General features: G+C 45.6%; 3 protein-coding genes across 3 annotated transcripts; 1 reads left to right on the forward strand and 2 right to left on the reverse strand.

Moving 5' to 3' along the window:
• Positions 1-24,938: 24,938 nt before the first annotated feature.
• On the forward strand, positions 24,939-104,970 carry Tram2 (translocation associated membrane protein 2). Its single transcript, XM_059282306.1, has 11 exons — positions 24,939-25,137; positions 65,825-65,888; positions 87,878-87,987; positions 88,606-88,722; positions 93,818-93,876; positions 94,978-95,062; positions 95,575-95,645; positions 97,000-97,104; positions 97,388-97,531; positions 98,339-98,505; positions 99,737-104,970. The coding sequence occupies exons 1-11, from the start codon at positions 25,018-25,020 to the stop codon at positions 99,808-99,810; spliced, it is 1,116 nt and encodes a 371-aa protein (XP_059138289.1). The 5' UTR covers positions 24,939-25,017; the 3' UTR covers positions 99,811-104,970.
• Positions 104,971-109,053: 4,083 nt separating this feature from the next.
• Positions 109,054-146,628, reverse strand: Efhc1 (EF-hand domain containing 1). The gene is made up of 11 exons (XM_059281903.1): positions 146,454-146,628; positions 141,887-142,108; positions 137,721-138,008; positions 136,915-137,064; positions 134,628-134,820; positions 130,155-130,375; positions 127,229-127,369; positions 123,708-123,921; positions 122,902-123,076; positions 110,918-111,128; positions 109,054-109,279 (listed from the first exon to the last, which is right to left on the reverse strand). The coding sequence occupies exons 1-11, from the start codon at positions 146,580-146,582 to the stop codon at positions 109,208-109,210; spliced, it is 2,016 nt and encodes a 671-aa protein (XP_059137886.1). The 5' UTR covers positions 146,583-146,628; the 3' UTR covers positions 109,054-109,207.
• Positions 146,629-163,595: 16,967 nt separating this feature from the next.
• Paqr8 (progestin and adipoQ receptor family member 8) lies at positions 163,596-168,886 on the reverse strand. Its single transcript, XM_059282168.1, has one exon. It carries the CDS (start codon positions 168,490-168,492, stop codon positions 167,428-167,430), a length of 1,065 nt encoding a protein of 354 aa, XP_059138151.1. The 5' UTR covers positions 168,493-168,886; the 3' UTR covers positions 163,596-167,427.
• Between the last annotated feature and the right edge of the window lie 119,472 nt (positions 168,887-288,358).

Genomic DNA, 288,358 nt, shown 5'->3' on the forward strand with positions numbered 1-288,358 from the left:
ATAATGAGACCGTGTCTCAGAAAAAGAAATAATTGAGTACTTACTGTATATGAAATTATAAAATCTAGCTGGATGGTGGTAGGGCACGCCTTTATTCCTGCGCTTGGGAGGCAGAGCCAGGCAGATCTCTGTGAGTGTGAAAGCCAGCCTGGTCTACAGAGAAAGTTCCAGGACAACCAAGGCTACATAAGTTAACCCTATCTTGAAAAGCCAAGAAAACAAAGCAAACCAAAAGAATTATAAAATCTGATAAAAGAGGAGCATGTTTCCCCAAAGGCATGCTACCGAAGCCCTTCCAAAGATTAACAATGCCCTATTTACAGGAAAGCCCATGGAATGGGAAAGTGAATTAGGAACTTCCCATTTCCACGCTCATCATTATCCAACCTCCCCCTCCCATCTATAAAAGGAATAAGACTATGGATCATTGATTTGGATCATCTGCTCATTGATCTGTAAACATGCACAGACGTCAGATACTAACTACTCATGCAAATTGGCTATGCTTCCAACAAAGACACAAAAATAAATCAGACCTTGGGGCAAGCAGGAAGTCAACGTGACCTGAAGAGGCAGAGATTGGGTGCCTGTCACTGGCCTTCTCCAATCTCCCTTCAGTGCCAGCCAGAGACCCACCAGTACCACCTTGCCAACTTCCCCTTCTCAGCCCCAGAGGACTGGTCCTCCCAACACCCCAGGGTTCAGCTACGTGCAGAGGGTGCCTACATCTACAGTTCCAACCCTTAGACAGTATAGATTCCATCAGGATCAGCTAGCACCAAGGAAAAGAGAGGCCTGGGAACTTCAACAGAACAGGAGGTTTTAAGCGTACACCTGAAGAAAAGTAAAAAGCAATGTAGATTAATTTGCAGAAATTTTAAAAAACTAAAAAAAAAAACAGACATATTGAGGTTGTTTTTAGCCACGATTTTAACCATTCTCATAAACCCCTGTTTATCAAAATTATTTTTAATAATATATTTTGAAGCATAATAATTATAATAATAATATTAAGGTAGTTGAAATATTATCGTCTGTGCTTATTTGATAAAATTGCCCAAGGTGGAAGGGTGATAGCAGTGAATATTCTTTGGGTTTGTTGTTGTTGCTGTTTTTAAAAAGTGTATTTACTTAATTGGAGTGTGTGTGTGTGTGTGTGTGTGTGTGTGTGTGTGTGTCGGTGTGTGTCTGTGTGTTTGTGTGTGGGAGTGGGTGTCTACTTGCCACAGTTTGCAAGTAGAAATCAGAGAACCACTTTCAGGAGCCAGTTTTCTCCTTCTGTCCTGTAGGTTAGAAGGTATTCAGTTTAGGTGCCCAGGCTTGGCTACCTCCAGGCCCCTTCCCCTGCTGAGTCATCTCCCCGGGCCCCCAGAGTAAAAGTTCTTCGTGTGACCCCCTTTCCAGTTGCTTGATAACATGTAAGCCATTTCCAGGAAATGCCGTCTCTCGGCTTCTGTTTTGCTATGTGTGAGTCAGGACGCTCTAAAGACGGGATGCTAGGAGGGCAGGAGACTTTAAATTCCAGTGTGGTCCTCTTACAGCAAAAGGGGGCTGGAAAGGCCTCGGGTCCCACCCAGACCTACCCATTACGAATCTACATTGTGCGAGATCCCAGTTGCTTAGCGGGTGTGAGAAGTCAGGCAGGCACCTGGAGCCTCTTCTTGCCCCCCTGCCCTCCCCAGTGTGGTCCGACGGTCAAGATTTAGCGTAACTTTCACACCTCCTTGATGTTGACCTAGCAGTAAAAATCACAGCTCTGTGGGGGTAAATGCCTCCTGCTCAAGCCACAGCCCTGAGTTCTGGGAAAGCCCTGAACGAATGACCTTCCAGATTCCGTGTGGGTTGTGGGGCCTCCAAAGGGAAGCCGAGGTGAAGAGACAACTCGGCCTCCCGCATCAAAGTCCATCTGGGAGTCAGAGCTGTTGTGTTTGCTGCCCCTTAAGTCACGGTAAATCATTTACCTATGGGGACAGCAGAGAGACTCACAGTACAGTTCTTTAAAGTCACTGGGACGATCCACACAGCTCCCCTCTTCCCTTCCTGATTATATCTGTTCCTTCCTGACCCAGATGGTGTTTTGATCCTTGCTCTTCCACCAGGGGGCAGCACTGGGCACTGCCAGGGCATGTGGGTTGGCCACCACCTCCAATCACATGAGCTGTGAGATCCAGGACCTTGAGTGCCTGGCCTGGTGATAGAGGAAAAATAGGAAGGACAGAAGCCAAAACAGTCATGTCTGCCTGGGCTGCCAGCCACAACCATGTGTGATCATGAGAGCTTGTCAGAGTCAGAATGGCCCAGACAGCGCCTGCTGAAGGGCTGTGTCCCTCAGACCTCAGCTGTGACCTTAAAGCAGGCAGCTACTGCAGCCCTGGCAGGAGCAGCTCCCTGCTAGGTCTGGCTGCTTCTGTGGGAAGTGACAGCCTTCTCGCCTTGAGTTTTCTTCCTGAAAATCGACGGCCATCACAAGCCTGTGTGACCAGACACCAGGGTCCCTCTGCGTTCTGGCACCTACAGCTTCTGTCTCCTCAGCGCCATGGAATAATCCTGCTGGCCCCAGCCCTGGCCTTGGCTACCAAGTGCTCACCTGGCACCTGCCTCCCCTGAGCCTGGTGTCTTAAGCTCATTGGGAACTGACTTGCAGATCTTTCCATGGGAGCATATGGGTCACCTGTGGGGGTCTAGTGCCTGGTGCAGAGGGAGAAGTGAAGGATGATAACAAGGACTCCTGTCCTTGAGGAGCTCACGAATGTCATCCAGTGTCATCCAGTGTGTCCCGGCAGCTCGAAGCTGTTTATGAAATAGCAGCTATCAGGATGGTCTTTTTTTTTTTTTTTTTTTTAATTGTGGAGGTCACTGAATATAATTGGTTGAAACCTCTGGCTCTGGAGCTGCAGATTTCATTCAGGTACTGGCTGCCTGTTACTAACAGAGTGGCCCACCTTGCCTTCTGCACTGTTTTAATTAATTGTGTGTGTGTGTGTGTGTGTGTGTGTGTGTGTGTGTGTGTGTGTGTGTTTTCACAGGATGTGTGTATGTGGGCACACATTCCACAGCATATGTGTGGAGGTCAGCAGACAATTTTGTGGAGTCAGTATTTCCCTCTCTAAAATGGGGTCACGGGGGCTGTAGAGATAGTTAAATGGTTAAGTGTGTTTATTATTCTTCCAGAACACCAAAGTATGTCGAAGGACTCTTGGCGACATGTCTGCAGCTCCAGCTCAGGTGATCTGATACCTTCTGCTGGCCTCCACGGACAACTATATGCACATATGCACACACACATGCACACAATAACAAAGCACATTTTTATAAATAAATAGATAAGGGCAGGAGAGACGACGGCCCAGCAGTGAAAAGCACTGATGGGTCTTCCAGAGGACCCTGGATTGGTTCTCAGCACACACAGGGTGACTAATGACCATCTATAATGCCAGTGCCAGAGGACTGACCTCCTCTTACAGGTACTGTTGTAAGTTCCTCTTGTATGAGTTCATTTACTCCTTCCTACATCCCGGTTTTACATACGAGGAATCTGAGATACAGAAGTTGAGCGTCAAGCAGCTAGTAACAGACACATTCCAGGCCGAGCAGTCTGGCCCAGAGCCTGCCTTCTTACTCCTATTACCATGAAGCCTCAAATAATGCAACATACCAACTGTGCCTGGGGATCAGGGAACGCTGTGTACACACGACAGATTGTGACTAAGTACTCAGCCTCTTGGTGTTTGGTCTTCAGCTGGGATCCTTCACCAAACAAGGCATGGAGTTGGGGGACTGCTTGAGAGGGCCCGGAGACTTTGTCTCAGCAGCTAGCACTTCTGAGTTCTGTGGCTGAAAATAAATAAATAAATAATGTGATGGATTCTTAACCCCCAGTACCACAGAATGTGATCTTGGTTGGAAGTGGAACCTTTGCAGAGGTAAGCAAGTTAAAAATGGAGTCACTGGAGTGGGCAAAGGACAAATTTGGACACAGATGTGTCCTAAGAGAAGTCTCTGTGGAGACTCAAGCAGAGTCACGCACAAAGCCAGGTGCACCTCAGGCTCCAGACATGGTCAGACAGTCGTGGGAAAGACGTTTCTCAGCCTCACCGGACCAGATGGAGTCTTGTAGATATCCCTTGCTCTTAGACCACAAGTGTCCACAGCTGTGGGACAAACGTTTCCACGGTCCAAAGCCAGCCAGTCTGTCATTTGTTATGGCAGCCCAGTGTAGCAGGCTATATATACATCTGTATCAAGTGTGGTGTATGGACATGTTCATATAGCTAGACACACACATGCATGTGAGCGCTCTGTTGTTCTCTACCTTATTCCTGGAGACAGTGTCTCTCATTAACCTGGTGCTCACCAATTAGACTGGACTGGCTGACCAATGAGCTCTGGGAATCTTCAAGTATCACTGTACCTCACTAGACCTGAGACCGTATTTTTGGTTGGCACACAGGCATTCACTTTTCCTGTAAACACCAGTTTCACAAAGATTACATTCTGGCTGCCTATCTGCTTGCCTTCCCTCTTTCCTGCCTTCCTTCCTTCGTGTGAACAGTTGACTAAAATATAGCACACAGATCGTCAGTCGGAGATTCAGCGTGTCCACAACAATGTAAGCAGTGGCCAGACAGAGAACGAGGGCATTAGCAGCACCCCTGGAATCCTCCAGCCCCCTCCAACCACCGGCCAACAAAGGAGCCACTATCCTGACTTCTGACATCACAGATTGGTTTTGCCTGGTTTGGAGCTTGACATAAATGGGATTTCACAGTACTCTTTTGTGTCTGGATTCTTTGCTCCACATTATGTTGGTGAGGTTTGCCTGTGTTTTGCATAGCAAGCCATTCATTCTCACAATGTAGTAGAGTGTTCTTCACTTCCAAACTGTGGACCGCAATTAAGAAGAAGTGCATGGAGGAAGAGAAGAGCTGAGAGAGAGAGAGAGAGAGAGAGAGAGAGAGAGAGAGAGAGAGAGAGAGAGAGAGAGAAAGGGAGAGGGGGGGAAGGTTTCATTTATAATGTAATGGATCTGTTAAGAGCTAGTTTCCAAAATCACTACTCTATCACCCCTACTCCCGCCCCCCATCCCACCCAGGGTCACACTAGGCTGGCCCTGCTTGAACAGATATAGCAAGGGACTTGCAGATAAGTAGCTGTGTTCCATGTGAATGAACCTGCCTCACCCTCAAAATAATCCAGAGCCTGGAGCATCCCCGATTGGCAGTAGGGTCCCAGTGTCTTCGGTAGCATCATAACCATCTTCATCCATAGCCAGAGAGGCTGCCTGTTTTATTCAGCACTTCTGAGTTAGTCCAGTAACCCCCTCAAACCCTGTTCTGAGTCTGCCTCAGGCCGTCAGTGGCTGGAGGGAGTCCACAGAAGGGGTCTGAGGCTCCCCTTTGAAGCCACTACAAAGAATCACTCCCCCGGCTTTCTCAGGCTCAGCCCTCCGTCTGCAAGCGCAGCTTGACTGCACCGAGGCTGTGCCCTCCTCCTTATCTTGGCCAGACTATAAATCATCTCTATTTCTTCATCCTCACCAACTTCTCTGGGGTCTCCCTTTTGCTGGGAACAGTGACCTAATCCCCAAATGCAGTTTCCAGAGGATCCCTGGGGCAAATCAGCACGCCCGCTGGTCCTGAGCCTCAGTCCATATATGGTACAGTCTCTGCTCAGACAGGAGAATAGACTATAATGCAACACAGCTGATTCCCCAGCTGTCCTTGCTGCTTAAGTTGCGCTGGCCCACTCCAGTTTCCATTGAGGTCAGCACAGCATCCATAACCAAAGGTTAAGATGGCTAAAGGGCAGGGCTTTGTGCCTTTGGTCTCTGCCATTTACTGTTCCCTTCTTTCCAGGATCCCAGTTCCTGGGAGGCTGTCCTTTCTGGAATGTAACAGAGCACTATGCTGGGGCTCCAGTCATCTCGTGGGTGTGGCTGGGAGCTGGGAGGAAAGGAGACAGTTACAGCGGAGAGGCTTGCTCAAGCCCAGTTGCAGCTGAGCTCAGTTCCGAACTGGAAGCACTCAGAGAGCCCCACCCTGACCCTAGGCCGAGGTCAGTATTCACCGGCCAAAACTGGAGCCTTAACTCTTGGGTCCGTTCTCCACCCTCAAGTGCGTTTTGTTTGGACTTTGGTAAAGTTTGTAGAGCCTCGGACAGCAGAGACAGCACAGGCCTGGGTTGCCAGCTCCCTGAAAGCTCTTGAGAAGATAACCACATTCTTTATATTACCAGCCTCCCCACCATCCCATGCCTAGTGCAAAACAAAACTTTAATATATTAGACTCCACTAGTGGCGCGCTGAGGCTGGCTCAAACCAGATTGCCAATCTTGTTACATTTTCAGGAATTTTGCAAACAGATCGTTAAGCGTAATTATTAAAAGACTGAATTACATAAAATTACAATGGAGTAAGTGAAATTTAAAACAGCCATGGCTGATGAAATGGCTCTGTGGGTAAAGGCACTTCGCCACTCGTGCTGATGACCTGAACTGGATCTTCTAGACCCTTGTAGTAGAAAGATAGAATCAACTCCCAATAGCTGTCCTTTAACCATCTCACATGTGCTGTGGCGTGCACACAATCACACACACACACACACACACACACACACACATACACACACACACAGATAAGATTTTAAATTTTTAATAATTTTACACAGCTGTTGCAAGACTGGAGAGCTAGCTCAGCAGTTAAGAGCACCCACTACACAATCATAAGGACCAGAGTTTGGATCCCAGCACCTACATCACAAGTCCGGCCAGATGAACTGAAAATGGATGTAACTCTGGATCCCGGGGATCCCACTCTCTCTTCTTAAGTCTGGGGCCCACAGGCATGGGCATCCCCCCCCCACCCCGCACATGCACATGCACACGCACGTACATACATTCACATCGACACTCTCAGACACAAATAAATAAAATAAAATAACCAGCTGCAATAAATACCCTGACTCATCACGTCCTCTTTATTTCTATACAGGCTACTCACTGCATGGCATCTGCATGGTGAGAAGACTGCACATCGGTGTGCCATTTCACATATCTTCCAGATTCCTTGCTCAGTGTCCTCCTCATTCTAGTAGCTTGTCATCAGCTGGGCAAGTGGGGTGGGAACGACATTACTTGCTCTAAAGGGCTTGGGCCTGTGAACCAGGACTTCCACCACCTGGCTTGGACAAGCATCCTGCTGGCAAGATGAGATAACAAATATCCTTGCCTGGAGGTCCTTTTAACACAGGAAGGAGAACAAGTCTTGGGTTGGGCACAGTTTCCTGGAAAATGCTTTTAAAAGAGGGTAAGAGGACAGAGGGGAAGTCAGGGAGACTTGGCTCGGCTGTCTCATACTGTCCCACACTGCCATTTGCCAGCCCTGTCACCAGAAATAGTGAGCTCACGGTTTCAGTCACTTGCACATGAGGAATGGTGGCGTTTTCCCCATTGTGCACAAAAACCCACAGCAGAAGCTAAATCCCTACACTCAACAACCAGGTCATGACTACATGGTGTCCATATCCTAGTTACTTATGCAGACACCTGGAAACTAGTTTCTAATAATCCATGTTGCCAGTTTCAAGAAAAACAGCTCAAGCTGTAAAATTTCCTTCTTAATGAGGGAAAGAGAGGCCTGTCTGTCTTTTCAGATGTGGACACTATTGCACCGACGGCCCACAAGATATGGCCAAGAAACTTTCTTCTCAACTTTTAAAGAGAAAGAAAAAAGAAGAAAGAGAGAGAGAGAGAGAGAGAGAGAGAGAGAGAGAGAGAGAGAGAAGGAGGGAGGGAGGAAGGGAGGGAGGGAGGGAAGGAGGAAGGAAGGAAGAAAGAAAAAAAAAAGAAATGAAAAACCTTCCATTCACTCTCGGCCCGTGTTCCCTTTCTGGAAATTTATTCGCTGCCTCCTTCTAGTATATTTCAATAAATTCTATTTCCTCGTGCTCTGGTAAATTCTTTTTACTGCCTATCTTACCAGCTTTACTTGTGGATTTCACAGACACTCACCTCCTCATAAGACATTCCCAGCAATCCAGAGGTAGAGGCAGGGAAGTCAGAAGTTCAAGGCTAGCCTCTGCTACACAGTAAGATCAAGACTAGCTGTATGAGATCCTGTCTCAAAAAACCAGACAGTGGAATTGTGGGAAAGCCTTCAATGAAGACCCAGTGTCAAGATCTGAGGCTGCAGAAAGGGCTTTTTTCCTTTTTAGAGACAAGGCCTCACTCTGCAGCCTAGCTTGGCCTCCAACTTGCCACAGTCATCCTTCCTTCGTAGCTTCCTGAGGGCTAAGATTACAGACGTGAATCACATCTGGCCGGCTAAAGGCATTTCTGATGAAGGGACCAGAAATGACACAGGAGCATTAAAGACTAGTCAGAGAACAGCTAGGGGTCCAGTGTATGCACATACTAAGCTATATCAAGAACATCGAGTGGGCAGAGTAGGCATGATGCAACTCCAGTAGTGTAAGATTGACAGGAAGGGGAAAGCTGGGACAGGAGGAGACAGGGCTGAGGAAACTAAGGAGCCACAAAGGAATCCAGCAATCCAATTACCTGTGTTTGAGAGACAGAAACCTCAGGCGTAATTCAGTCAATCGGGGGTAGAATGGACAGGCAGTGTGATGGAAGATCTTCTCCTCAAAGGTTAGGTCCCAGTTATAACTAAAAATATGAGGGGCCTTGCTTCATTATTCAAAGGGGGGCCAGAAGTAAGAACTAGGCATCTTAACTAAAACTTGGAATAATGTGGGTATTGGTGTTATAGTAGACCTAGAAGAGCTGGCAACAGAAAGCCAGATGGCAAACCAAGGCATTAATGGAATAGGCCAATAGCTAAGGGATTCAATCTCAGCTAGGAGAAATTCAGTTACAAAGACTGAAACATTTAACTAATAGGCAAAGGCTATTTAAGTATCTCACAGACGTATAGAAGTGGTGGTAGGTCCAGTGCTCAGCACGGTCATCAGCTGGCTAAGGTCTTCATCCTGATATGGTCACTGCTGTTAGTATGTCAGCGTTCATTCCTGTGCTTGACATCTGTCCCAACTCACACCATCTGAAGCCAAGCAGATATGCCTGGGGCAAATCCAAACATCTCTGAAATCAGGGAACAATGCTTTCCTCCGATTCCCCAGCAGACTTCCCTTTACATAGCATTGGCCAGAATGGTCCGCACAAAGATGTTCACCCTCTGACCTCCTGCAGACTGAGATGGTCCCCTTTCCACAGCAGAGGGGACTTTGGATGAAGATGTGAGCCATGAGATAGCCAGGCTATCTGCCCTATCTAAGCACATCTGCCCAGCTGGGAGAGGGCAATGACGACATTGTACCAAGTTGCTACTGATTCTGAGATATAGGGGCTATGTGTGAGAATTGGAGAGAGGCTGCTAGGAACCCAGAAGGGTCTTGAATTCACAGCCAGCAAAGAAACTGGGGGGGAGGGGGTTGTAGTCCTACAGCTTCAGGAAATCACAATCTGTCTACAGCCAAAGAACAAAAAAAGTCAAGTCTCTCTTGAACCCCCAGAAAGGAACACGGCCATGATTTTAGACAAGATTTAGGCTTAACATCAGAAATGCAAAATTATAACAAAATCATGTCTATTTTAAGCTATGTTTGTAGTGGTTATTGAGAGAGCAATGGAAAAGTAATTCGTATGGCCTCTCCTAAGGCCAATAGTGGTATAACCAGATATAGTTTAGACCAGCTAGGCATTTGCCTGGGATTGGAGTGGCAGGTCAGTTGTGTTTATGTGCTGTCAAGTGGCCATCAGTTAAAAGTTGAAGACAGGTAGGTGAAGGTTGGGAACCAATATTAATGCAAATGACAGACAGGCTGAGGAGCAGTAGGAGAGATCCAGGACAGACCTACCAAGTGCATTTGTGTATCTTCTGTTCTGATTATCATTTAAAACTTTGAGCATCCCCATGGCTATGACTAAGGGTGCCTTAGTGCAGGCACCCAGAGATGGCTCCGTCACCCAGGGACCCATGCCTATCCTGGGAGGAAAAGTCTCTAAGAACGCTCTTCCTGGTTCCCAGCCTCGGGCTGAGCAGCTGGCACTTGAATATGCACACTTCATTAAATATGAGATGTCTTCAGTTGTAAGAGATAATATTATTACACTAAGAAAGAAAAAAGTGAGCTGTCAATATGGCTTCCTGAGTAAAAGTACTTACCATGCAAGCTGGACAGACCTGAGTTCAATCCCCAGAACCCAGATAGAGATGGAAAGAGAAAACCAACTCCACAAAGTTGCCTTCTGACCTCTACACTGTGAAAGTGCACACACACCCCACACACAAACAAAATGTACACGAATACACACACAGTGACAATAAATAGAACACTTTTAAAAAGGAATAGTGCAAAATGAACAATAGCAGACCACTGATTTTAACATCAGTGCTGAGCAATATGTTAAGAGGAGGGGAAATGTGCATATTATGCTCTATCAAATATGATACACTGGGCGGTGGTGGCGCACGCCTTTAATCCCAGCACTTGGGAGGCGGAGGCAGGCAGATCTTTGTGAGTTCGAGGCCAGCCTGGTCTACAGAGCAAATATGATACACATTTTCTGCCAGTGGTAAGTGTTAATTCTTGTGATTCTGCCAAGATACCTAGACACCAGCTGCTCGCTTGCCAGAAAGCCAGAGGCCAAGATAGAAGGGGGACATGAAGTTGCTTAAAGCCAGGCGAAGGGCTGCAGGGCTTCCTCCAGCAGGCCCCTTCCAGTTGCCGAAGGCACTCTCACTGGGAAGTAGGAGGCTGGTCATGTGGTACCTGAAACAGTATTTATAACTCCTGTCTCGTGTCAAGGTTGAGAGATCTGTGCCCAGCACAGGTGGACTAAAGCAACTGCTGGCTTACCTTTGTTTTCTGTTGTTTTGAGACCAGTTCTGGCTGTGTAGATCAGGCTGGTCTTGAATGTGTGATCATCTTCAGCCTCTCCCTCCTAAGCACTACAGTTTCAGGCATTCACCACAGTGTCTGACCTGAGGTCAACTTTGAATAGCACTGGCCAGAACGTTCACCTCTACTCCAAATGAGAACACTCAGGAAAATAAGCTCCCTTCCCTTCCCTCCCCTTCCCTCCCCTCCCCTCCCCTCCCCTCCCCTCCCTTCCCTTCCCTCCCCTCTCCTCCCTTCCCTTCCCCTCCCCTCCCTTTTCCTCCCTCTTTTTCCATGCCTCCAGGTATTCGCACTTGCTAGAAATGTTCTCTACACCGAGCCCCAGTCCCAGCCCCGCACCTTTTACCATCCAGTAAATATCTATAACTTTGATAATGATAGAAACAATACAAATTTCAAAGCAAGCACAGTTGCTCTTTTTAGGGAAAAGAGGCTTAACTTTCCCATTCAGTGTTTGGAAAGGCTTATGTGTATTTGTAATGGTGTGTGTGTGTGTGTGTGTGTGTGTGTGTGTGTGTGTGTGTGTGTAGTGGGGGATAAGTGTGCATGTGAGCAGGTACCTGAGGAGGTCAGACAGATCTCCTGGAGCTGGGGTTACAGGTGATTCTGAGCTCCCTGACGGGTACAGGAACTGTGCTCCAGTCCTCCAGTCCTCCATAAGAGAAGTGTATGCTCTTGGTTGTTGAACCGTCTCTTCAGCCCCCCTTTGATTTTTTAACAGTGTCCACGGTATCATCACTGTTGCTCTCCAGAGCTTACACTTCCTGTTCTTAGGACTTGTCAGAGCCTGTGCCCTTGACTTTCACACCTGTTTCATCAGCTTCCTTCTCTTTGCTCTTGTTTTGTGCAGATGGAGGCTGTGCGTATTTTTGAGTGTCTGAGACAACTTCACCTTGAACACTGAATGCTCGGCAGCTGCCAGCTGAGATAATTCCTTGGTCTTGGCAGCCGTGGGTAAATATATGAAGCTGGGATCTTGTGGGCGCTTGGTTTTGTGACAACTGAGAAGATGTTCTTAGGGTTTTAGAGGGTTACTCTAGGAACCTCTGTCTCCAGTGGGACCTAGCCTGATCTTCATCAACTTCAGCGGCTGCCGCCATCTGTGAGGGTAGCTTGCTTTTACTGAGGAGTCCACGTTTGTTCGTGCTATTGTGCGGGGCACCTGTGCACTTTGTCCATTCCTGATAGACAAACTCTCTTAATATCCACCTTGAGACTCTGGTGGGGTGCAGAGGACCAACCAGGCCTGCCTCAAGGACTTGATCTGGACAGAGAGAACATTGCACAAATGGGAAACTCTGGGACCAACCAAAGAGCCATTTGTTTCCTTTATCCCTTTGCTGTGGTTGGTCCTGAGTCCAGAAACATCAGAGGTTGTTCTGAGCACTTTCATCATTAGGACAAAGCATCGCAGTTTTTCAAATACCATTGCTTTTCTGATGAGGACACCGGGGCTTGGGAAAAGAAGGGCAGGACTCAAGGAATTCGCTTGAGGTGTGACAGAACTGGCCTGGAATTCAGGTTTCCTGTCACTTCGGGCCTGAAACCAAGAACAGTAGTGCAAAGCTTCATCCCCTGGGCAACACTCAGCCTGTCTCACTCACCTAGTGCCCTAGGTAAGTTCCCTAATACCCCGGGGCTTCCAAAATGGTGCGAGTAATCGTTGTCTACTACGGAATGTGGTGGAGATTGAACTGAAAACCTCGTATGAATGCTGGGTGTTGGTGACGCACGCCTTTAATCCCAGCACTCGGGAGGCAGAGCCAGACGGATCTCTGTGAGTTCGAGGCCAGCCAGAGTGAGATCCAGGACAGGCACAACTACACACCACAACTACCCTGTCTCGAAAAAACAAAAAACAAAAAACCCTCGTATGAAGGGTTTAGACAGTTGCTGTCTGCTGATGCCAGCTTCAGAGAGTGGCTGTCACTGTTGTGAATCTTTCCCACCATCCCCTAGGGCTCCTGCAAACACGTCTGAGAGCTGAACTTTGAGATTTGGGGGTAGAGACATCTATGGAATTTGTTCTCCTTTCTAATCTCACAAAATCAACAAATCGTTTCTGTTCAACCCAAAGAGGAGCCTCTGGAGTTGGTAGGTCACAACACCGGGAGGTTTCAGGTGACAGGCAGCAAAGCCGGCCTGGAGAGATAACAGCAGCCAGGCCGGGGAAGGGGAGAAGCTTTCTTGGAATGAAGATGCCATTGAGTGTGGAGGGAAGGAAACAGGGGATCTATTAGCCATAAGGAGCCTGGGTGGGGGCACTTGGCATGTAAACGGGTGGAGAAGGCCAGGAAGGGGGATGTGATGTGGACATTTACAGCTATAAAGGAAGGAGACTCAGAGCGTATGAAAAGAACCATTTTCTGTGGGTCTCAGGAAGGGCCTCTCACAGGGGATTTCCTACCCAGGGCTCCAGGCCTTGGCTGCCTTCCCAGGGAAAGGTGGTGTTTGCTATGGGGGACTTGTACACGGCGTGGCTGTAGTTCAGAGGCACATGGTGCCCACTCCCTGCTCTGGACTGAAGGCTGCCTGAGCCTTGTTCAGCTGGGAACAAATATGCTCTTTCCTTGAACCATACATTTCAGAAGCCTTTGAGAGAAAGGGATGCTGAGTTTTAGGGCAGGAAAACTGTGAGTAACACTGGAGTGACGGAAGGTGAGAGCAGTGAGGGGCTGTTCAGAGGAGCGAGCGAGCCCTTAGCATCTATAGTATATAGATGATGGCTGGCCAGCTCCAGGCTGAGGCCACAGGGGCAGGGCTCCTCATAGTGCAGTATGATCTAAAAGCAAGACCCCTTGGAGAAAAGGATTTCAAAATTAAAAACAGAACAAAACCAAAACACATCTGACCCTGCACTGTTTTTTCTCCAACCTCAATAAAAAATCAATACGGGCTATTGAGGAAGCAAACCCATCTCAAGTGTTGATGTGGTAGAATGCTTTCCTGGCACGTGCGAGGCCGTGAGTTCTATGTGCACACGGGACTTTTTAAAAGAGAGAAAAATCACATCTCAGAAAACAGGTGCAATTTCTGTCAGCATCTACCGGGGTTTCTGATGGGAATGATGAAAATGCGTTCCATTTTCATTTAGGGTAATGAGTAGCCGAAGTCCTCACACGTCTGTTCAGGCAAGATAATGATAACATTACTAGAGGGATTGTGCTGTACATACTGTAGTTGGAATTTTCTTTGGGCCACCAACCAGATCCCAAATAAAGACTCAGAGACTCACTATTAATTATGAATGCTCGGCCTTAGCTTAGGCTTGTCTCATTAGCTCTTTTAAGTTAATTTAACCTGTTTTTATTCATATGTGTTTTGCCTCGGGGCTTTTACCTTTCTTTTACTCTGTATGTCCTACTTTCCTGCTTCCTCCATGTCTGTCTGTCTGTCTGTCTGGCCCTTGGTGTCTTCCCTGCATCATTTTTTTTTCTTCTTTCTAGCCTAAATTCCTCCTCCCCCTTACTCTCCTGGCCCTAAAGTCTCTCCTATACCTCCTTCCTCGCTATTGGCCATTCAGCTTTTTATTAGACCAATCAGGTGCCTTAGGCAGGCAAGGCGAAACAGCAACACATCTTTACACAGTTAAACAAATATTCTGCAACATAAACAAATGCAACACATCTTTACATAGTTAAACAAATGCAACACATCTTTGCACAGTTAGATGAATATTCCGCAACAACATATTATCTGCTTTTCAATCCCTCTCACCCCCTGCTCCTTTCAGCTTCACTCTTTCCCCTCTTTTCTCTCTGTACTGCTTCCTGCCTCCTTCTTTGTCTTTCCCTTTGTACTCTCTCTTACCTTTCCATCTGTCTGTCTGTCTGTCTGTCTGTCTGTCTGTCTCTCTCTCTCTCTCTCTCTCTCTCTCTCTCTCTTGTTCTCTTTTCTCCTTCCTATTTTTTCTTTCTTCTGTGACTTTGAGAAAGGATCTCATTACATAGCCCAGGCTGGCCTCTCCACTCCCTCTGCCTGAGCCTCCTGAAGGCTAGGGTTGTAAACATTAGCTGACAATCTCTGATCTCCTTTCCTCCTTTCTTGCTGTGTCTCAGTGCTCTCAGTGAATTTGTAGAAATTCACTGGACAAAGTGAGGAATTCCCATAGAATCAGAAATGGAGGCTGCTGTGAAGGTGTTGAGACTGGGGATTGGCCGCCCAAATTCACGATAAAAGGGACTCTTTGAGTTCTTCCTGACCATGATTCCTGTGCAAAAGACCCTTGCTTATCTCTCAGCAAGAATCCATCATCTTAGTCAGAGAAATCTTTGGCCCTGCCCCATGCTCAGCCTCTTCAACAAAGAGTCAAGACAGGTAGCAGCAGTGTGACAAGCTAATTCCCATCAAAGAAAAAAAAAAAACAGATAGGGAAGGTCTAGTGGCTTTGGGGGTGGGGGGTAGTAAGTCTAGCCTTTAACATCTGAGCCATCAGCCCAGGTCTAATGTTTTAAACATTCAGGAATGTTTTACACCGTTACTGAGATCTCCTGGAAGCCCAATTAATTATTTTATGTATTTATTTATTTGTTTGTTTGTTTGTTTGTTTTTGAGGCAGGGTCTCACTCTGTAGCCCAGCCTGGCCTACAACTTACTATGTAGCTCAGACTGACTTCAAACATGAAGCAATATTACAGCTCCAGCCTCTGAAGTGTTGGGATTATAGTGATGAGCCACTATGCCAGGCTTAGTTAATTTATAATGATGTTTTAATTTTAGCACATAAACTAAAGTCAAATGTGGGGTTGAGTTTGGTATCAATGGGAGTATCTCTAGTGTTTATCCACTGATTCATTCATTCATTCATTCATTCATTCAGTTTTTCATTTTGTCTGAAGCATGTGGCAGAGATGCCTGCCTTTCAGGTTTAAAGTCCAATTGAAGTCAAACTTCTATGAAACCTCAATAGAGCTTTGGTCCTCGACATGCCTCCTGAGGGAAACAGAATCCTTTGTGGTCCCTTCACTATGCAAGTATTCTAGGTATCACTGTAAAAAATGTCACGAAATGGATTAGTACACACGGATCCAATCCACCGGCTCTTACATACATCCAACCACCCATTATTCATGTACTCATTTATCTATGTACCCATTGACCTACCCCACCATCTGCCCATTCATCCAAAATACCTGTCTATCCACCCAGCAATCCCTCATCTATCTGTCTGTCTGTCTGTCTATCTTCCCATATACCTATGAATTCTTTTATTCATCTATTCACTTATCTATCATCTTTCCAAGAATGGGGCAAGAGGTCAGTTATTAATCCAGTGGGTCTCAGGATATGCCTGACTAATCACTATTAAAAGCCTGGTATTTTGCACACAGTACCCTCACCTTATAATTCACAACTAAATATTTCCTCGGCACTGGGCAGAGGCAAGGTGAGAGCAGAGATGATGGGATGAACACGGAGGGCTGCGAACAAAAGTCCGCGGGAGATGCTTAACTTTATTCAAGATGGCATCCAGGTTTCCCTGGAGTCTAATGGGAGTTGTTCTGAGAAGCCTGGCGTAGCAGTCATGTTTTTTTTTTTTTTTGGTTTTTTTTTTTTTTTTTTTTTTTTTTTTTTTTTTTTTTTTTTGGTGTTTCGAGACAGGGTTTCTCTGTGTAGCTTTGCGCCTTTCCTGGGACTCACTTGGTAGCCCAGGCTGGCCTCGAACTCACAGAGATCCGCCTGCCTCCCGAGTGCTGGGATTAAAGGCGTGCGCCACCACCGCCCGGCAGCAGTCATGTTTTGTTAGGGCGGCTCTTCTAAGGCAGTTTCTCCTCAGTGTGAGAGCCCACGCCACTGCATCATAACTCTGATCATTTATTGCTTTCTCCCTGTACCTAGAAAAACCGAGGATAAGTAGTTTATTGGGCAGGGTTAAGCTCCCAATATGCTCTTTTTTCCATCCATAAAAATGATCCCATGAGTTGGAGAACTCAGTGTCTGGAATTGTTGCCTGGCTTCACAGATGCGTGTTAGTACTTTTCTTGTGGTGGGAATTCAGACTGGTTTACTCGTCTCCAATGCAGAGTTGCATCCCTTTCTAAAGATGCACCCCTCCCTCTTTCCGTCTGAAGGTCAGGCTGTACAGGCGTTAGTCACCTGGGATTCATCTGGAAAGGGGAAATGAGGTGCAGCGGCCCCGGAGTCATCGTGAGAACCACTTCCCATGCCTTAGTCTGGGACTGAGTCACTAGGCTGTGCTGGACAAGGAGGTTCATGTGTCTGAGGAGTCTGTGAAGAGGGAGCCAGCACTGGGCGCAGTCGGTGCTGGGAGTGACATGCCAGAATGCAGGGCATCCTGTACTCAGCCACCTCTCCAGATCCTTATTTCCCGGCCTCCCTTTTCTATCTCTAAAGTGAGAGAGTGGATACATGACACTTACGGTAGCTTCTAGTACACTAGGGTCTTAATTTACTCAATCTTATACTTGGTCTATTTGATACCTGGGGCAGACCATGATGAACACCCAACATCTCTCTATGATATGACAAATAAAAGAATTACAGAAACAATCATGCCATGAAACAACACTTAAAAATAGAAATTTGACTGAAAATGAACGTTTGAGTCCTAGAGCATCCTACAGAAATAGTGTAACTTTGTGTTTTCATCTTGTAACGGAAAAGAGAGAGTCGGAGGCACGGATCATTCCAATTAGGTATGAGTGAATGTGGGCATTTGAGGCTGTGCATGGGCATTTGAGGCTGTATATACCAGTGGATGACTGTGTGACGTGAGTCACAGGGTTAAACTGGTTACAGAATACAGTGCTAAATTAGAGGTTAAATACCAATGAAGGCCAGGTGTGGCGGTGAATATACGTGATCCCAGGAAGTTGAGGCCGAAGGATCATGAGTCCCTGGCCAACCTAGACCACATGGTGGAACTCTGTCTCAAGAACCAAACTAAACCAAAAATCAAACTTAAAATGAAACGAATCCCCACAATAGTACCTATAACAATTGCTCAGAATTTAGATAAAAATATTTGAGGGATGGGGAGAAGCTAGGTATCACTAATGTTGCTTACAATGGGCACTTCATGTAATAACAAAAGATGATCAACTTTCAGTGCACTGTAAACAGTAACTCCCAGATACCCAACAGCTGCTTCCTAAATAATTGACTCAGAGGCTTAATATTACTTATACATGCTTGGCTGGTAGCTCAGGCTTATTATTAACTAGTTCTTACACTTAAATTAACACATATTTCTTATCTATGTTCTGCCATGTGCTTTGTGGTTTGTTACTTTATTTTTTTATACATCTTGCTTCCTTGGTGGCTGGCTGGCATCTCTCCTGACTCCACCCTTCTTCATCTCCAGTTTGATTGTACCGCCTAATCTTATTCTGCCTGGTTATTGGCCAAAACAGCTTTATTTATCAACCAATGGGAGTGACACATATTCCCAGCATACAGAAAGACCATCGCGCAGCAGTCCACTTTAACGTAAAAAAAAAAAAAATCATAGTTTGAACAATTTTAAACTTACAGGAAAGTTGGAAAAATAGTTCGGAGAGTTTTTATATGTCCCTCTTTAGGTTTACACAGCCATTGTATATGAATTAAAGCAAATACTAACACTGGCACAACATGGTTAACCAAACTACAGACTTTATGTGGATTTCTCCAGTGTTTCCAATATGATTTCTCTTCTATTGCAAGTTAGTTCAAGAATTACTTTGCATTTACAGGCTTATTACTGTTTTAAAAATCCTTTACACACCTACCTACAGACCCTTATTACTGTCCTGGGAGATGACCTCTCCCACCACCCTCCAGCCCTTGTTATACCATGAATTCCCCTAAATTGTATTACTTTGGGGACCTGCAGACTGTGGACACATCTGGACATCTCAGCCCCTCTGAGGATGTGTTCTTGGAGACATTAATCTAATCAAGTCTTCCAGTGCTTGCTTTAGGAGTGAATTTGGAAGGTAATTCTGGCCAGTGGGTTATGAGAAGTCTGGAGTTTCTGTGTAAGTTCCCTTCACTCCTCAAGTCACTCCTTCCCTTCTTGTCTGAATCTCGAGCCTTATTGTCTGAGATATCCTTGGTTGAAGGACAGAATGCCTGGAGCTGTTGCAGCCACTTTGTAACCACAATGGACAAACCAGAGACAGAAGCAAACCGCATGTTCCAAAATGGAAAAATAGTGAGACTCTAGTCTTAGATGCTTTATCCCTGGGAATGAACTAACTCCTGACTTCTTGTGATGTGAGGAAATACATTTTCCTCTTTTTTTTTTTTTTTTTTTTTTTTCGAGACAGGGTTTCTCTGTGTAGCTTTGCGCCTTTCCTGGAACTCACTTGGTAGCCCAGGCTGGCCTCGAACTCACAGAGATCCGCCTGGCTCTGCCTCCCGAGTGCTGGAATTAAAGGCCTGCGCCACCACCACCCGGCTTACATTTTCCTCTTTTAGGGGGAACCTACAGTTACTGACAACCGATGGAAAACCTCCATCGACAAAAAAGCATGCTGTGAGGCCAGGTGTGGAGCACGCCTTTAATCCCAGCACTCTGGAGGCAGAGGCAGCTGGATCTCTGTGAGTTCGAGGCCAGCCTGGTCTATGTAATGAGAATGAGTTGCAGGATAGATAGGACTACATAAAGAGACCCTGTCAAAAAAAAAAAAAAAAAGAAAAGAAAAGAAAAAAGAAAGAAAGAAAAAGAAAAAGAAAGGCATGATGTGCTCCATGTGGACAAGGCTAGAAGAGGTGGTGGTTAGCTTTTATAAGGCCCACAGCAGAAGCATCTTTCATTCAATCGTGAATCCAACACCTCCCAGGACAGATGTGGGACTCTTGTACTTGGCTCCATATCAGTATGACAGCCATCTAGGGTGGCACTTGGCTTTATATCAGTATGACAGCCATCTAGGGTGGCACTTGGCTTTATATCAGTATGACAGCCATCTAGGGTGGCACTTGGCTTTATATCAGTATGACAGCCATCTAGGGTGGCACTCTTGCCCAGCCATCTTTTTCTCTGCTCCAAGAATGAACTCAAAGGAGGAAAGGCTTGTTTAGGATCTTGCTTTCGGGGGTTTCAGCTAGTGGGTGGCAGGCTCTGTTGTATTGGTGGATAGCTGTGGGGAAGCCACGCTGCTCGCCTCCTGGAGGAGATATGCTGTTGGTGACATAATTCCTCCAGCTAGTGCCTACCTAACTGTTAATATCCTATTCTGCTTTGAACTCTTCAGTTAATCGAGATTAACCCACTGGTGCAGCTACATCCTCATGGTCCCATCACCTCTATATGACAGCAGCAGCCGGGGCCCAACGCATCACCGGAAGAGCTTTTTGGGGGATACTTCACATCCACACCATAATACCGGCCTAGAAATGTCACACATCCAGGGGTGAAATTCAGAGGCATGCACACCTAATGCAGGAGCACCCGGTGCTGCCTGGGAGGTAAGTGTAAGGTGTTACGGGTGCCTGCAGACTGGAGTATGGAAACTTAAAAGGAGGCAATGCATCTGTCTAGAAGGATGCTTTCCTTCTAGGCAAAGGGGTGAGGGACACAGGCACAGAGGTAAACAAAGGGATTGGCAACCATCTTGTCTCTTATGGAGAGTGAAACTGATCCAATTTAGACAACCTTTTATTGTTTTATTGTTCGGCAGTTTCATGCACTTAGATAACAGATTTTAGTCATTTTTACCCTCTAGTCCCCTCCCTATCCTTCCATCTCTCCTGCTGGAACCCTTCTTCTCCACAAGTCCCCCTGCTGTTTTTTAGTCCTCTTTTTGTCTGTGGGCCCCTAGGTTTAATAAAAGCTGTTCGCCAAGCATGGCTGAGAGGTTGTTTCCTGGGGCTAGGACAACTTACCCATGGCGACATCACTGCAGAAAATGATATCCCTCCTCCAACTACCCTCAGTTGCCAATGGGAACAGTGATGTCTCATGGCCCCCTCCCCCACCCTAGTGAAATGTTAATGTGTCCAACCTTGTACAGGTCTTATGCGGATAAGCACAGCTTTGGTGGATTCAGGAGTGCAACTGCTACGTCATAGCCAGAAGACATCTCCCCCAACCACTACTCTTACATTCTTTCTACCCCCTCTTCTGCGATATTCCCAGAGCTTTAGAGGAGGTGATGAGATAGCCTTTGATGTAGTCAGATTGCTGGCAACCATCACTGGGTTCGTTCAGTGAGACCTCTGATAGGCTTCACAAGCCGCAGTGTGGACCAGCAGCACCTGGAACTAGGTCCTGAGAGACTAACTCAAGCTGCTGAGTCCAGGTTCAGCCACCCACTAATTATGTGGCCCCTGGTCATCCGTGTGTCTCGGAACAGCCACAGGAAGAGGTGGCCCATCACTGTCTTCCTTCCTCACAGGGTACCTGCAATGTGCAGTGTAAGTGTAAGGGGTTAGTATTCCCTCCACCTTCAGAGGTAACTGTGTATCTGCCCACTCTGATGTTCCTGTTCTCTATCAGAGCTTTCTTTCTTTTTAAAACAATTTGTTTTGAGCCAGCTTCTCAATCAGTAACCCGGTCTAGCCTAGAACGAACCAAGTAGCCTAGGCTGGCCTCAAATTCAGAGCAATCCTCCTGCCTTAGCCTCTTCAGTGCTGGGATACAGGAATGTTTTAAGATTTCCCATGTTTCGGAATAAAGTCACAATCCTTAGTGTGATTCTTAATCCAATTCCAACTCTTTCCAAAGTTATTTCCATTTCTGCATTCTCTTTCTCTCTCTCTCTCTCTGTGTCTCTGTGTCTCCCTGTCTCTCTCTCTCCTTCCCTTTCCCATTTCGTTTTGAGAGAAAGTCTACCTAAGTAGTTCAGGCTGATCTTGAACCCTCAGTTCTCCTGCTTCAGCATCCAGAGTGCTGGATAACAGGAGTGCACCTCCACACACGGCCTGCATTCTTTATCAGCAAAATGTATGTCAGATAAAGACCCAGCCCAAATGTCCTCCTTTCCTAGACCATGATCAAAATGAGTCTTTATACTCATAGTGTACATATTTCAAACTATTAGAGCCACTACCATCCTATTCAATTGTAATGCTGTCTTTATTTCCTAAGAAGTACTCTAAGCTCCAGCAATGTGTATAAGTTACTTGTTGCTACAAAACAAAAGGCAAGATTTAGTGGCTTTAGATATCAAACTCTTATTATCTTATCATTGCACTGGGTCAGGAATTCAGGCGTGGCTTACACCGGGCCAGTTCTAGCTCTGAGTGGCTTATGGGCTGTGGTCAAGGTGTTTGCTACAGGTTTGCTGCAATCTGCATCCAAAGTAGCTCCCTCACATGCATGAAGTCAATTGCTGGCAAGAGATTTCAGATGTTGCCATGTAAACTCTTGCTATATGTTATATGGCAGCTGGTTTCTCCCAGAGAGGCTGATCCAAGCTGAAGGAGAAACTCAAAAGGCCTTTTAGAACCTAGTATTAGAGATAAAAAGAAAAATCAAATCACTAATACCATGTTCTGTTAGAAGTAACCCCACTAAGCCTACATTCAGGAAAGTTTAACCCACACTGAAGGGAAAAGGAATTGAAAGTTGGATTTGAAGACATATAAAACCACCACACCTGGGTTGTCATATGTCTTTGTTCTCAGCAACTAGCTGTGTCTACCACATGGTAGATGCCCATGGACATTCCAAATGAAATGGCTAATAAACAGGACAATAATAACAAAGGTAGAGAATGGGTGGTTTGTGGGGCTCTACACATGCAGAATGATGGCGATGAAGATTGGTGAGAAATTCTGACATACGAATTTACAGGACTTTGAGTGACTAAGAAGGGTTGGGAATGGGCTTGCAAATTTCCTGCAAAATGGGGGATGCCGTCAACTCTCAGTATCAAGAGTGCACATTGAAAGCATGGGGAAATGTTTACCCCATCCTTTGTATTAAGATGGCTCGGGCAACGTGGACTTGGAGATGGTGGTGATGGCTGAAGGAGGCTTTTGGTACTTCCTCTGCCAGTGTCAGGGTGAGGCGCTACCAAACATGCATCTTAGAATCTGATGTGATTGTTCAATTATATTGCAAAGGGAAGGGCTGGCTCTCGGCAGCAAGAGCCTCACTATGTCATCTCTCTTATGCCAAGTGTCTTATTTATACATGGGGAGGCTCTACTGTCTGTTTTCCTGGGGGTTTTGACCTAAAGTATTAATGTTAGATTGACACCGTTACACATTCGAAGGAGATTCCTATACATCCTTGTGAAGTGTGGGAGACAGTTAGGCAGCATCATTTCAAATACTAGGATTCCAGTTTTCATTTTTGAAGCACTCAGTTTCCCAGGGCTCAGACTTAATTGGCACGGCCGCCAGTTGACCATTAGAACAACTCTACATACACAGTCACAAGCTGCTCCAGAATTCTTAATCTTTTTGTTCTTCGAAAGGCTGGGGGAGGAGGACAAATATCGGCAGAGTCTTGGTCGGGGAGATGGTTTAGTGAGTTAAACGAAAGCACATGCTATGCAGGCCTGAGGACCCAAGTTTGAATCCCCAGAACAGGTGTAAAAGTTGGCCACACAGCAGGAGCATTTCTACTGGGGGATGGGAGGTGGAGACCCCCAAAATGTTCAGAAGCTAGAGGAGCAGCTAGCCTGGCCTATGCAGTGGGAAAATGAACAAAAAGAGAGACCTTGGATCAAACAAGATGGAAGGCGTAGCCTGACACCTGAGGGCATGGGACCTCCATGTGGAGTGAATGCCTGCATAAAAATGCACGAATGTGTGAGCTTGTGCGTGCACACCCTCTATACATCACAAACCACACACACACACACACACACACACACACACACACACACACACACATACATGCATGCAGGCACGCACTTATGCACACCAGTCAACATTAAGCAAAGGTTAGTTTGATATAGGCACTAATAAGCTTTTTTGTTTCCCTGGGAATTGGAAGACCCAGGGCTGTACACTAAATAGTGCATAGTATAGAATATAGAAGGTAAATTTCTCTAGAACTCCATTCAGTTCCAGTTACGCTCAGACTCTGCCATTTTTGCAAACTCTTTATTTACTCAGAAGTGAAATAACCATGGAACTAATTTTAAAAAGAAATTAAACAATTCTTTGTTCATTTTGCATTTCTGTACATTTAGAAGTGATTAGTTGTTCCTTCATTACTGGCAGGATTAAATCCAATATTTGCCAGTATAATTTATTTTAAAAGACCTTTTGTCCTTCCGGAAGTATTTTTAAAACTTAATAGTCAAATGGAAACTTTGGATGAGAAAGCTTCGTTATTTCTTACGTGTTGATTCTTCCACTTCTGATCAATTAGTACTGACTGCAGTAGATTTTGGGTGAGACTTGGAAAACTAATTCAGGGTAACATCTAGCCTTTTAAATTAGGGTGTCAAACCTGGGCTACCTGCACTCCATTGTAAAGTAGGCTCTACAAGGGCAGGGCCTTTGGGGAGCTGCGGGCAGGATCTGAGCGGTTAAATCTAGCCCAGTGCAAGCCCTCCAACACTGGAGTAGCCAAGCATTCATTTAAGGTCCAGTGCGGGGCTAAGGCGAGCGAGCAGGCGGCGGGGCAAAGCTTCCCGCTCCGGGCCCTTCCTGCGGAGGAAGGAGCTGGGCGCGAGGAGTGGGATCCCGGCCCACTTCCTGTCCGGCTGCACGGGCGCCGCCTCCTCCCGGAGCCGGAGGACAGGGCTTCCAATCCCGCGCCCCAGCGACGGTCACCCCTGGGTCCCCCGGGTGAAACCGCAACCGGGGCACGGAGCGAGGGTTAAAGGGTCCAGGCTCGCTCAGGAGGCGTGGTCCGTGGCGCTCGCTCCTGGGGTTTGGGGGCGGGACCGGCGGAGGACGGGGGCGTGGTCGGAGCGCGCGCCTTGGCGGCCGAGGGGCGGGGTGGACGGAGGAAGGAGGCGTGGCCAGAGGCCCGCGCCTGTGCGGCCGCGGCGGGGAGCGGGCTGTGGCCAGGGGCGGTTCCGGGCGGCAGGCCGGGGGCGGGGCGGTCGGAGGAAGGGGGCGGGGCCCGAAGTTGTTCCGCGCTGGGCAGCGGGGCTGGCTGGCGGACCGGGCCGGGCCGGAGAAGTTTTCACTGCGGCTGCTGAGCGAGGGTGCGGGGCCCGGCAGGCAGTGCACGCCCGCTGCCATGGCTTTCCGTAGGAGGACGAAAAGTTACCCGCTCTTCAGCCAGGAGTTCGTCATCCACAACCATGCAGACATCGGCTTCTGCTTGGTGCTCTGCGTCCTCATCGGGCTTATGTTCGAGGTGAGTAGAGCGGGGAGGGCTGCTGCAAGGGACAGGCGGTCCCATCTCCCGTGCACCGCGGTGAAGACAGGGATTCCCTGACCTCATCTGGGCTAGAACGCGCCTGGCTGTCCCGCACGTTATCTGCACCTCTGGCTTTGTGCACCGTATTCACCCTGGCCTGGACCTAGGACAGTACAGACAGCACCCCTAGCTCCTGGCTGTGCGGGCCGTGCCATGCTCTGTCGCCCCCTTGGGCACCCACCGTACCCTGCAACTCTCTTTCTACATCTCTGAAGCCCATGTCTGGCCTCGAACCAATTGCAGCGCTGCCTTCTTGGCCCCAGGATTGGGGTTTCCTTTCTGGCGTTCTGGTGCCAAGCTGGGAGACTCCCAGACCCGCAGTAATTGCACAATACCCCCTCCTCCCAAGTGGGGGCTGCCTGATCTTCTAGGTTCTTCCAGTGGGAGGGACCCTAACCCTTCTCCACCTCTCCTGTGGCTTTCTGGGCGTTTTTCACCCTAATCTCTGGAACTTGCTCCAGGTGTTCACGTGTGGCCCTGGCTCGATCCCAGGAGGGACCTTCTACAACCAACCTCTCTTTAAATATGACCTAAAGGGTTAGTTTTAAGATATCCTTTGGCACTTCGATCTGTCCCTGTAGGTCGATGTGTGAATTAGACCCAGAACCTCATCCCCTTTGCAGGATCGAAGAAAGTAGCAGGGATACCCTCTGCTTTTAGGTGAAAGGTGATTCTCTTGTAGCTGCAGGCGTGTGGGGTGGGAACAGAGACTAAGATCCTGAATTCAGCAGTGTGCTGCTGTAGGCCTCAGAGAACTGTCTGTGTAAACCAAGGAGTCAGAATCCAAGGGGCTGATGGTCGTTACTGCAGAGTGAGAAAAACGATGATATTGAAAGGTAGACTGGCGGACACTGAGTATGGACTTGCTGTGGTAGATATATCTTGTCTCAAGAGCGCCGTATGTGACGTGATACACTCCCTCACACTCTCCGTAGTCTCCTGCCCTCCCTTCTGGGTAAGGTGGCTGATGCATTCTGGGGGATATGAGAAGCTGTACCATTTAAAAGTTGACTGACCATCCCTGCAGCTACCGGTGTCTCCCCTCTGTTGCTGACACAGGTCCTATTTGGCTGATGAACCTGGACACATTCTAGTGGTGGCCAGATCTGGGCTGGATGCATGCCCTTGGCCAGGCTGTAGGGTTTGCAGGAGAGAAGCTGTGCCTGGAGTCCACACTCCTGGTAATGCTGTTAGTTCACTGTCTTGCCTAGCCTCCCCTCATGTTTCCTGAGGTTCTGGAGAAGAATGTTTCATTGAAGACTGACGGCAGTCTCAGTTTCCCCATCATCGAAGAAGCCGTTGAAGTCTGTCTTCCTTACAGTGATTGTAAAGCTTGAGGCCGAGATTATATTAGCAACAAAAGTCATGCCTCCCTACCGATGAGAGACTCTGTTTCTTGCTCCTGGACCCTTGTTATCATTTAACGTAATGGTTTAATGAGAAGGCAGGGGACCTGACCTGCTTAGCGTTGGCCTTATGTCTATTTGTTGTCCTCCATTCGAAGAGGCTTCTCAGGGCCACGCTCCAGTTCTTGGACGGTAGGGCTGGAATGACACAAGTGTCAATCATAAACCGCATAGCCATGTGCTCCGCAGCTGGCCACGGTCTCTGGCTTAGCCCGTGGCTCTCGGCTATCTCTAGCGTTTGTTAAGATGTTTTGGCTTTACCTGCCTTAGTGTTGTGCAAAAAAGAGACGCCTAGGGTTTGTACTCCTACCTCCTTTCTTCCCTATCTCTAGCCTCGAGGAAAGTCTTTTGCATTGGGTCTATGGAACCAAGTGCAGAAACTGTCATTCCTAGTATCCGATGGAATAGAAAGGACCAAGGTGAGGAGAAAAAAAAGCCATTTTCCTTTGGAAAGGCCTTAGGGTTGTAGAACAGACTTGGAGATGCCGGTCTTTCCACTGTCCCCGTCTTTTTCTGTACTACTTCAGCCCTTCGGGACTCACGGGACAGACGTTTCTTTCTGAAGATGCTTTGAAGACTCACCAGTCTGAGCTGGTTTAGGAGGAAGGGGGCTTTCCCCTATACCTCCTCTATCAAAGATTCCTGATCTGTGTGTGCTGACTTTGTAATAGGTTTTCTCCATCTCTTCCCACCTACTGCCTGGAAAGAGATTGTGTCTGTCTGTGTGTGTGTGTGTGAGCACGCTCATGCTGTGCACGCACACGTGTGGGCTTGCATGTGTGTGATCAGTTATCTTAGAACTCTGCTATCATTACTAAGTGAGAACAGAAACATCCTGGAAAGTAGGGGGTGGGGAGACACCTCAAAACCTAGCATAGGATGAACTGACTATTTCTGGGATCTTTCCAGGGGTGGTGGTGGTGGTGGTAGTAGTGGTGGTGGTGGTGGTGGTGGTGGTGGTGGTGGTGGTGTGTGTGTGTGTGTGTGTGTGTGTTTATAGGTAGACATGTAGTAGGAAGGTTTCTCTAGAAGTGAGGACAGAAGGAGCTGTAGGGGACCAGGGAGAAAAGTCATTAGGCCCCTGGGTTTATATCTTGGACCAGGCTAGGGTTCCTTCATTTGGGAAGTTGAACCAGGAATTGTAATTCTTTGAATAGAAAGTGATTTTTGTGATCACCCGCCTCCCTAAAGTCCCCTGCCTAGTCTCTGCTGTTTCCTCTACCTCCTCCCCACACCCTGGCAAGCCACGGACTTCACATCCACGTCCACCCTCCCTTGCTAGTCACCTCTGCAGCACTCAGGGGTTTTGATTTCCCTCTCAGGATCCCCAGGGCTTCGGTTCTGTCTTTAGGGAGATGTTGACGCCAAATTCCTTCCCTTGGGATCACTTCCTTTTGGGAACACATGAAAGGCTGTCTGGCCCGTGTTCCCCCAAGCCACACTCAGACGCACTTTTAGTTTAGTTTGGGGTTATCTTATTTCCAAGGCAGAGACAGCTTCCTCCCCAGCCCAGGTTTCGTCCCATCTTATGTCTGTTTGGAATAGAGTTGTTGTGTGCCGACACTGCACTTGGCTAAAAAATGTCAGGAATGTGGAACTTTATTCCCCCCTCCTTCCTTTCCAGCTTTCTCTTTCTTCACTCTGCTTCGGGGAGAGGTGGTGCTACAGCCAGTCTGGACTTTCTTAGGTGGAGTGTGGTTCTTCAGGGTGCCGGGTGGCCAGTTGGGATGTGGGTAGAAGTCAGATTTGAAAGTGGCCACCCGCTCCCCTTCCCTTCGCTTCCAGTGCCTGGTGCCACGTTTCCAACCGAAGCAGGCAGGGGAAGAGGAAAAGTCTTTCATTAGCGAGTGGAGAATGAGGAATAGGGGGCGCCCGGAGGAGAGGAAGCCCTTTCTGTACCACCTTTAAAATGTCATCTCAAGACAGAAACTAGTTTCTTCCTCGGTGTCTGCAGCTGCAGGGAAATGGTCCTGAGGGTCATTTGTAAGTTTCGTGTTTGGTTTCTGTACAGGCCATGATGAGGGTGTAAGGGTTTAGGACCCAGAGGAGTTTGGGGACAGTAGCTGGTTTGGGCTTTTGAACTTCTTTCTGAGGCAGCTGTGGAAGGTAGCTCCACCCCCCCCCCCACCCCCGCCCCAGGAACTACTTTCTTCCCTGTTCCTGACCCCATGGCAGACTTGTCAGGAAGAAATATTTGCAGCACATACAATGGCAGCCCATGGCAGGTGTCCTAAATGTTTGGACTGGGGTGGGATGGGGATTGAGGGGTCTGTGGCACCAGTTCATACTCAGGGACGTACCTATGGGTGTCATAGCCTGCCACCAGACACCCAGTCCTGTTTCTTGAGGTTGGGTGAAAAGATAAGTTACGCATTGTGAAAAGATTCTTCTATTGTGTTACTAGAAGCGAGTAAGTGGCACCTAGGAACACCTGTGGATGTCAGTCGGTATTTTGTTTTTTTGGTTTTTTGTTTTGTTTTGTTTTGTTTGATAACTTCTAATGCACTTTCTTTGAGGATGTTACTTTGTCAGTTTTTATAATTCCTGACTTTTTGCTTCTCCTCTGGAAGCTTGAGACACAGGCTGCTGGGGATGCTAGAGGCCTCCAGCAGGAGTCCCTCATTCTCACGGGCGCCTTGTGTGGTTGAATTTCTGCATGTGGCGCTCAGTGATTTGAGCCACAGAACAGAAGCTGGCTGTTTGAGTTTCTCTCAATCAGGATTTTGGTTTAACCCTGGCCTGTGGGAAGAAAGGGCATATTCATTATCCTTTCCTTGGCAAAGTGAAGGATAGTATTGGTCAGCTGGTGAAATTTTGACTTCAAGTGCAAGATGAAGACCAGTGTTAAAAGACCCCCTCCTCCAGCACAGGAGTACTTCAATGATGCTCTCAACAGTCACGTTGATCACCATTGGCTCTGCCTTCGTTATTGGGTCCGAGGGTCTGCTTCTGTCCCCAGACCTTTCGTTGAGGGCCCTGGCTGTATTGTCATTTTAGGGATGACATATTTTGAGAAGGATACCTTTTTCCCAAATTCTCTCCCGCACTGGGGCCATCTCCCATCCCAATGACTGTCCCTGACTCCTAATCCCCCTTTCCCCAAAGAATCCCTGTGCTGTGACTGTGCCATCCACAACACGTTTTCTCTCGGGCATTTGTCTTATTGGGAACACAGAGTGTGGGTACCAGAGGGCCTCGGCGCGGCCAGTGTCAGCTCCGGAGCAGTAAAGACTATAGGGAAGCCGCCCTGGGAGCTAAATGGATGTCACTTCTGTTCTCTCTGTCTCTGTCTGAACCCTCAGTGGCTTATTTCTCAGAGGCACTCTCCAGGCTGGTCACAGCAGAGCGACTTAGTCCCCGACTGTTTGTGGAATAACATGTGTTGCTATGGTGAAAGCTTCCCCCTGGCAGGCATGAACTCCTTTTTTTTTTTTTTTTTTTTTTGATCTGCTTCGTCGTCCTCCTCCTCCTCCTCCTCCTCGTCGTGGGCAGGGGCCCAGAAATCATTCCGTGGCGTAGCTGATGTACCTCTCATTCCCAGCCTGATAAGTGATGAAGCCACAGGTCCGATAAGAGCGGATTAGAATTCCCACACGACAGAAACGCTTTCTAATCGGTCACCGTGCTATTAGCTGGCTTGGGAAACTCTACTACTGATGCTATCGGTCTCTTAACCTTCTTATCCAATGCTGTGTATCTGGTATCCATTGGTACCTAATGGTTAAAGAGAGGAGGGGTGGAGGACAAAGAAAACAGCAGAACTACAGACAGGGCTCCTGAACAGCTCTCCTTATTTCATGGGCAGGCCATTATCCTCCAACTACTCAGTTACTTTGCCCCGATTTGCCTCTGGTATCTCAGATGTCCCGCTGTCGAGGAGAACCAAACCCAGCTTAGGCACAGCTGGTCGTGTTCTGAACTAACCGTGTGGTTTCAAGAGCTTTGCAAGGGGTTCTTCTGGATGGTGTACGTTCACATGGCTTTTCCTGCTTTTGAACAGAGGAAAGGGAGCCAGATCGTGAGTTGAGGGTACCAAGGCCTCCGGGACCCCTGGTGAGGTTGTCGGAGCCCCGGGGTTGTGAGGAGGGCTGCCACGTTGCCTCCTGATGTCTTCTTTCATTTGTCTGGAGGGACTGACAGCATTTTGCATCTGTGAAATGTTTTACTGGCCTCACCCTGTAATTGGGATGGTTTATGGGGGTTGTCGTAGTCAGCCAGAGCCTGGCTTCTAGAGGAGGGATTTGGCCAGTGACCATCCATCCACTGTAAGTGAGAGTCAGAGCCAAAATAAGAATTCAGCAATGCCTGGCTCACATTTAGGACTCAGCTCTGATGCCTTCAGGAATGGGGGGCGTCCGTGGAATGTAGCCACGGGCGGCTTTGTTTTCCTTTTGTCTGAATGGATCTGTTTGTTACCTAGAAGTACTAACGTCTGTGGGCCGCTCCACTTGGAAGCCTTCCTGCCTAGAATGATCACTGAAATTCCCGTCCCCCTCGAGGAGACTATAGAGAGTGACCCAAATGTGCGTGTCTGTCGTGTGTGAACACCGAGGAGCGGACGAGAGCTTTACCCAGCACTGGAGTCCCTGCCTGCCATTATCCAACATCTGTGTGAGATAAGGGCTTTCTGGCTGTCGTTTGCTCACTGACCTTATCATCGAGCTAATATTGTGGTCATAGCTCAAGGGCACATCTATTTTATGAGTTTCTATTTTATGAGTTCATGACCTGAGAGTGCAACCTAAGAAATTATCTACTGTTTACAGAAAAGAAAAATAAGCCCCACCCCCCCAAGAGGTTGAGAGATTTGCCCCAGACAATTCAAGTCAATGTTTCACAAACCTGGAGCCACACCCAATCTGTCTCTGGTGCATCTTCTGTGTCTCTACCCTGAACTCTAGACTTTGTCTTGGAACGCCAGCCTATGTGTGAAGTCTTGAAAGTGATATATGATGCTGAGGAGCGCCGGACTCATTCATTTGTCAAATACTTATTAAATGGCAGAGTACCTGTGATGTGCTTGTGTGTGCTCAGGGAATGCAGAGATGAAGAAGGTCAGGGTTCAGTCCTCAAAAAGGTCACAGTGTGGCTAATACACTAAACTAGCCGTAGTGGTACAGGCCAGTGAGCCCAGCTACTTAGGAGGCCGAGTCCAGAATATTAAGAGTTTAAAGCTAGCCTGGGCAGCACAGTGAGATACTACCTTAAAAAGCAAAACGTGGGCAGTGCTATAGCTTATTAGTGAAATGCTTGCCTAGCATGTGCAAAGCCCTAAATGCGAACTCGTGTACCACAGAGGAAAAAGAAAGAAAGTAAGCTATGGTTATGACTCTAGGCCTTCAGCTTGGTACGTGTGACAGGTGCAGCCTTACACCCTTGGGCTCAACCTCAAGCCACTGTGCTTGGTGGCAGAGCATTTATTAAGAGCTAGCACCCTGGCCATGGGTATCAGGGTCTAGAGGAAAAGAGGGAGATCTTGCCAGGCACATCTGGCACTCATAATCTGTTATTACTTTGAGGCAGGTCATAGGGGCTAATATCAGAAATCCCATAGGGTTGGGGGCTTCAGACAGCAGCAATTCTTTATCACTGTCTTAAAGTCTGAATAAATCCAAGACTAAGGCCCTGGCAGACCTTGTTTTGGCGGGTGTGTGTGTGTGTGTGTGTGTGTGTGTGTGTGTGTCCGTCTCCTGGCTTGTAGTGGCATATCTACATCTTCACACAGCAAAGAGAAGGGAAGGAAGGAAGGAAGGACAGAAAGGGGTGCTTGATCTCTAGGGGTCTCTTTATTAAGGGCACTAAGCCCATTCATGAGGGCTTTGTAATTGTGATTAATTATCCCCCAAAGTCCTACCTCTAATGCCATCACACCGGGGATAGGTTTTTCAGCCTAGGAATTTTTGGTGGCCAGCATCAAAAGTTCTATCCATAACAGACTGTATGGGGGGTGGGGAAGGGGTGTCCGTGTGAGCGCCTGTGTCTGCATGAGTGTGAAGGCCAGAAGTCAACCTCAGTGTCTTCCTCTATTACTCTCTACCTTAATTTTTGAGTCAGGGTCTCTCACTGAACCCACAGCTTAATGATCTGGCTAGCCTCGCTGGCCAGAGAGCTCCAGGATCCACTCGTTACAGTTACAGACAACTTGCTTCCAGACCAGCTTTGATGTGGGTGCTGAAGATCCAAATGTGGGTCCTCAACCTTGTGTAGCATGGGGGTTACCGACTGACTTATCACCCTGACCTGTCATATGGTATCTTGAAGATTTTTGTTTCCAGGAATGAGGCTTTGCACATGCTAGGCAAATGTTCGACCACTGAGCTACATCCCCTACTCTTGGATTTTGTTGGGTTTTCGTTGTTGTTGTTTTGTTTTTTGTTTGTTTTTTGTTTTTTTGGAGAGAGCATCTCCCTCTGTAGACTTGGCTGGCTTGGAACTTGCTATATAGAGAGCAGGTTGGCCTCCAGCTCATAGAGATCTACCTGCCTCTGCCTCATGCCTGACTCCTTGCTGGGTTTTTGTTGTTGTTTTTGTTTGTTTGTTTGAGGTAAAGTCTCACTAGTAGCGTGTGGTTGGCCTTTTAAACTCAAGGCTGTCCTCCTGTCTCAGCCTGCCAATTACAGAATTACAGGCATAAGCCACCGATATCAGTGGGAACGAACTTTTTAATAGAACTCCTGGATTTTACAGTGACAGAGTATCGCTTAACCAGGCCATTCCTCATCGTCTTTATAAAGACATTCTCTCACAGGAGTAATTCTTCTTTTTCTTCCTCCTCCTTTTTTTTTTTTTTTTTTTTTCCGAAGAACTTTCTTTTTTTTACAGGGAATTCTATGGAGTGGCTCACCCCCAGTGTGAAGATGACTGTGGCTACTAGGGAGGGAGAAAGACATGCCCTCCAGGACAGTGGGTAGATATAGATGGAATTTGTAGTGTTGTCTCCCCACCCCTGCTGACCTCTGCTCCACGAAGGGAGGACCGCTTTAGTTAATCAGCACACTCTGGCTTCTGGTTAGTACCTAGGGCAGGACCGGAATCTTCACCAAGTGGGTGTTGAGTCAGTGAGAGCATGGCTCGTGTTTAAAGGGGCCACGGATAACGTTAAGAGCCGTCTGGGGGCTCTTGGATATCTAGTCCTTGGGAAAATGGGCCTCCCCTCCAGCAATTCTTAGAGTTCCACAGGAAACCCCAAGGTCTGCTCCACAATGCCCAACTTCCGGCTGAGACGAATTCCTTGGAACTTGGAGCCGAGTTAAACTTTTCAGGCCCCATACTTCTAGACTTTAGAGTGTGTTTTCAACTTGTACTTGGTGCTGGATCAACTTTTGACCTCAGTGGGCAAGGGATAACTTGTTTGCATGGCTTCTGTGACTGCTGTGTGAAAAGGAGACGGTGAACTGGGAAAGAATGTTTGATGGCTGATTTATTTATTTCCCTTTTTCATTAGCAGTTTCGTCTTTAGCATGGGCAACATGGCTAGAGAGTTTCCCTCAAGTAAGAATTGGCCGTTACATCCAACATTTGAAATTTTGAAATACTACAATTTGGGGAGTTTCCTCAGGGATGGGTTTGTGGCTAGTGCCTTGTGGAGACGGAAGCCGGGAGGGAGGTGTGTAGTAGAAGCAGTGAGCTGGGGGACACGGATTCTTCCTGTAAATCGCTCTGTGGCCCCTGCAAGACCCTTCTCTTCTCCTGGCTACCTGGCTCGGTGTGGGCTGAGGTGAGTGGGTGGGTGTGGGGTGGCTTGGCTGTCCTATCGCTCAGCCGTGTCTTCATACCATGGGGCCTGTCCAACATGGGCAGAGGCTGAGCACAGGGCCAAAGTTGCCAGGAAGGGAGAGGAAGGGGATTGAAGGAGGAAGCTGCCTTCCTCCGCCCACTCTGATTATGACATTGAGCACAGTTGGGCCTCCGTTAGATTAAGAGCTCCTACTTCTCTTTTTGAGTTCCTTGAGTTGGAAACAGTTTCGCACTGAAGTTTGACATCTAATTACAGTGTAGCAGAACCCAGGAAGGGAAGGAGAAAAATCCATATTAAAAAGGAGTCATAGTCTGACCCCTTAATGTCTTCTCCGAGGTTGACCTGGGAAGAGTACAGAGTATATAGCGTGGTCCCTGCCTGGGCTGCTTGTCCTATGCACTCGGCTCGGCCAGGTCAGGCTTTGTCACCCCAGCTCTCTGAGTGTGGTCCAGGACCTTAGACTTAAAAACTATTTTTCACATTTCATGGTAGTTCGATGTCTCTCTGTGTGTGTGTCTCTGCCCCTCTCTCTGCCTTTTCCTCTGCACCCTGCCCCCACATTGTGCACCCCCCCCCCCAGGCAGTGTTCTATGTTGACCTTCCCACTTTATCTGTCCTCTTCTACCCTGACCCACAGTGGCATGCTTTCTTCCGCACAGTATTGGGAATAAACCCCACATGGCAAGGAGTAGGATTTTTTTTTTTTTTATTGTTTTGAGATAGGATCTCATTCTGGTCCGCACTAGCCTGACACCCACTTCTGAGTGCCAGATTACAGATGTGCACCGCTGTACTCACTGCATCAGTGCTTAATGCTCTTCTAATGGCCGGTTTCAAGTAAGAATTAGCCATTACATCTAACATCTAAAACTTGGAAATACTACAGTTTGAGGGGCCAGTGAGATGGCTTTCTGTGGGGAAAGAGCCCTTGCTAGTGAGCCTGATGATTTAAGGTCAGTCTCTGGAATACATGTGAGTAGAGAATAGTGACTCCTACACCTTGTCTTCTGACTTACACGCACACACACACACACACACACACACACACACACAATAAATAAATGTAATAACAAAATGAAATACTGCATTTTTTATTAACACTGCATTTTTTATTAACCCAAGCTGTTCATGATTGTGCCTACCAAACAACAGCCACTTAATTATCGTCATATTTCACTATTTATAAACTAATTTGAAAAAACAATGAGAAACCCAGTTTTAGATAGAGAATATTTTGTTCACAGAATGTTCTCTTGGATGGTGCTACTTACTACATTGCTCTCTGACTTTGTTTTTTGTTTTCATAGTTACAAGATAGGAAGAGGTCCTTGTGACCTGGCTGTGTAAGGAAACTATTAGAGGCTATAGTTTACAGAGATCAAGGTCACTCCTAGACCTACAGCTGGGCTGCCAGAGTTTGCGGTCTGCTCCAGCCCTGCCATATTGGGTCAGTAATTTAACTCTTGTATGCCTCAGTTTCCTCATCCTTAACATAGTGTTAAGTTATACTAATAGTGTGTCATTGAGATGTCAGGAGTGCTGGAAGTGTTGATATAAACGCAGCACATAAAAGGGGGTTAGATACAGCTCCTTATAAGAGCCTCATACATGCTGCCTGTGCTATTTCATTCAGAAAGGGCTGGATGGTGACTCAGCTGTGTGTAACTCCTCACTGTGGCTGTATCATCCATTTGGAGCACAGCCAAGAAACAGGATGCAGGTCAGAGCTGATGATGGCCCTAAACTCCGAACTCAGCCTGCCCTCCGGGTCCAGTTCACATCTTACCTGGACTTAACCTGAATATGTTTATTGGTTGATATTATGGTAAGGGTTGAATACAGGGTATTGTGGATGCTGGCAAATTCTCTACCACCATGCTAATGCCCTTTCTCAATACAAATGAATTTCACGTTTGCATTTGAGTCTCATCCCCAAGTTCTGAAGAAATAAAGAGCCTAGAATATTTCCCAACCTGTGTACAGGCATAGGTTTTTCTATATCCGCAACATTAGAGTTTGGAACCTAGAAATGGTCCTATTGGAAGTTAGGCTGTCTGGGACAATTCATTTCCAGAGTTCCTGGGAAGCACTAGTTTTATCACATTGAAATAAATAGTAGAACATGTCTGTTGCCTACTTCGTTATCACCCCGAATTGTGAAAGAAACAGTTTTGGTGTTGTATCATGCTGCCTGGGAGATGTATTAATTAAGCACTTTTCACCTACCTGGGCTCTTCTTTACCACCCTCTTTCTCTCTAGCTTTTCCTTCCCCCGTTCGTCAAATACACCCACTCTGTGCAAGGCCCTGAAATCTGAATGGGAAGGCAGCTGACATATTTGTTGACATACCTAGCTTGAGAAAGAAGAGAATGTGGCCTCACCTGTGGCCGTGTTTCCCTGAGTTGCTCGAGTGGATATTATTCCAGGCATGACAATTACAGCTCGCCAGATTGTCATGGATCGCTTGTCATGTCTTTAGCATTCAGCTGTCCGGTAGTCAGGTGCAACTTGTCCAGTGTCACTAGCCTCAGGGAGGTGGTCTGGAGTGAGCTGGTTCTTGTCCCTCATTCTGCAGTGCTGATTGAATGCTCTTGGTCTCAGTCAGGGTTTGTATTGCTGTGGTAAAACACCATGACCAAAAGCAACTTGGGTAGGGAAGGCTTTATTTCATCTTATAGCTAGTAGTCCATCATCTCAGGAAGTCAGGGCAGGAACTCAAGGCAGGAACCTGAAGGCAGGAGCTAATGCAGAGGCCATGGAGGAGGGCTGCTTACTGCTTGCTCCTCATGACTTGCTCGGCCTGCTTTCTTACACATCTCCAGGACCATCATCAGCCCAGGGGGGTGGCAGCACCACAATGAGCTGGGCCCTCCCACAACATCAGTCAAGAAAATACACTGAAGGCTTACCCACAGGCTGCTAGGGGTATTTTCTCAATTGATATTCTTTCTTCTGAAAGGACTCTAGCTTGTGTCAAGTTGACGTAAAACCGGCCAGCACAGTGTTTTTGCAAAACCATTGCTTTTGGGGGCTGAAAGCAGAATGGAAAAGGATATGTTGTATAACCACAAAGACATTACCTTTGTCCCTGGAAGGCAGGCAGATAAGAAGCAAGCAGTCACTTGAGGAGGTGGGGGGGGGTGCTTTCATACTGAGCTACCATATTGGTAATCTGTGTGTAGCACCAAGTAATGATGAGTGCATGGTCATCTACGAGAGAGGATGCTTTGAGAATATGAAGGAAATGTCCCTAATTAAGTAAGGCCAGGAAATAGAGTAGATGTGGAAGGACCTAGGCAGAGGAGCTGTGTGTCCTCATGAAGGGTGGGGCTAGTGTAGAGCCAGAGTACTCAGCCAGTGGGGAATACTGGTTGTTCTGGAGGTAGGATGAAGGGGAACGAAGATTCAGAGGGGGATGTTGTTGAAGTTTTCCTGTGTCCCGCCTGGTCCACAGCCGCTCAGACCCAAGTAAACACACAGAGGCTTATATTAATTAAAACTGCTCCTCCATTAGCTCAAGCCTACCACTGACTAGCTCTTACACTTAAACTCAGCCCGTTTCTGTTAATCTATCTGTTGCCACATGTTCCGTGGCTTTACCTGGGTACCATTACATGCTGCTCCCTGGATGGCGGGCTGGCATCTACTGACTCAACCTTCCTCTCCCCAGCATTCCTTTAGTCTGCTCGCCCCACCTATACTTCCTGCCTGGCTACTGGCCAATCAGTGTTTTATTAAACCAGTGTACAACAGCATTATCCCCCAACAGGGGGAAGGTGGGGAAGGTCACAACTGCCTTGGGGGTCGTGCCCAGAGTTGAGCTCTTATCCTGGAGGTAATCAGGTAAACTTGGAAGAGTTTCCACAAGGACAGTGGTGTGTGTGTGATGAGCTTGCTCTGGGACTGTGGAGAGAGGCATGGAAGGTGGGATTGGACATAGCGCCTGGGCAGGTGGCTGTGGGACTGGTCCATGTGAGAACTCTTTCTGTGTCAGCTTCTGGTGAGGAAGGACGTTGTAAGAAGTAGTAGGGACCCACATAGCTGAGGCCTCTCTGCTATTGAATCTCCCCAGTCTTTTCTGTAGGTGTTATATGATCCAGGCCCTTGTGTCGGGTGGGGTGGGCTCGTGCGGTTGAAACTGTCAGTCACCGCTTGGAGACCGTACTGACAGGGGGTCTTGCGGTTGAACAGGAATGTTGCTTCCCAAACATCCTGTGTCTTTCCCACCTTTGCCCCACACACCCTGCCCCCGCATCTCCTCCTTATCTCCTTTTTTTGATCCTTATTACCACCTGCTTCTCCTTTAATGCCCCCCCCCCCCACTCCCCGACCTCACCAAACACCTCTGCTCAGGACTCTGTCCTGGCTGTCCTCTTAGGGAATTTATTCTTCCTTTAGGCCACTTTCGCTGTTTCTTATTTACCCAGTTAGCCAGGTTTGGACTGAACATCTGCTGTCTACCAAGATATAAAAACATGAATAGAATAGGTGGGGGTGTGACAAGGTTATTGATATCTTATGTATATAAGGTGCAGTGACAGTAGTGAAGGGAGCCCCACTCCAGTCGTTTATATTGAAAAAGAGACGTTTATCTAGGCCTAAAGCATGTTGGCCAGGCAGACTTGTTATGGATAGAGTGGAAAGTGATGGGTATCCAAATTCCCAAAAATGTGTACTTGGATATTTGTTACCATTTAGAAAGGGCCTTGCTTTGAAGTGGAAACTGGCCTTGACCCCGTGACCCTCCTCCCTCAGCCTCCCCACGCTGGGATCACAGGTGTGTGCACCACACCTGGCTTTCAGTGTGTGTGTGTGTGTGTGTGTGTGTGTATGGAAACACTAAGAAAGGGTGTAGTAAAAGATGAGTCAGCTGTATCAGAGATGCAGCCCATCAAGACTTCGCTGACCAAAAGCCTGGATCTAGCTGTTGGCTTAGGTAATAGGGAGCCATAAAAGATTTCTGAAGAATGGAATGACGAATCTACAGCATGAACAGTAGGACCTGTGTACATTCTTGCACTTGCTAGGCCTCTCACACAGCAAGGGCAGGAATTGTTTCGCTCATTGTATCCCTGGCTCTGTCCTCATAGGAAGGTGGTGATGGGAGTTTACTGAGGTGGTCCTGTGTACTCAGGAAAGCATGTGTCTCTCATGTTCTTTCTGTTACTGATGGCCATTTCGAGCTTGTTTCTCCATGCTCCCAGGTAACCATTGGAGGTGCTTGAGAGCACTGATAGATGCTGGTTACTTTACATCTACAGAGAACTTGCAGTCTTAGCTTTCAAAGGCGGTGGAGGGGGGGGGGGATTGCAGTAGTACGCTGATGACTCAAAACCAGAATTGTACCCCCAACACCTGTTCTTGTCCATCACTCCTCCTCCACCATCAAGAACCATTTTTGCTATTTTTGGTGTTTTCTTGTTGAGTTATTTAGGGCAGTGTTAGCAGCCATAAAAATATTACATAGGGCAAACAAGATTGCTTGGTGAGTAAAGGTGTTTTTCACATAAGCCTGCTGACCTGACTTGGATCCCTGGAACCCAGGTAAAGGTGGGAGGAGAGAATTGACTCCACAAAACTGTTCTCTGACTTCAACATGAATGCTGTGGCACATAGGTTCACACATATACCACTCTGACACATACACATGCACATACATACGAACACACACACAAATAACAGCAACAATAATAATGAAAATACGTTATCAGTTCAGTGTGTCAGTATTTATGCACATATCTGTAAGTACATATATTGTCTTCTTTGTGGTGCACAGCAAGGCATAGTTATCTAAATTGATGTGCATCTAGTGTTTTCTTTGAAGTCTGGGAGGACTTCCTATCAGTGCAGAGACTCTCTTCATTCATGTGTTAGGGCAGATAGCCTTCCATTGTGCAAACTGACCTGAATGCATTCATCGAGTTCTCTTTTGATGGATGCGTGGACTTGTTTCAAGCCTTTTGTTCTTATAAAAAGTGCTACAGAGTATGTGTGGATGCATGCCTCACTTTGCTCCTGTGGGGAAACATCTTTCAGGGTGTTTCACCGAGATGGGGCAGGTGGGCTAAAGTGTAACTGCATTTGTAGTTTTGAGAGATGATGGCATCTTTTCCTGTCTTTTCAATGCTGTGTTCCAATCCACGGATCGGTTAGCTACATGACAACCTACTATAGTGTATAGTTAGATACTGAAAACCCTGCAGGTTTCCATGTTGAACTTGCTTGCTGCTACATTCATGTTCTCACTGTCAAGCACAGCCCTGAATACGTAACAGTAACAACAACAACAAGACATCAAATTTTTAAAAACTGTAGTGCTTCGTGCCTTTTGTTAAGGGAGCCGTTTCCTACTGATTTTCTTTTCTAAAAAATTACAAATGTATTTTTCTTTATTCTTGAGAATTTCATACATCTATACAATGAACTATGATCATATCCACCCCATTTCTCTTCTCCAACTCCCTTTAGGTCCCCAGTCAGCATGTCCCTCTTCCAACATCTCTTTTTAAAAATAACCCACTAAGTTCAGTTAGGGCTACCCACATGTGCATAGTGTGGAGCCTTCCATGGGAGCCTTGGACATTTACCAGTGGTCACAGTCACACAAAAGAATGATACCCATCTCCACCCCAGCTCCATCCACCCCACGCCATCCCACCTCCTCTTGCCGAGTTTCTCAAAGATTTTCCTGTTGTTTCTCTTCCTCGGCTCCTCCAAACAACGTCTTTCCTCTGGACAAAGTCCTTTCTCTCCACAGCTGTTTCTCCTTCCTCACGCTCCACATGCCTTTTCTGAAAAAGCCTTCTCTTTCCCTGGGCTGCGTAGTAACTCCTTCCTCAGCTCCGAGGTTCCCTGGGCTTCCCCTCTGATAACACCACCTCTGAGTGACACCTCTTCACCTCACTTGACTGGCAGTTCCTGGAGGATGGAAGTGTCTACGACAGAGCATTCGGCACCCTGGTTGTTCATGTCGTATTCAGCAAGTAAGTGGCGAAGTAGGATTACCTCTTGATAAATACCTTTTCGGACCCTTGTGCCTGAATTTTAAATTATGATACCAACCCGCCACTAATTTACTGTTTTAATGTAAACAGGGCCAGTGCTTCTTAGAGCCTTCACCGATTTTTCTCGACTCACATTATCACAGCCCAGAACATTTGCCTCATTCCCCAAAGAAACGTTAGCATTCATTTCTCATTGCGGCCTTCCTCCCCTGTCACCACCCCAGAAACCACTAATCTTTCCCTGGACTTGCCTATTCTGAACATTTTATTTAAATGCAATCATACAACATATGGCCTTCATGTCTGGCTTTTATTTAGCACAGTGTTTTTGAGATTTACGCACACTGTGGCATGTATCAATACTTCATCCGTTTGGTGCCTGACTTCGTTCCGTTGTGTGGAGATACCGTGTTTGGCTAACCCATGTGTCAGCTGACCAACATTTGGGTTGTTTCTGCTCTTTGGAAATTATGAATAATGCCTCTCTGAGCACTCCTGTGTAAGCTTTCGTGTGGATAGCAAGTGTTCGGGTCTCCTGAGTGTACTCCTCTGAATGGAATTGCTGGGTCAGTAAGTAATTTCCGTGTTGGCAAGGAGCCAGGGTTGAAAGTATATTGAACGGTTTGTCCTTTTAATTCAAGAGTTTTTATCTCCAGGCCAGCATTGTGTATATTGCTCATTCTTCTGCCTTCACACAGCAATTGATGACGTTATATTTGATGGACTGTAGACCACTCATCTGTAATTCACAGGCAGATGTCTGAGTTCCTATGACACCGCTTACTGCTTCCCAGGCACATTGTGCTTTGCTGACTATGGAGATGACAAACACTTATCTTGCCCTGACACCATAATTCATTTCAAGCCATCTAAATATCCATCTGTGTTGAGTCACATATTAAATTATGGTTATAGCCATGCAGGGGGAACACTATAGCTGTTTCAAACAGGATGAAGCCGTGCTTTATGTATTGGCATGGATTGATGCCTGTGAAAAGTGTTGTCTGTGGATTAGCATGTATAGTATCAGCCCGTTTTAATACAAAACTTATGTTTATGTATGCAGAGGCAAAGCCAGGAAAGGTCGAAACAGACTGTCAATGTTTATTTTATTTTCAGGAGGAAGACTAAAGAAGACTTTTTAGCTTTCATTGGTGTGTTTCTCTTTAAAAAAAAAAAAAAAATCCCCCTCCCAGTAGGTGTGTATTGCTTTTAAATTGATTTCACATCCCCCACTTCTCTTTTGGGGAAACAAAGCATTCAAATAAAATCATATCTGAAGCACTAGGCATGGATGGGTGTACGATGTGGGCTCCATTGTCAGCTCTGCCTGGGGGCCCGGCCGGTCCGTTCATGGCAAACACCATGTCTCACCAGCGCCTTCCCAGAGGAGAGAGGGAGAGCTTCTAGACTGTAGCCTGCAGGATGTCTTCCTGAGAGAGACTGGGGTTGGGATTGGCCCTCAGAGGACAGGGGCATGCGTGTGGTAGTTGACAGTTGGAGAATTGGAGGGTAACACGTGTGTGCAATGAGTTTGCTCCCACCCTGCTGAGCACTGTGATAAGCCCTTCGCTTATATTCTCCCATTTAGTCTGCGCAGCCATTCCGGGCTGGAGATATTATTAGTCCTGTTAGACACACAGGGGTGAACAAAAGGGTTAGAGAGAGAAGTTGACCATTGCTCGTAAATGCTAGAGCCAGAATTCAAAGCCACATGGCCAACTTCTCAGCACTGTCCTGTGCTCCATTTTAAATAGGAGACTGAGGCCCGTACAATGCCATGCACTTGGCCTCTGATTTCAACTCTGTAAGTTGGAGAGCACATGGAGCTAAGGATTTCCCCCAGAAACCTGTTGTTTCTGTTACATACATGGTTCCTTGGGAGTTCCCAGGACTGGCCATGCGGGTTGGTAGGTTCCAGTCAGAGAGGCATGTGGGACTCCTCCTGGAGATTCACGTCATATAAATTTGTGGATTGTTTTGGGCTTTGGGGCTTTTGTTTTGAGACAGGGTCTCATGGAGCCCAGGCTGGCTTCAAACTTACTATTTAGCTGAGGTATTGAGCTCCTCATCTCTTGTCTCCACCTCTTGGTGCTAATATGACAGGCGTATATAGTTCATTATATCCTGTTTTTCTCAGACCTGTGTGACCATCTCTCTTCAGTGGTATGTGGTGGCTTCTGACAGGTTTCACTTTGTAGATAGCCTCTTTGTAGCAGGTGCCGGACGACTGAACAAGCCGAGTGAACAGCGCTTGCTCATTGTGTACAAATCTTTGTACACTCACTTGTGTACAAATCTCAATTAGCAAGAGTGTTGGTTGGCACTGGTCTGGGTTGAAGCTGAAAAGCAGAGTTTGGGGCAGTTAGAGAGGGCAGCTTATTGGGTGGGTTTGGGCCGTGTATCTAGTCTCCTGTACGTTTTATTGGATCTTCCTGCTTTAGGTCACACGGGAGAGTACCCATCTGCCTGTGCCATTTTGTTCCCATAGATCATGATTCATTGTTGATCAGTTACTTAATTGATTATTCCCATAGATCCTAAATTCTCCAGCCTACAATCCCAAATTTGATTCAAGCAGCCATTTCTTCCTCTTCCTTCTTTCTCTCCCCCATGGCTATCCTAATATGTATCAATATGTTCTTAAAGAGATTGTAGGAAAATATATATAATGGAAAGTCAGCCATCTTAGTCATTTGGAGGTATAGTTGCATAGTTCTGAGTGCAGTACAGGGCTCAGTCCGTCTCGAGAACTGTTCTCAGTGGTTTCTTCGCCATTTATTGGGCACCTCACGGGCGATGGTGAAGATAGATTTCCTCTCGGGTGTGATGGTACACCCTTGCAACCCCAGCAGCTGGGAAATTGAGGTAGGAGGATTGCCATGAATTTGAGGGGAGCCTAGGCTATATGGTAAGTTCTAGGCCATTCTCCAACAATAAAACTTAAAAAACAAAACAAAACAAAACCCAAAAATAAAAGAGACATGGCCACTTAGTTTAGGGAGGATGAATCAGAAGCAGTGTTAGAGTTCAGCATGGCCAGAGAGGTGAAGCGTGGCTTAAAGGACTGGATCCTTGGGGATCATCACCCAGAACTAAGGACTGCCTCTCCTCGGGCTCCCCATCTGAAGACACAAATTGTCCCTCACCCTCTCACTCTCTGGAGGAATTGCAGTTTGTGCTCCATGGAGCCCCGGGGAGTATTGAGAGCTATCACCATGTCTGTGGATTGGGCCCGTGTGATGGTCAGGAACTTGGCTCTGCGGCTGCGCCCATGTGGCCTACGGTGGGGGCAGGGCAGGAGGACAGGGCAGGAGGAGGACACCTCTGCCAAAACCAGAACTTTACCAAACCCCAAATCAACGGTTTGCCCAAATATAGTCTCCTGGACCCTCAGCCACGATGCTTACGCTAAATATACTGTCTTTCTGTTCGGAGGCTCCAGGAATGACTGCTGTAATTATTACTGAGTGCCTTTTCTCAATTTGTCTTGGAAAAATGGCCGTGGTGATGTGGCCCGAGTCTTAGACAAGGGCCACGTGTAAACCTAAAGTAGATTAGAGAGGGCTGGCTCCAGGTGGCCTCTCATCAGGGATACCCGGCGGTGGCATCGTGTGTGGTGCATAGAGCTCCCAGGCGGAAGGAGGCTGTTACTACGGAGGCTGTCCTTGCAAGCTCATCCCCTAGGAGAGAGAAACTTGAATCCCCACTGATTTCTCTGTGGCTATGCACTTGCCGCGTTGGGTCAGGCTTATAAACGTGGGGGATCACATGTGCACGTCAGGTCACATGTACGCAGCGCCACTGCTGACTGAATCCGGAGCCCTTGCTTGTCTGCTAGCTCCCTCACTTAAGGAGACACCTTGCTTAAATTACTTAATTGGGCCCATTTTCTTCTCAGTAAAAGGGGCTAAAAGTACTGTACTACCGCACTGAGGTCTCCACAGGGGCAAGAACGCATGCGTGGTGCTTTTAACAGCGCCTGATGCACACACAGTGAAGGCTCAGTCCATTGAGATTTTCATTGTGCGTAATAACTACTTCCTTGAATAGTGCCTCTGTAGCCAAGCTGCCATTTTTCTGCATCTCTCCTCTTCCTCTTTTGAAGACAAGGTCTTGCTATGTAGCCCTGGTTGGCATGGTACTGTGTAGCCTAGGCTGGCCTCAACCTCCCAACATTCTTCCTGTCTCAGCTTTACTGGTGCCGAGGTTTTAGGGCCGTGCTACCGTGCCTGGTTCTCATTTTCATACAGATTACATTCATCCCGTCCTGCCTGGTGTGTCTGCCCCTCCCAGACACGCCTTCCACCCCCAACATCACTGGGCTGGCTGCTGAAACTGGAATGTGCCGCCTGAGGTGATCTGCTTTGGGCTTCTCTGTGGTGGACTGTGAATCCTTTTTCTCCTGAGTCCCTGGACCCCCATCTATGGATGCCTCTCCCAAGTGCTTTATGCCTCAGAGTTACTCCTCACCTTTTCCCTTTCTCAGGATCACGTGGCTTTGTCCTGCTGTCTTTCCCACCGTGGAAAAAAAAAAAAAAAAAAAAAAAAAAAAAACTCTTGAGGTTAAATTACATGGGGATCAGCTGCTTGAAGCGTCTTATACGGACTGCCATAACTTTCGTTTTTTTAAATACAAGCGATTTTGCATTTCACAAGGTTATTATTGTTGAAGGACTTTTTGCTTTTTAGTTATGACTTCTACAGATTTCCTTAAACTTTTATATACGGTTTAAAAGCGGTGCTGCCACCCTGGGGGGCGGGGTGGTGTTCAGTGCGTGAGCCCATGGGAGACATTTCCTATTGCAGCCACAGCAATCAGAAAAAGGTTCAGTTAGGCTGCTTCTGATGGAAAAGGGAGAGAACAAAGTTGGATCGTTGACAGAGCCCTTTACTTGGTGGAGAAGGGGATAGGTGTATGGGACGAGGGTGGGGTGAGCTGGCCCACGGGGAGGTGTGGGGAGATGAGGGGCAGCAGAGCAGCTGGGAAGAGCCGCACACCTTGATCTCAGAGACGCCATTCTTGCCTACTGTGATGAAGGCTTCGATTTCTACAAGTTCCAAAGAGCGACTCACAGGTGAGATAGACATCTGAGAGAGCGGGTCTCCCGGTTTACTTGTGGGTCGAAACTGTTTCCTGTGGTCCCTCTAGCTGGGAGGAAAGGGGGGGGGGAGTTCTGGGTGGGGTTCGCCTAGCCACTCACCTGTGAAACCCAGTGTGTGGCGCGAGGACAGGAGAAGGAAGACCAAGTCACAGAAGACAAAGCAACAATTCTAGGAAGCGAAATGAAACCAGGCATGGCGGCCCACCTTGTAATCCCGTCACACAAGAGACAAGGCAGGAGGATTGCTGTGAGTTTGGGGACAGTCTGGACTACATAGTGAGTTCCAGGCTAGCTTGAGATTCAGAGCAAGACCCCACTGAAAAACAAAAAGGAAAAAAAAAAACTTTAATTTTCACTTGTTGAAGGCCTGTGGTGCTGTACCCAGCTCTGGATTAGCCCTCCTTTTTTTTTTTTTTTTTTTTTTGGTTTTTCGAGACAGGGTTTCTCTGTGTAGCTTTGCGTCTTTCCTGGAACTCACTTGGTAGCCCAGGCTGGCCTCGAACTCACAGAGATCCACCTGGCTCTGCCTCCCAAGTGCTGGGATTAAAGGCGTGCACCACCACCGCCTGGCTATGATTAGCCCTCCTAATTCTGCCAATCGTACAGGTATCCTTGTGAGTGTGCTCTGTCTGCCCCGAGCAAGCCGAGCAACTCCCGATTTAGAGTTGGTGAGGGCAGAGTTGGGGTTTGGATGTAAAATCCTGGCTTGTGGCCAGTGCGCTCTGCCGTCTCTCCAGGCCCGGGGTGCGTAAGATGTGAGGTGGCCCTGGGGGCGGAGGTCAGTATGGGAAGAAGGGTTCTAGACGTGAAGCCCAGGCTAGCCCACACAGGAAAGCCAAGGCGGAAGGACAAACGCAGGGGAAATCAGAGAGCTGGTGTTCCAGGGAAGGAAAGATGTTCAGACAATCATTGAAAAATAGTCAGTAGGTCTAAAATGACAAAAAGTGTTTCTGTGGCCGATAGGCTGGGCTAAACAAACATTTTTCTTTATTGCAAGACTTGTCAGAGCCTTTAACATAGCGCTGATTCCTATCTTGTGTCTACACCAAGCATATTCATTGACTCTGGGAAGCATTTCGTGGAATGATAGTATCAGAATTTCCTTTATATACGCAGGGCAGTGATACTGAGTCTGTATGGGGCTGTTATAATGGGATAGTCACGGAAGGAAGGTATGGGGAGCCCTGAGCAGATAGTCTAGTGTCTTTGGCAGGCTACTGCCATGCGTGTGGATGCCTCCCTTACAGCCCTGGGAGGGAAGATGTATGTAATGAAACAGTGAGAGAGGGACTAGAGAAATGGCCCAGTGGTTAAGAGCATGCACTGCTCTTGCAAAGGACCGGAGTTCCGTTCTCAGCACCCATGTTGGGTGGCTCACAGCTGTCTGTAACTATACCTACAGAGGGACCCAAAGCCTCTGGCCTCCGTGGGCACGGGCACTCATGTGGACCCCCACACACATATACACAAATACCCATACCTGAAAATAAAAATAAAATCTTAAAAAAGAAACAAGGGTAGAAAGAAAGAGAGAAGGAAGAGAGAGAGAGAGAGAGAGAGAGAGAGAGAGAGAGAGAGAGAGAGAGAGAGAAGAAGAAGAAGAAGAAGAAGAAGAAGAAGAAGAAGAAGAAGAAAGAAAGAAAGAAAGAAAGAAAGAAAGAAAGAAAGAAAGAAAGAAAGAAAGAAAGAAAGAAAACAGGAAAACCCAAACAAGGCTTTGGGGAAGGGCGGACGACCAGATGGATAGAAGCTTGTGTGATATTGCTTCCTGGTGCTAGCACTCTTGTGTCTTATGGGAGTTCCTGGGGCACTGCTTAGGAAGGAGCTGGGTAGGGAAGCTTGATTAAGGTATCATTGGAATAGTGGTGGCCAATGGAGCAACAAGAGCAGGGGTTTGAACCCCTCATCTGGAGGGGCATGTATGTCCCAGAGGCTCCTGGAAGAATCTAGAGAAGCAAAGGAACTCCAGAGAGTGTCCTTAAGAGATGGGGACATCTGGTATAGAGAGGGGAGGGGCCAGAGACTGCAGAGAACAGGTGCCCTTGCTGCCCGCTTCCTCTTCTTGCTGATGGAGAGTGTACATGTATTATATATAGCCTCTTGAGGTGGAGGTGGCTGCAGGTGGCCTTCCTAGCAGGTGTGTTCACGCATCCTGTCCTTGTCCCTCTCAGCATCTGCAGGGCAGTGAGGGGTGGTGTGGCTGACTGATCTTGCCCACTGAGCTATCCTTTCTCGATGTTTGCCCTCGGGGCCTTGCCAAGGCAGCCGAAGTCTCCAAGGCTGGAAGCCAGTGTGGCGGCTGCCTGGGATGGCTGGTTCTCAGTGCTCTCCCCTCTCACCCAGCCTCGGTTGGAGCTGCTGGTGGCCCAGGGCCCTGCTTGTCAGCACGTGGCTTGGGTTTCTGTGTTACAGGTCCCAAATTGGGATCGCAGAGGGGATCAAGTGTCCGTGTTGTGTGATCATGCTGAGCCTTCCCATGCGGCCAGCTGCAGACTCTTCAAAGGGCTGTTGTGTATTTCGTCTGGGAGATGCTGCTGCTGCGGGAGACGACGGAGACAAGGACAAAGAAGTCCCTTTTCAAAAAGCGATGAGGGCCACAGGCTTGGACACTGGGTAGGGCGGGGTGCCTGGGCACACTGGAACTCCTTCCTCTTCTCTTCATAGTTTCCACTTCTACAGCCCCTTTGGCCGGTCCCTGTCAGCTCCCCCCCCCCAGACCCTGCCCGTGTAAATACAGCCTCTGTGTGTCCCCCCCCCCCCTTCATTATGCATTCCTTTAATCTGACCCATCTTCAGGTCGCCAGCTGGCAGAGACGGCGGATTCCAAACCCCAGCTGGTGCCAGAGTGTTTACACGGGCGGGAAGCTTGGCAGACAACTTGCCCCCAAGCTACTCAGCTGGAGGAAAAGGTAGAAAGACAGCCCCAGCGGGGGTGGCGGCTCACGCCTGTACTCCAGCAAGGCCAAGGCCGGAGAGCTACTGTGAGCGGAGGCCAGCCTGGGCTATAGTGGGAGAGCCTGGTTCACTCCCTCCCTGCAACCTCCCCTAAAAAAAAAAGTGAAAGTCATTCCTGAGATAAGTGGGCTCTTGTTTACAGTTTTCCTTTTTTTCTTTCAGCCCCCCTGCCCCTGCCCTGGTCTACCCTAGCTTCATGCTGCTCTATCATGAAAAATAAGAGGAGAATCCCTTTGTGAATGCTGGTAAATGACTGGGACTCCCAGTAGCCCCTCACCCCACCCCAGGCAACCCTTTATATAGCTGTCGGTCTGAGCACATGAAGGTCCTTGCCTCCCGCTGCGCTCTGTGGAAGATCAGATAGTATTTACAAGACATTATCCAGCCGTATATAGCCAGTTCCCATTCGCGATGGGTGTGGTCTTTCTAAAATAGTAATAAAAGCTGTGTGGCCGAGTGTTAAGCTGGCACTGGGATTTCTTGCTGCAGCCTGAGTTCAGCTCTCTGCATCCTACACCTCCTTTTGTGCCCAGCAAAGCCCCTGAGACACCCAGAGGGCAGCCAGCCCTGGTGGGTCGCCAAGAACAGTGTGTGAGAGGCCAGATCCAAGGTGTTATGGACTGGGAACCTGCGCTGCGAGCTGGTTATCAGCATCCAGCCTTTGGGTGATTGCTTGACTCCCGTTGGACAGACGAGTGTGTCAGGAAGAGAGTTGTCCCGTGGTAGTGTCGTCTCGCCCTTAGTTCTGCTGACTGGGTCCTGTCCTCTCATGTGGTGGTGTCTTGTGTTTTACTTGAGAAGCATGGCTGCACCAGTAGGTTCCTGTCAGGAAACAAGGAATAACCGAGGAATGGTGTTGAAAGCACTGTCAACTACGTACTGACCGGAGTGGAAAAGCGCTGGAGTGAGGACATCCTATATAAGCGGGCGTGGGAGTGGGGGGCCAGAACTAAGGTGGCAGGGTGCTGGAGGTAGCTGGAGGCTCAGGAATCAGGAAGAGGACTGTAGCACTACCAGAGTTGCCTGTTAGGGAAGGAGCCAAGAAATGGATACTGTGGTGGTTTGCATAAGAATGCCCCACCCCCACCCCCGTAGGCTCATATAGTGGAATGTTTAGTCACCAGGGAGTGGCACTATTTAAGAAGGATTAGGAGGTGTGGTCTTGTTGGGAGAAGTGTGTCATTGATTGTAGGCTTTGAGCCTTCAAAAGCCCATGCCATGCAGGTCTCATTCTCTCTGCCTATGGACCAGGATGTAGAGCTCTCAGCTACTTCTCCAGCACCATGTCTGCCTGTGTGCTGCCACGCTTCCTGACTTGATGCTAATGGACTAAACCTCTGAAACTATAAGCAAGCCCCCAGTTAAATGCTTCCTTTTATAAGAGTTGCTTTGGACATGGTGTCTCTTCGCAGCAGTAGTACAGAGATACCTTGCTCATGGCCCTTAATTTTCTGCACATCCAACCTGAGGCCCATTGATACATCCCGTCAAAGCCCAGCTCTGTGTTTAGGTTGGAGAGCACTTAGATTCTACTTTGCCTCCTCTGTGAATCCTAACCTCATCCCCTAGGGAGGCAATCAAGACGAGGTCGGTGAAACACCGTACTCTCTGGCAGCAGGCTCTTTGGAGAGGCATTTTCCTGATGGTAACAAGCCAAATAGTATCACACATCTGGGGTAAGCTACTCACTGCCTTGATTTCTGGTGCGACAGAATCACCCTTGCTTTTTAAAGCAGCAGCACAGTAAATGCCTCTACTTCCACCTTCTGCAGCAAGTTGAGATAACACTCAAGTGCCACTTAAACTCCTTCCCTCTGTTGTCCCCGTGTGTGTGTGTGTGTGTGTGTGTGTGTGTGTGTGTGTGTGTGTGTGTTGTGCACACGTAACCTTGGGACCAACAAGAACTTTCTGTGTAGCCTGATCCCTCAGACAGTTGCCCGTCACTTTCAAAAAATTATTTATTTGTTAAGATAGGATCTCACTGTGTAATCCTGTCTGCTGTGGAACTCATTTGTAGACCAGGCTGGCCTCCAACTAACAGAGGTCTGTCTCCTTGTGCTTCCCAAATGCTGGGGTTCAAAGCACGCATCCCCACACATGGCCGAAGAAACTGCTTTCTTGGCAGGTCTCACAGGGAAGCTCGCGCTGATGGGCCCATTAGACAACCAGTTCAATTGGTAGAGCGTATGGGGAGCATTAGAAGCTTTGTCACAAGGTGACCTCTTTCACCTTGAGGGAAGGAGTCATTCCTCCCCCTGAGTTATCTTGGACAGCAAGGCTTTGGGATGTGCAAGGTGCTGGGACAGATAGTGTCCTCCTCATGAACAAGGAGACCAGCTGGTTCCACTTTGGGACCTGGAAGCCGGCTAACTTGCTTTCTACCTTTTTTTCTTCCCTATTCCTTTTCCTTTCTCTTTTCTGTTTCCTTGTGTGTGTGCATGCGTGTGTGCGTGTGTGCGTGCGTGGGGGGGGGGGCAGATGACCACTTTGGATATCATTCTTCCTCAGGTACCATCCACCTTGTTGTTTTTGTTTTGTTTGTTTGTTTGTTTGTTTGTTTTTTGTTTCTGTTTTTGAGACAGAGTCTCCCCTTGGCATGGGCCTCACCGAGTAGTCTAGGCTGGCTGTCCCACGAGGGTGGCCAGCCAGTGAGTCCCCAGGATCTGCCCATCTCTACTCCCTTAGCTTCAGCATCACAAATGTGTGCATCAAATGCCCGAACTGTGCTGGGCCTTTCTGTGTGGATTCTGAGGCTCAAACTCAGGTCCCCATGCTTGAGCAGCAAGCTGTACCGACCGAGCTGTCTCCTCTGCCACCTCAGCGCCATCGTGGCTTCAGCACAGTACCTGAAGGAAGGAATCAATAAACGAGAGCCTGAAGGAACGTGAGGCTGAATTTCCCTTCCTTTCCCCGTTCTAAGCCCGTGTATTCGAGACACACGGGCCGTCTGAGGACTGAAGTTGGACCACACTAGGGGCAGCATGACTAACTTCAGCTGACCCACCCCACCTCAGGCCTCCTTCCGTGCTCTCTCAACACTGTAACGATGGCTGTCCTAAGCAACCGCTCCCCTCTCCTTACCCAAGGCTTCATTGTCCTGACTCTGATCATCCCTCCCAGAGTCTTTGAGAAAATCTCTAAGTCCCCTCCAAGTCCCCAGTACTACCAGATATTTTCATGACAAGGATTGTTGAGAATGTGACGATGAATGGACACAGTCTGCCTTTGAGCAAGGGACAGAACTGTCTCCATCTATCCAGTCCTGGCTCACCCCATCTTCATCAACTTCAAAGCAGACTCTCTCCGCATCACAGTCTCACTGGGTCATTAGGTTCTGGGCACAGTGCTCAGGTAGCATGGGGGTTAAATCTAGACATCCCTCACAGGGAAACCTTGGGTTCCTGTCCTACTTCTGGAGTTTATTAGCTGTGTGCCTCTGGGCAAGTTTGTTACTCATTTGAGCATCCCTTTTTTGTGTTCTCGGGGCACGTGGGGGGTTTAAAGGAGCGATTTCTGTGGGAGTTCAGAGCAACCCTGCACATGGTAAGAGGCGGGCGGTCACAGTGCCTGGTAGAGCTGGAGGTCTGGAGGTGAAACAGGCGATCTTGTGTAGGACAGCGTCTGCCATGCTTAGTCTCACCCATTCAAACATCAATGCCGCACTTCCTCTCAGGCTCAGGAGTGAGGTAGTGCTGGGAAGGGTTTTGGTCTCAACTGGGTTGCTTCAAATGCTCAGAACAATGTGGTTTGCTTGACCAGCTCCATCTCCAAGGGAGTTAAATTAGATTGATAACCCAGCTCCTGATTTGGGGCCTTGGGCCCTTCAGGGAAGGGAGGGATCATGTCATTATTTGAACCTCTCTAGCACTGTGTCTTACACAGATCATGTACTCAACAAATACCGAGTGGAAGATTGATTTAATCTGTATAGTGTATGTGTGTTGACACAGTCTCACACTATAGCTGAGGCTGGCCTGGAACTGATTATGTAGCACTGGCTGGCTCTGCTGGCTCAGACTGGCTATGATCCTCCTGCCTCAGCATCCTGAGTGCTGGGATCTTTATTTTATTTGTTTGTTTGTTTTGGTTTTTCAAGACAGGTTTCTCTGTGCTGGGATCTTTATTTTCTTTCTTTCTTTCTTTCTTTCTTTCTTTCTTTCTTTCTTTCTTTCTTTCTTTATTTATTTATTTATTTATTTATTTTGGTTTTTCAAGACAGGGTTTCTCTGTGTAGTTTTGTGCCTTTCCTGGAACTCACCTTGTAGACCAGGCTGGCCTCGAACTCACAAAGATCTGCCTGCCTCTGCCTCCCGAGTGTTGGGATTAAAGGCATGCACCACCATCGCCAGGCTTATTTTATTTTTTTAAAGACTTCATTTATCTGGAGCCTAGAAACGAGTCTAATAGTATGTAAAGAGGAGTTTGTAAGGGTTGAAAGTACCTTACCATTGAGCTTTGTGCATGTATCCATTCATGTCTGTGTAAACACACACTGATGCTTTCTTGGATGTATCTGATTAGAAAACTGACCTGGCCATTGTAAGATGGAGGAGAAGGAGGTGGCCCTGCCCTGTGGTGGCTCACAGGGAGCTTATCTGTGTATGTGCTGGCTCTGATTGCAGACCCATCAGTCAGTCAAGAGATAAAGGCAGATGGACCCATAGGAGGCTGGAATTCTGCCTGGAGACTTTGAGGCACCCTAGCAACTAACTGTCCTCCTGGGAACTCACAGAACAAACTTATCCTCATGAGAAAGTGAAGTCAAGGCTGTGGAGAGTGACAGTCAAGTGTGAATTCAAAACAAAACATTAAATAAAAACAACAACAGCCCCCCCCCAATCCCCCAAACACATAAAAGTCCTTGGGCCCTCTGTCAGGGTAACCGGAAGGGGTGCCTCAGTCTGGCTTTGGCCCCTCTCCCATCCTCTTGTTCTTCATCTGCTCGGTTTGTTACCTAGGAAGGTTTACTGAGCATCGCCCGTGTCCAGTGTGTGTACAGAGACAAGTGGATGGACTGCGGAAGGCTCCTAGCGCCCTGGGGTTTAAGGGGACAGAAGTTTCTGGGAGCGGTGTTCCCCCTTGGCGTCTCTTTCCTGCTGTACCCCAGACTCCCAGGTTTCCCCTGCAGCCCCAGTTTTCCTGTCTCCCCGTGTCTTTCTTCTTCATGGCCTCTCCCCCACCCCAGGCTCGGGCATCCTTCTACCCCTTCCTTTGCTGCCCTTTGCTGTCCTTGGCAGACCAGCAGCCCGCAGCCGGTGCACCGGCCCCTGGCCTCTCCTCAGCGCCAGCTTTTGACCCTGCAAGGAACGGACCAGTGACTCAGCTTCTGGGAGAACACGGAGAGGGCCCCTCGCCCTCATGGGGCTCCCCCTACAGTCCATGATCCCCACTCCCACCCCGCGCGCGTGCGCGCTTTCCAAAGCACCTGCGGGTGCCCAGTGGACGCCTTAGAACTTTGTCCTCCAGGACCATCCTGGCCTTTCCAGCTACATCGTCCGTGTCTCCTCCATCCCCAGCACACCGAGTGACCGTCACCACAGTGAGCGTGCTTTACTTATTCATACATTTCTGGGTCCCTTCTGTCCCAGACCCAAACAGCACTGCTGACAGCTCCCTTTCAAGTCATCCACTGCCGTCCCATCTGTCACCTGCGCCATCCCTTCCTCTACGTGGTCGCTTCCAAGTTCCTGTGTCTTCTTGTATCCCTCAGGAATAGAGTTGCTAGACGGCCCTGATGGAGGCTAGGGAGGGTACCTGGCTTCTTGTCCTAGACCTTGCTGGATTCATCAGCAAGCGGGGGTTTGCACGCCGAACACTGGCTGAGAAAGCTGGATGCCCCGCGTCAAGTCCGGGTGAGGTCCAGCCTCCCCTTGGCCCTGTGGTTTTCCTGCTTGCTACTTGGAGTCCCATGCTGGGACACAGAGGGCTGTGATGGGACCGGGCCCAGCCTGCCTGACAGGAAGCACCAAGCCTGGGTGGGCGTTGGTTTGTGTCACTTTCGTTCTGTGACAGTGAGGCTGGGACCCAGGGCCTTTGCACGTGCCGGGCAGGTCCCCGAACACTTAGCAATAGCTTCAGGCCTTTTTCAGTGTCATTTAAAATATGTCATTCAAATTAGAATACTGAAATTTCATAATAATGTAACTAGCAAAGTGTGGCACTTTCAGGAATTATCATTCAGAGGTGGGGTTGAAACAGGGTCTCCCTTTATAGTTTAGGTTGGCTCAGAACTCACACTGTGACCAGGCTGGCTTGAACTCTTTCTTAGCTTTCCTCTTACCTCTGCCATCCAGTACCGGGGTTATAATGTGAACCCCCGTGCCCGGCTGAAATACGGCGTTTAACCTAACATTGACATTTGCTCAGACTTTGGACCTTGACTAGGGCTGATGGGTGACTCTGGCTTGTGGGTGGGTGTGGCTCGTGTCTTCCTGAGACCATGCCTCTGGTGCTAGAGTTGTAGCTTCCATTCATCATCTGGGAGATCTTGCCTTCCCTGGTGCCTTTTCTTCTTCGTTTGTGGTGGATTAACTAAGATTGGCCCCTCCCCCTGTAGGTTCCTATGTTTGAATGCGCAGTCACCAGGGATGTTCGAAGGCATTAGAAAGATTAGGAGGTGTGACCTTGTTGAAGGAAGTGGGTCGGATTTGAGGTTTTTCAAAAGCTCACGTCAGGCCCAGTCTCTCTTTCTCTGCCTGCAGATCTGGATGTAGCTCTCAACTACTTATCCAGCATGTCTGCCGTGCTCCCTGCCATGATGCTAATGGACTAAACCTCTGAAACTGAAAGTGAGCCCCTAGCTCGGGAGGCAGAGGCAGGCGGATCTCTGTTCAAGGCCAGCCTGGGCTACAGAATGAGTTCCAGGAAAGACGCAAAGCTACACAGAGAAACCTTGTCTCGAAAACAAACAAACAAACAAACAATAACAACAACAACAACAAAAACCCAAATGTTTTCTTCTGTAAGAGTTGCCATGGTCGTGGTGTCTCTTCACAGCAATAGAACAACAACTAAGACACTATCTTGAAGGGACAATGTGTGTCTGGTATTTATTTGCACACAGGGATGTTTGAGTGCTAGATGTTTCTCATTAACCTTCGTGGCTTTGGTTTAAGGTTTTGTGTGTGTGTGTGTGTGTGTGTGTGTGTGAGAGAGAGAGAGAGAGAGAGAGAGAGAGAGAGAGAGAGAGAGAGAGAGAGAGAGAGAGAGAATAATCACCCTTAAGCTTTACCGCTTTACCTATAAGGTGCCCTCATGAAGACAATTCTGGGTGAGTCTTTGCAAACTCCAGCAAAAAAGGGTTCATGCTCACCCAGATGTTCTGATGCTTCTTCTGTTGGTGGGGGATGCTGTGTGAGAGATAAAGGTGATTCAGAGCAAGACTCAACAGGGCCGAGCTCCTGGGCTGACCACTGTGTCTTCTAACTCCAAGCATCCATTGCTTCTTCTCTCCCCAGCTCTTAGCCCTCCATGGAGGAGCCCTGTGCTTAGCATTTGAAAAGCCTCGTATTTAAACATGATAGAGGTGAACACCTTCTTGTGCAGACCCTTACATAAACATCTAGGGCAGTAGTACCCAACCTTCCTAATGCTGCAGCCTTTTAATACAGTTTCTCATGTTGCGGTGACCCTCAACCATAAAAACTATTTTCATTGCTACTTCATAACTGTAATTTTGCTACTGTTATGAATTATAATGTAAATATCTGTGTTTTCTGATGGTCTTAGGTGACCCCCTGTGATAGGGTCGTTTGACCCTCAAGGGGATAGAGATCCACAGGTTAAGAACCACTGATCTAGGGGAATCCTGAGGCTTCTTGTGAGAATGATCTTGGCCCTGCTGGAAGGCTGGTTTATCTCCCTCCTCTCCCCCCGCCCCCAGCTTCCCTTAGCTCCGACTAGTGAACTCAAGGCTCATTTTCCCAGCAAGCTGCAGTCCATATGCCAAAACACAGGAGTCAACATGCTGAGCGGGAGGGTTCCCCCCCCCCCATGGCAAACTGTTCCTGAAAGCAGTTGGCGGTAGATCACCAAGGACCCGGGTCTTCCTAGAAATGTGCAAATAAGCAAACAAAAGGCAAATACACCTGGCCTTGCCTCCCTTCTGCTGCGCTGGGTCCATGGACCCTGTGAAGTGAATCGCCCTTTTATTTTCCCCGATTCCAGCCAATGCCAAACATTCCTTGGGATGTTTTTACCTGGCGTCCAGTCATAACACTTGCCAGCAATCAATGACTGGCTGGCTGTTGCAGACCTATCTGAAATGTTCTCGTTACACACACACACACACACACACACACACACACACACACACACACTGGCTTTGTGCTTCATCCTCATGGTATTAAACATTTTTAAAACTACAGTTAAAACAACACTGATACACTGGAGTAGTGTGCTTCCTTTTCCGTCTAAAAAACAAGTCTAAAAATGTTACCTAATATTGACTCTTTTAAAAAAAAAAACACTCACAACCCCTAATTCTACTCCCAAAAGTTCCTATCTGGGTTTTAAATTCACTGTAAAGATGGTATTGCAACTTACCATCTATTGTTGGATCAAAAGTAAAATACTCGTTTCTGACCAATATGTGCGTTTCACTCATATCCACACACAGCCAGTGTTCTAAACCCTGATGTGCGCATATGTATCGCAGTACACTGATATTCTTAAAAAAAAAAAAAAATGTTTCTGCATGAGCAGCTTTTTTTTTTTTCCTGGTTTTGTTTTTATTTAATTCTAAGCCCTCACAGGAAATGTTTTGTGGACATGTTATAATATCAAATGAAGGGAAAAGCATTGGGGGTGGGTTTAGGTAGGAGGGAAAATGAAGTATATGAACAAGTAAAGACTGTTTGGTTAGTTGTGGTGGCACACACCTTTGATCTCAGTACTTGGGGGTGGGGCAGAGGCAGATGGTTCTCTGTGAGTTCAAGGCTAACCTGGTCTACATAGTAAGTTCCTGGTAGAAACTTGTGAGATCCCATCTAAACAAGATTAGAAAAGATAGGAAAGAAAAGAAAAACATATTCTAAGCATCTACTTAGGGCTCTTTTTGGGAGAAGATTATGTGTGTGTGTGTGTGTGTGTGTGTGTGTGTGTGTGTGTGTGTGTGTGACATTTGCATGTGCATGCATATGGCTATCTGTGCCTCTCTAGAGGCCAGAAGAGAGCATCAGCTTCCCTGGAGCTGATGTTACAGACAGTTGTGAAGTGGGTACTGGGAACTGAACTCTAGTCCTCTGAAAGAGCCAACAAATTCTCTTAACCACTGAGGCAACTCTCCAGACTCTAGATCTCTATCTTTTTAAAAAATTTTGTCTTTTATTTTCAAGACTGTAATATAATGACATCATTCCTCCTTCTAAACCCTTCCATATATCCCCCTTGTTCTTTTTCAAATTCATGACCTCTTTTTTCATTAATTGCTGTTACATGCATATACAAGCATTTAAGCATATAACATGCTTGTAAAATGCAAGCACTTTTAGGGAAGGATTGCACTATTTCCCGAAAGTGCTTTGAGATTGCACAAAAACACAGTTCTCTGAAGGTCATATGTTATAGATATAATGGAAATAGAAATGCCAATCCCTCAGCTACTTCACACTTTATAGCACTTGAAATAGTGGATGTGAACGACAAGTTTGAAAAGTTTGAACAATCTAGATACCATTTTCTTTCTTTCTTTTTTTTTTTTTTTTTGGTTTTTGAGACAGAGTTTCTCCGTGTAGCTTTGGGCTTTCCTGGAACTCACTTGGTAGCCCAGGCTGGCCTCGGATACCATTTTCTTAAGCTCTTTCTTAAAGATATTAAAAGGGCTGGAGAGATGACTCAGTGGCTATGAGCTTTTCTGCGCTTGTAGAGGACCCAGGTTTGGATCCCAGCACCCACATGGCGGCTCACAACCATATGTAACTGCAGTTTCAGAGGGTCTGGTGGCCTCTTCTGGTTTCTGCAGGCAACAGGCATATACATGGTACACAGACATCCATGTAGACAAAACACTTACATAAAAGAGAAAAAAAATTCAAAAGCTCTGCCTAAGGCAGTAGTGATGGTATACTCCTGTAATGCCAGCATTCCAGAGGCCAAGGCAGGAGGGTGGTGGGTTCAAGGCCCCCGAGGCCAGCCTGGACTACATAGCAAGCTCCTGAAGCCACCGACCACCTCTCCCTGTGCTCCGGTATAAATTCCTTTTTATCCTCGGATAGTTTAGACTTTGGCCTGGTGGATATAATCAGAGTAGCGTAACGTTATCATAGCCGTGGCAACAACAGAGTTTCCCACACACCTACACCACCGAGCCTTGGTCTACGGCTCCATGACTGGTAACGGCTTCTCTGTTCAGCATCGTGAGCACCGCGGTCTCTAGAGAACCTGTGGGGTCTGTCCGTTTGGCTTCGCCCCATTCTCGTATCAAGGCAGCCTTTCAGCCCAGGAACCAGAATCCCCAGATGTTGCTCACAAGCTACACAGAAAGGTACTGTCAGAACTGTGTCCCCTGGGTCTCAGCCACTCACCCCTTTCCGGTCATCCAGAACGGAGGTTTGCAGAGTGCCAGAGTGAAAAAGCATGTTTGTCCCAGCGGTCTGTCTCCTGCGGAGCTGCAGGGAATTGCAGACACCGTGCCCTGCCATGACCATTGTGCACGAAGGTGGTGGCAGACCCACCAGGTTCTCTGCAGGAAGCAGAAGCTTGGGACATTCCAGAAAAGAAGGCTAAAGAACTTTTTTTTCCCTCCCCTTACATCTCCTCCTCACCAGTGGAGTGTAATTTTCCAGTGTTTTCCTGTCTGTTTCACAGAAAGATGTGAAACCAACTTCAGGACAGCTTGCCGGAATCATTTGACTTCCTGAGATCGCGGCCAAGCCTGGGAAGGAGGCAAGTTCCTCGGCCTCAGCAGGGTGACTCTCTGGCCTTCGCTCGGTAGTTTCCATGAATGAGTGTCTGTGCTTTCAGTGTGGGACCTGCGGCACTCCGCGTTTCTGCCTCTCGGGCAGGATACCAATGGTCCCCAGCACTTTCGCAACAGAGCGTTCCTCTTGCCCCAGGCATGCGTAGTGGACCCACACAGCCCCTTGCAAGATCCATTATGCTGATGTGTCTGTGGAGAGAAGGTCAGAATTAGCTGAAGTGAAGGATCCAACAGTGTGGTGGTCCCTTTCCTCTTAGTTCTTTGTGTCTTTCTTTGGTGACTGCCATCGGCTTGCAGTGAAAGGGATGGTGTGCTTTGAAGCCCTGGTGTGCCAGTGCTTGGGACAGGCCATTGACTTTACTCTGTGAGGCAGGGAGGACACCCAGGCTTCCGTTTTCAGAGGGAGAGAAGCAGCACTGTGCTTTAAACTTGAAGATAGACTTCAGTTAGGCTGTGGTTTGGGCTTTGAAAGTCACATGGGCTCAAAAGTGACAGCTCTGTGAGCCTGAACAGAGTTCTCCATAGGCCTTCATTTCAGCCACCTCCATGGGCCTGATCTTTTCCATGTCCGTCTGTAACAGTATCGGTCCTTCCAGGGCCATTGAAGGAATTACACTTGATCACTAGAACCGTGCCTGGCACTAAGCAAGCGCTTGGTAGCATCTGTTGTCACTGTTGTTAGTACTGGGGAAGGGAGTCCACAGAAGTGACATACATACCTTACCCAAGGGCACCTTGCTGGTCCACAGCAGACCTGGGACTGGACTCTCCATCCTGAGTGCTTCATGGAAGCAGCGATCTCCCGGGCATTCTTAGTATCTCTGTAACCAAGAGCTCAGGTCCGTGTGCCTCTAATAGAACATGGCATGTGGAATGATTTTGGCTTTGTTATGGCTGTGTGAACACACTCAACATCTCTGGCTTTGTGTTGCACACCATGTTCCAGTTAAAATTGTAATGAAGCTCTCGCTCTCTCTTTGTGTGTGGGGGGGGGGGGGGGGGAGAGAGCCCCTCCCATGTAATTTGGTGCTTTCCCTTTGCATTAGTATATTATTAGCACATTGTCACTTTTAACCTTTCACCCACTGAGCTTGGTGTTTAATATGCTATTAAACTCAATATTGTTTCCTATAAACAGCCTTAGAGGGATGAGAAATAATTGGAGTGACGTTTTTAATAGGCCCCTGTTTCTCAGCCTCCGTGCTACGCGAACCCCACATTGCACAGAGGGGCTTGTTAGTTGTTTGGTCCCTGACCTCAGGTCAGGAGAGAGCGATGGAATGAAGATTTGGGGTGCCAAAGGGCTTTCGAAAGCACACAGAGGGGTTTTTATGAGGGACAAGTAGGTTACCCTTTGTGGCTAATGCTGCTACTGCTCCCTTACCCACCCCATGTCCCCGCTTCCCTGCCCCCTTCCTTTAATGGATGCGGTGGACTTAGTAGCTGATCTTATTTTCCTCTTTCAGACCACCAGGGAGGAGTTTAGACTCCAAACTTCCGGCCAAGTTGAGATGATGGGTAGGACCTCTTGGGATGCGCTTCTGTGATCAGCCTCTTTCTCTAGTCCTTCTCTTTAAGCTTCTGCCATGTGATGTCTTTGGGTTTGGTTTTTAGTATTCTAGTTTTTGTTAGGATTCTGCTAAGAGCTGTGTTGTGTGCCTGCTAAAGTTGTTTTTGGAGCAAATTTATAAAATCCCAAGTTGATGGTTGCCTGTTTTGCTCGAGTTGCTCACTGGGCGGTAGAAGGCCACCCTGTCTCTCTGTGTCCAGAGTTTAACTTCTTTTCATGTGAAACAGGGGAACTGGCATCTGGGACACGCTAGCATGGGAACAAGCATGGTTTAGAGTTTGTTTCTACTGCCACAACCCGGAGGGCAGGTATGGAAAAGTACTGGAGTCTAGTATGTTTGCCTTAATTCTGTTCTCTTGGACTTACATTCAGAAAACATGTGTTAGACATTCATCTGTGGTTACCGACTACTACAGTTGCTTACAGTATGAGTTCATCAAGTGGGCATTAATGAGACCCCTACTCCATGGGCAGCCCTGGGATGGACACAGTGAGAGGAAACAGTTGTACAGAAACATAACTGTGAGCAGGGGATGGGCTGCAGATCAGACAGTTCTCCTGTGGGATGGCTGTGTCCGTGGGATGAGCATCATGTGACGAACGTGTGTTACCCAGCCAGCTCTGTCCTCTCGCCATTGTGAGTTACAGGTTATCAAGGCAAGTAAGTGCTTCATTCTTGTAGAACTTAAATTTGGTGATGTTAACCTCTACCAGAGGCCGATTAAAAAGACCTTGGTGACCCGTGAGACACCGGCAGATATAAAACACTTGCTGTACGTGCCTGATGACCTGAGTTTGAGCCCTGCAGCCCATAGTATGAGAGCTGGATCTGGTGGCTCACATCTATAATCCTAGCACTCTTGTGGGGCGATAGAAGAGGAAACAGGAGAATCAGCTCTAAGTGCACAATGCAGTAGCTGCAGAAACAGAGTTATAAACAAGGTGGAAGGTAAGACCTAACTCCTGAAAAGTTGTCCTCTGACCTCCACGTGTGTGCCTGTGCATGCATGCGTGTGCACCCACACAAACACCAAACAAACAAACAAACAAATCTTGGCCCTAATAGAATTGAAATTCAGATTTGTCCTGATATGTTCATCCATCACTGATTGTAGATTTCATCTGTGTGAGTCTGCTTAATTGACTAAAATTTGCCTGTAACCTCCACATTCATAGCTGGCGCTCCATGGTTGTGTACACAGGTGCAAAACCTTGATGCCAGCTCAGGTGAAACTAGGCTTGCCTTCCTGTTTCAGCTCTCGTACTGTAAACAAATCATCCTGGTTGAAGTCTATTTAAGGCTATGGTTTTGCATTGTGTGATGTTTGTGGGATTTCATTCTTTGTGTGATGGCCCCTAAGTATTTTCCTGAAATGCTACCTATGCTTCTAATCTTAAGGAGGAGACAATGTGCCTTAGGAAGAAACCGTATGCCCTCAGTTGCCTCCTTTGGGCATGAGCTACAGTGCTGTTGACCATGAGTTCAGTGGTAATGAACCAACAGTCTGTATTAAGTGTGTATTAACTAAGGTGGCCTTTAGAAGCAGGCACAAAGCAAGGTTGTGTGTTGATCTCCTGGTGAAAGGTGACTGACTGGTTTGTAGTAACCCAATTCTGCATTTTTCCTGGGCACAGCGTTTCAGAGTTCAGTGTTTGCCACGGTTCCATAGAACTGCCGTGAATGAAAATTGACTGCATATGCAGGGCTAGAGCAAAAATGTATGTAATTCCCAGTTCAGATGCCTACTTCCTGCGCTTTATTTATTTGTCTTGTCTTGTTTGTTTGTTTTAAGTGTAATGGCTCCCAGGCTTGGCTGCATGTTAGAATGCTGTGGGAGCTGGACCAAATGCTGATGAGCCAGCCAACTGTGAGGGTCTAGTGTAGTTGCCTGGGGGTATGGCCTGGATATAGAAAAATTTCAAGTTCTTTCAGGAGCTCTGTCACAGGCATGGCTGAACAGTGGTGCTCCACACATAGAATTACAATGCTTCTGGGAAATGGATGCTGTCCAACTTAAAGAGGCCCTCTGGGGGCTCACACTACTGTGAGACCCACAGCTCCTCCAGGGACAGACAACAGAAACCACAGCAGAAGACTTGTGGCACTGACCACCATACTCACCAGCCCCACTCAGGAGATACAAGCCAGGAGAGGGTGAACTCAGAGTTGGATGGGTCCTAAGGAAAAGGCCATTGGTGACAGAGGGCAGTTCCCACTAGAGACTGGGGACCTGCCATTAAAGGAAGCTGAGTGCATTTCGTTCTTCGTCTTGGCCAGTGAGCCGTACCTGAACACTCACCGCGTCTGGGTTAGCTATTTGGGAGGGCATGCAGTGAAAACTGAGATGACAGGATCCCTGCCTTCCAGGAGCTCATGGCCCTCTGTGTGGAGATGGTAGAACAGCAGAGTAGAATATGGGCGCTGCTGCCTGTAAGGAAGTGACCTTCTCTAGGAGTAGCCAAAGGCCCTGCAGAGTGTCACAGTGGAGGGGAAGCATGATGGATGCGAGAGACAGATACTGACAAGTGGTGGGGAGTAGCAGAGGAAGAGGAGTCTGTGAGTAGAGTCTTTGCGCTTGAGCCAAGCTCATCATTGTAAGGAAAAAGCAGGCAGTTGGACTAGAAGGAGGTCAGGAATGTAGAACAAGATCTTAAGGACCAAGAATCAGTTTCAGTGGGGGGGGGGGGGGGAAGAGCACCTTCTCATGCCTGATCTTATTTGTTCTTTCCCTACAAACTTGATAGAGCACACATAAGGCATGAACACAGATGTACGAACACTTTGTACATAGCTACCTATAAGAAGTAAATGATACCTAACTATAGAGTAACGAGTCCTCTTCTCCTTAAAGGAGAAGGTTGTCTCCGTAGGATAAGCTAAGGGTAGTCACCCATCCCTGCCTGACGTGTTCAGGAAGCCATCCTTCACCTGTTTCCACACTGATTTGACTGTGGCCTGGTGTATCCCCGACCTCCCCCGCCCCACGCTGTGCACACAACTTTCTGCCCTCCGCTTCGGAGGAGAACCCATAACCCCTGGCTGAGGAAGTATCTTCAGAACCTCTGGGGAAGTGGCTTCTCCTCCCCTGACCTTGTGCGTGTCTCGAAGAGTGCTTCTTGGTCCTGACTGTACATCTGTGGAATTTGAAACAATGCCAATAGAGAGAAAGAGATCATTGCTACTCCAGTCTGTAGCACGCAGCTGAGGAACGGCACATATCCATGACTTTATAGACCAGGGATTTGGTTTTGGGTGTGGAATGACTTCCTCGTGGCTACATCTGCGTCTCCACTTCAGACCTCCACATTTGGTCATCTCGCCCCTGCTGTAAACGGTCCCAAGTACAGATTTGACTGCTCGTAACCAGATTGGGACCACAGTCTCTAAAGACAACTTTCAAAAATAACAAACCACTATCGTGGGGGTTGAGAGGTCCTTTCCCTGTTCAATAGGAGGGTGGATGTGAAACGAGCAGCTGGAAGCCACCGTTTCTGAAGCTTGAGTTTAAAACATCAGGGCTGCTGTCCAGTGTGCAGGCAACTGAAATGTCTGGGAAGTCGGCTTTCAGAGCTGTTAAAAGCTGTGACCTTCCACAGAGCCAGGTGCCCAGAACTAAATCAGTACACGAACCAGTGAACGGCAGAACGGTTTGGACTACCCGTTGCGGATACAACTTGCTTCATTCCATCTACAGTGAACACAAGTGTAGCCATTATTTGGGGCCCAGGATCCTTTGCTTTTTCCACGCAGGTACTGGGAGGGGGCGGATCAAAACCGGTGCTAGCTGTGGAGTAGGTAAGAACCCTGCACCCTGGAGTGGGAATACTGATATAAAGGGATGGGCCCCAGGGCAGGGACCAGCCTCTTCCTGTTCCTTTTGATGTGGCCATGAAAGTAAACAGGAACTCTTCTCCTTTGTTTTCCAGGTCACAGCCAAGACTGCCTTCCTATTTATTTTACCTCAGTATAATGTTAGTGTGCCCACCGCAGGTAAGGAAAGCACTACTCTTTACCTCTCCTGGTCCTCTTAACCCCGAAGATGGGAGAAACTTCTCTTTTGCTTTAGACCCGGGAACTTTCAGATACTCTCTCTCTCGGATTAGAAGTAAACCGTGTCTTCCTTCACACAGGGCCATTTCATGAAGGCCGCTGACCGTAATTGTCACACCACAAGCTGACCTGTATCTAGTCTTTGCAAGAGCAGCAGAAAGCCTAGCTGTCGTGGTTCCCAGTACCACGTGGTCTTCACTAGCAGCTTCCAGTCCAGTTATGGGGCTCCAACTCAAGGAGTAGCAGGGCCACACGGGAACAGAGCAGGGAGAGAGTGGGCCCATTCTGAAATGATAGCTGCTGCTCACTTCCAGCTGGTCAGCGGCCCAGAGGTTGCTGTAAACCCAGAGTGCTTGTACAGTCGCTCTTATCATCACTGTGACCAGATACCTAACAGAAACAACCTCAGGGATGAAAGGTTTGTTTGAGCTCACAGCTTCGGAGGGTTCCTGTTGTGGCTTCGTGGTTCGGTGTACCTGAGCCATAATGGTGGCATATGGCCGAGAAGAGCTCTTCAGCCCATGGCATAAAGGAAGCAGGGAAAGGGTTGACTACTGTTATGAGGCCTTGGTGGGTGGAGCCAAGGTGCCCCTCAGTGGGTGACAGACAGAGATGCCATGTAGGGGGCAGAGAAACGGGGGGGAGGGGGGAAGAGAGAGGGAGGGCGGGAGAGAAGTGGGGAGGTATGCTACCCTGTGGCTAGAGGGGAAAGAGGAGAGAGAGAGAGAGAGAGAGAGAGAGAGAGAGAGAGAGAGAGAGAAGGGGGAGGAGTCCTTTCTTAAAGGGTATAGAATGTAGGATGACCTCAGGATGCTGGGCGGGCCAGGATATTATCTGCTTACTGGCCAGGATTACAAGAAGTGGGTCTGAATGCTAACAAATACAGGAAGGGGGCTGGGGCAAGATACCTGCTGGGGTGCACACCCAGGAATCTACTTCTTCCAGGAAAGCTCCAGCTCATCTTGCCGTTTGCCAGTGTTACCATCACATTATGACTGTATCAGGGGTTCATCATTTGAATAGGTCTGAGTCCTTAGGTTCTGACACCAGACCGACACACTAGAGCCATGCTCTCCTAATCTCCAGGCATTTCTCAATCTATTCAAGAAGACAATCAAGTTAGGTCATCACAATAGCTGAAGTTGTGTCTCTTGAGATAATTTTTATCCCAAGAGAACCAGAAAATATTTCTTCCTGTGTGTAAACACCTCGCTTTTTAAATGTTGGCAGCTAATTTTATAAATGCCACAGAAAGTTAAAAAAAAAATGCAGGAAAGTCAACAGAAACAAGTCAATACATCTGCTGGCCAGGTTCAGCTTTTGGGCCATGTTTCTGCAGCCTTAGGGTTCTGGGGTCTCAGGTTACAGTCCCTCTCAGCTGTAAAATAGTAAGGCCCCTTCCTTCCTTGGTGAAGGAAAAGGGAGTTTGGCTTCTTCTCTCACCATTTGGTAGTAGAGAGGTGAATGGACTTGACTTTTATATAAGGGTCCTTTATCTGGCTCCAACAGGTATACCTCAAGGATTGGGGGGGGGGGGTGGCGGGGGAGGTGAGGGCATAAATGCATGACTCTTTGGCCCGTAAAGGTGTAGCCATGAATTTTGCCTAAGTTCATCCCTGCAGCCAATGTAACCAGACACTGAGAGCATCCTTGCTTCTGCATATGTAATACAGTTCCTTTTTTGGTGAGTCAAACTGAGAGATCGTGGTAAGAGAGGGAAAACGTTCTTTGCTACGGGAAGAGAAACTTGAGAACCTCTCTCAGCCTGAGGAACCAGGAAATGCTATGGCCAGACACGTGTGCATTCCAGTGCACACTCTAGTACTGGCTGGCACGATGAATTTTGTTGCTCAGTGCCACGTGGTCCAAGATCAATGTCAGGCTTCTTTCATTCCCGTTATCTGTCAGTTGTGAGAAACACATAGAACCAATTGTACTTATAAGTGAGCAGTTTAAATATTTAGTTTTTAAAGTGTGGTAAAATATCTGGGCATAGTAGTATTTCCCTAGTAGCTGGGCATGTTCCACCCTGTCTAGCCCCAAATTTATTATCGCATCCAGTTTTAAGTGTGTAGTATGATTGTATTAAGTACATTCACATTATGCTACTTTCCATATCAAGAACTCTTTTCATCTTGCAGAACTGAACTTTTAGTTATTAAATAATGACTCCCTATAGCAACCATCATTCTCTTTTCTCTATGAATTTGTTGCAATAGGTACTTACATGCATAGGGGTGTGTGTGTGTGTGTGTGTGTGTGTGTGTGTGTGTGTGTGTATGTATGTTTAGATTTTTGTGACAGGGTCTCACACAATATTAAGCCAGGCTGGTCTTGACCTCGAGGAAATCCTTTGGCTCAGCTTTCAAGTGCTAGGAATACAGGTGAGTCATGACACCAAGTCATAGAATCAAATATTATTTAACCTTTGGTTACTGGGTTAAAATTTAAATACATGTGTCCCCCTGACCCCAATGCATTTACACAAGCATTACATAACTCTTAGAGAAAATGTATATAGTATAGACAAGAAGATAACGATCACATATGATCCCATCACTAAGTAAGAACTTTAGTTAAAATATTTTTAGATACTGATTGATACTTGCTGTTTTGCTATTAGAATGTGAATAGAATGTGATGGATCTTTCCCATGTGATAATAATTGTTGTAGTCTGTGTTGTAAAAGGGCACACAGCGGCCTTGGTGGGTTTGAGCCAAGGTGCCCCACGGCGGATGAGGGAGACACGCCATGCAGACGTGGAGGGCAGCGGTGTGGCAAGGTGGAAAGTTACTCGCACCATGCAGACGTCGTATCTACATGGAAAGTTTTATTATTAAAGGGGGAAGGGAGAGGGGAGAGAGAGAGAGAGAGAGAGAGAGAGAGAGAGAGAGAGAGAGAGAGAGAGAAGGAAAGAGAGAAAGCAGTGTAGCTAGAGTTTTCCTGCCTGGCCCACGGTCAGGGCAAATCTCTCTCACCCGCCAGTCCCACAGCCACTCAGACCCGACCAAGTAAACACAGAGACTTATATTGCTTACAAACTGTATGGCCGTGGCAGGCTTCTTGTTAACTGTTCTTACAGCTTAAATTAATCCATTTCTATTAATCTATACCTTGCCACGTGGCTTGTGGCTTACCGGTACTTTACATCTTCTTTGTCCTGATGGCGGCTGGCAGTGTCTCTCCTTCACCCAGCTTCTTGTTCTCTCAATTCTCCTCTCTGTTAGTCCCGCCTATACTTCCTGCCTGGCCACTGACCAATCAGTGATTTATTTATTGACCAATCAACAACACATTTGACATACAGACCATCCCACAGCACTTACCCTTTTCTTTTCTTAAAAAGGAAGGTTTTTAACCTTTACATATCTCCAAAGTCAGCTTGGTATATTTGGGAATTTGGGCGTAGCTTCTCTTACTACTTCCTGCTGGAGGGGGGCGCTGTATCTTATGGGGATACAAAGAAAATTTTTAGGATTATGGAATAGTCCATGAGGGTATGTCGTCTGAGCCAGTTGCCTTGAAACCATTCTGGATGTTGGATCATCAGGGCCATGGTGTCATCGGAGACCTTTCAGGGGGTCTTGGCTGGTCAAACCTGATGTATCTTAATCTTGAACAAATCCATAGTCTCTGGCTTTCTGTGGAAACAAAATCAGAGCCTCCTTTCCAAAGCAACATATCCTTACATCCAAATTTTGAAGTCAAGGTACCTTTAAAATATACATTTTGGCATAACTCAACAGCTTTTGTAATCAAATGTTTTTCTTCAGTTATGAATATCAAAGAGAACATAATCCAGATTCTCTGTGTGGCAGCCATCTTTACGTGGCTAATTTTTTTTTTTTTTTATATTAGCTTGAGCCTATTGCTTTAAACTGCAGCCTTCTAAGCCTGAAACGCGCTGGCGCTGTGGCTGCTGGTTCCGCCCACTTCAGCTTCCCAACATGGCGGTAGTACGTTTTCCGCCAGCTCTGGGAGCCATCAACTCTCAGAAATAGTGGGTCTATGCTTTTATCAAAGCAGCGTGTAGCCCAGAAACCTCTTTTTTTGTTTTTGTTTTTGTTTTTGTTTTGTACTAGCAAAGACTAAATCCACCACACAGCTTAATGTGCCACTTGCAGAGGCCTCATTCCCGCCATACTGCAGGTCGAGCACGTAAGCTGGGAACCTGCCATAGTAGCTCAAACACGCAGGCTGCCGCTAGCTTGAAAGAGACAACTAGGAGCTGTTTTTAGCTACGTTTTAGAATCTTTTTACTCAGGTTTTAGGTGGAAACTCTTGCCAACACGTTGGACGCCATTTGTAGCTAGAGTTTTCCTGCCTGGCCCACAGTCAGGACAAATCTCTCTCACCCGCCAGTCCCACAGCCACTCAGACCCGACCAAGTAAACACAGAGACTTATATTGCTTACAAACTGTATGGCCGTGGCAGGCTTCTTGTTAACTGTTCTTACAGCTTAAATTAATCCATTTCTATTAATCTATACCTTGCCACATGGCTTGTGGCTTACCGGTACTTTACATCTTCTTTGTCCTGATGGCGGCTGGCAGTGTCTCTCCTTCACCCAGCTTCCTGTTCTCTCAATTCTCCTCTCTGTTAGTCCCGCCTATACTTCCTGCCTGGCCACTGACCAATCAGTGATTTATTTATTGACCAATCAACAACACATTTGACATACAGACCATCCCACAGCAAAGCAGAGGTGGTGCAGCCTCATGGAAGGAGAGAGAGGGGGAGAGGAAGGAATAGAGAGAGAAGGGGGAGGGGTTTTCTCTTAAAGGAGACTTTAGGTAAGATGATGTGGTCAGGACGCTGGGCGGGTCCCCGGAGGGGCAAGCCAGAATGCTAACATTCCCTAACAGTATGACATTTTGAAAATCTTAAAAGTGAGCAGCTAATGCACGGTTCCTTCCTTCATCCCCTCCTCTCCCCTCCCTTTTCTTTCTTCCACTGGAAGAGGGCTCTTCATGAGCCTTGCTGGGTTGGGAGCATTTTGTTTTTCCTCTTCCTTCTCTGTTGAAAGTTAGACACAACTTTAGTCATTCCATTAACCCCACTGAACTATATGGTAGGTAACATCTCAGGATGACAAAACGTAAAATGAAAGAAACGTGGCTTCTTGATGATGTCACACAACCGCCACCCACACTCGGACTCACTGCCTCTGGGTTTCTGTCTCTCCGAAATAAAATAAGAATATTATTTTATGTGTATGGGTGTTTTGCTTGCATGTATACATGTATGTGCAGTGTCCTCAGAAGCACGACACCGTTGGATTCCCTGAAACAGGAGTTACAGACAGTTGTGAGCTACCGTGAGGGTGCTGGGAATCCAGCCTGGGTCCCCTGAAGAGCCACCCATGCTTTTAAAACCTGAGCCATCTCTCCAGCCCTAATTGTTATTTTTTAATGATGGGTTTCATTAGCGTTATCATACATTTGTGTTATTACGCTTTGTCCTTCCTCACCCCTCTCCCATGGTCTTCCCCCATGCCATGCCTTCCTTTTCTTGGTCCCCTCCCTTCTTGACACGGACTCCCTTTGCTTTCCTGGAACAGGTGTTTCATTACTTCTTTCTTTCTACGTTCATAAGACACACACACACACACACACACACACACACACACACACACACACGTAAGTTTAAATATAGATTCCTCAAAATTATCTTGTTTTATTTAATTTTTTTAATTAAAAAAAATTTTTTTTCAAGCCAGAGTTTCTGTAGCCAATTTTCTGAGTGGTTTTATTAAATAAAAAACACGGAGCCAAATATAGGGGTGAAAACCTTAGAGACCAGGGAAATAGTGAGAGCCACCAACCAGCCTTACCTCACCAGCTCTATAGCTTCCAAATGCCACCACTTCCTGTCTACCCAGGCTTTTATTGCTTTGCTCTTCTGCCCTCTCATTGGGTCTTAGCCCAGCTAACTCACTTCCTTGTCACTGCCTGTCTGTACAAACCTCCAGGTCTCTATGGTTGGTACTGGGATTAAAGGCGTGTGTCACCACGCTTGGCTTTGTTCCCTAGTTGGCCTTGAACACACAGAGCCCCTGCCTGCCAAGTGATAGGATTAAGGGCGTGTGCTACCACTGCCTGACTTTTGTGTTTACTTAAAACAGCTTGCTATTTCCTCTGATCTCTAGGCAAACTTTATTTATTAACATACAAATAAAATATCACCACATTTCAGCACAAATAAAATATCATCACAGGTTTCTCTGTGTATAACAACTCTGGCTGTCCTGGAACCCGTTTCGTAGACTAGGCTGGCCTGGAACTCACAGAGATCTAGCTGCCTCTGACTCCCATGTCCTGAGATTAAAGGCGTGCGCCACTGTGCCTGGCCTGTCTTGTTTTATTTAACATAATCTTCAGCTCAGTCCATTTTATTGTAAATATCCTGATTTCGCTTGTTTTTATGGCTAAATAAAATTCCACATTTACTTTACTCAATATCTGTTGATGGACATCTGTGCTGGTTCCATTTCTTAGCTAGTGAGAATAGTGCGATCATTTAATGGGGCTGTGCCAGCGTCTGTGTGGGATGCTGACACGGAGTCCTTTGGGTGTATACTTGCACAGTGGCTGCGTGGGTTTACGTTCCCACCAACACATCCCCTATATCCTAGCCAGCATTTGTTGTCGTTTGTTTGTTTGTTTGCTTGATGATAGCCATCTGACTGGCATGAGGTAGGGGTCTCCAGTCAGTTTTAATTTGAATGTCCTTAGTGACTCAGGATGTTGAGTATTTTTCAAATGTTTTTTTCCTTTCGTGATTCTTTCTTTTGAGAGAAACTTTCTTTTGAGAGAACTGTTTAGTTCATGAGCTCATGTCTGATTGGATGGTTGGCGTGGGGTTGGCTGTTTAATTTTTGCAGTTCTTTATTTATCCTAGATATTAATCCCCTGTCTAATACGTAGTTGGCAAAGACCTTCTCCCACTCTGAGGATTAATTTGAGACAGAATCTGGCTGTGTAGCCCTGACTGAGCTGGAACTCACTAGACTCGGTAAGCCTTGAACTTGTGGCCATCCTCCTGTCTCTGCCTCCCTGGTGCTGGGGTTACAGGTAGGCACCAACACAACTGGGTTTTTTTTTAGGTTGTTCCTGTCAGGTGTTGTTACAGCCACACAAAAGTAAGAAAACTGAACACCCATGTGCCTAAGGCATGCTCTTAACTCCTTCTTGAAGAAATTAGACAGAAAGCAATGCCTTAAACATCTATTTCACTGTCGGGATGACAAGTGTAGACTGTGTTTCAGGCTAGTCCCAAGTCAGAGCTGCTGGGCATAAAGACCTTCCCATTGAGTCTTGGGAGTGTGCCACTATCGTGCATTATTAGTTTAATTAGTTAATTGCTCACTCTAGAGAAATATTTCTGTGTGTCCTATATGCCAGCCTTGGTTGTAAAACAATTTAAGGGAGATAAAAAATGGATAATAAATAAGCAGATAATTATAATTGCAATGGGGTGGTAAGGGGAATACACAGAGCTATGAGGTGAAGAAAAAAAAAAATAAAAGCCTGGTGACATAGCCTTCCAAAAAGCTGATTTATAGTGGGATTGGAGAGCGTGCAGTTGTGAATATAGAAGACAGGACAGTCCTGAGGGATCAGCGTGTGTAGATGTAGACACTCTCAATTGAGAAATAAATGCCTGGGGTGTGCTAATGGCTGAGTGGAGCCAGTGAGCCCACAGCAGCTGGGGTTGGCATCTTCCAAGACGTAACTATTGAATTCTGTTCCTGGAAAGAAAGCCCTTCTAGGTCCGTGCGCCCCTGGTGAAGGCCCATTAGATGGAGGGCTTCAGTTACTTTGAAAAGGGAAGGGAAGGGATGGTTCAGTTGTCTATCCATCATGGAAATCTTACCATTTGGGATTATTTGAAATGTGACAAGCAAAAATGGCAGGAGCCGATGAAATCAGAATAGCGTGCTTCATTTTGTTTTGACCACCTGTGGTGACCACCAGTAAGGTAATGCCTGTTTGCCTGGCCGGCAGGAAAGCAAACTTCTCATGGGACAAAAACTTTTTACAATAACAGGTTTGTTAAGGTGATGATTTCTAAATCCCTCCTCACAAATCTCCTTAGGGCAGGAAGTGCTTAGAAATCTATCCTTTTTTTTTTTTTTCTTTTTTTTTTTTTTTAAGTATAACCAGAGTAAACTCTGCCTTTTAAAAATCTCTTCTTTAGAATGAATGTCGCATGAGTCCGTGTTTAAAATTGAATTTCGGTGAGGTGGAAGTTTGGTGCACATGGCAGTCCAGGAGCCCTGCTCTTCCCCGCTGCATTGAACCAACTCCTTCTCAGCCTCTCAAGCGCTGCGGTGTTAGATGTGTGCTTCCAGGCTCAGCTCTCCTTTGTAAATCCCTGGGTCTTCCTGGCTGGGGTTTTCAGGTTTAAGGAACTCAACATTCAACATATCCAAGGTGTTGGAGAGGCTCTTCTCTGACCAGTCTTCCCTGGTCTATTGTTTTTTTCCTACTCTCTTGTCTCCAGCTTCAAGAATCCTACACTTCTCATCCTGAGTAAACTTAACGGCCTAATCATGGGTGATTTATTTTCTCTCGGGTTGGAGTCTTGGCATCTGAGATCCATGGGACTCAGGCCTTTCTCCCTGTGAGGGTATGAGGGAAGATCTGTTCCCAGCTTCTTTCCACATCAATTTCGCATGCCGCTCCCTCCATGTGCATACCCGTCTCTGTCAAATTTCGCTAGTCCATGATGGCCTCATCTTAACGATGATGTAAAGACCTAGGTAAAGAGCCTGATTTCAAATGAGGTCACATCCTAGGGTGCCGGGAGGTAGTATATCAAAGTATGAATTCTAAGAGAGACACAAATTAGCCCAGACCACATTCCAGTTACAAGGTAAACTAGCTGCAAATTGATGGCTTTGTTGCATTGTGATGGGCAGATGAGGCTCCTGCAGAGGTGACCACAGCAGTGACTGGGAGAGGCTGCAGTGCCTGTCATACTGACATCCTGAAGGCTGACCTTAATTAAGGTTGACAGTTGATAAAACAGGAAGTCCCGCCCCCTTCCAAACCAATACTTCTCTTTGGCATCCTGTGAGGGTTGCCAAAGTTTGCAAACACAAAAGCCAGGACTTTGAATTTCACATAAACATATTTAAAAAAAAAATATGTCCCAGGTAACGCATGGGACACCATTATAGAAAATATAATTATGATTCTAGGAAATTAAAGCATTTTTGTTTTGTGGGAAATGGGGTCTTGTTAGGTAGCCTTGGCTGGCCTGGTATTTGATCACCCTGTAGTCCAGGCTGGCTCAAACTCACAGGAATCCTTCTGCCTCAACCTTCCAGGTATTGAGATTATGGACATGTGTCTCACACACCCAGGAAAAATCAATCATTGTTTATATGAAATTCAAATTTAACTCTGTGGCCTGTGTGTGTGTGTGTGTGTGTGTGTGTGTGTGTGTGTGTGTGTGTATTTGGCTTCCTAGTCTTAACTTCAATAGATACATTGAGTTTGACTTTCTCTTTAGAATTCCACAAGTATCTGGTATCATGGTCAGAAACTAAGAGAGGTTTGTTTCTTTCCCTAGGTGACTCCTCACCCGATGGCCTCCCTTCTAATGTAGAATAGTTGAGCTTTTAGGTCCCAGCAATTTTTTTTAAGTATTTATTTGGGTTGTGTCTCTGATCTGCTAAATGTTTTTGGCAAATGATTTAACATCTAGGGCACCCCCATCCTTCGCAAAACAGGGACTGATGGTCATTGCCTGGACTCGAGGTCCCCTTAAGTATTTGCAACATAGATTTTCTGTAAATCAAGACCTTTAGCACGACCTGGGAACTCATTAGAAATGTAGACTCTTAGGCCTCCTTCTGTAGCCACACCCACCTATAGCAAGCTCCCCAGTGAAAACTGGGGAGGAGTCTGTGCCCAATGAAGTTAGATAAGTCAGGTGTAAATTATGCAGGGCAGGAACTGCAGGTAGTCTTTCAAATGCTCCTGGGCTCTCAAAGGGAAGATGAGGAGAGCCATTAAGTCTGGTTACTCATTTCTATCTTTCTTTTCTCTTTCAGTTTTGGTTTTTCGTATTGTTTGATTTTTTTTTCCTTTTTTATTTCTTTTTGTTTGTTTGTTTTTCGAGACAGGGCTTCTCTGTGTAGCTTTGGAGCTTGTCCTGGAACTCACTCTGTAGCCCAGGCTGGCCTTGATCTCACAGAGATCTGCCTGCCTCTGCCTTCCGAGTGCTGGGGTTAAAGGCATGCACCACCACCGCCCGGTGGTATTTCTATATTATTTGGTTTTTCTTAGTTACTTCACTATTGCTGTGAAGAGACACCATGACCAAGAAGAAGAAAATTTACTGGAGGCTTGCTTACAGTTTCAGAGGATTAGAGTTCACGGTGGGAATATGGCAGCAGGCAGGCATGGTGCTGAAGCGACAGCCCAGAGCTTGCATCTGGTCCCCAAGCACATGGCAGAGAGAGAGAGCTAACCAGAAGTGGTAACACACCTCCTCCAACAAGGCCATACCTCCTAATCCTTCCCAAACAATTCCACCAGCTGGGGACCAAGCATTTAAATATATGAGCCTATGGGGGCCATTCTCATTGGAACCACCACACTGTAACTATTTGGTGGGGTGGGGTGGAAGAGGAGGGAAGTATGACTGAGTAGACTTGGGTTTCAGCTGGGCCTGCAGCTCCCCAGAAATCATGAACACTTTTGTGGTACAGTGTATGTGCAACCTAGTTTTTAATGTCAGCTTGACACAAGCTAGAGTCATCTGAGGTGGGGGAACCTCAATTGAGAAATTGCTTCTATAAGATAGGGTGTGAACAAGCTTTTACGGCATTTTCTTAATTAGTTATTAACGTGGGATGGCCCAGGTCACTGTGGTGCTGCCGCCCCTGGGCTGATGTCCTGGGTGCTGTAACAAAGCAGGCTGAGCCAGTCACAAGGAGCAAGCCAGAAAGCAGCACTCCTCCATGGCCTCTGCGTCCGTTCTTGCCTTTAGGTTCCTACCTTGTTTGAGTTTCTGCCCTGATTTTTTTAACAATGAACAGTGATGTGGAAGTATAAACAAAATGAACCCTCCCTCTGGTAGCTTTGAGGGTCCTGGGCCTGCCTGCTGCTTTCCACAAAGAACAACAAGGCTGGTACGGAAGGATCTCTCTTCCAGGAGGCCTTATTTTATAATGGCCAAGGTGATAGACCCGTCCTCTCATTCCGTCCATTTCTGTCACTTTGATCGTTAGTATCTACCACGCTGTGTTTTGCAGCATGAAGAGGTAGAAAGCCCGGGAACTTCCTACCCCGTAGCTTGACTACGGTTTTCTAGCCCTTTCTGGGATGAGACATACGGCCCGTGAAAACAGCCTCATTCAGCCCAAGGCTTTTGTTGAGGGATCTGAATGGCTTGTTTTCTCTGCTGGCCAGGCAGGCATTAGTTCTGTCTCTTGTCATACACTGGAAAGATGGGCATCACATATCAAACCAAGCCCCTGTTGTAAGATGAGCTCAGAGAGAACAAAAAAAGGGAAGGGACAGGTGGGCAGCGGTGGCTCTGGAGATGGAAGCCGCTTACAGCGAACACGCTCCAACCTGGACCTGTGACCCTTACAGCTGTGGAAGATCGGGAGTGGCCTGATCCTTTTACAATGGGTGGAACTGGGCCCAGGGAGTTGATTGATGTTCTCAAGGATGAGCAGGAAGAGCAGAGGGAGGCTGGACTGTCTGTACCTCATACAGCTCTAGGGCCCAGAAAGCTGTAGAAAGGCTGGGTTTGTCACGTGGAGAGGCCCACTTGTGAGACACAGAGCTGGCTTTGTCCTCACCTTGTGCTAAATGGCTACCAAGACCACTTTTGGCTCAGGGTACCTCTGTATGAAAAGAAAACTAAAGCCAGTCCCCCATTGTGTCCGCCGTGGGAAGCCTCCTCCCAGGAATTATGGTCAAGTCTGGACTTGATTTTCATTTCAATAACTAAAATTTAGCAAGCTAAACAACTGTTCAGAAGAAGGAACAAATCATAAGCACTCGGCTTCATGACGCTTCAGAAACTGAGTGAGTCCATGTACATGTGGATGTGTCAACTTCCAGCAGAGCCTTGATTCCATCCAGTTCCCTGTTTACAGCCTGGAGAGTTCGTGCTGGGGGTTCTCAGCCTTCCGAACGCTGTGGATCCTTTAATACAGTTCCTCATGTTGTGGTGACCCCCAACCATAAAATTACTTTCATTGCTGCTTCATAACTGTAATTTTGCTACTGTTATGAATCATAAGGTAAATATCTGATATGCCACCCCGGTGAAAGGGTCGTTTGAACCTGACTGAAAGGGTCAGTTGAGAAGCACTGGTCTATGCCATTCAGTGTGGAGCTTCCTCAGGCTTAACTTAGTAGAAGCTCTGAGCTGCTGGGTTGTCTGGCTTGACCCTTGATGGGAACACTGGTATCTCGCTGTTTCCTTCCTTACCATACCCTCTGACCCAGACCTCCACCTCTCAGTTTGACGTAATTTTGTTTCTGTGATCTTTACCTCCCCATGCCTCTAGATCGGAACTTTCTTGTGTTTTCTTGTGCTATCTAGCTGGTATTTCTTCTAGTCAGTTGTTTTTACAACAATATTTTTTTTTTTGTCCTTCGATTTACAGGTTTGCTGAGATTGTTATTTTGGTATCAGTAAAGGCCCTGAATTAACTTAAAATTTAAAATGTAAAGAAAAACTCTACTTTTTTTGTTGTTGCTTCTGTTTCATATGATCCTGCAGGAGTATGTAGCTGGAGTTATCTCCAGTCTCGCCTGGGCCTGCAGCCACTCAGATCCAAATAAACACACAGACGCTCACACTATTTAAACTGTTTGGGCTAATGGCTCAGGCTTTCCGCCATCCAGCTCCTACATCTCAAATTAACCCATTTCCACAAATCCATACCTTGCCACATAGCTCGTGGCTCACTGGTACCTTACATCCTGCTTCTCATGGCAGTGGCTGGCAGCGTCTCCTGACTCAGCCCTCCTATTCCCAGAATTCTCCTCTCTCTTTGTGCCTGGCCTTCCAGCCAACCAGTACTTTATTCATCAACCAGTCAGAGCAACATATTCACAGCATACAGATACCCATAGCAGGAGTGACTTTTTCTTCCTGACTCTTGGTGACTTTTTTTTCTGAAGTCCGCGTGTCCCCGCCCCACACCCCCACCCCACCCCACCCCCCCGGCCGTAAGTGATCTGCAGCATGACAGCCTACTGAATGTTGTGTCATATCCAGGGTGCGTTATAAGAAACCACAGGCTGTGGATTAGAAGGGTCTGAAGCATGTGTCCGACACCGGGAAATCCTTGATAGATTTCCTTGCAGCCTCACAGAAAGGGCGCTGGTTCTTCAAGGAGACAATCCAGGAGCCATGGCCTTCTGTTCCTAAATCCTCTGTAGTCTTCCCTCACCTTTGCTGCTTCTTTTGCATGCTATAAAAACATTTTTTGGTCTTCCTAAGTTGCTATCAAATGGAAGAAAATGAATTCCAAAACATGCACTACGAGGCCAAATGGTAGCCTGGGAAATTGTTAGCCCGGTCTTTCGTTCTGTGACCCTTGCATAGAAACAGAATGTGTTTCCTAAGGTCCCAGTCACAAAATACCACAAGGCACAGTTTTGGGGGCTAGAAATCTGAATCCGTGGCATCATCAGTGATGGTTCCTTCTGTACCTGTCGAGGAAAGAGCCCTTCTCATTGGCTTGTGGATGGCTGCCACCTCCACGCCTCTTCATGTCATCGTCCTCCTGGGTGTCTGTCTCTGTGTCATTATTTCCTGGTCTTTTAAGGACACAAATCATATTGAAATGAGTCCCCACCCTAATGACCTCATTTTAACGTCTTACTCCTAGATAGACCCTATTCCATATAAAATATTATTGTGAGGTACTAGGGACTGCAACAGTATTTTTTGGAGTGTGAGGGGCACAGTTTAACCCATAACTGTGTGTATATGTGTCCATATATCTGTGTACACATTCACTCTGAGAACTATCTTTGTTTTATAATTAAGATATCATCTTCCATGTTGGGAGGTCAGAGATGTTGAAACATGAGTGGAGGTCAGAATCTTGCTCCTGAAGGCTGTGTGTGTGTCCCCGCATATATTCTAGATCCTTTTCTCTCCTGCATCTCAGGGAGTAGATTGAGTCATCAAGACTTAAGGAATATACTGTACCTCTGGCATTTGAAGGGCAGTCAGGAAGCAGAGAGGCCTAGCGAGGAGAGGATGGGTTTGGCCCCTGGCTTCTGTGGTTGTGGCCCTCTCTAGCTACAGATCATTTGAGTCCCACTCCTGTTGTCTCTCAGCCACAGCTGCTGTGTCAGTAAACAGGGATAATACTCAGGATTACAGGGAAACATAAATGATGTCATTTACCAGACATGCTCAGTATAGTGCCTTGCTAAGAAAGGGCTTATAATCGCCACTTGTGGTATTTATTCTAAATGAGTACATAGGACCGTTCTGTCCATCTTCTTTCTGGGGGAAATAGTAATGATAGTTACATCTATTTGTACAGCACTTTACAGTTTTATAAGTTATTTGTCTATTTTATTCTTAGAGTTTTGTGGTAAAGGGTAGTTTTATTTTAGTTTTAGTTTTTTGTTTTTTTTTTTTAACATTTACTTTTAATTATGTGGGTATGTGAGAGGTGGAGTAGGGGTATGTACATGTCAGTGCAGGTGTCCAGGAAGTCCAGAAGAGGGTGATAGATCCCTCAGAACTGGAGTTTCAGGTGGTTGTGAGCCATCTGATGTGGGTGTGGGAACCAAACTTGGGTGTTCTGCCAGAGCAGTACATGCTCTAACCACTGAGATCCCTCATCAGCTCTGACATTTAACTTATTTATTTGTTGCCGGGGAGGGTGCCATGTTGCATGTGTAGAGGTCAGAGGTCTACTTGCAGGAGTCAGTCCTCACCTTTATCTCCTGATCCATCTCACCTATTTTATTTATTGCTGAACAGAGAGGAGACAAGGTCTCATGTCCCACTCGGGCCCCGAATTCCTCTGCTCCTCCTGCCTCTCTCTGTCTTCCAGGTATTGAAAGGACAGGCATGCACCACCAGGCCCAGCAGGCGATTTGCTCTATTCTCACTGTCCACATGGGTAACTGAGTCAGAGAGTCGTGGATATATATATATATATATATATATATATATATATATATATATATATATATGGTGGCAAAGAGCAGCTCTAGAAATGAGCTTTAGACTTTTTCATGCATAACCTTTATGAAAGAATAAAATAAAATAGAGCAGCAAGGTGAAAAAGATGCCACCTTGTTCCTTTGCAGTGACACCCCAGAGTGTAGCCTTTTAAGAGCTGCTCTGTATTTGAGTAACCCCGATACATTGCAGGGTGAGCCTCGCTGAGTGTTTCCGATTCTCAGTGGCTTCAGATTGAGGAATATTTGCATTTGTGTATTAAGAACTTTCAGGTGGGGGGACCCATGCCTGAATTAGACTTCATTTATATTTCATATTTGCCTTTCATTCTCTGAAAGTGACTTTGTACGGTATTTCTAGTGGACGTGAATTTTAACTGCATTCTGATAGAAGCTTGGGTGTGGAATTGTCCAAATATGGCTTCATGTCCATACTTAACAGTTTTTCAGATTTTCAGATTTGGATTTCTGTGTTAAGAATACTCAGCCTATGTGTCTATATGTACCAGATTCCTATAGATGAAAACATTACAGTGTTGTTTTACTCTTGAAAGCAGCACTCTGGTTTATAACCAGGAGCATATGCCAAACCTACCATGGGACAAGTACTAGCTGAAGGCTAAGTCCCCAAAAGGGGAACTGTTGCATCAAAGGGTCAGTACCTTTGTAACCTCAACAGAAATGGCCACACGACTCTCCACAAAGATCGTACTATTTTGCACTTCCACCAGTACCATTCAAGACAGGGATTTCCCCACAGCCTCAGCAAGGCTGTATTGTTAGGCTGGGGATTTCTATCCATCTGATCAGGTATGAAGTGGTATCTCAGTGTGGTTTTAATTTAAATCTCTCTTCCGGATAAAGCTGAGCATTGTTTTCAAGGCATAAGAGCTGTCTGTGTTTCTTTTTTCTGTGAACTGTCTGTTTGTACACTTTGCCCATTTTTCTGCTGATTTTTGATCTTTCCTCTAACTTCTAGGAGCTTTTTACATTCTGGCAAGGCGAACCATTTGTCTGAGAACTGAAAACATTTGCCCCAGGTGGTTATTTGATGCCTTTCCTTTCTTTTCTCTGTGAGTGTGTGTGTCTGTCTGTCTGTCTGTCTGTCCGTCTGTCTCTCCCTCTGTGTCTGTCTGGTTCTCTCTCTGCTGTCTCTCCCACCACATGCCCCTCCCTTCCTTTCTCTTTCAGCAGGACTGGGGCTCAAGCATCCATACTCAACCTCTGACCCACACCCCCAGCCCCATTTGCCTCCTGATTTTGTTCACTGTAATTTTTCTCACGTCCGTCCGTATTCTGGATTTATATATAACGGAAGAGATCTGAAATAATGTGGGAACTGTCAGCACAGAAACCCATAGAATGTTGTTATTGGGAAGGGGTCGGGGGTCAGCCAGGCCACAGGTTGCGAACTGGTGGCTTGTGGTTGGAGTTTTCCTGTAGCTGTGTTTTCTTTGGCTTACTTAGTGTTGGCCTATGCAATGTCTAAACTTTTTAAATTAGTCTCCAGCACTGTAAAATCAGATGATCTCTTTGCTTTAAAAGAACTGGGAATTGGCCTGCCCTGGGCTGTGCCTCTCCTGTGACCACAATGGGAAAGAAGCCCCCTCCCCTCTCATCCCTACCCTGAGCACAAGCTCAGTCCTCCATCCTTCCCTTCTGGACCTGGAAGACAGACGGTGCCCGTCATTCGCCATTTGTCTATCCCTGTTTAACTGCATGTTTCTCTTTAAAATGATGTAAAAGAGGTGGCACTTTCGTGAACTTGTTTCTTTCTCAAAGTTGACATGTGACAGACAGGCCGAGATGGTGATGTGGAGAGAAAGCTAGGTAAGAGCATATTTCTTGGTTGAAAGGCAGCACACTGGCTGCTTCCCGCAGCAGGTCTCCATGCGGGCAGTGTGCATTTAACACACCAGGACCGCTCTCCTTGCTGGTCCCTGGAGACAGTTTGCTGTGACTCCTGACCATTCACTTCACTGATTTGATAGCCTAAAGACGTTACCCTTCTAGAAACATACGGTCACCGGCAGCACTGTTCTTCGTGAGAGCAGTGGTCCACAAGGACCTGTCTAACTTGGATAATAAGAGCAGTGCGATTTTTTTTAAAACAATTCTTTTTTAAAAAGATTTATTTTTTAAATTTTATGTGTATGAGTATTTGCTTGCATGTATGTGCACCACATAGGTGCAGTACCCACACAGGTCAGAAGGGGGCATTGGATCCTCTGGAACCGGAGTTAGAGATAGTTATCAGCCACGATGGGGGCACTTGGAACCGTACCTGGGTCCTTAAAAAGAGCAGCAAGTCCTCTTAACCTCGGAGCCATCTCTAGCCTCAGAAGCTGTTTTAGGTGTGTTAGTAAGCAATGGAGTTTAAAAGACATAAAAAAAAAAAAAATCAGGTATGAGTTTGTGTGAGCAAAGTTCCAGTTTCCATAGCTCTATAGAAAGTAGGAGTCCAGACCATTTTTTTTTCTTCCTCTAATCAAACGGGAAGTAGATAAGGAAGAAAGCAGCAGAGGTGACAGGTGACTCAATGTATCTTTGGAGAATCTGGACGTGATGTTGTTCCTCACGATTGTAGGAGGACAACTCAAAGGAGCAACATATTGCCGATGATGAAGCCAAGGATGGCATGGGGTGGTGTTGACCTTGAGGTAGCATTTGGAGGCTGGGCTGGGGCTCTGCAAACTAGAAGCGCTGAGAAATGTCCACATCCCTGCAACCACCTCCCTCACCCGCCTCCTGAGATGATTCTAAGTGTCGGTTATGCAGCACGATGCTGCTTGAAGAATTCTGAGGTGGTGAATGAGGCCTGCGGAACACATCAGATCCCGAAAGGACTTGAGACTTGTTCCTGCAGCCAGTTCATCAGCCTGTCCCCATTGTTCTCCCCACTCTCATCCGAGAGCAGAGCCCTGGTCCATGCCCACCGTCTAGAGACCCACAGCTACTGACTGATGGCTGTCTCCCTGCCCCCCTCATGACTGTGTGGCCAGAAGTGGATCTTTGTAAGTCTTCTGCTGCCTTGAGGAAGTCCACAGAGCTCACTATGGTCTATAAAGCCCTCTGTGGGTTCCCGCCATGCAGCCTCCACCTCTGACCCCAGCCTGGGTCTACTTAAGCATTCAAAATGCCTGGCCACTGCCATTCTGTTGTATTTTAGTTATGACAAACCACACAACAAAATTTCTCATCTTAATTATTTTTAAGTAAACAGGTTAGCAATGTTAAGTACGTTCACAGCTTGTTCAGCCAATCAACATGAATATCTCAAATAATCTGAAGCTATAGCCATTAAACAACTGCTCCCCATTTCTTCTCTTTCTGCCCTGAGTGACTGCCATTCTCCTTTCCATCTGTAAAAATCTGACAGTCCTAGGGAGCCTGTACCAGTGGGATCAGATATTTCTTATCATTTTGTGACTGGTTTATTTCACCTAACGTAATGTCAGTGTTAAAGCATGTGTCTGGATTTCCTTTCTTTGAAGGCTGAGAAGTATTTTGGTGTGTGTACACATCACATTTTGTCTCTCTATTCATCCATTGATGGACACTTGGATTCTTTCTACTTTTTTTTTTTTTTTTTTTGGCCATGTACGTACTAATGTCTTTGCATTGGGGAATATTTGCATATATGTATTAAGAAATCTCAGGGCGGCGAGGGGAACCCGTGTCTGAACTACATTTCATTTATTTTTCGTATTGACTTTTCACCCACTGCAAGTGATTTAGTGCAGTGTTTCTAGTGTTGTTTTTTTGTGTGTGGATGGGTATGTATTTGTGGGTGGGTGTGTATATCAGTGTGCCCTGGGGTCAGAGGTCAGCTTTGGATATCATTCCTCAGGAGCTTGAGACAGAGGCTGCTACTGGCATGGAACTTCCCAAATGGGTTAGATTGGCTGACCCATAAATCTGGCTCTTTCTACCTCCCCGGAGCTGGGATAACAAGCACATGCCACCATGCCCAGCTTTTCATGTCAGTTCTGAGGGTGGCACTCAAGTCCTTATGCCAGAAATACTTTGCCAACTGAGCCATTTCTCCAGGCCTGAAATCCTGTTTTCAATTCTTTCCAATTTATACTCAACAGTAATGCTGGGACCTATACTAATTATTATTTTAAATTTTCTGTAGTGGCTGCTCTGAGTTACATTCCCACCAACGACGCACATGGTTCCAATTTCTTCGCATCCCCAGCCACACATTTTTATTTTCTTTAATTGTAGCTGTCCTAGTGGGGAGGTCGTTGTGATGTGCATTTCCCTGATGCTCAGTGATGTCAGGCACGATTTCTCAGGACTGCAAGCGTGCAGAAATCACCGCACCGGGCTTATTTCACTAATTTTAGACTACGCTCACTTGGTTGAATGTGGGTCCCAGTTTCCCTAATGGTGATTTAGATGATGGAACTTTGTACATGCCTGGTTCTTCTGGAGTTCCAAAATATGCCTTAGATTTCCCCCTTGCCCCTCATTTATGAAGGAGGAAGGGGAACAGAACCTAGTCCTAGAGGTGGCAGAACAGAGACTCTCTCTCTCCCCTTCCCTCCCCTCCCCCCTTCTCTGTGGGTGGATGAACACTTTCTGTCATCCCTACTCAGTCCTTGGCTGCCTTCTCTGCCTCCCTGTCTCTCCTGCGGCCTGGATTGGATCCTGTGGCTCCTCAGCTGGGTCCCAGGGTGGCTTCCCGACAGTGTCCTTACCTGTAGGCCTGTTCTTGTTCACTGCTGCTCAGTACATTTTCCACAATACAAGTTTCACCACTTGGCTGTTGAATTCAAGTTCTTGGATGTTTCTCCACTTCCTTCAGGCTAAAGACCACACCACTTCAGTGGCACATAGACTGTCCATGGTAGCCCTGGCATTCACCCTTATCTTGAGCACCTTTCCTGAGCCCTGGGCCTGAAATGCCCACCAAATGTGCCTTTACCCAGATTTCTATAACTTCCTGGTCTTCCTGGCCAAGAAGACCCACCCTAACAACTGCCCACCCTTGCCTGCCGTAACCACTGCCTCTCGGCAATGGGCCTGTCTATAGTGTAACTGTTCCGTTTTCAACCCCCAGCTCGATTTGGCCCCCAAGGGCAGGGACTTCACATTAGCCCAATGCCTTTCACAAAGCAGGTATTTGTAAAGAGGCGGAGGGAGATGGAAAAGGAAAGTGTGAGATTTCTAGATCCTGTCTCTGTCCTCGACGCTGCCCTCTGTCATGTCCTCTCAGTCCAGTGTGGCTGGAGGAGTTAGCAGGAACTCCCAAAGTGACCCAGTTCAGCATTGCTATTTTCTCTGGCCACCGTGAAACAAACTGACCCTGGCCTACCTTCTGGTAAATGCATCCCAGCAGAGATGACTCATACGTGTGTGACTCAGGCTCAGCCGCACAGCTGGAAGGGCAGCCAGCACGTCTGCAGGGGAGGGCAGGCCCAGAGCCGGAGCCCCTGGCAGGCATGTGCTAGCCAGCCTCCTCCAACCCTCTGCCTGCTCACTGGAGCAAGGCTATAAGCTGTCCTTTCTCAGCTGGCATGGCAGCACTGGGTTCTGGTCAGGAGGCTGAGGCAGAAGGATTGCCACAAGGTAGAAGTCTACATCATAAGACCCTATCTGTACAAACAAACAATTCTGCCTGATTTTAGAATTTTATCTAATAATCCACCATTTGCTAGAAGCCGGCTGTGAGTTTAGGTGCTGTGCTGTAGACCTTGTCTCATTTAATCCTCACAATAGCCCAGCAGCACAATTAATAGCAAATATGTACCAAACGCACCCCCACACACACACACCCCACATGCGTGCGCGCGCGCGCGCGCGCGCGCGCGCGCACACACACACACACACACACACACACACACACACACTTGCACACACGCAGGCACGCACTCACACACACAATGTGTAACACTCTTACTGTATGAAGTACTTTCCTCAACACAGTAACAAAGTATTGCAGGTTAAAGAAGAGAGGGTCTACTTGAGCTCAGAGTGAGAGAGTACAGCCTATCATGGCGGAGAGGGCATGGTACAGGAGTTGGCCGCAGCTGGTTACATTGTATCCACAGTTAGGAAACACAGAGGCATAGGCTCAGCCCCCCCCCCCTCTTCTTCTCTTCCATTCCTTGGGGTGGTGCCCATCCACATGCAGGGAAGGTTGTCCCTCTTCAGGTAAACATTTCTGGGAACACCTTCAGAGATGGACCCAGAAGTATGTTTCCATGGCGACTCTAAATTCAAGCAGGTTGTCAGAATCATCCCACAGTACTTACCCTGAATTCATCTATTTTTTATAATACTGCGTGTTACAGGAGCTCTTGTCTTTACTTCAGACATAGAAACCTGAGGCACCGAAAGAGACCTTATAGACAGAGGTGCCTCACAGTGACATAGGAAGGACAGAGCTGAGGCGTAGGGGAGGAAATTGAGGCCCAGAGAGGTTAGTCATTTACCCAGAGACACATGGTGTGGCAGGGAAGGTCCACAGCGCCCTTCTGCCACTGCTTCAGAATCATGCATTCATCATGATATGGACTTGGTTCTCCGTGGCCCTCTCCGTGGGTGCGTCCCAAGGACCAAGTCCAGAGATAAGGCAGGATGCTGGGGCAGAAGCTTTCTTCTGAACCTGGGGTGCAGCAGTTGGGGAGAACCAAGAGAATGGTGTGTTTCCCATCTCTTTCCCCTTCGGGGTCTCAGAGCGTCTCCTCACCTGAGGGATGCTGACAAGATCCTTTTCACCCCACAGACAGCGAGACAGTCCACTACCACTATGGCCCAAAGGACCTGGTCACCATCTTGTTCTACATCTTCATCACCATCATCTTGCACGCTGTGGTCCAAGAGTACATCTTAGACGTAAGTGACGAGTTTGGATTCTGTGGTCAGAAGCCGGGAGGTCCGTCAGGGTGGTGAGCCTTACCTTGAAGAAAACCACGGCTCCGATTCGCTCTGTCTCCTAACAGCCCCTTAGTCCAAAGGCTAGGCTCCTTCGCCACTCTTTCTGTCCTCTCTGTCTCGGATTTCTTTAGTTCACATGCGAGACTCATAAAGAAATCTTTTTAGATTTCTTCTTTAGTTCCTAAGGGAGGAAGCTGTCTGAAAGACACCAAGAGCATATTCTCGGCGGTCTTTCAAACACAGCATGACTAGAATATGCTTTCTTTCCGTAGATGTTAATAGCCTTAATACCTACTGCTTTCTCAAAGTGCTAACCTGAAACTCAGTACTACAGGCATGCAGTAGACTTGTACTAAATGGCTTGGGTTGTAAGGAGTTTGAACTACTGACTCTTTTGTAAAGGGGAAACACGGGAGCGTGTAATCTGCTGGGTATCTGCATGCTCATGTGTATAATCTGCTGGATATCTGCATGCTCATGTGTATAATCTGCTGGGTATCTGCATGCTCATGTGTATAATCTGCTAGGTATCTGCATGCTCATGTATTGACGTGTGGAGTTTTCTTTCTTCTCTAGAGAATCAGCAAACGGCTTCATCTCTCCAAGGCCAAACACAGCAAGTTCAATGAATCTGGACAGCTGGTCGTCTTTCATCTCAGCTCCGTGGTGTGGTGCCTCTACCTGCTGGTAACGGTGAGTGGTCCTCGTGACTGCTGAAAAGTGAAAGTCAAGCCACCAGGCATGCTCTTCATTGCTGATAAAATGACTGTCAGGGGCTTAAAGGGAAGAAAAAGAGCTAGGAACAGGTGCCTTAGAGTTGGAACTCATTTTTCATTCTCTTGGTACTATGGGGAGTGGCTGGATTAATTAGTATAGATGCCACTGAATGAAGTCCTCTTCTTTTACCAAAGTAAGCACTTTTTACAGTTTTTACCTATGTTCCGTGATACCAGGTATCCACGTGGCTCTATATTGTTTTGTCAGCCCTGTCTTCAAACAGTGTCTCACAAGGTAATTCCCACCCCCACCCCCACCCCTGCCCCGGTACTGGGCCTTGTACATGCTAGATAAATACTCTTCCCATGAGCTGCATTCTCCACCCACAATAAATCCATATTCACACAATACCCCTGATGTTGACGTAAGGGTCCCGAGATAGTTTTTCCAGTGCGTCCGCAGCCACGTACTTCCACAACGGCAGGCATCGAAGCGTGGCATGGACTCGGAGGCCTGGCTCTGTTTGTGTCGCTCTGGCCGAATACCTGAGACAAACCACCGAAAGGAGGGAAGACTCATGCTAGCTCCTGGTTTCAGGGTTCTCCCTTTGTGGTGTCTGAGGCCACTGCTTTCACCCTGAGGAAAAGTGAACCACTGTATGGATCATGTGGAACCATGTGGCTCGCCTCACAGTGGACAGGAAGAGAGACACAGAGAGGAAGGAGCCAGGGTTAATGTACCCACTTCAGGGGCATGTCTCAGTGACCTACTTCCTCCAGCTAGGCCCCACCTCCTCGTTTCTACCACCACCCCAAGTACCACAATCGATGCTACATGATCCAGTCACTTCTCCAAAGCCCCAGCCCTGAGCATTGTACCGGGAAACAAGCCATAAATACACGAGTTTTGGGGGTGTACTTCAGGTCTAATCAATTAACAAAGGCCAGCATTACCCTTCTGCCCCTTCTGCACATCGAACCTTTGATACAGAAAAAAAAAAAAATTCCTTCAGACAGGGACTCTGGACGGCCATTTAGGGTTCACTCTAAGGAGACCCTGCCTGCTTTACTGTCCTGTAAGCTGCATTCTCATCTGGAGCAGCTTTTGTCTATAACCAGGTCCCAGCAGAAATCCCGGCCTGGGATTTGGAAATGTCATCAGCTCTCTGACCTCAGAGAGTCTTCGCTGCTCTGCTGCCTCGCCTCTGCTCTCCCTGACAGAGATGGCCCTCCCATCCTAAGGAACCCCGTCTCCAGAGCCGAACGCAGACTGACTGCACGGACTCAAAGCGGGAGGCAACATGTCCCGTTGTGTGTTGCTTTGATTCCTGTTATCGGTGCATCTCAGAACACTTTTCCTGAGCCGCACACTAGGAATTTTAAATGAGAGACCAAAGACTTCCGTCCTCTCAGAGGGGGCTCCCACATTCCTAACCCCAGGGGACAGACACAGGGCACCCCCAGGACCTCAGGCCTCTCCCAGCTTCCTGACCTTGAGTTCATGCCCACCTCTTGGAGGCCTTAGCTGCTTGTGGTAAAAGGGGGCCTCAGAACACCAGACGCTGGACTGTTTTGGGGGGAGCATTGCCCCATCTCTGAAGCCCTTCTGCCCATGCACCCTCGCTGTACCATCCCAGCTGTGACCAGACTCAGACTCTTCCGGGAAAATTCCCAGGTCTTTGATCTTGTGGAGAGCCCATTCCCCACTCAACATGCTCAGCGAGGACACGGAGACCAGGGAACCACACAGGCTCCTAGTTACACTCCCTGTACTCACCTCCTCCGTCCCAACCATCTGCCTGGGAGGAAAGACGCTGAAGAATAGGAGAAGCCATTTTGTAAAGGGAGCAAAAACACCTGGTTTTCAAATCATAGTTGTCTGTTGCAGTGGAAATCTGTCAAGATTCTTCTCTTTTCTTCCCCTCCCAACGTCAGCAGATCCTGCCCGCTCTACCTTCAAAATTCTGAGATTCTCAACACTGCTTTTCTACATGGATCACTCCCCCAAGTCCCGTGGGCCCCCACTCAGGTCAGATGTTGGTCGTATGCCCCTGGCATCCCTAGTTGGGGGTCAGAGGTGCTCTTTTCTTTCAGTTCAGAGGACAGCCTCACAGGGAAGCTCATCTGCCTCCGGCTGTCATTAATGTAAAGGATGCAGAACCCAGGCAGGCCCCCTCCGCCGTTTGCCTACACTGCTGATTTCTTCCTTTCCTGGGGAGTGCGCTTCCATTCCGGGCCCTCCCTTCAGCCCATTAACTGCTCAGCCAGATGGATCTCTTTAAAGCATGAGCTAAATCATGTGTTCTCCTACTTAAAATAAGTTCCCCTCACAGCTGCCGTGGAATCGTTTTCTCCTCCTTGCTGGTGTGACCTGGGTCCTGGAACCTTGCTGGTGACGTCAGCGTGGACTCTCACTCCATGCTCAAACTCTACTCCTCCAGTTCTGCTGGCCGCTTCCTTTGCTGGAGTGCTCTGTCCACAGACATCATAGGACCAGCCCTTTCCTGCCATCCATCCTCCTCCTAAGTGTCACTTCCTCAGAGCACCCCCCTCCCCGTTTGCATTTTCCACACCATGCCTGTTGTTGGTGTTTCTACTGCTTCATGTGTGTGTGTTCTGCGCGTCTGACTCAAGCGGCCCGCTAGCAGGCACCATGCTCGCTCACCGCTGCACCCTTAGTGCAGTCCCTGGCACACGCTAAGACAGACGACACTGAGGACGCCTGAGCCTAGGTGGCGGCTGGCTGGGTTATGTCTACTAAATTCTGCTAGTTTTGTGGTTCTTGTTTGAACACCAGAAAGGAAGGCTGCTAGGAAAATAGGAAGAGTTGCTCCAGCAGGCTGAGGCCTCGCATGGGTAGACGGCAAGAATCGGAAGAGAACAAAGTGTCGTGTCCCCCCCTACTTGAGCCACCTGTCGAGGCCCTGGTTTGGGCTGGAAGAGGTTACAGTGCTTGCTTGTCACCCGCGACCCCGGAACTCAGATGCCTTGGCATGCCTGAACTCGGAGGCAGCCAGCCCCAGCCAGCCCCAGCCAGCCCCAGCCTCGCTTTATCCTCCCTCAGACAGCTGCCTAGACAGGGCTGGAAAGGGCTCCTCACAGAGTGTGAGTCATCTCTCCTTTGACTCTGGGCTCCACCTCCTCCCGTCCCAGTGGACTGGACATTTGCAAGCAGGCAGCATTTTTCTGAGGAGCTTTTTTGGCTTGTTGGCTTCAAAGTCCTGACCTCTCTGTCTCCTAAGTGAAGAGGCCATTCAAGCAGTTCCTGTTTAAACACACAAGCCCATCCAGGCCTTGGGGCTCTGGGGTGCCACAGATCCTGGCCTATCTTTTTGGTGGAAATGCACCCCCCCATACACACACACACACACACACACACACACACACACACACACTACCGCCTAGTCCAGGAAGTCCCACTCTACTTGTTAAATACATAGCTGCTTCCTCTAGGAAGGGGTCATCTCACCCTTCAGGGTTTCCTGGAATGAGGCAGTGTGGCTCATCAGGTGTCACTGCGCCTGAGGGCAGAGCTCTGACAGAGGCACGTGTGTGAGTGGTATAAAGGGAGTGAGACAGAGAGCAGTGGGGTGGGTATGTCGAAGCTCACTGCTACCACACACACCCCCTCCCGGTGCCCAGAGCCGAGTCCCCAGAGCCCCGTACCTCTGTGCCTCACTGTGTGTGACTGAGGCGAGGAGGAGGTAAAGATGAGCAGAGATTATAATTGAGACGGTAAGGGTTGGGGTGAGACCTCCTTCCAATCTAGGCTGCTGTGTCTACATGGGTACGGGTATCTGACTGGCCCTGTCACTTAGGTCACCTAGCTCGCTGTGCTCCTGGAGGCCCCGGGATGTAGCTTCAGGACTGTGGATGGTACTCAGGGTGTGTGGTGTAGGCGAGAGGGTGTTAGTGACCTGAGGGCGGGTGGATCAGCCCTCCTTGGAAACACGGCTTACAGCTCTAGGAACCGGAGCTTTGAGTGATGTCCCTAGCTCTGTGGACGTTCTCATTCTCCAGCTCAGATTGCAGCTGGGCTGCTGGACAAACCTCATCTCAGGAGGGCTTTCCTATTTGTTTCTTCATTTCTCTTTTTTTCCCCCTTTTCTTCCGAGAGGAGCTGTTGAAAGCATTCATCAGTTATTCACTCGTTATTCCGTCAACTAACGTTCCTATTGGACCTCTGCTGGGCGTGGACTCTTTTCTCCTGTGTCTTGTAACCTTATGTTAAAGTTTCGTCTTGCCTGTCTTTAGGAACGCTGTAGGTCTTTGGCTGAGGGGATGTCTTAGTCAGGATTTCTGTTGCTGTGGTAAAACACCATAACCAGAAGTAACTTCGAGAGGGAAGGGTTTATGATCTGACAGCTGTTGTCCATCATCCAGGGAAGTCAGGGTCGCAGTGGTACCCAGTTAGGAAGCAGAGCATGATGAATGCTGGTTGGTACTCAGCTCCCTTTCTTTCTTCTTTTTATCCTGCCTGGGACCCCAGCCCATATGGCGGTGACACCCACAGTATGAGTCTTCCCTCCTTAGCCTAATTTAGAAACTTCCTCGTAGATATGAGCAGTGGTTTGTCTTGTAGATGATTCTATGATGGTCAATATTAACCATCACAGTGATGTGAAAAGCTTCAGTCTCCAGTGGGTATTGTAATTCTGGTGTATTTAATCCTTTATTATGGAAACAGTTCCCGAGTGTATATACGGCAGATACCACACCAGAGAGTGTCACATAAACTCACATTTATTTCCAACAGTAACTCTGCACAGTTAGTATTTCACTTTACAGATGAGCCTGGGGAGACCAGGGAAACTACCGAGCTGTTTCAGTAGATGTAGCTACTGTCAGGCCCGTCTTCAGACAGGTCGCCAGACCCCAGAGCATGGCATGTCCCTTCTCAGTTGGACAAGTGCCAGTTGGTCCTACACACAGGGGTCCTTTGTTTCCAAGAGCGGTTTGTTCCTCGTGGTAGTTGATGGAGGCCTGGTGCCTCCCTGATCCCTGGACCAGTCACAGGCCCCAACAGGTACATGGTCACATCTCTAAATGCTTTCTCTTCTCGCCCACCATAGGAAGGATACTTAACAAACCTGAGAAGCCTCTGGGAAGATTACCCGCACGTGTACCTCTCGTGAGTATTTGTGTGACTCACTAGGGCCATTGAGGACCAGGTCATGACCTGAACCTGTAGAGCATGGGGTTGCGAGCAGTAGGTCTCTCTTCGAGAGTCTCCGCTCAAGGCGTTATCTGTATTAGCTCCGTCCATAGAGGTACCTAGTCTGCGTGCAACAGATGCAAACAGAACTCTCTGTCAGGGTCTCTGGCTTTGTGTCTCACTGGAGACCCCGTGAGTTCATAGCACATCTTTAAATCCATACTCACGTTCCTGTTTGTGATTCTGCTCAGACCTGGGCCTTTCTCCCTCTGGAGGCCACCCCGTGTCCCTAAGGCTTCTCAGAGAAGTGACAGCAAAGGGTGTGGAACTGAAAAACTTAGAGCCTCTCTGTTGTTGCCTTCAGTGGTTGCGGTGTTCACGCACTGTGTGCTGTAATCGGATTCCGACTCAGCTCTTCCTTCTCTGGGTTGAAGAAATGTGTTTGGTCACTACTGGTTCCTCCCGTGAACTTACTGTGGACCTTTAAGTGGTCTTATACGTGGTTCTGTGGGTGTGGTTGTAGCTAGAGTTTTCCTGCCTGGCCCACCTCAGGACAAATCTCTGTCACCCGCCAGTCCTACAGCCATTCAGACCCAACCAAGTAAACACAGAGACTTATATTGGTTACAAACTGTATGGCCGTGGCAGGCTTCTTGCTAACTGTTCTTACAGCTTAAATTAATCCATTTCTATTAATCTATACCTTGCCACATGGCTCGTGGCTTACCGGCATCTTCACATGTGGCTTGTCATGGTGGCGGCTGGCAGTGTCTCTCTCTCAGCCTTCTACTTCCCAGAATTCTTCTCTTTGTCCCGCCTGTACTTCCTGCCTAGCCAATGGCCAATCAGTGATTTATTTACTGACCAATCAGCAACACACTTGACATACAGACCATCCCACAGCATGTGGTGGTCTCTGCCTCCCTTGCTCCCTCCCTCCCTCCCTCCCTCCCTCACTCCTTCACTCATCGTCCTGCTGGTCACCCACAGCCTTGGCTTAGGCCTTTCCTTGTGTTCTTGGCAAGTGCCGTGGGGATGCTCTTGGTCCCGCGTGTTGCTCAACCCCCTCATCTCCAGCTTCCAGGTGAAGTTCTTCTACTTGTGCCAGCTGGCCTACTGGCTGCACTCCCTACCCGAGCTTTACTTCCAGAAGGTGCGCAAGGTGAGCATGCCCTTCTTCTCCTGCCCTCTCCCCTACAGCCCTCCTGTTTTCCCCGGCGACCCCGCCTTTCCCCTTTCTCTGGAAGCGTGAGGTGTTGGCTAATGATGGAGTTAGCTCTTGCGGGAGTCCCACACAGACCGCCAAAGAGAACAGTGTCGGGCTCTTGACTCCTCCACCAGGTGTGTGGCCGTTGGCAAAACCTAACCTAATCTAGACACTGGACGGAGGAGATCTTGCCATCCCCAGCCCTTTGTGTAGTTTTCCTCGGGGTAATGCTGACAACCCTCTTCCAGTTCTTTCTTTCCCAACCCAGACCCCCCTCCTGGCACCAGGCTTGAAGCTCTTGCCTCGCCCTTCCGGTCCCTAGCCCAGTGTATGGGGTTCTGAGGTGACACGGGACTGTGCGGGTAGGGAGACCTGGCCCTTTCCTGTTCCCCTTGCACGTCCCCTCGGTCCTTGGCATATTCATTTGGAGGATGAGCATGCTCACTCTCTGCCCCCCTCTCTTCCAGGAAGAAATCCCCCGCCAGCTGCAGTACATTTGCCTGTACCTGCTTCACATCGCTGGGGCGTACCTCTTGAAGTGAGTGGGAGCCGAGCCAGCCCCGTTTCCTTGACCTTTTATGCCCCCCAGGTCTATCCACATGATCTCTCAGTTAGCAGGCATTCAGTTGATACCAACTGTTCGAGGAGTACCATGCTGAGACTGTGGGATGCAGAATGTAGTAGAAGATCCTCCTTTCTTCAGTGGTTCATTCCCCTCCTGGTCGGAAAGACAGTCACCAGAGAGATAGGTGTGATGCGCTCTGCGATGTTATGCACCACTAGCCATGAGAACCCAGAGCATTGGCCACCTCGGCCTGAGGCAGAGCCAAGGAAGACTTCCAGTGAAGCTGTCCTTTGAACTATGAACTTTGAACTATGGCCTTGCAGCCGTGGACTGGGCTCCTCCCCCATGGGTGTCCAAATGCTGCTGGAGCATAGAGCTCTAGAGTTCATTTCAGTTTGGCTTGTAATGACATAGACAGCAGTTGGCTGGGTAGTTGTTCTAGAAGTGGGGAGTGTCCCTGCGTGAGAGCTGGAGTATCTCTTACGGACAGTATATTGATGAATGAGCTATGGCCGTTGGTAACTGGGCTTGCTGTGAGCTTTTCACTTACAGAATCGAACCCAAACTGTGTGTAGGCTCTCCTGTGAGAGCTCCACTGTGGTGCCCAGATGTCCTGGGGCCTTGTTTCTGAGGGACTCACAACAGGCATCCTGTGAGAATGACTGATATGGATGAACAGTGCGCCTGCGAGCGTGTGTGTGTGTGTGTGTGTGTGTGTGTGTGTGTGTGTGTGTGTGTTGGAGTCCACCAGATCTCGAGCTCTGGCTTCCTGTCTCCGGAGGCCGAGGGCCACGGCAGCTGTTCCAGCTGTGCTCTGAGGTTGAATGCTCGCAGCAGAGGGGTTATGGTGACTGCCTGGCTCACCAGCAGGGTGTGTTGAGTGCCACACGGGGGGAGAGCTTCCTGCTGCCTCCAATAGTGGAAAGTCAGACGGCAGGAAACCTTCATAGATGTACCCACAACGCTCAGCAACCTTGTTCAGGGCCCCCCCTTTTGTGTGCATGATTCTGGCACCGTGAGAATGGAAGGTGCCAGATACCATGACATGCATGAGTCAGGTTCACTGTGGGGACAAGCAAGGGTAGCTCACCTAGATGAAACAGGTCAAGGGCTGAGGAGTCAGTCCAGGCAACTCCCTGAAGGTTTAGTGGCCAGACTCTCACCAAGGATAAGGCATGGTCCTCACGCCACCCCCCACCCCCCCAAGAAGTGGAAAACAGAACCCAGGCACAGGCACAGGGAGCAGCCTGAGCCCACAATGGGCCAGTGCTCTCTGTGCTGAGGCATCCTGCAGGGAAGGTAAGGCTCGTCTTGTCTTTCTCCCCAGCCTGAGTCGCCTGGGCCTGATCTTGCTGCTGCTGCAATACTCCACTGAGTTCCTTTTCCACATGGCCCGGCTCTTCTACTTCGCAGATGAGAACAATGAGAGGCTGTGAGTGGCGTTGCTGGGCGCTGGCCTGTCCAGAGACCTCGTGGGTGGGACCTGGGCATCTCCAGAGGTATCAGTGGTGGGAGGCTCCTGCTTTGGGTGTCAGCTGCCCCTCCCCCCGCTGTGTGCAGGCAGCACCCTATGCTTATGTTCTAGAACTGGAAATCTCACCTTCCTGGGTCCTCTTTGACTTCCTGTCCCACTCTGGGTTACTTCCGGAGAAGAGGGTGAAGGTTCCCTGAGGGGCTCTCAAAGCTGACGTTCCTCTTCTGCCCCCCATGAGCAGGTTTAACGCCTGGGCTGCCGTGTTTGGGGGCACGCGCCTCTTCATCCTCACTCTCGCCGTGTTGGCCATCGGCTTCGGATTGGCTCGGGTGGAAAACCAGGTGTTTGACCCCGAGAAAGGGAACTTTAACACCTTGCCTTGCAGGTGAGTTGGCGGAAGCCTGAGGTGGTGAACCGGGGCTCTCTGAGCGCTGCCAGGCACCTCTCGAACATGGCACCATCTTCCCGGAAGGTCAGGGAAGAGAGGCGCCGGGAGGCTCCCACATGGTGACGTTTAGGAGCAAGTCTATTGACGTCAGTCTCCTGCTCCCGTCAGACATTCTTCACTTTTCAGCTTTGCTGGGCTCAGACCGCAGTGAGGAAGGACCCCAGTCCAAATGCAGTGTGGACCCCTCTTGTTCAGCACATCGTGGTGCAGAGGACAGTTCTCATCCAGGCTAGGTTGATCGTGACACCCTCATGAGACTTTGGAGTTTTGTCCTCCATATCTTGTTCTGTGGCTTTCCCTAGCATCCAGGGAGGTAGCCAGGAAGCTATAGGCATCAGAGTGCGTGCAGTCTGTCTGGGGTTGTTCCACTGGTATGTGACACGCTAGAAGAGGATTGTTTCGGCGCTCCCATAATTTAGTTCATTGGAATGTTACCAATATATGTAGATCTTATATTGCCCTCCCTGTGGGCCACGCATATGGGAGAGATACAGCTGTGGATCTGTAGGTGTAGGATGAGTGCGACTGTGGGGGTGAGCGTGCAGTGGCACCACCCTCCCCTCCCCTGGGGGGCCTTCACCTCCCATTGCTGAAGTGTGCTGGAGCAGAGACCGGCCGAAGCTCACAGCCTTCCTGGTGCTGGTGGCTGTGAGGGGAGGGCAGGCCACAGGAGCTCCCCCACACCTCCTTCTGCAGGCTGGAGACCTGAACCTCACCCTCAGATCCGTCTCTCCCTGTCGGCAGGCTCGGCATGCTGCTGCTGGTGTGTGTTGTCCAGGCCTGGCTCATGTGGCGCTTCATCCACTCGCAGCTGCGGCACTGGCGGGAATACTGGAAGGAACAGAATGCCAAGCGCAGAGTCCCAGCCGCTGCCCCCAGGCTTCCAGCCAGGCCTATCAAGAGAGAACCTGGTGAGTGCCAGGACTGTGGCAGAGAGCCAGTGGGTGGGGTCTGTGCTGGGATGGGCGGAGAAGAGTTGGGACCTGGCTCTTAGGTATTCACAGACCAATCCTTCTGGCTCCTCCTCCTTCTAGACACTTCTCTCTGGGCCTGGGGCTCGATGACCAGCGTGGAGCTGGGCGTGAGCCAGAGACTCAATGTGAGCAGGCCGGCCATAACAGGGCCTTGAGCCCTGGCCGCTATGCTTCGGGGGCAGCAGTGGGTGGGGACTTCTGGAAGGAAGCGTGTCCTCTGGGTGGCTTCTGGCGTCCAGCCAGGTTCTGCTGCTGTTGCTATTGCTGTCACCCGTGCCCTGTGCTACCCGGTGCCTATGTCCTCACCTGCCCTTGGTCCTCGGCATCCCGGCCCACCCCCTGCCTCCCAGGCGGTTAGCTTCCCTTCTCTCTTCAGGAATGACTCACAGTGGCACAGTGTTAGGGGTGAGCTGCAGGCATGGGAAACCCCCATCTCCTCTGGTTCCTGAGCATCCTCGACTGGTCCCCCAAACCCCCCAGGTCCTCAGACATCCCAGCCCTAATCTACCGCCCCACCCCGGGGGCCTGTCTGCATGCCTGTTTTCTGACTCACCTACATTTTTCCAGGCCGCTGCCTGCCTGGCAAGAGCATGTGTGTGTGTGTGTGTGTGTGTGTTTGTGTGCAGCTGGGTGTGAGGAGGCCTGAGGGTCGGGGGGGGGGGGGGGGGTTTAGGAGGAGGGGTTTCTGTGTGGCTGAAACTCAGCCTGAGTTTGTGGAGATACTTTTCTCAGTAAAAGATCGCACAGTTCTACAAAAGGGGTGTCAGGCGGTGTCCCTGTGGCATCTTGCTCCCCATCTCTCCTCTCTGTCACCATCCCGGTCGCTGAGACCTATGGGTCCTCTGCGGGACTGAGAGACTGAGGACACTGGAGGAGCTAAGAGGTGGCAGCCGTCATTGCTCAGTGTAGGCTGCTGCCTGTTCCTCCACTAAAAGATAGTCCAAGACTAAGCACCTGACGCAAAGTCACTCATCAAAGGCACTAGGGCAGGCGGCAACACGCCCTGAACTGTCTGCTGGCTTCCATTGGCTCCAGCCTGGTCCCTCCCTGGATGGTCTGCACGCCACACGGCCATCTCCCCAACCACCAGACTTCCCCACCCTCCATGCCTCCATTTTCCTACCTCAGTCTCAGCAGTAACCTCACGTGTGTCTCTCTCCATTCCCAGGTTACCATGAAAATGGCGTGGTGAAAGCCGAGAACGGAACCTCCCCACGGACTAAGAAACTCAAGTCTCCCTAAGGCCAAAGTGCTGAGAACAGGATCCACTGGGTGAGGGCCCAGCAGGGAGGCAAGACACCCTGGCCCCCAGCTCAGCCTCTCCATCCTCCTAGCCAAGCTCCATCTCCATCAGCAGAAACCTTGGCATCAAAGGGGGAGTCTCTCTCTACCTTCTTGGCTTTCTCTTCTTCCATAAACCATTTTCAATAAAACCAAAAACCTTCCTCTCTCGCTCCCTCGGGCCACCTCGTGGCCTCACCTCTGTCCTGTATTGGGTCTTCTCGGAGGCCTAGATTTTCCTAGCCATCTTTCTCGCTCTCCTCTTTCTCTTCCTTCATGGCTACTTCTTTTTCTCCTCACTTCCTGACTTCAATGTGCAATTTCTCTGATATTTTACACCGAGAGCAAGGGAGCTAAGATTGCAGTCCTGTCCATCAGTCCCAGGACCTGTCCATCCGGAAGCCTCTTGCCAAGGAGCTTCCCCTAGAGCTGGTGGCAGATCCTCGGTGGCCTTTGCGTGGATGGGCAGGAGGAGGAAAGGCCATCCCTCTCGGACCACAATATTCTTGGTGCTGACTGACTGACCAGATGTAGGACTCTGGTTCTACACGTCCCATCCCGAGGTGGTTTGCTTTGGGACGCAGTGACTTAATCCAGAAAGACAGTGTTAATTAACTGTTGAGTCCCAGGACTCCAAAGAGCTTCCAGCGCGCTGCGTTTGAGTTGGAAACCAGCCTGCCTTCACTCTGGGGGGGGCGGGGGTGGGGGAGATGTGCTAAGAAGGACGTGCCTTCCCACTTCCGTCGCAAGAGCAAAGCGTGTTGAGCGGCTTGCCTCTTCTGGAAAGGTGGCTGAATGAGAGAGACAGAAGCGTCCATCTGGAACTGTCTCCAGCATACCAGCTGATGTACTTCCTTAACCCATTCACCAGCGTCTAAAACCAAACCAAACAGCAGTTACAAACCTGTCCCAAAACATGCCGTTCCCAAGTCCAGAAGCAACCTGCCCCCACCGGGGGCCAGACACACAACCTAGACCGTCATCTCTCTAGCTGCGGAAACATGAAGCCTCTGGCCCCGTGTGCTCACCTGGCCACCCTTCCTCTGGCCTCACCTGAGTGTTCTTTAAAATCATGTCATTTGCTGATGCCTGATAACGGGATGCCTCAGGGTCACTCTTCCGGCTGTGTGAGCAGACACAGCCACGTCCACAGGAGTCCATGGCTCCATTCCTTTCAGTGTTCTTTCTCCTCTCTTCTACCTGAAGATGTGGTCACCAGGTCCTTGTGGTACCTTGTGAGGACTTCCGGAAGGGCGGCACGGGCTTCAAAGGGCCCCTGAACTCCGTGCTGGTGTAGGGGAGCCGTTCTTGGTGACAGAGGAATGTTAATGTTAACCTGATTACGCTGGTCTTCTTCTGACATCGTAGTGGAGACCAGAGCTTGAATTTGTACCCCTAAACAGGGAGATGGGTCTTCACCAAGGCAGCTTCCCTCTCCGAGTCACTAACAATGTATGTAAGGTCTCACTTACCAGTATTTGAGGAATTTGGTTCCAAACATCACTGTGGCATTTCTCCCCTCCCTCTATGTCCAGGATAAGGGTACAGACTAGGGATGAGATCCCCTTGGCTGCTTCTGCATGTGCTTGGGAAGCCAGACAGAATTTTGAAAGTATCTTTCTCCATTCTCTGCCTCTCCTGCCCTGGCTCTTCCCTGGGCAACCCCCACAGAGTTGATCTGGCCCTTTTTAGCCAGTGTAGCCCATCTCTCCTGGTGGTGATTGTAACTGAGCTCGTGCTTCTGACACTGCCCAGAGCTGGGTGGAGGTTCAGCCAGTGGTCCCCAAATTCACCTCATCCTATTAGTCTCGCTGTCCCCCTGGACCCTTCCCAAGCTATGTCACTGGCAGGCCCTTGCCAGCTCTCGGCAAGAACTTTGTCCCCAGGCTGAGCTGTTGATATTTGTGGCGAGCATGTGATATGTGGTGGTCTTGGAGAAACAGAGGTACAAAGAGCAGCTGATGTCTTGGATACAGCAGCCCCGTCCCTGTGTGTGGGTTTTTGTTGTTCTTTCCTGGGACACTTGGAAGCCTGACATGATGTGGCTTCATTCCTTAAATGTCTTGCAAGCTTCCTGTGTTGCTAGTTTGTTGGATGTATTACCAGGAATCCAATGGCTGGGATGGATGTAGTCTCTTCTAGAACATAAGGGTTTTGTCAGTGGTTAGGAGTTCGGACAGTGTTCATTTTCAGAGAAAGGGCCTGAGACCGAGGGCAGTTACCTCATCAGCCTTGACTCCAGGAGTGTTTGGGGGCTTAGGAGAACCATAGGCTAGTTTCTCATCCCCCCAGCCTCTCTGGCATTGATGTTGTAGGAAAGCCAAGACTTTGGTAACTTGGCACACATCCTGCTGCCAGAATTACAGTGACTAAGTTCTACATCATCCTGTGAGCATGCAAGCTAGCTTGTTCTAATCTGGGCACTGTGGCCTCATTCGAAGTCTCTCCTGTCCCCAAAGTGCCACAACCCTAGTGAAGGCCCTGCCATGCTCCTCCAAGTTGAAGATGCTTAGCAGCATCCACCAAGACCCAGAAGATGCCAATCTCTACCTCAGCAGCCACTGTCTGTCTCTCAGCATCCCTGGGACGCCAGCAGGCATCTATGGCAGGAGTGGTGGATGGAGAGTTCCCTGCTGCCCGTTGCCCTGCGCAGAGGTTTGGTGATGGGACGGTTATTTACAAGTTGTCCAGGCTTGGGCGCCAACACTATGAGTAAGCTCTGTGTGCTCCTCCTACAGCCCAGTGATCCTGGGGAAAAGAGAAGCAGACCAAAGCCAGGAAGGGAGGCTTTCTGCCATTCTAGTCAGCCCTAACCCTGTGTGCCTAAATGGTTGTGGACAGCGCCATGTGACCTGTCTAAGGGTGAACTTAAATCACTTAAATTTAGATGCTCCTGACACCATGCTTTTTTGGAGTACCCGGGACCATAAGAGCCCATGAAGGTGGATACCTCTTTCCTAGTCCCCATTGGCATTTTTTCCTAAGTGATTAAAAAAAAAAAAAAAAAAAACTGGGAGCAGAAAGAGTGCATTCTCCAAAAAGTCTACAATGCTCACTTAGATTCCATGCATCCTTAAACAAACCCACTGACTCTTTCAGCTAGGGAAGGCCTTCGTGTGTATTTGTTTTTAATGGGCTTGAGCCTTCCCAGTGGGGTCTGCAGAAGTCTGCCGTGGGAGGAAGCAGAGGGTCTAGGCATAGCTAACTTTCTCTGCTTAAGGGCCTCCGTGTCTCCAGCAGACACATTTGCATTCTTGATCTCTGGCCTCTGTTCTTCACGGCTGTGGAATGGACTTGAGTAAGGCCTGGGGGTCAGGACAGTGAGGTGGTCCTCCCCCTCCCACAGCCTCCCAAGCTTGTGGGGTCTTTCTTCAAAAGAGGAATAGTATCAATGTCAGACTTTTGGAGACATCTATAGGATCCCTCCCCAGCCCGCGGTTAGCATTGGGAGGATGCTGTCGCCGACTTCTCACCCTTCAACCCTGCTCCTTGTGCAAAGGTTAATTCCATCCTGCACCCTTTGGAAGCCCCAAAGATGAGAAGGAAAGTCATCCCGAGCAGACTCTGCAAACTTGCTCTCCTTGTCCTCCGCAGGTCCTTGTTCTCTTGTGTAAAAAGTGCCTTATATTGCCTTGTGGCCTTGACTGGTACTGTATGGCCAGCTCCCAACTGCCAGGGCTCTAGGGCTGACCGGCATATGCAGCCAATGACACCATACCTCAGCACAGCTCCAGGTTAAAGGGACATGGTTTGACAGTTTTGCCTCACTCGTTCTGACCCTCTTCTCCCTCATGCTTAGATCTCTCGTGTGTTCTCCTCTTTGTCTGTTGCCTTTGGGCTTGGCTGGGTGGCTAAGGAAGCCTGTGAGGTGGCCCAGCAGCAAGCACCCATGCCTCCTGTCTAATAAGGGAAGCTTGCGGGTTGGGAGGAAGGTCACCTCTTTGTACCTCTGGCCCTCTGTGGCAAGCCCTGCTCTTCCAGTCTCCTCACCACCACCCCAGGTTAGAAAAGGCATCCTCTTCCCGCCTGTTTTGCTTCCAGGTAGCCCAAAGTTTGTATGAGGAACGCGTTCACTTGTACTCCTGGTTCCAAGTCGTAGCTCATCGGTAACCTGCTTGGGTACCTTTGGTCTGGTAGCTGCAAAGCTCCTGGGTTCCTGTCAGGGTTACCTTGTGTTCCTAGCACCAACACCCTCCCTCCCTGACCCTTGCATGCCTGCCTGTTCCTGCTCCTGCTCCTCCTCCTTTTCCTCCTCCTCCGGGTTGTGCAATAACCCTCCCAGCCAGTGGTCTTTCCCACAGGCCTTTGTCCCTTACTGTATCCTGCATAGTGGGAGAGAGGGGACCCATGGGAGGGGTAGTCATCATCCCTTACACCTGTCAGTCCCTTCCCTTATATTGCTGTCAGTCTCATGATCCTGGGTGGGTTTCTGTGGCAACCCTGTAGAATGTGCAGTATCGTCTTAGAAATTCTTATATTGTTAAAAAAAAAAAAAAAAAAAAAAGTTGAAAAAAAAATCCTCAGACTGGGACATTGTCAATGTCTGGGAATAAGGTCTGCTCTGGTGTTGCCGGCATCACTGTCACCGCTGAAGGCATTCCAGAGTTTCTTGTTCCTGTGGGGAGGGTAGAGATTTTTTTCCAAGAATCAGCCGCAGTGGTGAGCCCTGTCCCCGCACAGGACCTGGCTGTGGCGGTGAGTGCTATCATTCTTCTGGGTACAGATTTGTGCGCGTGATGAAACTTCACTTTTCAGTTACTCTGTTTCACAAGCACCTGAAGAATGAGCTGAGGAGCCGGTGCCCTGCGCAACTCATAATGCAAATGTGGACACGTTGACTGTTTTTCTACATTAGCCTGTTTCCTGTCATGGACCAAATTCAACAAGGAACTCAAGGAAAACGTGTACCTGCGTATTTATGCTTTCATGTAAAAGGGTTGGGGGGGGAGGGATGTCTTTATTTTTGGTGACATTTTTTTCAAAGTCCCTTTTCCTATGTTTCTGTCTGGTTTTGGAAACAAGCTACAGTTTTGTATGAATTTTTTTAATGTACATTTTGAAACAAATGATCAAATATTTTCTGAAATACCTGAATAAAGGGCATAGAATTATTGGTGGTAACGGTTTCTGATAGAACTCACTGATGTGTTTTTACATGCTAATATCTTTTAGTCCTGATTCTTCCATTTGTTTCCACTTTGAAAAAAAAATGAGTCCATGTCAACTTTAGCTTTTGTGTCTAAAATTTTTCACTATCTAGTAATTGGCTTAATATGCATCATTTTTATTTCATCTATAACAATGAGATAGAAAAGGGAATTTCCTAGCAAGTTTTGTAAGCTGGATGTCCGTCGTCCCCCACCCACCCACCCACCCATCCACCCAAGGAAGGCCTTCCCACTTGGACTGCTGTCCTGTGAAGTCATGCAGCTTGGAGGGGATGCATGAATGCAATGTCCCAATTTAGTAAGAATGGTGGCAACAGGGGGCCTGGCGTCATCATGTAAATAGCCTGCTCTTGCATGCAGCTGCATTTTCCAGAACCATCCATGGGGAGTGCTCAGGAGGTTGAGTGCAATTGCAGGTGGTGGTTAGCCAAGGGAAACCCACAGGGGTCAACGTCACCCAGGGACTGACTTGAGGTGAAAGTGGGCCGTGCTGACGGTAGCCAGCTCTGGTGCAGATGGTTTCTGTCCTGCTCTGCATGGCATGCTGGGTGTTATCCCGCAGTGAACTCAGTTAGCTTAGCCCGTTTCTCTTCTGTGTCCTGCAAGTTTTGTTTCTCAGGATAAGGTGGCTGGCAACAGTGTTAACGTTCATGGTACAAATAAAATGATATGTAATTTGTTTTTGAGACAGGGTGTCTCTACATAGCTCCCAATGGTGGTCTGTTGCCGGTGTCCTAGCCCAGGCTGGCTCAAACTCATGGCAATCCAGCCTCTGCCACCCAAGAGCTTGGATCCCAGGTGTGTGCCACCATGCCCACTTTTAAATTGTTGGCTTTGTTTTTGGTTTGTTTTTTTTTTTGAGACCTGGTCTTGTGATATAGTCTCGGCTTACCTCAACCGCATTGCCCGTCTAGACTGGCCTTGGACGTAAGCAGTCCTCCTGCCCAAGTGCTGGGATGGCAGGCCTGCACACCTGGCTAAATTGATCTTAATAAACATGCTTATACTTATGTGCCAACAGGATATTAAAAAGTCACATACCCAAGAGCCCTTGGAGATAGTATTTAGAGAAATCTTCTTTATGTGTTTGTCCTGAATGTACTGGAACTTTGTAGACATGAAGGGAATCCCCCTAATTATGACCGTATGCTCAAGGCCCCCTAGTGGTGTATTTGAGGTATGGAACCTGGACTGAACAGTGACCACCAAGCCAGTCTCACCCACAAGGCAGCTTTTTTTTTTTTTTTGTTTTTTTCTGTGCTGAAGCAATGACCTATCCTTATTAGTCTTAACACAAGCTTCATTTAAATCCAATGGCTGTGGCTACCGGTGTGCTGCCTCTGCAGGTGGTAACTGGTAGTGCTGTGGCTTATTTGAAGGGGTGGTCATCTCTTAGTGTTGTGCATCCATCACCTGAGCCCAGGCCTCCAGATGCATGCCAGTTGTGACGGTAGCTTACAGTACTTAGTGTCATCTCGTGGTTCTGCTCCCATTCGTGGGCTCAGGCAGAAGTGATCTGCTCGGATTTTGTAGTCCAACAGTGAGTAGGATGCTTCCACAGACATTCCCTTCAGCCCTGGTCTTCTATGAAATACCTCTCAGACCCTGTCAGGATAGTTGTTTTCAGATCTCCTCAATCTTGGGTCAGTTTGGAAGATGTAGGATGAGGCACAGGAAACAAGCTTATGGAATATGAGTGTGTCAGGCTCACATAAGACCCCTTTCTCTGTGACACTACAATGAGCAATAGAAAGAGCTGTCTGGATGCTAGCTAGTGGGAAAGATAATAAGTGGTCGGAACTGAGATTGGAGGGTGTGGTGGTTGGACTAGGAATGACTCCCCATGGGCTCATACACTTGAATGCTTGGTCATTAGGGAGTGGAGCTACTTGAGAGGGATGAGGAGGTGTGGCCTTGTTGGAGGAAGTATGTCACTGGGGGTTAGGCTTTGAGGTTTCAGAAGCCCAAGCCAAGCCCAGAGGCTCACTCTTCTCTTTTCCTGTTGCCTGTGGATCTAGAGGTAGAATTCCCAACACCTTCTCCCAACCAGGTCTGCCTGTCTGCCGCCATGCTCCCCACCACGATGGCAATGGACTAAACCTCTGAAACCATAAGCCAGCCCCAGTTAAATGCTTTCCTTTGTGAGAGTTGCTGTGATCGGGGTGTCTCTTCACGGCATAGAACACTAAGACAGAAGGAGAGGAAGATCTAAAAGAGAACGCCTCTAGTTCAGCAAAAGCCCAAAGCCAATGGAAAAAGGTTAGGAAGCGTTTCCACATGCTACTAACTGTGCAAATCTGTGAGAGATTGCCAGGGAACAGGCCATAGCTTCTGTGGGCTTTCCTCTTCAATAGAAGACAGGGATGGCTGAGCAGAGACTAGAAAGTATGGATTTCTCAGAGGGCTTTCAGAATGCTGTGGGTACTGTTGCTCAACTTGCCCAAGTTTAAAGGTTTAGAAAATCTCTAGTGCATGTGTATATATTTGAGTGTGTGGGGCATGCTATGATGTGCATATGGAAAGCAGAGGACAGTTGTGGTCACGTCAGTCCCTGTCTTCTACGTTGAGGTAGAGTCTCTCAATTGCCATTGCATTGGGCACTCTGGGATAGCTCACCTATGAGCTTCCTGGGGATGGTACACTCCCGTCTCTGCCTCTCATACCACTGAAGAAATGCTAGGATTATGGATGCGTGGGACTGAAGCAGGTTTTACTTGGATTCTGGGATTTGAACTCAGGCCATCAGGATTTCACAGCTACCACTTTTACCCACAGAGCAATCTCCCTGCCTCAGTCCTCTGGACTCTAGAAAGCATATTTGGGGTGGCTGATTTGTAAAGTACGTCTAAAGGAAAGGAATTGACCTCCCTAATAGACCCTTCTGAGGAAGGAAAGGTGCCTAAGGAGTATGCCTTTAGAGTTGAGCAGCTGGGGACTGGGACCATGCACAGGATTTCTTTGGAAAATGACGTAAGCGCTCCCTCAAGAACAGAGCCCTGTGAGTGAGAATAAGCCAGTCTTTGGCACATGCCACTTAGCCAGGCCTGGCTGCAAATGATATTGCTAACCAATGAAACAATACATTGCTTCTCCAGCTTCCTGGTCCTATTCTTTAGCTCATCTTACATATTCCCAAGGTGAGTAATGGGATACAGCAGCCAGAGGAAGGACTAGGCTGGTCTAGTACCAAAGGCTCCCAGGTGAAGCTTTCTAAAAGGAATTTTTTTCTAAAGATATTTACATTATATCCCAGTAAATACACAGATCTTATGAAAATAGGCATCATTCTATGTACACCATACTATTTTTTAAAACTTTATTTTTGATGGCATTGGGTTTTTCAGATACTATAAAAGAACTCTACCAGTGAACCAGACCTCAGGCTCCCAGTTTTTATTCTACTAATGGGCTTAGAATTACACCCTGAAAAGCATGTAGTATATCTCCCTACAATACTGAGGGAAGTGGATGGGTGGGTAGAGAGGCCCTCAGCTCCAGCAACAGTGCCGCTGAGAACTTTATTTTCAGCATCCCAAATGCTTCCCGAGGAGTCTGTCATTCCTTCCGTGCTTCCTCCTTCTACATCTGTATTCACCTTTTCCAAAGAATCAGAAAACAAATTGTGTGTGCTGTGGGGTGGTATGAATGAGTGTGTGTGCTTGTGTGGGCTGCGCCTGCCAACTGATCATAGCTGAGGGTCCAGCTCCAGTCTGCTGGCTGCATGCTCAGGACACGGGAAGTTTCCACTGAGGGCCAGAGAAGGCTGTGTGGCCATGGAAAGGCAGCCAGGCAGGGGGATTCTCTTACTCAGGGGTGGGTCAGTTTGTGTTTCTAGTCAGGTTTTCAAATTGCTGCTGGGGGTCTCCTTACTTTAAGATGTGTTTTCCTTGTCTACCAATCCAACTGTTAACCTCATCCCAAGCACCGTTACACACATATTCAGGGTATTGTTTGACGAATTCTGGAACCCCCTGGGCCCCATAAGTTAAAACTATCACGGTACCTCTGCCACTCCAAATAAGGCCCCAGTCTTCCATTCTTTGAAAATCAATTTACTTTAGACTTTAGTAATAGTGAAATAGAAGAGCCAAAAAAGAAATACAAGTTCAGAAGTGATGCAAATACCCGCACAGTAGATTTCTCCATGTCGGTTCAGTGCCAACAATTCATATCGCACTCTCTCGTTCAGCTCAGTTTGAGAAAGCTCGAATAAAGTTATAGTAGTTAATCTTGCCTTCTCCGTGGGTACACATCCTGATTAACTGCAAGGGAACAAACAAGATAGGTGAGACAGAGCTCCCTTCGGCTTAACTGCCAAGCGCCCTTACGCATAAGGAGCCCCAGGTTTTGCCAACCCAAACAGAGTTCAGCCTTTATATCCTCAGTTGACTCTAAAGTAATCCTGTGATCCTGGAAGGTAGGTCAGACATTAAGCCCCATATTATACATAGTGAAACCACAGCAGTAATATCCATATTTATAAGGGCGTTGTAATTATCACAACACTTTCCTTTTTTCTTTATCTTCTGAGGCAGTATCTCACTTTGTAGCCTCCATTGGCTTTGAACTCATGAACTTCCTGCCTCTGCATCCCAAACTTTGAGATACAAGCATGTACCAGCAAACCCAGCTTCAAAATACTTTTTTTTGCTGCTGTTTTTCGAGACAGGGTTTCTCTGTGTATGGTGCCTGTCCTGGATCTCACTCTGTAGACCAGGCTGGCATGGAACTCACAGAGATCTGCCTGGCTCTGCCTCCTGAGTGCTGGGATTAAAGGCGTGTGCCACCACTGCCTGGCCAAAATACTTTTATTGCTATATTCAAATATAAATATTTTGCCCCCTCCCAAGAACCAAACACCCCTAAACTGCAGGCTCCTGCTGTTGCAGCCTAATAGAAGATCTAGGTCTAGCCATGCTTTCAATGTCCCCTGGACTCAACAGTGATGGTAACAGTGAATGGCTGCGGTTGTCTGTACAACATCTGCCTTGCCCAGCCCCTACATGCCACTTCCCAATGGCTGCAGTTCCTTTCTCATGTTCGCTCCCATGTCACACAGTATGAATGACTTGAAAATAAAAACTGAATTAGCCATGCTGTCAATCAAAGACTTCTGGAGCTAAATAGGTATTTAGCCCACACAAACAGGTGCCCTCCTCTCATACTCCTTGTCAACATTCTGTCCTCAAAAAGACCAAACAAGACCCTCCATGCTAGTTACTTAACCTAGTTACTTCAACAAAACCATTTCCTAAATGAAACTTAATTTCCAAACATTCCCTCTTGCTTGAAAATCTTCGGGAAGGTCAATAAAGCCTCCATGTTGTTAATCAATGAGCGTGTCTTGATATGAAGCTAGAGTCCTGGCCAGGGTGGGGTAAATTTTGTTCTGACTTCCAGCAGGGTCCTGGCCATCAGGATTTGTAGCGAATAAAAGGAATGACACCCTTATTTAGCAATCATAAAAGTTCCAGGAGGAACATTTCCATTCCTTCTCCCCATCTTCAGCGAAACTTGTTACCCTACAGACACTGCTGCCTTGGGCAGTGGTCGTACCAGCTTCCATGCTAATCCTGACAGGCTGACCTTGAAGTCTCCCAGAGCCCACAAACATCCTGTTTATTAACTTATCTTCGGGTTCCTTCTTAGCAGCTAGTGCCTCATGATCACCTACGCTACCCCCCATCTCTAACATGCTAGTCTAGCAACTTCTCTGCTATCTGTTCCCAGCCCCCTCTTAAGAGACACCCTGCAGCAACAATTTGAAAAGGAAGTTGATGCTGCGGTGTGGAAAATCCTGTCCTCAGGACAGAACGGGAGATCTGATTCTTGTAACTCCTTAGGAAGGAATGACCAGTGTTTAGTCTGTGCAGTCAACCCAAACCACCGTTCATACTGACCTCCTTAATCAAGGAGTCATTGACTGGGATATTAAGAGTGTCACAGACTTTAAAGAACACCTCTTTGTCCACAAATCCTGACTCCTCCTTGTCGTATATTTGAAATGTTTCACGGAGGTTATCTTTGCAGGAATGGTCTTTCAGGTGCATCTGGATTGTGTCTATCAGGGTATCCAGGTCCTGTGCCTTGGGTTCCTCCGTAGCTTGCATGCTGTAAAGAGAAGGACATGATCAGATATAAATATATTCATTCTTGACCAATCTTACCTCAGTGAGCAAAGCTCTTATTTTGTGAAATCTGGGAAGCATCAATAATAATAATAAGCCAATCAGTTTTGACACACAGCTAACCACCTCAACAGAAGGCCTCATGTGGGACAGTGTTTGAACTATGTCCCTTTTTGCCATCAGTAAAATCACTCCACCACAAAGAGCCAGCTCTCACGTACTGCCTTTCCCAATTTGCTATTTGTGGGAATCACGTTGGCCTCTACTGTTGCAGACTAACATTATCTCATCCAGACCCAAGTGCCTGAGTGCCTAGAAGTTATGCACGTCACTATGCAGACAGGAATCAGAGTTTTAACATTCCTCCTTCAGTTCTCAGTGAGTTTTGTGAAAGGCCATCTGTGGGCGTTTGGAGACCGCTCTTGGGGATGGGCAGCAGTGCAGGCCTTGCGTTACGGAAACCACAGAGAGATTGGTAACAGAGCACTGGGAAGAGGGATGGCTATCCCTTCCCAGCAGGACACACAGTAAGGAGAAGCTCAATCTGTACTACCTCTGAGAACGAAGCTAGTTATAAAACTAAAGAATGTTAGCTCCAACAAAGACTCCCTCATCTTCCTAAATCCTTTCAGAACAAAATACCCTCCTAAGTGCTTACACTTACGTTTTTCAGTGATGTGAAAATGGACTTGAAGATGCTGAAACCTAGTCCCGATACCACATCAGAGGCCTGATCAGAACTCGTGTCTCCCCCATTTTCAACAAGTTTTGGATCCTCGTTCCCTCTCACCGAGGCCCTCCCACCATGGCTTCTCTGCTGTTCTTGTGTATTACATTCACAAACTTCATTGCTGAAAACAGTATAGCTTGGCTCCTGGTTCACTTTGGTTTTTAACCTTCCATTTGTGTGTGGTTGTGTATACATCCGGAAGAAGGTGTCTGGTCCCTCAGAGCCAGAGTTAGATGGTTTCGGGATGCCAGTTTGTTACATGGATGCCAGGAGTAGAACTCCCGTCGCCAGGGAGTTACTTTACTGTTGAGCCGTCTACCCAACCCTAGTTCCATGTTAACCTGAAGCTGCCACTATGCGGTCTGGGCAGGTGAAAAGTAGTGTGATCTTCCGGGATTTTTTTTTTTTTTTTTTTTTTTTGAGACATAGTCTTACTGTGAAGTTCTAGCTGGCCTAAACTATGTAGACAAGGATGGCCTCCAATACATTGAGATTGCCTGCCTCTGCCTCCTGAGTGCTGGGATTAAAGGTGTGCACTACCATGGCCAGCTCCTAGCAGTGAATTTCAAACAATACCTCGTGAGAAAGAACCGTGGACTGCACAAAAAGACAGTTCACTAGACTGATCAGCCTGAGTGTCCAAAAGTAGGAAATGAGCTAAATAATTTACACTTTAATCACGTGATGCAGTAACGACGAAACCACTGCCGCGCTGCAGGAAGAAAATCTGTTGTTAGTGTGAGCACTGAGGCCCCTGAGTGTGGACAGAGTGCTGGCTCTGGTAAAACTTACACAGTATAAAGACAGATATTTGGATTTTCTTTTTTGTTTAAGGAAGCTGCTTTTAGAAAGAAAAGACAGAGTGCGGGGCTGGACTCAGCAGTTTAAAGCACTTGCTGTTCCTGCAGAGGCCTTGGGTTCTGTTTCCAGCACCCACACCACGGTGGCTCACAACCACATGCAACTCCAGTTCCAGGGGATCTGATGCCTTTTTCTGACCTCTGTGGGCACCAGGCACCCATGTGATACACATATATACACACAGGTAAAACACACTAATGAACAAATATTTAAAAAGTAAATTAAACAAAAACAAAAACATGGGGCTGGAGAAATGACTCAGCAGTTAAAAATGCATCCTGCTTTTAAGATGACCTGAAGTCAGTCCAGCAGCTCAGAACTCTAGCTCTAAGGGAAGCCAACACCCTCTTCTGTTCTCTGGGCCCTGCACTCACATGTGCAAACCCTCTCACGGACACATACACAAAAGTAAAACTAAATCTTTTTTTTTAAATGAAAGTTATAGTCTAGCTGGGTGGTGGTAGTGCACACCTTTAATCCCAGCACTCAGGAGGCAGAAGCAGGTGGATCTCTGAGTTTGAGGCCAGCCTGGTCTACAGAATGAGTTCCAGGATAGAGCCAGAACTGTTACACAGAGAAACCTGGAGAGAGAGAGAGAGAGAGAGAGAGAGAGAGAGAGAGAGAGAGAGAGAGAGAGAGAGAGAGACAGAGAGACAGAGACAGACAGACAGACAGAAAGCCATAGTCACCTGTGAAACAGAGGGTAGAAGTACATGGAAAACGTGAATGTAATGCTTACTTAAAGCATTAAACTATTGATGCTTCATAAACATTCTAAGATATCTGAAATGTTAACGACAGACTGCAAAAGCCAGTAAATAGCCCTCAAAAGTATTATATTTTATATGAATATTAAACAACAAAATATTAGAAGCAGTCATCTCTGGTTTATGAGTTTTTTGTTTCAAATGGTTGTGCTTACTCCAGCTTTTGTAACCTAAGTTTTATTACCTCTGTTTTGTTTTCCTTGTTCTTGTTTTTGAGACCTTTCACTATGTATATGTAGCCCATGCTAGCCCTTAACTCCCGTTCCCCTGCAAAGCTTCCAGCACTGGTATTACAAGTGTGTACCACCAAACCAGGTTTACTCCCTTCAATTTTAAGCAGATATTACTGTTATAGCAAGGTAAAAACAATAAGGGTCATAAAATTCCCCCAGTATAGAAAGGGTCCCTTGAATCACTTATTACAGAAGCATAATGTGATCATCAGATTCATATAGGCAGGGGGCCATTTTAGTGACAGGAAGCACCCAAACCTCCATCTCCACACGCTCTCAGGAGGTAAGGTCTCCTGCCTGTCACATATCTGAATACATATGACTGAAGTTATAATTTTATATCAGATCATTTGGGGGAAAGACAGTAGCTCTCTCTTCCCAGGAGAATCCAGACACTCATTTCCTTCAAACAGCAGAGAAAACACCCATGCAGCATGGAAGAAATGTGGGTGGATGGTAACGGGTATGCTGCTTAATTCACGCCAAAGCCCGCCCCTGTGTGGGTGCGGGTGTTCCAAAGCCCCTCCTGGATACCTGTGTGGGTGTGGGTGTTCCCTAAGGGCCGGCTGCTTCTCCCAAATGCTTTTGCTGCCTTTGTTCATAGATGCTTTATATAACACTTTAAAATATTTGGCCTCGTTTCTATTTCGAAATTAATTTTTTTTTTTTTTTTTTTGGTTTTTCGAGACAGGGTTTCTCTGTGTAGCTTTGCGCCTTTCCTGGAACTCACTTGGTAGCCCAGGCTGGCCTCGAACTCACAGAGATCCGCCTGGCTCTGCCTCCCGAGTACTGGAATTAAAGGCGTGCGCCACCACCGCCTGGCTCAAAATTAATTTCTTAAGTTTTTCTGAATATCATTTAGATGTTTTCGAATGATTATTTTCCTAAAACCAGTTTATTTTGTAGTTTTTTAAAGTGTCTGTCTGCCTTTTACAACTGAATTCACATATTGTTTATATTTTTTCATACAAGAATTTAAATTGATGAACTGTTGGTTGGTTTTGTTTTTTTCTTTTTTCTTTCTTTTTTTTTTTTTGGCTTGGATTTCAGTAGAGATTTGTTTAAGGCCAGAGTTCTTCTCAATATTTGATTTTTCTAGTATTGGTTTGGCAAAGTGTTTCATGGCCTAGGCAATGAAATTAAAAAACTTGGTAGGTTTCTGGTAGATTCTGGGAAGGACTTTTTAAATTTTAATGAATTATAGTTTTGTTTGTTTGGTTGGTTGGTTGTTTTTGTTTTGTTTTCATTTGTTTGTTTGTTTTTTTGACACAGGATCTCATACAGTGCAGGTTGGCTTTGAACTCCTGTCTCCAGCTGAGAACAAGTGTTGTCTGCCTCCAGCTATTGTAGGATATGAAAAGCATAAGCCAATGGGAGATTGTTCTGCTGTTACTGTTGTGGGTACCAAGTGCAACCTCACTGACAGTCTGCATTAAGTCAAGAGAGGTAGTGATACTGAAAATGAGAGATCAGAAGCAAGAGGCATTGGAGGGTCAAACTAAAGAACACAATAGTTTATTGGATATGGTTTAAAATATAAGGGTCCTGTCAAGGAGAGAGAGGGTGGAGCTAACCTGTGTTGACAGGCTCTTCTCTACCAGGCACTGTGCTGGTGATTCCCACGTCATCACAGCTCATTAGCTCAACCTTAGAGGAGAATAAGGAGACATAAAGGGTGGGGGGCAGGTGTGCTGGGAGAGGAAGTGACAGATGGCTTTTCAGTTGTAACCAGCATTTCAAAAGATACCGTAAACAGAGAAAAAAGAATGCAGGCATCAATTCAGGAGAATGGCTAGGACAGAGAGGGACTCACACCGTATCATAGAGAGTTAAGGAGGCAAGCAGGAGGACAGATGCAGGATCTTGAGAAACAGCAACCCGGACAATGTAAAAGATGCACCTGACGGGTTCTCAGAGGGGGGACACCAGACTCTGATTCCCCAGATCAAAGCAGAGGTTTCCAAAAGAGGGTGGTAAAGAGTAATTAATACTGTTTGTCCACCAAACAAGCTAACCGGGAGGGGAGGGGTCAGGAAACTGTGGAACGGGACAAATCTAGCTGACAACTGCTCTTTATTTGGAAAGGTCTATTGGAACACACCTGCTCTTATTCGTTTACCTTTGTCTGTGGCTGCTTTCATGCTGGAAGGGTGGGGTTGAGTATTCCCAAGAGACGCTATGACTGAATCACTCAGCATCCGAGCCTCTGCAAACAAAAGCTTGCCAGCCTCTGCTCTAGATCGCAGCCCCCGATTGTCTCACATATTTGCTTAAGCTAGTATGAATGTCAAGTCTAACGCAGGGGACAAGCGCAAATATCTGCTCAACTAATGTGTAAGTGAGACGATTATGTTTGAAAACCATCAATGACCTTCAAGAAAGCAATTCATGAAGAGTGTCTGGATTCTCAAGCAGTCAGGGAGAAAATGATCACAGATGCACAATAGAAGCCTTGCATTTGGAGAAGGTGAAAGAGGATGATCACGTGGACGTTCTGAAGTAAAGACGGGAGAATGGGGGAAGTACCCACTGGGTTGCTTTATCTCACATTTGACTTTTGTTTTTTAAGGCTTACTTTTGCCCGTGAAGAAACATGGCGGCGGGGGGGGGGGGGGGGGTGGTGTCTGTGACGGGCTTTTTAAGGATTTCCCTGCACATGCGCCATGTGGGCTTACGGCGCTATGCCACGCATGCGCAGATTGCGTGACCACGCTGTGCACGGATGATGTAAGACGTAAGGCCCCTAACTTGGCTACTGAACTGTGCATGTGCACTCATGCAGCTAGGGGAGTGACCAGGAATTCTAACAGAGACTACCTGGAAACACCAAGGGAGGGAGGAAGGACGAAAGACTCACTGAGTAGGAAAGGGGGTCCACCTGAAGTTGAAGGACACAAAAGAGTCTGCTAAAGAGAGGATGTGGTCTGTATACAGATGTGTGTTCATGATGGCCATACAGACAGATTCTGTGATCAAAGTGGGCTTATGGGCATGTGCATGTTTTTATCCTTAAATCTGAGTTCACAAAATTGCAAAGGAAGAAAGGCCTGGAGAGATGGCTCCGTGGTTAAGACACTGGCTACTCTTTCAGAGGTCCTGGGTTCAGTGCTCAGCCCCCAGATGGGGGCTCACAACCATCTATGACTCCATTTCTAGGGGCTCCCATGCCTTATTCCAGGCTCTGGGTACCAGGCACGTACATGGTGCACAGATATATGTGCAGGCAAAACTTCCATACACATAAAAGAATATTTTTTTTCAATTGCAAAGGAGATCCCTTACTCCCTAAGAACTTCAAGCTGAAATCAGTATTCAGTTAATTTCCTATATGCTACACCAATTTTCTGGCCCAGAGAAAACAATGGCTAGCTGCTCAAAAATCCATCCTGTTGGAATTGTCACCTACCATAAAAATACACAGACCTAATCTAGACAGTGACTTTAATCCCAGCACCCCACTCCGGAGGCAGAGGCAAGCGGACCTCTCCGAGTTCAAGGCCAACCATTGACTACAGAGTGAGTTCCAGGACAGCCAGGGCTACACAGAGAAACCCTGTCTCGAACAAAACAAAAGAAAATACACAGGCCTGCTGATTGTTGGGAACCTCTTGAGATTAGCTGAACGAAGGATGTGCACTTCCTACTGCAGGGTTCGTTATAGATTGGGGTAGGGAAAGGGCCAAAGCGGGAAGGGCTTGAAGACACAGGAGTGTGACCTCAGGATTTGTCATCGTCACACATTTCCTCTCACAGAGGACAACTGACGGAAGTGAGGACGGGAACAGGGACAGCAGCAGACCTCTTAGTCCAGCACCTGCTCTCCCTTCCTTTTATGGTAATAGAGGTCTGAGCCCTCGTGCACTTTTCCTCGCTGCCTGATATAAAATGAGGTTTTGCTGGTAGCATGCTTGAGCAAATAGCTCCCAGGGTCTGCTGGTATTTGCACAGACACAGGAGAATAGAAGGGGACCCTTTTGAGAAGGAGCTGAATTGAACATAATGGCCATGAATACCAAGTGGGCCCTTAGTGCTCACCATGCCGCCTCCCACCTTCCTGGACAGCCACACTACTTCAGTTCTCACGAGCCAGGGTGGAAAGACCGGGCAGTGAAAGGGAGAAGGGAGAGGGTGAAAACCCTCACCCTCGGGTACCTGGATTAAGCCTCTCACCGAATGGCATCAAGTCACCGGCAAAGGACTTGAAGTTGCATTTTTGAGAAAAATCTCACGAGATAATGAACAGGTTTATAATCCAGACATGTGCCTTGGCTCCTCGTGACCTATGATATAGTAAGAATCCCTTTGACCTTGCGGGGCCTGCGGTTTGCTCAGAACTCCTTTCTCCTCTTTAAACATTTATAATGCATCTCATAAACCGCTTGATAACCTCAGTTAATAAGGAAGAGTTCTGTTTATTTATCTATGTACTTTTGCAACTCTGGAGATTAAACACCAGACCTCACACATGCTAGCGAGTTCTCTACCTCTGAGCGACATCCTCAGTCTCATTTTATTTTTGAGACATGGTTTCACTAACTCCGTCAGGCGTGCCTTGAAGATGTGAGCAGCTAGGCCACAGGCCTGTGCCCTAAAGTCTGGCAAGGAGAGTTCTTTAGAGAAAATAATTATACCAAAATATTTTAATCTCTCAAATCCTTTGAGTAATGTGTTTTTAGTAGCCACTATTATTAATATATTATAATTATAATATACTAATATTAACATATGCACTATTATTAATATACTTAAATATGACTCTCCCCTCAGAATCCTGGACCCTCTCTAGGGAATGTATAACAGTCTTTTTCTTCAAACCTCTCCTCCATCCTCCTTCTCTCCCCGCTTCTGTTCTCTCCTCTTCCTCTCTCCCTCTCTCCTCCCCCTTCCTCCTCCCCATGCTCTCTCTCTTCTTCTTCCTCCCTCTTTCTGTCCCTCCTCTATGCCTTTGCTTAAATCTACATAAAAATCTCTCTTTTCATAAACAAATCTCAGCTTTGCTTCACACTGGCTGGCCTGGAAATTCTTTTCATCAGCCTGGGGTTCTGGCTGCTGCTGAGCAGAGGACCCTGAAGAGAGCTCCCCAGGCCGCCCAGAAAGCTGTGCCTAACTACACTACCTGCTGACACAATGACAGATTTTCCCCACATGTAACATCTCTGGAATTAAGATACATTTTTCAATTGATGGTGAATGTAGATTAGAATTGGTCCTATTTTTTTCTGTTGCTGTAGTAAAATAACACTGTATTTTAATTTTTAGGTGTTCATTTCCCTTACGTTTGATATATAATCTATATGTTCAATAAAATAACACATCTCACAAATTCCTACTGTACTTCACACTAACACAAACCCTTAGAAGGGCTTCCCAACCACATTTTTCTGTCTATGTGTGTCTGTTCCCTTAGGTTCCGACTTCATGTTCAACATCAAAGTTTCTAAGAATAGTGCCTGGACTGCTGCGGTCTTCCAAGGCCCTTGGAAGGTTCTCCAAGGTGAAAAATAACAACACCACTACTGTTTATCTTTTCCCTCCTCTTCCTCCACAAGCATACACAAATTTTCCCAAATATTTCACAATAAAGTTTTTTTTTTCTGGGCTGAATTTAAAAACATAAAAATTCAGCTGTCTTCTCTTAAGAAAACCAGACATTAAAGGTATTCTCAAAAAATTAAAGTGAAATTCTTCCCAATAGTTGTTTTTGTTTGGAAAACAGAAAACATAGTTATTTTCCACAGAGATTGTTCTCTTTTTGTGGCTCAGTTCATAGTGTGCTTGGCTAGCATGTGTGAGGCCCTGGATTCGATTCCCAGCCCCATATAAAACCAGGACTGGAAGTGCACACACCTGTAGTCCCATCAAGTGGGAGGCAGAGGCAGGAGGATCATAATTCTAGGTCAGCCTCAGCTCCATATCAGTTTCAAGGTTAGTTGGGAACACATGCAACTCTATCTAAAAAAGTTACCTTTGTTAGTATATTCTACAAAAGTATTTTTACATTTCAGAGATAATTTCTAATATGCTAAATATGAACAGATTAAAAGTTCTTAATGATCTTGTTATGGTTTGAATGAAAAAAATGTTCCTGTGATGGCTATTTTTTGTTGTCAACTTGACTACATCTGGAACTAACTAAAACCCAAGCATCTGGGTACACCTGTGAGAGATTTTTTTAATTAGATGTTTTCAGGTGGGAAGATCCTCCTTTAATCTGGGCCACACCTTCTGCATCCATCCTATATCAAGGACACAGAAGAAGGAAACTTGTTCTCTTTGCCTGCTTGACCTTGGTCTCAATGGCAAGTCTATTTCTTCACTGGAATTGCAGAACATCCCTAGTTCTTTGGGATTCTGGTGCATCCTGAAGACCAGCTGAGACATCCAGCCTTGTATACTGAACAACTACTGGATGCTTGGATCTTCTGTTGGTAGACAGCCATTGTTGGACTAGCTGGACCACAGCCTGTAAACCACTCTAATAAACCCCCCCTCTCATGTATATATGAGAGTTATATTCATATATCTATATTCAGAATATATATATATATATATATATATATATATATATATATATATATATATATTCTGTAAGCTGTGTTCCTCTAGAGAACTCTGGCTAACACAGTCCCCCATAGGCTCATGGATTTGATCACTTGGTCCCCAGCTAGTGGCACTGTTTGGGGAGGTTGTGGAACCTTTGTGAGGTGGAGCCTTGCTGCAGCAGGTCCGGCACTGGAGGTGGAGATCGAGTGCTTATCGTCTCACCCCACTTCCGGTTCATTCTCTTTGCCTGGCCCTCACACTAGAAGATGTGTCTCCTGCCCCTGACATCATGCCTGCTACTTCCTGTTATGCCTCCCCCACCCCCACAATGGACTCTTACCCCTCTGGAATAAGAGGGAATACCATAAGCCACATAAACTCTTCCTTCTGGAAGTTGCCTTAGTCATAGCATTTTACCACAGCAACAGAAAAATAACTAATACAGGTCTACAGTATTATTTCAATCACGAGTGTCCTGAAACTAACATTTTTTAGGATGATTGCCCTAGATATAGTGCTTCTACCTAGCACCAAGTTCTCTCCACTGCTAAATCCCATCCATCCTGTCTCTCACACTTCAGCAACTCTGCCCATCTCTCACACATCTGTCAGTTCCTCCCCACAGAATTTTAACATGCACCAATATGATTTTGTTGTTTGAGACAGGGTCTTTGCCTGTGATGACCTCAAATTCACAATAGCTCTGCTTGGCCTCCTGATAGATGGGATCAAAGGCAGGCAGGCGGCTTTTGTATTTTTGTATTTTTTTGCTTGTATTTTTTTCCATCTTAAACCAAACACAAAACACAATTTTCCGCTGACTTTACCTCCTCTGCTAGCTACGGTCCCCTTTCTCTGTCCTCCTTTGAACAAACCTCCTCATAAACACGGTGTGTACATTTTATCTAGAGTGCCCCCCATCCTCCCTTACATCTACCTCTTTTGAGCTTTCCTACCTAACTCTGCTGGAAGTCTCATTGAAGTCCTCAGTCCCCTGCATAATGCCAGCACACACCTGGTTCTATTTTATCTCCTAAATATAAAATACACTCCAAACCCAAGTCTCTACCACAGTCCCCTAACAAACTCCTTTACCCAGTTCTCACTGTCCCTATCTCAGGCGACAGACAGTAAGTCCGTCCTGCTGCTCAGGCCCCCATCTTAGAACCTTCTTTAACTCTTCTAGTACTCTCACATGCCCTGCGTAACTTATCTTTCGTCACATTGGCTCAGTCAATTAGATCACTTCTTCACTTCTCTGGCCTTCATGCTCTGCCATCTTCTACAGTATTGTTTCTAATCTCCCTCCCCATCTCTCTTGCACACCCTCTTTCTCTTCCCTCCTACTCCTTCTCAATCTCACATAGCTCAGGCTGGCCTCAAACTCTCTATGTAGCTGAGGCTGGCCTTGAAACTCTTGAGCCTTCTGACTGTACCTCCCAAGGGCTAGAATTAGGTTGGAACCACCACGTGTGGCTCTGATGGGAGTATCAACGTGGCAGCGGGCTAGTCCTACAAAAGCGTATGTCAGACCCGGATCCTCCTCTACTCAGAGATTCCCAGTGCAGTTCAGCTCCTTGTTAATTTTTCTTTGCAGTTTTTTTTTCCCATTAATTTTCTAATTTCAGCACTTACCCCTCCTCATCTCACCTCCTACAGCCACTCTCACTGCTCTATCCAGTTACTTGAGCATGCTAAGTGGAGCACGCTACCTGGCAGGCTCTGTACTCACCTGTCCCACATCTACACAGCTACCCAGAGAACTCGCTTCCCTTCAAGGGTTTGCTCAGAGTTGCCCTCGAAAGTGGCTCCCCTCTGCCAAGCATGTGCAAACCACTGCCAACCTCCAGAAATGCTTGCCACATACATTTGCCTTATTTTTGTATGGTATTTATCACTGATTATCTTGTATGATCTACTTGTATTACTCTCTATCAATTCCTGTTTAGCTCAGTCCAGAAAGACAGCTATTTCTTATCTATTTTGTTTACTGATCAGGCCAGTAGCCTAGTGATCACATCTGAAGCAGATATGGCAGGCATTCGTTCAATAATTATTTGCTGCAGGGGGGGAAACTGGAAAATTTCTAAGACGGTAGTTATTATTTTGAGCCCAAGAAACCATCTACATTTGCCTGGCAACTCCAACCTGGTAAAGAAAAGTTGAAATCCTAAAACATCACTATGCATCTATTTCGACAAGAATTACTTTCTAGGATTTTGCAGGGATGACTCAGTGGGTCAGAATGCTTGCTGCGTGAGCATTCAGGAATGAGCAGCTCAGGTCCCAGCACTTGTATAGAAACAAACCAAAAAACCTTGAATGTGGCTGCACCTTCAACCCCAGTGCTGTGGGGAGCAGAGACAAGGGGATCCTTGGGTTGCTGGCCACCAGCCTAAATCCAGACTTAGTGAGAGGCTCTGCCTCAAAGAATTACGGCATAGCATGACCGAACAGGATACTTAACATTCTCCTCTGCACATGAGTGAACAAGCATGTGTGCCTGTATGTACCTATGCACACATGTGCACATATACCACATAAACACAACACATACAGGGTGGGGTTGCTTTCTAAACAGCTTGCATGTGCCAAATCCTTACCCAAGGCAGTCAAACATACCTTTCTGATCCTGGTGCAAGAACATCCTGTGGGGGAGCATCCTGTGTGGGAGCATCCTTTCGGATACGGTTCTGGATTGAGGCGAGGGCTTCTGCTGAATACTGGGAAGCGTTGCTCTCCATGTATTTTAAAACATACTCATCTGTATCAAGGATGATGAATCGATGGCCGAACACTGAGGAGAGAGTAGTGTTACACTTAGTTCCGCTTTGCTTCTCTCATGCAGTCAGGAGCAAAATAATGTTAACCTGTTAGCAATAGATCCACAGTTAATCATTTGTGGCCAACTAGTGAAGTGTTTTGTTTTGTTGTGGTGGTTTTGTTTCGTTTATTTGTTTGTTTGTTTGGTTTTATTTATTTATTTTTTTTTGAGACAAAAAGTCTCTCTACAAAGTCCTGGCTGTCCTGGACCTCACAATGTACACCAGGCTGGCCTTGAACTCACAGAGATCCACCTGCCTCTGCCTCCCAAGTGCTGAGATTAAAGGTGTGTGCTATCACATCTGGCCAGACTAGTGAATTTTGAACAGCTTATATACATTAATATTCAGTGGTTTCCTCGGGTTTCTTATGTTAACATCTAACAAATGGAGCCAATATATACAACAATGTAGTATCAACAAACTCAGTTAATTTAGAGTGTACCTGATAAGCAAGGAGATTAAGAAGAAATAGTCATATTAGCACCATCTCAGTCAGAACACAGCCCGATTGCTTCTGATAAGCCTTAAGAATGCATTAAGTCATAGCTGTGAAGAATCCATTTTCCAAGCCAACAGGAAACTCGGAGCCATGTTTAGACTTACCCTCAATCACGGCACCGATGAAGAAGTCACCTGGTCCATAGTAGACGGGGTTGTCAACTGAAGAGAACGGTTTAACAACTTTAGTCCTGCCCAGGAACTTGCCCCCGATGATACCGGAATTTCGAACAGGAGGCTCAAAGATACTGATCATATCAGTGGCAAGAAAATAAGAGAAGACAAAGCGACGGGTTTTGTCTTCTGGGATAGGGGACTCCTAGGAAGATGGAGAAAAGAGAATATCAAGGTCCATGATCTTTCCAAGAACCCCCAAATGAAATCAAGCTGGATGCATATAAACCTGCCGCGTGTTGAGGGTCTGGGCTGGGACAGCCAGGCTTCACTGTGGGAAGGGAGGCCACCCTAACTCAACTCCCGTGGACTGCTGACTTGTGGGAGTGTAGGCCCAGTGCTGGCAGATCTTCTAGGTTTTCACAAGAAGAAAACTCTGGGTTTCTATTTAAGAACCCCATGGCTTTAAAATGTTGTCTTGAGGAGTCCAAAGACAGAGGAGAGGAAGAGCTTCAGCAATTCACAAGATGGATGCTAAGATGCAGAAGAGAATCCCAGGAGCAAAGCCCTGGGAAAAAACCAGCCTGAGCACATCTCCCCAGCCAGCCACGCGGCTTCACAGCCGGGGGAGAAGTCTCACCCAAAAGGTAAGCCAGGGAACATGACAAGTCCACAGCCTTCACAAGGCTCAACTACAGTACGAAGGAATCCCCAGTTCAGAGGGCAGCGGCTGGGCACAATTTTGAGAATCTGCGGCTTTAAAACTGAGCTATCTGGAGGCCTGAGAACAGGCCACATACACAAGTATGGAGCTGAGTCAGCCTGCCACAGACCTAGGGGGTAGAGACCGCTCCAAGGAGCAGCTGTGGAGAGCAGGAGGGCTGGGGATGTTGACAGACTAGGAAGTGAAGATGCTAAGAAGCTCAGCCGAGGCAGGGAAAATAGCTCCACCCTTGTGGGTCTCATCGATTGAGAATAAATTGGCTTTGTAGCCTTGAACTTCAGGTCAGGAAGTAGATCAACATCCGGGGTTACCTATTTGCCATGACATTCACTACTGGAGAGTCTAAGAACTCTGACATTCCAGTGAACTACATGTACATTCAAAGCTATGTCCCTCCCACAGAGTGATTGTATTGCTTTTCTACTGCTGTGGGAAAAAGAAAACAACAACAACAACAGCAAGGCAGCTATAGGAGAGTTGGTTTGGGGCTCACAGTTGCATTAGATGGTGGAGCAGAGGTAGCAAGTGAGGGATGCTGGAGCAGCTGCTGAGGGATCACGTCTCTAATCACTAGCAGGAGGCAGAGAGAACTAACTGGGAATGGCTGGCACGGGGCATTGTTTTTGAACCTCAAAGCTCCACCCCTATATATATGCTAATGGCTTTCTGGATACATCTCATCCAAACCACCGCCAAGGTGGCCAATACTTCGGGGTCTTGGAAGTATGGGCCAGGTCTTGTGCCGCTCCAGGGCTCAGTACGCAGTGGGCACCGTCTCTGCTCCGGAGGTACCCAGAACGCACTCATGGCCACAGTATTAGCTGCCCCGGGGTTATTTTTGTTTCCTTCTCCCTCAGGCCACTCTAGCTAGAAACTCTCGAAGGAGGCTGGACATAAGGTGTGCCACCAGTCTCGCCTCCCTTGTTCCTAATCGCCGGGAGTATTTTCTCCACATTTCATAACTCTGTATGCTGTTTACAGTAGGGTTTGCAGATATATTTTATAAGATTAAGAAAATTCCCTTTACTTTCCATTTCTTAAGAGATTTATTTTAAAATGTAATGGACTGATCTTAACAAGTGGTTTTTTTTTTTGGAACATATTTTTCAGTTTCATCCTGGAAATATAGTTCAAAACTTAAAACAGGGTGGTTTTTTGTGTGTGTGTGTGTGGGGGGGGTTGTTTTTCATTCTTTCTTGAAATCCTCAATCTTGCTCGTTATCCCCTTCAATATAATAAACAGATCTTTTTAAAGCTTGAGTTTAAAAAACTTTAAAATTTTTAACTACATCTGTTTCTAAACTTCATGCTTTTAAATGACTTGCTACATATTAAAGGCAGTGTCTGGAGAGATGACTCAGTAGTTCAGGACACTGGCTGCTCTCCTAGAGTCTGACCTAGGTTTAATTCCCAGCACCCGCATGGTGGCTTACAACCTTAACAACCATCTGTAACTCGCAGGATCTGACACCCTTGGCTGGCCTCTTGGGCACCAGGCACACATGTGGTGCATTGTGGGGGGTCCCCATAGGCCTTCCAGATGGCAGGGGAATGGTCCACGAATAGACAAGAATGAATCTTGGTTCAGTCTGACTTAAGTACCGGCACTAAGCCAAAACTTTGAGTGTCTGATACCAGTTCATTTATTTTAGCCATACTTAAGCCCAGTACAATTTTGGAAGAAGTTTTCTGATAACAATTAACTCAGTCCCACGAGTACAGAAAATTTTAAGACGTTTACACTGAAGTTCTTTACAGAGTACATATGGGTTCGTCTGTAAGATGGGTTCTGTTGACTCAGAAACAACGCTCAACATAAGGGTCCAGGGAGAATGACTGAGGTCAACATAAGACCTGTAGGCATCAGTATTTGGCCAGGCCCTAAGATACTGCGGAAGTCACTTAGGCTGTGGTAAAGTACAAATGCATCTCTCACAAGGATGAGGTTTATGGTCTAGAAGTAATGCCCAAAGTTTTAGGAATCCGACACCCTCTTCTGGCCTCTTGGGCACCAGGCACACACAGGCCTTCACACAAGGTTTTAGGGGGAAAGGGTCTGGGATAAGTCAACAAATTCTCGGGGATATGGGTGGAGCCTGGCTCACCATACAGCAGAGGATCACCAGGCTGTAAATTACACCCATTTCCAGCATTCCAGGAGGAAGACATGTTAAACATCTCCCCCACTTTGAAGGATGCCTGTGTATTTAACTTTCCTGGCTTCTCCAGTACTTATCTGTGTGCACAAGGCTTTTTTGCCCTCAACAGCGCAAGAATATACATGTAGGCAAAATACTCATACACATAAAATAATTTAAAAATTTCAAAAGATCTCTGTGAATGTAGTATAATTCAGCTTTTTATATGTAATATAAAATATATCCATATAGATATCATAGCTAGTACTAAAAATCGGTAAGACATAGTTTCTATTCTTCAGGAAATATACTCTGGAAGCATCTGTCAATACACAGATGATTCGAATATGATATTGAAATTTACAATTGCTTAACAGAGGCAAAATGGATGCAAATTTTGAGGTATAAAAGGGAGAGATTATGGATCTAGGAATGGCGCGTGGAGAGTCAGGAATTGAGCTGGGTCTTGGTTCAGAAGCACTGTACTTAGTACTACCTATCATTTCTGAAGGCTGGCTCCTATATCCAGTGTTTGCTGTTGTGAGCACATGACCCTGGCACTGTAATGCTGTACCCTATAGACAAAATGAACAATTGTCCAATGTACCGAGATAGAAGAAAAAGATCTTAGTGTATAAACTTTGCCTCACCAGTGCAGCTAGATAGCGGAGCACCTTGTTGTCATTCACCAACATTTTAATGATATCTTTTCTGGGAGCTTTGGGAATGAGAGCAAAACAGTTCTGAGCAGAATCTTCAATTAGTCCATAGCCATTATATGGAGGTAACTCCTGGAGAGAAACAAGAAGGAAGAAGTGAGGCTATCGGTGTTGACGTCGCACAAGAGATATCACTGTGAGTGTTTTCTTCAAAGTCAGCTCAGAAACACTTACCCAAAAGCAACTTTTGAGGACTGCAAATTCATGGCCAACCTGGGTTATGTAATTAGATCTTGTCTCAAAAATAAACGAATAAACATCCCATTCTCAACAAGTCACAAGACATATAAAAGAACGAGGAAATTGCTACATTAAAGGGGAAAAAAAATAAGCAACAGAGATTTTCCCTGGGAAACATCCCAGGGAGGGTATGCTTGACAATGGCTTTAAAACAACTACCTTAAAAATGCTCTAAGAGGGCCAGCCCACGGGGTGGGGGTGGGGGGCGAAGGGGCAGCACTTGCCAAGGAAGCCTCACGACCTGAACTTGAACTCTAAATTCACAGTGGAAGCAGAGAACCAACACCCAAAAGTTCTCCTCTGACCTCCACATATATACCATGGCATGCACGCGCGCATACACACACACACACACACACACACACACACACACACACACAATTTTTTTAAATGCTCAAAGAAAGGGAGATATGGAAAACTTCAAGAAAATTAAGTATAAGAAAGTAAAATATCAATCAAGACACAGAAAACCTAAAATAAAACCAAAATTAAATTAAAAAAGGGTCATTGAGCTGGCCCAGTAAGTAAAAGCACTCACTGACAACCTGAGTTCAATCCCCAGAACCCACAGCATACAATGAGAGAAACCATTCCCACCAAATTGTCCCCTTACCTCCATTTGCATGTTGAGCGCACATGCACAAAATAAATTATAAATGCAAATTAAAGAAATTATGGAGCTGAAAATTAAAATGAACTAAAATGAAAATCTCACTCTTAGGATTCAAAGACAGATTTGAGTAAACAGAAGAATTAATGACTCAGAAGCCAGGTGTGGCTGTGCATGTCTGTCATCCCATCGCTTGGAGGTACCAACAGGAAGGTCAGGAGTTCAAGGACATCCTTGGCTACATAGCTAGTTCAAGGATGGCTTACACTATATGGGACCCTGGGGGGGGGGTGGAAGGAAGGGAGGGAGGGAGGGAGGGAGGGAGGAAGGGAGGGAGGAAGGATGGACTCCTGAAGTTAGGCTAACGCAAACTATTCACTCTGAGGAATATAAAGACTGAAGAAAAATCCCACGGATGCTCTGAGGGACCAACATAAGCATCACATCTCATAAAAAGAGGAGAAGAAAAATGGGGGAGAGAGTGTGTCTGAAGAAATAATAGTTTACATTTCTTCAACCAGCTGAAAGACATGAATAAACATATACAAAGAGCCCGAAGATGAGTTCAGAGACTCATGTAGTCAGACACACAATAACCAAATGTCCCAATGAGAAAGAGAATCTTGAAAGTGGGAGAGACTTGCCTAGTCACACACAATAGGATTATCAGTAGATCTTTCCCTAGTGACTTTGGAGACCATAGGCAGTGGGCCAATGTATCCAATGGGCCAATCGTAAAAGGAAATAAACCATGACAATGGGGAAATCTATACATAGCAAAGCTGTCCTTCAGAAACGAGGGACAAATCAAGATATTTCTAAATGAACAAAATCTGGGAGAGTTAGTTACCACTGCACCTGACTGGCAAGCACTGTGCTGGGAGTCCTTCCAAGTTAAGCAAAGGGACAGGACACTAGACGCTATCCAAAGGTGAAAGCACACAGGCTAACTGAGAGACATTACAAACTAATCTACAAGTGAGTGTTCTTATCATTTTGGGTTGTGATGCCATAATTTCTCTGTCATGTAATTTAGGAGAGCTAGAGGTATTGCTAGGTAATAGAGGACTTGTCTACCACGTGCAACATCCCAGCTTTGATAGCTACCATTGAAAACAAGACAGAACAAAAGAAAACCTTCATGATATGGGAGACTAATTGACTTGAAGTGGGGAAACCACTTGGATCTACAAAATATACTTTGGTTTAATACCATTGAACTAGGTACTTTAATGTAGTTAAGATAGTATGCTGTGTGCATTTGAACATAATTTAAAATGGGAAAAAATTAAAACATTTTTAAAAGTAATATAGCCTTGCTATAAGAATCAAAATTAGAGCCGCACAGGGACTATCAGAAGGAAGTTCTCTGGTCATCTCCTTGCTCCACCTTCCCATTCCCACAAAGAGAAACCAGTGCCCACAATTGATAAGGCAGCTGTTTCCAACAGCTGTTTCTCAGCCTTTATAAACAGAGGTTATGTACAGAAATGTAGATACTTATTCACTTAAAATACTCTATGGACATTTTCCATGTTAATATGCATGGACTTACTTTATCTTTTATGGGCCTTACAATTTTCTACTAGTATGGATAGATGTGTTTTGTCAACCTCATTCTTCATCCTGCACAAAACATGTATTCCTTTATAGTCCTCAAGGTGTATTTTGTAGACCAAAGATAAACAATATTCTAGAGAATTAAACAGCACTTCAGAAAAGTGATTTTACCTGGCTTTCCTATCAACAGTCTACAAGAATTGCATTTTCAAAGACACAAACACTAGGCACTAAAAATCTTTAAAACTGAGCAGACTATAAAACCTCATTATTGTCGCTCTGTATCTTTGATTGTAACTAGACTGTGGGTGTTTTCATACGGTGATGGGCTCTTTGTATTTCCTCTTTTGTGAGCCTCTATCATAGAGAACTCATTCATTTTTATTGAGTTCTTTCCTCCATTTTCCACATCGTTTTCTTAGTGCACTCGGACTTCTGTTCCATTACCTGTTTTACAGGAGGTGGCTCATGCTTGGTCACGTCGATGCGTGGTAAATCGGGCATTCCAAACTTGTCTTTGTAGTACTGCCGGGTGAACTGATCACAGTCGTAAATGAAGAAAGTCCTCCCGAGGATGGTGAGGGACTTCCCCACAATGAAGTCCTTGGCAGTGTACCACTCCAGCACCTCTTGATCAGAGATTTCCAGCACACACTGAGGGAAGTTCTCTAATAGGAGATGGGGTTAGAGGGAAGAAGGAAAGTACAGAGGAAGAAAGCTGAACCTAAGAGCTGGGTATTCTTGATGGCTGGCTCTGGTTCAGGGTTGAGTACCCACTGATTTGTCAAAGGAATATAAGGCTGTATATGTCAATCTTTGCAAAATACACAAATAATGTGACAGATATTTCTCATGAACTCTCTCTTCTACGTTCAGCTAGCACTATCATCAAAAGCCTCCAAGATCCACAGAATTACTACTTGGTCATCTGAGACATGTAAGAGAGTTGGCTCTGGAAGGGACCGAAGTCACTGGGTTCTAACTCGCCACCCAATTTCCCACACATCCAACAATCATTAGGTCTACCTGTAGACAAAGTGCACTGCTAACTACTGAGGCTACACAACTAGCTGTGCAAAACCAACTCCTACCTTTGAGGGGAAAATATCCTGTTTGTTGAGATAGATGATAACTTAGATAATGGGTTCTCCTACACACACACACACACACACAGAGAGAGAGAGAGAGAGAGAGTCGCCACTGCTATCAGGAGAGTATGATATAGTCATACACATGAGGTAGGGGTACAGACAATTAATGAGATGATTACAATAATCCACTCCCACAGGAATCTCCTTCCAATACTGAATGAAGCTTGCATTTTGGAAATGAGTCCAGTTTTATCAGTGTGTTGTGAGAACTAAGGGTTAACTTATTCCAGATGGATTTAATGCCGAATGGCCTCTATGGACATCACAAAGGCCAGTCAATTCTGGTGGGGTACCACACTACATAACCGTGACCACAATGCTGGAATGCTCGGAGCCAGAAGCAGGGCAGGGCTCTCCTGATGGGTAATTACTGAGATGGAAAATTAGAAAAAAAAAAAAAAAAGATAGCATTTCTGGAGTATGAGAAATAAATGCTCATTCAGCAGCCCTTTCACTTTTCCAACAGATCCATAAAAACATAAAAATTGTACGTATTAATAGGGTATCATGATGTTTTAATACATGTATATATTGAGTAAGTGATTAAATCAGGTTTAAATGTGTTGATGTTTTATTTCTCTATGGTAAAAATAGAATGTTTTGTTTTTCACCTTTTCTCTTTGTTTTGTCCTGCTTGAAACAGGGTCTTGATATGTAGCACAGGCTTTCCCTGATCTTGTAACAATTATCCTGCCTTAGCCTCCTATGGGCTAGCACAAGCATGGCCTGATGTGGCTGTTGTAGCTTTTTGAAATATATAGTATGGACTTGTGGTCTATAGTCACATTGGTATACAGTAGCAGAGCAACTTCTTCCCACCTCTCCTCTCTACTTCTCTACTGTTCCTGAGTGTTTGGTGTGTATGTGGTGTGTGTGTGTGTGGGGGGTATGGTGTGTGTGGTATGTGTGGTGTGTGTGTGTACGTGTGTGTGTGTGTGTGTGATGTAGATGTGGATATTGAAAGAATGCTTGTAGGTTCACATTCATGTGTGTGCACTACCCATTTGGAGGCCAGGGGTCAACATCAGATGTCTTCCTTGATTGACTAGACTGCTGGGCCAATGAGTTCTGGGAATTGGCCTGTTTCCTGCTACCACCTCAGGTCCTTAACTGCTGAACCATCTCTCCAGCCCTCAATAAAGAATTCTGTTGGAGTGAGGGAATATTTTACTGTAGTTTTGAGTTGGAATTGTATGATGATTACTAATTTTGAACACTCATTCATCTAACTGTTGGCCAAGTGTCTTTTTTCAAAAAATTTTTTGCATGTTTTTATTTATTTATTGGAGGGAGTGCGTACCACGGCAAACATGTAGAGTTCAGAAGATAACTCGGGGGAGTCAGCTCGCTCCTTCTACCATGTACGCCTCCATCAGGGACTAGATTCCAGCTGTCAGGCCTAGTGACAAGCACCTTTACCTGTAGAGCCATCCTGTCAGTCCTGTATGACTTTTTTTTAAAAAAGATATAACTATTCATTCAGGTTGATTTTCTATTCTTAATTGGGTCACATGTTGTTTGTCCGTCTATCTGTCTGTTTTTGCTATGAGTATTTTCACTTTAGTTCTGTAGGTATTTTGGATACTAATCCCTTGCAGAAGTCTAGTTTGCAAATATTCTTTTTCCCATCCTATGTGTTGTCTCTCCAAACTTTCTGTGTTCCTTTGTAGCACAGAAGCTTTTTAACCCCATAATCCCATTGGTATAATTGGATTTTGTTTCCTAGGCTTTTGGGATCTTGTAAAAAAAAATTCTTGCCCTTTCTGGTCTTAAACCATTTTCTCCTGTTTGTTTCATGTCTTGCACTTACGTCATTGAGTAATGAGTTAATTTTTGTAACTGGTAAACGTGAGTAGCCTTGTTTCTCATCTTAGAGAAAAAGTGTAGCTCTTCCTCCTTCAGAATAATGCCAGGTTTATCATACATGATCCAGATTGCATTGAAGCACATTCTGTCTAAATAGAATTTGTTTAGTGATTTTATTATGAAAAGATGTTGAATCTTACACAATGCGTTCTCTGCAACTACTGAGATGGTCCTGTGGTTTTAATGAAGGACTTTATACTACTAATTCAGTCTTGGAGCTTGTTTTGTTCATTAAAAAAATTCTTATGCTGATCCTGTCTTAGAAAACGTGCATTGTCTAGGAATCTGTCCATCTCTTCTAGATTACCCAAGTTTTGGTGTACAGGAGTTCACAATGATCTGTAGTGAGCTTTAAACGATATTTATTTTCTTTCTGATTACGTGCATGTATGTGTGTCTGTGGAGAGCAGAGGTGTTGGGTCCTGGAACTGGAGTTACAGTTGTGAGTCACTCTGCATAGGCACTGAGAACTTAGCCCAGGTCCTCTGCACGAGCAGTGTGCACCCTCAACTGCTGAGCCATCTATCTAGCCCTACAGTGAGATTTATCCTGCTGTGGGATCTAGTGTAATGTCTCCCTTCTTATCGCTGATTTTGAGTCTTCTCTCTCTCTTAAGTCCAGCCACTTTTTAGACAGTCGACTTTCTTCGTCTTTTTGGAGAACAAACTATTTTAATGATCCTTTGTGTTTTTTCTTTTTATCCATTTCATTTAGTTTTGCTCTGATCTAATCTCTCTCTCTCTCTCTCTCTCTCTCTCTCTCTCTCTCTCTCTAAGTTAAGGGTTGGTTTGTTCCTGGTTTTCTAGTTCTTGGGTATACCTTGATTGCTTATTTGAGATCAGCATGCAAAATGGTTGTCCATCTCCCCACATCTCTACCCAGGGTAAAGATAGGTCTAGACACTTCAGCCACAGGTCCCACCCTATGTCCAAACTCAAAAGGTCTTTGCCTATATCTGGGCAGAATCATCACAGTGGAACCAGCCCCAGACTCCTAAATCACAAATATGCAGCTTTTTAAGTGAATGTCAACTATGGATACTAAGAGTGAATTTTACTTTACGCAAATGTTGTTATAGAATCTAATTTTACTCTCTGTTTTTACACTGCCTAATAATGCTTCTTAAGACCTAACTATTTGCTTTTTGTATAAATCTTGTTTATTGCTTCCAATTACTATATGGAAATCAAGATATAAATCTGGGCAAGGTGGCACACATCTTTAATCCCAGTAAGCTCCATGCCAGTCAAGGTTATCTAGTGAGACATTGTCTCAAAAAAAAAGTAGTTGACCTAAGACTCAAAGGCCGGAAAGCATATGATGAAATACATTGTATAATCCGTGCTGCATAGGCATTAGGGTATAGGCCTGCAGTCCCAGTTAATTGGGAGGCTGAGGCAGGGGTGAAAGAACAAGGCCAAGCTGGGCTGCAGAGTGAGGTGAAGGCCAGCTTTGGAAATTTAGTGAGGCTCTGTCTCAAAATAAAAAATACAAAGAGGGCTGGGGCTATAGTGGAGTGGCAAAATGCTTTGCTGGCATGCACCAGACCCTGGATTTAATCCCCAGTACCACTGAGACAAACAAGCAAGTCTAACACTAAATGGGTTCCATTAAGAAGCCTTGCTCTACCTGTCTTTAAATGAATCACCTGTTATATGTTTTGTTTTGCTTTGCTTTGCTTTGCTTTTATCTGTTAAGTCACTACTTCTAGAGTGTCCAGGAGGCATGCCTGGACTAAGAGGCAAATTAAAGAGGAAAGTTGTAGAAAAAAAAAATCATTGTTCAAACCTAAGAAAGCTCTGACAGAGCCAAGTACAAAAGAGTGACCGCACTGACTACTAACTTCCTAGAACCCCGCTCCCCCGCAAACCTGCCACGTAACAGAGGCCAAACTGAAACTTACTTGCATTCTCCACCAAAATCTTGGGCATGTGCTGGCGGTTCATGAGGAGTGGGAACGGATCTCTTCCGTTGTTCCGTTCATGGACCTCTCGAATCTCCACAGTATCATCCATGAGGTAGTAGTGAATGATGTAGTGTCGGCATTCCCCAAACAAGCTATCCGTGTCATCCCAGATGGCATAGAATCGAAGAACCTTTGAGGAGTCCAAAGTCATGACTTAAGTTTCTAAAACAGAGTCTTAAATTCACTATGACATATGTCTATCAGACAGTGATGAATAGTAGCTGAAACACTTTCAGACAGTAAATAAAAAAATCAAGGATAGGAAAATATCCAAAATCATGTACTGTGTATTAGCAGCCAAAAAGAATAGTACAAGGCTTCTAAGTTTGTGCCAAGACAGGAGAGCTAACTTTGGGCCCAAATATTATTAGTCTTGGAAAGAGAAGCTGAATAAAAAAGAAGAGTAGGGTTGCCTCTAAAGGTAATTTATGTGTAGTAACCAAGATATTTGGTAAATTGTGTGCATAGAACTGGTGTAGAAAGAATTCTCAATAATGAGCCCACCTTTCTTTTGGTACCATAAAAACACATCCACTAGTAACAGGATGGACAGAATCTTCTAATTTAAAGTAAGAACAGAAAGCCAGGTGTGGTGGTACACACCTGTAATCTCAGTACATGAGATATAGAGGCAGGAAGAACACCAGTTCAAGTCCAGGCTAGGGTATATAGCAAGTTTGAGGCCAGCCTGGGCTATTTAGTGAGACTTTGTCTCAAAACATACACACACAAAATAAAGTCTGGTGTGGCGCATACCCTTAATCCTAGAATTCTGGAGGCAGAATTCACAGAATTTCTGTGAATTTGAAGCACCCCCTCCCCCATAGAGAGCTCTGAGCCAGCCAGAGCTATATAGTGAGACCCCGTCTCAATAAAACAAGCCAAAAACTAAATAAAAATAAAAATAAAATAAGCAAAATCTCAATCCTAAGTCTATGCTAACACTGGGTAGAAAAAGAAGTCAAGCTTTCAGGAAATTAAGACAAACATTTCCGAGTAATCTGTTATTTATTTTTTCCCTTTATCAGTGAAGGAAGATTCAGATCTACTTCTCCACTGTAGCTCACAGGTGGAAATCTGGGGAGAGTCAGAAAACACTCAGAACATTCTGTTCTCTAACACTAATGCAGTACTCAGCAGGGACGCATCTGAGATGGGGTTCCTGGGAAATCAACGAGCACAACTATTTTAATTAACTACTTTATTTTATTTTAATAGCTATTTACTATCAGAACATGTAACAGCTGTACATTTTCCCCCAAATTCATCTAAGCCTGCCCAGAGGATTCTGTGAGATTGACTCATTTGGGGGCTAGTGTGCCAGCTAGTTTTTATGTCAACTTTACACAAGCTAGAGTCATCAGAGAGGAGGGAGCCTCAGTTGAGAAAACGTCTCTAAAAGATCTAGACTTAGCCAAGCCAGTAGGACATTTTCTTAATCAGTGATTGATTCTGGAGGACCCACCATGTTATGGATAGTGCCACTCTTAGGCTGGTGGTTCTGGCCTATAAGAAAACAGACTAAACAAGCCATGGGGAACAAACCAATAAACAGCACCCATCCATGGCCTCTGCATCAGTTCCTGCCTCCAGGTTCCTGCCCTGTTTAGTACCTACCCTGACTTCCTTCCATGATGAACAGTGATGTGGAAGTGTAATCTGAACAAACCCTTTCCTCCCCAGGTTGCTTTGGTCATGGTGTTTATCACAGCAATAGCAACCCTGACTAAGACAGGAGAAAAGAAATGGGGGATTTGAAATGGAAAGAGAGAAGCAGCTAGATGTATGTAGCTCAGGAATTGCTTTACCATGTGAACATATGCAGGGATTCACAAGATAATGCCACAAGCTCCTTTATATCTCTGATAATAAAGCTGAGGGCCTGCTAGATGGCCCATCAGGTAAAGGAATTTTCTACCAAGCCCAACAACTTGGGTTCGATTCCCAGGATCCACACAACAGAATGAGAAAACCAATGCCCAGAAACAGTCCTCTGACCTTCTCCAGTAGGCTATGGCACATACAACATACATTTACACATCCTCTAATTAATAAAATGTAGTAAAATTTTAAGATAGTAAAAAATAGAAATCTAGGCATTGACATACTTTTCGCCCTACAGGAAACAACTATATGCCAATGGTTAAATTATACCAAAACATCTTTCCAATAAACACACATCCACACTCAAACAGGACTAAACCTACTCTATTACGTCACTTACTTGTTTGTCAAAGGTGAGAAACTGCTTCAGCTGGTCAAAGTCTGATGGGGTGACGAATTTACGAACAGGTTCTTTCCGGAGTTCAGTGTAAGGGTCGAGAGCCATCTTCTCTGGTGGATTTAATTCAATTCCTTGACTTTTCAGAAATTCCTAAAATTTTAGAATTAATGTCAACATCCTTCTGAACAATTTAAATGACATAAAATAATGTTCTGAAAATAAGTGTGATGGAAGGAACGACTTGTTGACAGATTGGGCATGTCTTAGAGAGGCTATCTCCAAGGACCCACCTCTACAGACAGTAGCTGATAACTGCCTGAGGCATTCTTTATTATATATATGTTAAGCTAGTTGGAAGGCATTATAGTAAGATAACTAGGCATCTTAAATATGAACTTATATCAATCAAGTTAGGGGCCTAGTAGCAAAATTCTGGCATTGTTTTAATACAAGCATCTGGTACCCAAGCATTGTTTCACAAAACATGTGTTTTACTTTTGCTATGGAGGCAAGTGCACCCAGGGCCAGGTTAAGATGGAACAATGTTCCCAAATGTTCTAATTCACTTAAAATAAGTATATAATTACTTTCTAAAAATCTAAGACAAAGTTGGCATTGGTTTCCTGATGTTTATACTCTGTACAAAAGAAAGGTGCGTATGTGCACACTCACACGAATACTAACCTGCTTAGTAACTCCCACCCACAGTCACCAGTGTCCTTCCCATCCACTAATGATGTCATGAAACGGATCCCACCAGCCAGAATGCTGCTGCAGCGTCCCAGCCCACAAAGAACGCACTATACCTGTGTGAACTGGTCACAGTCAACAACTCGGAAAGTCTTGCCATAAATTGTGATGTTGATTCCCCGATTGAGGTCTTTCCAATGGTAATGGTCTCCCACGTCGTTCTTGGCTAGCCGCTGGCGTTTGATTAGCTTGCCTTGTGGGATCCCAGAGTTCTCCACAACCGGCTCTACGACGGACATGCTGTCATCTTCTAGATAGTAGTAAATGTTCACTTGGCGGATGCGATAGTGCTCCTCGGTTGATATAGGGACATCTTCTTGGAAGTAGGCGCTAAACTTCAGCACCTGTAACACACAAGAGAAGGACTTTAATTATCATCTGAAAAACACAAGCTACTGTCCTTAAAAGAGAACATTACAGGAAAAGTTGAACTCCAACCTGCCATAGACTCATTGGGCAGCATCTGAAAAAGTACCCTCACTGTGTTCAGAAGCATGTGCATTCTACACAGACCAAAGCTCAGTCCTCCGAGGAGTATTCATTCAATGTGAAGTCAGAATGGCTTATTGAGTATACATTCAAAAATATATTAAAACATACGTGTTGTGGGATTACTTTCCATTTCTGGTACTTTATTTTATTTAGTGTTTCCGTTCAGAGGGACAAGGCATTAGAATTATGTTCTAGGTAGTTAGAAGAGTTTACCCAAACCCAGTAAGGGGAGAATGGAGGAAAATCAAGATCCTTAAATTAAGACACATATGTGTCTTAATCAATGAGAACATAAAAGTACAGATTTTAAAAAAATAGAAAATCAAGGTAAAAACCAAAAATAACTGGCTACCGCTTAGGAAAATTATGAATATAAAGGAGAGAAGTCCTTACAATTCCAAAGAGAAAGATGAAAGGAACACGTTCAGTGATGTATTTGAAGAAAAAGAAAGGGGGAAAAGAACAATTTTCAAATAATAATTTGAATTAAATGCAAAAAAAATTCTAAAGGAGAACACCACTCCAGTAATGCAGAGGGAATAGGGTGATTTTGAACCACAGATTTACAAATATATGCAACATTAAAGCCAGAATTCATCAGCTGGTTTCACATCACTACTTCTACGAAAGAAGAAACTTAGAATCCAGACTGGTGAAGTGGCTTTTCCTGGCCATCCATGAGCCAGAGCTGGGACCAAAACTCTACTGGGCCCTTGCTGTCTTCACACACTCCATCACCTTCTAGATGATGGAGGCTATGGTGATTCCGAGGAGGAAAACATATGGAAAAAGTGGTCCAGTAGTACTTCAAACTGACAAATGTTAAATAGGAGGGATGAGAAAGTTTTAAATGAAGTTGAGAGGAAAAGGACAGGATTCCAGGCAATGGTAACAGAAGGAAGGGGAAGGGAACTCGGGAGCGACTGGCATAGTATGGAGGCTAAGTGCCAGCCCTTCTGAAGAACAGGTCTGCAATAAGAAGTGTGTGTCCACAACGCAACAGCAGGAGGAGCCTGACTGGATTGATGGTGGGTATGGGGGTGTGGGGCAGTGGACACCAGATGAGGTACTGAGGAAAATACAGTGTTAGTGACACAGCCGTGACCCCATAGAAGGGTAAATATAGGGAGAAGACGGCCTTAACAATGTGCACGGCAAGGTGAAATTTGAACGTTTTAACTTACATGATAGCACAAGCTGATGCTGTAGGATTAATTTAAGACACCGGAGTGGATTGGGGGAATGGAATTTGTATTAAAGAGCACACAAGGATGACTTGAGCGTTTTGGCCCCGGAGACAGGGTTCCGATCACGTTGGCAAGGGTGGACGGGATGGCGGCCGAGCACATCAGAGGGGAGAGGTGTGAGAAGATAAAATTAGCAGCTCCAGTTTCGACATGCTTAGTCTGGACTGGGTATCGGGGAGGTAGCAATATAGGCAGTGACATACGCATACGTGCAGGGGACACCTAAAGTTCATAAGGACACAAGGACACTTGTCAAAAGAGTCAGCTCAGAGATGAGGACCAAGACTGAAACTGGGGCCATAGCCATCTTCCTCAACCACCCGCTCTCTAACCCTGGAACAATGGCATGTCTTTAACAATAGGGCCTTGACCTCCGACCAGGAGCTGATACATAATATTTGGACTTGTGTTAGAAAGGCCATACAAGTAGAAATTTATAATTTGTTACTTTAAAAAAAATACAAGAGATAGCAAAGTCATTTAATTTTAGATTCACTTACTCTATGAATGTTTTATTTGTGTGTCTGCTGAGTCACCTGGCACTCGGGTTACTGATAGCTGTGAGCCACCACATGGGTCCTGGGAATCAAACCCAGGTCTTCTGCAAGAGCAACACATGTTCTTAACTGCTGAGCCATCTCTCTAGCCCCTCAAGTTCTTGAGAATATACTTTTTAGCCCATAGCATATGATCAGTGTAGACTAATCCTAGTCTCCTATCTTGGCACATCTACAAATGAACTGTTATTATAGGAAAGTTTTGTAAAAATTTAGAAAGGCTAAATAATGTACACACCTTAGTTCTTGCTTTATAGTAATTTTATCACATTCAGATTCTTATTTTAAACTTTATTTTACTTATTTATGTGTGTAAGTGTGTGTGTGTGTGTGTGTGTGTGTGTGTGTGTGTGTGTGTGTGTTTGGACATGTGCAGGTATCTGAGGAGGACAGAAGAAGGCATCAGGGTCCCTGGAACTGTAGGTAGTTTGGTCGTGAGCCACCATGTGAGTGCTGGATTGAACCCATATTCTCTGCAAGAGCAGCCAGTGCTCCTAACCACTGAACTCTCTCTCCAGCCCACTCTGTCAATTTTAAAAACCATTTGCCTCTTCTCTTATTAAAAATAAAGAGTTCTAGGCCCCTATAAGGAAGCAACTGATAATAATGTTAACACAGAAAGCTCTTAATGGGTGGTTAGGATAACATCAGCTATGCTAAGTAGGATGAGAACGTGATAACATGTAGAAAGGAGGGGAAAATAATATTTAGATACTCCGCTTAAAAGTATCTTTTCATTGAATTTTACAGTGGCCTTGGCTCCTGGTAGTGTGTTCAAGCCTCCTGAGCTTGTAGAGATCATATTGCTTATTTGAACTTTGAAAATGATAGAGAAAACAAAAGAGAAATACTTGGCTTGGCATCTCATTGAATGTGGGGAGAAAATGTTAAGAATGAACGCTCAGAATTCAAACTGAGAGAGCAGATCTAGCGGTTCTCGGGACTGGGTAATGGTGGGAGTCAAAGAAAACGGAGAGGCTAGGTGCGAAGAACAGCTCACCCACATGAGGATTTCCCACTCTCAGGAGCGGCCTGTGGCTAAGGTCTGGAGTTCAGTGAGGTCAGAGCTGAAAAGAAATACTGACAGTTGTCCTCACTGAGGAGACAGGTGAAGCCACAAAAGTAGGTGAGATCTCCGAAGAAGGGACATTCAAGAATGAGTGCAGAAACTTGCAAATGCTTACACCAAGGAGTCAGGGAAAACAGAAAGGGTAACCTGACAGACAGGAGTGGGGAACTATGAGAGTGAATAATCATGTGTACAGGCAGAGCAGAGCCTGGGAAGGAAGGGAGGAGCAAGAAGGAGAGCCGGAACAGGGCCATGGACGCCTGTCCAAACTCAGCGAGAAAGCAGTCTGGGGCTCAAGGACTGGGTAACATTATCTTCTTAAAGGGGTCATAGGCAGAAGGGGTTGTGATCATACGAACTTTGCTAGAGAAAAACAGTCACTAGAGTGTTTGAAATAGAAATAGCGCCAACGATGAAAGGGTGGATGAATGAATGGATGAATGAATGAAGAAAATCTTGTAAAAAAAATAATAACCAACAAACAGATGGAGACGTTTTCCTGCTCTATTGACTTCATAGAGGTTTAGGACTCATTGTTGCAGGATAGGTGGGACACAGAGCAAACGAACACAGTGCAGCATGAATGTGGGATTTGGAATTCAGGCGACTTTTAACTGTATTTGGAAAATATTCTGGGGAAGTCTATAGGGAATTATTTTCTGTAATCTGCTTCTTGCCCAGAGAAGGCCTCTTCCAAGGCCCAGTTCCGCTGTCTGTGACTAAGGGTTGAGGCATCTGAACAATTTTCTCTCAGAGTACTCAAGGGATTCTGTAGTGTACTGATAACATTTCTGCAAGTGGTCAAGTCTTAGACATCTGAAGTCAAGGGGTACCCTAAAATCCCAGATGATAGATACCTTTTTGTCAAAGGCCACGTGAGCAGGAACAAACTCCGCAGGAGGGGGCGGCCTGGGTGGACCATAGGTTAAGACGGGTGCTTTATTGGCCAACTCATCCAGCTCAGCCTGAGAGAGCTGGTTGTAGTGGAGCCGGTCTCCGCCTATGCCCACGGTCGGACGTCGGGCAACTGCATAGCCATTCCTGTAGCCGAGCGTCTGGCTTCTGTGGAATGCTGTTTTCTGTAGGAAAGATTTATGCCATTAATAGCCTCATACAAACCTTTAAGTAAAACAACTAACTTCCTAAATTATCACATCTTAAAACTTTTGCCTTAAAAATAAATTTTAAAATTATGAGTATGTGTGTAGATGTGCGCATGTGAGTGTAGATGCCCTCCGATTCCCTGGACCAAGATGGCTAGGAACCACCTGATGTGAGTGCTGAGAACTGAACCTGGGTCCTCCGTAAGAGCAGTTCATGCTCTAAAAGGCAGAGCAATCTCTCCAGCTCCAAATGTTTGCTTTTTAGCACCACAAAATGTACATCAAAACATTTCACTGCATTAAAAGTTTTTTTTTAAATAAACTTATTTCTTTATTTATTTTCTATCCCAGCCTCAGTTTCCCCTCCCTCCTCTCCTCCCAGTCCCTCCCCGCAAACTGAAACACTTGCTCAGGATCAAGGAAGGAAGTAGAAGCCACCCAAGGCTAAAAGAAAACAACCCTGCTCTGTGATGTCTGGCTTTCCTTACCTCTACCACGCCATTTCATCTATACTCTTTTTTATTTTTAATCTTTACTTTTGCTAATCTTGTTTTCCTTCTTCTCTTGGTGGTCATGAACAATAGCCTTAGAAGATCTGGTTTTCTGAATTTTAATTTTGCCTCCAGCAACAGCCCTTCTTACTATATTGACACTGGCACATTCATGTAAGTCTTTGGAAAGCGGCTTGCTGGCATATCTGGAAATATCTGGTAATCCTGCCCTTATGCACTGAGTTTTAAAGATACATCACAAAATTACAGGAAAGAATGATATGCTTGAAGCTGATTATAATGGTGGCAAATATATGTGTGTATATATGATGCTTAAATGTTGGAAATCACCTAAACAACAAACATAAAGAAAAAAGGAAATGATGGGAATTTCACTCACAGGATTACGATGGAGGAATTAAAATGGTTTTAAATACCATGCAGCAGCCTGGTGAAGTACTTACAATTTATTAAAACAAAAAAGAGCATTATATACAATTATATAAACACACTACAGTTATAAGCATGCAAACTGGATTTGGTGAACATTCTGTATTCTGGATTTCTGGATTTTGTTCATTTTCTGCAATGAATATACATTCATTTGTCATTGGAAATGTAAAAGACTAATTAATTTAAATAAAGGGACAATGAAATTGAAGCTATATTAATCCAGTGGGTTTTATGTTCTTTGAGGGGTTATTTTTAAATTATATATGTAATATAGTTATGTACTATGCATCTATGATTTATAAATAATCATAAATTTTATTTTTATTAAGAATAAAAAGATTTCTTCCGAGTCCAGCATACTATCTTTCAAGGTCTGTACTACCATCAACGGAAGAGCAGCATGAACTTCTGCTAAAAGGTTTATGGAACACAGACCTTTCTTCAAGGGTCATGTGTTCTGGGTTCCAAGTCAGTTGGCAGGAGCTGCCCCAGATTGGTAACACACTGACATAGAATACGATGTACTGAGCTGGGCAATGTGCATGGCTTCAAGTTCCTCTTTGCAACCCCTAAAGACAGCCGATGTCACTAGAGGCTGAGTGTGTAGCTTGGTGATGGTGTGCTTAGCATGTTCAAAGACCGAGGTTCGATTCTCAGCACCAAAAGAGGGGAAGAGGGCTGGGAGGTGGCTTGGTAGGTAAGGGCTACTTACCACCAAGACTGATCACCTGAATATGATCCTTGGAACCCACATGGTAGAAGGAGAAAACTCCCAGTCTTTGTCTTATGACCTCTAAACACGTTCTACGGCAGCCCCTCCCCCCGCAATTATGAAATAAAACATCAGTAACTTCAGTTCATTTTCTTTGTGGTTAGCAGATGTCTCTAGCATCAGTCAACTATATCATGGGGCACCCCAGGCAAGGCACCCCTCAGGCCTCCCACCCTTCTTATTTATTAGGGTTCACCTTCTGGCCACGTTTTCTTTGGAGTTACAACATTCCTGCACTCATGAGGATGCAGTGGCCATGCTTTTTCAAATTTCAAGCAAGGATAATTAGTCACTCAGTATACTTCATATGAAGTATGTCCAAGGCAGTTCATCTTTCCATATAAATATTTAAAGTCTGGCATTTCTATCCACACCTCTGCAATCTCCCAAATCAGCTCAACTCTGCCTTGTGGGTAACCCACACTCACCCACACCGAATGTGTAAGCTGATTCTGTTCAGCATAGGAAAATGTCGACAACTTTTAAATGATATAAAATAAAAAGGCTCATTGAGACAGAAAATCTATGGTGCTAGCCAAGCACAGTGGCTCACACTTTTAATCCTAGCACTTGAGAAGCTGTGGCTGGAGGCCATTTCGAGTTTGAGGGCAGCTTAGGATACGCAGTGAACTTCAGGCCAGCCGGGCTGAAACGCGGAGAGACCATGTCTCAGACAAACAATCAAACAACAGAGAAACACACTTAGGGAGCTTGTATCTTTAAAATAAATGACTACAGTATATCTTAACGCAAGAGTAGAAGAGAGTCAGAATCCAAAGTCTCTCCACACTTGCAATTGAAATTGATGTCCCCTAGAAGACAAGTAGACCAAATAATTTTCCTTCAGATTTGTGAAATTTAAGGGTCTGAATGATTAAACGATACAAATCTAAACCACTACTGGCTCACCTATGTTCATCACTCTACTGAATCTCAATGTTGATTCTCCAGAACATTTGTGTGACTCTGTTAGAATTAAGACAAATGCTGAGTGCATTGAAGAACTAGGGTTGGGGGTACAGCTCAGCTGGCAGAGTGTCTGCCTGTCACTCACAAAGCTCTGGCTTTGGTGACCTGACTGTAATCCTAGCACTCAGGAGCCCAGAGGATAAGTTCAAGCTCACCTCCAAGATATAAGTTTGAAGTCAACCTGGGCTACAGAAGACCCTGTCTCAAAAGAAATGAATAAACAAATAGTTAAACTATGTCAAGAGGAAACCATGAACCCAGACGACCATTGCAGCTGGGCTTTGATCTGAGGTATTTTTATTGTGTTGGTGGTGGTGGCGTGTTTTTTTCTGAGCATGTGTGTGTGTGTGTGTGTGTGTGTGTGTGTGTGTGTGTGTGGTGTGCACATGCCTGTTTATATGCATGTGGGCATACATGGGAAAGGCCGACGTTGACATGGGGAGGCTGTGTCAGATGAGGGCCAGTCTAGCTAACCAGGTAGCTTGGGTTTCCCATGGGTTCTAGCGACCCGAACTCCACTGCTCACATGCGGCCAGCGAGCGCTTCATCCTCTGAGTCACCTTCCCAGCCTGGTTTATGCTTTCTTTTCCTGCCGTTCCTGTTCTGTCTGATTTAGATTTGTTGTCTGGAGACAGGGACTGGCTATGTATTCCAGGATACACTCAAATTGGCCATCCTATGCCTTAGCTCCCCAAAGCTGTGATCCAGGATGTGCACCACACCGGACTTGTTTTTATTTAATTTCATCTAGACAGTGAATAAAAACGGCCAGGGGTCGGGGGAGGAGGAGTAAGATACAATCTGAACTCTCTGTGTTGGCATGCCTTTAACCTGAGCATTTCTGGAGGCTGAGGCAGGTGGTTTTCAAGTTCAAGGCCAGTCTGGGCTGCATACAAGATACAACAAACAACCCCACCCCCACCCCAACACACACACACACACAGTCTGAAAAGGAATCATATATATTATATGTTATGGATACACACACACACACACACACACACACACACACACACACACTGTTAAGAATGTAAAACACAGGCTACTACGGAAAGAGAAAACACCAAGTGGTCCATGCGGTAGAGGAAAGTGAGATGGGAGAAATACAAAGCAGAGAGGAGGAAGATCGGCACTCCTTAAAGTGAAACTACAAAGAAAACCAAGATGAGCTGGGGAGGGATTCAGTTCTAGAGAAGGCTGAAGCTGGAGAGAAAAGTGACCCATAACTCAGAAGCTCAAGAGACTGGGGGAAAGACTCATTGGAAAGGAGTGCATAAAAAGGGTGCGTACACACACAGGAAAGGGGGCTGAAAGGCAGCGATCCTGAGGATTCAGAAGAGCTTGAGAACGAGGTTGCTGGGGAGAGGAGGTAGGAGAGGATGAAGGCAAAGAGGCGCTGAGTAGGGTAAGGATGCATCTGGGGAGAGGCGTGGAGACGGCCTGGGGTAATGGGGCCAGAAGGCAGGTAGGTGAGGCAGGAAAGTGAGAACAGGGTCGCAGTGGGGACCCAGAAGGTGTGTGGACTACCAAGAGGCCGAGCAAAGCCCGCAGAGGCCGCAGAGGAGGGCGGTGGAGTCTGAGCGATGGAGGAGAGCAGAGGGGCGCCGCGTGGAGAACCCTTGGGACCGGCCCTCACCGTGGAGTCCGTAAAGGACGAGCCCGGGAGAAAGGGCAGGCCGTGCACCGGGTTGGTCACCATCGCAGCCCTGCAGCCGCCGCCACGGTTGCCTTCTGCCGCTCGGGTTACCCTGGCAACAAACAGCATCCGCGGGCCTCCCCAGACTCCATGGTAACGCCAAACACTACGCGAGGGAGGGAAGAGGCGCAGAAACAGGGGGAGTCGAGGGGAGGAGGCGGGGGGGGGGGGGGCAGGTCTGCGCGTGCGCACAGGGCTCCGGAGGCTCCTGGCCACTGGACGTGGCTAATGGGTGTGTCAGAGGCGGCTCCGCCCCTTCCTTCCCCACCCCTTCCCTTCCTCCTCAACCCCACTCGGTGGCTCCCAGAGGATGCAACCGAGGAGTTGTTTCCATGCAAGGTTGAAGGAGGTTGGTGTCCTCAGGCCTTGGCTCGTGCAGTGAGGTCGGGGGTGGGGGTGGGGGGTGTTGGAAGACGTGCTTTTAGATGAGTTACAGAAAAGTTCCTTCCCATTCCACGACAGTCCTTCCCAGAGCTCAGGAACTCTTTCCCAACTCTGGGAAAAGAGCTGCTGTCCTAGTTCACACATAACATAAGTAGTTGCTCCCCAGTGAAAGTGCTAATGACTTCAAACTCATGCTTCTTGGGGCCGGGGCCGTGAATTAGACTATAACTGACAGCATTTCTGTTGCTCAGACATGGTTTGGACACCCCCCAGCCCCACCCCGCTCTTTCCCAATCCCTCCACGGCTTCCTGGTCCCCTCTCAGCTGTCTAGTCCACCCTGGTTCCTGGAGGCTGTGTGCTGAGGTCTCAGAACTGTACTGAGTATCTGTGAACTACAGAGCAGGAGAGTGCCCATCTCAGTCCCTACTTTATAGCTACAGAAGCGGTGGTACATCAGAGCCACAGAGAAAGGGCGCCCCTTCAAAGAGAGAGACTGAGTCACAAGAAAAACAGTTAAGGGCAGTGAAATACTGCTGAGTACAGCACTTTCTGGACAACTTAATATTTTTCATTAAAAAAAGAAATGACCCCATTCATGAAACATCACCAGGGAAAGAAAGAAATCAAGAATCCATTAGCACGGAGAGCTTAAAAATAAAAATGAAGCCAAGATGCCCAGGGGTTTGGATTCATTATGTCTCAAGTTTTCCCAGGAGTCTGATCTTCAAGACATGGGGTTATGACCTATGATTTTAGAGACAGGATAGAGTAGTAAGCCTGAGGGAGAAGACATAACTCAGCATCATGGGTCACTTGCTGCCACCAGTTCAAATGGCAGCTGTATTAGTCAGGCTTCTCTAGAAGAACAGAACGGATAGGATGAATCAGCACGCGCACACACACACACACACACACACACACACACACGGATTTATTAGAGTAGCTTACAGGTTGTGGTCCAGCTAGTTCAACAATGGCTGTCTACCAACAGAAGGTCCAAGAATCCAGTAGTTGTTTAGCAGATGTCTCAGTCAGTTCAGTATAATGCCAGAAGCCCTTCCTTAAGTAGGCTCTAACACCAGTGAAGGAATGGACTTGTTAGCAAGAGTGACAGCAAGCAGGCAGAAAGCAAGCCCCCTACTTCCACGTCCTTTATATAGGCTGCCTGCAGAAGGTGTGGCCCGGATTTAAAGTGGATCTTCCTACCTCAAAGATCCAGATTAGAAGTGGGTCTTCCCACTTCAGATGATTTAATTAAGAAAAATCCTTCGCAGGTGTACCTAGTCACTTGGGTTTTAGTTAATTCCAGACATAGTCAGGTTGACAACCAAGAATAGCCACCACAACAGCTTTGCCTTTATGGCTGCTTACCACAGCCAATCTTCCTGTGGGTCATGAAGTTCCAGGGGCCAGGATAAGAACATAAGGCATCTAAAGCCATCACTGATGACTATTACACCTACCCATAAAAGAGGTACCATCTTTTCTGGTACCTCGTCGTTTCTCCTTACTACTGTTTCTTGTTCTTGCCTGTCTGTGTCCTCTTGTCTTCCTTTTCCTCCTCATCTTCCTCCTCCTCTTCTCCTCCTCTTTCTCCTCCTTTTTTTGTTTTTTGTTCTTGTTCTTTTTGAGATAGGGTCTCTCTCTCTCTCTCTCTATATATATATATATATATATATATATATATATATATATATATATATATATATATCCCTTGCTGGCCTCTTGGAACTCTCTATGAAGACCAGACTCGCAAAGATGTACCTGTCTCTGCCTCCTAATGATGGGATTAAAGGCATGCACCACTATACCTAACATCAGTGCCTCCTCTTCCTCTTCCTCCTCCTCTTCTTCTTTGGACAGTGTGGGTTGTGTGTGCCACCATACATAGCTCTTGTCCCTTTAAAAAAAAAATCCTCTTTCTCATTTCTTTTTCTTGTGTACATTAGTTTAATTAGGACTCCCCTATTATTTAATTAAAACCCTCCGTGAACTGATTAGCACGCACTGCAGTCACTGAACACATTAAAAGCACCTGCCATTGAACTGTACCTGAGACCCTGACTAGAATAGTGACTGGGGAGAATTAGCCATGATGATAAACTCAACTCTTCAGTTTTCCACTCCTCTGTACCTCACTGCTACTGGGTAGCCTGCATCACTGGTTACTGATTCATGGTGATAAGGTTAAACTCTTTTTTTTTTTTTTTTTTTTTTGGTTTTTCGAGACAGGGATTCTCTGTGTAGCTTTGCGCCTTTCCTGGAACTCACTTGGTAGTCCAGGCTGGCCTCGAACTCACAGAGATCCGCCTGGCTCTGCCTCCCGAGTGCTGAGATTAAAGGCGTGCGCCACCACCGCCAGGCGATAAGCTTAAACTCTTACAGGCCCACTGTGATAGTTTGAATGTAATTGGCCCGCATAATCTCACAGGGAATAGCACTATTAGGAGGTGTGGCTTTGTTGGAGTGGGTGTGGTCTTTGAGGAAGTGTATCACTGTGGAGGTGGGCTGTGGGGTCTCACATGCTCAAGATACTGCCTAGTCAAAGGATACAGTAAATAAGACAAAAATGACAGTCTACAGAATGGGAAAAGTTCTTCACCAACCCCACATTTGACAGAGGACTGGTCTCCAAAATATATAAAGAACTCAAGGAACTAGACATCAAAATACCAAACAATCTAATTAAAAAAAATGGGCTACAGATCTAAACATAATTCTCAACAGAAGAATCCCAAATGGCCGAATGACATTTAAGAAATTACTTAACATCCTTAGTCATCAGGGAAATGCAAATCAAAATGACTCTGAGATACAATCTTAACACCTGTCAGAATTGCTACGATCAAAAACACTGATGACAGCTTATGTTGGAGAGGATGTGGAACAAGGGGAACACTTTCACTATTAGTGGGAATGCGAACTTGTGCAGCCACTTTGGAAATCAATATAACAGTTTCTTAGAAAATTGGGAATCAATCTACCTCAAGACCCAATGACACCACTCTTGGGCATATACACAAGGGATGCTCAAGCATACCACAAGGACACTTGCTCAACTATGTTCATAGCAGCATTATCTGTAGTAGCCAGAACATGGAAGCAACCTAGATGCCCCTCAACCAAAGAATGGATAAATAAAATGTGGTACATATACATAATGGAGTACTACTCAGCTATAAAAAACAATGACATCATGAAATTTGCAGACCAATGGATAGAACTAGAAAACATCATCCTGAGTGAGATAACCCAGACTCAGAAAGACAAACATGGTATGTACTCACTCATAAACTGAAACTAGATATAAAGCAAAGGATAATCAGATTACAATCCACAGCTCTAGAGAAGATAGGAAACAAGGAAGACCCTAAGAGGGATGTACGGATTACCTTGGGAAGGGGAAACAGAGGAGATCTTCATGAGTAAACTAGGAATGGGGGGGCAATAGATGAGAGGGGCTGAGGAAGAGAACATGAGAGAATGGGATGGTCCAGATTGGGGAGGGACAGAGTGGGAGAGCAATGAAAGAGATATCTTGATAGAGGGAGACATTATAGGGTAAGGGAGAAGCCTGGTGCTAGGGAAATTCCCAGGAATCCACAAGGACGATTCCAGATTAGACTACTAGCAACAGTGGTGAGGGTGCCTGAACTGGCCTACTCTGGTAATCAGATTAGTGAATACCTTAACTGTCATCATAGAGCCTTCATCCAGTAGCTGATGGAAGCAGATGCAGAGATCCACAACCATGCACCAGGCCAAGCTCTGGGAATCCAGTCAAATAGAGGGAAGAGGGATTCTATGAGCAAGGGGGCGGGGGTCAAGATCATGATGGGGAAATCTACAGAGACAACTGAACCAAGCTCAAAGGAACTCATGAACTTTAGACCAAGAGCTGTGGAACCTGCCTGGGATCAGACTAGACCCTCTGCATATGGGAGACAGTCATGTAGCTGAGTCTGTTTGAGGGGTCCCTGGCAGTGTGATCAGGAGCTATCCCTGGTGCATGAGCCGGATTTCTGGATCCCATTACCTATGATTGGACATGTTGCTCACTCCTGATAAAAAGAGGGAGGGGCATGGTTCTTTCTCAACTGAATGTACCAGGTTTAGCTGTCCCGCCATGGGAGAACTTACTTTACCCTGTTGGAGGAGGGGATGTGGGGGAAGTGGAGGGGGAGCAGAAGAGGGGATGAGAGGAGGATCTGTGGTTGGTGTGTAAAATGGATTAAAAAAAAGATACTGCCTAGCGTCTCAGTTCACATCCTGTTGCCTTTTCAACAGTAAGCCACCACAATTAAATGCTTTCCTTTATAAGAGTTTTGGGGTTGTGATGTTTCCTCACAGCAATAGAAACCCTAACTAAAATACTCACAATCTCTCCATCCATGTCAATTCTCTTAAAGGAAATCCCAGGACATAAGAACACACTTGGAAGCCTTTCTGGCTAATCTGCCTGACTGCTCCGGATCTGTCTTCCCTGGTTTGGGCAGGGAAGAGGTTTGTGGGGCTGGAAGGAAGGGTAAGTCACACCTGAGCCTACTGCTCATGAGGAATCTATTTGTGTTTGAGGAGTGACTTCTGTCCATGTGCTTTCTTTTCTGAGAAACTCCTACTAGTCAAATGGTTAATGGCGTGTCTTTTATCTACTTCTGTACCCCAGAATTGCAAGGGCAAAGACAACTCTTGTGGTCTGTGGCCTTCAAAAATGGACATCCATTCTAAGGGAGGCAAAGCCAGGCAGGGTTGCATCAATGGTTTGAACATGCTCTGTCCACTCTGGTGCTTACGTTGAGATTTAATTGCTATGGTGGTAATGCTGATCATGGTGGTAGAAAGTTTTGTCTTTAAGGTGACTAGGTCATGGGGTCGCTGCCTCCTGAATGGATTAAAGCCTTTGTCTGGTTAGCAAGTTGTGACTAGTTATTGTAAGAAGGGGTGTTATAGATCAAGGGTGTCTTTTGTTCACGTCTTCAGCTTTCTCAAGGCTAGTTGGTAGCACATTGACACTGAGTAGATGCAGTCACCACGTTCTTAGATTGTCCCAGCCTCCTGAAACACGAGTCCCAACAGTTCTCTGTTCTATCTGGATGCAGTGGTACAGGCCTAGGACTCCGGAGATTGGAACAACTTTGAGGCTAAACTGAGCTACACAGTGAGAGTCTGTCTCAAAAATCAAACCAAAACAAACAAAACAAAAATCAAATCAAACAAACAGAAAAACCAAAAGCAAGCAAACCCAAATAGGATGGAAAAACTATAGAAGCTGAAGGAAGAGAGGGTGCTGTGGAATGCTGTCTTTGGGACGTGGCATGGCCTTTGCATTCATGAATGACAGCAGCTTTCTTTTCTTGCACAAGACGTGTGCTGTGGGATGGTCTTTCTGTGTGCTGTGAATATGTATGGCTACCATTGAAATTGGTTAATAAAGAAGCTGCCTTGGCCTATGGCAAGACAGGTTATAGCCAGGCAGGAAATCCAAGCAAAGATATGGGGAGAAGAAAAATGGAGTTGGGGGAGATGTTGGGAGCTGCCGGGGGTGGGGTGGAGAGCAAGATGTAATAGAACACAGGTAAAGCCACGAAATGGGTTAATTTAAAATGTTAGAGCTAGCTAGCAATAAGCCTGAACCATAGACCAGTTTGTAATTAACATTAAGCCTCTGAGTGTTTATTTTATAAGCTGTTGTGAGGCCGGATGGGACACAGAAAAGCTTCCAGTTACAGACTTGACCAAAATTGGGTCCTTCAACATTCCATCATAGATGGAGGAGGAACTCACAAGGCTGGAAGATGTCTCCCAGGGAACCTGATTGGACAGGCCATGAGAAGCTCCCTCTAGGGACTATTTAATTTTATATATATGTCACTTCTGTTCGCTCTTTGTCCAGAACTGACTTTACAGTTTTTAGTCCCATGACATTCCTACTCCAGTTCCTAAATTCACAGGACAAACTCCAAATGGCTATGTCTGTGTCCTGGATTATTTCTATTATTTCTACAGGTATTCTCTTCCTTTCTGTTGGACAAAAACAGTATACCTTGATTCTGGTGGCAGTGAGAGGGACCACTGGCCAGCAGCATGTCCTCAGAGTGCCCTCTCATATTCATCTCCACTGTCCTCATCCCCTGGAAAGTCTTATCTTCCAAGAGGCCTGACCTTGCCGAGTGGCTCACACCTATGAACCCAGCATTCTGAAGGAAGACCAGAAGATCACAGATTCCAGGCTACAAAGTAAATTCCAGGATATGAAGTGTGCTGGCTAGTTTTATGTCCACTTGACACAAGCTAGGATCACCTGAAAGGAGGGAGTCTCAATTGAGAAAAGGTCTTCTTGAAATCCATCTGTAAGGCATTTTCTTAATTAGTGACTGATGGGGAAAGGTCAAGCCCATTGTGGGTGGTGCCATTCTTGGGCTGGTGGTCCTGGGTTCTATAAGAAAGCAGGCTATGTGAACCAAGGAGAAGAAACCAGTAAGCAGCTCCCTTCCATGGCTTCTGCATCAGCTCCTGCCTCCAAGTTCCTGCCCTGTTTGAATTTCTGCCCTGATTTCCTTCAATGATGGACTATGATATGAAAGTATAAGCCAAATAAACCCTTTCCTCCCCAACTTGCTTTTGGTTGTGGTGTTTAATCACAGCAACAGTAATCCTAACTGAGTCACACAGTAAGGCTCTGCCTTAGAAAATGGTGGTTGGTGGGAGATGGCTTAGTCTGTAAAGTCTTGCCAGGCAACCATGAGGACCCAAGTTCTAATCCCTAGCACCTATGACATCTATCAATTAAATAAAAAAATTCCAGTGGGCCGGGCAGTGGGAATGCAGGACTTTAATCCCAACTCTGATCTCTGTGAGTTCGAGGCCAGCCTGGTCTACAGAGCAAGTTCCAGAATAGCCAGGGCTACACAGTGAAACCATGTCTCAAATAAAACAAACAAACAAAAAACAAAAACAAACAAACAAAAAAAGATCTAAGGGAAACCTTACCCCATGAGGAATGAATGGGGGTTGGGATGGAGGGGAGGTGGTGGGGACAGGAAAAGGGGAGGGAGGGGGAACAGTGGTTGGTATGTAAAATGGAAAAAAATTTAAATAGGAAAGAAAGAGAAAGAAAGAAAGAAAGAAAGAAAGAAAGAAAGAAAGAAAGGAAGGAAGAAAGGAAGAAAAAAGAAAAAAGAGAGAAAGAAAGAAAGAAAGAAAGAAAGGGAAAAAATTCCAGTGACTTCACCTAAGGCTCACAGTATAGCCTGGGGTCGTTTAATTTACCTCCATGGAGGGTGGCTGGTCAGCTAAGTACTTTTACTCCTATTGAGATAATGATAATTATAGCAGCCAATGTAAAGTAAGCTGCAGTGATGATGGCTAGACCCTACAGTCAATATGCGATAAACTCAAACAGGAAGCAAATTGATATTAGAGTTCAGAATATCTCCACTGTGGTGGTTAGAATAACAAAGGCCAGCACAGGCTGATCTATTTGAATGCTTAGTCATAAGGGATTGGCACTGCTTGAGAAGGTTTAGGAGGTGTGGCCTTGTTGAAGTAGGTGTGGCCTTACTGAAGGAAGTGAGTCACTGGGGGTGGGCTTTGAGGTTTCAAAAGTCTAATCCAGTCCCAGTGTCCCTTTCTTCCTGCTGTCTATGGAGTCAAATGTAGAACTCTCAGCTACTTCTCCAGCACCATGTCTGTCTGCTTTCTTTCTTTTCTAAGAGTTGTCATGGTCATGGTGTCTCCTCACAGGAATAGAACACTGAGTAAGACATCCATGTACTCAAATATTATTTTCCACCGGTGTCATAAGGAACAGCATGAGAAACAATGCCAAATTCAGTTAGGACTAGAACATATGCTTCTGCATGCACAGAGAATCAAAGCAAGCGCTGACAGAAAGTAGAGTCACCCCCTCCTGCAGGGCCGAAAAAAGTGGTACTAAACATTTGTTCAGTTAAAAGCATTATAACGTCTGGAGCTAGGACTGACAATAAGAGATACAGCTGCAGTAAGAACTGAGCATTTGAATAAGGAGTTTGATACTGTCATGGCAGGGGGGTTGTACTAATAACTGCAGTAATAAAATTCATTGTACCTAGAGTTGATGACACACCAGGTATGCAAAGAGAGAAAATGGTTCAATAAATGCTTTGTCGTGGGCTAGGTTTCCCATTAACAATGGATAGACAATTTAGCCCGCACCTGCTCTGATCTCAACTATAGGGAGAAGTCAGAACTGTATATTATTAATCTGAAGGAAAGCTGTACAAGAAGTGCCGATCACTCAAGGTACCAACTAGTCACTGAAGCCACTGATTATTGTAGATGTTCCTATGAAAAGATTGTAACAAATCCATGGGCTATAATGAGAGCATGGTACATTTAGTTATCATCTAATAGGGCTCCTGACTGATTGGTCTAATTTTGCTCATATTAGATGGCTTTTGGCAGTACCTCCTTTCCCTGCTCACTCCCCAACTAGAAGCTATGAGGTCCCTGTATCTTGAGAATAATCATGGGTTTGTGAACATAAGCACTGTGGCTAGGTAAACATTAAACTCTAAGTCTAGAGACAGAGGTTTAAGGGATCAAGGAACCATTGGCTAGGGACTGTTTCCTAACTGAATATTTTTTACCTTAATCTCCTCACACCCATGAAAATGAAAGACATTCCTCATTTAGCACTGGAGACATCATTGAACTCACCTCCTGCTTGTTAAATGACTCCAGAGTAATAAAACTTTCAGATGAATACACACAGAGGGTTGTAAAAAAAAAAAATGTGATAGTAACATTGAATATAGTTTGGACTTCCAAATACAGACAGAAAAATGTTGGCTTTAAAACAACAGGGAAGCCAGGCTCTGTGATTCTAGCAATCAGGAAGCTGAGGCAGGAAGATGACAAGTTCAAGGTCAGCCTGAGCTGTTTAGTGAGCTCAAGGCCAGCCTGGGCAACCTGGTGAGATCCCATTCCATAAAGCTAAGGGCTTGGTTGTAGCTCAGTGGTAGAGTGCTTGTCTAGCCTATGCAGGCCTCTGAGTTCATTCCCTAGGACCACAGGACCCCTGCCAAAAGTGCACAGGGAATGGCCGGGATGGCATCAGAATATCTGCAAGTCTTCTGCTCCCCCACCACATGTGCAGTATGGAATGGGAAACAAAAGAGCAGCTTGGATTCTTGCAGCCGTATTCTTGCCGAAACTGGTTATGGAGATTGTATTTGAGTACACTCAAGCCAAATACCTTCTCGAATCTTCTGTTTTCTCATCTCTCAAATAAGATGAGAAGTAGTGCTCACTAGTTGTTCTTAACTTACACAACGGTCTTCGTTTCTTTTCTTGTTTCTGTAATAAAAAACAAACAAACAAACAAAAAACAACAAAAAGCACTCTGACAAAGGCAACTTAAGCGAAAAGATTTTTATTTTGAAGCTTACAGCTCAGGAAAGAGTCGGTCATGGCAGGAAAGTTAAGGGAGGAAGAGCTTCAAGCAGTTGGTCACCTCACATCCTCAGTCAGGAAGCTGAGAGGGGTGAATCATGCTGCCGCTCAGCCCCCTTTCTCCTCTTACACCGGCCAGTATCTCAGTCAGGGAAAGGTGTCAGCCACAGGGAACAGGTTTTCCCACCTCAATACAATCAGAATAACGCCCCTTGAGATGCCCAAGTGGCCATCTCCCAGGTGATTCTAGCTTCTGTCCAGGTGAGAGTTAACACTAGCCATCATGGGAATCATGTAGGAAATCACAGTCACTCAAACCAATACATTACATTTATTTATTTATCTATTGCATGTGTATATGTGAGTGTGGGAGGTGCCATGGCATGTCTGTCAGTCAGTAGACAACACAAGGCAATTGGTCTTCCACCGTGTGGGTTCCAGAAGTTGGACTCAGGTCAGAGGGTTGGTAGCAAGTGTCTTTACCCTCTGAACCACTCTCACAGGCCCCGAGCCAATGTATTTACATATGTAGACTTTACTTGCATCATGTAGTCAGTGAGTGAGTCCCGTGGGTCTATGACTCGTCATCAAGCTCTTCCCTGAAGTCCTGGCGGAATCCCGAGACAGGGTGAAGTAACTTTTCCAGGACATGAGAGCTTGCTCTGCCGAGGATTTCCAAGGGATGTGGCAGAGGGGAGTGAAGGGGAAGGGACCTTACAGATAGAAAGAAACATAAGCAGGCAGCCCACTGACAGCAGGGTGGCCTCTCCTGGGACCTTGATCCAAGCTAATAAACCTCATGTTAGTTAGTTAGAGTCGCTGGGAAGCAAACATCAGCTATTTAATGATGTCAAGGAATTGTCTAATATTTTAGACATGGTAGAAGCTTTATGGTTTTACTTTGAAAAAAATTCCACATTAGCCAGACGCTAGATCCCTGTAATCCCCGCATGGAGGCAGGTGGATTGCTTCAAGCTCAAGGACAACCTAGGCTACACAGAAAATTCTAGGCCAATCTGGGTCATAAAACAAGACCCCCATCTCTGAGGAAGTACAAAAGTAAACCGATAAATAGATAAAAACGAGAAGAAAGCTCCATCTTTTAAAAATAATCAACGAAGTGTTGTGGGGGAAAAGTGCATGATTCACTTCAAAATACCATGTAAAGGGGCAAGCGTGGTATGGTGATATAAATAAAATTAGATTATTTACGAGTGGATAATTGTTGATGGTTACATAAGGATTCGTTATACAGTTCTGTCTAATTTTGTCTGCGTTTGAGGTTTCTCCATAAAACAAGAGCTAGCAGAAGGGGAGGGGCAGGGGAGAAGGAAGAAAAATAAGAAGAGGGGAGAGAGAAGGAGGAGGGGGCAGGGAAGGGAAGAGAAGGAAGGGCATGTGGACAGCCTCTGAGCAAGGCCGGAGAAGCACAGATTCTGATTCGGTCGCTTGACCATTCTGTGACTCACTGGAAGTTTGTTAATCTCTCCTAGTTGCAAAATGGGCTAATAATAGCCATTTCCCAGACCGTAAAGTTGTTGTGAGCATAGAATGAGTAAGCACATGTCAGCTCTTGCAGTAGCTATTGGCAGCTTGTAAGCACAATGGGAGTGGTAGCCATTGTCGGGTGGAGAATTTCAAACGGACTGTTAGAAGAGTGTCTGGGGATTGGGAAAGCTAGAGATGATAAAATTAAGGCACAACTAAGGAACAGAAAAGGGGAGAGGATGGGGCTCTTGAAAAAGCATTCATTTTTATGTGTATGGGCTTTTGCTTGCATGCATGTATGTGTGTCATGTGTGTACAGTGCCTGATGAGGCCAGAAGAGGGCATGGGATCCCTTGGAACTGGAGTTACAAGTGGTTATGTGTCACCATGAGGGTGCTGGGAATTGAACTTTGGTGCTATCCATACTTTGACTTGTCAACTGTTCTCTATCTGGGGGTGAATAGACATTTATTCACAGTTCCCCATGAATAGTCTCTCTCTCTCTCTCTTTCTCTCTCTCTCTCTCTCTCTCTCTCTCTCTCTCTCTCTCTCACACACACACACACACACACACACACACACACACACACACACGAGCGTGCATGCTCAGGCATGTGGAGGCGATGGTAACAACCTCAGGGGGATGTTGGAGCTGTCTGCTCGTTTTGAAGCGGTTTTTAATGGATTCTTGTCACGTTGGGCGCCAAATGTAGATGTAACCAACCATCTTATTAAATAAGAAACACAGAGCTGATTCAGAGAAGAAAGCCAAGAGGTCAGAGCTAAGAACCTCACCCTTCCTGCTTCAGCGATCCTCTTCAGCCAAGAGAGCTCTCCGAAAGGGGCCTACTTCCTGTGTGTATGTCTTTATATAGTCTAGCTGTTCTGCCTTCTCATTGGTTGTAAACCCAAACACGTGACTGCCTCGTCACTGCCTGTATGTACAGCCCTCCAGGTCCTCTATGGTATTGAGATTAAAGCCGTGCACCACCGCCGCCACGCACTTGCTATGGCTCTAATAGCTCTGACCCCCAGGCAACTTTATTTATTAACATACAATTAAAATCACATTTCAGTACAAGTAAAATACCACCACAGTCTCTCAGTGGTTTGGAGATTGCTAACGAGGCTGACTGGTCAGGGAGCCCAGGGATCCTCCGGTGTCCACCTTCCCAAGCACTGGGATTACAAATGTGCAACATTATATCCATTAAAAAAAACAAAAAAAAAAAAACAAAAAAAAAACATGGGTTCTGGGGATTTAACTCATGTCTTTGGGCTTGCACCGTGAAATATCATACCTGTTGGCATACTTTTTGTGAGACACCCACAAAACAGGTTGGAATTAAGATGCAAAAAATAAGGAGACCGGGAGGTTTCTCCTGCAGGCCAAGAGAGCTTGGGGACCACAGTGACAAAGGATGGTAAGCCAGCCTGTTTGTGGTTTGGGGTAGTGATAGAAGACTTACCCTGCCCCCCATGCCTGTGAGAGTCTGTGATCATGAGTACTGAGTATAAGGGAAGAAATATGGAAGAAAACAAAACAAAAACAAAAAAAAGAAAAGAAAAGAAAAGAAAAGAAAAGAAAAGAAAAGAAAAGAAAAGAAAAGAAATTACTCCCCAAGACACAGCAGAACTCTCTCTATCCCTATGTCCCTGGGAGCATGACTCGCTTCATACTGGTGGAGAGAAATTCTTCCCGGGAGAAAAGGGCTTCTGCTCTGGAGAGAGATGACTGGGACCCCAGAGAGAGGGTCTGGCCTTTACATAGAACCCACAGTATTCTGCTCATTGTGAAGAGATGGAAGTAACTGTAACAGCAGTGACTGCCTCCAGCCTTTGCTGAATGCAAACAGCCCCAGGAGCAGAACTACAGTATTTTTCCCATAGCAGAATCAGATTCTATGAGAAAGTCTGTGGAATGTTTGACATATTTCCTTAGCTGTCTTTGGGAAAAAGAAATTGGCTCAGTCTGGAATAGTGCTCAGATTTACTTTGATGAGCAATGGGATCCATTTACCACATCCTGTGCACTGATCCACTTCAGTTATCCTACACACGAAAGAAGTATGGAAAGATAATTCGAGGCCAGTTGGTGGTTCTTTAAGCAGGTTTATGGTCTAGAAGCTCTTTCTGGTGATTATAGATGAATCCCAGCACTGAGCACATATGGAATTTCATCTCTGGTACCCACCACCCAGCAGCATCACTTAGAGGGAAAGTACAGCCAACCTCCGTAGGAATGCAGAGAGAACTGCACATGCAGGTTTGTTTTACTTACTGAAGAATGGAGGCGGGGGACTACGTCACATGCTCCTCTCAACTGAGAAGCTTTTCTAGTCCACACGATGATGTGTGGGAAAGAATTTTCTACATTCCCTTCTTCTGAAAGCTTCATATCCAAAGGCCCAAGTTTTGGGGAGATTCTGTTACCAATCAGGTAGTCCTGGGTTAACTTATTTGTAAAATAAGCTACATTTTTGTTTGTAAGTTATATTCCTTGTTTGTAAAATAGGGGCCATAAAAAATGGTAGTCGTCAATGCCAGGCGGTGGTGGCGCACACCTTTAATCACAGAGCTCCGGAGGCAGAGGCAGGTGGATCTCTGTGAGTTCGAGGCCAGCCTGGTCTACAGAGTGAGTTCCAGGACAGCCAGGGATACACACAGAGAAGCCCTGTCATGAAAAACCAAACAACAACAACAAATGGTAACTACTATCATGGGGGAGTGAAAACTCATCTCAGGATAGGTAGAGTAGTGTAGTGTAGATCACGTATGCTGTTGCTGTTGTTTACAGACTCTCCTCTCCCCAGGATGTGCCATTCCATTTCTGCCCAGAAAATTACCCAAAGGACAAAACTAGTATCCACAGAATGAAGAAACATTCCAAGTCTTTCTAGGAATCAGGACCCCGTGTCTTAGGCAGTTTAAAAATACCCTGGGAACAATCTGTTCCCCCCAAGAGGGTGCCCACCGGAAGGCAGAGCTGGTTGGGCCAGGACCATGAATCAGAGAACTTAAAACAATAACCTGGTTTTGTGTAAATCGAAGGAAATAGAATCATAATGAGTAATTGGTAACTAAAAAAAAAATTAACAGTGACCCCGAATACTCTCCCATTTCCTGAAGTTACAATAATCTCCTCATAAAGTCTTACAGGCTTCATTCTTACCTCCTACCTCCGTTCTCGCCGGGCTCCCTTCTAATCTGGCGTGCTTTGGACAAAACACAGCTGGTTTTCCATCCCTTTCAGTGGTCTTCCCTAATCCTAGTCAAAATTGAGGGGCCTGGGGGTCTAACTCACTTGGTAAAACAGTTGCCTAACAAGAAGCCCTGGGTTTGATCCTCATCACAGGGTAAAAACCTTCCACGGAAGTGAAGCGCTTGCAAGTCTATGATCCCAGCGCTCTCGAGCTACAAGGAGGGACCAAAGTCATCCTCAGCTCCATAGCAAGTGTGAGGCTAGCCCGAACTGCATGAGACTCTATACACAAAACCAAACAGGGGCTAGAAGATGGCTCACCTGTTAATGAGGAGCCGCTGGCCGCTCTGGCAGGGGACTTGGGGTTGTTACAGGAGACCCAGTGCCCTCTTCCGGCTTCCACGGGCCCTGTACAAATCTGGCGCACAGGCAAAATACCCATACACATAGAAGTAAAACCAAACCGAACCTGTACACCCACCCAGCCCTTCAGCCGATCCCTCTTCTTTGTTCTCTTTTTCTCCTGGACCAGCACCTTCTAACACACCACATACTCCGTTTACCTGGTTTTCTGTTTCTCTGCAACTACGCGGATTAAATGTTGCTACTGTGTCCCAGGTGCTTGGAGCCAAGCCTGGTTTCTGGCAGTGTTCCCTGTTTGGAGGATGACTATCAGTGAATTCACGTACTCAGTTCACAGGCTGGGCTGGCTGGGCTCCAGCGAAGGTCTCTCCAGCACAGCCCTTGCTGGGCATTTGAATCTGAGGAGGTATTTCACACAATTCTTTCAACCAGAGAGCGAGTGTATCACGGGCTTTGTTCGCTAAGCTGGCATCCTCAGATTACCTGCATAGTGTAATGTCAGAGGGGGTGTAATGGAGCTCCTGGTAGACCTCTAAACTGGACTGAAGACCGCTGATTTTATACTTTATAAAGCGAAAGTACTAGGCTGCTTGAAATTTTTACTTCCTTTTTATCTCCTCCCCCCAGGAAGTTATGTATGGCATTACTAGTTTATATTTTATGACGAAAATATTTTGATAAAAGCTTTACTTTTCCCCTAAAATATTTTATTTTATTAATGGGTTTATGGGTTATCTTTTCTTCCCATTTTTTTTACATTTTCTTCAATAATCAGGTATTACTTTAAAAAAAAAACTTTCTACTGATCTAAGAAATCTATGCAGCTCCTTGAAAGGAAAAATTTAAAATTTCGTCCTTATGTTCTTATCTCTTGGGGTGGGGTGGGGAGACAATTGCTTGGGCAACAGACAATCCCAGTGAAATGTGAGAAGGATTTGGAATTAGGCAAGATTATCAGACAACTTTCTCATGGAAGGATCCGACATGTCTCAAAAACCTCAGTGAATTTGACTTTGCAATCCAGGCTGACAATGGACAATGGGCCTGTGGGCTTCTGAGAGGCCTCTGTGGTACATGCAATGCTTTCTTTGACATCCAAGATGCTGTGGGGGTGACTTTAGCTGAAAAAGCAATAGCACAGCCATGGCCACTTGTGAGGTGTTCAGGACCAGAAGTCCCAGTGAGATTATGGAAAGCTGCACGCTGCAAAGGTCTTGCTGCAGCTATTTGGAGCTGGCGTTTCTGGTTAGCTGGGCCCTGAGGTTTTCTGAAGGAAAAAATATTTGAACATTACAGTGAGTTGTGTGTCTTGGGAACATCACCACCGTTCCCATACTCTCTAGCGTAGTGGTCCTCACTCAACCTGTGCATTGCGACCCCCTGGGGGTCGAATGACTCTTTTACAGGGGTCTCCTAAGAACATTGGAAAACACAGCTGTTCACATTACAATTCATAACTAGCAAAATGACAGCTGTGAAGTTGCAATGAAAATAATTGATGGTTGGGGGTCACCACAACATGAGGAACTGTATTAAAGAATCCCAGCATTAAGAACCCCTGCTCTATAGCAATGGAAACCCTTTGCCCTTATTTGCCTCATAGCTACTCGGCCGCTCAAATGACTATGGAGGGGATTTGATCAGGCCTCCTGGAGTCAAAGGTACCATGAACACATCTTCCTATAAGAATCATGATATAGTAGAAACCCCTACCTTAGATATGCTAGCAAGATTATTCTATTTTTTTAAAGTTACCAAATCCAAAACATGTACTCTGGTAGAAAACCCACATCTCCTTCTGCAAAGGGCCGGGCATTATGTTCTTGGAAATTCTACATTGCTTTGTGTAATTCATATTTTTTATATTTCAAAAAATGTAGGCCACCAATTCAAAAATGTCAAAATCTTTAATACAATTGTGAATGTAGCTAGGAATGTTTATGTAATTACATTGAGATCCGCATAGCAATCAACTCCGTGGCTCTTCAAAGGGTAGTTTGTTCAGCCCACAAGTAGAGAAATTAGCCGTAGACTTATTTTTAAAGGCTTTTGTGTCTTCCTACTTTTAGATGGATGGAGTGTCCCTACCTCCTCCCCCTGGCAGTGCCAAGCGAAATACAACCCAGCTTTAGAAGGAGTTTGGGGTCAGGCGGCCCTTGTCAAGGGGTCAAGGAAGGTAGTTTTCTTTATATTGTTAACACGACAAAAATTCATGTACAAAAACTGTTTAATGATTATTCATGTAAGTCGATTTAGAGAGACAGAAAATAATCCCACATTTTCTTTACCAAGCAATCGAGCAAAACACGGTAGTACAACTAGCGACAAAACCTTGGTAACCAGAGCTGAGAAAGCATCGATTAAGACAACATCGCCATCTGGAGGATCCAGGTGGAACTACAGAGCAGTAACCAAAGACGAACACGGAGAGCAACAGAAACACGAATAAACTGCCCTCCTGTTGCGGCTCTGAACCCTGTTTCAAGCTTCCGGTCGATGACTTGCACATTGCTATTGAGAGACTTAAAAACTGAAATTGTAACCCTGACATCTTTAAGAACTTTAAAATTAGTTCATTAGAATTGGGTGTGGTGTGGGCGCACGCAGCCTGTGTTCCCAGCTCCTTGGCCACCTGAGATGGGAGAATCAGGAGTTCCAGGCCAGCCTGGGAAACACGGAAAGACCCATCTCAAACAAAACAAAACACTCCAAACCAGAAACAACTTTCACCAGCAAATAAAAGTCAGGATTCTGAAATGAGAAACAGGCACCCCCAAATGCATCCCGTCGGCCCCTCTTCTTGAACTAAGTAGGGCCTTGTATAAATCTACAAGAATTTTATTCATGAGAAAATGTAGATGAGTGACAGCTTAATCTTATCAGAGGCATTTGCATGTTAATGGGCTGAAAGTCTTAATTAAAAGAGAGGTGGCAACAACCAGAGTGTCTAGTACTGCAGAGCCAGATAATTATCTCCCTTATACTATTTTTCTTTCACATTATGCTGATTTGGGGGTGGGGGGGAGTAGTAACCCCAATGTAAATCAAGAGGCATCTATCCTCCTTTTTACCATTCCTAGTTGTTACTTTTAAATTCAGCAGGTCGTTTCCACACTGATAGACTCATTTTAATGACTGTCCCAAAAGGAGTCGAAAGAGTTAAAACCACCTGTATTTAACTATTCTAACTAGATACTGGTATTTTCAAGAAAGATCACAGTCCCCCATCTCAATGCCTCCCAATGTATCTATTATACATACACTGTTCCCTGGCCTGGTCAAACGGAGTAGGTCAATGGAGGAATTCTTGATTAGCATGTTGGAGGTCTTGGGGTCAAGTCCCAGCTCCACAGAAATCACTTCTTTCTTTTTTTTTTTTTTTCTTATCAATTTCCAAATCACTAGTTAGCAATATTTGTAAAATTAAACTAAAAAGTGAATGCTACTATCTCACTTTTTACACGTACGGTCTCATGGAGCCGCCAGCGACAGAGTTTAGCTCGGCCCTGGCCTGCAGGTGCACGGAAGAGCCCTAGGTCTCTGTTCACAAGGCTCGATGTGGTGGCTCACACTTCTGACCCTGCCACTTGGGAGGCAGAAGCAGGTTGAGCTCTAGAGTTCAAGGCCAGCCTTGGTCTATATAATGATTTACAGGCCCAGCCAGCGCTATAGAGTGAGATCTTATCACAAAAAGAAGAGAGAGAGAGAGAGAGAGAGAGAGAGAGAGAGAGAGAGAGAGAGAGAGAGAGGAGGAAAGAAAGAAAGGACAAAATCTCCATTCACAAACACCACCGCAGTTACAGTCAAGAGCACCTCCCTTTGCTCCTTCCCTCTTACACTTTTCCTACCAACTTTTAAAAGAATACCATCTTTAAATCCATAACAAAGAGAACATCTAACACTTTCTGGTCCTCATTTTAAACAGACCCTTTACTTGTAGCATTTACACGACCCCTACCCCTGCCATCTTTTGGTCAGTTCAAACCAGTTCAATTTTGATAACATTCCTTGTCATGAACTTGGCCTAGACAACCGGGAGCCTGTGTCGACACTCAGTTAGCACAGAAGTTCAGATCTTTGACCATGAACAAGAAACCCAGCTAGCAAAACAATACAGCAGACACACGCTTTCTTGCTTTGAAGGCAGGAGGAAAGTTTCAGTTGACCCTATCCCCCCACCCCCAAATATAGAAGAATAGTTATTTGACAAGTTAACAACTCTTGCTTTCTGGGGTTCTTCTTTTCTCTTGTCCCAGTAACCCAAAACATGAAATTGCATGTGTGCATACATTAAATAAAATGTTTAGACATTTCCATGTATAAGGCACAAAACTCACAAGTCTCTCACAGCAAGATTAAAGAAAAAAACACAAAGGTTTAAAGACTAGCAAGTGACGTAATAGTGGAGGAGGGTCATCCCACTGGAGTTGAAACAGACCACTTCCCTTTTTAATATGCAGGGACCTTATACTGATAGGAAACACAGCCCGTGAAAAGAGGGTATCTCAGCTCTTCCTTGGCCGCAGCCTCCTTCACGGGATTAATGTAGACGTCAGTCAGTCCTCAGAGAGAGCTGTGTGGCCAGAACACCACAGCTGCAAGCACCGCCCACCCCCCAGCAGCTGCCTGCAGCAGTATTGCCAACAGTGCCTTTGGCCATCAGGTGCCTCATTCTTACTCAAAGGACCTTCAGGGGCCAACCACAGTGAGCACACGTTCACCTGTCCTAGGACCTGCTTTAAGGTTTCTTCTTGAATCGGGGGCAGAACTGCCTGTTTGAGGACCCTGGATTTGGGGTAGCTGTGTTGGTCCATCGTGGGACAGCATCTAACAGAAATTTGAACCTTAGATGCTCGGTTCCTCTTGAACGAATCAGATCCCTCGAGCAACTTCAGAGCCAAGCTTTGGAAAGAGTCCGTTCAAACCTTCAGATCATGTCCTGGCCTGCCAGACAACCCTAAATAGCTTGCAGTTAATACTGCAGTCCACACATAGAAACTAAAAGGTCCCCATGGGCAACACACAGACGAGGGTATCCATGTCTTCGGGCTGGGTCTGCTAGGAGAGCTTGGCACTGTTGCGTTTCCTGATGTTTGTATTACATGAGAACCGGCTTCCTGAAGGTTCATATGGTTCCAAGCGTTTCCTGGAAGTGTAATAGCTTTGGAATTCTGTATATTACCATGCAGCCTAGGGATGGGAACAGTACTTCAGGCAAATCGGCCAGCTAGTTGGGTGTCCTGAGAAAGGGACCACCGCTGCAGTGAATGAGACCAGAGCTCAGATACCTTGAATAGTCCATTCTGTCTAGGGGTTGTGATGAATCTTCTTGAAAATTCCGACTTCCACCCTAGACAATCTGAAATCATAATAAGACAGAGTCCACATTTCAGTTTACTCAGGTACCAAGACCAGCAGCATAGGGTGGCTGTTCTGTTTGTTATTGTGAGGGACATCCACAGGTTACTTGGCAGTCCAGTTTGATTATCTGTCCAGTTCAGGACTCAGCTTTGGAAGCCACATCCAGAATTCTGCTAAGTGTTCATGAGTGGGGATGGTTTTCCTTAGTTTGGAATCTCATGAATCTTAGCCAGGATCCCTTCCCATGTAAGGCTATAAGCCAGATAGAAAATGAATATTCCTTTTAAAATTCTTAAATGCCTGCCTTGCATTTGAAATTTTATAACCATACCATGCCCTTGAAAATATATAATAATCCTTTTTTTTTTTAAGATAAGTTATCATGTATTAAAGGCTAGCCTTGGACCCACTACGAGTCTGAGGATGACCTAGAACTTCTGATCCTCCTGCCTCTGCCTCCTTGAATGCTGCTACTGGTTTGTGTGGTACTGGGGATCGAACCCTGGGCTTCCTGCATGCTATGTTAAGCACTCTCTACCAAATGAGTTTCATCCCCAGCCTGTAATACGTATTAATTTAAAAATCAAGCCTTAAAAACAAAAAGTCAGTTTCTATTACTGTGTCAAGTTTTCTCCAAATCACAGTAGCACATCTCTACACCTTTTCCCCCTGGGCAGACCTCAGGAATCTTTCTTGACCAGTCTGGCCTTGACTTTGTGCCTCAGGAGGGAGGCGGTGGCCGCGCTGCAGGCGGCTAAAAAGAAAAAGGAGAGGCAGGCCGTGTAGACGGACAGGGGACCGTGGCGCTGCAGGAAGATCTCACGCCGTCCCTGGTAGTCTAGAAGAATGGCCTCCAGCTGGGAGAGCGTGCAGATGGAAAGGAAGGCGTGGAAGATCTGATGTCCGTGGCCCACAATGTCACAGGAACCGGGGAAGTACTTCTCGGGTACCGGGCAGGAGAAGAAGTAGGCGCTAACAAGAAAGAAGAGGATCTGGAGGGTGTGGTACCAGGCCGCCTGCTCCTGGCAACCAGCCAGATGACAGAGAGCCACCCGGTGGGCCACAGGGCTGATGTCTAGGATGAAGGCCAGCCCGGCCGGCACCACTTGACAGATCTTCCGCATCACTGGATAAGGCCTTCGGTAGCGGTACTTGGCGTAGCAACAGCCCGCACAGGAGAGCCAGCCACAGAAAGCAGCCGCGGGCAGGAAGAAAAGCCAGAACCGCTCGTACCAGGCCTGGTCCGAGCTGTAGAAAAAGTGCGCCAACGCGCTGCCATACTGGTAGACGCTGACCCCAACGTAGTCCACAAAGTAAAAGGTGTAGTGCGACAGCTCTGACTTGGACTGCAGCAGGTGAGCCAAGAGGCTGCAGGTGAGGTAAGTGATGGAGGACAGGATAAAGAGGAGCAGGGGTAGGGTGTGGGGAGAGGCCCACTGCAATGCCCCGGCCTCCGCAAAGGCCCAGAATCGCAACAGGACCGCTAGGGCCGCCAGCAAGTGGGTCCAGACGTTGACCACCTCGTTGTGCTTCTGAAAGAGGCTGAAGAAGTAGTAGCGCCACTCGTGCCCCGTGGGGCGGTAGCCGGCGTGGATGTAAGGCTCCCTGAAGAGCTGGGGCACGTCGGTTTCTGGGACCGTGCACGGCATCTTGGGAAGCCCTTCTTCCAGAATCTTGGGCAGACGGCGCAGCTGCTGCCCGCTCACAGACAGGGTGCTCAGGCGTTCCAGGATGGCAGTCGTCATGGCAGCGGTGGTCCAGGCTCCTCAGGACGCAGCAGGACCAACCTGAAGGGAAGAGAGGAAAGCTGAGAGACAAATGCAGCCAAGGTGGCCAAGGTGCTACTCATAACGGAGCATGGCTTGCTCAGACAACAGGAGAAGTTAGGAGGTCCAGATGCATTCTCTGGGCCTTGCTTTCTTTCTCTGTACTGTAGGGTTGCAGCATCCTCCCTCGCCATGACAACATTCTGACTCCTCGGTTACTATTCACCACGGCGTGAGGTATAATGGTCGTGTTAGTGCAGCATAAGTTAGTGATAAGTAAGATTTAATGATACCTAGAAGGTAAAGGTACTCTTAAAGATCACTAAATTTCCTAGATATCACCAAAACGTAATCATCAGATGCCCTTGGATTATTAAATGGTTGGAGATAAAAGAATACATTTCAGCTGTGCGTGGTGGCACGTGCCTGTAATCCCAGTACTCTGAAGGCTCAGGCCAGTCTGCACTCCTCAGTGAGTTCAAGACCACCCGGTGCTATCTAACAATGCTTATTGATAAGTAAATAGATAATAAATAAATAAATAAATAAATAAATAAATAAATAAATAAATAAATAAATAAATAAATAAATAAAAAGGCATCATTTCTTTAGCACTCAGCTAATCTTGGACTATTCACTGATCTTACTGGAAACTTTAAAATCTAAGGTAAACAATTGGCTGAAACTCAAATTAAAGGCAGATTATATTTGTCAGTGAGATTTGGAAAGAGTAGTGCACACTGTGGGATATCTTAGCAGTGTGAGGCCACCATTGCTTGAAAAATAGGCATGTTGGGTGTGCTGGACAACTCCTCTGCAAAAGCCTTGTCCTGTTCTAGACCTGGTACTGCAGGGCTGCGGCCAAGCGGGTCAGTCCCAGAATCCCAGGCACACAGATCCCTCTGCTGGCTGACGGTGGAAACACAGAACACAGCCTAGCTTTTTCTTTTTTCTTTTTCTTTTTCTTTTTTTTTGGTGAATGTATTCTGCTGAGCATTTTCTTTCTTTTTAAAACCAAAACGAAACACTTATTTTATTTTTTATTCGTGTGTGTGTGTGCGTGCGCATATGTGTTTGTGTGTGTGTGCGTGTGCACACGAGTGTGTGTATGGTGTGTGTGCATGTGTGTGTGTGCATTTGTGTGTGTGCATTTGTGTGTGTATGGTGTGTGTGCAAATGTGTTTGCGTGTGTGTGTGTGTGTGTGTGTACGGTTGTGTGTGTGTTGCACATGTGTGTGTACGGTGTGTGTGTGTGTATATGTGTGTACACACTTGGGTGCCATGGCACATGTATAGAAGTCAGGATAACTTGTGCAGCTAATTCCCTCTTCTTCCATCACATGGGGTCCAGGGATCAACTTCATGTTGTTAGGTTTGTAACGAGGCGCCTTCACCGGCTAAACCACCTCAACAGCCCCTCTAATTGACCATTTTCTTAGTTCCACACTCTCTCGTGTTGACCAACTTTGTAATCCTTCATTTTTTTTTTTAACCTTTAATGCCTATGTCAACTCTTCATTCAACAGAGGGATTAAAAACGTGGCCTAAATATAGCTGAAGTCTAACTGCAGAGGTGGTTCTATTTTTCTTCAGACGCTGCTCAAGAAAGCAAGTGGCTTGGGATGTGCCTCTCCTGGGTAACGACACCTGTGTGCGACGGATTTCAGGCCTCTGAAGTACTTTTTATACTTAGGATTTCGAGGAGGTGCTCAGACAGATGCACACAAAGATCACTTCATAAAACTGATGATCTTCATGCACACTCACTGAGTAAATTATGTTTTAATACATAAGCACTTGCTGTGTCTTTTATTTTTCTAAGCTTTTTTTTTTTCTGAAGAAAGTTAAATTCTTGTTTTATCTAAATGGCTCTCTTCCTCCAAAGGTCTTCAACCAAAGGGGACCCGACAAGGGCTGCTAAGGAAATAATAGTCTTTCAAATCACCCCCACACACACCCCACCCCGCCACACACACACTTTGATTTTTCGAGACAGGGTTTCTCCGTGTAGCCTCAGCTGTCCTGGAAATCACTCTGTAGCCCAGCCTGGCCTCGAACTCACAGAGATCTGCGTGCCTCTGTCTCTCAAGTGCTAAGATTAAAGGTGTGCACCACTACTGCCCAGCTAACTTCACATTTCTTTTTTTTTTCTTTTTTTATGATTGCTTTTTAATTTTATTTTTTATGTGCATTGCTGTTTTGCCTGCATGTATGTCTATGTGTGGGTGTCGGGTCCCCTGGAACTGGAGTTACAGACAGTTGTGAGCCACCATGTGGGCGCTGGGAATTGAACCAGGGTCCTCTGGAAAGCAGCCAGTGCTCTTAACCCCTGAGCCACCTCTCCAGCCCAATTTCACATTTCTTAATGCTGAAAGAAAAATATCTAATCAGGTGAAAAATGTCAGGAATGAAAAGAATAAAAATGTGAGAGAAGGCTGGTGGTGGTGCTGCACACTTTTAGTCCCAGCACTCGGGAGGCAGAGGCAGGCAGATCTCTGTGAGTTCAAGACCAGCCTGGTGTACAGAGCAAGTTCCAGGACAGTCAGGGCTACAGAGAGAAACCCTGACTCAAAAACAAACAAATGGGGGGGGGGGTGAGTTGGGAGTGGGAGACTGGGGGGCGGGAGGAGGGAAGAGGGAGATCTTTGATTGGTGTGTAAAATGAATGGAAGATTTTTCTTAATAAAAACAAACAAACAAATAAAAGGAAAGGAAAAAAGTGAAGGAAGTTTAGGAAAACCTAGAGCCAAGCCCTGGTTTTGCTGCTTCCTGAACGGCCAGCTAGAACTTCCTAGGTCTCAGTGACTTCATCTAGAAAACAAGGGTAATAATTTCACTGGTTGCATCCATTGTTGTGATGTCTAAGTTACCTGGTTTGGGATGATACTCAGAACATGCTAAGTCATTCTGGGATAGAATCTATGCTAGGTACTAAATACTAGGTAATAAGTGCTAGGTACTAGTACTCGGTAGTAAGGATACAATAACCCAAAAGGTAGTCTACTCACCTTTTGTGGAGATTGATGTCTGTAGTGTTAGTGGCTAGAAAGATATGTAGTGGGGTTACAACAGAAAAGGGCAGTCCATGCTCCAGCTGAGGCGGGCAATGACCTACTGGGTCTCTGCAAACCAGGGTGGGTGGACTGAGAGACAGGCGACTTCAAGTTCTTCTGTCAGGACTGGAGGGATTCCTGAACAGCAAACAAATGAGACAAAACGTAAGACTTCAGGCAGGGAACAAATTGTTTACTTTTAAATTTTATTTTACTTTATGCGTGTGCATGTGTTCTGTGTATTGTATTTAATGTGTGGCCTGCACGTGTGTATGTGCACCACACGCATGCCTGGTGCCAGTGGAGTTCAGAAGAGCATGTGGGCCCCCTGGAACTGGAGTTACAGACGGGTGTGAGCCACCCTGTGCGTATTAGGATCTGAACCTGAGTCCTCTACCAGAGCATCCAGGGCTCTAACCGATGAGATATCTCTTCAGCCCCTACTTTTATCTTTGAGACAGGGTTGTGGTCTGTAACCCAGGCTAGCCCTTGAACACATGAAACTCCTACTTTAGTCTCCCAAGTATGGGATTCCATCATGTCCTGCAATTCAAAGAACTCCTGTTTAGTTACAAACTTAGAAAACCCAGTCTCTGAATGAAGACCATGTACGACAGTGGCACCAGAGACACCTGGAGCTCTGGTCCTGAGCACTGCTACTGCTGTTCGCAAGTCATGTGCCTCTAGCCTGCACCCTATCTGTGCAGTTCCTCCAGCTTTCCTACTGCTCACGCCCTTCTTGACTCTATGTTGAATTCCACTAAGATTGAGTACTTCTCCTTTGCTCTCACAGAAAGCAAACTAGGAAGAGGTTTTGGAACTAAGAGGAGGAACAGGGTAAGATGGAAGCAATATTAACTAACTTCAAAGGAACTCACACGCTTGCATACACATGTGCACGCACACATGCTGCAAGCCGCAATAATATGAAGTAGGATTTCAGCTGATTATGACAAGCTAATACCTGGAAGAAGCCAAGGGCCTTCCCGAGGTCAAGCTGAAGCTCAAGGAGTCTTGGTGATATTGGCTTTTGATTGTTAGCCATTTCCTGCTATGAATTTCTCGCGGGCTATTGTAGCTTTTCCATCATGCATTGGGCACAATCTCCCCTCTACTGATGAAATATTTAGATAACCTTCTGTGCAGCAACGCAGCCAGGATCCCTAATTTCAGGCCTTTCTGTCATTATCGTCGTTAGCAGCATCCGGCCAGGACCATCCCTGGATGGATGAAAGTATCTTATGAGATACCTCTGTACTCACTAAGAACAGACTTAAGCATCCAGACTATCTGTTTGAGAAGACCTGGCGGATGTGCTGATTAAGCTTAACTTTCTCCTTTCCAAAGTCTTATCTCTAGTTTCAGATCCACCCTTAACAATTAACTCAGAGCTAAAGGGTTCCTACTTACAGGTACATCTAGCTATGACAGAAGTTGCTTGCCCAAGTTGCCTAGCGATGGAGCACACTTCCCTCACCCTGCCAGAAACAGCGGGAGCAGAGATAGCTTGGAGAGATAAGAGCCAAAGGGATAAAAGGCAGTTTTATTTTCAGAGCAGGATGGAGAAGAAGAGAGGGTAGAAGGAACTTGATGAGTAAGAACCGCATTGGAAGAGAACTAGATTGGAGGACTAGAAGAGAGAACTAGAAGGACGAGATGGAAGATGAGGAAGAGCCAGATGGGGAAGAACGAGATGAGGAAGAAGGAGATGGGGGAGGAGCTAAGATGGGAAAGAACTAGGTGGATGAGAACCTAGATGGGGCGGAACTAAGATGAGAGAATTAAGATAGAAATTAGAGGGGACAGCAGATACATGCAGGAAGAAATCAGCAAGAAAGGAGCTAGGCATGAAAGCAGAATAGAAGCCATGTAGAGAGAAAACTGACTCAGAAAAATAAAGTGATTAAAATAAAGTTTCATGTATGTAGATTTACTAAAGTATCCCTCAGATTTATTTGCCACAAGTAGCGTCTCTTCTGGGACTCTGGGAACAGCTATTGAGAGGCTGGACCCCAATAGTTTTCAGTATATACACACTTGAGCTTGTGCGTATGCACACACAAGCACACACAGCAGAATCATCATTCTCTTTGCAAGTTAGATGTTTAAAATGCAACCATGCTAGTCTTCAAATCTCCTTCATAACCCTGAGAGCGTTGTATAACCTGAGACTGGATCCTGGTAATCCAGGAATTAAGCCGCCATTACCTCCAATCCAGAACATGATTCCTTATCTGGCTCATCAATTCTGGAATCCCAGGGGCTGAGTCCTCTTTCTAAGAATGGGAAAGGCTTACATTTCCTTTGGGAGTTAAGGGGTACGAAATTACAAACCTGTCATAAAGACAGGTTGCTATTTTCTGTTCTTTCCTTAGTAACTACGTCTTCACCTGATATGAAATTCTCCCTTTGAGAGTAATCAACAAAACCACAATCATATTGGTTTTGCTAAAAACCATTGACAATTTCATTTGGGTCTACAAAGAAACCAATCGCAAGATGCCATCTTTACTTTGGGACAGTCCCCTCCCTGCCTGAGTCTCTACAAACACATTAATCACTCAGAGTGTCTGCCAACCTAACCTGATTCATCTTCTTTCACAGAGATAAGTCATTGTCCTAAACCTGCAGTCACCTTAGATTCCAGGACCGAAGAACTTCATGGAACTGATCACCCTCTCACCCCAAAGGAATTATCCATGACATAACAGACCATCTTATCACATCTAAAACTAGGTTGATCCCTTCAAGAAACAAGGACTTCTTCAGACCACCTCAAAGACCCAGACCTGAGACTAGAATCAACCAGACCACACCTGAACCAGGACTGCTTAATTACAAATACCTCTTGCCCTTCTGCCTCAGTCCTTCCTCGACTCACACCTAAAGCTCACGTCAGTGCCTTGAAGACCAACTTGGGAATCACTAGACTCGTTTGTCTGCTCCTCTGCCCAATGTGTTGAGTCAATCCCCCAACTCTATTTCCACCACTACATGAGTCTTTACTTGGCATATTGGGACATTTCCTAACCCATTATTGATGCCAGAGCTGATACTTGAGTCCTTAAACTCCAGTTACATAATGATGGCGATTCTCTTATTAACACTAAATTCCTAAGACACTATCTTATGGCATCTTGACACCCTACCCAGATGGTCTTTATTTTCACCAATCCAGGGTAGACATAGAAGGGGGCTTCAAAGAGCCAACTGTAAAGTTTGAATCCAGTTTTGGAGAAACTGAACATTGACATCTCAATATTGATACAGGCGCACGACATTCAGCATTCTTTGTGGATGCTCTGAGTAAAGACCCATCTCTCACTCCTGGCCTCTCCCTTTAGATATTCCTTTAGATGTGGTTAGTAGTCAACCAAGATGCTATCTCAAGATGTTGTCCTTGCATAGGTTCACTCCACACCCCCTCTCCTGTTGGAGCTGCAAGCTCAACCCTCAAGAATCCTCTTCCAATAGATAAGCTCAAGCCAGTCATTTTGGTCAATGAGAACTTTCTTACGGCAACAAGTAAGTTGGGCAGTGGTGGCATTCGCCTTCAATCCCAGCACTCGGGAGGCAAGAGACTGGCAGATCTCTGGGTTCGAGGCCACCCTGGTCTACAGAGCTAGTCCCGGGACAACCAGGGCTACATAGAGAAGCCCTGTCTTCAAAAATAAACCAACAAACAAAAAAGCAAAATGATAAGTATTTACTTGATGGCCTACTCCAGACTCCAAAGGCCACAGAAGAAGATTAAAACAAGATCACTTTCCTCAAAAATCTTACTCTAAAGAGATAATTCTCCAGCCCCAATCAGTACTTAGCCCAAAATCAAGTGTAAAGTGAAGCACAAACAAATCTCTATGGAACAGACTAACCTAGACCAGCCATGAGGAAAATTGACTGGTATTGGGTCTAAAAGGGCCACAATACAAACCTAGGGGTGGTGTGGCTTCTTGGTGGGTTCATGGTAGAGGGACTATTTGGAAATAATAGGAAAGGGATTAAATACAGTGACATCAGTAAGAGATGAGGTTCAGTATTATAGAAGGGAAACAAGGATCCTGCCAGGAGGGATGACACAGGCTTATAATCCCAGGCAGCACTTGGAAAGCAGGAGGATTGAGAGGTCAAGGCCAGACAAGGCTACATTCTGAGACGTTGTCCCAAACCAAACCAAACAACAACAGAGGAAAAACCAAGAAGGAAGCAGTTCTCTCCCCTCGGCTAGTTCCAGTGTTCCCTGGGTATGACGGGTTCTCACAGTTACTCTCATCTCTCTTTAGTTCTCTCCACATCCTCATCAACTGTGGGGGACCCAAGAAGCTGCTCTGCACATCTTCATCCCACTTCTCACTCAGATTCTTCTCCCAGGCCCTTAACTTCAGCTACTATCTCTACCAGAAGATTCCCAAATATCCCTGTGGCCTGACCATTCCTGACTTAGGGATTTCAATAACCAACTGCTCTAGAAGTGTCCAACTGAATCTTGAATGGGCACTCCAAGTCAACATCTCCAGAACATGTTCAGTCTGGCCTTGTTCCTGCACCTACATCTCAGGAATCCAGGCCTGCTGGTTTTAGCCCATCATTTTCAGAACTCCAACAATAACTTCTATTATAGCGACATCAGTCCCATGAGCATCCTTTCTTCTGTTAGTAAACCTCCCTGGCCTCACACCCCTAACCTTCAATATGGTCTCCAACTACTTCCTAGTGATAGTTAAAATGGAACTCTGTCTTCTCCTCCTCAAACGCCCACCTGTTTATAATACAAACTCTATGTCTTGTCTTCCAAACTAGTCCTTTCTCTGCTGACCTAGTTTACCTTTTACTCCCTGAACTTACACCCCAGGCAATGCCAACGGCCTGGGCCCGGATCACAGCACTGAATCTTGAAGAGTGCCCAGCACTCTCCATTTCCCACGCTTACAACCTTACTACGTTCTAGCCATTTAACTCCAGCTCACTCTGCAAGAAGCCCTTACTAGTGGTGGCCTACATTATGGCTTTGCCTAGTTCTTGTATCCCATCTTGCCTTTCTCTACTCACGTCTCTCCTGAACCATGGTTGTTGATGTACTCCACTTACATCCTCATTAGTCACCCGTTAGTTCAGGGCAGGGATTGTTTGTGGAAGAAGTTTCCATATTTAAAATAGTATCTAGGGGCTAGAGAGATGGCTCAGCGGTTAAGAGCACTGACTGCTCTTCCAGAGGTCCTGAGTTCAATTCCTAGCAACCACATGGTGGCTCACAACCATCTGTAATGAGATCTGGTGCCCTCTTCTGGCCTACAGTCACATATGCTGTATACATAATAAATAAATAAATTTAAAAAATAAATAAATAAAAAAAAATAGTATCTAGTATATGGAAAACACTTAATAACTATTTACTGAATAGGTGGTAAAGGAAAAAAAGAACTGCTGGGTTGGTAGTCAGGAAGTCTGGCTGCCAGTGTTTGTTGTACTTAATTAACTACTTGCCCCTGCCCAAGACACTGAACTACTCAATGTGACTGACTGCCTAGTAACCAAGTAGGTAAGAGGAGATGACTTCCTCTCTAGCCATATCTCAGGAAAATAATAAATAATAGTAAAATGGGCAGAAGTGGATAGTACTTTGAAAAGATAAAATATGCATATTAAGGTTCTGGTAGTATCTGGAATAAAAAACCACCACTTGGTATGACAAGCACTTAGAAGCTGCTTTTGCTGAAAAAATCCTTGATGGTTTAGCACTTCACTTGGCCTACAAGGTAACTGTCCTGGCTGGTTTTATGTCAACTTGACACAAGCTAGAGTCATCAGAGAAGAAGGAGCCTCAAATGAGAAAATGCCTCCATAAGAACCAGCTGTAAGGCATTTTCTCAATTAGTGATCAATGGAGGAGAGTCCAGTCCATTGTTGGTGGTGTCATCGCTGGGCTGGTGGTCCTGGATTCTACAAGAAAGCAGGCTGAGCAAGCCATGGGAAGCAAGCCTGTAAGCAGCACCCCTCCATGGCCTCTGCATCAGCTCCTGCCTCCAGGTTCCTGCTGTGTTTGAGTTCCTGTCTTGATTTCCTTTGGCAATGAATAGCAATGCAGAAGTGTAAGCCTAATAAACCATTTCCTCCCCAAGTTGCTTTTTGGTCATGGTGTTTCATTGCAGCAACAGAAACCCTAGCTGAGACAGTAACTAAACACAGGATAACAGCCTCCAGCTTGCATCTATCTCCTTTAGGCACTTAATTTAAACCAGCTTTCACATGTCCTGTTCTAGGCCCCTAAAATCTCCTTCAGGTGTCCAGTGATTGTCCTAGACCTGCAGTCTCCTTGGATTCCAGAAAGAGCAGAATTTTGCAGACATACCACCCTAAGCAGGAAGGATAATCTTATAGAAGTAGCTTGTCTCTTCTAGATACAAGCATTTCTTCAAACCACCCTATAGAACCAGCCAGTGGTCAATCAGATCAGTCCACCCAGATGGTTTAGTGATGCATGGCTCATGTCCCCTGACTGATTCTTAGTGTAAAGCTACTGTGGTCATTCAGAAGACAGACTTGAAGTCACTGATCACTTTATCTGTGCTTCCCAGCGTGACCACATTGGTTAAGTCTTCTTTATCTGCCTTTTACCATCAACCAGCTCTTTAACAGTTGCACTGAAATGGATGACTGAACTTTATCAGTGGAATCTCCGGGAGCTGAGCTTTCTGCTGAAACTCTCATAACATGTCCGCATTCATATTACCCTTCCCATCACAGTTGTCCCTCTATGTCTGTGGGTGATTACAGATTAAGAATGTCTTGATCATGTCTTTACTGAGTATATAACAATTTCTCTTGTTGTTTTTAAACAGTGCAACATGATATTTACATAACATTTACATTGTATTAACTGTTATTAGTAACCTAGAGATGACTTGCAGTATACAGGAGAATGTGCAGGGGTCATATGCAAATACTGCGCTATTTTACATAAGGGACTTTAGCGTCAGCTGAGTCCTCTGATTTAGAAATGGAAAATGGAGCCAATCCACTGAGGGCCAACATTTTGTACCTTGAAACTTATTTTATTATAATTTTTAATGTTAAAAAGGAACATGCTTTTTTTTGTATGTTCCCTCAGAACCTTCCTCCCAATTCCTTTAAAGGCTCTGTGTGTGTGGTACTGGAGAGTGAATCCACAGCCTTACACTTTGTAAAAAATGCACCCTGCCACTGAGCTACATCTGCAGCCCCAAATTAATCAGATCAAGATTAGAGTGGGATTGCAATGGAAGTTCTGGCAAATACGGTGTGTATACCATGAACTCATTTAATAGTAAAAATAAAAGTGACAAAATGTTATATCATGTCCGTGTCTTAGAAGGCTCCGTTCTGAAAGTTTCACACTGAGAAACTCTTTTCAGTTATTTAGAAAAATGGAAAATGAAGGCAAAACAGAGAGATAAAAGCAGGGTAAATCTAGCATTCACAGCAGTAGTTTGACATTTTAGTCACAACTGTGCTTTTAGATGTTTTTAAAAGGATGTCACAGGCTAGGTGTGGTGGCACACACCTTTAATCTCAAGATTCCTGGAGGCTGAGGCAGGCAGGTCCTTATAAACTTGAAGACAGCCTGATCTAGATTGTGAGTTTCTAGCCAACCAGGGCTACATTATGAGACTCTGTCTCAAACAATCAAACAAACAAACAAAAAACAGAAATGACAGCATTGAATAAAGTAGTATTTTTTTAAAGAATAAATGTATCATTGTTGTTGTTTATATTTTATACAGGTGGGTCTTTTGCATGCATGCATGTCTATGCACCACATGTGTGCCTGAGTGCCCTTGGAGACCAGAAAGGGTGTTGGATCTCCTGGAACCAGAGTTAGAGATAGTTGTAAACTGCCATATGTGTGCTAGGAATTGAACCTGGGTCCTTTGGAAAAGCAGCCAGTGCTGTTAGCCACTAAGCCATCTTTCTAGCTCCTAAACTTTAAGGCTTGGTTTTGTTTATCTAGTTTAGACTGCTGAAAAATACCCAGAATACATTTACTTTTCAGTAAGGACAAAATGATGAGTTCCCAATTGGTGGTTGTTGTAATCCCCTGAAAATGGTTAAAATACATGTCCCTGAGGAAAATCCAACTAGCTTTCTCCTACTGCAACTCACACCTCGCTTGTGTGATCCTAGAGACATGAATGATTTCTCCACACTTGCAAACATCAACTCTCCCAGACTGAGATCATGGTCCACAGAGATTTCTCAGTAGTGATTCTAGTGCCTGAGGGGCCAGAAGAGGGCATCAGATTATCCTGAAACAGGAGTTTACAGGTAATTGTGAGTGACCCTGTGGGTACAAGAAATTGAACCCCAGGTCCTCTGGAAAAAAACTGCAAGGTGCTCTTAAGAACTGAGCAATCTCTCCAGACCCATTGTGGCTAGATTTGCAAAACTAATACACTGAGACATTCCAACCTGAAGATGCTGGTAGAAAATACATCCACATAAAAACACATGTATGAGAATGCCATAATGAAACCTATTATTATGTATAATTAATACATGCTAATAATGAAAGCAAAGAACAACCACTGAAATATGCTACTCATATTCCATGCATTCCAAAAAGCATCTCCCAGATCAACAAAGAGGAAAATTAAATAGATGCTCCATATTTGGGAAACTCACATAGTGTGGTATGAAAGACATTTTAACTGGTAACCACCAAGACACCCTCCAAAGCAATGGTGTTCCTTCTCCCATTCCAAAGATCCCACAAAATCCTACCACGAACTTGGACATGCCACTTCCACGAGATGAACCTGGATGAGAAATGAGAAGTTCCAGCTGCTAGTTCGACTCTACTACTAACCATGAAAACTTGTGGCAAGTCATTCATCCTCACCGTGTCGCAGCGTCCCTGTCCCTAAAACAAGAGTATAGTCTGTACGAGCTCAGCTACAGGGTGATTTTAGAATTCACCTGGGCTGCATTTGGCTCACACTGAAATCATCAACAAAAAGATTGTATGACATCATCCCATGCCATTATGTGCAGAACACACAGATGGCAGGCAGGTGGCCCTGCTGGTTGTCGGGCAAAGAACAGAAGAGCAAACACTCTCAGTAGAGGTCAAAAGAAATGCTTCCAGAATCCCGGGGACACCCTTGCACATCACTGCATAACCACAGGGGTGGAGAAGAAACGGCAGCTAAAGGAACAGCCTGGACTCAATTAGAACCAGAGCCTTGCCTGGAGAAGCCTTGGAAACTGAGAGAGAGAGCAGGCTGCAGACTCACAGGCTTCCAGAACCTCCAGCCACCCATCAAGCAAGAGACTGCTGGGCCCTCCCAGGTCTTTGTAACTTCTGCCAAGAATCGTATCGTTGTTTATAATGTCATATTTTAAGGCTTAGTGTTGTTACTAACTAAATACTATTATTAGCAGAGGTAATTTTAGCTTGGATTCACCAACAGTCAATGCATGTTTCCCTTATATTCGGGAAAAACCCAACGAATAGTTTCTTGACATCCCCAAATGGAAGACTAGACTGAATAAATTATAAATCTATACAATATTTATTACATCTCTTTTCTGGAAATATGCACACAGTAGAATTGTGTGACCCCGTTTACCTCGGAGTGTGCCTGTACTTTGAACAGTGGCACAGACTCAAAGGGTACTAGCAAGTAAATCATTAAAATAAATCATAAACAAACAAACAAACAAACAAACACCTACACCTTGGATGGACATGCTAGGGAAGAAGTGGTCTAACTTATTCCAAGACACCAAGGAGTCTTTTTAGCTTTGCGTTTGATTTCTGTTTGGAGGAACTGCCCTGAGCAGCCCTGTGCTATGAGTCGTCTCACCTGGGGTGGGCGCTAAGGTTTTTGTTGTGATTGTTTGCAGGTGCTGTTCAAATTTATTATTATTATTATTATTATTATTATTATTATTATTATTAGGAGATGAATTTGAGCTCTGTAACTTATACCTGGAATGTTAGAATTGGTGCAGCTAGCATTGACCGAGCTAATGGGCATGGTTGGTCTTCTTTTCAAATACTTTTCGTATTAAACAAAACAAAACAAAGACATGAAAAGCACCGCCCCAACCCCCGCGCGCTCATGAGCAAAAGAAGCTACATCGGTCTGATAGACAGGCATGTTTGCCGTCTTCTAGGCTCAGTGGTCTCTGAGCCTGCCTATGTGACTCTGGAGGTAATATGCAAGAGAGGAAAATGAAGAGGAGAAACGTAGTTTGCCCCGGCCCCTCCGGGAGAGGAGCGTGGGGTAATTCCTCAGGGTGCCCTTTCTCCCCAAGGAAGCCCTCGAGCTAGAACTCCTGACCGTGCTTGCCCTTACATGCTTTGCCACCACGTGCCAGCTAATGTCACTCGAGCAGGTGCTGGCCTCAGAAAGCATCCCTGTACACACAGAATGCATCTACCCCGGGCAGCCGGCAGTATCCGCGTCACCAGGAGGGAGAACTCAGGGGAGCTGGGAACAATTCGGGGGAACACACTGAACAGTCTGGGACCGATCAGCTACTCCGTTGGCTGGGTAAGGAGGCTCATCTGTTCTTTCTAGACTTCTTGTTTGGGTCCGGGTAGGCTCTGCTGTCTGAAACACCTGCTAATTAAAGGCTGGGGACAAGGAGTCTCCACAGACGTCCCTCTCGAGCATAGCTGTTGGCTTCGCTTGGGTGTGGTTTGGCTCCAGTCCTTCTGCCTCTCAGCCGGTTCCAGCTTCTGGCAGGCAGGCAGCTTCCACGGATCTGCAAGACTGCTGGGACCGGGGCCAGCCCAGGTGAACTGCAGGGGGCTGCTCATCTCCACTGGCAGGGGTCCCTCTCGGAAATGCCCTTGCTTTCTTCCCGTGGAGTCAGAACACCACACAGACGCCTCTCTTCTCTAGCCACCCCACGGTTTGCATCAATCCTTCTGCAGTTGATAGGGTGCACTCTTCAGGGGGGTCCTCAGTTCTGACCTTTTTATTTGCTATAAATTCAAGCACATCACTTGATTATCAGTTTCTCTTTAGATAAGTAGGTTTTAGTTCAATTCTGAATCATCAGGAAGCCTCTTCCGGTCATTTTGACTACTTTCCCTCCTGAAATGCTTGCTTCCCTGTTCCACATGCTGTGACCTGATGCACAGATTATTTCACTACTGTAGTATAGAGAGCTTTGTTCCTATAGCCCAAGATCTTTCGAGACTGTAATAACACGGACTTATTCCTCCTTTCTCCTGTTTGTAAGCTAGCAGGGTAAAAGGACTCCAGGATTTATGAATAGATAACAACTATTCAAAGACAAAATGAAATAAGGCATCCTTCGCCTGCTTCTCAAGGTACAGTCAACGCATAGGGGGCACACGCCTATAATGCCAGCACTTGGGACGTTGAGGCAGGAAGACTGCTATGAGTTCAAGACCAGCCTGGCCTGTAATAGTGAATTCCAGACTAGCCTGTGCTACACAGCAAGATGGAGGAGGGGATAACTGAAAATAATGGTGACTGGCAAGATGGCTTAGTGAGTGGGTAAAGTCACCTGCTGCCAAGCCTGATGACCTAAGTTCAGTTCCTGGGACCCACGTGGTGAAACCAACTGTCACGAGTTGTCCCTTCACTGTCACATGTGCTCTGTGACACAGTCCTGCTTACATCCACGCAAAAGCAGTGGAATTTTAGGTAATGAAATTGTGGTGCATTTGGCAAAAGGAAAACAGTGTTTGTATTGGACACTGGAATCTGTGTGTCGTTCATCTGCATGGTAGATATCCAGAACAACATTTAAATTGCCGACTGAATTTCAAACCACCAGCTCGCTTCTAGTCTTTCATCTCTTATTACTGGTAATTTCATGTCCCAAGAATGCCTAATAAAGATGCAGGGAGTGGAGAGCTAGACAGAAGAAAACAAAAAGCCAATGACACTGGAGAAGAGTCAGGGACCTAATTTCTTATTCTTGGTGCATAAAGAAAGCCAGGACAGCCTGTCCTGGTTCCCTGAGCAAGCCAGACACTGGCAGTGTTACTGGACCCCACGGTGCCTGGCAAAAGCTGTGTCCTGCTTAACCTCAGGCTCAGAACCTCCCTGTGACGTCTAGAGCTGCCCCAGGCGGAACTGACTCCATCTGCCCCTAACTTAGGCATTTCAGGTTCCCATACCATAATACCACAAACCAAGGGGTTTTTAAACAGCCAACGTTTATTTCTCCCCGCTGTGGAGGTTTGAAGGCCAAGAACAAGGCCCTCACAAGCCTACTGCCTGCTGCAGACTTGCTTCTGACTCGCAGACAACCCTCTTCTAGCTGGACCCTCGGAAGGCACAAGGGCCACCGGGCTTCCAGTGTATCTTTTATAAGGTCATTGAAGCCGTTCATCTCCTAACACCCTTATATTGGGATGAGGATTTGAACATATGGATTTGGGTGGGTGGGGGGCACATTCAGTCTACAACACCATCTTAGCATTACACTGTAACTTGCGGGGTGTTTTCCTTTACTTGGAGTTGTGAGCATCACTGAGATGCATAACAGTTGCTCAAACATTCAAATTTTTAATTAATTAACTAACCAAATTTATTATGGTACTGGAGATTGAGCCTAAGGCTCAATCTTGATAGGCAAGCACCCCCCCTCTCTCTCTTTCTCTCTCTCTCTCTCTCTCTCTCTCTCTCTCTCTCTCTCTCTCTCACACACACACACACACACACACACACACACACACACAATACCCCTTCCTCCTAGTTCGTGGCACTTGACTGTGAGAATAATTGAGACATAGAGCACTTAAGCTTTAAAGCAAACCGGCAATAGCGCGCAGACAAACCCCATGCTTTCAACTCTCCCATCCCAAGAGGCCAACAACTGACTGTGTGGCAATAAAAGAAAAGACATCACCCACAAATGAACAGGAAGATCTAGAGGGCAAGAGGGTGGCCTCTGAGCTGATTCTGGGTGAAGAATCCTGGGAGTTACCCAGACGCACTACCTAGACCTTCACCTCCCAGGTTATTCTATGAGAGCCCTCTTAAAGGTACCTCTGAAGTCAGTACTCCATCTCCTGTAACCATTAGTAGTAGTTCATAGTGATGTCTTCCATAGCTATTAGTAGTAGTCCATAGTGATGTCTTCCATAACTATTAGTAGTAGTCCATAGTGGTGTTTTCCATAACCCTTAGTAGTAATTCATAACCAATAGTTAATTGAAATTGTTAAAAGTCATTAGTTATTCAACAGAGGGGCTTCAGTTGAAAAATCAGCACGCTCAGTTCAGATCACTAAGAGATGCCACACGGGGACAGCTCTCCTCTCCGGTATACTAATCACCCACTGGCTGCCCTGCACTGTCTGCAGAGGTCTGATGATTTCTCACTCAGAGTTACTTTAACTCTGAGATACTAGGTTTATAATCCCTTCTGATTACATGGGTCCCAACTTCTACTTGTGTCTGCGTCCATACACCTTGGGTTCCTTATGCTGTGGGATGGTCTGTATGTCAAGTGTGTTGCTGATTGGTCAGTAAATAAATCACTGATTGGCCATTGGCTAGGCAGGAAGTATAGGCGGGACAAGGAGAAGAATTCTGGGAAGTGGAAGGCTGAGGGAGAGACACTGCCAGCCGCCACCATGACAAGCCGCATGTGAAGATCCCGGTAAGCCACGAGCCATGTGGCAAGGTATAGATTTATGGAAATGAATTAATTTAAGCTGTAAGAACAGTTAGCAAGAAGCCTGCCACGGCCATACAGTTTGTAACCGATATAAGTCTCTGTGTTTACTTGGTTGGGTCTGAGTGGCTGTGGGACTGGCGGGTGACAAAGATTTGTCCTGACTGTGGGCCAGGCAGGAAAACTCTAGCTACATCCTTATAACCTCCAGTCCTCTTTCTTCTCTTAGTCCAACTGCATGATTTGAGCCTGTGGCATCCCAACACAAATGTGACCCAGGGCCAGCCATTTCACTTCATCCCTAGCCAGCACACCCCTGCCTCCATCCCTCCCCCATTACCCTTGGCTTAGTCTGCCTGCCCGCTCGGCCCCAATTACACATACTTTTTCTTTTTTCTTCTCATCTGGTGTGCTGTGGGAAGTCCTAACATGTTGTGAGACCATTATGGCTTCAGCCTTCTTAACCATCACTTCTGTCCATCACACCAGCTGTCCTCACCACCACCACCACCACCACCACCACCACCACCACCACCACCACCACAAGCCAACTTCCCCTGGCATACCTAATTTTGTTATTGGCATGGTTAACTTCTTACTTATAGACCCTTGAAGTCTAGACTGACATCTCTCACCAGGTTTGGTGGTGCAGGTCTATAATCCCAGCTACTCAGGAGGCAAAGGCAGAGGAGAGGAAGCTCAAGGCTGACTATGCCAGGTGCGGACTCAAGGGCAGTCTATGTACCCCAGTGAGATCCTATCTCAAAATAAAAACTAAGACAGCAGGGACTATATAGAGCTCGGTGGCAGAGCTGTGTAAAAAAGAAAGAAACAGTCTCCTCTCTTTGCTTCCCAAGTCCCTTACAAGCTCCCAGGCACTAAAACTTAAAAATTTTCAGCATATACAAAAACCTGTCCTTTTTGACAAGATAAAGCATGTTCTGGGTAGAATGGCTATAGAGAAAACATATTTGTTTCACTTCTACAGACCCATATCTTGCCTCAACGACACCAGTGGTGACAGTTTCCTAACTGTTCTTGGCCTCAGTTATCTTATTTGGTTGGCCAAAATTCAGCTCAAAAAACAATCTACTCCAAAGCCTCTGGTAATTCTCATTTGCCAACTGAAGCTCACATTCCTGAGCCTGGCAGTCAGAACATTCCATTACCTGGCCCTGGTCCTCATCCGTGGGAATCATCCTCTCTTGAAGTCATGCAGACAAAGGAGAACAAACAGAACACAACACCAGAGCCAAGGATCTCTCTCTCTCTCTCTCTCTCTCTCTCTCTCTCTCTCTCTCTCCATCCATCCGTCTGTCTGCCTGTACGTCCGTCTGTATGTCCGTACATATGTCCATCCATCCACCTACCCTATCTATCTATCTATCTATCTATCTATCTATCCATCTATCCATCCATCCACCCACTCACCCACCCATCCATCATCCATCCATCCATCCATCCATCCATCCATCCATCTATCCATCATCTCTCTCTCTCTGCATCTGTCCATGTCTGTTTCTGTTTCTCTCTCTCTCTCTCTCCCTCTCTCGTGTGTGTATGTGTGTGTGTGTGTGTGTGTGGTTTATGTGTTTGACATAAGGTCTCCATCACATCCCAGGATAGCCTGGGACTCACTAAGCAGCCCAAGTTGTCCTTGAACTTTGAACTCATGGCTGTCCTCCTGCTGCAGCATGCTGGCCTCCATGGGACACGGGATATCATTTGCTATTCCTTATTCACTGTAACTTTCTCTTTGTTGAACTTCTGATTCTCCTGCCTCTAGATCCCACATTCTGTGATTCCAGGTATGGGCCACTTATGTCCATATTCTTCACTTTAAAATCATTAAATAGTTCGTGTACAGAAATGTAGACGATAAACAGGAGTTTGCCAAATCTTCGTATGTTGTACTTATTTCAGATTTTAAATAAATGCACATGGTAAGTGTGTGTAACTTTCTATTGGTTGATCTCCCTGTCTGTACGATAGACACAGTTGAAACCTTTTTCTCTCCCCAGCGACAGTTACTATGTACTGAATTAGGTTGTTCGTCCCACTACTCTTTTCATTTGAAGACATTATGAAATTATGAATAGGCATCAACATGGAATAGTATAAAAACATCATGAAATTACACATCCACAAATAATATATCCTTTCGTACATTTTTAACCTTTATGCTATTTTCAACATTTTATAACCTACTTTCTGTCAATTTAATATGCTATTTTATTTTTCCCACATTAATCATTTTGTAATCTCTATTTGATTTATTTCCCCATATGACCATTTCTCATTGGCTAAATATACCACGATTCCTTTGACTACCCTCTTGTGAATAAATAGAGAGATTGTTTCTAGATATTCATTTTGACAAACAAACCTGAGTGCTCATGTCTTTTTGAGTAGCTGCTCAAAGGGGGCTTCCTTTGTGGTGTCTTTACCCAAGCTGATCTCTTTACCTGGAATGACTTTCTCTCTGTCTATGAATTTCATCATCTCTGCAGGTGCTCTCAGATGCTAGCTCACCATGTTCTCCAAAGCATTAAGTCACAGCAACACCTTCCTCCATCCATCCTCAGCAAACAAGCAAACCATCTGCATTTCTGTTAGTCAGATGCAGCCTTCAAACACAACCTTGTCCTGTACCTACCTGGGTGTTTCTCTTACATCCCTATCAAGCCATACTTCCTTAGAGATAAATACTGTGTTGCATGGGATTCAATTCCTTTTCCTCTCTAGTGAGAACACTACATAGACATCAATGAATGTCTGTAGAATTCACTAGGGCCTTTCTGTTTTTGCTACAAATACTGCTTCCCCACTTAATGATACAGAATCATTAAAGTCAGGAGCTGCTGTGTTTCCATGTGCTGTCATTTGAACCTGGAGGTAAGAAGCTTGGCTCTATCACCAACACTGTATGCTGATAGAAATCAGAGTCACTAAGAGTCTCTGGGCTCAATAACCAGGAGTAGATGACTGTACACAGCTGGGTGTGCACAAAGATGAAGAAAAAACACCCCTTTTCTTTTCTTTACTGTGAAAGCACCAGTGGTTTGAAAGAAAATGCTCCCCAAAGGGAGTGGCACTATTAGGAGATATGGCTTTGTTGGAGTAGGTGTGGCCTTGTTAGAGGAAGTGTGTCACTGTGGGGGTAGGGTTTGAGGTCTGCTTTGCTCAAGCTACACTCAATGTGGTAGACAGTTCACTTCCTGTTGCTTGTGTATCAAGATCTAGAACTCTCAGCTCCTTCTCCAGCACCATGTCTGCCTGTGTTCCACCATGTCCCACCATGATGATAATGGACTAAACCTCTGAAACTATAAGCCATCACCTCAATTAAATGTTTTTCTTTAAGAGTTGCCGCGGTCATGGTGTCTCTTCTCGGCAATAGAAACCCTAACTAAGACAAGAAAGCTGGTGGAAAAGCACATACCAAGAATGATATCAGAATTTTATCTGAGGATAGGGGTGTAGGTCAGTGTAAAGCATGTACTTAGTGTGCACAAGGCCTCAGGTTTGATCCTCTACATAAGAAGGGGGAGGCTAGAAGGACAGGAAGGGAGGGAGGAAAGAAGAAAGGACAAGAAGGAAGAAAGAAAGGAAGGACAAGAATGAAGGAAGTTAGAGGGAGGAAGTGAGGGAAAAGTAAGGAAGGGAGGGAGGGAGAAAGAAGGACAAGAAGGAAGGAAGGGAGGTAGAGGAAGGAAGAGAGGAAGAAAAGAAAGAAAAAGTATGGACAGAAGGAAGGAAGGGAGGAAGGAAAGAAGGAAGGAAGAAAGGATGAAAGGAAGGAAGGAAGGAAGGAAGGAAGGAAGGAAGGAAGGAAGGAGAGAGGAAGAGAGGGAAGAATTTTGTTCATAAATTAAAGGAAATCACACATTAGCCAGATTGGTTACCAAACACTGGAGCAGAAGGCCGTTTTCAAGGTTGGTGGTATGTTTGTTTATTTGTTTTTCAGGCAATCCATAATGATTGCTGACGTGTAGAAAGGATACAGCAAAAGAAGCTGTTCCTACTCCCACCCCATCCCTGCAGTGTAGTCTCAGAACCCTTGACTAGGGCACAGGACTGTGGGAGGGGCAGAGTCACTGGCCACCCATATGTGCTAATCACCCTCTCATGTTCAATAGTGTGTGTGTGTGTGTGTGTGTGTGTGTGTGTGTATGTGTGTGTGTGTATGTGTGTGTGTGTATGTATGCACGTGCACACTCGTGCGCTGGGGCATCCTCCTGATTGCAGAGCAGAGATTCATGATCAGCATCCACTTTCCCTATTATATCTAGAAAAGTGACATAACAAAATGACACGTGGGAATCCGTTCAGACTCCAAACTACCAATTTCTTCCACATTTTATCATTAAGTGCGAAGTATTGGCTTAAATGATGATAAGTTGATACCTGTTTATTCTGGCCTCTTCAGTTCATAGTAAGACATGTCCAGGTCACAGACTTTTCTAGGCGGCTCACCATTCCATGCCATATGATCTATTTGGTAAAGAGTAACTGAAATAAGCATATCTGAGCTCCTTCCTTACTTAGGAGTTGACAAGAAGGTCAGCTGGAGCTCTGCAAATCCCAGGCTTATGAGGGGCTTAAAATTCATACTGGAAATGAATGTTTTCTCAGCTCCCAGGAAGCCAAGACTCCTCAGGCTAAATAACAACCTGCAAAGCTAAGATTTAAGAAAACAAGAGAAAAGAAAATCACACCTCTGGTTTTTGCTCCTAGGCTACAGTTTGACTTAAGAAAGGGTCACGTATAAGAACAAGCACCTATCATGACCGTAACCTGACCTTCGGTCTCAGGTGACGTCTCATTAAAGCCAGGGCAGGTGCCACCTGAGCGTCTGGATTGTCTTTCTAATCAGGTTGAAATAAATCCACCCCCAGCTTCAACATCAGCCGCCTACCTGTGACACTGTTGGATCACTGTGGCTTTGCCGCGGCACCCATGGGTCCTGGAAGATTTAGACATAGATTACTACGGCTGCCAGGAGATAAACAATTCCTTCCCGGCTGTGCTCAAAACTCCCCTTCTCAAGGAGCTATGCAGCAGCCACCCTCTGGATTTCAAGCTGTCTGCCGCTCCACCTGGCACCCTGCTCCACTCCTTTGTTTCAGCTCGGATTTATCTCTTGTAGCTTCATGTATTACTTTCTTTCAACTACACAAAATGTATCACCTTAATCTCTTCTCTCTCTCTCTCTCTCTCTCTCTCTCTCTCTCTCTCTCTCTCTCTCTCTCTCTCCCTCCTTTATCGCCTTAACCCCTACCCCTCTCTCTCTTTCTCTCTCTTTCCTTCCATACAGTCTCATTATTTCGTCCAGACTGGTCTCAAACTTGTCATCCTCCTGCACAGGCTACTAAGCCGTAGGATCACGGGTGTTCACCAATGTTTTCAGCATCCCATCTTCACCCTTCTCGGGGTGCAGTTAAGCACATTCATGTTGCATAAACCAATCTGCACAACTCTTTCTCGCCTGCAAGACAAAACCCCAATATCCACTGAACAATTCCCTGTTCTCCCTTCTCTCTGGCCCCTGGCAATCATTTTTGGCCTTATGGATTATTCCTGGAACGTCATTCTCGTGGAATCATAATCTTTTCGTAACTGGCATTTCACTTGGCACAGTGTTCCCCAGTTTTGTCCATGTTTGTAGTATGTTTCCACAGTTTTCTTCTTGGAAGGTTAACATTTCAGTGTGTGCACACATCACCCTTGTCTGTCTGTCTGCTCATCTGCCAGTAGACAGTCCCACCTTTTAGTTACTGTGAGCCATGTACACACGGATGTGGTGTACACATACCTTCTCAGTTCCCTGCTCTCTGTCCTTTATTATTTTAGATTTTTATTTATTTATTATGTATACAGTGATCTGGCTACATGTATGCCTGCATGACAGAAGAGGGCACCAGATCTCATGGTTGTGAGCCTCCATGTGGATGCACGGAGTTGAACTCAGGACCTCTGGAAGAGCAGCCAGTGCTCTTAACCTCTGAGACATCCCTCCAGCACCCTCGACATCCTTTAAAACATACATGCCCTAAAGAGGGATTTCTGGATCATAGTAATTTCCTTTTTAATATTTTGAGAAGCCACCAAAATAAATGCCATCCTCAACGCAGCTGCAACTTTTTTCTGTCCCATCAGAATATTCCAATTTCTGCACAGCTTCAATATGTTTATTTTCTGTTTTACTTTTTTTTAAAATAAAAGTTATTTTATGTGTATCAGTTCATCCCCACCCCTGTATGCAACGCCTGTGGAGGCCAGAACAGAGTATGAGACTCCCTGGACACCAGAGTTACAAATGACTGTGAGTGGCCACATGGGTTCTAGGAACTGAACCTGGGTCCTTTGGAAGAGCAACTCATGTGCTTGACCACTGAGCAATCTCTCCAGCCCTATTTTCTGTTTTTCTTAAATAGCAGCCATCTGAGTGAATGTGAGGTATATTATTTTTTGTGTATTATGTTTAATGTCTGTTTTTCCTAGTCTCTTTGCTGTCCCAGACTACAGGTTCCATCAGCAAAGAGATCCATGTCTGTTGTGTCCACTATCCCATCCTTGTCCAGAACAGTACTGAGTATACAGTAAGTGCTCAGTGACTAGTCACTGTAAGGATGAGTACAGAAAAGCTGGGCCTGGTAGAGCAAGCCTGTCATCCAGCTTGTTCAGGAGTCTGAGGCAGGAGGATTGCAAGCTCCATTGTGAGCTCAAGTCTAACTGGACAACTTAGCAAACTGTGCCTCAAAATAAAAAGCAAGAAATTGGCTGGAGGGATACTCAGCAGTACCGCCCTAGACTAACATACACAAGGCCTCCCATTCAGTCCTTGCCCAAAAATCAAACCAAACCAAGCATGAACCGAATGGGTAAGAGAAAGACATGGGAAAGTGGGCTGTTCTTTTTCTGGTTTGTATGTCCAATCTCATCATTGCTTTGCTCATGGCATGCTTAGGTTTATGTTTATCTATTACCTTTATCTATGACATTTAGGACTTTGGAAAGAAATTCTCTCTTTAATACATACTTGGTGAATTTTGAATATATTCCATTATCCTAGTAGTTATTATTCATGAATCCGAAGCTCATGGAATTTGGGGTTGTGGGGAGCTCACAAAAAGCTTGCAGGAAAACCAAAGAGAGTCCGTGATACTTAGAACACTTAGCTATCATCCAGAAAGGGCCATGGCTGTTGCCCACTTGGCATCTCTGCTGATAACCAAAGATATTTCAAACTGAACATTCCCCAAAGACAATCAAGCTTCCCCAACCTGCTTCTGCCCCATGTTCCTTATTAATTAATTTACTTATTTATTTAGAGATGGAGTCTCAAGTAACTGAGGGTGCCTTAAAATTCCCGCGCAGCTGTGAAGGTCTTGAACTTCTGATCCGTCTACCTCCACCTCCCACAGGCATACGCTATCACATCTAGCTTTCCTGTACTCCTGCCAGAAACAGGTGATGCCTTTCCCCCTCTTCCTCACTCAGCACCTTTCTCTAGCCACCTGCAAAGAAATTATCCTTACGACTCACGTACCTTAAATACTCAGTCTGCGCTAGGCACTGTTTTAAGTCCATTGCGTGTATGACCGCTTTCTTCCTTTTAACTAGATGGACTAGAGTCTACTAATTTTTAGCTATGATCCAGATAAGAGAACAAGTTAAGTCCCTTGTCCAAAGTCACTCAGAGAGGAGGGAGCAGAGCCAGGAATCATCTGGCTTCCGGAGCTTGCCCCCTAGGCTTCCGTGCTGCTTCGGATAGACATGCTTTCTGTTTCAACCTTCTTTATTGGAAATCACTACAAATGTCTAAGACTACTTCCTTCAATTGATACGAGAACAGGATTCCAACAGTTCAGATCTGTCCTCTTCCTCTATCTCTATGCAAACTGTGGCTAATGCAGGTGGCCATAGCCAGGGGCAGACGGAACCTACAGTCTTTGCTGGGATGTTGGGCTGAAACAGAAGTCCTAATAGCACTTGATTTTCTTGCATTTTGATGTTTTTTTTTTTTGTTGTTGTTGTTCAAGTGGAATATGTCAGTAAAATTTGAATTAAAGGCTGCACTAAACCAAATACATTGTAGTAGACACGTTCGTTAATATCGAGGCACATCTATTACAAACACCAAATTTTCTTCTTTGGAGGATGTATTGATCTTGGAAGCAAAGGAGGCTGGAAGGCAGACAGCCCAAGCCCAGCTCCTGTCACATTAAATGAAACATGTGCTTAAAAATACTCCACAGCCCTGCTGGCCCCAGCAGTCCCATCTGGAAACTGAGAAGGATAACAAAGGCTCACAAGTTGGGGGGTTCTGATATCTTCAGATATCAAGACCACCGCAGGGTTAGCAAGTATCACTCCTCAGTTTCAAGCTTATTCTGTATATAATCACCCATATTACATCTGTTTGCCATCAGAGGAACATTCAAACTCGATACCTTTTAGCCAGCTGTCCTGGCTTGTGACTGTAATCCTAGCCCCCATCAGGCTGAGGCAGGAGGACAGCAAGTTTAAGGCCAACCTGAGCTCCGTAGTGTGATCCTGTCTCAAGCAAAGCAAAGCAAAACACAGCTAAACAAAGATTCAGTTTAAATCTAAAAGGGCACACTATAAAGGCCCCAAGTTCCCTTTAGCAAACAAAGGAAACAGCACGGACCCAAGCTGTTTGGCAAGTGCAAACCGGGGCTAGGAACAGACCAGCACTCAGTGTTACCAGGAGATTCAAGGTCAACACTTGCGGCTTCATTTCCATCACCCAGCGCTGCCTTTCACAAAGGCTTGCCCTATATTCTGAAGAGTTGTATTATTCCCCAGCTCACCATTTCAGCCTCATGCAGAGTCCAGTTACTTTCAACACTCCCAAAGGGTGTGTGGCCTTTTTCCTTCTTCCTTTAGATGACATCCAAAGAGACACCGAAAATAAAGGAAAAAAAAAACAAAACAGCGAGCTTGAAGTGATTTCAGCTGAAGACTTTTAGCGAAGCGTTACTACACAGAAATCAATTACCCTTAGGAGAGCAGGGACTGTCCTCTAAATCCTACCTGGTTTAGAAAACATCCCTTAAAATATTTGGTCAAAGGAGTGCTGTCTGACCTAGATGGGTTTTTGCCTTCTCCCTGCTCCATCCCCAGTACACAGATGACACTTTTCAAATGACAAGGGACCTCTGTGGGTCCTTGCAGCCACAGCAGAGGATCCTCAAAGCGGCTGGGTTTGACTCTGCCTTGGAAAAAGAAAAAAGCCAACAAAAGCAAACCACAGCAGCAAAAGCAAATCTCCAACATCCAGAAGACAGCCTGGCACCCTCCGTCCAGTCTTCCTAGGAACAGCCAGGCCTCTTGAGGCAGGGCCTGCAAGCTCCCGCCTACATAGCTTATCGGCCGGCCGGAAATGCTTTCCACTGAGCCAACACACCTAAACCATTTCTATTGCCCAACGGGTGGCATGAACCAGGTACACAGCAAACAGCTTCTGCCCGGGAAGTCTCAGATTCTTTCTTTTCTCTTCTCCCCGCCTCCCGACTTCGGTGTTTTGGAGACAGGGTTTCTCTGTGTAGCCTTGACTGTCCTGGAACTCAGAGAGATCTGTCTGCCTCTGCCTCTTCCAGAGTGCCGGGATCAAAGGTGCGTGCCCCCACGGCCCAGCTAAATCCCATTTTCTTAACACTTTACAGTTTCTTCAAAAGGGAAAAGAATTGTGCCAGTCTGAAGGAGTTAGCAGTAACTGGGCACTAGATTTTTTTGTTTCCTCGTCTCATGAGACCCCAGTGAATCTAAATCCAGCCAGGTATAATGGCTCGGAAAGATTAGGGACTCCATCAGGACAGGCTGTGGGTTGGGGTTCCTGTGACCTCCCCTGAACTCTGTAGTAAGTATTCTCGTTCTCCTCCTAAAAGAGGGGCTTTATTAAGGTGGGTGAGGAGGCACATGCCTGCAATTCCAGCCCTCAGGAAGCTGAAGCAGGATGGCCATGGGTTAAAGGTCAATCTAGGTTAAGTAATAAGAACCTCTGTCAAGAACAACCAAACAAGCAAACCAAACATCAAAACACAAGAAGAGAGACTATACTTGGTCTTACTGATTATTCAACCAATCTACAACCTTCCTGAAGGACCTACTGTGTGCAGAAAGGGAGAACTCAAGCCCAAAACCGTCCAGGAAAAGTTAGCATTTAAAACATTCTCTTCAGTCAGAAGTGGTGGCACAGGCCTTTGATCCCAGCACTTGGAAGTCAGAGGCAGGCGGATCTCTGAGTTCTTGAAGCTAGTCTGGTCTATAAGAGTGAGTTCCAGGACAGCCAGGGCTACACAGAGAAATTCTGCCTCAAAAAACTAAGTTGGGGGAAAACCCTCTCTTAACTGGATCTGATGATGAGCACCTTTAATCCCAGCACTCCCTGTGAGTTTGAGGACAGCCTGGTCTACACAGTGAGGTCCAGGTCAGCCAGGACTACATAGAGAAGCCCTGTCTCAACAAACAAACCATCAAACAAACAGACAAAAATGGAAGTCCCTCTTGTCATCTGCCTTGCAGAGGTGTCTTGGCATCCTTGAGTGGTATGACTTCTCCCATCCTTTGCTCTCACTCTCAGAACCACTTCCCAAATGTTAGGGAAGGAACCGACAAAACCACAGGCCAAGGCTGGGGTAGCAAGTGGCACTCGGGTTTCCCTGTTCCTGTCATCCGCTATTGCTTGGTAAGGGCTTCCTGGAGTGACATACTGAGGGATGTCCCCGGCCTGGACTGGACCTGGGAAGGAAGGTACTGTGACTGAAATGTCTGCCATAGGCTCTTACGGAAGGAAGGCCAGCCTCAGGGGGCCATGGCATGGAGCCATGATGTCACGTCTGAGCCCAATGCAGAGCCATGATGTCATGCCTGAGCCTATTCTACTGGCGAGAGCCAAGTGACTTTTTCTCCGCTGTTTTGCCCATGAGACTTTTTTTTTTAATGTAGACATTACATCAATAATGAAAAATTACTTAAAAGTATTTGCCACAACAAATGTTTGAGGCCGGGCGGTGGTGGCGCACGCCTTTAATCCCAGTACTCAGGAGGCAAAGGCAGGCGGATCTCTGTGAGTTCAAGGCCAGCCTGGGCTACAGAGTGAGTTCCTGGAAAGCTGCAAAGCTACACAGAGAAACCCTGTCTCCAAAAAAACCAAAACAAACAAACAAACAAAACCAAATGTTTGAAGGAAATACATTTCAGAGCTGAGGAAGACATCATAGTGGATACAGTTCTTGCCGAGATGAGAGGATCTTGTGAGGGGAAGGGTATGGGGGTGGGTAACTGGCCGTCTAGTCTAGCCAATCAGTGAGGTTCTGGGTTTGATGAGAGACTCTGTCTAAAAATCTAAAGTGGTAAATGATAGAGGAAGACATCTGATTTCAAAGTCTGTCCTCTCTGCACATGCACACGGGGAACACTCACCCTCACATACATGTGTACACCCACATACACCACACACACAGGGCACACTCACCCTCACATACATGTGCACACCCACATACACCACACACACAGAGAAGAAAGAAATAAAAAAGACCATACATGTTTCCTAGAAAGGACCTTGACTGAGGAATTAGCTGGCATATTTCATGAGGGACATGGGTGGAACTTGTCCTCAGCCTCAAGAGCACCGTGACAAAGTACACCCTATGGTGCTCCACCGTGAGAGGACTAAGAAGGCACAGGCAGGCCTCCAGCAATTATACAGCCTCCATGATGGGACTGGGCAGGTAAGAGGGCCGGAGAAGAAACCCAGATTCAAGACTTGGCAAATGTCAGCGACCTCAATGACAAAAGGAAGCAGAAAGTCAATGTTTTCATGGGGAGAATGGAGACTCCAGCTTCTTGGAGTTGAGGCAGCGAAGTGTCTTGACCAATGGATAGACTTGCTTGCTTTCTGCTCTGGTCTTAACCACGTGACGGGCCAAGCGGATGCAATGTAAGGGAAGAATCATGGTGTTTTGTTGGTTTAGCCACTCTCTGGGTCTTTTTGGCATCCGGTTTGAATGCTGAGGAGGGGCCTGCTAGGTCAGGTCTCTGGAGGGGTAGAATTCGCCTCCCTGGATCTTCTTTGTTTTCTCAGCCAACTGGCTCCCAGGTGGGGAGAGATTTCTGGCAGTAGACGCAGTACGCAGCAGGCAGGAGACCTCAGAAAGGGCCAGGGAGTGGAGGCAGTGTGTGTGTGTGTGTGACACTGGAGACAAACACAATTAGCTGTGCCCCACACAAACTGAAAAGACGCAGTGGGAAGACTGACCCCCTCTGCCAAGAGAGAGAAGCAAAGGGAAACTCGTCTGAAAAGAAACCTTTTCGTTCCCTTGGTAGCGGCGGCCAACGGCAGTCACATTTCCTGTGACGTCCCTTCTCAGTGTGGATTTCTCCAACACTTCAAACTATCACAATAAGAGCTGCACTGCTTCATCAATGCCCCTTGCTGAATAGAATCCATTAATATTACAAGCTGGTCCTTGCTTGACTAGAGATACCGGAGCCTCTCAAAGCCATTCTGTCCCTGTGTGCCTGTTTTCAGCAATGGCTGGGTGACTGAATTCGTGAAAACCAACATGAAAATTGTCTTTATGGAATTCAGTCACAGCCCCGAGAGTCTGCTCTTCTGAAGATCCAAACCTTTAATGTGAGGATTAGCTACAGCAGCGGGGTCTGGAGGAGACTATATGGTATTTGGTAAGCAGGACAGGCTCTGGAGTTAGGCAGCGTGTGCGTGGTTACTCCACCATTTACTTATGAACTGGGTGACCTGAGCAAGTCTATAAGCCTGCAGTCTCACTGTGAGACACAGATTATCATGGCATTCCATGAAGAGAACTGTTGTGAAGCTGAAAGAATTATAACAATAAGTCTTTATCTTTTAAGTCACACTTTAGAAGACTGACAAATGATATTTGGGGTGTACTTCAAAATAATCTGGAGGTAAGGTACATAAAAAACAAACCAACAAAAAAATCTTGGCAGGCCAGGTGTGGTGTCACATGCCTTTCATCCCAGCACTCAGGAGGCAGAGGCAGGTGGATTTCTGTGAGTTCAAGGCCAACTTGATATACAATAGTGAGTTCCAGGACAGTCATTGATATGTAGAGAGATCTTGTCTTAAAAAAACAAACAACAGCCAGGCAGTGATGGTGCATGCCTTTAATCCCAGCACTCGGGAGGCAGAGGCAGGTGGATCTCTGTGAGTTCGAGGCCAGCCTGGTCTATAGATTGGGTACCAGGACAGGCTCCAAAGCCACACAGAAAAACCCTGTCTTGAAAAAATAAAAACAAAAACAAAAACAAAAAAAACCCCAAACAAACAAAAAACAAAAGAAAACAACAGCAACCAAGAAGTGGGAAAAAAAAGAAACTTGACTATAGTTATCCAAATTGGGTGAGGACCTGGGGAGAGGGTTGCTACCATTCTGTCCCAAAATATTTATAGCACAAATTTAAGAAGAGAATAGAATGCATTAAAACTCTTCAAATGCAGCATACGTGTGCTCAATACATATAATCTGTTAGAGATCAGGGAGAATCTCAAAGGCATTACTCACACCGAGTCACCAGGAGTTGAACCTGCCTCTGGACACCAGCACAGAGGGACATGAGTGGGCGCACTGCAAACCCCACTGTCACTTGAAGCCACCCATGACTGCCCAAGCTTTCCGTTGGGAAGTTTGCTGAAGTAGCTGAATTCATTAAGTATTAATTACGCCCTGTCCTTTATTGACACACACAATCACAAAGAGCTGCAGATTTGCAGTATCTTCAAACAGTTATCGTCACCCCAACCCAAAGCCAAGCTCTTCTGAACTTCATGGACTCGTGCAGCTCTTCGATACACAGATTTGGGGGATTACAGTCATATGAAACAATGGAATAGAAAACATTCACTGAAGACACCCTCTCAACCCTACCCTGTGCTGTTGACGGACTTAGGAAACCACTTACACCGATTCAGTCGCCACCAGAAGCTCTTAACTTTTAGAATTTCTTCAATAAGATGCTGAGCTGGACAGGAAGCCTGACCGTGAAGTAATTCTAGGTTGGATACTCAGGGGCCCTTAACTTAAAGTTAAATCAGCGTTTTCAAACTCCATGTCCCATCATTATGAAGGCATTCACGGTACCAGCCCTGATCCAGACCAACTTTGCTCATTTGTAAACTGAGATGGCAGCTTTCTCTCTCCTCATGTTGCCACAGAGATTAGAGAAAATACAAAGAAAGTATATCACACAGAGCCGGAACATAGCAGTTACTTAGTACATGTTTCTACATTGGGCATTCATATAGGAATGGTTGTATTGTTATCTCCTTTGAAATTCAGTTAATCATTAAAGCCAGCAGGTCTCCAGGTATAAGACACATCACACAATTACAGACACTTCAGTGTTTTCTATTTCACGTGGCAAGATTTTCATACGGCTGTAATCTTCTACAGAGAGTTGATATGTGGATGACTATATTATTGTCATCGGTGCCTATTTGTCCTCTTTTATATGATCCCTACTTCTGTAAATGTATTATGACAGTGTATTTCTTATACCAAAAGAAAAATCATAAGTAAAAAAAGTACAGAGAAAAAAAAAACATGGCCCAATTCAAGCTAGGAATCACTGTTGTTACTATTATAAAGTGCTGGCCAAAAGGCACGGTGTGTGTGTGTGTGTGTGTGTGTGTGTGTGTGTGTGTGTGTGTGAGAGAGAGAGAGAGAGAGAGAGAGAGAGAGAGAGAGAGAGAGGAGGAAAAAAGAAGAGAGACGGAGAAAGAGAGAGAGAGAGAGAGGTGTATTATGTTTCTTAAATTATTTTATCCCTTACTGTGCCTAGTTTACTGTTGGGGATTATTAAGTGGTCAAAATCCCTGCAGATGAACTAAAATTTCTTGCCTGAAGCCCATCTTTGCTGCCTGATGCCATTTATACCCCAACAACATAGATTTTCTTTTTCTTCTGTTACCTCTGTGTCAAAGTGACTCTCCGACTTCAAAGATCTGAAACTATTCACATCCCAGATGAAACAGAAAGTCATCAGTAAGACTGAGCCTGGTGGCATAGGCTGTGATTCCAGCTACTCGGGAGGTTGAAAGCTGGGGGGAAGGAGGAGAGTTATAAAGAAATGGGGAGGAAGGAGAGGAGGAGGTCAGGAGTCCTGTGAATTGGGGGTGTGGGGCTTTGCAACCTAAGGAGTACCAGTAGCATTTCCTGAATCAACCCGAGCCTCCCGTGAATCAAACCTCCCTGAAATGTCACCTGCCTGCATGGCATTTCATGCACTGGAGTTATTTCAGTATTAGCCCATGCAGAAAACGAATTCCCCTTCACTGGCAACTCAAGAGGATAAATACTGTTAACGCCAGATTCTTGCTTAAGTGTAGGACTAGGAAAGCTGAGGTGGGATTTTTGAGCTGAACTCATTTTTCAGAACATAAATTTTGTCATTTGGGTATCCTTGCCTTCTGTTGCTGATTTCATGTTATCCTCTGCTTACAGTTCCCTCAATTTTCTTCTTGAACAAGTCCAAGAAGAAAACGAGCAGAAAGCTTTCCCCAGTAAAAGGTTTCATTTCGCACAAAGCCATTGTCTGCGGGCTGAGTATGTCTATTTCCCTTCCATCTGCCATTGGTTTGAGTAAGCACAGCCTTCCTCCAGTTTCCAGATGACAGCCCTAGTGGATAGTGTCTTGGTCTAAAAAGAGCAGGTGCCACGGATACGGCCACACACACTTTCAAGACATTGATGAAAAGCTGCAAATGCTCTATTTGTGGATACAGAATCCATCTTCTTACTCTTTCTCCTTTGAATCTTTGACAATTACCTGAGGACAAATGTCACCACTTCTGCTACTAGCTGTGTCTCAAGATGCACAGAGAAGCTCCTTAAATCAGTAACTCTCACTGGTCTCCTTAACCTTCCTAAGGGCCTGAGAGGCAGGGGTTGAGTCAAGTCAGGAACGGGGTCAGCCTAGAGAGGGAGGTATACCTTGGTCACTTAGGTTAGCTCTTCTTAAAATCTGGGTTATTGTTATACCTGTTGTATATTAAAATTTATCACCAATTATTAATTTATTCATTCAATGATTATTGCTCTGATATGGTATTGAATCCTCTTCCCATAGAAAAATAGGGTTAGTCTGTGATAGTTAAATTTTTATTGTCAACTTGACCAGACTTTAGGATCACCTATGAGAGAGATACATACCTCTGCGAATGTCTATGAGAGTGTTTCCACTCTCTTTATCCCTCTCTGCTTCCTGACTGCAGATGTGATGTGACCAGCAGCCTCAGGGTTGTGATGGACCATATCCTCAAACTGCAAACCTAAATAAACTCTTTCTTCCTTTTTAACTTTCCTAATTGTGTGGGAGCTGAAGGGAAGGTGCTTGTTTGTGTGTGCACGTGTGTGGGGCTGCCTACGCCTGTGCGTGAGCTTGCAGAAACCCAGGAGTCAACATGGAGTACTTCCTCTATCGCTCCCCATTTGTACCCTTTGAGACAGGCCCTTTCACAGAAACCTGGAGCTCAGCTTTAGCTAGACTGGCTGGTTAGCAAGCCCCCAGCGATCTGTGAGTCTCTACCCCTACCCCAGCATTGGAGTTACAGAGACACACAGCTGTGTCTGACTTTTTCATGGATTCTGGGGATCCGAGCTCCTCAGGTCCCCACGATTATGCAGCAAGCACTTGAGACCCGAGCCACTTCCCTGTCCCTCTTCCTTCCGTAGGCTGCTCTGACAGGTATTTATCACACCATTGAGAGGAGTACCTAGTGGAGCCTGTTAAGCCTGTAGATGTCCAGGAAGCTTATGAAGCTCCCCTAGGCATGCGAAAAGAAATACCTTCCTCCTTCACCCCAAATGGCTTATCAACCTGATGGTCCAACTGGCTTAACTTGTCACCGAGAGCAGTTTCTTCACCTTTAGGGAAGAGTCATTTTGAATGCAACATGAGATAACATGAGGGTTTTTGTTTTGTTTGGGTTTTTTGAGACAGGAATTCTTTGTGTAGCCTTGACTGTCCTGGAACTCACTCTGTAGCCCTGGCTGGCCTCGAACTCACAGAGATCCACCTGCCTCTGCCTCCTGAGTGCTGGGATTAAAGGCGTGTGCCACCACTGCCCGGTGATAACGTGAAGTTTAATTCATCCATTCTAAACTTCTGAGTAGGTAAGTACGTAGTGCCCTCCTGTTTCCTGGTAGTCCTAGTTCTGTGCACAAACCATGAAATATGAAAGCCAAAAAAGAAACGATTTGGGGCAGGGAGGAAGAGGGGAGTGGGGGAGAGAGAGGACAGGGGGCACCAAGGAGAGTTTTCTCCACCTGACTCTGAGGACAGTGTGGTCTCTAAGTTATATCTAAACTGTAGCCTCCAGAGATGCACAAATGCCATTTCTCTTCATCATTCCATCCACGATGTTTAATGTAGACCCTGGTGCTTGGCAGACCCTTTGAATTTGATGGATGAATAAATAGATGAATATGGTTTCTAGACCACTGGGAAGTCCATCAACAATCTCAAGGCAGGACCAGCAAACTGCTGAGCCTGTAAACATGCGAATCTGATGACCAGAGTTTAATCCCTGGAATCCATAGACCAAGCCAGATGTGGTGACCTGCATCTGTAACCTGAGCCGTCCTAGAGTGAAATAGTGAGCAGAAACAGGAGAAGTGCTTGGAAACTCATGGGCCAGCTAGCCTAGAGTACAGGACAGAGCTACAGTAACAAGAAAGATGCCCCAACGAGGTGAGGGGGACAACTGACTTCCCCATGCATACATGGCACTCACACACCTGCACTTACACACTTACACACCAGGCCGGCCTGGTCTACAGGGTGAGTTCCAGGACAGCCAGGGCTACACAGAGAAACACTGCCTCAGGGGGAAAAAAAAGGTACAAATATGTGGCAGGCAGTCCTGCCATTTTTTTATTATTATTATTATTATTATTATTTTGCCATTTTCTCATTATCATTTTGACAAATTTATTATGATCGCCAAACTTAAGTTGGAAAAAAAATTAGAAGTCAGTGAGAGGGCTCAGAGAGTAAAAGCACTTTCCAGAAAACCCTCTCCACCACACGGGATGACCAGAGTTCAAACCCCTAGACAGACATGGTGGAAGGAGAACCATCTCCCACAAATCGTTATCTGACTGCCGTACACGTGTCATGGCATGCATGTACCCCCTAAGTAAATGGTGCAGTGGCATGCATGCACCCCCTAAGTACATGGTGCAGTGGCATGTGTGCACCCCCTAAGTTAATGGTGCAGTGGCATGCATGCGCCCCCTAAGTAAATGGTGCAGTGGCATGTGTGCACCCCCTAAGTAAATGGTGCAGTGGCATGCATGTACCCCCTAAGTAAATTGTGCAGTGGCATGCATGCACCCCCTAAGTAAATGATGCAGTGGCATGCATGCACCCCCTAAGTAAATGGTGCAGTGGCATGCATGTACCCCCTAAGTAAATGGTGCAGTGGCATGCATGCACCCCCAGAAATGTCAAACAAGGTGAAGGTATCAGAACTAGCTAAGTTCTGTAAGGCTCTGAAGGAATGTTTCCCTGACTGCAAGCTTGCCTACACCTGTCACTAAAACAAGTTTTTATTTGTACCCCCTCCCTCTCCCTCTCCCTCTCCCACCCAGCCCCTGGGTGTGTGTATGTGGTCATGTGGGTATGTGTGTATATGCATGCCAGTGTACATGCGGAGGCCAGAGTTCACACCAAGTATCTTTCCTTATTTCTTGAGACAGGATCTCTCCATCAGAACTGGGAGCTCAGTGATTGGCTAAGATGGTTAGCCAATGAGCTCCAGGGATCCACACAGCTAGCTCCATGATTCTCCCTCCCTCCCCCTCCAGCCTCAGTCCTGGGCTAATAGATGCCGCTGCCCTCATCTTTTTACATGGGTTCTGGGGAGCAACACAAGTCTTCTTTACTTCACAGCAGGTACCTCAGCAGCAGATCTATCATCTCCCTAGCCTTGTATTTTCTATTTTGTTTTCCTCTTTTTTCTTCTTTTTTGATGTTTCTGTTTTTGTTGGTTTTTTTGAGGCAAGATCTCATTGGGTGGCCCAGCATAACAATCTTCTGGCTTCAGTTTTCCAAGTGTTGAGATCATAGGCATGAACTGCCACAACTCAACCTCCTTCCCCTCTCCCCCTTTTTTTATTATGCAGGTCATTAATCTAAGAAAGCAGTGACCCTTGACTTGCAGAATCATCTGAGAAGCATTTTAAATATTGGATACCTAGGCCCTACCCTGAGTTCCTCAAAAGGTGGTTTGCGGTGGGGCTGGGGCACCCCAGGCAAGTCTGTTGTGCGGCAGGAACAGAGCCGCAGGTCCAGCAGTTTCTAGCTTTCAGCTAAGAAACCACTCTTATTTACATCCTCCTCTAGGAAGCACTGTGCCTGCCCTGGAATGCGCCCTACTCCCACGCCAGGGGAGATGTGCTAGTTAGTCACTCAAGTGATGCCAAATTGAATAGAAGAAAACAGCAACAAATAGAAATCAAAGCAGTGCTTTCCCATCCTACAGGGCAGGTCAGGCCGCGCAAGGCCCAAAATAAATAGCTAACAGTAATTCGCTAAAAGTAAAGGGACTTCTACAAGAATTCCTTGCAAGGTCGAAGGGTCTAGGGAAAAGTGGAGGTACACTGGTAGACCTTGCCTGCTCCCATAGCAGAAGCCGGAACACTGAAGGAGAAGAGGAGATGATGATGATGATGATGATCATCATCATCATCATCATCATCATCGCCAGGGAGGAGAGCACAGCAAAGGTCTCTCGCCCTAGCTCTTCTCTCCCGCCAGGTAAAGCTAGCTGGCAAAGGAAAACCCTTTTCCTCAAGTCATCATCTTTCATTTACACAGGAGGAGTCTGGGGACTGTCCTTTATGACCTGCAGACTACACTCACCTGTCTGGCCAAGCTGACTGCAGGAGGAACCGCTCATCCATGCCTGCCCTACTTTTGGGCACATGAGTGGATCAAGGAATATGGATTCTTACTGTACACAGGTTAAAGGCTCAACTCCGTGTCTCTTGAAGAACAGTCCAAGGATTTTTTACTCAGATCTACTGAGAAGTCCTACTTAAAGTGATGGTTTATTGGTTCCTGCTGTGTCCTACGTGTTTCATATAGACGATCTCATTTATTTCTATATTACCTCTTGGTTATCTGCAATGTATCTACATTATCTGAATGTCTTTGTAGATAGTCACATCAAGTGACACTCACCCAGGATGGTGCAGTGAATACCTACCTACCTGGTGATACTTGAATGCTAGGGCAGGCTTATTCTGACACCAGATCTGGGGGCTCTGGTATTATTGACATTTTAGACTGACGTTTAGATAGTTTTATGTTGGGATGGACTGTCCTGTGCTCTGTAGGATGCCTAGTAGAATCTCTGGCCTCCCTTCATCACAGGCCAGCAACAACCCTCCCTATAGTCAGAGTAATCAAAATTGTTTAGAGAATGGCCAAGTCTCCAGAGGCAGGCAAAGTCAACCTTCCTTCTTCTTAATGGCCGCCACTCTAGGTTGGGACGTGCTATATACTGTTTTCCTGGTATAAATTCACAGGCCATTTCTCAGAAGAGGAATTGCCAGAAGAAAACAACAAAACCCAAGGCATCCCACAATTCTCCAAGGGAGCATGATATTTTAATAATGCAACCTCATTCTACGGTTATGCATCATTATGTGACTCAGTAAGTGTTTTTAGACAGGGTCTCTCTGTGTAGCACAGCGTGATCTAGACTTTGCAATTCTCCTGTCTCTGTCTCCTGAGTGTTAGGATTATTGGTGCCCACCACTGTGCCTGGCCCCTGGGTGCTTTTGTATCATCTCCCTTCATGGCAGCTAAGCCTGTAGTGAGAGCTAATCCTCAAAGAGCTAAACCACCTCAAAGAAACGGAGGCAGGAGAACTGTGATGGCCTTTCTTCCTTCTTAACTTGATTGGTTTTGGAATCACCTAGGAGACACACCTGGACATGTCCTTGCTTGCCCACAGAGGTTTAACCGAGGAGAGAAGATCCACCCTGACTATGGGGTCATGACATCCCATACACTGGGGTTCCAGACCGAATAAAAAGGAAAATAGGAGAAAGTGAACTAAGTAAGCATCAGCATTCATCTCCCTCGGCTTCCTCACCTCAGGGCTCGTGGCTCTCGCCACCATACTAACTACCATGAGGAACTGGTCTCTCAAGCTGTGAGCCAAATAAAACCTTCCTTAATTTGCTTTTATTAGTTATTTTGTCTCAGCCATGAGAGAAGTAGCCGATACAGGAACACTCTGTGAAAGTCATATTAATCCTTGGCACCGCAAGTAATTAAGGGAAGGCTTTTGCTGGTACATAGTTCCAGGACAGTATATAGCATACACGTGAGCTCCAGAGAGGCCAAGTCCACATCTAATGGCCCTCTACATTCCTGGCACTTGCTGGTCTCCAGTCTAGGAGCTCTCGTAAAACACTGTTTCATGAACTATGATGTTTTGTAGTAACTCTGATCATTTGATTAAAACTATTGTATAATAATCTTCCTGGTTTATATCGGAATAGTAAAATCCACAGAAAAACTTAATGTCAATATTTACAAAACAGCTGAGAACTGAATGACGAGCTGTTCTTCCTTGTCCTTAAAAAAAAAAAAAAAAAAAAAGCAGGGTGAACTAAAATTTTAATAAAAAGGAATGCTCATCATAGTCAGCCCTCTCAGGGCTTGGGGACATAGCTCAGTTGGCCGAACACTTGCACAGCATTCGTAAGGACCCAGTCACAATCCCCAGGGCCACAGACACCAGGCACAGTGGTAGCAGGTACCTGGAACCCCAGAACTCACAAGGGGAAAGAGAGGATCCGAACTTCAGTCGTTTCTATCTAGACAGTGAGTGCTCGACTAGTCATTTCAAAATCTGTCATGTGAACAGTATTTCATTGGAAGGAAGGGAGGGAGGGAGAGAGGGAGGGAAAGGGGTAGGAAGGTAAAAGGAAGGGCATTTTTTATAGGCTGGGGTAGGAGGAAAGGGCCACAGGGGAAACTTTTGAATTACTTTTTCCTTTACATTTTCACCACCATGCCAAGCTGTAATATACAACCATAAAAGGAATGTTCACATTAAAAACACCTAAATTAAAAGTAAGGTAACTGTGGTGGCTTTTAAAGCCACGATTTAAAATTGAATAACAAAAAAAACCCCAAAAACCTAAGATGTTAGAAAGATAAAAAATAAAACTTTCTCATTCATATATGAAGTTACAAAGCTTAGCTAAAAGACTGTCATTGGTTAGACAATTATAACTTTTCACATGAAGTCAAAAGAATTTTATATGATTTGACTATTAAAAATTGCCAGACTCCACTCAGTACTTATCCAGTTATGCACAAGTCACATTTAATCTTCCTCCCCAGCCCATGGGGTCCACACGTATTATTAGTCCCATTTTAAAACAGATGTCACTTGAAATGGAAATGAGTATCCATATGGTAGAAACTGAGGTTCAGAGAGGTGACACAACATGTCATCCGAGACCACACCTAGACCAGAGTCAAGTCACCATGCTGGGGAGTTTCTTGCTATGTAACCTGAAAAGAAAATGGAGAATTTAGGGAAATTCAAGAAGAAAGAGGGCCTGCGTTCTGGTTCTGTCGGCTTCTTGCACCGTGTGCTGGAATCCTCATGCTAAATGCATTTTCAGAAGTCATTCTCTTCCATTTGCCTGTGTATAAAGTTAAAAATCCAACTCAAAACTCAAGCGCTGGGCATAGGTATGTGTAAGCATGGCTTCCTGGGTACCTCTTATTTGTTTGTGTGTGTGTGTGAGAGAGAAAACTAGTCTCTTATTTTGCTGCTTGTAAAAATCTGCAGTAATACAAACTGCCCAGCAAAGAATATCAAGATGAAAGGAGATTTATTCTCACACGACCTAATACATTGTAAGGTATACTAATTAAGTGATATTTCTAAGTTATTTTTCCGTTATATACTAGAGCATAAACACCCAAATGAAGGTAGTACTTCTATTAATTTGTATCTTAAATTTGTTTTTAGATGGTCTCACTATGTAGTTTGGCTTGAACTTGCTATACAGATCAGGCTGCCCCCAAACTGACAGAGACCCACCTGCTTCTGCTTCCCTGGTGACGGGATTAAAGGCATGTGCCACTACATCTGGCTGATTTGGACCTAAAATGTCTCCCAGTGGCTACTGTCTAGAAGGTTTGAACTGTAGTATTGGGAAGTGGTGGAGGAAAGGATAGCTGAGGCAGGGTGCCCTGGTCTTCTTCTCTGTTTCTAATTACCTGCACTATGAGCTGAGAGCTTTGCTAGGCTGTGCACTCCCAGCCCTACGTCTCTGCCCTTCCAATAAACCCAAATGAACTAGGCCAAGCAGACAGCAACCTCTCAACCTTTCCCGGGGCATTCCTTCTTGCTTCTAAGTTGATTATCTCAGGTGGTCCGCTGCTGTCATTCATCTGACACAACCGTGAGTTGTGTCGTGGTATGCTTTCTGGAAGCCCCCCTTTGAGCTGCTAAGCCTTCGAGCGAATCGTCACTATTTTCGTATTTCGTTTTACAGCCCCAGTTTTCCAGAAGCCCAGGTTGGCCTCATTCTGCCTTTGACTCTGCCAACGGCAGGTTTGCAGGCGCTGGGGCAATCAGCAACTGTGCTGCAGGATGTGAAGGAAGCTCAAAAGCAGGTGCTCCGGGACTATTCTCAGAAATGACAGCATCACTAGATTTAGTACCCAGCTTGCCAAGGGAACGCTGTTGAAGGGGAGAAATATTCATTTGAATGTATGAATACAGACATATTTATTTTAATACTTGGATAAATAACTGAGAGTATCAGCTAGCTTTATATTGAAGTGAATAAATACACTGCTGCAATATCGATATTTCGGATTTTGGGTGCAAGGGTGAGGCCATCCAATAAGCTCTATGTATGTGCTTTGGGCAGCAAAGCAAGTCCTGATGTGATGTTTTGAAAGGAAAGCATGCTTTTCCTGTTAGTTTGCATAGTTATTAAAGATTTCCCTTTCTTGAAGGAAAAAAAGAAACTTGAAACAAACAAAAATAAAATTAAAATTAAAAAGCACACCATCACCCCCAACAAAACAAAAACCCAGACTGGGATAGCTGTGGTGGAGCATGCCTTTAATCCCAGCACTAGGGAGGCAGAGGCAGGTGGATTTCTGTAAGCCTGATCTACATAGTGAATTCCAGGCCAGCCAGGGATACACAGACAACCTTGTCTCAAAACAAACAAACAAACAAACAAATCCAACCCACTAAATGTTAGTTCCCAAAATAGCTCTTAGATTGGGGCTGCAGCTTAGGGTAGAGTACTTACTTATCATGTGCTAGGCCCCATGCTTAATTTCCAACACTGCAAATAAAATATTTCTTGTAATGCATACATTTGTAATTCCAATAGTTGGGAAATAGAGACAGAAGGATTAGCTATATTTGAGGCCAACCTGGGCTCCATGAGTCCTTGTCCTCCCAAAAAAGTTAAAAACAAATAACCAACCAACCAAACAAACAAAAAACAGCCCTTGGATTTCTTAGGGAGCAGGCATCTCAATGTGTGCCAGAGGATGGCCCTGTACTCACAGCCTAAAAGGAAAGATATTCTTTCCCAAACACAAGTGCCTTCCAGTGGCAAAGAAATCACAGGGTCGCTATGAATCAGTTGTTATCCCTAAATAAACTACCCACCACAAATAATCAGCAATGTAAGGTAGATCGACAAGATGCTCAACATTACTTTAAATAAAATGACTTGCACACCCAAGATAAACAAAGGAAAACAGACAATGCCTAGATCATGTTTTCAGATATGCCTTAGACACCTATCCTCTGAGATGCCAGGGACGGAGCAGTTCAGGGCACAGGAATAGACCACCAATAACTTCAACAGGGCAGTTGTGGATAGTGCCTTCCAAGAGGGTAACTTCTTAACCACAGGAAAAGAAACCCGCACCAATACAAACACGGACTACACAACAGTAGAACACTGAAGTTTGCCTGTGGGATGCAATGTGCTTGTCCACCCCCTCGCCCTCCGTTTTTTCTCAGCAGCTGCCTCTGGTGGATTATTACTCTACACACACCTACATTACATGACACACACCTACATTACATGAGTTCTGCCCAAAGCACACAAGGTTGATATCCCTTATGTATTCGAAATCTCACTCTGTGATTATTCCTTTTGCCCAAGTCTCTTCTTATCACATGCTCAAGCAAAGCATTTCCAACCCAGGTCAGAAATATGAGGTGTCACTTAAGCAAGACAAAGTGCTCCCCAGGACCAGGGGTCTCTCTCTCTTTTTTTTTTTTTTTTTTTTTTTTTTTTGTTTGTTTTGTTTTGCTTTTCGAGACAGGGTTTCTCTGTGTAGCTTTGCGCCTTTTCCTGGAACTCACTTGGTAGCCCAGGCTGGCCTCGAACTCACAGAGATCCGCCTGGCTCTGCCTCCTGAGTGCTGGGATTAAAGGCGTGCGCCACCACCGCCCGGCTTGGGGTCTCTTTTTTTTATCACTGGGTACCTACAACTGCTCAGGAAGTTGAGACACTTGGCTGCTTCCAGGTCCTGGCAACTAACTGGTCCTCCTTCCGTTAGGTTCCCAATATTCCTGGGCTCGCTGAGCGCTGGGTCCCCACTTGTCCTGTCTAGGGCTTCCCAATCTGCTGTCAAGGGGATACCCTCTTGAGATGTCCGCGACTACCTTCCCTGAAAAGATGACACTCTCAGCACTGCCCCGCTGGCCACCTCTGCCCTTTAGTGCTCTCTGGTCCCTCAGATCATCATAGCCCCTAAATCAGCAGCCCACGGTTTTCAGCACAACTGAGCTCCGTGTAGCATCTCCTCGGAGTACCCTGCTCCATTCTCCTCAAGGAGGAGCTCACGCCTCGCTCACCTTACTCTTTCCGGGGTTCCCCTCCCTCGGGCACCCCCTTCCTCCCCGTTCTTCCTCTACTAGGCATTCCCCTCCGGGGTTCCGTTCCTCTCTGCCCTGTGGAGGGCGCCCCAAGAATGCGCACAGGACTCCCCTCCTCTGGATCTTGTCTCTCCTGCTCTCCGGGCTCGTACACCCACAATTCACGACCGTGACATCTACCCCAAACCCCAGCTCCCCAGGCTCCCATCCCCAAGCTCCTCAGTAGCTAGTCCGGATTCCCAAGCCCCAGCCCTTCAGGGGTCTGCAGCTTCCCAACTCCATGGTCTGGACTGTCTGTCCTGCATTCTAAAAACGAGTATTGAAACTCCCAACATGGGGTCCCACCCCCGGCCCCTGGGGTGGGGGCACCTGTCAATGCGGTTCTACATCTCTGCGGAGTCCTCGGGTCAGGCGCTCCCCAACGTCTCCATCCTGACATCCCTGCCTCCCGAGCTCTGGCAGAGGCTCCCCAGCATCACAGTGGAGACCTGCACCCTGCCCTGTCCCCAGACGCCGCGACGGGACTCACCAACACCAGGCGCGGCCGAGCTCCGGCAGCCCAGCTCCGGCAGCCCAGCTCCGGCAGCCCAGCTCCGGCAGCCCAGCCCAGCCCCGCCAGCCACACTCCCGCCCCGGGATCCGGGAGAGCTCCCTCCGAGCGGCCGCGACCGCGGAGGGCTCTGCACCCGAGAGCGGCGAGGAGGAGGGGACAACCCGGGCGGCGACGCCCAGCTCCGCCCCTTCCCGGCCCAGGGGAGGGCTGCATAGCCGGGTGCACACCCCGCGGCCACAGCCACCGCAGCCGAGGAAGTTGGCTGACGCCGCTTCCTTCCACCCACCTTCAGACCCTCGCGCCCCGCTTTCACTGCAACTCCCCCGGGGGCTTGAGGCAGCAAGGGATGCGGTATGCATTCTGTGTTCTCCCTCAAAACCGTTTTCTACGTCCCTCGGGAGGGGGAATAACAAACTTCATCTGCCATTTCAGGAGCTGATCCCAACCCTGGCCTTCTTTTCTCTCACTGCCCTGGGGTGAATGTTTGCGGTAATGCCCAAGAAATCAAGCAGTGCACCCCAGGAAGGCCCTGCAGACACACTTTCACACCCCCGTGCAAGACTCATACTTCTGCTGTGATTGCATCACACAGGTCACTAGGCTGTGCCAGGCAGACCCGTGTGACCTCCATCCAGTAAGTCCTGCCCACAGTGGCCGGAGTTGTTCTTCACCCACAATGCACTCTGTATTTATGGTGGTTTTTTTTTTTTTTTTTTTTTTTTTTTTTTTTTTTTTCTCTAATCCATTTAGGAAGCAGGACCATCAGTTAACAAATCGAATTGGCTTTGCTGCTGAAAAGCTGTCTACATTATCAGGAAGAAAGGGGGTGGGAGAGTCAGATCCCGGGAAGGTGGTCTGTGTCGGTTTTCCTGTAAGAGGTCCATCTTTGCGAGACAGTTCCACCAGTTTGTGGACTACTGAGCTTGGGCTCTTTTCCTTTAAACCCACCCTGTGGCAGCGAAGCATCTAACAATATTTTACCCATTCCCAACATTTAAAAAAAAAATCTGTTATTTGGTGAATCTTTAGCAAAACATTCAGAAGCAAAGCGAACCATTTATACAGTGGGATTATTTCCATTCCGTAAATGAAGATGTTTGGATTCCGGGCTGTTGTGCAGTAGGTTGAAACAGACTCAGACCCCGGAAGAGTCCAGGGGCCTGGCTCAGTTTCACTGCTTTCCCCCACAGGACAGTGGCCCAGTATGAAAAGGCATGGGTGCAAAAGCTCCGGGGAGGCCCTGTGCAGCTCTGCTACCTTCATTTCTGCCTCACCCCAGAGATGTCCAGGCTGCTCCTGCATCCTGGAAAGCCACGGCCTCCCACATTAGCAGGCGTTCATTTTTTTTTTTTTTTTTTTTTACCCAGAGAACTCAGCTGTACAGCAATGCTAAGAGGAAGGGACCCCCACCCCCACCCCAACACACACACACACTTTCTACACAGATCTAATCTAGAATCAAAATTTTTAAAAGTTTCCAAATCTGAGGGTCTACCCACAGGTTCAGTTGAGCTAATGTGAGCTGTAGCAAGAGCGGAAAAAAGCCCGTGATGCGTATCTTTGTCTGTTCTTGCAATACCCTCCACCCCGGGAGTGCTGCTTTATCTCAAATGTAAAGTCTCACAAGGATGCTAATTCCTATGATCCACAGCATCTTAAACCATGGGCTGCAATCCTGTGCTAGGGAAATGAAGGAAGGGCTGAAAAACCCCGGACATCAATGGAAGTTTCTGCATGTGCAACAGTGGAAAGATACTTCAAAATCAAATGCCTAAGAAAGCCGAGGTCTCTCTGGTGGCCTTGGCCTCTGGTGTGTGCCACTTCACAGCAGCCTCAGTTCTTTACGTACATGTGCACACCATCACAACATGCAACCCGGACCAGTATTGCCTGAAATGCCTCTGCTCAGTGTCTCACATTAAGAATTGCAGCCCAGCCCGGTGGTGGTGGTAGTGGCGGCGGCGGCGGCGCATGCCTTTAATCCCAGCACTCGGGAGGCAGAGGCAGGAGGATCTTTGTGAGTTCAAGACCAGCCTGGTCTACAGAGCAAGATCCAGGAAAGACACAAAGCTACACAGAGAAACCCTGTCTCGGGGGGGGGGAAAAAAAAAAAAAAAGAATTGCAGCGCTTTTTTGTTTGTTTGTTTACTGTAAATAAGGTTTTCCGATCTTCCCAAACACTGATAGTTCAATTACCTAAAACAAAGACTGTCAGATTTCTCTGCTGTCATTCCTCAGCATGTTAGTGTCAGATTAGCATGTCTGTGGATTGCAGGTGTGTTAGAGGACTTAATTTCAGCAACTGTGCCTTGCATGGCTGACTTAAATTGCACTTAAGGTCTATTAAATGAACTTTGGTTAAAGGTTAGGACAGAACTTCCAACAATTTCTGAAATGACCTTAAATATACTTCTACCACTTGGTGTTCTGTGTTCATGGGAAGATGTGTTCCCAGAAAATGATCATAAAATCAACCCGTGGATCAACGCTGAAAAAGACTGAAGATGTTCTACATCTCTGAGTCTCAAATATTCAGCCAGTTTAACTCACTGTATAAAGAGACAAGCGCATCCATCTCATTAGTATGCACAGTTTCTTTTGTCTTTAATAAATAGTAAAATCATATGTATACTAAAGAATCGTCTTAAAGTAATGGTCTTCTCATTTTTATTGGAGGCTGAAGCGAGGGGGCCTCCTCCATCTGTAGGAATGTTCACAGGTTTTTCGGTCATTGCTTGTACCCTGGGGTGGGGGTGGGGTGCTGGTGGCTGAGTATGTGGGCAGGTTCCCACTATCTCAAACAGGCACTGGGTAGTGACAATGTATGACCTTGTCGTTGCTGCTGACATATCTGCTGTAGTGACTGAAGGGGAGCAGAATTACATCAAGGTCTGCAACGGGGATGGTGAAGGAAAAGGCCAGCACCAGATGCTTTGCCCAGACATTCTGAAAGAAAGTGGAAAGTCTCTCGCCGTCTTGATCTCAGAACCGGCAGATTACTCGATGACATATTACCATAGCTAATCATTTGCTTTGTTGTAATACTTTATATACCTGCATGCCGGGGGTTGTGAAAACCTTTCTGGGGCAGCCTGGAGTAGAAAAGTTTAAGAAGCCGTGTTTTAATTGTTTATCATGGAAAAATTTCCATTTCTTCCATCCTTTCAACAAAGACAAGTGTGTATGTGTATGTGGAAACACTCAGGCATTGATATGTGGGTGAGAAGCCCTGTTCATCACTGACCTTCCCTGAACCATTAGATAACTAGCAATATTTTTTCATTATTCACGTCTCTTAAAAATAATTGGTGTCTGTTAGCTATCCCTCACAGTGCCAAAAGGCGGTATGCAGGTTTCTAGTGGAGAATAGCGGACAGTCTTACTCAAGTCTGAACCTAATGAGCAACCAAACTAGCCAGCAAGGCAAGACGAGCCCAGTGGAACAACAGTGGGAAGCCTGTTGTGTGGGGGTGATCAACCACTCTCTGATCTTATTGGAACGGCACTCCACAGGATTCTCATCAGGTCTAATGAAAAGCCTATAGCCAAGCAGGTCATAGGCCCTAGTGGGAAAGCTACCGCCATTGTTTTGCTAAGTAGACATGGTGTACCCATAGCATTCCCTTCTAAATAACTACGTGTATGCCCATAGACTAGTGTTGGTTGGAGAAGCATCCCCAGCCCCACTCCCCCACCAAAGTGGTCAACAGGGGCCACAGAGACTCATAACTGGCCAAAGTACTGAGTTTATTTTGAGGATCAAATGCTCAGCCACAATGGGACAACAATACCAATCCTATAAAATGCAAGGGATATCATAGAGGAAGGAGCAGAAAGAATGTAAGAAAAGAGGGTGAGTAATGTGGAACACTGACTTCTTGGCATGACATCGATGTTGCACTCCTGAACTCACCACTGTGGTTTCTGGGACAAGATCTACAGAAGATCTCACACTTCAACATTCTGTCATGGAGGAGGCGTGGTTCCTGGTGGCCTCATCCTTATAAACTCATGGGGGTTTATAAGCAGTTAATGGCTGATGAGGAAGGAGTGAGAGACATTTTCTTCAGTGGTATTAACTGGAAAGGTGCCCATACTCTTGTAAGGAACCCTAAGAAAGCTACTTGATGAACAAAAACAAAACAAAATGTGAACATAGAGGGGGAATTATCTGTTAGTTGGTAAGAGGACAGGGATCAATCAGAGTAGGAAGGAGACAAGACAGGGTAAAGAGGGCTAGTGGTGAGTATGATCAAAATACATTGTGCACTAGGGGTTGGGGATTTAGCTCAGTAGTAGGCCCTGGGTTCAGTCCTCAGCTCCGAAAAAAAAAAAAAAGAAAAAAAATACATTGTGCACATGTATGAAAATGTACTAATGAAACCCATCTTTATATAGAATTAATACATGCTAATAAAAACATTTTTTAAGAAGTAATACGTAAGTATTGGGTCTTCAAGAAAGCAAACTCCTATTTTTTACTATGAGGTGATAGACTACTTTAGTTTTGGCAGAAAAATTATTTTATTTATTTTTTTTTTTATAACTCTGGGGAAAACAGGCCTACAGTGACCTTTCTATTTTTGCATTATAGTAAAAAAAAAATAAATAAATCTTTGGATCCTCTGCTGCAGGGGCATTCAGGATGCTCTTTGGTATATGGAAAGTCACAGCCCAGCCTGCGTCTCTGCGTGTAACATTTCCACCAGGCAAGAGCATTCTCATTTGAGATTTTTCTAAGATCTGGAAGTGTGCGAAATCTCAACTGGCGGTGTTCAGAAGACCAAACTGCTAAACCAATCTACATTCTATCAGACATCATTTTTCTTTCAGATTGTCCTTAAAAGCCACGGTAAGAGCAACATGACAGGAGAGTCAATTTGCAAGTTTAGGAACTATTTGTCCTCAAAGTCTGACAAAATCATTTGACCTGTAAACAAACCAAACTGGCACTGTTTTCAATAAAACTTCTACTGTGTGCTCCAAGAACATGTGAGGGCATCATACATCAGCCTTCGTACATTCACATGAGTTGGGACGATGCTGACCCTACTGTGACACAAGATAAAACACTGGCTTGTAGTTCTGGTACGTACACTGGTGTATACTAGTCTAGACTAGTATATAGACTAGTATAAAGAATTGTCACAAGAGCCACTTGTGACACCGTACACAACCCAGAGAATTGTTTAAAACCCTTGTCACCATTGTTTGCTGATCTCAGAAGAGGACTGAGGACCGTTCAGTTTTCATTGTCTTGGTGAAGAAAAGGAGAGGCGCTCTGCATTATTGGTTGAAAATGTGAGCTTGCTGTCAGCCTATCCTGAGTCTGAGACTCATTAGGGCTCCTTGGAGTCTGTCTAAACCCTCCGTGAGTCAGAGCCTTTATGTGCAGCATGGAAACAATCATCTTACCCACTTGATGTAATTATTTCTAGGACGAAATGAAAGACACACAGCACGCACTTAGCATTGTGCCTCACACATAATGAGGGCTTGATGGAAGTGGATAAAAAGCAAGGGGTTGAATGAAAAGGTCCTTCATATTTTCTGCTGGAAGAAAAGATGTATTATTTCAGTGGACCTTGTGGGAGGAACTCAGGGAAACTTGAATATTAACATTAAAAAAACAAAACCTGAAATCATACCAACTTATTCTTGACACTCTGTCATCAGGGTATCTTCACTCTGGTTTTTCGGTTTGGATCCCTTGCAGCTAGACAAACGGGGAAAGCAACCCCGAATCTAATTTCAACTGCTGCACATACAGAATGAAACTGAAATGAAAACAAAAACTGTGGGTTGGCCAGGCAATGGTGGCACATGCCTTTGATCCCAGCACTTGGGAGGCAGAGCAGGCAGATCTCCAAGTTCCAGGCCAGCTTGGTCTGAAGAGTGAGTTTCAGAACAGCTAAGGCTACATAAAGAAACTCTCTCAAAAGGCCAAAACCAACCAAACAAACAAACAAACAACTCACTGTGGGTAAATCAGGCTAAGATTAAATAAGAATAATGATTTTCTTGTATCTTGTGTCCATTTTATCTCATTTCACAGTGGCATGCATGGTCAGGGCTCATTTTAATCTGGAGTTGGGTCACTCTTTTTCTTCTCAAAAAAGGGTTTGCTTTCATTTTGTGTACATGTATATGTGCTTGCATGTATGTACATGCACCACATGCATGCTGGTGCCTGGGGAGGTCAGAACAGGGTGATGAATCTCCTGGATCTGAAGTTACAGGCAACTGTGAGCTAAACAGATGTGGATTCAGGGAAGCTGGGTCTTCTGCAAGAACAGAAAGTCTCTTAGCTGCTGAGCCATCTCTCCAGACCCTCTTTTCAGTTAATAAATAATTAACAATTTTGATCCAGGCATGTGGCATGCGGTTGTAATCCCAAGGCTTCGGATGCTGAGGCAGAAAGTATCAGTCCATCCTGTTCACGATGAGGTCCAGCCTCAAAGCATCCAGAGCTGGTGGTGCAGCTCAGTGGTAGCATGCTGGCCTAGTATGAGCACAGCTGCAAGTTCTGTGCCCAGCACTGAAAAAGAAAATCAAACACCAGCAACAGAACATTTCTGAGAACAAGTCAATTCTTACAGACCACAGACACAAGTAGACATTGCTTCTGGGTCCTCAGCATCCCTGGGCTCCTCTGGAGTTGGGAAGCCTTAGGTCTGATCATAGCTAGTTCCTGGTGCGAGTGTATCAGGAGGCAAAATGACCAGTAAGGAACTTCTTTATATCACTAACAAAATAAGATTCCTAAATCGTAACATTTCTGTGGGTGCTAATTTTAACACTTGTTCCTAAACAAATCCTAAATTTAGAAAATGTGCAATGTAATTGGATCACAGTAATGTAATGACAAAGAAAAGCATGGATTAGAGACGGAGGGCTTCAGGATTCTTCCTTATTGGTCTATAGGAAACAGCAACTAAAAAACCTTATGGTCGCCTAGGAGTGGTGGCACACTTAATCCCAGCACTTGGGAGGCAGAGGCAGGAGGATCTCTGTGAGTTCAAGGCCAGCCTGGTCTACAGAGTGAGTTCCAGGACAACCAAGGCTACAAAGAGCAACCCTGTCTCTAAAAACAAACAAACAAACAAAAGCCTTATGTACCCCATCCTGGAAATTTCTTTTCGCTGTTTGCTTTGCCCCCAGCTCTTAGTCATTGCCTGGGGAAGGAAGTGGGCAATGCCTTAGCCCTTGGACAATGAGAAGCCTTTAATGAGATTGATGCCAAAAGGTGGCAGAAGGAAACTTTATTTTGCACACTACCCAACTCCAACTCAATCCAGGTTGCATTCTCAGAGATTTTGCAGGGCTGTCTCTCAGACTTGGCACTAGAGGAGCAAGGCACATGATTTCACCCGGAGTAGAAAACTGAGACGTGGCTCTCTGGACTTTGTCACACAGCACCTCTGCCTCCATTAGTGTGTTAACAGCTGTGGGAAAGCACCCAATTTCCTATAGCTTACATCGTTTAGCCATCCATCATTTAAGTGCAGCCGATAAACGAAGGCACTGACCACCCTCTGCCCCTCTGCTGAATGCTGCGGGTCAGAATCTTCTCAAAGGACAGTGTGTTCTGTCCATGACTCCTGAGTTGCAAGCTATCTCTATGAAAATGGCCGTTTTGGACAAGTTCAGCAACAATTGCATTATTCATACTTGATTCTGGCCAGGCTTCAGAGTTTTAATCATCTAAATAGAAAAAAAATCGATTCAACAATGACCAGTTTGATTCAGCACATGTTTACTGAGTCTGTTTTAGCTGCAGAGGGGCGAGCCGGTAACAAGCCAGCAGCTAGAAATGGCCTCTCCATGTGGCCATCTGGAAGGCCTCTCAGAATAGATGCTATCTAGGCTGTACTCTAGTCCATACCTCAGAACAGGAGCAGATGAACTGGGATCTTTTTTGGGGGGTCATATTTGTATATTCCAGGGACATTGGCTAAGTTTGGGCTTGGTCAAAGATGACATTCAATTAAGTGAGACATAACATTGAAGTGACCTTTCTTGTGGCTCTTACATATCATTGAATATTTCTCTTTTTACTTCTTTGGCTTCTCCACTGGGCTCTAAGCTTCTATAGACCAAGGTGTGTATACATGGACCTTACTGTCTTATCTGTATGAGACAGCATGTAGCATGCGCTCAAAAAATCATTTGTTGAAAGGATAAACCATACGATGCTGATGCTTAGCACACTGGGAATACACTTGGTTCAGGAGTTCATGACCATTTACTGCAGAACGCTTAGAAGTCAGGATGATCAAGAAATGGACTAAGAGAAGACCATATGCCCCAGGGGGCAGAAACAATGGAATTCAGAAAAGGCAATTAAGGAGAAATATGGATCCCCATTTGTCCTAGTTAAGTTTGCTTTTTCTGTTGTTATGATAAAACATTGGCCAATATCAACTTGAGAAAGAGAGGGTTAATTTGGCTTACAGATTATAGTTCATCAGGAAGGAAGCTAGGGCAAGAGCTCAAGGCAGGAACCTGGAGGCAGGAACCTAGAGCAGAGACCATGGAGGAGTGCCTGTTTCTGGGTTTCCTTCCTCTAGCTTGCTCAGTGACTTTACTTATATAACCCAGGACCACCTGCCGAGGGGTGGCACCAGCTATGGTGGGCTGAGCCCTTCCCTGTCAATTACCAATGAAGAAAATACCTCACAGACATGGCTGCAGGCCAATCTGATGGAGGAAGTTCTTCAATTGTGATTCCCTCTTCCCAGGTGACCTGAATGTGTGTCAATTTGACAAAAACTAACCATAACACCATCTGAGGTGGGGGGTGAAGGTGTGTGGGGGTGGAGAGAATGAAAAACAGTGAGCAGGGATGAATCTGAGTCCTCCGCAGGACGCACTACAGTAACTGACTAGTCAAAAAATTTAAAGTGTCACATTGAGCTTTAAGAACTTGGAATGTTCTTGGGGGGAGGGGTGGTGGCACACAGCTTTAATCCCAGCACTTAGGAGGCAGAAGCAAGTGGATCTCCTTAGTTTGAGACCAGCCTGGTTTACAGAGTGAGTTCAAGGACAGCCAGGGCTACACATAGAAATCTTGTCTCAAAAAATGAAAAACAGTAACAAAAAATTGGAATGTTCTTGATAGTTTAAACATAATAAAACTTTCCATTTTCATTCTCCCTCCTAAATAAGTTTCTGTATCAGCTTTGTCATTACCTTGGGATCCTCGAGCCCTGAAGATAGCTGGGGAGGACTTTGGTAGTCACAATGAATGTATAGTTTCAATTTTATGGCATCTTTCACCTCAATGTACCTGACAATGTTCCACAACCCACCCGACAACCTGGGAATTTTGATCAGTCTCAGAATCTCGGTAATAGCAACGGGAAGTACTAGCAGGAAAGTCTCAGGGAAAGTGGTCCCTGCAACAAGATAGGATGCCTGAGGACTTCCTTAACTGGAGTCAGTACATGAGGTGGGATGCTGCAGGCTTTAAAAATCACATAGACCATACAACACAGAGAAATGTGCAGTTGATCCTTCCATGGTATGTTGGTTGTTTTGTTTTGTTTTGTTTTGTTTTTTGTTTTTGTCAACTTGACACAAGCTAGAGTCATCTGAGAAGAGAGAACCACAAGGGAGAAGATGCCTGCTGAGATTGATCAGTAGGCAAGCTTTCAGGCTTGATTATTGATATGGAAGGGACCAGCCCACCGTGGGCAGTGCCATCCCTGGGCAGGTGGTCCTGAGTTGCGTAAGTAAGCAGACCAAGTAAACCAGGAGGGGCAAGCCAAGAGCATCTTTCCCCATGGTCTCTACTTCAGTTCCTTCACCCGTGTTCCTGCCTTGAGTTCTTGTCTTGACTTCACCTAATGATGGACAACCGCTGTGAGCTGAAATAAACCCTTCCGAGATGGGTTGTGTTCAGTGTTTCACCACAGCAGCAAAAAAGTAGCTAATACATATGGGTTAGCAAAAGCAGGGAGAGTGATACAAGCTTTAAGTGTGTGTGTGTGTGTGTGTGTGTGTGTGTGTGTGCGTGTGTGTGCCTTGCAAAAAGGAACAATGAAGAAAAGAGGAGAGGAAGAGGGAAAGAAAGCGGGATGCTTACAATGGCATTTCCAGAACTCAATTTCCCTTTTTGTAATTATAAATATTTTTGAAACCCTCCTTAATAAATACATAAGTGAATGACTGATGCTCATTGATGTGAGCCAAAGTATAGTTCCAATGCTCTATAATTAGTCATACATTATTATAGTACCAAACTACAATGAGCTAATTACAGGTAATGGTGGTGGTGATGCAGAGTGCTTTGTGAGCACCCTGTGCTTACGAGCTCCTAACAGTGACAAGTAAGAACGTTTATCTTCTCTTAAACTAGATGTTAGGAAAGACAACTTGCTAAAGGCAACCACAAACTGTCTGCCATGTCATCATCAGCCACATGGAGGGCGTGGGTGGCAAGAAGGTCAGACTTGGCGCTCAGACTTCCAGGAACCTGAGGGTCTTGGAGGCGACACAGTGTAACAATCAAGAGTGTCCTTTCTATTAGTCACTAATGGGCACAGCCAGGTCTAGCAGACATGAGCAGTCTCCTTTCTCCCCACACTCCTCCTTAATTGCACACTCACAATCTCTTGACCCCTCTGTTGAGTCAAGGCTGCAAGGGAATTGTGTGGCCTCCTGCAATTTTACTGAGATTCCATGCAGCAAACTGCACAGGTTAGGGCCTGGCTGCTTTACAGATCCGATTATGCCTGCTTACCCTGTGTTCCTGACAAAGGACAACAAATCCTTGAGTTCAGGAGGGAAGCACCTTATCAGGCTGCCCTGGGGACACTAAGTAAGATTCTGGGGACCGAGAGACACAAGGTCAGTACTCGATATGCAACATTCTATCAGTAATTCTTTCACATATCCAGAAGATAGTCATTGAAAACCACCTTGGTGCTAGGAACATTTTCATAGGACCTCAGGCTAAAGAGATAAGCATAATGCAACCCAACCCTCCCATCTAGAGGAGAAGACATATTTAGACAGATTTTCATGAGGCCACATTACAAGCATCATTGGAAAGGAACACTGAATCTGAAGAAAACCATAGGCCATGTCACCCAGCTCTCTAAACGTCTAGCTTTTCAGCATTAGGAGGGTCGGCAAGGTGAGTCATGAAGGAGGTAAGGTGGGGAGGAGGTTTCTGTGGGAGGAAACAAGGACATGAAAAGGATAGAGTCATGACGGCATGATGATGGCCAGGATGGCCAGCCATGCCTTGCTCACCTTCTCAGTGTGAGAAGACATTGTGCCATCACAACCCAAGAGTTTTACTGTTGATCACTTAGTCACACACAGGGAGCATAAACAAAGTAAACACAGTCCTTTACTTTGGCCTCCGGGGGCTTGTAAACTCCTCAGTAGATTAGGTGTTCAAGAAAACCTTTTTTCTCCATCCCTTGCATGCCGCCAGTTCCTATAACGACCCAATATTTAGAGTCAATGTCCACAGCGTTTTGTATCATTTTCTCCTTGAGCTCTTGCTGTCTTCTCACAGCTTCCCCATTTCTTCGATGCATTTCAATTCATTCCTTGAACTTCCAGGTCGGCCAGCATCTCCTCCCTCATCACAATCTTAAATAGGTTGCCTGTTGTCTGGCCACGTTCGTTAAGAGACCATGGGACAAAGCCTGTACACTGACTTCAGGGTAAATATCTGAAACATATCATCAGGCCTTTCACGTGGTCTCCTCTTGACACCTGCCAACAAGGTGTTTACAAATTATCATGACAGAAGAGAGTCTGAGCTAGCAAGATGGCTCAGTGGGTAAGGACACTTGCTGTCAAGCTTGGCCATGTGACTTTGATCTTCAGAATGCGTGTGGTGGAAGGAGAGAAAACCACCTGACCTGAACACGTATCACACATGTGCTATGGCACACATGGGAGCCAAACACACACACACACACACACACACACACACACCCCTAAATGTCATTGTTTTAATTAAAAAGAAAATAGGTATGCACCCCATAGACTCACATGTTTGAAAGTTTGGCATATAGGAAGTGACACTATTAGGAGTTGTGGCCTTGTTGGAGGAGGTGTACCTCGGTGGGGGTGGGCTTTGAGGTCTCACATGTGCTCAAGCTACACCCAGTGTGAAACACAGTCTCCTTCTGCTGCCTGCAGACCCAGATATAGAACTCTCAACTCCTCCAGCACCATGTCTGCCCACGTGATGTCATGCTTCTTGCCATGACAGTAATGGACTAAACCTCTGAAACTTTAAGCCATCCCCAATTGAATTTTTTCTTTTATAAGAGTTGCTGTGGCTGGGGGGCAGTGGCACACACCTTTAATTGCAGCATTTGGGAGGCAGAGGCAGGCAGATCTCTATGAGTTCAAGGCCAGCCTGGTCTACAGAGCGAGATCCAGGACAGGCACCAAAACTACACAGAGAAAGAAACCCTGTCTCGGGGAAAAAAAAAAAAGAGTTGCTGTGGTCATGGTGTCTCTTCACAGCAATAAGAACCCTAACTTAGACACTTAGGGAGCATTTTTAGCTTAGTGATATACAGACTGTGGGGTTTAGGGGTGATAGAGAAGAAAGGAAAATCTATCACATAAATGGAACCTAGACCACACAATGATTTTCCCATTGAGTTGGTGGAGGGGGGGCGGGAAGCAATCCCCCATTTGTCATTTAAGCCCCATTTGGCTTCTGTTTTGAGGGGGAGCATGTTATAGTCATCAGGTTCTAGGTGGCTCGATTTAAGAGATAAAAGTTGATAATAAAGGAACTCAATAGGAGGTGAGTATTTTATTACATTTGTTTATTTGTGAGTGAGTGTGTGTGTGTGTGTGTGTGTGTGTGTGTGTGCACATACTTGTATTTGTGTGAGCATTCAGGCCACAGTGTACCTGAGGAGGTCAGAGGACAACTTGCTGGAGTCAGATCTCTCTTTCCACTTTGTAGGTCCTGCGGATAAAACAGGTTGTTGGGCTCCATAGCACACGCTTTTTACTGACTAAGCCATCTCACCCACCCAAAGTTTTGATTTTGAAGATTTTGTTAGCAGAAATACAGAAGGAAGATGTAGCTAGAGTTTTCCTGCCTGGCCCACAGGACAAATCTCTCTCACCTGCCAGTCCCACAGCCGCTCAAACCCGACCAAGTAAACACAGAGACTTATATTGGTTACAAACTGTATGGCCGTGGCAGGCTTCTTGCTAACAACAAGAAGAAGCCTTGTTCCTACAGCTCAAATTAATCCATCTCTATAAATCTATACCTTGCCACATGGCTCGTGGCTTACCGGCATCTTCACATGCTGTTTGTCATCTTGGCGGCTAGCAGTGTCTCTCTGACTCAGCCTTCCACTTCCCAGCTTTATTCTCCTCCTTGTCCCGCCTACACTTCCTGCCTAGCCAATGGCCAATCAGTGTTTTATTTATTGACTAATTAGCAACACATTTGCCATACAGAACATCCCACAGCAGGAAGATCTGAGACTAGCAAGGTTGGCAAAAGAAATAGAGACAAGACCAGTCAAGGAAGCAACTGTGGTCATGAAGGTGAGAATTGATGAGAGCCTGGAGGATGGTGAGGATATGGTTTGGTCAACAGCCAACACTAGAGCCAAGAGGTATTTAGAAGGAAAATAAAATATCATCTGGCACCTCAGTAGACATAGGTGGTCAGATTCCCATACTATGTACTCCCAGAGTTGCTTGTATATCCCTCAGGTATAGCTCATCCTACTAGGTAAGTTTTTGATTGACACCATGTGTATCTTGTTCACCACTATGCCCTAGCCTACAGCTCAGTGTCTAATAGATACAGACAGAGCTTGGGAAGAGGTTAGCTCAATGGATAACAAATGAATGAATGAATGAACAAATGACATGAAGAATGACTGTCACACACTGGTGATTAGAGAAACTATCGATTAAGGGGGACATAAAGGGGAGGAGGCTGAATCCTTATTCATAGTTTTATATCCATCATGCTGCATTTTGGGTGTCTATGAGCTCTCCAGGAAAGATGTTTTAGATCCAACTGGAGGCCAGGCGACAGTTTTATTCTGATATGATAAACGTGGAAGTTGTCAGTGGGCAGATGGCTGTTTATAACACAGGGTAGCTAGAAAAAAAAAAAACATACAGAGTGAAACAAAGGAGACAAGGAACAAACACGTTATTACTTCTAACCAGAAGATGGACAGCCTTTGAGCTTTGTTGTGGTTTTTGTTGTTGTCGAAATAGAATTCACATACCATAAAATTACCCCTTTTAATGTATAGAGTTCAGTAGTTTGGGGTATTATATTATCACAGTGCTATACAACCATGTCCATCCTCCACTGTAAAATATTTCCATTATCTCCCAAAGAAAATTCCCTATCTCCCAATATCATAGTCTGTGGCAACCATGAACCATCCTCCTGTGTCTACAGATGGCATCTTAGTCACTGTTCTAGGGCACTGAAGAGATACCATGGCCAAGGCAATTCTTATAAGAGAAAGCATTTAGTTGGGGGCTTGATTAGAGTTGTAGAGGGTTAGTCCATTATCAATGTGGCAAGAAGCAGGCAGGCATGGTGCTGGAGCAGTAGCTGAGAGCTTGACATCCTGAGTCAGAGGCAACAGTCAGAGAAAGAGACAACGGGCCTGGGCTGGGCTTTTGAAACCTCAAAGCTCACTCCCAGTGACACGCCTTCTCCAACAAGGCCACAGCTCCTAATAGTTCACCAACTAGGGGCTGAGAGTGCAAATATATGAGCCTACAGGGGGCGTTTTCACCCAAACCACCACAGATGGTCAATTCTAAATACTTTTTTAAAATAAATAATAGTAAGAGTCTGGAATTTTCCCACAATGTATTCAAGGCTCATCCAGTTGTATGATAAATTGGTACTTCAGCCAGAAAGCTGGTGTCCAGTCCTCCCTGTTGTCTGCCAGTCCTGAGTTCTCGGGATCAAGCGATCTTCATGCTCTACCTCTGGGGTACCTGGGAATGAACGACACACGTCACCACAGTGGGCTGATGTTTAATCTTCGTCAAATTACCTTATATTCTCATCTTTGGCTGACAAGACTCTTCCAGACTTCAACTTTATCCCTCAAAGCGCAAATGATGGGACCCTTCGTCAATTCATAGAGTATGGAGCACCCTTATGCTGAAAGGAGCCTCGGCTATAACTTAAGGTATCTCTGGTAAATCTGGCTCATGGTAGACGTTCTTCTCTTCCTCCTAGAGCCCTGGCTGTGTGCAGTGCACATATGGTTATGTCTGGTTCTACTCTGGGTGCAAAAAGTAGAAGCTATCTCAAGCTGTGTTTTTCTTTTACTTTTTGCAACACTGAGCTGACTATGATGTGGAACTTTACCTACAACCAAACAGAATCCAGAATGGCACATACTCCCTATAAATTGCTAACCAGTTTCCAGGAATAGTACTTTTGTTCTTAAAATTTGTTTGAGCCAGGCGGTGGTGGCACATGCCTTTAATTCCCATACTTGGGAGGCAGCAGCAGGCAGATCTCCAAGTTCCAGGCCAGCCTGGTCTACAAAGTGAGATCTGGGACAGTGAGGGTTACTCAGAGAAACCCAGTTTCAAAAAAAAATGTGTTTGGATATTTTTGATTTTGAAACTTTATATTCAACTACGCTTGGAGTTCCTTTTGTGTTTTCTGAGAGTTGGTGCTGTTTTCTCCCATTCAAGACTCATGTCCAGCCAGAATGCTTTGGTCCAGCTGTGGGGCCAGTACACTGCCTGTGGCTGGTGCTGATTCTCAGTCACTGGTACCCTTCCTGATCAGTTACCAGATGTTCTCAGGAACATCGACACAGGATCTCAGCAGCATTCCCCCCCACCCCCCAGTATGACAACACTACTTTTTTTAATTTAAATTATCCTAGAACACCAGACCTAGGCCTATCTTCTACCTTAGTGGGGATTTGGGTTTGGGTCCTCCTTATGCTCTGTGAAGTGAATCTCTCTCTCTCTCTCTCTCTCTCTCTCTCTCTCTCTCTCTCTCTCTCTCTCTCACTTTTTTTTTGAGGCAAGGTTTCTCTGTGTAACAGTCCTGGCTGTCCTGGAACTCACTTTGTAGGCCAGGCTGGCCTTGAATTCACAGAGATCCATACCTCTGCCTCCCAAGTACTGGGATTCCAGGTGAATTTCTGATACCACAAGACTTAAAAGCATGCAGAATTTCATTTAAAAAAATGTTCAGTGAATGTATTGCTCAAGTATTCATGTGTGTGTGTGTGTGTGTGTGTGTGTGTGTAGGCTGCAGGACAACCTTGAATGTTGTTTCTCAAGTGCCATATGCCTTTTTTGTGGCCAGGTCTCTTGGTCTCTCATTGTGGTGAAGCTCACCCATTAGGCTAGACTGGCTAGCCAGTGAGCCTCGGGAGTCTGTCTCCCCAGCTCTGAGATTACAAGTGGGTAACAATACCCATCTTTCTTTATGTGGTTTGTGGGGACTGAATTTGAGTCCTTGTGATTAAAAGTGAAATATTTTATCAATTGAGCTATCTCCTCAATATCCAAAATGTTTTTTTTTTGTTGTTGTTGTTGTTGGTTTTTGCTTGTTGGTTGGTTTGGTTGGTTGGTTTTTTCAAGACAAGGTTTCTCTGTGTAGCTTTGGAGCCTATCCTGAAACTTACTCTATAGACCAGGCTGGCCTTGAACTCACAAAGATCTGCCTGCCTCTGCCTCCCAAGTGCTGGGGTTAAAGGCGTGTGCCATCACCGCCAAGTGGTTTTTGGTTTTTTGAGACAGAGTCTGTGTAGCTCTGACTGTCCTGGAACTCACTCTGTAGACCAGCCTGGCCTAGAACTCAGAGATCTGCCTGTCTCTGCCTCCCGAGTGGTGGGATTAAAGGCATGTGCCACCACTGCCTAGCACCAGAATGTTATTAATATGACAAAAATATATTTTAAAAGTAGACTTCTAAAAGACATTTGAAATCACATCATTATTTGACAGGGAAGAATTTGAGGCTCAAAAGTTAAAGATTCTGTGTGGTGCCACAAATGTGTTCGAGTGGAGACTGGGGTCTCATTTCCACCACAGAGGCATTCCTTCATCCACTTCATCACCGTTATCCCCTTCATCACCTTCAAGGACTGTCTCCACCTCACAGACCTGAACTGTGCAGACGTGGAAGATGCTCACGTTATTGAATCACAGAAGAAACACGATTTGGTGCTTTTACTATTTGCTCTAATTGTTTTGACTTGTAAGAGTATCTGTGTGTGGTTACACTGAATCAGTCCTTGCTGAGTAGCTGGAAGCCTTTGACCGGCTGACAAGCAGAGATTGGAAGCACATTGCGGTATGGTGGTTTAATCCAGTAATTATTAAATAACAAAATGTTCAGCTTGCTAGGACCCCCTGGGAGGGTTGTACACTCTGCTATACTTTTCTCAAGCTTTTGGAGCATCTTCACATGGCGACCACACCTTGTTATGACGTTTCCAGCTTCTGTCTTCTCATTTAGTTACAGTTTCTGATGCCCCTTTCTTCATTCTTTCTCTTCCTCTAAACTTGGCAAAGAAAGCAGGGAAGTGTAGACTGATTGATTGAGACTGTCTTGTGTCGAAGGTTGGAAAATAGTTCTTTTACTGGCTGAGTCCCAACCAGGCGGCTGGTACCATATATTCATGCCTACTGTCTAGGTTGACGCTTGAGCATTCCAGGGGAAGCAGGTCAATGATATGGAAGATGCTCCCAGTGCTTGCCTACTCAGAGTATCTCTCACCCAAGGACCAGTCTAAAAGTCCAAGCAAGATAAACTCCATCTCACCAAGGCAAGGACTCTCTATTCTGACCTCACCTGAGTCATGATTTTCAATGTACTTGTGTCTACATCATTTAAATCTTATAAGTTTCAAATTATTTATACAAAATACACCACTGACTTACTTCTTTGCTCTGAAATGTATGGCTACAGTTCATTAAATAGTCTTCCTTTATCATTAATTTTAGCCAAATGACTGCTTTCTCTCAGAAGCTGTATACTTCTTGAAAAAAAATGCAATTAATTTTTGTTTACTTCCAAGAATGCTTCTGGGATAAGGGCATTTAAAAATCCATTAAAATCTTGTGCATAATGACTACATAATCATACTTTAATTTAGCAAAACTCGATTAATGTCCTTATGGAGTACATATCTGCCTGTCTCCTTTTCACTCAGGATCTTTCTCTCCTTTACCTAATTGTGATGGCAATCTTGTCCCTGGCTGATGGGAAAGAAATAGACAGAGTCTCTTACCCCTGCTGCCCAGAGGATGAGATGTCACTCAGAACAGACCATTTGCTGTTTTCTCCATTGTTGGCAGTATCCATTTTTCTTGGGATCATCCTTTTAGCAAGGACCATGTAAATCCAGTGTGTTATCTGCTTCCAGATCACATTTGGAAGATAGCATCTGAGGTTGAAACGATGAACCAAGTTATAGCCCATGCAACTAAGTAAAGGTCTGCTGACGGGGGCTTTGGAAATTTGTCCTTAATAAAAGAGACAATCACGGTCCCTTCTACTTTTAGACCCTCTGCCTTGGATGCAAATATTACCAGTAGAGTTAAAGCTGATTATGAACGAGATTCGCTTGCCCAATCAACCTTTGTTGTGGGTTAATCTTTTTGTACACTGTGAAGATGTGTCTCTGCCAACGCGCCTTCTGATTGGTTTAGTAAAGAACTAAAGAGCCAATAGCTAAGCAGGAGGGGATAGGTGGGACTTCTAGGCAGAGATAGGTAGGAACTCTGAAAAGAAATTGGAGAGGCAGAGACTCATCAGCCAGACATGGAGAAAGTAGGACACACAGTACTGAGGAGAGTTAATGAGCTACATAGCATAATGTAGATTAATAAAAATAGATTAATTTAAATTATAAGAGCTAGTTGGCCAAGCTTTCATACTTGATAAGAAGTCTCTGTGTCAATATTTGGGCGCTGACCATCCAAAGAAAGCTCAGTTATAAACCTTTACCCCTAAGGGTAAAGAAGTTGAATCCCTTGAAGCACATTGATACCCAATGTCATTGTCCCTCAGTATCAAGGAGGATTGGTCCAAGGAGTCTCCCTATCTTCCCTAAATCATGGATACCAAAAGTCAGGTATTTAACTTCCTGATATAAAATAGCATAACAGTTGCACATAGCCCATATCTTCCTGAATATATTATATCACATCTAGACTACTTAAAATATCCAACCCCATATTAAAGCTATAAAATATTATTTGTTATGTTATATTGTTTGGGTGCCAATTATAAAATGGAAACCTATACATATTCAGTTCAGTGATGGCTATACTTTGTTGCCAACTTGACACACTGGGGAAGAGGGAATCCCAACTGAAGAATTGCCTCCATCAGATTAGTTTATGGGCATACCTATGGGGCATTTTCGTGATTGCTAATTGATGGAAGAGGGCATAGATCATTGTGGATGGTGCTACCTTTGGGCAAATGAGGTTGTATAAAGAAGCTAGCTGAACAGCAAATAAGCAGCATTTCTCCACAGTCTCTACTCCAGTTCCTGCCTTTACATTCCTGCTTGAAGTCTTGCTCTGACTTCCATCAGTGATGGACTATGAGGTGGAGGTGTAAGCCAAATAAACCCTTTCTCTCCATCAAGTTGCTTGGGTCAGGGTGTTTATCACAACAATGGAAAGCAAGCTATAGAACAACTATACTGTTTGGGTGGTAACTACAAATGGAAATCCGTTTGTATTCAGTAGAGCCAGTCACCCTAGGTGTAACTAGACAGTACAGGAATAGTAAGCCAGACAATAGTGAATGCTGGAGGGAAAGACGAAACCTGAAGTGGCAAAAGGCTACAAAGGTTATGTCAATATGTCACTTCATGCATGTCTGGTGCTCAGTATGTAGCAAATTCAAATTCTTCTTTTGAAACTCTCTGAGACTTGGGGTTTGGAGGTATTTTCTCAGTTTGTGGTTGATTGGATCTGTAGATGTTGAACACATAGATACAAAGGGTTAGACTCTATCTGAAACACGTGAGTGTTCTAACAGGGCACAGGGGGACGTGGTCAGCACACATGTAGTTAACCTCTGCTCTATGGTGTAAACAGGGCAATGCAACACGGCTGCATAAAAAGTTGCCTAAGTGTTTCTAGTACCATAGTTTCAGAAGGTCAGGAGTACAGACATATTTTAACTGACTTCTTGGCAAGACTATAATCAAGTTGGCCAATACTGTTTTCCATCTGGAGGCTTAGCAGGAACTGAGTCTGCTTCTAAGGTTGCAGAATTTATTTCCTTAAAGTTGTGGGACCGAGTCTTTGGCTTGTGGCTGGTTATTGGCTGGAAGTTGCCTTCAATAGAGATTACCCATGGTCCTTTGCCAGATGGTCTTCCTGGCATGGCTACTTATATCATCAAACACGCAGGAAAAGCCTCTAGTGCAGTGGTTCTCAGCCTTCCTCACCCTGTGATCCTTTAACACAGTCCCTCATGTTGTTGTGAATGCCCCCCAAGTATAAAATTATTTTGTTGCTATGATATTGAGATCCCCAAAGAGGTCATGACCCACAGGTTGAGAACCAGTGCTCAAGACTCTGTCTAGAGCAAATGTGCCAGCAAGATGCATCTTATTAAGATGATGTAATTATGGAAACTGCAGTCCACCATCTTTGCAGTCTTTACTGTATAGCTTCTCCATCTGCTTATGGAGAAGGATTATACAGAGACCTGAGAATGAGGAACTTAGACTCCTCGGGAGGGAGAGAGGTGCATCTACCTAGGTGTGGGTCATATAGCAAGCTCAGAGGGAAGAAGAAGGAAAATGCAAAACTTTTCAAATAAAAATGGAGACACCCTAGAAATAGAACTTCTGTGACTTGGCAACAACAGAGGATCATGCAGGGAAGGGAAGAAATGGAGATGACTCAGGCTTTGAAGCCAGTGACTGGAAAGATGACAACCTTGCTCCCGGATCTGGGAACTTTGGCAGAGGGATGGAGGAGGGAGGGAGGTGGGATTTCGTCTGAGATCCGCAGTGTCTACATGGAATCACCTCCTTGGAGTTTAGAACAGAAGACTGAGACACAGCTTTCTGTGTCAGGATGACGTCTACCTAGAAACAGCGTGGACAGGAGTGGGTCCCACATTGGTGAGCACAGCAGTAGGTGCCCTCTACTACACGATCCTCTGTTTGCATGCCTTTCAGATTGCCACCGAAGCCCCTTGAACTGGCCAGTCCTTTCCTGGTTCAACTCTTGCTTACCCCTGTAGTCTTGCAGGACCTCCCTAGTGCTCTGTCGTAGTAGGGAGAAGAAGCCTCCCCAAGTGGCTGCAACTCCTGTTCTTCCCAATTCTTTACTCACCATTTTCTAACTGCAAGAAACACTCTCCATCCCTCTTTTCATCTTTCCCTGGCTGTGTATCTTTGATTTCCATATAGAATACACACACACACATACACACACACACACACACACACACACACACACACACACACACACAGACACACAGCCTTCTTCAAATGTCCTCAGCACTCCAAATGTCCTCTCTCGGTGTGCAGTTCAATAGTCCTGTGTTGCCCTTTCTTATTTTTCTCTTACTAAATTATCAGCTTGTCAAAGGCAGGCACTAGGCCGGGCCTACCTTACAGCTCCTGTTTAACATCGTCTTCAGCACACAGTAGACATTCAATAAACATCCTCTGCACGGACAAGCGAGTGCACATTTCTGCTTCAGTTAAAGCTTCTTTGCTGGGAAATGCCACACCACATATGGCTGGATGGAGGGACTCAAAGGATGTCATCAGATGTCATGCTTTATCTTCCCGCCCCTGGCTCCATTTCCTCCATTTAGCTCCATTCATGAGCTGTGTGGGCTCAGCGTAGCAAGGTGGCCACAGGGACTTCTTTTATTTTAGTGCCTACAGACAGCAGGGCAATGCTTCCTTTATTCCCAGACATCGCAGCAGGGGTTTCATGGAGTTTTAGTGACACCGAGGAGTCCTGTGCCCGTTTTATAACCAATTACTATTTGTCTGGAAAAATGGAAGTCTGTGATTGGCCGGGCATGAGTCATATCTCAGCTCTACTCTGTAGAATCAACTGAGACTGGCGATGAAGAATGAATGGAGTGGGTGGTGGCAAAGAGTAGCTTCTGCAAAGAGAAAATTCTAGATTTCCCATAGATGTTGGTGAGGGGATCCTGAGTGACACCAAAATAAATAAATAAATAAATAAATAAATAAATAAATAAATAAATCAGATTTTCCAGTTTTTCTTTTCTTTTCTTTTTAAGACTGTATAACCCTGGCTGTCCTGGAACTTGCTCTGTAGACCAGGCTGGCCTCGAACTCACAGAGAGTGTAATTAAAGGCATGCAACATCAGAACCAGCTAAAAGAGGATTTTTTTCCCCTCCCCTTGGTTTTTCAAGACACAGTTTCTCTATGTAGCCCTGGCTGTTTTGGAACTTGCTCTATAGACCAGGTTGGCCTTGAACTCATGGAGAGCCACCTGCTTCTGCTTCTGGAGTGCTGGGATTCAAGGCATGTGCCACCACCACCCAGCCAGACTCAATACTTTAATTCATGCTTCTTGTCTATGGTGTTCGGCATAGGATAGATGCAGAGTGAATGTATACACTCATTGAGTTGAATTGAATATAAACAGTCTCTACATTTGAGCACATGAGCTGGGGGGACAACTCCATGGGGAGAGCACTTACCACACAAATTACGAACTGGAATTCACCAGTACCCATGTAAGAGCTGAATATGCCTGGACCACCTATAATTTCAGTGCCGGAGGCAGAGACGGAATCCTGGAGTAGGCTAGTTAGCCAAATTAGCCAAAGTGGTGAGCTCCAGGCTCAGATAGAGACTTTGCCTCAATACATCAGGTAGAGAGCAATTGAGGAAAAGGCAGCGTCAGCTGTGGGCTACCACAGCCCAGGGTGCATTGACAACTGTACACCAATACACATACATAATACATGTACTTACACACACACACACACACACACACACACACACACACACACAAACCCCTGAGTACAACCTATGCAAAAGGCAGCTACAATATCAGTATCATTGGGTGGTTTGCAAGGGCTCTGAGAGGGTTTTGTGGGAAGACGGAAGAAGTCAATACAATGTGGGCACGTCATCTATTCCGCAGAATGCCGTGGCAAGCCAAATTGTTCCCATCATTTTCTATGGTAGGAATTTACATCCGCCTTCATCAAAACACCTGGGCTTGGTCTGCAACAATCAGGTTGTGGGTTTGTAATAGTAGGCCTGTCAGGGGAAATTATAGCTTGTAGGTCAGAGGATTTATTAAGCCTTCCCTGGGCCTGCACCAAGACTGTCCCACTGAGAAGACTGACTCGGCCAAGAAGACTCCATCAGGTGGCAGAGCTGGTCATACTGCCTCTTCTTACACACCCCTCTCTGCCCACCCCTGTGTATCCCCAATACCAGGCGAGTGACCAAAATATAGGCCTGCTAAGGGAGCCACCAGCCGAAGAAGACAGATTGATCTTCAACTCAGGCTTTAAATACTCATATTTAATTTAGAAATACTTAATTTTAACATACTCATTTAGAATGAGGTAATGGGGGTATGGACAATTGCTGATTAGAATACTAATTGAAAGGATTAAATGATCTGCAGGGGGAAACAAACCCCAAAACAATCCACCTACTTTCCTTGGGAATATTTAGCCCGTCAGAGGACTAAAGATAAAGTAAATGTTTGGGGTAAGGAACTCTTGCAGTGAATCTTCTTCGGCTCTCTGCAGGTACTGTCATCCACGTGTTCCTGTGGGGATAAATAAAAAGGGGAGGAGCTGAAGGGAATGGAGATTAATTCTACCTCTGTGGCAATGAGGGGCCCAGGGCAGGACTGAGCTAGGTAGGGGAAGCAATAGGCAGTTGGTTCCCAAATTCATTGTTTTGGTTTATTGATTGGCACAGTTTGTCTATGTTTCCATCAAACATTCAGAGCTCCACGGGCAAGGAGAAGAGGGGAGTGTGTGATTGAAGCAGACATCCTGAAGATTTTGATAAGCGAATCTTTTACTTCATTTCAAGCCGTACACCATCTGTTCCCTTCAGCTCTCCTATGCATATACCCAGCTTCACCCCCACCAGACAACCCCAACAGGTTTAAATTCGACAACTGTCCTTTGTGGCAAGAGAGAAAACGGCACCAGAAGTTTGTAGTTCTCTTCATCTCCCCCTTCTTCCTGCTGGCCCTTGACCTCGGCACCAACTCCCACAGCACAGCCCAGTCTTTAAGGCACTCAGGGAGTGATTTAAGGTGTGACCTCCCCCATGGCTTGTTTTCATCCTAACAATAGGCTTTGTAGTTTGCTTTCCCAAACATCCTCCCCTTTGGCTGGAATCCCTGCGAGGAAAGCAGTAATGGGTAGCATCTCCCCCAAGGTGTTTTTAACCACTTATCAAACTCACGGAGTATTTTTTACTTGCTGGTCTCTGTGCTAAATGCCGCGTACACACTTCAGTGGCACATCACAGCCATTCTGTGAGATTAAAAAAACATTACAGCTGCTTTCCAGAGAAGAACGCTTCCTGTGTGCAACTTGCCCAAGGTCACTAGCTGTTAACAACATGAAGAGGAAGGCGTGGGGTGGGCCAAATACAAATCTTGTCCTTCCTGCGCCTTTCTTCCTGTACAGAAGGCAGCCGTAGTATCAGGATGCCCATTTCCTAGGCATCTGTCTCCCTTTTACTACTTCACAGAACTCACAAAACGTACAGCTGGAGGGAGAGATACTTTTAATCAATCGAATTCCTACATTGGGATGAGACTGTCATGTTGCATGTCAGGTACACTAAAAAGCAACAGAGCCATCTGATTTGTGCTTCCTAAATTACATTTTCAACATCCGATTCTTCAGTCAAGTCCAAGTAGAGTAGGAGAAGCTCCCAAGCCTCCTGGAATGAAGCTCTGCCTCTACTAAGCCTTTGGCACATCAAGGCTGCCTGTGACTTCCTGGCTACGTTTTTTATTTCTCCATCGTGTCTGTCTTGGACTCTCTGCAGTACTTCATGGCTGACCATGGATTGAAAGCCCCCCTTGCCTGGGTTTCAGCAGTCTCTCTTGGTTTTGCTGACGCTCAAGCTCCTTTCAAAGACTTTCGTTTCTCTAACTATACCGATCATGCGACAAATGCTGAGAGTGGGTTTGCACAGATAGAAATGATGCCAGGTATATCACCAACTTATGGGGTCAGGGAGAAAAAGAATAGACTCCAGACTGAGTTCCTAGACAAAGCTCAGACCTAACTCCTCAATGGAGTAGCTGCTTTAACCATAATTAAGAAGTACCTTCTGGTGAGGACACTCCTTCCAAACTACCAATCAAGACCTGAAATTGTGTTGCACACCAGCCCAGAGGTTTCATCTTGCCCTTATAGTCTTCCCTCTCCCTACTTATTCAACCCTGAAATGGGAGCCATATGTGAGTGTGTAGTTGCCAGACCCTAAGTCGGACCCTTGGCCATCTGGCTACAAGTCTACCCGAGCTTTTCAGTGTGTTGCAGATACCCTAACAAAGAGAACGGAATCTACGCTGAGCCATACGGTTCCTGACATTTTGATGTTTCTGACATTGCATTCTGAGCCTTTTTCTCTCTGGTGATATTATCTCAGGACAACTCCTGGTTTCAAACAACACCTGGGCTGTTACCAACCAGATTCCCTGCCTGAGCTCTGAACTTGAATGTCCAGCCGGCTTCTGTTGTCTCACTCACCAAAAGACCGTGAAAGGAAAGATGGCCCAGGACACCCAAGACCAAGTTCTCAGCACAAAGGAGATTCATCTGCTCCAGAGGGACAAAGGGCAGGGATGGGAGACAAAGACAGAAGATAGAGAATAAGTGAGGAAGGAAAAGGAACAAGGGATGGGGGAAGGGATATTTGCCCCTGGAGTCACAAAGGACTGTGTCTGGATAGAGAGGAGACAGACATAACCCACAGGCAAATGGCAGTTTGTAAAGGGAAAAGAGGAAACCCCGTGTTAGGGTGAGGTGGTTAGTTTTAAATGGACAGGCTAGCTAGGGTAGCCGCTTTGATTGCTGGACTTCAGTACTCTGATTGCTGGGCTTGGTGATGAGTCTCAGCAATGAGTCAGTGGCCAACTATGGGACTTGACCTTGGTGGCTAGCTTTAGGAATGTAATGTAACAAAGGGGAGAGAGGTAAAAGGCAAAACCTGTCGACACCATATTTGCCATGCTCGGGCCTGTGTTTGCCATGCTCGGGCCTGGGTTTACCATGCTCGGGCCTGTGTTTGCCATGCTCGGGCCTGGGCTTGCCATGCTCGGGCCTGTGTTTGCCATGCTCGGGCCTGTGTTTATCATGCTCGGGCCTGTGTTTGCCATGCTCAGGCCTGTGTTTGCCATGCTCGGGCCTGGGTTTATCATGCTCAGGCCTGGGTTCATCATGCTCGGGCCTGGGTTTACCATGCTCAGGCCTGCTAGAGCCCTTCAGGTCATCCTCTCCTGCTCTGTTTTCTGTGTTGGTGGACTGCGCAGGACCTACCCAGTAATTCATATCTGACACTGGGAATTTTCCTTATCCTCATATGTATCACACAGATGGTTGTTCTATGTAGCTTCTATGTATTTTCATGCTTTCCTGTGATTAGATGGGGTTATGTGACTGCTAGGTGCCGGCCAGTAGAGTGTACACATAATTACATGAGTAAAGTCTGAGTGAAACTTATAAAAACACCTTATCTAACATCCATGCTCTCTCCTCATCTGCCAGCTACATGGAAAGAATGTAGGACTCCAGAAAAGAACAGAGCCATAGATGCAAGCAGCCTGGGTCCCCAAATAGCCTAGAGGAGCTTTGTAGCCTTCAGAACTGATCAGCATTGTCCTATGATACAGTGGTAGGGCGGTTACGAGAGTGTCACTCAGGTCTTCGAGGGACAGCAACCTTGACTACTGTAGCAGTGGCGGCCCCCACTTCATCTATCTGTGTATCTGTTCCAAGGCTGTGCTTCCCCTGGACTCTCCCAACAATGAGTGGCTACTCTCTAATTCGACCTATTCTTTCTTGTAAAGCACAGGACTCTTCCGGGCCACGCCTTGACTCAGAATTGGTTTTCTCTTGGTCCAGATGAACGTTGCTTGTCTGCTGACAGCCAGGATGCCTCCTCTTCATGTCTGCTTCCTTGACTCTCTTTGTCACAAATGTCAGACTTAACATCTTGAAAGCTCCTTTGCTGTGGCTTCCTTTTCTTTTTTGTTCACAGGATGACGAGATCCTTCAACAGATCTCTTGCATGCCTAATCTCATGTAGAAATGTTTCTCACAGGGCCTGAGCCAATACAGGCAGAGAAGCCAACCTTTGCTGTCCTATACAATGCAATGTGGGGTCATATTCTCTACAATAAACACACTCCGAAGCCTTCTAAAAAATACTCTTTCCCTCTTACAACTGTGTTGGTCTTGGCATTCTAAGTTCATCAGCTCATCTTCCTGTGTCAACCTTCTGTATCTAGCCTTGGCAAGCAACTTAACTGAGAACCCACCTCCATACCCTCTTCACAGTGACCTTTTAACATCTAACCACCACCTTAACATCTGTGCAGGTCACTGAACACACATGGTCCTGGAACGTCTCATAACAATCTAGAGAGAAAATGACTATATTTACTTTATATAAAGGGAGCTAAGATTCTCAGGGGTTAAATACCTGTCCCCAACATTACCTGTCTGGGAATAAAATTAAGATTTAAATTTGGATCTTTTTGTTACCCAAACTTGCAGGATGTGGGGGTGAACAAGCAAGGAAGATTGACTTGCTATACACGCAGAATAAATGGCATGGATAGCCATGCAGGAAAGGAACGCTTTTAAGGTTTTTCCAGTCCTAGTGAAGAGACATTTGTGAAAGAGGCAGAATGGATGGAACCTGGAAACTGGCTGTCCGCACGGGAACCCTACGAAGTATAATAAAGCTTCTTTCCTGGGGCTGGAGAGATGGTGGCGCAGCAGTTAAGAGCACTGGCTGCTCTCGCAGAGGACCCAGGTTTGATTCCCAGCATCCACACGACAGCTCAAAACCATCTGTAACTCCAGATCAAGGGGATCTGATGTCTTCTTCCGCCCTCAGAGGAATACATGTGCTGCACAGACATACATACAGGCAAAATATCCATACACACACACACACACACACACACACACAAAGCAATCTTCCATCTTTTAGTATCAGACTTCTGTAAAGATATGTTATTTTCAAAGTCCTGAGAATCAGATAAGGATGCTTCTTGTTGTGTGTGCCACGTGATAACTGGGTTCAAAGCAGAGGCACCAGGCCCTGATTTATTCATTCAGGTTACACAGGTTCCCCTGCTTGCCCTGCTACGGTACAGCTTGGATCCACACCCAACACACCTACCTGTAGTCTAAGTTAGACCTATCGGGAGTGTATGGCAGGGTGAGAGGCTGATGACCCCTTATCAGCAGTTTCACTAACCAAGCCACTCCTAGGTTCTTATTTGTTTTGTAGGAGGTCTAGTTCATTCTTCAGACTGGGAAACTTCCTCACTACAAATTACTAAGTCACTAGACAAATGGATATGTGTGTGTGTATGTGTGTGTGTGTGTTAGAGAGAGAGGGAGAGAGACAGAGAGACAGAGAGACAGAGAGAGAGCAAATTTTAATGACTCTTTGTTTTTACTATTAAAATGCAATAAAATTTTTAATTGTTTATAGCAGACATTGTGGTATTTTGCCCAGCTTATGTGCCTCCTTTCAGATGGGAAACATCCACGCCTCAGTTACTGGAAAAATTGATGGCTGATAGCTCCCAGCCAAGCTCTGATTTGGGTGTTATCCTCCAATGCAGAGAAGCAGTTCATCCAAGGGACATCCATTGACTGGCCAAGAGCGACAGCTACCTGCCCTCATTGTCCATTCTGGGGATGATTCAAGAGACCCTTGCAGAGTGCGCGAGGGTCTGAGCGCATCACAGTCCTGTTGTTTCTGCTCAATCCTGTTTCTTCACACCTCTCTAAGGAGGATTCTAAAACCATGCCCTTGCCAGTCAACGTCTCACACATTGATCCACGTCACAGAGTGTGCTTCCTGGGAGACACAGCTGGTGGCACTTGGTGACAGGAGTGGTGCTAAAGCAGCCACTGAAGGTAGGTATTGGATTGATGACCTGACTTAGTGGGCAGGCTTGGGTTTGAGCAACAGCACAATAAATAAACATAAACAGACACATGAAGAAATAAAAATGAAGGTGGGTGTCATCAACTGGCTGGAAATAAGAACCCATCTCAGGAGGTAGGTGGAGCAGGGCTCAGCACACAGCGGCAGTGTGATTAACACTCGTGGGGATGTCATATCTTTGCAAAGGAGCGCACTGGCTGGAGCATTGGAATCAGTATTTGAACAGTCGGAGCACATTAGTAATTATAAAGACAATGGAGTAGGATGGCTGTGCTGGAGGCAAAAGATGGGCTGGAGCAAGCCAAGCCGAGGCTGAAGGTGATTAATCAGTAATTAAGCCAGTGACATAGACGCCTGAGGGATTCTTGGCAGATTACAACCAGGCTTTCATCTCCTGTGGCTGGAGGGCAGATGAAGATCAGGCTCACACTGAAGCAGAAAAAGTCGCTTACCTCAAAAACAGAACTCCCAGAGTCTCGGGGAAGAAAAAGAACCTATCCTAAAAGAACTTCATGATCTGATCAGTGTGTTCGGACTGGCCGAGACAGCTTCCATGGGATTAGATTTGAAGAGTCTGGGATCAAGGACGATGTAACATTGGCTCAAGGAACACTGGATGAGGAGGCAGTCTCCTGATGTGTAGAATTTAATGTCTTGGCGTGGACCGTAGAACACACTGCTAGGGCGATGCTTGGACACATAGTACACATGATACCACACTCTGCAAGAAACGAATGTCAGAACTTCTGTACACATTGTACGCATTGAAAAAAACGGGATCGCGCGCTCACACCAAGTTACACACACGGGCTAGAGACGCAGCTCAGTGACACAGTGCTTGCGGAGTATACACGAAGTCCTGGGTTCCATCCTCAGCACCGCAATGAAAAGGGGTGGGGCATGCTTAAGAGCCCGTTTTCTTCCACTGTGAGGCTCAGAGAACACTTTATTGACCAAAGTGGTAAAGAAGACTGTAGATGTAACCAACCTTCTTATTAAATAAGAAACACAGAACCAATGCAAAGAAGAAAGCCAAGAGGTCAGAGCTAAGAGCTAAAACCTTACCCTTCCTCCTGCGGTGGTCCTACCTCTCCGAACCAGAGCTACCCCTGTGTTAAAGTCTTTATATAGAGTTCCTGTTGTGCCTTCTCATTGGTTGTAAACCCAACCACATGACCGCCTTATCACAGCCTGTCTGTATAGGCCTCCAGGTTTTCTATGATTGGTATTGAAATTAAAGGCATGTGTCTCCAATACTGGCTGTATCCCTGAACACACAGAGACTTACCTAGCTCTGCCTACCCAGTGCTGGGATTACAAGCGTACGCCACCACTGCCCTGCTTTCCTATGGCTTGCTAATAGCTCTGACCCCTGGGCAACTTTATTTATTAACATACAAATAACATTTTAATACAAATAAAATATCACCATAGAAGACTCTGTCTGGAAAGATACTTCCTCTGGATTGGAATCAGGAAATAATTCTGTCTTTGTTTACCAGTCTTCATTTCTTCCGTTGTCGCTGTGAGAAAATACCCTGGCAAAAAGCAACTTAAGGGAGAAAGGGTTTATTTCATCTCAGTTTGAGGTCATAGCCCATCGTGCAGGAAAGCTGAGGCAGCGGGAACTTGATGCATCTGGTCACACTGCACCTGCAGTCAGAAAGCAGAGAACACATGGCGCTACTCAGTCCCTTCTCTCCATTTATTCAGTTTAGGATCCCAGCCAGGGGATGGTACCACCCATAGTGGGCAGGACTTGCAACCTCAATTAACAGAATAATCTTCCACAGATAAGCCCAGAGACCCATCTCGTAGGCGATTCTAGATTCTTTCCAGTTGACAATTAATACTAACCATCACATTATGTTTCCAGTTTACAGAGCCCCAGAAAGTACCACTACCGAATGGCTTCAGAATGTTTGATCCATGGAAGAGATCCTTAAAAGATCTCATTGTAATAAAAGACACTTTAAAGAGAAGATGTGGCAGTGAGTACATGGCCATGGGTCATGTGATCCTATCCCATTCAGTACCGTATAAAAATGGCAATATTATAGCTTCTCCAGGAGCTCCTGAGATAGCAACCACATGGTATGCTGTCCCTAATGGGTAGAATGCAGAGTTCTGGGAGCGAAAGTTGAAGTAGCAGTGGCCTTGATTACCTGCCTCTCAGGAACCCATGTGAAAAAGTTTCACTTTCCATCCCTACAGCTCTGCGACTGCATGTTCACAAATCTTGGCTCCAAAAACTAAGATGCTCTGCCTGGTACACAGCAAGCATCCCCGTCCATTTCAAGTTTCATTTGTTGCCCGGTCACCTTAGGTTTTCTGTGCCAAGGAGTCAGCAGGCTTGGAACGAAGTTGCTGGCCTGAAGGAGTAATTGACCCTAATCACCTGGTGGAACTAGGACTATTGCTACAGAGGGAGAAATATATTCAACCCCAGGCAATTTTCATGACATCCCTTGCAGCAGCCAGAGATCAGAAAGGAAAGAGTGGCCAAGAGCTGTACTCTCTAGGGGCTAGCAATCTGGGTCATTTCATTTAGGACCGTCGCCAGGCCTAACAGACATGGAAGCTAAAGCGGGGTAGGGTGGTATATACGTGGGAGGCTTAGGGGGCCTCACCATCTTTGTGCGCATGTGTTTATTTTTTTATTTTTTGAAATTTAACTATGTCATAAAGCACCATTTTCATATTTGATCGTGTAGTCGTCTGATTACATTTTAACATCACATAATATTTTTTAGTTGATATGGCAGGGAGTTTTCTAAATGATTCCTCTGTCATAGGACAGTGTCATTTTTTGTTGTTGTAGGGACTGTCTTAGAAGGAATGACTATTTATTGAAGGAAATCATCTTCTCCAGTAAATCAACTCCTTGTATAAACCCTGTGCAGCCGGATGAGCAAACAGAATGTTATGGACATCTTTAGGGACATCTTTCGGCTTCTGGCATTTGTTATCAAGCTGTTTTGAAAACCAAATCCTAACAATTTATATCAATAGATCAAGGTGCCCTCGACATGGTCTTCTCTCAGGACTAGAAGTGATCGCTGTAGAAAATTCTGGTGGTTACGTAAGTGTAGACTATCGCCTTATTATTGTATTTTGTTTCATATTTCTTTCTGAAATTTTTGTTTGATTTTTTGTTGATTCTTGAGAATTTCATACAGTTATGCAATGAAATACGATCATATTTAGCCCCCATTTCCCACCTCCAACTCCCTCCACACCCCTCTCAACAAAATCTCCCTCTCAACTTCATGTCTCAAAATTTGTATAAAACCACTAAATCCGGTTGGTGCTCCCCATTTGTGCATGGCCCATTCGCAGGATCATGGGAGTCCTACCAGTGGCCATACTCTATAAAAAAAGAATGATTCTCCTTCCCCCAGCAATGATCAACTGCCACTAGTTCTTCAGTAAAGGATTGCAATACCTGCATGGCTTTGAGATTGACCTGACAGGGGTAACGAAGAATGAAGAAATGATAGACATAATGTACAGAAAAGGGATTGAGTGGGCTGTGCGCTGTGATGGAGAAGCCAGAAACTCAGCACATTTATTATACACAGTTGCATGAGGAGGCGGGTGGAGGCGGGTTTATTATACACAGCTGATCGAGGGTGCGGGCTAGCTAGCCTCCATGCAGAGGGTCTCTGTTAGTGGAGCAGTATCAGGATGCAGTCATCTAGGAGGAAACTGTGGTTGATTCTTTCTGCACGAACTGTCAACCTCAGTACTTGGACCAGGGGAAGGCCTTTCCAGTCCTGTGAGTTTGAGACATTAGCATCCTTGACATTGCCAAGCCCGGGCCAACAACCCATTCACTCAGGACGTTATCTACTACCCACAAGGGATAGGGCCTGGAGATCATGTGCCACATCTGTGACAGAATTTTATCTAGCTTGATCTGTGCAGGTCATGTGCAGGTAACCACAGCTGTTGTGAGTTCACGAGTGTGACAGCTGTGCCATGCGCAGAAGACAGCATTTCACAGTGTTCTTCTCCATTCTCAGGCGTGCACACTCTCTGCCTCTGCTTCTGTGATAGTCCCCAAACCTTGGTCATGTTGATGGACAGCACTTGAGAAGAGATGTCCTATTTAGGACTGAGCACTCAGTCTCTTATTCTCAGCATTTTGACCAATTATGACTTTCTCCCTTGACTGCTGCCCCTGCAAAAACAACAAAATAAAAATTAAAAAAAAAAAAAAAAAGCTTCTCTGACCAAGGCTGAGTGCAGCCCAGGTCTATGGGTATAAACATAAATATTTAGCAGCCAATTAGATAACGATTTTGCAAAGTAACAGCAGCGTGTTCTACCCTAGGGTCTATGTCTTCTCCAGCCATGTGCCTTTAACCAAGATTACAGTCCCACCTGAGATTCGTTCCTGAGGATCAGCTTCAAATCCAATCAGTGACTAGTCATTCAAATATATGAGCCTATGAAGCCATTCTTATTCATTCTGATGAGATTAGCAAACGTTTTGTAGATAACAGTCGTTTTAACCTGCATAACGTCAGATTGTTGAGTTTTCTTTAATTTGCCAACAAACAATATGAAGAAAATAAGCGAAGTTCTGGGAACATAAAGGTGACTATCAGTGCCTTTTCTACAGGGATGGTCATAATCTAATGATGAAGAGAGCCACTAACCAGACTACAACTGAAATGTAATTAGAAGACCTGACCATAACCAATAATGACTTGTGAATCACGTGTTTTAAAACTTTAGTGTTTGAAAATACCTTGTACTCAGTTGAAGCAAAACTAAAAATCAATTAGCAGCTTAAAAATGAGAAAAGATGGGGCTGGAGAAATGGCTCAGAGGTTAAGAGCGCTGACTGCTCTTCCAGAGGTCCTGAGTTCAATTCCCAGCACCCACATGGTGGCTCACAACCATCTGTAATGAGATCTGGTGCCCTCTTCTAGTCATACATGCTGTATACAAAGTAAATAAATAAATCTTTAAAAAAAAATGAGAAAAGATGGGCTCAGCAGTCAAGGGCATCTGCTTTTGCAAGGGACCAGGGTTCAGTTCCCAGCACCAACACTGCTGCTTAAAACCATCCCTAATTCCAATTTCAGGGGATCCAAAACCCTCTTCTGGCTTCTTCTGGCACCAGGGATGCGTGTATATACATACAGGCTAAACACTCATACACAAAATGAAATAATAAATCTTTACCAAAATAGTTAGAGAAGAGGCAGCAAGGCATGGTAACTCATGTCTGTAATCCTAGCATTCTGGAGGCTGAGGCAGGAGGATTGTGAGTTTCAAGTCAGCCTAGAATACAGCCCAGGATATATAGCAAGTCTTTGATTCAAACGGTGCACACTTGTGATCTCAGCACCCAGGAGGCTGAAGAGGAGGATAATATCAAGTATTATTTAAAATGAATACATAATTCATATACATATGATGAATCACAAATGCAAAACAAATGTCCCACTTAGGAAAATAGTAAAAATATAATATACCTAGGAATGAAATTAAGAAAAGATACATAATACTTTGCTAGAGAAAAGTTGAGAACACCAGTGAGCAACAAAAAAGATAATTTGCACAAAATTAATTTGGGCAAATGGAAAGGCAAAGATATTCTTTGACAGCATGATGATTCTGAGTCAAATTAACCTACGCATTTAATTCAATCACTTCTTCCAAATATTACCAGAAAGTGAACCTAGAGCTTATGCAAAAAACTAAGTAAGAATGACCAGGAAAACTTTAAAGTAAACAACAAAGGCTTAGCCATAGAATATATTAAAATATATTATAAGACTATAGGAGGCTAGGGATGTAGCTCAGCTGGTAAACTGCCTGTTTTTTAGCACGCATGAAGCCCTGTGTGCGAACCTTAGTATCTTATAAACTGGCTGGCCATAGTGCTGTACACCTGTAATCTGAGCACTCAGGAGGTGGAGGCAGGAGGATCAAAAGTTCTAAATCATCTGTACATGGTGAGTTTGAGGCCAACATGGGATACATGAGACCCTGCCTCATACAAAAGGAGGTATGGGGAAAACGAGATATTAGTATACCAAGGGATGCGTTTATACCACCATCTCACTGTGTAAAGGAAAATTAAGGGTTTTTTAATTGTCATTATTATTTATTTATTTATTTATTTTGTAATACTTGGAATTGAATTTGTGGCCTTACATATCATAGACAAGAACTTTACCTCTGGGCATACCCCCATCCCTAAAGCTACAATTTTTAGCTCAATGCTATATATTAATGGCAGAGTAATGAATTAGTCATTAGATAGAGTATTCTAGGCTTGGACCCAAGTACATATGGATTTTTGCATATAATAGCAGTAACAGAGGGATGCAGTCATCTAAATACAGTTAGGACGGTGGTAAGCTGCCTGCATTCTATCCAAGGCAAAGGCTCTGACCGTCTGCCACCAGCAATGTTGTTGGCCATAAACTCCTGCTCAGCCCCATCTGAGGAATGGCTGTCAGCCACAGAGAGATGAGTCACCCCAAATTAACACCTAGGGCAGTTCACATCCAGTGACTAGCTGATGCCAGGGTACACCTGCCCGTGCCCTCTCTAAAGAGCTATTCTTGGTCCAGAGTTCACAGAACTGGGCAAAGCTTTGCTGCCAGTTCATCTCAGTCCACCTTTGTCAAGGTGTGGTTCCTTCCTGTGGTCACATCTCCATCTCAGAACCTATCAGGAAACCTGACCTTGAAAGTACCTTCCTTCTTTTGTTGGGTCCCCTGTATTCTACTAGAACGCATTTAAATTTGAAATGTTCTTTTTAAAAAATTGAAACTCGCCAAGCAGGTGGTGGTGGTGCACACCTTAAATCCCAGCACTTGGGAGGCAGAGGCAGGAAGATCTCTGAGTTCGAGGCCAGCCTGGTTCAGGATGGCTAGGAGTACACAGAGAAACCCTGTCTCAAAAAAAAAAAGAAAAGAAAAGAAAAGAAAAGAAGAGAGAGAGAGAGAGAGAGAGAGAGAGAGAGAGAGAGAGAGAGAGAGAGAGAGAGAGAGAGAGAGAAGAAAACAGAAAAAATAAGAAAGAAAAATGAAAACAAAAGAAACAAATTGAAACACTTCAAATCCCACATCCACAAAGCTATAATCCCCCACTCTTTCTCTCTTTTCAGGTCTGACAACCACCATTTGACTTTCTGCCTATGGTTTTAATGATCTAGTGTGAGAGCCAAAGTTACCTTTTAAGCTTTAATGACTATGCCTAAGAGATCCTTGGAACAAAAATTCCTCTGATCTGCAAGCCCCTTGCCGAAGGACAGATAGTTCCTGAAATGCTGGAGACTATTGTTTATGGGCCATAACAAGCCACATGTTTTCACTCCCCTAAACAAGTTTGTTTGACCCATCTGCACCGGATGTGCTTGATCACATGTGTGTGTGTGTGGAGGGGGGGGGTTCACAGGCTGGAGGTGCGTCAGGATGTATGTTTGCCCCTGACTGGACCTGATGGGAAATGCAATGAATTATGGGTTTTTCTTCTTAAGCCACTGCACACTGTGATTCTGGGCCTTTTCCCAGGAACCTGGGTATGGACCTGGCCAGAGCCCATTTACCTGGCCAGTATTTAATTAAAGCTTGCTTCAAATTTGGCTTTAAACTGTGGTAGCAGTCTTATTCTCAGGCAGTGGGATTAACACTAGGTGCCTCCTGGAAGAGTGACCACGAAGTATTTGTCTTATTGTGACTGGCACAAAATTCAAAATTTGAAATTTTATTATAGTGGACCAGAACTTCAAATGTAAACACGTAAACATTAAACCTACATTTAACTTTACTCATAATAAGAGAAAGGAAATCCAAGGCATACTGAAATGGTACTTTTCACCTACTGGCTTAAATTTTTTTTTAAAAATTTGGTTTTCAAAGACCAGTGAGGGTTTGAGAAAGCATCTGTATATTTCTACCTCATAGAAGAAAAATATTGACCTTATCTATCTAAATTACAGATGCTGTAATTTTGTAATACAAAAAAGCATATGCCTTTGATCCCCAACAATTCTATTCCTAGGAATTTATTCAGTAGATGCACTGTACTTTCAACATATTATAAGGTTATTTATTGCAATGATAGTTCTTACAATGATAAACATTTTGAAACAAGCTGATAGTCTCTCAACAGAGAAATCTTCAAACCTTTTTAAAATGGAAAACTACTCTGTAGTGAGGAAATGCAGGTCAGAGGGTTTGTGGGGAGTTCTACCTTCTTTGGGTGGTGCTGAGTCTCTCGAGAAGTTTCAGGTAGTAGTTGAGTCAATTGGTGAAGTTAGAGATCTGAAAACTGACTGGCGAGAGGACAGAGCTGGTGTTTGCCTTAAGACCTGGGTTTGAAGCCACGTGGTGAGGGGAGAGAACCGATTCTGGCAAGTTGTCCTTTGACGTCTGCATTTGTTTTATAGCACACATACTCCCCACCCCTCAAATAATAAATAAATAAATAAATAAACAAATAAATAAATGCAATATTTTAAAAGACATATAAATAGCCAAGAGTGTGAATGAATGTTCAATATCAGTAATCATCAATCAGAAAACTGCAAGTTAAAACGACAATGAGTTATCACCTGTCGGTGAACCTCAAAACCATGGTGCTCAGTGACAGACGTCAGACACGTGACACCTCATCGTCGATGAATCCCTTCACATGAATTGCCCCGCTGGCCAAGCTACTGAGACGGCACCAGGCTAGTGTCCCCTCTGCTGGAGGACGGGAGGATGGGGAGAGAACAGCACATGTGCATGAAAGCTCTTGTAGAAGGGATGTAGATATTTCTCAAAGCAGTTTCCGGCTGATGGCTGCACAATCTGACCCATTTACTAACCACTGAACTGAACATTAATAGGTAATTATACGACATGCAAAAGGCCTCAAGAAACCTGTCTTCAAACTAAGCATTGTGACACGTACCTAAAGTCCCAGCACGCCCGAGGTAGGGATAAGAGTATCCGAGTTCAAGGTCATCTTTGGCTAGAATAGAGTTTGAGGCCAGCCTGGGATACCTATGACTGTCTCAATATCTAAATCAAAGAAATAGAAAAGTGATTTTTATAAGTTATAATGGGAGATGACATCTACTCTTGTGGTTTAGAACCCTGAAGTAAGGCTCAGTTGGTGGCCTCTTCCTTGTGTTCCCACTTGATGTCTATGCTTCCAGCTAGAATCAGCTGGAGCAAAGACTGGTTGATCCAGAGAAAAGATCATAGAAAAGGACAGGCCTTCTTAGGAACCTAGAGTAATACAGACTCTTCCACTCCAGAAAGTAAAAGGGGAAATGATAGGGTTAGCACAGGGTGGCTTGAAGCATCTATGTAGTGGCAACTTACAGGGACCTAGGGTACACTCAATACTGTCCCAGAAGGAGAAGTATAAACCCAGGCTGAGTTCTAAGGGCACACCATAGAGCGCCTTAGGTCAGATGAACAAGGAAGCAGGATCATGATTATTTCTTGGAGTTGGTAAAATTTGGAATCTGTATTGGTGCTTTTCCTAGTGGCCAGGAAGGGAGGTGGAGGGTGGGGCTGGGGCTAGTCATGAAGTGGCAGATAATGCCACCCTAGATAGTACATTCTCTACCAGGTCTGTAAAGAGAGGGCGGGGCAGGAGTTAGCTCTGAGATAGTGCCTAGTTCAATAATTTCATCATTCTTTGGCTGACTTTCAGCAGTGAGTCATGCTAAGAGTCTGAGACTTTATTCGGCCTTGGAACTGACAAGGATATAAATGGATGTGTGTAGTGTGTGTGTGTGTGTGTGTGTGTGTGTGTGTGTGTGTGTGTGTGTGTAGAGAGAGAGAGAGAGAGAGAGGGAGAGAGAGAGAGAGAGAGAGAGAGAGAGAGAGAGAGAGAGAGAGAGAGAGAGATTCAAAGGAAAAGTAGGGAAAATGTTAAGGAAAATAAAGCAGAGGACAAATGCTAGGTGACTCTGGACTACAGTCCCAGGCTCCCTTACTACATATACACTCCTTGTAGAAGTTGCTCAGCCTTTTAGAGCTTCATTTTCTTCATTGCTGAAAGGATAGTGTGCAGGTTAGTTCTCTCCTTCCTTTCCCCCTTCCTCATTCTCTCCCTTCCCTCCCTTCTCTCTCTCTCTCTCTCTCTCTCTCTCTCTTTCTCTCTCTCTCTCTCTTTTTTCTTTCTTTCTTTTTCTCAACTCAACACTGTGGAGGCCCACAAAGTTTTTCTAGTGAGATCTGAGCTTGCTTTACCCAGCAGGGCTGCATTAGAGGATTGCTTGGCCATGTGCATGGTTACTAGGTGATTGGAAGGGTCTACACTTGGCTGATCTAGGGAAAGGTTTTTTTGCTCCACCCCTTGGCATTCCTATAAATAGCCCTTTAGAAGTGATAGAAGGGACCGGTGGATAATGATCCAGGCCCTCCCAAGGCTATCCTGTGTTACTATTTCTCTCCCCCTCTATCCTTCTATCTAAATATTTCTCACTTCATTCTTCTCAAGAGTACCCTGGGGGGAAATGAGGGAGCTGGTCTCCTACATGACACAAGCCAGGATCATGGGGAAGAGGGAGACTTGATTTAGATATTGCCTCCATCAGGTCGGCTTGTAAGCAAGTCTGTGGGGGCATTTTCTTGATTAGTGACTGATGTGGGAGGGTCCAGCCTACTGTGGGTGGTGCCACCCTGGGATAGCTGGTCTTGGGTTGTGTAAGGAAGGTAGCTGAGCTAGCCAAAGGGGAGCTAGCCAGTAAACGACACCCCTCCATGACCTCTGCTTCAGTTCCTGTCTCTAGGTTTCTCCTTAGAGTTTCTACTTTAGAGTTACAGAGTTCGTTCTCTGACTTTATCATGGTGGACTGTGATCTGGATGTATAAGCCAAATAAATCTTCCCCAAGTTGCTTTTGGTCATGGTGTTTTATCACAGCAAGATAGAGGTCCCCTGAAGTGGAGTTGAAGACAGTTGTGAGTTACCAGGTGGGTGCTGGGAACCAACCCTGGGTTCTCTGCAAGAGCAGTAAGTTCTCTTGACTGTCCATGGTGTTTTATCACAGAGAGAGAGAGAGAGTGACGTCTACTCAGAATTCTGTGCAAACAGAAGACTATAAAGCATCTAAGTAGTTACAACTCCCAGGCATCCCAGGCATGCTTCATAATTGTTCAGCATCTTATTACTCATATTGTCTCATGTTATATTAAAAGTAGTGCAATTGGGCAATGGGGAAACATTAGTGGGGAGTTTCCTCTTTTATAATATAGTAGCAAATAATGGTCAGCCCACACTTCCAGGTAATGTCACCATTCCTCACCAATGCTTTGATAAACTAGTCCCAAAGGGCATGATTTTAACTGAAAAACAGTCAAAATGATAGGGGACAGGAAAGGAGGGTAGAAGCATATTTAATATTCTATACTGTAATGACACATTTGTACTCCATATTGAAGAAAGGAGGGCAAGCCCGTGTTATGGTAATTCAGCACAAACAAATAGTTAGTGATTAGTTTGGCTGAGTTAACCTTCTCTCTCGCAGATGCCCTCAGAAGAATACAGGTTGACAGCAGACACTAACTAGTCTCAGCATTTCAGAAGTGCTTGAGTGGCCAGAGAGACCGTTGGACGGTCAAGAGAACTTACTGCTCTTGCAGAAAAGCCGGGTTTGGTTCCCAGCACCCACCTGGTAACTCACAACTGTCTTCAACTCCACTTCAGGGGTTCCAACACCCTCTCCTGGCATCTGCCAGCACCTCCACACATGAAGTGCATATCTATTCATACAGGCAAACACTCATTCACATAAAACAACAATTTTAAACAACTTTAAAAAAAAAAGTAACTAAGTCTAGACATCCACAGAAGGTAAAAGAGTTCAAAGAATGAAAAAAAAAGACATCACAAGTTACAGAAATATGACTGACCATCTGGCCAAAGGGGCAAGATGATTGACTGCCTTTAATTCCCCCTGCCCTCACCCCCATAAAGCGCGCTGGCTGAGGATGAGATGTAAGGCAGCTTTTTCAAAACACACTAATCTGCTGCTTTCTCACCTCTCTGTAAAGCACAACTTAAGGATTCAGTTATTCCTCTGCCTTCGGCCTGTGGGTCGAAAGCACCAGGAGTCCACTTACACAAAGACTCAGTGTTTCCCACCCTGGCTCTCACACACCAAAGCCAGGCAGAGTGAAAGCATCCTGGTGCCCACAACAATCATCTGCAGAGAGGACAGAGGTGATTTTTCCTTTGTGTAAGGAAGAATGAGCGTCGCCTCTTTGTGTTGCCGGGTTCTCAGTCAGAAGGCCAGGACTGGCTGCCTGCCTTGAGCCTTAAACACTGCCAATAACCCATTTTAATCCCTTAATATTCCTCAGAGCAGCTTCAGGGGTGGTGACAGTGTTGTGGGGGAGGTCAATTTCTTGAAGCTTGAGTATGCACAAATAAATGAGATGCCTATTCATCACCGGGCATGTTAATCTGTGTTTGTTATACAAAGCACAGTATATATGCATTATTTAAAATGTCCTGTGGTTTCAACTTTGCTAAGATTTATGAGATGGGAGATGTGTCTGCACTTGAATTAAATTTGAAAGGGTGGTCATCATCTATCATGTAAATTTTGTTTAATCCTCAATGCCACTGTTTCCTGTTTTTATGGGCAAGTATGCGCTATCCCTCAAGGGCATACCAGGGGCACTAAATTGTGCCTTTGTCAGCCAGAACATTTTGTTCTCCGAGGTAGTTCTACTTGTAAGAACAGAGCTTGAAATGCTGCAGAAATGTCAGTTCTACAACTCGGAAACTAAGCCCAGCTCGGAAACCCTGGGAAAATTTTACGGTTTTCCCAACACTTTAAAGATAACTCCCCTTTGTACTTAAATTAGCCAGAGTCAGTCTGTTGTTGACACTAGAGTGCCTGACTGATAGAAACTTCTAGTGTAGTAGCTCTGTCTGTAGGATGTGCAAGTGTTCACTCTTTCTGTTCATCCTGAGTTGAGTATCAAAATGTTAAATGGGCGATTAAATGTCTTTCCTGTGAATAATTACCACAGACACGCTAGTACATTTAAACATGAAGTTAGAATATTTGCTTTTTTCCTTCATTATTCTGCTTTCTTTCAAAGAAATTTATAGATTTTGAAGTAGATAAAAATAATTCCCTTGAGATGATTGTAAAGTTCTTGGTCCTCTATCTGTCTTTTTTTGTTTCTCTTGCCGTGGACTAATCAAGGGCCCTGTATGTGCTGAGCAAATGCTCTACCACTGAGCTATGTGAACTTAGCTACAACGATTGGCTTTTAAGACAAATTTTCCTAATAGAAATATTATAGTACCAGCCCAGCAGTGGTGGCACACATCTTTAATCCCAGCACTCAGGAGGCAGAGGCAGGAGGATCTCTCTGAGTTTGAGGCCAGCCTGGTCTACAGAGCAAGTTCCAGGACAGCCAGGACTACACAGAGAAACTGTCACAAAACAAAACAAAACAAAACAAAATCAACAAACAAACAAAAAAAAAAAAAGAGAGAGAGAGAGAGAAAGAAATATAGTACCTCTAGCCGGGCGGTGGTGGCGCACACCTTTAATCCCAGCACTCGGGAGGCAGAGCCAGGCGGATCTCTGTGAGTTCGAGGCCAGCCTGGGCTACCAAGTGAGTTCCAGGAAAGGCGCAAAGCTACACAGAGAAACCCTGTCTCGAAAAACCAAAAAAAAAAAAAAAAAAAAAAAAAAGAAATATAGTACCTCAAACATGATAGGTATTGGATTTTGCCAAATGAAAAAGAAGTGTTCTTTTGAAAACATACAAGATCTTGACCTAGGAAGACCATGTAAAATGTACGAACTTCTTACTTAAGCGTATCATCATCGCCAGCGTTTGACTTACGTCCCTATCAAGCTGCAAGAGATGGCGGGAAAGGCAATCTGTTCCGGAGACTGGTCCACCAGCTTGTCACTCTTTCTTAGCCATGATCTCATTATTTTGTAAAGCTTCCCCATTTTGGTTGAACAATGGCAATTTCCAAAACTCAACTAATTTGGTTTCCAGAACTAAAGCAACTAATTTTTCTAGACTCTTGCCTTCTCCTACGCCTAGTAATGGCCAGTCAAAAAAGGCATTTCTCGGTCACCCCATATTCTTTCCTTCACTGATCCCCTCATTACCCTTGGGCAGAAAAGGGAAGCTTTTCAACCCCCTTCTCTTTTCCCCTCTTTTCTCCATAATTACCCTAGCCTGTAAGCCAGCCGTTCCCAATCTTCCTGTTTCGAATCTTTACCTCAGCTCCTCATGCTGTGGGGACCCCATGAAATTATGTTGCTACTTTATGACTGTAATTTTGGTACTGTTATGAACAGTAATGCAAATATCTGATATGCAGGATATCTGATATGTGGGCCCCTGTGAAAGGGTCATTCGATCCCAGAGGGGTCATGACCCACGGGTTGAGAACTGCTGCTGTGAGCAGATGCCTAGGTCTCTGGTCTTTTGATCTAGAGACCTCCCCTTCGCAGGATTTCCCCCTAATTAAACCTATGCTGCTATAGTCATTCCCTTAGTCGTCTGTGTTTTCTTTTCATCTGCCTTACACTGTTTCATGGATTAACTGGAAAGTGGGCATGGGGGTTACTCTCACAAGGGATTTTTATACATAAAAAATAGGAGCAATATGGCCATTCTTAACAAATCTGTTACATTTGTATTTCACGTTCCTCTTTAATTGAAGGTCACTTTGTGTTATCTAAATTATACTTTAATTATTTAGTGGGTGTAGGGGGCAGATGAGTAATGTTGGAAGTTGATTCTCTTCACCCAACATTGGGTCCAAGGGCTGGAACTCAGGTCCTGAGGCTTGGTGACAGTCAACTTTATCCAATTAGCCATCTCATCCATTGGCTCTACTTTATTTTATAAAATAAGTGCGTGTGTTTGGAGACAGAGTCTTTTGTTATCTCAGGCTGGCCAAGCTCACTTACGCATCCATGATGATCCTGACTCCTGATCTTCCTGTCCCCCACACCTTTGAGCTGGGATTACAGGCCTGGGTCACCACACCCAGTTTCTGTTTTGTGGGGTTGAATCAAGGGACACCTGCACACTCGGCAAGCACTCTGTTAACTGAGCCACATACCTAACCATCTGGGACATTCCAGTGCCAGCTTTGTATTTCACACAAAGTGAGCATTTTTCACACTTATCAGACAGATCTCTGTTTCAAAGGGGAACTTTTCAGGAACTAAACAAGAAGAGGAAATGCTCAGAGATGAAGACAGCAAAAGAGAGAAACAGTTGGGCAGGTCTAGGGGTGGGAACCCTGAGGGCAAATGATTCCAATTCTTGTCCGTGACCCGAAGCAGGAAAAGCCCCTGGTTCTGTCCTGGCCAGAGGCCAGGAATGCCACAGGGAACTTTTATTTCTTGTTGTCTCTCCTAAATGAGTACTTTGTCTGGAGGCCATACGTGAGGGTGTGACTGAAACTCTAGTCCAGACATTAATCCCTTCTGGTGAACAGCTTTGGAACTAGAGTTCTGGATTTTCATGGTAGAAATGGGTTATGTCTGTTTCCCAATTTCAGCCTATGTCCTAAATTACTTTATTCTCCATTCTTGAGAAGGGAACGTTACCATAGTCATAGAATCCATTGAGGTTGGATATCAAAGCTCTATTGAGGCCCATTAAGGAAGGCTATTTTCTTCTAAAAAAGAATGAAATTTTCTCCTGGTCCTGGGAGCAGGGAAACAGGACAATCTGATCCACCTCAAACACGAGAGAACATCACAGACTATTGCTTACTCCTTTAAAAGTTAGTCTATCTGTGCCTGCTAAGGAGATGGGAGGAACAGTAATTCCCTTAAAGAAATACTGTGCCTTCCTTCCAGGAAGCCTGCTCCTGGGTAGCACTTCCAGAGCTTCTATCTGGCCACATCATGGAGCCTCCACCTGCAGCCTGCCACTTTGCTGAGAAAGGTCTGACTTTTTTCCTTCTTATCTCTCTCTTTTCTAGATGCTGGCCCAACCAAGCATGCTCTCCTACCATGTAGCTGCTTGCCAAACTCCATTGCTGACCCTTTCTTCTTTCTTAGACCCTAACACGAAAATCATTGCTTCCCCTCTCTTTTCTCCATCTCCCTATTCCAGGAAGTCTGCTTGTTTTTCTTTCAAGCTTTAAGAAATTGTCCCTGACTTTCCTTTTGTGTTCATTGTTGGATCATTTTTCTCCTGCAAAGGGAACTAAAAATTGGGGGGAAAAAAGACTCCCAGTTTGTAACATATGGTACCCAATGTCTAGCACTCCAAAGTGACCTCTAAGAGGGTCACCCAGCTGCAGGGACAGTGGTGACCCATGTGGCTAGAAAGTAGCCATAATCACAGCTTAGTGCTTAGCAGGCAGATGATGCTGTACCAGCAGCACATGGGAAATATCAGCAATGCTTGAGCAAGTGTGGCAGAGTATTCATTTCCTCCCTGTGGCTCTGTTTTCTATTTAAGCCACAGAGATTAAATATTTTTTTTCTTTTTTTAGTAAGAAAAGTATAAACTCATGCTTGAATGACCTCAAATACTTGATTATAAGACAAAATAAATCCATGGTTCAAATTGCTCCAAAGGAAGTGTGTGGCTGGCAAGATGGTTCAATGGGTGGGTGAAGGAACTTGCCATCGCGTCTGATGACCTGAGTTTGGTCATCACACTCACACTTGGTAGAGAAATGAGTCCTCTGCAAGCTGTCCTCTGATCTCATTGTGTGTGCACACGCGTATACAGGGAGAATGGATAAACAAAACATAACAGTAAGAAAGAGGGACTGAAGAGGCTCAGCTGCTGTGGGATGGTCTATATGTCAAATGTGTTGCTGATTGGTCAATAAATAAATCACTGATTGGTCAGTGGCCAGGCAGGAAGTATAGGCGGGACTAACAGAGAGGAGAATTGAGAGAACAGGAAGCTGGGTAGGAGAGACACTGCCAGCCGCCACCATGACAAGCCGCATGTGAAGATGCCGGTAAGCCATGAGCCATGTGGCAAGGTATAGATTTATAGAAATGGATTAATTTAAGCTGTAAGAACAGATAGCAAGAAGCCTGCCACGGCCATACAGTTTGTAAGCAATATAAGTCTCTATGTTTACTTGGTCGGGTCTGAGCAGCTGTGGGTCTGGCAGGTGAGAGAGATTTGTCCTGAGGTGGGCCAGGCAGGAAAACTCTAGCTACACTCAGCAGTTGAGAGCACATAGTCTTCTTACAGAGGGCCCGCGTTTGGTTCCCAGCACCCACACTGAATGGCTCACAACCTCCTGGAACTCTAGTTCCAGGAGATCTGACCCCTTTTCTAACCTCTGTGGGCAACTGCACTCACAGCTGCACTCACTGGCACATATTCCCACGCGTAGACATACATGCATGAATGCACATAGCTAAAAGTAAACGTGAATTTTTACAGAAATTTGTTTTCACATTTTTTCCAATTAAATATCTGATGTATACATTCTAGGTTTTGTTTTCTTACCTATTTCAGCCATAGCCCAAGCTTGTAAGTGCCTAGAATTTAATATAGTTTGGTGAGTGACATAAAAGACTAAAAAAATTAGGATCCTTTTAAGGGCCCTTAGAATCTTACTGGAGGATGACCTCAAGCTGCTGATACTTGGTCCTCCTGAACACTGTCATATTCTTTGCCAGGTTCACCGCTTACCTTTCAATTTACCCCCTGCTGTCCACATACCATTTCTGATTGTCTTTGGTAGTTTGAACCTGAAATGCCCACCACAGGCTCAAGTGTTTCAAAACTTGGTCCCTAGATAGTACTTGTCCTAGTTATATAAGGGTCCAAGAAGCACTGAAGAAGTCCCTGAACTCAAATAGTGTGTAAAAAACAAGGAGCGTTTATTCTGCACAACCAACCAGCACGTGGGGTCAACCATTTGCACAAAATGGGGATCCAGAGAGGAGCCCGCGGACTCCTTTTAAGCATAGCTAGGAGAATTCCAGGAACAGTTAGGTCATCTCAAACACGATTGATTGGTTAAGCAGGCAGCAGTTACATTTGTACACTTTTTTGATAGGCTGAGGCTTTAGTTTTTCCATCTTTGGACATATTTGGGAAAGTCCGGGCATGTTTCAGGGGTCACTGCCTAGGGATTTTGTGGGGGCTGGCTCAGGCCTCATCTATGTTCCCCTCCTCGTCCCTGTTGTCAGGGGTGTTGTTGACTTATGGCCCTTTGCTGGGAAAACAAACAAACAAACAAACAAACTTCTTTGCTCGTAAAAACCTGAAACCTGGATCTGGTTGTAAAATGGGGGAAGTTTAGACCTTCAGTTAGTTTTAACTGTCAATGACACAGATTACACTCATCGGAGAGGAAAGCCTTCATGGAAACATTATCTCCATCAGAATGACTGTGGGCATGTCTGTGGGGGCATTTTCTTGATTATCCATTGGCAGAGAAGGGCCTAGCCCAACATGGGTGGCACCATCCCTAGGCTGGTGGTCCTGGGCTGTATAAGAAAGCCAGTCAACTAATAATAAGTTTTGGGTTTGCCCAATCACTGGGCAAGCTTTAGTGAAACATTTCATTATTAGGATAAGAATTTGTACTGTATCAAGCTGATAAAAGGATATGCTGGCTGTACTTTCAGGAGGGGAGGCTAAAATCTTTTTAGATCATGGATTAGCCTATAGAAAAATGTCTGCCATAAATAAACACTGAAGGGGAAGATGAATAGGAATCTCACTTACACAACTTAAGTAAAACATAGCTCTCTGAACAGATGAAGATACGTTTCTTCTGTATCCCAGAATCTAATCAATATTTATATGGATAATTCAGCTATTATTTGGCTTAAAAGGGCTTACTGGGAAATGTTATCATTTTTACTATTTTCTACAGAGAAAATATTTTCCAGTTTCAAATAACCTTGGACTTTTGAATTATAACATGTTTTTATGTTCAAGCTATCTGTGTATTATTTCTCCTGCAGTTGTACATAAAATGTTTTTACATTCAAAGAAAGGACAAATACTATAGAACTGTGTGACATGAAATATATAGAATATACAAATTCATAGAGACAGAAAGATTAGACATTATCTCAAAATGGAGAAGAAAGGAATATGGAGCAATGATTTCCTAAAGTAAAGAATTTCTGTTTTGTGTGATGGAAAAGCCCCACAAACAGTAGTATCAGGACATAATACCATGAATGTAATAAATCAATATAATTAATGTAATTAGTGAATATCATAAATATAGTTATTGAAGGAATATTGCAAATGTAATCAATGAATACCATGAATGTAATTAATATCATGAGTGTAATTAATATCTTGAATGTAATTCATGCCATTGAATTGTGAACTTAAAATAGTTACAATTGCAAATATTATGTTCATTTAAAAAAATGAGGTGGAATGTAATCACCACACAGTATATGTGTGTATGAAATTGAAGACAACGATGTTCTAAAATAAAAAAAATTAAAATAAAATTTAAAAAAAGAAAGAAAGAAAGCCAGTCGAGCATGATCCTGAGAGTGAGGCAGACAGAAAGCCAAGAGGTAGTGTGCTTCCATGGTTCCTGTCTTGGGGTTCCTGCCCTGACTTCCCGTGTGAGAGACTGTGACCTGGAGGTGTAAACCAAATAAACACTTTCTTCCACAAGCCACTTTTGGGCAAAGTATTTCATCACAGAAACAGAAAAGAAGCAAAGACTGTGGTGCTGCTTTGGAAGGTTGCAGAAGAAGTGGAGCCTCACTGAAGGAAGTAGTCACTAACGGCAGCATTGAGGTGTGGGGCCAACCTGCTTTCTGCTTCCTGACTGTGGATGCAATGTGACCAGGTACCTCACACTCCCGTCACTATGTCTTCCCCACCACAATGGATGTATCCCACCAAACATTTAAATTGCTTCTGGTCAGTATTTGTTAACAGCAAAAAAAAAACAAAAACAAAAAACAAAAAAAAAAACCAAAAAAAAAAACCTAATAATATTGATAGACCCCAGACCAATAGTACTACCTTCTCAAGGGGGCACCCCAAGAACCCAGACTCTGATCCAGTTGATGCAACAGCAAGAGCTGTTTATTAATGCGGCTGTACAGTCGGGCTCTGCTGCTCCAAAGAGCAAGAGTTGTGCCTATTGCAATCACATGGGTACTTTTAAAGGAAAAACCCACAAAAGCCTTAAGATTACAATTCCCATACAATTTCATGACCTGATCACAGGGTGATCAGAGTGGGTACAGTCACGTCCGCATGCACATTCTTCCTGAAACCTCAAGGGTGGGGGGGGGGGGTATCAGGGCGGGAGTGGAGTTTACACAAAGGTCACAGTGGTCCTTCCTGGAACACTTGCAACTATCCCAGTCACAGTTGAGCACATCTCTTAACAGAGATCTCTTTACATTGTTACATTGTGGCAGGGGTGGTTGAGTAATGGCTGAGTCAGGTTGCCCTTGGAACTAGTTTTCTTTTTAGTTCCTCCTTCTCCTGGTGCTTGGGTGGGGGGTGTAAGCCTAAAGGGTTAGGGTCTTTCAAATATGCCTTTTAATCATAGGCATTTCTGTATAGCTGTTTAATTGCAGTAGGAATGTGCCCTTCCTCTCTCTGTAAGATGAATTGCTAAATGGTCTTATTAGTAAAAACCTGGAGCCAGATATTGGGGTAAAAATTGAAAGATCAGGCAAGAAGAAAGAAGCCAGCCATGTTCTTACCACTAGAAATTCTCAGCCAAAGAGAGGGCTACTTCCTGTATACTCATGCCTATATCCTTTCTGTCCCTGCCATCTCACTTCCTCTCTCTGCCCAGCTACATCACTTCTTCTCTCTGTCAATTCTATCACTTGTTGTCTGTCTGTACAGACCTCCAGACCTTTATGGTTAACTATGGTTGGAATTTAAAGGCGTGTGCCACCACGCCTGGCTCTGTTCCCAGTGTGGCCTTGAACTCACAAAGATCCAGACGAATCTGTGCCTCCTGAATGCTAGGATTAAGGGTGTGTGCTACCATTGCCTGACTTCTATGTTTAATATAGTGGCTGGCTTTTTCCTCTGATCCTCAGATAAGCTTTATTGGGGTATAAGAATAAAATATCACCACATCTCTCATTTATTAAATAAATGCTTAGTGAACAGTTATGACCTGCCAGACAAAAATCACTGACTCTGAATACACAGCAATGTTCGAAACAGCTCTCTGGCTTGTACCTTTTATCGAACACCCACGAGGCAAGATACATGTCAAACAAACATGCAAGCATAAAATAATGACATGTTAAGATGCTCTAAAGGCAAAAACACAGGCACGGGTACAGCCAGGGAAGCTGCGAATGAACAACAGATGACACCTGAGTTAGATGGAGTGGAGGAAGGAGGCAGGGTGTCCTGGAGGAGGAAGCAAAGGTACGTGTGACTACAGAATGGACAGGCATTGGGCATCCCAAGGAGAGAGTGATAGTAACAGCTTCCAAAGAGGGCATCTACAAATGCCCTTAGGAGGGAGCTAACCCAAGCAAGGCAGGAAAAGGAAATGGAGGGAAAACAAACCATCCGCCCTCACCCCACCGCCCATCCCCTCCACACACACACACACACACACACACACACACACACACACACACCCCACCCCACCCCCGCCTTTACCAACTGGGCTCACTAGCTTTGCGTCAACTTGGCACACACACTGGAGTCATTTTGGAAAGGGGGACCCTCACTTGAGAAAATGCCCCACCAGACAAGCCTGTGTGCATTTTCTTATTTAGTGATGGATGTAAGAGGACCAATCCCACTGCGGGAGTTGCAACCCTGGACAACTGATGAGCTGTTTAAGAAAGCAGGATGAAGAAGCCTAGAAGCATGCCAGTAAGCAGCACCTCTCCATGGTCTCTGCTTCGGTTCAATGATGGACTATGCCTGGAAGTACAAGTGAACTAAACACTTTCTTCTCCAAGCTGCTTTTGCTCGTGGTGTTTTATTACAACAGAAGCCCTAACAAAGACACCAGCTAAACCTTGAATTCCTCAAGCTAGAGAGACTATACTCTCTCTTGTGTCTCCTCTCCCTCGTCTGTACTGTCCTGAGCACATAGTAGATACAGCAAGGTGCTGAGGGATTTGGTTGCCTACCAGCTCTTGGTCTAGCTATGAGAAATTAGAACTGAGCATAAAATAACACATAATCAGGCAGACCAGTCTACAGCTGTGATAGGTTCCCACCAGTTCTTCCGCTTGGAGGCCCCTACTACCCTTACACTGTAAAAACATATCTAAACAAATGCATAGATTATACCAAATATCTTTATGCCATCAACTAACAGTAGAGTTAGGATATAGTTAGTTTTGTAACACTAATTCTACATATCTGTATCTTGCAGGCCACAAGAATATATCATAGAGATTCAGCTGTGTATTAAAGCTATACTTTGACCGGCCAAGGGTCTGTTCAAAGGCAAGCCATTTATTTGAATATTTGGTGTTATCCAGATTTTATATTTCAGCTGTCTTCTACTATGAAATTCTTGTGTGCCCAAATACTATAGACCATTTGGCAAACAGCTAAGCTTCTCAGACACTGTTCCACTAGGTACTAACGCGCCCCACCCCCCTCAAGTCTAGGAGACTAACAAGCTACTTGATGCATAGCTTCGTTTATTATGCAAATCAAGTTCAGAGCTTCCACTGCCCCAGAGCAACTTCTTAAATCAAAGGGGTTTCCTCTCACCAGGTGCTTCAAGCTCTGATGTAGATTGTCTGGCTATCAGTACTCCTCCCCACCCCTGTCAGGAAACTGGTAGCAGAGAAAAATAGTGGCAGTTTTATTTTTAGTGACTTAGAGAGTTCTTTACCCTGTCACCTGTAAGTTTATAATTTGAGCACATTATGATAGACTTGTAATGTTTTCACCTAACCACAGTAAGGGTATATTCCTAGCACGTAAATTCCTTCTCTGATTTATTCCAGATCCTAATTAACTCCACCTTTATTCTCTTCCCCTTTTTGGGTTGCAAATGAAGTTGCCAGGAAGCTTCTGGTGGGGACCTTGAAATTCTTATGTTGTATTGTAAACATGAAGGTGTTGCTGTCTTGAGAAAAATATAGACCAGTCCTGATAGAAGTGGAAAGAATTTTGGACAGAATGATGGTGGTGAATGAATAAACGAGTTGGACAAAAGAGCTCCGTGTATCTAGATTCATTCCTGTACTGCTGGTAGTGTCTCTTCTGGGCCCCTGGGAAGTGTAATATTAAGGCTGGTCTTGGGCTGGAGAAATGGCTCAGCGGTTAAGAGTACTGACTGCTTTTCCAAAGGTCCTGAGTTCAATACCCAGCAACCACATGGTGGCTTACAACCATTTGTAATGAGATCTGGTGCCCTCTTTTGGCCTGCAGCCATATATGCAGGCAGAACACTGTATACATAATAAATAAATAAATCTTTAAAAAAAATGGCTGGTCCTATAATATTATATGAAGTCTATAGCTACCTATATTAAATTTGATATGTGTGTATGTATATGTGCATATGTTCATATATATACATTCAAGTATATGTGCATGCTTGTATGAGGAAGTGCATATACCCATGTGCTCCTGTGCATGGAGACCAGAGGATAGCCTTGGGTGTAGTTTCTTTTCAGGCACCATTAATGTTGGTTAAGCAGCGGCACTCGTGGTTGGCCACCGGCCACCACCTGCGGCGGCCATGCCAACAGAGGAGAGTGCTGGATATATTGCTGATGAAAGAGTCATGAGCCATGGTAACCTTTCTAGAGCTTTATTGGAGGAGAAAGGGGGGGAAAGAGAGAGAGAGAGAGAGAGAGAGAGAGAGAGAGAGAGAGAGAGAGAGGGAGGAGGGGGGAGAAATATGGAAGGAGAGAGTGCGGAAAGAGAGAACACAGAGAGAGCACGCCCACTTTTTAGGCTGGGACTCTGTCGCAGGCTGGTGACGTAATTCAGGACATAATCCTTACATCCCAGACTTTCGCTTATTATAAAAAAAAGCATGTAGATGGGAATAGGGGCATTGTTTCTCTCAAGAGCTGCTTCCAGCTGACTATTGGACGTTGGTTGGCTCTTGGAGGAATGGGGAAGGGGAGTCTTCCAAGGTAGACGGGCGTTGTGGGATACTGTCTGCCATCCGTTTGCTCTGGAGACATGTATCCCTCTTGGCTGTGCCTGGAAACCTTCTCTGACAAGATGCCAGGCCTACGGAGGAGAGTTCTGGTTGGCGGAAGAATCACGAGCCATGGTTACCTTTCTAGAGCTTTATTGAGAGAGAGAGAGAGAGAGAGAGAGAGAGAGAGAGAGAGAGAGAGAGAGAGAGAGACCACTCAGAGGGGGGAGAAATACAGAAAGAGAGAACACAGAGAGGGCACGCCCGCTTTTTAGGCTGGGACGCCGTCGCAGGCTGGTGACATAATTAAGGACATAATCCTTACAATTAATCCTGTTTTTTTTAAGACAGAGTCTCTCACTGGGACATGCAGTTCATTGGTTAGAATGTCTGGCAATCAAGCCCCAGAGATCCTCCTGTCCCTGCATCTCCAGTGACGGGATTACAGGCATACAATGAGAACCCCCCCACACTCCATTTTGAATGCTGGAGCCATTATGCTGTATTGTTTTTAGTTGTTGTTCTTTTGTTTGTGTTTGTTTGTTTGATTGATTTTTGTTTTTTGCTTCTAGAGGCAGGGTTTCTCTGCGTAACAGCTTGCTCTGTAGACCAGACTGACCTCTAACTCTCAGAGATCTCCCTGCTGGGATTAAAAGTGTGGATGAAGGGTTCACAATACGCCCCCACGGTCAGGCGTGTTTGCATATGCCCGGCGGACACTTCCGCCAAGCCAGTTCCAGGTCAAGACAGCCATTTCCAGGTCAGGGCTCTCGCGTGACCAGGATCCGTGACGTTGCATGGCAACGTAGGCACGCAATGTGGCTGTGTGATCTACGTGCTTGCGTGGAATAGTGACGTCAACCTGTGCACGCCCAGCCTTTAAAATCCGGCGCCATGTTCCTGGTTCTTCTTCTTCTCCACACACGTGTTTCCTACAGGCCTGTGCACTCTCTGTCCCTTTATCTTTAATAAAACTCTTACTAGCAGATTCTGTCATGTTTCGTGACATTTCCTTGCAGGGTAAGGGCACAGCGCTGCCAAATAAGAACAGTGCACCACCATGCCCTGTTCATTATGCTATATTGTTCAAAGTAAGTTTCCATTTACTCTAAGAGGTGAGTTGCTGTTTTTAAGACTCTATTTCCTGAAGCATGACCTGCCCCAATCAACCCATGATCTTGACTTGTTTTTGAGAACACCCAAACCCTCCCAGATCCTCCCTGACACCCTAATACTTCCTACTCACAAGGTGACCACATGGTGGTGGCTCTTGTTTTTTGAGATTTTTCTGCACTTCCTTGTTGCTCCACTGTCTCAATTCTGTAAACCTGCTTTGCAATTACTCATGGTTTTACTTCTCAAAAGGGCCCTAAGAAATGGACTCAGGGCTGCTCTCTTTAACCTGCCTTAGGAGGCAGCTGCTGGCCAGCTCTTGGGTGCACCCCAATTAAAAAAAAAAAAGCTCGATTCAAATTTGACTCAAAATTGTGGTAGTGATCTTATTCTCACCTGGTGGGATTAACAACACTCTTGGCTTTTTGTATGGGTTCTGGGATTGAACTCAGGTCCTCATGCTTGGGTAGCAAGCACTTTACCAACAGACTATCTTCCTAGCCCCTGAAGTTTGATTTGGCCATCTTATTTCACATCAAAATTTGTCCAGGTCTCCAACACTTGTAAGAGTCCCTAGAAACAATAACTGAAGGTCCTGTGTTATGGAATAATCTTTTTGTACAGTGTGAAGAAGTGTCTTTTCCAAGGTACCTTCTGATTGGTTTAATAAAAGGCTGACTGGCCAATAGCTTTGTAGGAAGAGGTTAGGCAGGAGAGTCAAACTGAAGGGACACTGAGAAGAAGAACAAAGATGTGATGGGAGTTGCTGGGAGACAGGGAGAGAAGCAAGATGAACATGCCATGCTGAAAAAAGGTACCAACATGTGGTAGATTGGAGATAAGAAATATGGGTTAATTTAAGTTGTAAAAGCTAGTTAGTAATAAGCCTAAGCTATCAGCTGAGAAATTATAATTAATAAGTCTCTGTGTTGTTATTGGGGAGCCGGCAGTCCCAATAAAAAAACTACACCTACAGTCCTGAAAACTTTGCCTAATAGTTTATAAAGACCATAATCTAAGGATTTATTTATTTATTTATTCATTTATTTATTATGTATACAATGTTCTGCCTGCATGTTTGCCTGCATGCCAGAAGAGGGCATCAAATCTCATTATAGATGGCTGTGATCCACCATGTGGTTGCCGGGAATTGAACTCAGGACCTCTGGAAGATCAGGCAGTGCTCTTAATCTCTGAGCCATCTCTCCAACAATCTAAGGCTTAACTGAGAGAATAACAACTGCTAGGGGTATTCAGAGAAAGAGGTCTCTGCAGGTGCAGGAAGGCCCAGATGCTATGCCCAGGAACCTGCCAATCTGTCTGCCCATCAGCTGCCACTCCTAAGGAATGGAGAAGAGGATGTTGTGACTCTGGGGATGCAGATATTGTTCACAGCAGAAGCTGCTAGTGCCATTTGAAGTACTAAAAAGTTAGAAAGGATCCACACCTTTCTTTTTAATGTTTAGAACAGGGAAGGGTGGACAGGGTCACATTTTATGAAAATGAATATTAGATATTCCTGGAGGGAAAGTAGGTCTGTTTTTATGGATGGAGACATTGAACAGGAGGCTGTCTCCAGAGGATGAGGAGTGTTGGGAAAGCAAGCACAGGTGACAGGCTGCATGGCAGGGAAGACAGAGAACAGGGAGCTGAAGGAACTGTGGGAGGTGGTGCATGTCCACAGTACATAATCAAGTAGAGGTGAGGCAGGAAAGTCAAGGATTCAAGGCTGCTCTGGAGGTGGTGGTGGGTGGGGGAGATCAGGTTGGAAGGAAAGACTAGTAATTTGGTGAGATTTGAAAATTGCCTCATTGGAACAAAGAGAATGCAGATAGGAAGATAAAGGAATCATATTCTGTGCAGGCCACCATGTAAGCTACCACAGACTGAATGGCTCAAATCATAGATATTTTTGTTGTTGTTGTTTTTGCTTTTGTTTTTTGAAACAGGGTTTCTCTGTGTAGCCCTGGCTGTCCTGGAACTCATTCTGTAGACCAAGCCAGCCTCTAACTCAGGGATCTGCTTGCCTCTGCTTTCAGATTGCTGGGATCAAAGGCATGCACCACGATCACCTGGCTTAGAAATATATTTCTTATACATCTAGAGAATGGTAGTTCAAGACCAAGAACTTGGCAGGTGTCTTAGGGTTTTATTGCTGGTAAGAGACACCATGACCATGGCCACTCTTACAAAGGAAAACATTTAATTGGGACTGGCTTACAGTTTCTTAGTCTATTATTGTCATGGTGGGAAACATCATGGTGTGCAGGCAGACATGGTGCTAGAGAAGGAGCTGAGAGTTCTGTATCTTGATCCACAGACAGCAGAAGCAACTGTGCCCTACACTGGGCACAGTTTAACCATGGGAGACCTCAAAGCCTACCCCCACAGTGACACTTCCTCCAACAAGGTCACACCTACTCCAACAAGGCCACACTCCTAATAGTGCCATTCCCTATGGGCCAAGCATTTAAATACATGAGTCTATGGAGGGGGGAGCATATCTATTCAACCCACCACAGCAGGGTATGCTTCTTACAAAGCCTCTTCTCTTGATTTGCTGGTGGAGCCATCTGACTGTGTTTACTTGACTTCTAATTTGTGTGCTAGGAATTGAGGGAAGCAGGTTCCCTAGAACCTCTTTTTATAAAGACACAAGCTGCATCATGAGGGTTCAGAGCCCTCTAAAGCTTCACTAACTCTCAGTATAGCCAAAGGTCTTACCTCCAGTTACTGTCACACTGGAAGTTTCTGAAGTACTCTAGCAGGCCTGAGCATAGCAAACATGGCTCTGGTTGGCCTTGACTTTCCCCCATTCCCTCTGCCTTGCTAAACTGTTAGTTTACATTCCTAAGGCTAACCACCAAAGTCTATTATTCTCTTATTTGGCCACTTCCTCCTCCTGAGGCTGACTACCAAGATCCAGCTATCAAAGTATTGAAGTCCAGTAATCAAAAGCACCTTTTTGGCTACTCTAATTAACATGCCCGATCAAAACATGCCAACTCATCCTAACGGGGTTTCCCTTTTCCCCTTTATAAACTGCCATTTGCCTATGGGCCACGTCTATCTCCTCTCTATCCAGAGGCAGTCCTTTGTCCCCCCCAGGGGCAAATATCCCTTCCCCCTCTCCTTGCTCCTTTTCCTTCTCCTTCATCCTCGATCTCCTGTTTTTGTCTCTTATCCTTGACCTTTGACCCTCAGAGTCAAATAAATCTCGTTTGTGCTGAGAATTTGGTCTTGGGGTGTCTTGTGCCAATTGTGGTCCTTTTAGTTATGATATCAAAACATGAAATATAGTTGTTCCTGTTATCAAATGGTAAAATTACAGATGAACTAACAGGAGTTCAATGACTTGGATATCTTAGCCTATGATCACACTAGCCAATGACAGAGTCTGGGTTTACACCAGACCCGGCTTCTTCACCCCAACTTCCGTGAAGCTGAATGCTGTTGTTCCACACATAGGAGAAGGATGTGGGAGCACAAAGTGAGTGAGGTATCACAAGAGAAAGCCTAGCTTTGAATGGCCTTTGAATGTCTCCAAACTTAAACAAATCCTGGCTGGGGGCTCAACAGAATTTCTATATGAGAAGATTGTTGGCCTTTTTATAGGGTCTACGGAGATCAGCAGAGATGCCAGAAGATGGTTGCTGGATCCACAGTGCTCCAGTTGGTGAAAAGGAAGAGAAAGTTTATCCTACAAACTGGAAGTGTATGTTCTGGGCAAAGTTCTTGAGGGGTCATCTCTTAATATCAAAAAGGGAAGCTGTTTCTGCTACCACCAAGTTCTCACTGAAAGAAGTGACTTCAGATGAAACCCACTGTGGTGGTATTGTGTTCCCCAAAATATTATGCACCCTAATAAACTTATCTGGGGTCAGAGACAGAACAGCCACTAGATACAAAGGCTAGAAAATGGTGGCACTCACACCTTTAATCCTAGCATTCCAGAGGTATAAATCCCTCTGGATCTCTGTGAGTTCATGGCCACACTGGAAACAGCCAGGCATGGTGACACATGCCTTTAATCCCAGAAAACAAGCCTTTAATACCAGGGTGTGATGGTAGAAAGCAGAAAGGTATATAAGGCATGAGGACCAAACCAGAAGCATTTGGCTGGTTAAGCTTTCAGGTTTCTAGCAGCAGTTCAGCTGAGAGCCATTTGGATATGAGGACACAGAGGCATCCAGTCTGAGGAAACAAGACCAGCTGAGAAATTGGCCAGGTGAGGTTAGCTGTGGCTTGTTCTGTCTCTCTGATCTCTCTGATCTGGCTCCAGGTTTGATTTTATTAATAAGAACTTTTAAGATTCATGCTACAACCCACATTCCTTTGTGAGAAACTAAAAGATTGGTCTGTTTTTTCTTTTTACTAAAAATATATTATTTTATTATATTTTAATATACTTTATATCACATATAATATTAAATATATTATATGCACATATCACATATACAATATATAATTATATAATGTATATTATATTTTAATATATTAATATATTTTAATGTATTAAAAATATTTTTTTCCTCATATAAAATATCCTGATTACGGTTTTCCCTCTCTCTACTCCTCCTAATTCCTTTCCACCTCCCCTCCCATCCAGATCCACTCCCTTTCTATATCTCAGTAGAAAACAAACAGGTTGCTAAGGGATATTAATAAAATAAAATAAGATAAAACAAAAAAAAAATCTAACACATCAGAATTGGACAAAACAAACAAATAGAAGGAAAAGAACACTCTCCCCGCAAAAGGCACAAGAATCGGAGACCCACTTGTTTGCACATTCAGGAATCGCATAAAACAAACATTAAACTAGAAGTCAAATACATGTTCAGAGGACCTGGTGCAGACCTGTGCAGGCCCTGTGTATGAGCTTTGCTCATATTGAATTAGAGGGTTTTTGTTTCCTCAATTCCTTCTGGTTCTTATACTCTTTTGCCTTCTTTTCCACAGGATTCCTTGAGCCCTGAGGGGAGGGATTTGATGGAGACAACTTGTTTAGGGCTGAGTGTTCCAAGGTAAAAGGTTGGTATATTTTCATTTAGACACTACTAATGAGCATCTTTGAAATGACTAGACAGGTAGAGTCATGAAAAGTAGAAAGATTGAAAAGTAGAAATCCTGTTTCAAAATTAATAAACATTAAATTTAATTGTTTCCATGAAAAATCTACTTTGGGGCTGTGTATTATTTACCTTTGAGATGATTATAGATTTATATGCATTTGTAAGAAATTGCAGAGAAGTAGCTTGTACACTCGGCCTACATTCCCTCACTGAATATATTCTGTCAAAGTATAGTATTCTAGTACAAACAGGATGACACTAATATGATTGACCAATTATACTCAGGTGCCCAAATGTGTGTGTGTGTGTGTGTGTGTGTGTGTGTGTGTGTGTGTGAAGTTCTTTACAATTTCATTACCTATGTGGTAATGTCTATCACTTCAGAATCATTTTTATTGGGATATGGAGTGTCACATTTTGAAGCACAAAAGAGAGGCGGAGATGACAGGTTAAAGGTCACCTCCACAGGGAAGCCACACCTGACCACTCATCCTAAAATCCGCCTCTTAGTTCCCAGGTTTACTTCTAAGCATATATTCTATACCACAGAAAAATGTATACATTTCAACGATGGCATATTGTTCAGCTGCTAAGAAAAACAAAATTATGAAAGTTGTAGATAAATGGATAGAGTTGGAAACAATTATTATGAGTTGGGTAAACTAGACTGAGAAAGACAAGTGTCTTATGTCTCAGTTGTGAATATTAGCTTTGAATCTTCAGATATGTGTGTTTCATTTAGGATATACATAAATGTCAGGAAATGACTGAGAGGTCATGGACTGGCTTTCAGGGGAGGGGGATGAAATACAGTAATAGAAAGGTGTAAAGATAAAAATGAAACAGGAAGGGTTAAATAGGATGGGGGATGTAAGGGCAGGGTAGAGGTGAGAATATGGGGAGAGGTAACTAACACTAAATACATTTTGAGAAAATCATACGTAAACCTGTTGTTTGAATCTTAGATGGTCTTATAACGAAAAACCCAAAGCCAAATATCAGGGTGAAAGCTGAAAGATCAGAGAAGCAGAGCAAACCACAGCCAACCTCATCTTGACAACTCCATGACCAAAATTAGCCATAGAGGTTTTGGAGGACTGAGGACATATAGAGAGACACAGGAAGTAGTAGGGTGGAGAATAGAAAGATTCTCGGCCTTTTTGGATTGAGGAAGGAGAGAGAGAGAGAGAGGAGGTCACTGGTTGCTTCTCCTCCACTTCTCTGATCATTCAGGTTCTTACCCTGTTATCTGACTCCTGAGTTTTTATTGATTAAAGAATAACTAGATAAACACTTCATCTGGCAGCCAATGAGGGGCATGAGATCACAAGGCAGCTGCTCACTGCCAGGTTTGCTGCCTCCGGAGTTGCTGTCATGGCTGGCTTCCCCTCCGTCCCCACAGAGCCTCCATGTGAGTCTGGGGTCTTCTCATTGCAGCCTGTCTACAACAGCCCCCAGGCTGCCGCACATCCCTGGCCCCAAGTGCTGCTGGAGTTTAGCCGCCCCCACCGGCCAGCTCTATCATTCAGGCAGACCATGCTATTGCTTCCTGCCTTTCGGGCTTCTTCTTCATGTCCCCCTATGTCCACTTTTCAGGCAGCTGTCTCCCTCTCCCTGTGGGTTGTGGACTTCCCCTAGACCCCCTCTTCGGGCTGCTGCTACACCTCAAAACCAGCTTGGGCTTTTACTGCTGCTGCCAGGGCCACACACCCTTAGCCCCCAGCTACACATGCAGCACCTGCATTCTCTGCCCAGCCATGCAGTGCAGCAACAGCCAGCCTCACACTTCGCTGCTGTCATCAGCAGATCTGGTGAGCCATCCGGGAATTCTTTTTTTTTTTTAATTTTTTTTTTTTTTAAATACTGGGTTTTCACCTGCGGCCTTTTAGAGAGTTTACTCTAGGGTATGCGAAAAATTCCATGAATGTGGCAAAGGCTAGACTTTTCTATCTGAGGAGTAAATAAGGAAACACACACTTTCTGATGGTAACCTTTTCTTTTACTTCATCTTAAAAAAAAATCTCTTTCTGAGAGATGCCATGATAAATGAAGATCCCATGGGAATAGGAAGAAGCAAAGTGCTAGAGAGGTCCCCAGAATTCCACAAAGATACCTCCACAATAGACTACTGGCAATGGTCAAGAGAAAGCCTGACCTGACCTACTCTGGTGATTGGATGGCTGAACACCCTAATTGTCATGCTAGAAATCTCATCCAGTGACTGGTGGAAGCAGATGCAGAGATCCAAGGCCAAGCCCCAGGTGGAGATCCAGGAGTCTAATCGGCATAAGAGAGGAGGGATTATATGAGCAAAAGATATTGAGATCATGATTGGAAAAAGCATAGGAACAATAGTCAAACTAGTGGAAACACATGAACTACGAACCAATAGCTGAGGAGCCCCCAACTGGATCAGGCCCTCTGGATAAGTGAGACAGTCAATTAACTTGAACTGTTTGGGAGGCACCCAGCCAGTGGTACCGGGACCTGTCCTTAGTGCATGAGCTGGCTGTTTGGAACCTAGGGCCTATGCTGAGACATTTTGCTCAGCTTTGGTGTAGGGAGGAGGGGACTGGACCTGCCTCAACTGAATCTACCAGGCTGAGCTGAATCCACAGGGGAGACCTTGCCTTGGAGGAGGTGGGAATGGGGGGTGGATTGGGGGGAAAACTGGGGGTGGGGTGGGAGGAGGGAGGACAGGGGAATCAGTGGCTGACATGTAAAATTAAATTAATTATAAAATAAAATAATATTAAAAATCTCTTTCTGAAAATCTCTCTGTCTCCACACAGCTACATTTTACACATACCTCTTCTACACAGCAATATATCTCTATACAGTTACATCTCTCCACATCACAGCCACACATTTCTACACACAGTTACATTTCTTTTCTATGTAGCTCCATATCTCTCTTTACACACATCTCTCTTCTATATTCCTTCACACATTACTACATGATTCACTCACTTTTTACTCTCTCACTCACTCTTTCTCCTCTACACACACATTTCTGCCCTACATACACATCTCTCTCCTACATACACATCTCTGTTTCCACAGTAAAAACTCTGGACAAATATGAGTTACATTTTCAGGGCCACAAAGCATTTCTTGAGTAAACAATAAGAAGCAGAGCTGGACATTTAGCTAAGACCTCAGAGCAAACCCAAAATAGACTGGTTGCTCTGGAGATGAATTGCACAGGGTCAGGTTACCAGATGTTTGTTGAACCTAAATCAGGCTGATAGCATTAAGACATAAACTCCCTGCAGCAATTGACTTTCGGCATGCACTCCTGGCCTCAAGGTCTAGCCAACTAACTGTTTATTGTTTAAGTTCTGAATTTCAATGTCACTCTCTGTCTGGGAACCCTAACCACTTAGACCTTTCTTCCAAAAAGCCAGAAATTCAGATTTTTATAAGAAATCTCACATTGTAATATTAATATGAAAAATTTAATGCACAAAATGAGTTGTTCCAGCATGTCACTACCATACAGCTGGCAATCTATAGGAGAAAGGGAAGCCCTGTAGGACGGAAGTTTTTGTTTTAGCAATTATTTCAGAATCATATAGCAACCCTTGTTCATACAAAAGGTATGTAAAATGGCTATAATTCTGTCTTGTGATCACAGATGGCACAGTGGTTATGAGTCCTTGCTGTTCTCAAAGAGGACCCAAGTTTGGTTACCAGTACCTACTCTGGGTAGTAACTCCAGCTCTGGGGAATCTGATGCCCTCTTGTGGCTTCCACAGGCAGCTGCATGCATTCGCAAATAAAAACTAAATATTAAAATACTAAAAAAAAAACCCACAAACAAAAAAGGGTCAGGCTTGATGGTACAGGCCCTCAGTCCCAGCACTCAGGAGGCAGAGGAAGGCATATCCCTGTAAATTTGAGGACAGCTTGGCCTACACAGAGAGACCTAGACCAGCCAGAGCTACATAGTAAGACCCTGTCTCAAGAGAAAAGCCAACAACAAACACATATTTAAAAAAGAAAAGAAAAATCCAGATGGTGGTGGTGCACACCTTTAATCCCAGCACTTGGGAGGCAGAGGCAGGCAGATCTTAGTGAGGCCAGCCTGGTCTACAGAGCAAGTTCTAGGACAGCCAGAGCTACACGGGGAAACCCTGTCTTGAAAAAAAAAAAAACCAAAAACCAAAAAAACACAATAACAACAACAAAAAAGAAAGAAAGAAAAGATAACTACTTCAAAGAAAAGAAGAGAGAATACAGAATTTAGAGATTTAGGGGAATTTTACTTTTCATTCTTAGCTTCCTTTTCTCCCACTTCCTCATTCTTATCTTCTTCCCTCCCCCTCCCTCCTCTCACTTTTCTCATTTTCACTTTAGCTGTCTCTGTTGAGAGTCACTTTCTCAAACCAGCACACAGCTCAGGTGACCCCTGCCAGGTTTTACCATCACCCCCAGTTCTGTCCCTTCAGATCAACTTACCTTTGTCACCTGCACCTAAGCCTTGGTTTGGAGATGCCTAAGCCTTGGTTTGGAGATGCCCAAGCCTTGGTTTGGAGAGAAGTGAGAGACTCGTTTGCTTCCCAGTGTTAAAAGCGGCAAGGACAGAGTCAGTGGCCCAGGTAGCTAAGTTCTAAAGCTGGTCTCTGCAGTCACCCCAACTGGAACAGAAATCTTCCATCCCTGCAGGTGAAGGCCTTTGGGCCCCTCCAGAGTAAAAGAGAACTTCTCTGGAGTTATATCAATGCAGACTATGAGGGGTCTAGCCCCTCGATAGCCCACTCCCAGGGTCTGGGAAGAATCTATGACCATCTGATAATCTAATATTTCACAATATTAAATGAATCCAAGAATATGAAACTCTTAGTCCATACACTTTAGTCTTCTGAGTCAGTTCTCTCTCTACACAACTTCCTTTCTGTCCTCATGCTTAGCTCCTCTCTGTCCCTTCTCTTCCTGTCCTCTCATAGCCCTCCCTAACTAAGCTCTTCTGCTACCAATCTCATCTTCATCCTCCGTTCCTCCATCTCCATCTTTCCTTCCTCTCCCACTTTCTTGACCTGATTCAAATCTACCTACAATCTGTAAAACTTTTCCTTGCTCCTTACTCCTCAGCCTGAGCCACTCTTATTCCCACCCTACCACCTACAGAACCTCTGCCTTGTTCTCTTCTCTCAGGCCACACGACTCTGCCTGGACCAGGGATTCTGCCCCAGCCTTCACTCCACCTGGTTATGCAAAAAACTCTTTTGTCCTGAGTCAATTGCTCTGGAATGAGGCAGGGCTCCTGAGGGCAGCTGTGGGGAATGCTCCAGGATTCAGGCTGCATCTCACTTGCGTGAGCTGCAGCGTGTCACTGAGTCTATAGGTGTGGCTGCTGGGCAGTCAAGAATGCCAAATGTGCTGGGCGGTGGTGGCACACGCTTTTAATCCCAGCACTCAGGAGGCAGAGCCAGGAGGATCTCTGTGAGTTCGAGGCCAGCCTGGTGGTCTACAAAGCGAGTTCCAGGAAAGGTGCAAAGCTACACCAAGAAACCGTCTCGAAAAACTAAAAAAAAGAAAGAAAGAAAGAAAGAATGCCAAATGTCATGGGGCCTCACAAAAGCAGGGGATGCGGCTGGAAGGCGAGAGAGGTGTGGAGGTGAACAGCATTTGCTTGGACCATGAATGGGAAGTTCAAGTTCAGTGAACAGAAGCAGGTTCTCGGGGTGAACCAGGAAGTTGGACGAGATTCATGTGAGTCCTGAGAAATGTAGTGCAGGTCTTAACAAACCTTTCACAGTTCTTTCCTTCAGAAACTGTAGCAATAAGGGCAATATGTGGGACAGAGGATCCAACCTTTTAGAAAAGGGACAGGTTACCGCAGTCAGTAGAGTGAGGACATGGGGACCAGCTTAGCCTGTCAGCAAAGCTGTGAAAGCGAATGCAAAGGGAAAAGCAGGGTTCTCACCTGTCCATCCCGTTCCACCCCTCCCCTCCCTTCTCCCCTCCCCTCCTTTGCCTTTCCTCAAAGTCATGTTTAGAGCCCATGTTTTTTCTTTCTCTGTTCACCAACAATTACATAGAAAGATCTTATTAGCAGAAGAAGGATTTTCTCTGAGGTAGACTATAGCACAGGGGTGGTGGGGGTAGGGAGATCCGGAACTGTAAATACCCATCCCCTCTTCCCCTTCATATGGGCCCCAGGGAGAACAGTTTAAAACCAGGTAGACAACTTTAAGGCTTTGTGGAAAGACTTCTTGCTATCGAGGATGGCAAGCTGAGTAACTACTAGCAGGAATAGAAGCAAGTGACTTGGACCACCGAGATGGCTCAGGCAGTAACACACTTGTTGCCAAGCCCGACAGCCTGAGCTGGATTCCCTCAGACCCACGTGGCAGGAAGGAGAGGTCTCTGCCTTCTCTGGATTATCTTCTGACTCCCACACGTGTGCTTTGGCACACGCATGTGAACATACAACGCCCCTACGGTAAGTAAAATAAATGTAATTTTAAAATGTTTTGAAGATGTAGCTTTAATCTCAACGTGTATATGTGAATGTGTCTGTTATGGGCAGAGGCACATGAATACAAGTGCCCCAAGGAGGCCAGAGGCGTCAGATTCCTCCCCCCCCCCCCGGGAGCCGGAGCTACAGGCAGGTTGTCAGCTGCCTGACACAGACACAGTGACTGAACTGAGGTCCAAACTCTTAAGCATTAAGCCATCTCTCTGACCCTAATGAAAGAAAATCTTTAAAGAAGCAACGAGTTCATTTGTCAAAGTTACGAGTTTGCTTGAGAGAAGGTATTGATAAAGAAGATCTCAAAGAAGGTAGGGTGGAATGCTGCATGTCCTCTTGAGTACCATGGTAGTCGTGTTCATATTCAAAGGGAAGGAGGCCGAACCCAGTAGAGTCACTTTGCACACAGCCCCAGGCTGCAGCAGTGACAAACAACTCTTCCTATGCCGATCGTTTTAGGATATGTTTTCACGCTACATTCAATGACTCAACTAAGTCATGTAGGGCTTGGGTGCCAGAATCCAGACAGCCCTATGATGTAAGGAACCTGCCCCCACAGCAGGCACAGCCAGCTGCCTAGAAAAAAAGGTGAAGTCCTGCATATCCTCTCTCCAAGCTGCTGATGCAGTAACCCACAGGTAAGTTAGTGTCCAAAATGGCTGCCTTACCGTCTTGTGAGCCTGTCACAACTCTGGACACAGAGAAGACTTAATTAGTATGTGTGGGATGCACTCTTGAATTTTATTAAGTAAACTGTATAGGAGACCAGTGGTTTGAACTGAGCTCCCGCCCTGAACTGGACAGGGTAAAACAACATGTCGCAAGCGGAACAGGTGGTGTTGCTCGGGGGTGGATTGCCTGCCTAGCGTGTGCAGGGCCCTAAGTGCTATCCTCACTACAGCCAAGTCAGACAAACAAAAACAAAACAAGACAAAACAAACATGGAGTCTTAACTAGACCCCTGTCTCCAATATGCACACCATAAAATGACCTCCAACTGTCCAAGAGAAGAGCCAAGTGACAGATAAATCCTCCAGCAGCTCAGTTTGGCAAAGTCTCCTCTCCTTCAGTCTCATAAGAACAATGACTTTGGAGTTTGGAGTGACCAGTCTACTTTTTGTCGTCTGTTTCTACTCTCCTCAGCCCTTTTTCTTACTGTAGAGTCTAGGCTCCCTGCTTGGCTCATAGGAGAGCTTATCCTGAGTTGGATTCCCTCAGAAGGAAGTGTTACCCCATTCTATACCTGTCAGTCAAGGCCACTTAAGATCTGTAAACACACGTCGGGGCTGGAGAGATGACTCAGTGGTTAAGAGTTCTCAGAGGACTCAAACTCAGTTCCCAGTGCCCACGTCTGGAGGCTTTCAACTGCCTAACTACCTAACTATTTAACTCTGGCTGTAGGGGCCCTGAGCCTTCTTCTGGCTTCCCCTGGTACCTGCACTTATGAGCATGCAACTACCCGCCCCTCTCTACATGCCCACTAAATCTCTTATTAAAGATCTTTTTGTTTCTTTGTTAGTTTGTTTTTTCTGAGACAGGGTTTCTCTGTGTAACACTCGCTACACTTACTCTGTAGACCAGGCTGGCCTCGAACTCAGAGGTCCACCTGCCTCTGCCTCCTGAGTGCTGGGATTAAAGGCGTGCACCACCATGCTTGGCTTTATAAAAGATATTTAAACTCAATATGTTCTATTTTGTCTTTTGGTAATTCATAATACTATTACAAATTACTATGAATACTATCATATTATATTGTATTATATTACATGGCAATTTCTAAGTTGCTAAGGTAAAGTCATTTTAGCTGACATCCTGTGAGATCTGGCCCTTTCACTCACAGATGGGAGAGTACCTCCCCATCCCCCTCCCCCCAAAAAAAAAAACAACAACCTGTTTTAGGGACAGAAGAGCCCAATCTCCTTGCTTCACAAGAACACTGGAGACACAGAGGTAAGTTCAGTTCGGTAAGTACAACAAACGGATGAAAAATAAAAACAAACAGAACTAGCCATTGCTTCATGTGCCCCCTTGTGTGGCCACATAGAGGCTGGGATTTATTCGTTGGTTTGCTCCACCTGAGGGTGGATAATCTCACAGTGGTTGTGCCCAGTCTGGGGAGGCTGCTCGGTCCCCAAAGCTGGGAGAAAGCCTCAGAACAAAAGGGGAAATGAGGCAATCCTAATCTGACTAGGAAGGCTCCCAAGAGTCAGTGTCGTGAGTCTACACTGAAAGGCTCAGGGAGCATAAGGAGGATGTCTGTGGGTGGGGGCAGCACTAACAACTGCCCACTCAGGAAGAGCTGAGCCCGGGTGCACATGTGTGAGCTATGTCCTTCTTCATCTTCTTGTTTCACAGAGGCTCCAGCCTTTGGAAGACCCCACCCCCACCCCCACCCCCGATTCAGGCAGGTCTTCCTCATTCATATCACTGAGCCCCACACCCTACTAGACACAAGTGAAATTATTATTGATCAGTATTCTCGGCATTTCGGTCCAATCAACTGGACAGCTAAGATGAGCCATCATAGCCCTGGAGAGCGAGGCCCCCCAATGAACTGGCTTAATTTTTTAAGCTGTGATTTTGGTGCATGGAAGGGGATTTCATGGAGCTTTTGTTTGTTTTTGAGATGTGGTCTCATTATGCAGCCCAGGCTGGGACTCAATTCCCTCTTTTTTAGTATACCCTCTCTCGTCAGCTGAGGCTGGCCTCAGCGCTCCTGATAGAGACTCAGAGTTTCCAAACATGAGAGGAAAACTGTGGGAGGCAGTTCTGCAGGGCTGACCTCCATACCAAGTCCTTCTGGCTTCAGAAATGTACGCAGATTGCCCTGACTCGAGCTATAACATGGCTTGTAGTAACCATGGACTTCTACTCACTCCGGTTTAATCTGTATCTCTCACACAATTTCCTGTAAGTGGGGGGACTAAGGGAGGATTTTAGGGTGAATGATCATAACAAAATTAGAATGTTCTAGTTAAAAATAACTAACTTTTAAAACCATTTGAGGCACTAGAGAGATGAATCAGTGGTTAAGAGCTCCTTCTGTTGTTCCAGAAAACTGGGGTTCCTAGCACCTGTGTCAGATACTCATAGTTGCCTCTGTGTAACTCCAGCTCCATGGAGGCCTTTTCATGGCCTTTTCATAGCCTCCGCAGGAATGTGGAATACATTTAGACAAACAAACACACATACACATAAAGTAATACTTTATCTACTTGGTGTGTCTATATATTCTTTGTCTTCATGATCACCCCGGGTAGGGAGATTGGGGACAGCTAATTTATACACACACACACACACACACACACACACACACACACACACACACGCACGCACACACACACACACACACATACACACATACACACGGATGTGGGGGAAATCTATGTGCCATGGTTCATGTGGTGGTCAGAGGACAACTTTTTGGAAGTGAGTTCTTTCCTTCTACCTTTCTTGAGACAGGGTCACTCCTGTCCTGCCGGTGGACTGCATCCTCCAGACTAGCTTGTCCACAGCTTCTGGGTTCAGGGTCCCAGAAAATGGGAGCTTTTGTTCTGTTGAGATTATAATAAGTTTTGAGTAAATTCTAAATTTGGGAAAGCTTTGTGGTGAGTGGGAAGCTTTGGCAAGAGCTGCAAGGTCCTATAACTTCTCCAAGTTACCCTCTCTGCAACATGAGAAAGAAAACTGTGACCAACAAGTCTGATTTCACATCACTTGTGGTATGGAAATGCATCCTTGTGTATGCCAAGTAAAGAGTCATGGTTACTCTCTGAGGCTTCACAGAGTTTTAAAGAAATTTCAAAGTTGGTCTTAAGTCTTGTATTGGAATTTACCAGGCAGTGTGGTGGTTGAAGTCCCAACCTGCCCATTGCCATTATTAATTATCTGGAACCTCATAGTAGAGGGCCATCCATAGGCCTGGGTCACCATGGACGGAGAACAAAACCCTAAGAAGGGAGTTGAGCAGTCTACTAGAGGTTGAGAAAGGCAAAGGTGCATAGAGAGGATTCACCAATGGCATCATTATCAGAGGCAACCTCCTCACCTAGGGAAGAACACATCTCCTTGAGGATCTTGAAACAGCCACTTAAAGTCTCCAACCTCAACATCAGTTAGAAACGGGTTAATGGGCTAAGTAGGTATTTGTAACTCTTCCTCTGTTTTCTTTTTATGATGCTAGAAATTGAACCCAAGGGCTGGTGGGGCATCTCAGGAGGCAAAGGTGCCTGTCACCAAGCCTGGTGATAGGAGTTTAGAATCTGCAGCCTACATGGCAGAAGGAGAGAACCTACTCCCACCAACTGTTTTATGATCTCAATGACACTAATGCCTCATCATGCATGCACATGTGTGTATACACACACACACAAAAAAAATAATGAAATGTAACACATTCCTTTAAAGCTACATAGTATTTTTTAAGGGATTGAAGTCAAGCTCTCACACATCCTAAGCATGTATGTAAAATTGAGGCACCCCCTGCCCCAGGTTCTTCTCTCTTTATTATGACCCTAAATGAGTTCCTAAAGCACTTTGAGATTCAAAGGTCTAAAATAACTAATGCCAGTTAGAGAGATGGCTCAGCAGTTAAGAGCACTGGCTGCTCTTCCAGAGGACCCTGACTCAATTCTCAGAGGCCACATGGTGGCTCACAACCATCTGTAACTCCAGTTCCAGGGGGTCCAACATGTTCTTCTGGACTCTGCAGGCACCAGGGATGCACACTGTGCACAAACACTCATACACAGAAAATAAATAATAAATAGAATATTTTTTAAAAATAAAACAGGCAATGTCTATTCTTTAGACAACAACAACAACAACAAAGTCCCAAAAAGACGCTTATTTCAATACTAAAAATGTACCCTAACCTAGGTTCAGACAATTGTCACTCTCCACCCATTTTTTTCCCTTCAGAGAATAAAGGTGTGGAAAGAGTCACAGAATAAGGAAGCACACAATCATTATTACTCTGCTTCCAGGGACCAGGTCTTCTAATCACTTTTGTAGAGACAACTCCACATTTGGAGAAAGAACTGGAGAGCATGGCTTTCTCCTAGGAGCCTACAGACACGTCATTTGGCCCATGATCACAGAGGCCTAGCCAAATCACATAAAGTCCATTGGATCCCTCCCCTCAAAAGATCACCTTTGTTCATTTTCTTTATAATGCTAATGACGTATTTCTGGACGGCTAAGATGATATACCATAGACTGATGGGCTCTAGACATTTGTTTCTCATATTTCTGGGTGCTGGCAAGTCTAAGACTGAAGTGTCTGCAGATTGGATGTCTGGTGAGGGCTACTTCTCATAGCTGCTTCTTCTTACTTCATCCACAAGTGATGGAAGGGTCAAGGAAGTTCTCTGAGACCTTCGTTTATAAAGACATTGCTAGGATTTGAATATGGTTTGTCCCCACCAAAATTTGCCTTAGGCTTAATTCCCCATGGCACAAGGTTAGCTCTGTGTAGTCCTGGCTGTCCTGGAACTCACTCTGTAGACCAGGCTGGCCACAAACTCAAGGATCTGCCTGCCTCTGCCTCCCGAGTTCTGGGATTAAAGGCGTGCGCCACCACCACCCAGAGATCTTCAGTTGATGTTCTCTCTCATACAGTCTTGCATCCCGTCTACTCATAGTTTTAGATGGTACAGTCTATCACGACTGGGAAGGCAAGGCAGAAGGAGCAGCATGGTCTGTGTTGGCAGGAGCTTGGGGTGGGGCTTGGGCACAGCTTAGCAGATCTGGAAGCATAGAGCTCAGGTCAGTACCGTATACCCTCAAGGTATACACCCAGTGACCTCTTCTGCTGGCTATGTCACAATCCCAAAAAGTTCCACAGTGTTCCAGGACAGCATCATCAGCTGGGGACCAAACACCCAAAACAGCAGACTGTGGGCCCTTAGGAAGCATTAAAGTCAAGAAGGCAGAATTTTCATAAAGACGTGCGCCACCACTGCCCAGCAGAGTTGGTATTCTTATACAAGGGTCAGAGGATACTAGAAACCGTCCTCTGAATTTCTGTCTTCACCAAGTGAAAAGGCATCATCTTGAAAATGAGGTTGGGGGCTGGGCGGTGGTGATGCATGCCTTTAATCCCAGCACTCAGGAGGCAGAGGCAGGCAGATCTCTGTGAGTTCAAGGCCAGCCTGGTCTACGAAGAGAGTTCCAGGAAAAGCACAAAACTACTACAGAGAAACCCTGTCTTGAAAAAAAAGAAAGAAAGAAAGAAAGAAAGAAAGAAAGAAAGAAAGAAAGAAAGAAAGAAAGAAAGAAAGAAAAAGGAAGAAAGAAAATGAGGTTGGGGCCTCACCAGACACTGAACCTGCCTTTGTGTGCCTTGATCTTGGACTTGGAGCCTCTGTATGCACACCAAATACATTTCTGTTCTTCATACATTCCCATGTTTGTTGGTGGTGGTGATGGTGCTGTTGCTGTTATGATAGCTCAAGCAGAGTAAGACAAGGTACAAGCAGGAGCCAGGAGGAAGCCTGGTCAGGTCTCTTAGTGTATTACATGGGCAATTTCTTTGTGTTATGAGGGTGTTCACGGTCCATAGTCTTCTACTGCTGTACAGGCTTCCTACTGGGGCATTCATGAGGCTGTGGGACAAGACTAAAGGATTCCTTCTCTACAACCCCAGGGGCTGACAGGTGGGCTAGGCTTAACCTGCAAGGCCCTGCATCCTGTTTCCATGGCTGTTTCCAGAAAGTGGCTGGTTTGGGAATAGGAAAGGGACAGTATTACTGAGGAAAAGACCTCTGGGGGAGCCTCCACTGCAGCCAAATTTGATTTCCATGTTCCCTTAGCTGCTGGAGAGCACCAGAAAAGCTCCCAGTACCAAGGATGAGCTTTCACAGGCTCTAAGTTGGCTGAGTCTTACGGTGTCCCAGGTTCTGTAGTTTGCTACCTGCTCACTGCTTGATTTAAGCTACAGCCTATGGCAGAGAGGAAGGAACCAGAAAGTTGTGTTTCCTGGCTCTCCACCACCACCTACGCCAACCCACTCACAGATCACAGACATCCCCCACCAGCTGTTTTCTTCTCTAGCTCCACGTTTGCCTCCTTGACCTGCCTTGAAGCAGACAGCAGACTTCCTGTAAGTAAGGTGGTGCCTCACTGCAGGTTAGTGAATACCCTGTTCAGTGAAATTTGTGGATATGCAAATATCCCAGCTGAAAGGTCGGCAGGTTTTGCACACTGGCTGACCTCAGGTAAGGCCAGGAGCTCCCTCGATGTATGCCCAATGTCTTCGTTGGAAAACTCCTTGAGCTACAAACAAAGAGAGCAGTCTGGCTCCCACAGCACAGTTGACAGAAATGGCATATATCTAGCCAGACTGCTTTTTCTGTTTGCCTGTTAAGAGAGTACCACCCACAATGTAGGTATGGCCAACCTCTTTGGTAAAGAAAAGTGTTATCATCAAGACCTAGGTTAGCTTTGAAAGGCCAGGGCTGAGGTGGGCAGCTGCTCAGGGAGCTAACGTCAGCCTGTATCGAGGGAAGGGTGTGTCAAAGTCCTGCCCTCTGCTCTCCCCACTCTGGCATCCTGTCACGGTGCTCATGAAGTGGAAAAGGAAGGCTCAGCTATCTGTGACCCTCTTGGGAGCCAAGAAAGCTCTCATTTCCATAGTCTGTCTTCCTGTCAGGACACGTTCGCTGCCCGGAAACTGGTTTGAATGTCTCGGTGTAGAGGCAACGAAAAACGTTAAAGGTCTCAAAATCTGAAGTCCTAAATGAGTTCATGAGTCAGGGAAAGGCTTGGAGGTCTTACAGGTCAGAAAGACGCTGTGAAAGTGAGAGTGAGAGACTAAGATATCAGTTCTGAATGTCTTAGTTACTGTTCTACTGTTATGAGGACACATCATGACCAAGGCAAGTCTTATTTAAAAAAGCACTTAACTGGGGGCTTGCTTATGGTTTCAGAGGGTGAGCCTATTATCATCATGGTGGGAAACAGACAGGCATGGCACTGGAGCAGTAGCTGAGGGCTTTACATCCTGATTCACGGGTGGCAGATAGAAAGACAGACAGATAGATAGATGATAGATAGATAGATAGATAGATAGATAGATAGATAGATAGATAGATGATAGATAGATAGATAGATGATAGATAGATAGATAGATAGATAGATAGATAGATAGAAGACAGACAGATGATATATGATAGACAGGGAGAGACTAGGCCTGGCATGGGCTTTTGAAACCTCAAAGCCCATTCACAATGACACACCTCCTCCAACAAAGACATGTATTCTAATTCTTTCCAAACAGTATATCAACTAGGGGCCAAGCATTCAAACCTCAGTCTGTGGGGGCCCTTCTGATTCAAACCACCACATTAATTCCATGTTAATTCACCAAACATTCCCAAAGGCCTTGCCAAGCGTTGTGCTGAGCTCTCAGATTAAGAAGCAGAGTAGACAAAACTCCCTGAGAGAGTAAAAAGTGAAATATAAAGTGAAGAAAATGAGAACAAGCTTTCCACAAAAACGTACAATGGCATATTTGTCTCTCTGGCCTCTGGCAAATCGCACCCGTGAGAGTTTGCCCTACATGATGCTCTCTCCGACCACTGTCTACTCTCTCCCTGTGTCCTAGTTAGCTTTCTATTGCTGCGATAATCACCACGACAAAAAGCAACTTGGGGAGGAAAGGGTTTATTTCATCTTATAACTCCCAGATCACAGCCTATCACTGACTGACGGAAGCCAGGACAAGAACTCAAGGCAGGAACCTAGAGATAGAAACGGAAGCAGAGACCATAAAAGATGCTTGACTGGCTTCCCCACCATGGTTTATTCAATCTGTGTTTTTATACTACCAAGGGCTGCTTTCCCAGGGGTAGTACTGCCAGTGGGCTGGGCCCTCCCACATCAATCACTGATCAAGAAAATCCCAGACAGACTTACTAACAGGCCAATGCTGCTTTTTTTTTTTTTTAAAAAAAGATTTATTTATTTATTATGTATACAGTATTCTGTTTGCATGTATCCCTGAAGGCCAGAAGAGGGAGTCAGATCTCATTACAGATGGTTGTGAGCCACCATGTGGGTGCTGGGAATTGAACTCAGGACCTCTGGAAAAGCAGGTGGTGTTCTTAACCTCTGAGCCATCTCTCCAGCCCCACCAATGCTGTTTTTTTTTGTTGTTGTTGTTGTTTGTTTTTTTCGAGACAGAGTTTCTCCGTATAGTTTTGGGGCCTATTCTGGATCTCACTCTGTAGACCAGGCTGGCCTCAAACTCACAGAGATCCACTTGCTTTTGCCTCTGGAGTGCTGGGATTAAAGGCGTGTGTCACCACTGCCCAGCTTGTAGTTTTTGTGTTTGTTTTTTTTGGTGCTTATTTTTAAAACAGAATCTCAATATGTAGCCTGGAGCTTGCTATGTAGACCAGGCTGGCCTTGAAGTTGTAGAGATGTGTTTGACTCAGCCTTCCAAGTGCTGGAATTAAAGGCATCTTCAACCATGCCAAACCCACAAGGCCAATCTTACACAAGTATTTTCTCAGTTAAGGTTCCCTCTTTTCAGGTGACTCTAGCTTGTGTCAAGTTGACAAAAAAGTATCTAGAATACCCAGTGAAAATCCTTCAGGGGTTTCCTTGGCTGGTATCCACTCTTACCTGCTGAGACTCTGCCGCTTTGCTCTGTAATAAACCTTGACTTCTATACTCTACTGTGTACGTCTTGTCTGAATTCTTCTGGTGGCGATCACAAGGATGTGGTAGACAAGGGCAAGCCAGGGCAAGCTCCTGATCATGTTAAAGGGGTCTTACTGTGTTGTACAGGCCAGTCTCAAATGCTTGGGCTCGGCGATCTTCCCAAGGGACTGAGACTGCAGAGGACTCCAGGTTTGGGTTACTAAGCCCAGCTTCCTCATTTTAAATAAATAAATATCACTGTGGTACTTTGACTTTCTAACCAATGAGACTGGCAAGGAGGCATGATGATGAGTAACGGATTGTTATTTCAAAAGCCGCCTTCCCAGAACTCCAAAGGCTCCCAGCCAGTGTGTTCAGTTTTCTCACAGCTTTGTCCTAAATTAGCACGGTGAAGGACAGGTGGCTGGCTAGGTGGACACGGGCCAGGGAAAACTTCCATTGGGTTTGGTATCTGATCAGAGATGTTTTTTGGAGGCTCATCAAAGATTCCAGTGAAAAACTGGGGGGCAAGAGTTAGACCTCTCACCTTCTCAGAGACTTCTGCTTTGATCCTTGTAGTACATGAAACAGAAAATTAAGAGTGCCAATAGCCTTTCACCCTTTCTAAAATTGACCCCATTGGAAGGCAGAAAGGACAAAAAAGGCCTAGTTTCTTTTCCTGTAATGAGTTCTACGGTTGAGTTGGAGGAATGTAGTGAGATGCTGGAAGGGAAGTGCAGGGGGAGGTGGGGGAGGGAGGTTAATTTATTGTATTTCACTAAAGGGCAAGAGCGAATGATCAATATGACCGTGCTGTAGCTCGTACCTCACAATGCCTGGAAGCATCCTTCTTCAGATTCTGCTTTTGATTGGTCAAATGTTCTGTACTGGAGCTCCTAAATGCACAAAGCTTTCAGATTTGATATTTTTACAATTCAACAAAATACAATCTCCCTTTCTTTCCCGCTGTTCCAGATAAAGTTTTGAAACTAATTGTTAGTATTTCTCTTGAGTACTGTTGGTTTTGGAGAATTAATTGTCTCTTAGATATCTTTTCC

Source organism: Peromyscus eremicus, chromosome 16_21 (genome assembly GCF_949786415.1).
Source record: "Peromyscus eremicus chromosome 16_21, PerEre_H2_v1, whole genome shotgun sequence".
Lineage (NCBI taxonomy): Eukaryota > Metazoa > Chordata > Mammalia > Rodentia > Cricetidae > Peromyscus > Peromyscus eremicus.

Bases quoted from the DNA above. Each gene is read 5' to 3' on its own strand.
- Tram2 (XM_059282306.1), top strand. From the start codon at position 25,018: ATGGCTTTCCGTAGGAGGACGAAAAGTTACCCGCTCTTCAGCCAGGAG. The intron at 95,063-95,574 runs GTGAGCATGCCC...CCTCTCTTCCAG, and splicing joins ACTTCCAGAAGGTGCGCAAG to GAAGAAATCCCCCGCCAGCT. The intron at 98,506-99,736 runs GTGAGTGCCAGG...CTCCATTCCCAG, and splicing joins GCCTATCAAGAGAGAACCTG to GTTACCATGAAAATGGCGTG.
- Efhc1 (XM_059281903.1), bottom strand. From the start codon at position 146,582: ATGCTGTTTGTTGCCAGGGTAACCCGAGCGGCAGAAGGCAACCGTGGC. The intron at 142,109-146,453 runs GTGAGGGCCGGT...TCTTTCCTACAG, and splicing joins CGTCCTTTACGGACTCCACG to AAAACAGCATTCCACAGAAG. The intron at 134,821-136,914 runs GTAAGTGACGTA...GACTCCTCAAAG, and splicing joins TTCTCACCTTTGACAAACAA to GTTCTTCGATTCTATGCCAT.
- Paqr8 (XM_059282168.1), bottom strand. From the start codon at position 168,492: ATGACGACTGCCATCCTGGAACGCCTGAGCACCCTGTCTGTGAGCGGG.